At 40.1% G+C, this 288,358-nt stretch overlaps 11 protein-coding genes across 24 annotated transcripts in view; 4 read left to right on the top strand and 7 right to left on the bottom strand.

The window, feature by feature from the left end:
- phactr3a (phosphatase and actin regulator 3a) overlaps positions 1–4,047 on the bottom strand; it is a 34,528-nt gene extending 30,481 nt beyond the window's left edge. For both annotated transcript variants that reach the window (XM_026153803.2, XM_026153804.2), the window contains exon 1: positions 3,732–4,047. In XM_026153803.2, coding sequence (XP_026009588.1) covers positions 3,732–3,834 — 103 coding nt within the window. In that variant the 5' untranslated portion in view covers positions 3,835–4,047. The remainder of the gene's footprint in view (positions 1–3,731) is intronic.
- A 752-nt stretch (positions 4,048–4,799) lies between these two features.
- pigt (phosphatidylinositol glycan anchor biosynthesis, class T) lies at positions 4,800–17,232 on the top strand. The gene is made up of 11 exons (XM_026153802.2): positions 4,800–5,253; positions 5,757–5,934; positions 6,821–6,948; positions 9,368–9,468; positions 9,615–9,789; positions 9,887–9,984; positions 10,211–10,367; positions 10,567–10,767; positions 15,606–15,771; positions 15,902–15,985; positions 16,121–17,232. The coding sequence occupies exons 1-11, from the start codon at positions 4,860–4,862 to the stop codon at positions 16,368–16,370; spliced, it is 1,932 nt and encodes a 643-aa protein (XP_026009587.2). The 5' UTR covers positions 4,800–4,859; the 3' UTR covers positions 16,371–17,232.
- A 6,447-nt stretch (positions 17,233–23,679) lies between these two features.
- On the bottom strand, positions 23,680–53,428 carry LOC113013383 (uncharacterized). The gene is made up of 22 exons (XM_080295513.1): positions 53,272–53,428; positions 52,749–52,886; positions 51,901–52,032; positions 51,607–51,744; positions 50,769–50,900; positions 50,475–50,612; positions 49,469–49,600; positions 41,193–41,330; positions 40,363–40,494; positions 40,069–40,206; positions 39,733–39,870; positions 39,622–39,631; positions 29,236–29,519; positions 28,922–29,059; positions 28,591–28,704; positions 27,749–27,862; positions 27,435–27,572; positions 26,175–26,288; positions 25,861–25,998; positions 25,186–25,299; positions 23,939–24,076; positions 23,680–23,836 (listed from the first exon to the last, which is right to left on the bottom strand). Exons 1-22 carry the CDS (start codon positions 53,378–53,380, stop codon positions 23,814–23,816), a joined length of 2,790 nt encoding a protein of 929 aa, XP_080151639.1. The 5' UTR covers positions 53,381–53,428; the 3' UTR covers positions 23,680–23,813.
- A 5,932-nt stretch (positions 53,429–59,360) lies between these two features.
- Positions 59,361–63,261, bottom strand: wfdc2 (WAP four-disulfide core domain 2). The gene is made up of 5 exons (XM_026154242.2): positions 63,128–63,261; positions 62,649–62,786; positions 62,314–62,454; positions 61,678–61,818; positions 59,361–59,911 (listed from the first exon to the last, which is right to left on the bottom strand). The coding sequence occupies exons 1-5, from the start codon at positions 63,237–63,239 to the stop codon at positions 59,763–59,765; spliced, it is 681 nt and encodes a 226-aa protein (XP_026010027.2). The 5' UTR covers positions 63,240–63,261; the 3' UTR covers positions 59,361–59,762.
- A 4,872-nt stretch (positions 63,262–68,133) lies between these two features.
- ccdc30 (coiled-coil domain containing 30) lies at positions 68,134–83,046 on the top strand. 7 transcript variants are annotated; one of them, XM_026154238.2, is made up of 28 exons: positions 68,134–68,266; positions 68,987–69,186; positions 69,852–70,034; positions 70,224–70,344; positions 70,538–70,728; positions 70,951–71,031; positions 71,122–71,196; positions 71,805–71,961; positions 72,218–72,289; positions 73,343–73,458; positions 73,571–73,674; positions 73,766–73,958; positions 74,965–75,063; positions 75,268–75,396; positions 75,589–75,726; positions 76,703–76,881; positions 77,125–77,392; positions 77,498–77,602; positions 77,955–78,125; positions 78,592–78,801; positions 79,202–79,359; positions 79,468–79,633; positions 80,126–80,247; positions 80,353–80,494; positions 80,616–80,752; positions 81,064–81,181; positions 81,395–81,459; positions 81,555–83,046. In XM_026154238.2, the coding sequence occupies exons 2-28, from the start codon at positions 69,172–69,174 to the stop codon at positions 81,763–81,765; spliced, it is 3,726 nt and encodes a 1,241-aa protein (XP_026010023.1). In that variant the 5' UTR covers positions 68,134–68,266; positions 68,987–69,171; the 3' UTR covers positions 81,766–83,046. The 7 variants fall into 7 exon arrangements, with proteins under 7 accessions (XP_026010023.1, XP_026010025.1, XP_080150968.1 ...); XM_026154239.2 differs by lacking the exon at positions 68,134–68,266 and adding an exon at positions 68,323–68,441; XM_026154240.2 differs by lacking the exon at positions 71,122–71,196.
- Positions 83,047–115,492: 32,446 nt separating this feature from the next.
- LOC113012854 (TOX high mobility group box family member 2-like) lies at positions 115,493–197,783 on the top strand. Of its 6 annotated transcripts, none has more exons than XM_026153245.2 (9): positions 115,618–116,221; positions 145,061–145,153; positions 155,850–155,909; positions 173,575–173,838; positions 189,502–189,732; positions 191,989–192,069; positions 193,876–194,274; positions 194,966–195,105; positions 196,021–197,783. In XM_026153245.2, the coding sequence occupies exons 1-9, from the start codon at positions 116,117–116,119 to the stop codon at positions 196,061–196,063; spliced, it is 1,416 nt and encodes a 471-aa protein (XP_026009030.1). In that variant the 5' UTR covers positions 115,618–116,116; the 3' UTR covers positions 196,064–197,783. The 6 variants fall into 6 exon arrangements, with proteins under 6 accessions (XP_080150964.1, XP_026009031.1, XP_026009030.1 ...); XM_026153244.2 differs by having other exon boundaries at positions 196,018–196,649; XM_080294839.1 differs by having other exon boundaries at positions 115,681–115,792; positions 196,018–196,649.
- Positions 197,784–201,263: 3,480 nt separating this feature from the next.
- Positions 201,264–212,585, bottom strand: LOC113013429 (large neutral amino acids transporter small subunit 1-like). The gene is made up of 11 exons (XM_026154314.2): positions 212,229–212,585; positions 211,207–211,740; positions 210,960–211,085; positions 209,285–209,390; positions 209,154–209,198; positions 208,663–208,786; positions 208,446–208,549; positions 208,156–208,252; positions 203,939–204,088; positions 202,640–202,814; positions 201,264–202,416 (listed from the first exon to the last, which is right to left on the bottom strand). Exons 1-11 carry the CDS (start codon positions 212,290–212,292, stop codon positions 202,340–202,342), a joined length of 1,602 nt encoding a protein of 533 aa, XP_026010099.1. The 5' UTR covers positions 212,293–212,585; the 3' UTR covers positions 201,264–202,339.
- Positions 212,586–221,907: 9,322 nt separating this feature from the next.
- On the bottom strand, positions 221,908–244,545 carry LOC113013520 (N-terminal EF-hand calcium-binding protein 1-like). The gene is made up of 12 exons (XM_026154510.2): positions 242,894–244,545; positions 238,092–238,116; positions 232,415–232,523; positions 231,049–231,074; positions 230,672–230,769; positions 226,302–226,560; positions 226,106–226,185; positions 225,184–225,237; positions 224,972–225,084; positions 224,737–224,814; positions 224,495–224,586; positions 221,908–223,079 (listed from the first exon to the last, which is right to left on the bottom strand). Exons 1-12 carry the CDS (start codon positions 243,008–243,010, stop codon positions 223,051–223,053), a joined length of 1,080 nt encoding a protein of 359 aa, XP_026010295.2. The 5' UTR covers positions 243,011–244,545; the 3' UTR covers positions 221,908–223,050.
- Positions 244,546–245,060: 515 nt separating this feature from the next.
- Positions 245,061–252,377, top strand: LOC113013310 (5-aminolevulinate synthase, erythroid-specific, mitochondrial-like). Its single transcript, XM_026154119.2, has 10 exons — positions 245,061–245,525; positions 246,512–246,866; positions 247,004–247,096; positions 247,235–247,457; positions 248,168–248,352; positions 248,460–248,639; positions 249,497–249,661; positions 250,768–251,036; positions 251,522–251,684; positions 251,955–252,377. Exons 2-10 carry the CDS (start codon positions 246,533–246,535, stop codon positions 252,116–252,118), a joined length of 1,776 nt encoding a protein of 591 aa, XP_026009904.1. The 5' UTR covers positions 245,061–245,525; positions 246,512–246,532; the 3' UTR covers positions 252,119–252,377.
- On the bottom strand, positions 251,954–262,005 carry ttc34 (tetratricopeptide repeat domain 34). Its single transcript, XM_080295512.1, has 7 exons — positions 259,784–262,005; positions 259,395–259,617; positions 258,745–258,937; positions 256,904–257,070; positions 254,093–254,383; positions 253,721–254,005; positions 251,954–253,374 (listed from the first exon to the last, which is right to left on the bottom strand). The coding sequence occupies exons 1-7, from the start codon at positions 261,499–261,501 to the stop codon at positions 252,829–252,831; spliced, it is 3,423 nt and encodes a 1,140-aa protein (XP_080151638.1). The 5' UTR covers positions 261,502–262,005; the 3' UTR covers positions 251,954–252,828.
- A 2,698-nt stretch (positions 262,006–264,703) lies between these two features.
- Positions 264,704–277,423, bottom strand: LOC113013361 (tumor necrosis factor receptor superfamily member 1A). 2 transcript variants are annotated; one of them, XM_080294835.1, is made up of 11 exons: positions 277,166–277,423; positions 275,239–275,335; positions 275,007–275,132; positions 274,197–274,322; positions 274,038–274,077; positions 272,268–272,341; positions 271,658–271,783; positions 271,300–271,446; positions 270,605–270,642; positions 270,279–270,387; positions 264,704–266,453 (listed from the first exon to the last, which is right to left on the bottom strand). In XM_080294835.1, the coding sequence occupies exons 1-11, from the start codon at positions 277,178–277,180 to the stop codon at positions 266,113–266,115; spliced, it is 1,239 nt and encodes a 412-aa protein (XP_080150961.1). In that variant the 5' UTR covers positions 277,181–277,423; the 3' UTR covers positions 264,704–266,112. The 2 variants fall into 2 exon arrangements, with proteins under 2 accessions (XP_080150961.1, XP_080150962.1); XM_080294836.1 differs by lacking the exon at positions 271,658–271,783.
- Between the last annotated feature and the right edge of the window lie 10,935 nt (positions 277,424–288,358).

The raw sequence follows: 288,358 nt of genomic DNA, 5'->3' as shown, positions 1-288,358 counted from the left end.
GCAATTTCAAACAGTTTAATTTACAGTTAATTGCTCGGAATAGAAAATAATTATAAAACTGCCCCAGATACTGGTGGAGTTTTGCTCATCACAAAACCTGTCAACACGGGCAAGCCCAACAACTCGTCCCAACAACTTGATGAACTGCCAGTAGTTTGGATTGATAGCTAGATAGTTACTGTGTGCAGTGTAATTATCTGTTTAGAGCCAGCGCCAGTTGAAGGCCACACCAAATGCTGTGCCACATCCAGCGTTTCTTTATCTCCCTCTTCCACAGCATCAAGATACTTGACTGCCTCATTACAGTTGAACGAAAACCATTCTTCAAATGTGCCGCCTGCCAGCACCGGGTTGTCTCCTTTTAAGAGTGCCTTTTAAACTTCTAAGGAGTCCATGTTCTTGCATCTTTAACCCTCTCTTCACCTGAAAATGTCAAAGTTCCTTTTTTTAAATTGAAGCAGGGCTGTTTCTTAAGGTAGGGTCATATATATCTCTGTTTGTTACGTAATTACAGTTTCTTTATTCCGCCGCAACTCGCTGAAATCTGAAACTGGGTCTTAAACCATTGTTATGTAAGGAATTCCTGTGGCACAAATACCTTTTTGTTTACATTATTACTTTCAAACAATGTTGTGTTAATTGCGGGAACATTATATAAGACCTGCTGACTCATAATTTCCCATATTTGCTCACCAAGCCCTGAATATAAGAGGGATTATGTACGACACAGCGCTCGGGTTTGAGGTGAGTCATTGTCATGGCTAAATATCAGCTTCCGCAGGGTTTGACATATCTTCTTGTTCATTAGGCAGGTCCCCGCCTTTTACCTGAATTCTTCAGTTGTTCTTTTTTTTTGACAGATCTGAGAGGATTATTCTTGTACCAGTAAGACCAGGAGAGAATGATAAAACAAAACGAGAGAAAAAAAACACAGATCAGCAGGTACTTATTGGATAAGTCGTCATGTGAGCGGAGAACAGAAGTGGTCTTGAGCAATGTGGTCTATAGCTGCAGGTGGGGAGGGGTTGCAAGTGAAAGTGATTTCATCATGAATTATTACAGTCTTTTGCCAAAGGATGGTGTTTAGTGAAGGGGCAGTTGGCCATCTTTATAAAGTGTTGCAACTAATCAATGAAATGTCAAACAAACTGAGAAATTATTTAAAAGATTAAAAATATCTGAATATATTTTTTTATTTTTAGAATTTACTGTGGATATATGACGTGATTTCTTCATGAGGAGGATATTCTTCTTTTCTGTGTTTTGTAACTTTGTGAACTGAATTTAACAGTCTGAAGATAACTACTTTGGAAACTGTAATGTGCATTGTATTCTATGTAATAAAAAAGTAATAAAAAAGTGAAACTTAATCAATAATAGAAATAGTCTCTAACTGCAGATTTATGTGCACTATAAATCTGCTTGTGCTGATATTTGTGTGATTCAACTCATCTCCACTGTTTCTCCAGCTTTGCGTCTTTCTACAGGGGAAAAGAATTATTTTGAGGAACGAAGCCATAGGGATAACCCTGCTTGGACAAGCTCCCTGTCCGCAAAGCGTCAAGGTGTCCTCTCCACACCATTACCTTGGTCGACATTCTGCAATGACTAAGTGGAACTTTGAGCGAAAGTGACATTTTATTAGCAGGGGAATCTAAGGGCTCCTTGTCCAAATGAACTGATTAAACGTGTTTATACTGCTGCTCCTGTTCCTGGACTTATGTTCCTGTAACTCTGAATCATTCTTGTAAATCTGCTGTTCAAAGAGGTTGCCTTAATTTAGATAAACTCCCAACAGAGCAATGCAATGTCACTCTCTGCGCTTTATTAAAAGACAGTAGGATTTGCATTGTTGGACACTTGCAATGTGAACGATCGACTTGCCCTTCTCTGAGAGGGTGAGTCTGTATTGTAGTATTACTGCAGCCTCATTCAAAAGGAAACACTACTCTGATTTTCTGAGATGGTCAGCTGTAACTGTTGTCTCTATTGACTCTCCTCCCAGTATTGAGTAAGTGTATGAACACATTGTAAGCCTCTGCAGCTGCGAGATCTACTGTATTGGGAGGAGAAAAAAAAGGCAGTCTTTGCCAAAGGATTACTTTGGCAAAGACTAGTGCCCCAGACATTAGTGCAGTGGTGATCCACGCAGAGAAGGGGTGGGCGATGCTGTGTACTTTGGGCCACCAGACACCGATATTGTCTTTGCTGTTACAACTTTATTTACTCCGTCTTTCATGTAGCAAACTCGTGTCTGAAACTGTGATGCAGTTGTGCATACTCCAGGGATGTAGGCTGACGTTCAGCGTTCCCTGACAGCTTTAGCTCTCATCACTGGCCTGGCTGATCCGCCAAACTGCTGCGTTGTTTATTCAGGTGTGTCAAAGACCCAGTGTGACATCATCACATTCACCTACGTGTGAATTAAATCATCCCTGGGAGGGTTGAATTCAGCAAGGCTCCATTATAAACGTGCTATGGCCAGTTGATGAGTGCAGGCAGGTGTGATTTTGGAAATGTGAAAAAGCGAGTCTCGTTAGTGATAAGTTGAAAGGTGAACTACTCTGCTTTTTTTTCTGAATCATTCAGTCAAGCATTCATGTGCGTAAAACTCGCCATGTGTGGGTGTAAGCAATGACTCTTTCTAAACCCACACAGTATGACCATAAATAGTCTCACTTACGTAAAAAAAAGAAAATAAAATAAATCAGTGTATTTCAGGTGAATGCATAGGCTACTAGTTCTTCCAGCACAATAACAACCAAATTCACTTCCAGGAGCTCACCAGAGGAGAGCACGGCATGAGTGCTCCCTGGTGTTCTGTCATTAATGAAAGTTTAATTCATTATCCTCTTCCATAAAGCAGAAAGATGAGTAACATTAGATGACTAACCCACAGAGAAACAAACAAGGACACCATATTGGAAAGATCACCTGAAGGATCAATAACTGGCCAGTCCGATTGTACCAGTACAAGGCTGTGATGATAAGTTGGGTACATTTCCACCTATAGCCTATATCACGTGGATTGTCGGCTATTGATCGCAGCAGTGATCAGTTCGGTATGGGGTGGGGATTCAGTGCTGTCAATACAGGGACAGAGCTCTAGGCATAGGCCTACAATAAGAGAAGCATGTGCTTTTTTTTCTTTCTTTTTTAATGCAACACGTCAAAACATGAATCCCTCCATGGATCTCTCTTAATAACAACGCTATAGCAGTGGATCAGACAGGACAACACATTCGTTAAGCTTGGATCATGGACCACACATGCATGCAGATTTTGTGATGCTAAATAGCATGGGTTCACTATAAAGGGGCTGGGATAGCATGGAAGGGAATAGATAGGCAATAGAGTAAAAGTTGCACACGGTAATATCACATTAAACGGCCAACACGCGGATTCCCAAATACTACTTGCATCCATATCAGCCAAAAGGGCTACAGGCGTCTTTGTAAGGCGCAAATCTGGTGGGGAATGCAGCCATTCACAGACGCTGAGATGGCATTCGTCTTCAACATGCAGCTCCACGATTCAGCGTTACAGTCATATTCTACATCCAGTGTCGGGAGCATATGCGCTAATTGTGCCTTAGTGTTCTGACATCCCACTAAGCAAACAAGGAGGTCTGCAACGCCAAAGAAGCGGCAACCTTAGAAAAATAAAATAAAATAAAAATAAAAACTCGCATATGGAGCGGATGAATGTAGACAAAATAACGCCTATCTTACCTGTGCTGTGAGCCAACTCGATGCCCGGTTCGGTGAGTATGTTCGGGTCACTTTGAGATCTGCCTCGCTGCAGACAGCCGTCTAGTCCATCCGATGTAGCCATGGGGAGGCAGCGCAGGAATCCTAAATAAAATATTAAAAACCCAACCGGAGGCAGGCAAGGTCAGGAGGAAAGCAACGAGCGAGAGTAGATTTAATTCGCTCTGACAACAGCCGCTTTGAGTACCTAACAGGGAGCCATGGCTGAGCCGAAATTCCGTGTGTGTTTGTGTATGTGCGTGTATGTGCGTGTGTGTGTGTGCGTGTGAGTCTGGGCTGTGTGCGCGATGATGTGTGGATGAGGGAGGGGTGATTTGCCCCCGATGATGCCAACGGGTTGATGATGCCCATCCCTGTCCAGCAACGCGACCAAATATTCAACAGAGCACCATGCTTATTCGCACACCGATAACCTGAATTTATGGCCTTTATTAATTATTAATGTAGCTTTTTTATGAGTTTTGGCAACACACCAGTAGCACCATTTATTCAGGGTCTATAAGGTTTAATATATTTGCAAGCAGCATTGGTAATGCTGTAAAATGACAGATTAAGATGGGCAGACGTTTGATAGGCTAAATTAATTGAGAATTTTCAGGCCTGTAATTGTTTAATTGGTTACAATTCACAAATTGACATATGACACATTATGTGCATTTACTGTAGTTTACATTTATCTATGGATTCATTTATTGTCTTCACATGGATATAAATATAATTTATCTAATCTACATATAAATTATAATTTGATTTGCCATACCGCTTCCATACCGCCTTCACATGTAACTGATCGCTTTTAAAATGTATTTCTTTATTTTATTTTAGAATTTGCTTAAAATAAATCAGAAACATATTACATATTAGCATGTATTATATATATATATATATATATATATATATATATATATATATATATATATATATATATATATATAATTTATTTTTATGTTTTTATTTTTAAGAAAATATTTTGGCTTAAAACAAAGCAGCCTCGTGTCAGTGCCAAGAATGACTCCATATGGAAGCAGCTCATTGGCTGATTCTACTCATGACGCGTTAACGCGGAAGTCAACCACCGCCTCGAGAAAAATGGCTGCTCACAGGTGCAGCTGCTGGTCTTGGCTGCTTATTCTTTTTAGTTTGTCCGTGTTTGTTGTCGCAGACATTCATGAAACGACGCCAGTTAATGACCACCACGGTGGGGTTGACCATAATGCACAAACAGTGGAACAAACGGCTGACCAGCCCGCGGTGGAGGAGAGACGGTGGGAAGCAACCGAGGTTAAAGAAGCCGCTACGGTTGATGCTGCAGCCGACATTCAGGGCACTTCTGCACCTGAAACAGTGGTACCTTCGTCGGTACCACAGCCTAAAGACGACTTCCAAGAAGAGCTGGTCATCAGACCTCTGCACTCCGGAGATATTTATGCCAGCTTCCAGTTCCGCACCCTGTGGGACACAGACTTCATGAGAGAAAACAAAGGTAAGCTAACTGCTAGTAGGGAGGATAACACTCTGTTAGGCACGAATAAGAAAATACACACATGTAAATGTTTTATCTTCTTATAGAAGTAACTTTTGAATATACTTGAGTCTGTCGAATAGCTGACAGAAAAGCTGTAAATGTATAAAATGATAAGCATTTAAATGTTTCGGAATGAGGGTTCATTTTTTGCTTCTCGATGCTCCTATAATCTGTCAGATTGAAACATTAAAAATACCACGTGATAGGGCATCTGCATTTTCCGTCAGTTGACTTTCTTTTATAAATCACCATATTTTTGTTCATTTATTGATATCCCCTTCCTGTTAAAATCTGCGTCTGTTCCTGTTTAGTTGGTTTCAGGAGTATTTATGCATTATTGGAAATATTATACGAGTTTAATACACCCCACATTCATTCAATAAGATTTTCTTTCTCCTGTTCTCAAAATTACAACAATGTTTGGTCTTTCTAACTCTAAACCACGTTGTTGCATTTCTCAGTGTCCCACTACCGGCTTTTCCCCAAGTCTCTGGGCCAGGTCATCTCCAAGTTCTCAGTCAGAGAACTGCACATCTCTTTTACACAAGGTTACTGGAGGACCATGCAGTGGGGGCAACCCTTTATACCATCCCCACCTGGAGCTGAGCTCTGGGTCTGGTTCCAAGACTCAGTGACAGAGTGAGTACAACAGAGATGAAATGAATGTGTGGATTAATAAGGGGAGGGGAGACAGACCCGTACTTATATAGTGTTTTTGTACTCTGAGCATTTAAAGCCCCTTCTTACTATGAGCCTCATTCACTTATTCACAAACACATTCATTAACCTGCTTTCGTAAACATTTTTTCTATGCCTTAGCATTTTTAATCTACCATGCACACATGACACTCCAATGGTGGCATCAACGACAACTAGGAGTTCAGTATGTGGACCAAGGATACATTGACATGCAGACTAGACAAGTAGAGGATTGAACCACCAACCTACCAGTTTTGCTCATCCATAACCGTCCTTGCTGTTTTTTGCTTTTGTGTTTTTCCTTTAGTTCTTATAATGACAGTGATGTTTCTCAAGCATTTGCCGAACTAGCAGACAGTTCAGGTAGTTTTTTTGCTGCAGTAAAAAGTTATGCAGTAAAATAACTCTCAGTAAAAACTGGCCATAAACTTGTTGCATTAAGACGGAGATAATCTGTCATCAGTCTGCAATTGAATTACATGCAATCTGTTTCAGATGATACATCAATTAAATGTGAATTTCATTGAATTTAATGCAAGTTTGCTCAGCTAACATAATCTCAGGATGGTGGTGCATGTGATGAACCCTCTTGTTCGTTATATTCCCAGAGTATCAATATTTGGTGACCCTGTATCGATACAATATCACCATACAAAGTATCGTAATGGTTTGCTGTATTGATTTTTTTCCCCCCACCCATGTAAAACTGCCAGAAATTCTACTCCCACAACTTTTGACTACAGTTTGTTTTGATATAGTTGCTGCCTAACCTACCTTTGCTAAATCATGTTAACATTTCCACATGCCTTTTTTCTGCCTTTCCCAGTGTCGATGCTACATGGAAGGAGCTAACCAATGTTTTGTCAGGCATCTTCTGTGCATCACTGAACTTCATTGACTCCACCAACACTGTTCAGCCCAGTGCCTCCTTCAAACCCCTGGGACTAGGCAACGGTACAGTCAGTCTCCTTTTTGCATTTAGAGAAACATCTCTAGTAATGAACCTCTGCAAAAGCTAATTGTGTCATCAGCCACCATTGAACTGTCTAATATCACGTTATTATACAGAATTAGTGCTAGAGAAAATCCTCTTGCAGTAATCCTCTTCTCAACTTGTTCCATCACTGGTCAGTTATGATTCATACAACTTTAACAGCATCAGCTGCGATAAAGTGCTTCAGATTACTGGAGATCAGTCTGTCATTTTTACCTTGTGTCTGTCAGAGTCACAAACACTGTGGTAGCTTGAATATTTTGCTCAAAACTTTGTTAACCTCACTGATGACTGTTCAAAGTGCTCTTAGAGGAATTCTGAAAGGTTGGCAACCTCTAGGAAGATTCTCATTTGTTCCAAACGACCATGTGTAGCAAATTTCTTTCAATTTCAATTGAGTCTCAGAGATTTAGTGCAATAACCTTCTTCCTCATCTAACCTAGACATGTGCTCTGTTTTTAGTTTTGTTTTTTAAACTATTGTTTCTAGTAGAGCAGGGCGATATGGCCAAAAATATTAATCACGATATAGATTTGAAAATTTGCGATAACGATATAACTGACGATATAATTGATGCAAGACAAAATACAACTCCACAACTTTACTAGCGCAAAAAAACCCCCATCCATTTATTTTCACTTAAACAAGCAGCTGTTTTTTATGTGCATTAAAGCTGTATAAAAAATTTAACAGTGCAAATGCAAATTCCCTGTTGAAAGTTTAACCAAAAGGCATTTCCAGTAGAAATGGGCTGACATATCCTGAGCATAACCATGTATAATATCCACTGAAGTTAAAAAGAGATGCTTTGCAACATTAAACTGCAGTGTGCCAAATAAAAAAGTCAAATACGTATTTTTCGGACCATAAGGTGCACGGGATTATAAGACACATTAAGCGAAACAAAGCAGTCAGATAAATCAAACTTTATTCAACTCATCTTCTTCTTCCTCCACTTCTGTACCATTGATTCATTAATGCTGTATTCTATCACAGCTGCTCTATTCCCATGTTGTTGCAGTATGTTAACGACTAACCTTCTATTGTGGATGGATTATCTCAGTTGTTCTCCTGACTGAAGTTTGGTCCGTTTACAGCATCCTGCCATGCGATTGCATTTGTCTCTAACCATCAGGAACCTTCACGAGTGGAAAAGTGTTAGCGTTCATCCTCCAGCTTCACTGTTTATGTTATGCTAACATAGCTGTGTCGCTAGCGATCACCTAGCACATCATTAAATACCACCTAGCCCAACTTCAGTAACCTTACAAACCTCACTGCTGTGTAGCTTCCTGTCTTCATTTATGTTGGAAATGATAGCAGAGCTGTACGTTTGAATTTTTTCAGAAATCTCTCAGTCAGAACATGCTATATCATGCTTAGGTAACTAGCAAAACTAGCGAGCTAACTTCCGCTAACTTCCTGCTAACTTCTAACTCCGTTAAATGTAATAAATTCTGTTTTCATGGATGCCTGGATGTTAAACTTCATAGTTACACCTGGTAAAGCAGCAATTCTGATCGTTTTATTAAAGATGAAAGAATTTAGACAGTTTTTAACTCTTAGTGATGCTGCAGTGTTCGTTTGACTTTGGGACCTGAAGGGAGCGGAGTTTAGGACACAGATTACTCCCAGATTTACGAGCACCTTAGTCCGACAAATACGGCAAAAACGACGGCCCGCTTCCATGTTCTACAAAAAAAATGTGCTTTGGTGGGTATCTGATGGACAAACGCCAAACCAGTTCCACACCACTGAAGTTGCACCATTTTTTACAAACCAATTGTGGTTCATCCGTTTCACTCAACGATCCGCTTTCTCCCTTCTCATTCTCTGTTGCCGCCATGCTTTTTCTGCCATGTGCGAAAACAAAGGCACTGCGCATGCGCGTTTTACCCATATTCTATCGCGATATTTTATTTTCTTATCGTTGCCTATCATTGTACCGGTATTACTGTCAACGGTATAATATGGCCCAGCCCTAGTTTCTAGTGATTTTACACCTCATGTTACTGCAAATGGTCGACTTTACAGGTGATATGATTGTCAGGCTTGTCAGGTGTGCTGCACCCCGTTAGAAACTTGGTTTAGTTGTGTTTTTTTGTTGTTGTTGTTGTTGTTTGGGAATAAGTAAACAGATGAACACTTTTTACACAGGTCCTGTTTGCATTAAAGAAACCTTTTGCAATAAAATGAGTGCTTTACCTGTACTCAGGTGCCTCTTTTTTTAATATATATATATATTAGATTTTATTTGGGCATGTGATATTCTTATTCTGAGGTGCATGTTAGACAGTTGAATACCCATTACAGCACTGCAGATGCCCCAGGACTCACTGTACTGCATATGCAATATTTGTGTGTGTGTGTGTGTTAAAGTGACAGACCACAGCTTCCTTCGCTATGCCACCCTCCCACGAGAAATTGTTTGCACAGAGAATTTGACACCCTGGAAGAAACTCTTGCCATGTGGATCCAAGGTAAATGTCCCTCTCTCTCTCTCTCTCTCTCTCCCCTCTCCCCCCCCCCCCTTTTACATGTGCATTTTTCTTCCTAAAAAAAGCGTGGGACATCAATGCCATCTGTTAGCGTATTAAGTTTTCTCCTCACTATGTTTTCCGAACAGGCTGGTCTCGCTGTCCTTTTGAAGTCAGAGAAACTCTTCCACAGCAGTTTTCATTCCCAGGCAGTGCACATCAGGTCCGTGTGTCAGGACTGGCAGTGCAAAACCACATCCTGGGAGCTGAGACAGACGTTGAATTCAGTCTTTGACCTGCACAACTCTGGACAGACCAAACGAGGTGAGCGAAAGCACGTTTTTTTTTGTTCTCTGTCCCATATTTGGGTTTTGGTAACATTCCCCTGGCTTTTGTTAATTCAAGCTGTCTCTTCCCTCAGAGTGGTCTTTGTTCAAGATGTTCTCTCGGACCCTGACAGAAGCTTGTCCGTTGGCCTCCTCCAGTAAATTATATATCGACATCACAGACAACCCTCAGGTTAGCTTTTCCTTTAATATAAAATATGCAAATCTAAATCATTAGATAATTCAAACCTTAGAATACAAAACATCGAATTGTGACAGCTATATGAACATGGAGGTGTTGCTGATCTAGTGGATTATCTGTTGATAAACGGCACTACTTGTATGTATAGATAATGTCAAATTTATTATTGAAGCTCTGTAAGAGTTATGATTGGAACAAACCTGTTTTTATTTTGCAGGGGGAGCAGTTTGAGCTCAGCCCAGCCACTTCCCTGCTGAGCCAGGCAGTGGTGCTGGGAGACAGACGGACCTTCTCTGTGTACGATCTGACCCAAGAAACCACCTTTGGCACTGTGCGCTCCCTCAACCTGCTGATTCGATGGAAGTCCAATGAGGGTGAGCCAGAAGAGTAGAGACTGTATAATGTATAAAGCTGTGTATAATAGTCAGAATATTGTCTTGAAGAATGTATGATGAAACAAGAACAAGATAATAAAATGCACACACTTCACACAATTTTAAGGCATTTTTTTGATTGTCACATTTGTTTTACACCCAGTGAATTATTAAAATCAGTCTGACTTTCTGTCCTCAGGTGAAATGCTGCGTCCCTTGCTCCATGCTGAGCGTTATGTGGCTGGATACGGGCTGCAGACAGGAGAGATTCACACATTAATGTACAACAACCACCCATATAGGTCTTTCCCTGTACTGCTGCTGGACTCGGTACCTTGGTATCTTCGTCTCTACATCCACACGCTCAGTGTGACGAGCAAGGGAAAGGACAACAAGCCCAGTGAGTATTTTTAGAAAGCAGTAAAGGATGTGTGCACTGTTCATTTGCAATCAGAATAATAAATTTACATTGTCCCAAAAACAATTTTCCTTTGAAAGATGACCAATATCCTGTACAGTGAGTACACAGTGTAGTACAGGATATTGGTCCGGTACAATGTCCTTAACTTCACTTAAGGCCACTGTGGAAATAAGAATATCATGGAGCAGCTGACTTATGAATTATTAATTCAATCAAAAATGTATGTCTTATATGGCCTTCACATGTACAGTTTGGTCCACATATGAGCCTCATCCATCCATCCATCTTCATCCGCTTTATCCGGGGCCGAGTCGCGGGGGTAGGAGCCTAAGCAGAGAAGCCCAGACCTCCCTCTCCCCAGCCACCTCCTCCAGCTTATCCGGGGGAACACCAAGGCGTTACTAAGCCAGCCGAGAGATATAATCTCTCCAGCGTGTCCTGGGTCTGCCCCGGGGCCTCCTCCCGGTGGGACATGCCTGGAACACCAACCCCAGGAGGCACCCAGGAGGCATCCTTGTCAGATGCCCGAACCACCTCAGCTGGCTCCTTTCGATGTGGAGGAGCAGCAGCTCTACTCTGAGTCCCTCCTGGATGGCCGAACTTCTCACCCTATCTCTAAGGGAGAGGCCAGCCACCCTTCGGAGGAAGCTAATTTCCGCCGCTTGTATCCGTGATCTCGTTCTTTCGGTCACTACCCACAGCTCGTGGCCATAGGTGAGGGTAGGGACGAAGATTGACCGGTAAATTGAGAGCTTCGCTTTTACAATCAGCTCCCTCTTCACCACGACGGACCGGTGCAGCGTCCGCATCACTGCAGCCTCCGCACCAATCCGTCTGTCGATCTCCGGCTCCCTTCTCCCATCACTCGCGAACAAGACCCCGAGGTACTTGACCTCCTCCACTTGGGGCAGGAACTCATCCCCGAGTGGGCACTCCACCCTTTTCCGGCTGAGAACCATGGCCTCAGATTTGGAGGTGCTGATCCTCATTCCCGCTGCTTTACACTCGGCTGCGAACCGTTGCAGTGCGAGCTGGAGGCCTTCACCCGATGAAGCCAACAGAACCACATCATCCGCGAAAAGCAGAGATGAGATTCTGAGGCCACCGAAGTGAAAGCCCTCCGCCACTTGGCTGCGCCTAGAAATCCTGTCCATAAAAATTATGAACAGAATCGGTGACAAAGGGCAGTCCTGGCGGAGCCCATCACCCACCAGGTGCGAACCAAGCTCTTGCAACGGTTGTATAGGGATCGAATGGCCTGTAGCAATTGGCCAGACACCCCATACTCCCGCAGCACCTCCCATAGGACACCCCGAGGGACACGGTCAAATGCCTTCTCCAAGTCCACAAAACACATGTAGACTGGTTGGGCAAACTCCCATGCACCCTCAAGTATCCTTGAGGGGCTAAAGAGCTGGTCCAGTGTTCCGCGACCAGAACGAAAACCGCATTGTTCCTCCTGTATCCGAGGTTTGACTAGCAGACTAACTCTCCTTTCCAGCACCCTGGCATAGACTTTCCCAGGGAGGCTGAGGAGTGTGATCCCCCTGTAGTTGGAACACACCCTCCAGTCCCCCTTCTTAAAGATGGGGACCACCACCCCGGTCTGCCACTCCAGGGGTACTGCCCCTGATTTCCACGCAACATTGTAGAGGCGTGTCAACCAGGACAGCCCTAAAACGTCCAGAGCCTTCAGGACCTCTGGGCGGACCTCATCAATACCAGGGGCTCTGCCACCAAGGAGTTGTTTAACTGCCTCAGTGACCTCGCCTCCAGAAATTGGCGGGTCATTCCCCTCATCCCCAGACTTTGCTTCCTCCTCGGAAGACATGTCAGTGGGATTAAGGAGGTCCTCGAAGTATTCCTTCCACCGCCTGACAATTTTGTCAGTCGAAGTCATCAGCGCTCCGCCAGCACTATACACAGTGCAGGTAGAGCACCGCTTTCCCCTGCTGAGATGCCTGACAGTTTGCCAGAATCTCTTCAAGGCAGTCCGAAAGTCTTTTTCCATGGCCTCTACGAACTCCGTCCACACCTGAGTTTTTGCTTCAGCCACTGCCCGAGCCGCATTCCGCTTGGCCTGTCGATACCTGTCGGCTGCCTCCGGAGTCCCACAGACTCAATGTCCCCAGTCTCCCTCGGAATGCTGTTGAAGCTCTGCCGGAGGTGTGCGTTGAAGATCTCGCGGACTGGGGCCTCTGCTAGACGTTCCCAGCACACCCTCACTACGCGTTTAGGTGTACCAGGTCTGTCCAGCATCCTCCCCCACCACCTGATCCAACTCACCACCAGGTGGTGATCAGTTGACAGCTCAACCCCTCTCTTTACCCGAGTGTTCAGAACATATGGTCGCAAGTCTGGTGATACGATTACAAAATCAATCATCGACCTGCGGCCTAGAGCATCCTGGTGCCACGTGCACTTATGGGCACTCTTATGTTCGAACAAGGCGTTCATTATGGCCAAAGTGTGATTTGCACAGAAGTCCAATAACAAAACACCACTCGGGTTCAGATCAGAGAGGCCGTTCCTCCCAATCACGCCCCTCCAGGTCTCGCTGTCATTACCCACGTGAGCATTGAAGTTTCCCAGCAGGACAACAGAGTCTCCAGGTGGAGCACCTTCCAGCACCCCACCCAGGGACTCTAAGAAGGCAGGGTACTCTGAACTGCTGCTCGGCGCATAAGTGCAGATGACAGTCAGGACCCGTTACCCGACCCTAAGGTGCAGGGAACAAACCCTCTCATCCACCGGGGAAAACCCCAACGTACCGGCAGCAAGCCGAGGGGATATTAGAATACCCACCCCAGCCCGCCGCCTCTCACCAGGGGCAACTCCAGACTGAGAGTCCAGCCCCTCTCCAGGAGACTGGTTCCAGAGCCCAAGCCATGCGTAAAGGTGAGCCCGACTATATCTAGCCGGTACCTCTCAACCTCACGCGCTAACTCAGGCTCCTTCCCCACCAGAGAGGTGACATTCCATGTCCCAATTGCCAGTCTTGGCAGCCGGGGATCAGTCCGCCAGGGCCTCCGCTCCTGGCCGCTGCCCGGCACACAATGGACCCGACCCCTCCTGCGGGTGGTGGGCCTGCGGGAGGATGGGCCCATGTCCCCTTTTCGGGCTGTGCCCGGCTGGGCCCCATGGACTAAGGCCCGGCCACCAGACACTCGCCCGTCGGGCACCCTCCCCGGGCCTGGCTCCAGGGCGGGGCCCCGGTAACCCTATCCCGGGCAGGGTAAACTGTTCCCTCAATGTTTTCTTCATAAGGGTCTTCTGAATCGCTCTTTGTCTGGTCCCTCACCCAGGACCAATTTGCCACAGGAGACCCTACCAGGGGGCAAAAGCCCCCAGACAACATCGACCTTGGGATCCCTGGGACACACAAACCCCTCCACCACGATAAGGTCGCGATTCACGGAGAGGACCTCAACCAGTCTACAAAAAAATCTTATTAGCCTTTGCGCTGTTTAGCATTAGCATATCACAAATTCAACTAGAAGACTATCACTCAGCCACCTCCCCGCAACCTATTTAACAAGCCTGCTTTGGTAGAATAGATCTGATATAAAGGTAAAGCAATACATCTTTATTTTTTTGTTTCTATGTCTGCAAGTCTTACTGGGACTGTTTCATGGATCTGAATATGACCACTGGATCATTTCTTAGGAGGTTTAATTAAATAAAAGAAGAAAAGTAGATCTTACATCATGTTGTTTAGTTGATTCTTGCAGCTTTGTCTATTGCCATGAAACACCTGCACATAAAAATGAAAGTTGCACTTACAGCTCAAAGAAACAGTCCATGAGTGCATCTTTTCAGTTTAGTGGCTTTCTGAAGGTGCTGTCCCCTGCCTCTGACCCCCATACCTTGATTCAAACATCAACATGATGATGCTAATTATGTTCTTTAAAAGCACAAATTGCCAGTGGCAAATGAATACACAGCCTTCTCTTTACACTTTGTAGAGGTGCACGATAGTCAGACTCCCACTTGAGCTGAACTTGTGTGCCTTCAACTTGATTTCATTTTCATTTTTGTTGCCTTCTGTTAGTTAGCTTAAATGTCCTGTGGACATGTGAGCATCTTTGCAGGCTTTGATTTTTGATGTTGACTTCTTCAACGATGGATATTATTATTCAGTCTTTTACTTAACCCTGTAAAATCTGAACCATGAAATAATTGCCAGAAAAATCTAATTTTCTGGAGCTGGAGTTTTTATTGAACCTGTCATGAATTATGAGTTTTGACTTGTATGATTTTTGCTACACCAGCATTTCTGTGCAATTTATTGATGACTATTCATTTTCAGCAAAAATGTGTAAAGGGTTTAAGGTTAAAGAAATCACACTAATGATGTAAAGGTCTCAAAAACTCATGTTTCAAATATGATACATTTGACCTTACAGGGGTAAGTCGGTCATGCTGTTCACAGCCCACTGTAAGATACTTGACTTCCCACATTAACCCACAGGAATGGTTAGTAAAGGTTCATGCAGCTGCCTCTTTTTGCCACAAGATGGAGAACATGAGTCATGTTTTCTGTAAGAAACAGTTATCAAATACATATGTTGGTGTTCATTTCTAACTTGAATAACATGCTGTTATTGATTAAATATTGTCCCATTATGTAATTTATATAAACCAGTGATCTGTGTCTAAACTAGGGATTCACTGACTGTAAAAACTCTGGGTTGATAGCTGTTTAAAATACAATTTTCTTGACAGCAGATGCCAGAGCCTTTGTGTTTGTGCAGTTCTAGTTTGAACATTTAATCAGTGTATTATTGGTCACTTGTTTTTTTTTCTTCCTCTGCTAGGCTACATCCACTACGAGCCATCTAAGGACCGTGTGAAGCCCCACCTGCTGGAGATGCTGATCCAGCTTCCTCCAAACTCTGTGACTGAGGTTACAGTGCAGTTTGAGAGGGCTCTGCTCAAATGGACTGAATACCCACCCGATCCCAACCACGGTTTCTATGTCGGGTATGCACGTAGGATTGCATGTGTGACATGTGTTGCTTCTCAAATGATTTTTGCTTTTTATTTTTTAGGATTTTAAATTAATTTCAGACTTTTATTGTCTAAAGTCCTTGTCCTTGTCTTTAACATTTAGATCTTCAGTTATTAGTTCTCTTGTACCAAGCACTGTCGCCATGCATACAAACAGCACTCGGGAACGACCACTTTTCAGCAGCTTGTAAGTACACAGCCCCATCTCCCACCCACCTTGATGAAAATGACATTTATTGTGTTTTATTCACGGACTGTTTGAGTTTCTGCACAGACACGTTTATCTAGAAAATGGGATGATCAAATTTTCCTCTCTCACCAGTTTTCCCTGTAAAGAAGAGTCCAGCTACTTTGTCCGCATCTACACAGAGCCTCTGCTTGTCAATCTGCCCACTCCAGACTTCAGCATGCCTTACAATGTCATCTGCCTCACATGCACTGTAGTGGCTGTGGGCTACGGCTCTCTATACAACTTACTAACGCGGAGCTTCCAGATCGAAGAGCCCAACCCAGGACTGGCCAAGCGGATCGCTAACGTCATCCGAAGGATGAGGGGCGTCCCGCCACTCTGAGGCTTTGTGAGCATGCCAAGTGGCATCTTTTAGAAAGGAAGTTTTCCTTTTGTTGAACTACTGGAAAATATATAATATACAGGGAAGAACTGGGACAAATACTGCTATGAATGTTTTAAAACCTGTCAACTTGAGGATTTTGTTGTTGAATTGAATAAGATGGATACATTTGTGTTTTAAAGCAATTTCTTGCTGCCTAAGGACAAAAAAAGTAGACGGGAAGTTGAAGATTTGTTCTTGTTTGATAAATATGAGGAACCAAAGCTGAGCAATGGGCTGCAGTGTTTTAATACCCCTTCGTTTTGGGGGATTTGGGGTAGGGTTTTTTTTTTTTGTTTGTTTGTTTGTTTTCTGGATTTTTAAAACTATAACCCATTACAACATAATGCCACACTGTCATTAAGGCATACTGATACTTTGAGGAAACAGTGATTTCATATCTCACTGCACTCTGAAGCCTCTGGACTCAGAAATATAATCGCTTTTGGTCTCTAAGTGGTCTTAAGACTTATTTGGCATCTCCGCCACTATGAGATACACCAAGTCAAAGTCACTTCAGGATGTCCTAACGTTTTTCTTTTTAGGCTGCTTATCTTAATTGAAACTTCATTCATGACAGCTCATTAAAAACTCTAAAACTCATTCCAGTATGATGTCGTATATTGTGTGAAACGAATTCTAAAAAGTATAGACTTAAAAGTGATAAAATGAACTTTTTTCATGTTTCTACACAGGATATCAATCGTTGTCAAGTAAAACCGAGCTGCCCTTTACCAAATATTTATTTGGCACTGATTTTGGTTACAGTTTTGAATGTTGAATGCAATTGTCTGAGCATAATAAAAACCTTTTATTTGTTGAATTATTAAGTCATCAGACACTGTGCAAACGAGCTGGCCCCAGTGTTTTCTGGCATCTTCAACTCCTCACTGCAGGCATGTCATGTGCCTGCCTGCTTCAAGTCCTCCACCATAATCCCTGTCCCCAAGAAACCTAGGATCACTGGACTAAATGACTACAGACCCGTGGCTCTGACATCTGTGGTCATGAAGTCATTTGAGCGCCTAGTTCTCTCCCATCTCAAGACCCTCACGGCCCCCCTCCTGGACCCCCTGCAGTTTGCATATAGAGCCAACAGGTCTGTAGACGACGCCATCAACATGGCCCTACACTTCATCCTGCAGCATCTGGACTCCCCAGGAACCTACGCCAGGATCCTGTTTGTGGACTTCAGCTCTGCCTCCAACACCATCCTTCCAGACCATCTCCGAGGCAAGCTTTCCCAGATGAATGTGCCTGATCCCATCTGCCGGTGGATCACTGACTTCCTGACGGACAGGAAGCAGCACGTGAGGCTGGGGAAGAATGTCTCGGACTCCCGGACCATCAGCACCGGCTCCCCTCAGGGCTGTGTTCTTTCTCCTCTGCTCTTCTCCCTGCACACCAACTGCTGCACCTCCACCCACCAGTCTTTCAAGCTAATCAAGTTCGCAGATGACACCACCGTCATTGGGCTCATCTCTGACGGGGATGAGTCTGCCTACAGGAGGGAGGTTGAACGTCTGGTGTCCTGGTGCAGCCACAACAACCTGGTGCTGAATGCCCAGAAGACAGTGGAGATTATTGTGGACTTCAGGAAGCACACAGCCCCACTCCCCCCCATCATCCTGACTGACACCCCCATCACCTCTGTGGACTCATTCCGCTTCCTGGGTACCACCATCACCCAGGACCTGAAGTGGGAGCCCACCATCACCTCCGTCATCAAGAAAGCCCAGCAGAGGATGTACTTCCTGAGGCAGCTGAAGAAATTCAACCTGCCAACACGGACGATGATGCAATTCTACACTGCAATCATCGAGTCCATCCTCACCTCCTCCATCACCGTGTGGTACGCTGGAGCCACTATCAGGGACAAACAGAGACTGCAGCGTGTTGTGCGCTCTGCTGAGAAGGTGATTGGCTGCAGACTCCCATCTCTGCAGGACCTGTACACCTCCAGGACACTGCGGCGTGCAGCCCGGATCTCAGCTGACCCTTCTCACCCTGGACACAGTCTGTTTGACCTGCTCCCCTCAGGCAGGAGGCTCCGGTCCATTCGCACCAGAACCTCTCGCCACAAGAACAGTTTCTTCCCCTCTGCTGTTGGACACATGAACAATAACCACATGACTGTCCCCGCCACTAACACATGACCCTACGCTGTGTCACTGCATCATTTCATGTCTGGCACTGATCACCACCTGCACTCATGTATATATCTTTCTACGTAGCACTCATAATTCTTATTCTCATGTATATATCTCATGTATATCTCATGCACATATCTTTCTTTCTACATAGCACTTTAATTCTTATTGTTTGCACTGAAGCACCGCAGCAATTTCCTAATGTTGTAAACCTCAACATCTGGCAATAAACCCATTCTGATTCTGATTCTGATTAAGCACTTTCGTTGTCTTACAACAAATACACTATGGACAAAACTACAGAGCCACACTTCCTCTTCTCTAAATTCAGGTGCTTTCACTCCTGTTGCTGCAGGTAACAGCCAAGCAGTCTGCCTTTATTTGTTAAAGGTTGTTCTAAAGAGCTCACTAAATTTGAGTATGGTAGTGTAATAGGATGCCACCACCGCAACAAGTCAGTTCATGAAATTTTTTCCCTCTTAAGATATTTAATGATCAGGTGAAGTGGTGATATAGCAAAGTGGAGGCATCTAGGAGCCACAACAACTTGGCCACAAATTGTTGGACATGTAGATCTTCAGAGGGGTTTCACCAAGGGCTGAGGTGATACAGTCTAAAAGTCACCAAAACTGCTGACTCAACTGCAGAACTCCAAACACCGCTGGGATTAACATCAGCACTAAAACTGTGCCTGGAGCTTTGTGGTCCTGGGTTCTATGGCTGAGCAGCTCCTGTAGATGTTAAATACTAAATAAAATACTGCCATGCATTTACTTTTAAGCCTTTTACACACATTTTTGTTTGTTTTCCTTCCTAGAAAAATATTTCTGTAAAACAGTGAGCTCCATTTGAATATTTGACTATGTTCTGTATTGTTATTACTGTCACTGCCTTTTCAATAAACTGCCAAACATCATTTTTCAAATTACTAGACATGAAAGTTCCCAACTCTAAATTAAACAGGAGTTGGAACATTATTACTTCCCATTGAGTGCCCACATTTTTGTGTAAACATAGTTGGCCTCACTGATGACAGACTCTGAAGGAACAAACACAGAGGTCTCTCTGTATTTGCCAGGTCAGCAGTTCTTACCCCTGTGTGTTTGCCAACTGTGGAACAAAAACAAAGCGAAAAGCAGCTTTCCACATGTAGAATTTGATGTTCATATGTGATCTGCTACAAACTGCAAGTTTTCTCCTCGGACATGATATAGTAAAGGAACTTGTCACTGATTGTTGCAACTTTCTTTGGTCAAACTAGTAATTTATAAAAAAACAAACTAAAATGTTCTTTAAATAACAAACAGCAAAATACATTTTGAGACACAAGTGTGCAACAATGCTGAAAACTAAGAACGTTTTCATTGTCCATCTGAATCATTTTGTGTTCTGCCAGGAAACACTTTCCATTCTTGCTACATTTCATCATTTGTTTTTGCAGGGAAACGGACTCAAAAAACCCGACAGGCTTGTGAATTCCAGGATCTATTAAAAACACATTTATAGCAAGGTTATACAGGATTGGGCTATTTTTATTGGTCATACAAAAACAACAAAAACAATGCATCATACTCTAAGGCTTTAATTAGAAATGGAACAGATATACTGTTTTTCACACTGAAGTAAGAATACACGCGGTAAAAAAAAAGAGGACAAGGAATAAATGCAAACAGGCCACTTTTTCTTTGTGGGAAAAATGTGTCCGTTTAAAAAGGAGAGATGTTTAATGTAGATGATGGACTTCCTTAGCAGGGCTCACTGCATGCATGACCACAGGTAGTCCTGCAGCACTTTTGATCTCCTGGACACTGACCATCGTGATAGCAGTACTCAGCACACATGGGGGTGGTCTCAGGCAGGGGGCAGCCGCCAGGCTTCACTGATCACAGCGAAGTCAAAAAAATATGATTAGTTATAAAATACCTTTAAACACTTGGGATGTACATGGGGGTGTTTTCTACTTTGTTGATCTCTCACCTACGTACGGTGCCATGCACTCATGTCCACACCCGTTGGAGCAGCACTTCTCCTTGTCGGGGCAGTCACTGTCATTAGAGCAAAATTCAGCACACCGTCCGTAGCCCAGGCGCCTGCGAGGACACAGTCCTGGCTTTACTGAAAGAAAAGAGAAATCAGTATAGACAAAGAGATAGAACGGGAGAGTGTGGTACACGGGCCTTTTGACTGACTTTTAGACAGCTGAGACTTGAAAGAAAAGAGCAGAAAAGCATTACGGATCAGCCGTGCCAAAGGAGACATGAGTTATGATTTTGAGTGGTTACCAATTTGGTTGCTAAACAAACAATCACGCGCATTTCAAAAAGAATCCGTAAGCAGTCAGATAATGCGTTGAAGAAATTTGAGTCAAAAGAAACTTGCCTGTTATTTTGCAACAAGCGCTCGCTGAAAGAACAGTGTCAAAGTGCGCTAATGCGCAAAATGCTAAAACCAATGCGCAAATTGTCCACCAGTGTTTGTCCATGTTCACTTCTTGCTCAAAACATGTACTGCTGTGTGCAAAAAATACTGTACACTAGTCCATAGCCACATGCTGAGCAGGCCACTTAGAGGATGCTGGGTCCTTGTGCCTGTAGAGTTACAGATAAAATATGGCATGTACTGTGGTATGAATCTTCTAATGTTGTTTACATGTTAGTAATAAAACTAGACAGCTGAAAAATGTTATGATGAACAATAGTTTTTGTCATGTGACCTAATTTTACCTTCACTTTATTTTAGTGCTTCCAGCAAATGAATCAATTTCTCCTCCAACAGTATCTGACATGTGCGAAGCGGTTTATTTTCTTTTTAACCAGTGAACCAGCCCGCATTTCCATCTAGCATTATTAGACTCCATAGACAAAAAAACAAAAACAATATGCGGTTGGATTATTTACACACTTCAGAAACAAATTTGATACAATAGATCAGATGAGGAGTTTTAAAGTAATTTCAGAGTTGTTGTTTTTTAAAGAGACTGGCACCAGTTTGTGAAGTTAAATGAATTCTTGCTCATATATTAGAGAAGGAAGTTATGCTTCTGGTGTCCCCCAGGGGTCAGTGTTGGGCCCTAGATTGTTTAAATCACACATCAATTACATACATAAGGTGTCCACAATATTAATAATGATTCTGTTTAAGACTAATAATTTATGCTCTGGTGATGATTTACAGCATTTACTGGATGAGATGACTTTATGACTCTACAAAATAACTTGTTTAGCGTGTTAGCTTAAGGGTGATGTGGAGGATGGCCTCTCTGTTCAGTTTAGTTGGGTGTGTGCTTGGCGTGTACACCACTGTGCAGACCACACAGTCCATTGCAGAATATTTTACTTTCCACAGAAATTCTACAAGAAGTGTTGGTAAGTCTCAAGCAGCTACTTCTTCTTTTCTCCACAAGGTGGAGAACATGTCTTAGTCTTCCAATCTAACTTGTTTATTAGTTTTTGTTCCAACATTACATGCTGTCATTGACTGAATATTGTCACATAGTATCATATTTATGTAAATTAGTAGGCTGTGCTAAAACTAGGGATGCACTGATAAAATGAAATGATAAACAAAGTAAAGAATAAATAAATAAAGATTTGGCTTGATAAAAACAAATCATTACATTTGATTAAAACTGAAATATTTTTTATTTGGAAATAGGACTGAAAGATGTCAACGATTGATTTTAACTGGTTGTTTCAACAGAGCTTTCCAAATTCAGTGTGTGAAATTCTACATATGGCCACTCTGACAAACTCATTTTTCTGCAGTTTTTGTGTGCTCACAAACTGTGAAATGTTCATGCTATTTACTTCTGAGTTTCCGCTTTTAGCACTTAAATTCCTCCCCTGCACAGAATGGGGAACAATAATGGAAATAGCCGTGTGTTTTGCTTTAGCAGCAGGTATCATTTATACAAATCTATGACATTGTTAAACATCCTCAGCACAAAATTACCCTTAATAATGTTGGATGCTGTTAACTGCTGCCAATTACAGAAGAAAAAATGTTACATTTGCATTGAATGTGTTAATAATGTATTTTATCTGTGGTGTAAAGGTGCACCATAGTCAGTCTCCCACTTAAGCTTTCTTTCTTGTTGCCTCCTATTAATTAGCTTGTTAGCTTGAGGCTGCTGTGGAGGAGGGCGCACAGCTTGACGGGCCAAAATCCATATCACTCACAGCCTAATTTAAGATACTTTACTTCCCAGAGGAATCACACGAGAACGGTATAGTAAGGGTTGATGCCGCTGCTTCCTTTCACCACAAAGTGACGAACATGAGTCATGTTTTCTGTAAGAAAGGAGGTTGTCAGATACATATTTTCGTGTTCCTATCTTGACTTGTTTCTTAGCTTATGCTCAAACGTTATATGCGACTATAAATGGAATATCATCATATTATATCTGTTTATGTAAACCAATGGGCAGTGTCTAAACCAGGCATGCACTGACTATAAAAACTCGATAGCTGTGCTTAAAATACCATTTTTGTTGATAGCAGTGTTGGTGTTTTTATTTTATTTTTATTTTTGCAGCTCTAGTTTGAACATAGATTTGTTTTCTGGAAGTTTGAAACTGTAACTCCATTAAATCATAGTGCATGATGTTACTGTGAGGAAACTGTAATAAAATACAAATCAGGTTGTTCTGATTTGATATCTCACTGCCCTCTGAAGCCTCTGAGCTCACATGGAGAGATTATTGCTTCTTTTCAATCTCCCTACTAGGAACAATCAGATACAGAGATAAATTATGTCAGAGTGAATTCAACATGGTTTCTTTTTTGTTTTTAAATGCAAACTTTGTCCAAAACACGATACCCAAATACTCTCACAAACAAACAAATACAAAGAAAGATACCTAAAAGTAATGAATATTATCTTTAATGGGACAGGAAATCACTTGTTTTGAAGTAGATTTAAGTAAAAGCAGCAGGTCTGGAGCCACACTCCCTGTTCTCTGAATTGAGGTGTTTTTTTCAGTCCCGTTGTCACAGACGCATATAATCAAGTGCCTAGCCACGCAGTCTGCCTTTACAAAAACATTTGTCATCATCAGAAAAAGAAAGTCTTAATAATATTACAGAAAGAAAAAAAGTATTGCATTAAAGAGAAGGCCACAGTAAATTTGTAAAGATGTTTAATGTAGATTGACTTGGTACTTTCTAATCAGCGGGGCTCATTGCACGCATGACCGCAGGATGTCCTGCAGCACTTCTGCTCTCCTGGACACTGACCAGCACACATGGAGGTGGTTTCAGGCAGGGGGCAGCAGCCAGCCTTCACAGATACACCAAACCCAAAAATATGATTAGTTACAAAATACCGTTAACCACTTGGTGAATTATTTAAAGGGTCTTGGCTGCTTTGTGCATCTATTACCTTTGTAGGGAGCCATGCACTCATGTCCGCATCCATTGGAGCAACACTTCTCAAAAAAGGGACAATCTCTGTCATTAAAGCAAGATTCAAGGCAACGTCCGTGGCCCAAGTGTCTGTGAGGACACACTCCTGGCTTTACTGAAATGAAAGAGAAATGAGTATAGACCAAGAACTCCAGAGAGTGTGGTGGGTTGTCCCTCTGAAAGATATCCTTTGACCTTATTGAACCCTGAATTGCAGTAAATTAATAAAAATCTCTTCTAAGAGTTTCTGGAAATTGTGAAACATTTGATTGTGTTTTAGGCTGTGGCCACCCTGTTTCTCTGAAGGATGCTTACTGCACTTCCTTCTTCTCGACTAAGGTATGAGTCTCATGGAGATCCAGTTGATTAATCTCTCATTTCAAGTTAGATTCCACCCAACGTGTACACTCCAGTTCCCAAATATCAGGCAAAACTTATACAGTCTCACACAAAATGACAGCAGTAAGTCTCTGGTCTGCAGTACACAAAGAAACACATGGTCATAAAGAAGACTAACAAGCTTTTTTTTAAAGTTCTCACTCTTTCATGTTTCATACAATCTCAAGGAAATGTGTATGAAAGTAAACATTTTCTCTTTTTTGTGCACAATTGTTAGAGACAGCCTTTTCTGACTTCTACCTATTGTAGATGACATGATAACAGATAACCTGTAGATCAGCGGTCCCCAACCCCTGGGCCACAGACTGGTACAGGCCCGTGAGTCGTTTGGTTCCGGGCTGCGAGAGTTGAAGCTCGGTTGTGAAATTTATAGTTTTTTTAGGGTTTCGTTATTTTTTATCGTTTTTATCATTAAATCGGTTTCCCTGGCTCTTTTCCAGTGTGTTATGAATAAATTTTCTTTTTTGGGTACTGGTACTGGTTTTATTTTGTTGTATTTATCCGCAGCACCTTAAAGGCTGGTCCGTGAAAATACTGTCAGACATAAACCGGTCCGTGGGGCAAAAAAGGTTGGGGGCCGCTGCTTTAGATAACTGCCACTTTGTTCGTATCTCACCTATGTCTGGTACCATGCACTCATGTCCGCATCCATTGTAGCAACACTTCAGAATAAAGGGACAGTCTCTGTCATCAAAGCAAGATCTAGCACAATTTGTATGTGCAAACTTTATTTTTAAACTACTTGTCATTTTATTAACTGAGAAGATTTAACCAAATATTTAATCCACACCATTTTCAGAAGACATTAAACATAGTGACACGTACTGGGAGCAGGAGGGACGCAGACTTCTTCACCATCATAGACACAGCATATGTGGCCTCTAGGACAGTCCTCATACCCCTTACGTGACAGAGCAAGATTAAGATGGCGTGAACATTCTGGGGTTGAAAGAAGCAGAAAAGCAAAAAAGGACATGGATGAGCTGTGAGGAATAAGAGTTGTGATGCTTTGCAGTCGCCAAATTGGCTGTTTGACAAAATCAAACATGCACATTTCAGAAAGGATCCGTAAGCAGGCAGATTATAAATTGAGCACATCTGAGCCCCCCCCCCCAAAAAAAACCAAAACAAAAAACTTGCCTGTTAATTTGCAGTAAGTTCTAGCAGAACAAACAAAAAACTGACAAAGTCGATCAGTGTTTGTCCACGTTCATCTTTTGCTCAAAGGAATGTGCTCCTGTGCGGTTGGTTTTTGTTCTTCAGTACCCAACTTACCCCCAATCAAAAAAAAGGAGATTAACACAAGTTTTCACCTTCTCAAATTTCGTGCAGTCCCAAGTATACATATATTAAATTATTAATCTTAGTATATATATTTTCCTATATTTAATTATGTCTGCACAAATTAATGGTCAGTGACAGCCTCTTTGCAACTTGCAACATGATATGTGTTGCAGCAGTTGATATCCTGTGGATAACTGTCACTTTGTTCAATCTCACCTGACAATGGAGCCATGCACTCATGTCCACATCCGTTGGAGCAGCACTTCTCATTATTAGGACAGTCTCTGTCATTAGAGCAAATTTCAGCACAATGTCCAAAGTCTAAGCGCCGACGAGGACACACTCCTGGCTTTGCTGGAAGGAAAGAGAAATTAGTGCAGACAAAGAACTCTAATCAGAAAGTGCAGTAAATGTGGATTTTACTGGAATTTATTTAATTTTTAGACTCTCTCTCATTCTACTGACTGAGAAGACTCAATGAAAAATTTACCACACCCTCTTAAGAAGAAATTAAACATTGTGACACGTACTGGAAACAGGAGGGACACAGACTTCTTCACCATCATAGACACAGCATATGTGGTCTCTAGGACAGTCCTCATACCCCTTATGTGACAGAGCAAGATTAAGATGGCGTGAACATTCTGGGTTTGAAAGAAGCAGAAAAGCAAAAAAGGACATGGATGAGCTGTGAGGAATAAGAGTTGTGATGCTTTGCAGTCGCCAAATTGGCTGTTTGACAAAATCAAACATGCACATTTCAGAAAGGATCCGTAAGCAGGCAGATTATAAATTGAGCACATCTGAGCGCCCCCCCCCCCCCCCAAAAAAAAACAAAAAACTTGACTGTTAGTTTGCAGTAAGTTCTAGCAGAACAAACAAAAAACTGACAAAGTTGATCAGTGTTTGTCCACGTTCATCTTTTGCTCAAAGGAATGTGCTCCTGTGTGCAAAAATACTGTCTGTGTACTAGTGCACAACCACAGGCTGAGAAGGCCAGTTAGTGGATGCCAGGTCTTTGTGCTCACAGATTTGCAGTCTCTCTGATAACATGTCAATTAAGACACACTTTCATTTTCAACCATGCTCCAATAGTGGCGTGTATGGTACATAGCTTGTGTTTAATATTAGTAATGAAACCAGACAACTGAAAAATGTTATAATGAGCAGCAGTGTTTGTGTTTGATCTCACTTTCCTTTCACTTTACTTTAGTGCTGTGTTTCATTTTTGTGGTCAAAGATTGCATGCTGTTATATTGTCTGCATGCATTGACCCTGCCAGTCACTATCACAGTATTTTGTTGTGCAGCAGCTATTCCTGAAGTGCAGCAAATTCCTCTCTCCTCTTCCTCTTCTGTTTTTCTTGAATTCTGTTTCACGGAATGATGCTATTGGACCTCTTTCTTCCTGCTAAGGAATGAGTTTCCTGGAGAAGTCTAGTTTAAATTCATATTACCACCCCACATTTACACTCTAATTCCCATATATCAGACAAGACTTGTGCAGTCTGATACTGCATCATTACAAGAGTCTTAATGGTTTTTGTTGTTCAGTACCCAACTTACCCCCAAGCAAAAAAAGGAGATTAACACAAGTTTTCACCTTCTCAAATTTCGTGCAGTCCCAAGTATACATATATTAAATTATTAATCTTAGTATATATATTTTCCTATATTTAATTATGTCTGCACAAATTAATGGTCAGTGACAGCCTTTTTGCAACTTGCAACGTGATATGTGTTGCAGCAGTTGATATCCTGTGGATAACTGTCATGTTGTTTATATCTCACCTATGACAGGAGCCATGCACTCATGTCCACATCCGTTGGAGCAGCACTTCTCATTATTAGGACAGTCTCTGTCATTAGAGCAAATTTCAGCACAATGTCCAAAGTCTAAGCGCCGACGAGGACACACTCCTGGCTTTGCTGGAAGGAAAGAGAAATTAGTGCAGACAAAGAACTCTAATCAGAAAGTGCAGTAAATGTGGATTTTACTGGAATTTATTAAATTTTTAGACTCTCTCTCATTCTACTGACTGAGAAGACTCAATGAAAAATTTACCACACCCTATTAAGAAGAAATTAAACATTGTGACACGTACTGGAAACAGGAGGGACACAGACTTCTTCACCATCATAGACACAGCATATGTGGTCTCTAGGACAGTCCTCATACCCCTTACGTGACAGAGCAAGATTAAGATGGCGTGGACATTCTGGGTTTGAAAGAAGCAGAAAAGCAAAAAAGGACATGGATGAGCTGTGAGGAATAAGAGTTGTGATGCTTTGCAGTCGCCAAATTGGCTGTTTGACAAAATCAAACATGCACATTTCAGAAAGGATCCGTAAGCAGGCAGATTATAAATTGAGCACATCTGAGCCCCCCCCCCCCAAAAGAAAATTTGCCTGTTAATTTGCAGTAAGTTCTAGCAGAACAAACAAAAAACTGACAAAGTCGATCAGTGTTTGTCCACGTTCATCTTTTGCTCAAAGGAATGTGCTGCTGTGTGCAAAAATACTGTCTGTGTACTAGTGCACAACCACAGGCTGAGAAGGCCAGTTAGTGGATGCCGGGTCTTTGTGCTCACAGATTTGCAGTCTCTCTAATAACATGTCAATTAAGACACACTTTCATTTTCAACCATGCTCCAATAGTGGCGTGTATGGTACATAGCTTGTGTTTAATATTAGTAATGAAACCAGACAACTGAAAAATGTTATAATGAGCAGTCCATGTCCAAAGTCTAAGCGCCGGCGAGGACACACTCCTGGCTTTGCTGGAAGGAAAGAGAAATTAGTGCAGACAAAGAACTCTAACCAGAGAGGGTGGTAAATGTGGATTTAACTTGAAGAAATTTTATTATCTGTCATTTTATTAACTGAGAAGGTTTAACCAAAGATTTGCCACACACACCAAGAAGAAATTAAACATTGTGACACGTACTGGGAGCAGGAGGGACGCAGACTTCTTCACCATCACAGATACAGCATATGTGGCCTCTAGGACAGCCATTACACCCCTTACGTGACAGAGCAAGATTAAGATGGCTTGGGCATTCTGGTTTTGGAGGAAGCAGTAAAGTAGAAAAGGACATGGATGAGCTGTGGTAAATGAAGTCAGTCTTATAAAGCTGTCTGATTGCCAGTTTGGCTGTTTAACAAAACAAAACAAACATGCACATTTTAGAAAGAAACCGTGAGCAGTAGATTATAAGCTGAACAAATCTGAGTCAAAAGAAACTTGGTTGTTAAAATGTCACTTTGTTCAATCTCACCTGACAATGGAGCCATGCACTCATGTCCACATCCGTTTGAGCAGCACTTCTCATTATTGGGGCAGTCTCTGTCTTTAGAGCAAGATTTAGTACAACGCCTGTTGTGCAAGCGCCGGCGAGGACACACTCCTGGCTTTGCTGGAAGGAAAGAGAAATTAGTGCAGACAAAGAACTCTAATCAGAAAGTGCAGTAAATGTGGATTTTACTGGAATTTATTTGATTTTTAGACTCTCTCTCATTCTACTGACTGAGAAGACTCAATGAAAAATTTACCACACCCTCTTAAGAAGAAATTAAACATTGTGACACGTACTGGAAACAGGAGGGACGCAGACTTCTTCACCATCGTAGACACAGCATATGTGGTCTCTAGGACAGTCCTCATACCCCTTACGTGACAGAGCAAGATTAAGATGGCGTGGACATTCTGGGTTTGAAAGAAGCAGAAAAGCAAAAAAGGACATGGATGAGCTGTGAGGAATAAGAGTTGTGATGCTTTGCAGTCGCCAAATTGGCTGTTTGACAAAATCAAACATGCACATTTCAGAAAGGATCCGTAAGCAGGCAGTGTTTGTGTTTGATCTCACTTTCCTTTCACTTTACTTTAGTGCTGTGTTTCATTTTTGTGGTCAAAGATTGCATGCTGTTATATTGTCTGCATGCATTGACCCTGCCAGTCACTATCACAGTATTTTGTTGTGCAGCAGCTATTCCTGAAGTGCAGCAAATTCCTCTCTCCTCTTCCTCTTCTGTTTTTCTTGAATTCTGTTTCACGGAATGAGGGTGGTAAATGTGGATTTAACTTGAAGAAACTTTTTTATCTCTCATTTTATAAACTGAGAATGTTTGACCAAAAATTTACTCCACACCCTCTCTCAAGAAGTCTGTCTCTAGGACAGTGCTCACACCCCTTACATGACTGATCAAGCTTAAGATGGCGTGGGCATTCTGGTTTTAGAAGAAGCAGTGAAGCAGAAAAGGATATGAATGAGGTGTGGTAATTGGGCCAAAAGTTATGATGCTGTGTGGTCCCCAAACAGACCATATAAGTAACTAACAAACATGCACATTTCAGAAAGAATTGTTAAGAAGACAGTTATGAGCTGAACACATCTAAGTAAAAAAGAAAAACCCAAACTCACCTGTGAAAATGCCACCAGTTTTCACTGTGGAAAAAACAGTGCCAAAGTGCACCAATGCACAAAGTGCTACAATCAATACACAAACTGTAGAACAGCCTTTGTCCATGTTCACCTCTTGCTCAAAAGAATGTGCACAACCACTGACTGAGTGGCCAGTTGAATGATGCTGGATCGTTGTGCTTGTAGTCTTATATTCTCTCTGATAAGGTGTCATATCAGAAACATTTTGTTTTTTACGTTCCTTGTTGCTGAAATGATAATATGAATCTTGTGTTTGCATCTTAGTAAAACATCTACACAGTATTTAATATCTTCTTCATATAGCAAGACAACAACGACATGCTCATGAAGAACATTAAGAAGATTTTTCCCACAATTGACTTTCTTATATTGCTATATCTTGTTGGTACCTACGATTTATAAAAGTATCAAATGAATCACATATTTCTCCTTGTTCTCTCATATATAATTGTTACTATCTTGTTCAGTCCCCTGCTTCCTTGTGTACACTGTGTCCTTGTTTATTTTTTGATTGTTCCTGTTCTTCAGATGAAGCTATGAAGTTATCTAAATCACATTTAACAACGAGTATTTATTGTACGCATATCCATTATTTCTGATACCAGAATTTTGTTCAGTCTCACCTAATGTATATGACATTATTGTTTTGTAGGATAACAAATTAATATTTTGACTCTAAACAAATCCATATACCTGCATTTGAATTTTTTTTTTCATTTCTTGTCTGTTTAGCCTTTCTACCAAGTTCCAGACAGGCTTTTTGCAAATTTGTCACTTTTTTCTTCTTTTATCTGTTGTAGATGATACCAACGAAACATCACTATGTCATATCTGTGACAGTAGGAACAGTGAGAAATTCGTGAGATTGTCTGCACAATTACAATTTGTTTCTGCATGAGCTGACACACAGCTTAGTGTGTGTTAGATTTCAGATCTTCAGATAAGTCTCACTGAGCTCCTTCTGCCTGAGTATGAGATTGGGTCCCCTGACTCTGATAAAATGGTGCCAGCACACAAAATTTACTGCTGTCTCGTGATGTAACACCCAACATGTTTTTATTGCATTTGTAGATCAATTGTAAAAAGTATTCCAAACTAATTAGAAGTAAGGAAATAGCTCTAATGAAAAGCCATCATGAGACAAAATGAATACATTAAGTAAGTCAGTAAAATTGTATTTATATAGCACCTTTCAAGATAAATATCACAAATGATTCAGAAAAAATTTCGAAAACATAAAAACAAAAAGTAGTCTCTTTAAATTTTTGGCCTTGTATGCTGTGGCATCAGCAGGCCCTGAACACGTCCTGGATGGCCGGCCTCTGCCTCAGTTGGCTGTGGGCGTTCCGTCCAGGGCCTCCTTATTCCCTTTGCTGGGAAACCCAGCATTTCTCCAACTGCTCCATATGATAATTATGTGAATAACAAAATATTCACATAATTGGCGATCGTGGCTCAAAGAGTTGGCAGTTCGTCTTGTAACCGGAAGGTTGCTGGTTCGAGCCCCGGCTCAGGCAGTCTCGGTCGTTGTGTCCTTGGGCAAGACACTTCACCTGCCGCCTACTGGTGATGGCCAGAGGGGCTGATGGCACGATATGGCAGCCCCGCTTTTGTCAGCCTGCCCCAGGGCAGCTGTGGCTACAACTGTAGCTTGCCTTCACCAGTGTGTGAATGTGAGAGTGAATGAATAGTGGCATTGTAAAGCGCTTTGGGTGCCTTGAAAAGCGCTATATAAATCCAATCCATTATTATAGGTTGCTACGTGTTTCAAAATGGATCAGACCAAGTGGTATGGGCAACTCATGGCTGGGCCTAGAACCAGCTCAAAGCATCAAAGCTGCTTAAAAGCCATAAACACCTTTCTGACAACCATATGGGAATTTTTTTTAAAAAGTCTTCACTTATCCCATGTGAACTAACACCTGTTTGAAACAATCCAGATATTTGACAGGAAAAAAAACATACATAATTTTCAGTCATGGCACAAGAAAAAAATGATCTAGAGTGCATTCAGATCAGGGATCAGTTTGTCTCGTTTACAGTGGACAGGACCATTCATGTGGCTTTGCTTGCTGTGCTGTGTCCTGCTCTTTCTTTATTCTTTCCACATCTGCTCAGTTGTTCCTTCAGCCCCTTGGCTCTTCACTATTTTCCTGTGCTCCCTCTTTCTTTCTTTTTTAAGAAAATTAATCTGTAGTCCTTACCGTCTCATGACGAGAGTTGGCAAAAGTACAGACATCCTGTACTGAAGTAGAATTACAGATACTATTGTTAAAAAATACTCCAGTAAAAGTTGAAGTACTGATTCAGCTTCTTCACTCAAGTAAAAGTGTAAAAGTGAAAAAGTACCAGCTGTGAAATGCACTCAAAACAAGAAAGTAAAAGTAGCTCTTTGAAGAACCTTTCTACCACCCATTTTTATGGCATGCCAACAGAACCTTGCTCTACATTAATGTAATGATGAAATAATATTATTTTATGGGAATACAAACTTTATGTTAGTCTGTATTTTAATTCTAAAGAATGCACTCAGCTTGAATCAGTAAAGTAAGACATTAGCAAAGAAGAAAAAAATAGCTCTATTTTCTTTTGGCTACCACGTAGAGGGTGCCTTTACCTGTAAACAGGAAAATGAGTAGGGAAGAGGTTAAACTGGGATTCAGTAGGTGGAGGAATCAGTTGTAGTGGCTCAGTTCACAATAACTTCTATTGAGAGCTCCAGTTAATTTTCTTAGTGTACGGGCTATAATCAGCTGGCCTACTGAGGTTCACTCCTCTTTGTGGATTTACACACCTTAATTTAACAGATGTTTCATGAGTTGTCCTGGCTGATTTCAATCCTCTAGACTGCTGTCTTTATATTAGACACTATAAAGTTGGTATGAAGGTGCAATTTGGTGAATAAATCTCAGCATCATCAACTTAACTTCAGATTCACCTCTAGGCAAGGCAAGGCAAGGCAAGTTTATTTATATAGCACAATTCAACAACAAGGTAATTCAAAGTGCTTTACAGAGACATTAAAAAACAAAAACAACAAAAGCATGATTTAAAATTGATTAAAAAAAACAGTAGATAAAATCAGAACAATAGATAAAATCAGTAGTTAAAATATAAGTTTTGAAATTTAAGCTTAAAAGTGTGGATTTGGTGCTTTATTCAAACGCAGCTGAGAATAGGTGAGTCTTCAACCTGGATTTAAACAAAATGAGTGTTTCAGCTGATCTGAGGCTTTCTGGGAGTTTGTTCCAGATATAAGGAGCATAAAAGCTGAATGCAGCTTCTCCGTGTCTGGTTCTGACTCTGGGAACTGATAAAAAAACGGATCCAGATGACCTGAGGGATCTGGAAGGTTCATACTGGGTCAGGAGGTCACTGATGTATTTTGGTCCTAAACCATTCAGAGCTTTATAGACCAGCATCAGAACTTTAAAGTCTATCCTCTGACGGACAGGTAGGTCCTGTTGAGACATCAGATCTTTTATCCTTGAAATATTCTTGAAGGGGTAGTAAGCTGATTTTGTTATTGTCTTAATGTGTTTTTCTAAGTTTAGGTCTGCATCCATCACTACACCCAAATTTCTCGCCTGGTTTGTGGTTTTTAGGTGTATAGATTGAAGTTCTCTGGTGATCTGTAATCGTTTTTCTTTGGCACCAAAGACTATTACTTCAGTTCTGTTTTTGTTTAGCTGGAGAAAATTGTGGCACAACCAGTCATTAATTTCCTCAATGCATTTACCAAGAGCCTGTACAGGGCCTTGGTCTCCTGGTGACATTGTGATATATATTTTTGTGTCATCTGCATAGCTATGATAGTTTATTTTGTTGTTCTTTATAATCTGTGCCAGTGGGAGCATGTAAATGTTAAACAGAGGGGGTCCCAAGATGGAACCTTGGGGAACTCCACATGTGATGCTTGTCTGCTCAGATGTGAAGTTACCTATTGATACAAAGTATTTCCTGTTTTCTAAGTATGTTTTGAACCAGTTTAGTACAGTTCCTGAAAGACCTGCACAGTTCTCCAGTCGTTTGAGTAATATGTTGTGGTCAACTGTATCAAATGCTGCACTGAGATCCAGTAAAACTAAGACTGACATTTTTCCACTGTCTGTATTCAGACATATGTCATTAAACACTTTGGTCAGAGCGGTTTCAGTGCTGTGGTTCTGTCTAAAACCTGACTCGAAGGCATCATAGCAGTTATTCTGTTTTAAGAAGTAACTGAGCTGCTGAGAAACTGCTTTTTCAATGATCTTACTTAAAAACGGGAGATTTGAGATCGGCCTGTAGTTGTTCATTTGTGTCTTGTCAAGATTGTCCTTTTTCAGTATAGGTTTAATTACAGCAGTTTTTAGTGGTTCTGGAAACACACCTGATATTAAAGAAAAGTTGACGATCTGTAACAGGTCTGACTCCAAAGTCTTTGAGACCTTTTTGAAAAAACGTGTTGGCAGGACATCTAAACAGCAAGAGGAGTTCAGTTGACCTAAGATGTCCTCCAGGTCTTTGCTGTTAATAGGGTGAAACTGTTTCATGGTGTTTAAACAGTTTTTCGGTGGACACGGTACATATCCTGAATATGCTGTTGATGTACCAATTGCTTGTCTAATCTTTTGGATTTTGTCTGTGAAGAATTTGGCGAAGTCATTGCAGGCCATGTCAAATGAAGTTCAGCTGTCACTGACACAGGAGGGTTTGTTAGCCTGTCAACTGTAGAAAAAAAGACCCGAGCATTATGACTGTTTTTGGTGATGATGTCAGAGAAGTAGGACCTCCTTGCACTCCTCAGTTGTAAATTATAATTGCGAAGTTTCTCTTTATAGATTGACATCTATAAAGAGAAACTTCACAATTATAACTGGAATGAACCTGGAGGAGGATAAGCAGAAGCGAATGGATGGATGGATGAACCTGGAGGTTTGTTTTTCTCCATCTGTGCTCAGCTTTCCTACAATCTCTTTTTTCATTTTTCACCAGTGTGGAGTTTCTCCAGGGAGACTTTTTCCTTCCAGAGATAACCTTCACCTTAATGGGAGCAATAGTGTCCATTACATTTAACATTTTAGCATTGAAGCTATTGACGAGCTCATTGACTGAACCTCTGGACAGGCCAGGTGTTAAGGGGAAGACATGGTTAAATATCTCACTACTGTATTCAGTTATACACCGTTTTGTGATTACTGTTGTTGATATATTTGTGTGGGCTGAAATTTTACTTTCAAAGAAAACACAGTAATGATCAGACAGGCCCACATCAGACACAGTAACCTTCGAAATGCTCAGGCCCTTGGAGATCAGTAGGTCAAGAGTGTGTCCTCTATTATGTGTGGCCTCTGTTACATGCTGAGTCAGCCCAAAGTTGCCCAGAATGTTACTCAGGTCTTTAGTCCCTTTGTCCTGAGGGTTGTCCACATGGATGTTAAAATCCCCAACAATAATTACACAGTCAACACAGATCACAGACAGCAGTTCACTGAGATCATTAAAAAAGGCTGTGCCATATTTGCGAGGCTGGGCAATGTAACTTCGATTGCTCTGTTGAAGGCGGGGCTCGATGGCGAACCTTTGGTTGCTCTGGTGGGGGGTTCATGGGGGACAAAAAGGGATTGGGCTGGGGGGTAGATCTGAGCCCAGCATTGACCCGCTCCATCATCTCCTCAGTGAATTTCAGGTGTGGCGAGGAGGTCGAAAGGGAGCGGGAGGAGGCTGATGGCCTGTCAGGGGTTTGGGGGACTAGGGAAGGTCATGGTCCCTGGTCCTGGTTGTTGGTGTTGTTGAGAGAGTTGGAGGCAAATAGGGACCCCTCTGATGTCTCTCCTTTCTGAAGCTCATCCCAGGTGGGGGCAGATGAGGCTCCTCCTCAAGGTTTCTGCTGGGCTTTGTCTGTTCTTGGAGTACTGTTTGTTCCTCTTTATGAGATAACTCCTTGTTTATCTCAGCCTTGGCACCAAGCACAGATGGATGACGTATGGAATAAAACAAGTTGGAGGTGAACAGTTTCACCCCTGACTTGTTAAAATTAAATCCATTTGCTTTAAACAGATGCCTGCATTCCCAAAAAATATTAAAATTGTTGATAAAATGCACTGAGTGGTCAGTACATGCTGATATAAGCCATTTATTCAGTGCAAACAACCTGCCGAATCGCTCGTCTCCTCCTCTGACGAGCGGTACAGGTCTGATAGGTTTGTAGCTTAAACCTATTCGCTGGAACGTTCAAGACAATTTACTACACAGCAAAAGCAAGACACGAGTAGGCAAAGTTCTTTTGAATTAATTGATTATGATAAAGATATATTTTGTGGTAACTACCTCTGCCTGGCGTTCTTTTCATTTCAACCCGGATCCAACTGTTACTGTCCCCCACCCTCTTCGCCTGGCTTTCCTGTGGGGACGTAACAAAGCAGATATAACCTCTCTCCTGACCTTAAGTTGTGTTTGCATGCCAGAGTGATCTGGGAGGCACACAGAGTCTCCACAGACTACTAAGGATCAAACCTCTACCAACATGACATTGATTATAAAACTCTAAGCATAAATGACAATCAACAATATAAACCTGACAAGGTCCACTGATGAATACAGCTGCATTCAGAGAGTTTACTGTATTTAATAATCCAGTAAAGTCCGGTTTCAGAACCTCCGTCTGTTGTTTGGACACATCGTTTGACCCTGTATGCAGAACAATGTTTGTCACAGTTGGATATTCATCTGCAATTTGAAGAATTCTCTCCTTCAGGTTGTTGACCATATCCTTAGGAAAGCAGAGGACTTTAGTGTTCTTACCGCACATCCTTTGTACATCCTTTACGGCAGAGTCACCCACAATCAGAGTTTCAGGCCTAGCCTTTAGCTTTCCCTGTGGCCTTTTACTTTTCAACAGATTTTCAGACCTTACTTCGCTACTTTTAGATGGATGGTTGTCCGATATAGATCCAGGGTCCTTTGATAGTGGAGCAAATCTGTTCTGCAGTTTCACATTCAGTTGTTTTGGAGGTTTGTTGTTAACCTTCCTATTCACGGTTGTCCAGTCCTGTTTCCTCCCGTATACAGGGGTAGAAGAGCTTCTGTCTCGTAGGAAGTGAAGGCCAGTCGGTTTCAGAGATTTCAGCTCGCTGTGCCCTGCCTGTGATACGTCCTCCCCCTTCCAGGAGACGTGATTTATGTCTTGGTTTTGCACCAAGACAGTCCAAGGGGGGATTATTGCTTGAGGATTTTTTATAATGCACAGAGTCTACTTTCTTGGTCATGTTATCTGTGCTCCTTAGCTGTGTACTAGCTTGCTCATCGCCATTGTTTTGAATCAAAAGCAAGGTTGTTTCATCTCCACACAGTCCATTTACCTCCACGTTTACTTCTAAGCGATGAATTTTTGTCTCCAGTACTGCAATCTTCTGCAGGAGGCTGTGGTAGTCATCTGTGTAGAGGGAAGGCATCTTGTTGCTAGTTAGCCTAGCGGTTAGCACCTTTCCAGGCTATTGAGGCTGTTCGGTGACCAGACGCTGTAATCAGGCTTTAGCTGTGTGTAGGCCACAGACACACGGAGCGCTGAAGATACGGTAACTATAAAAATGTTGCTGTTTCTGTTAAGAACGCTTTAGTCCTAATGATCTATAAGTGTCCAGAAGCTATCGCAGGTAAGCTCATATGGAAAAAAGGGAAAAAATAAGCATAAAAATCGATAAAAAACAATAAAAGAAGCAAAGCATTTAAAGAGCAACGAGAGGAAACGTCCACACTCACAAAAGGGGGGTCACACATATCAACTATATCTAGTTGATATAACCGAACTATGGCTTTAAACCTGTGACATTACAGCAAACTAACTTGTTTATCTTGCGCTAAATAGCGGAATATCAGTCTTTAACTAATATACTTAGTCTACCTCAATTTGTTTTGCATTTTTCACAATATGGCTAAGGAGCTTGGAAAGAAAAGCGTCTGGACTTCTTTAAGTTGCTTGAAGATGTTACACCTCTCATCAGGTGAGTGGGTGTTAAGGCGTCTGGGAGGTGATCTTAAAACTGTATTGCGTCTGACAGTTGGTGTCGTAAACCACCGCCTCTGTTCAAAGATGGTCGCTCACAGTGGACATAAATGGCTTCTTTCACTCCTCTTTCAAACCATCTTTCTTCTCTGTCCCAAATGTGAACACTGGTGTCCTCGAAGGAGTGGCCTTTGTCCTTTAGATGTAGATGGACAGCTGAGTCTTGAGGTGGCTCTTCTATGTTGTGACATGCGTTTATGAAGTGGCTGTTTGGTCTCTCCAATGTAGAGGTCTAGGCATTTCTCACTACACTGTACAGCATATACTACATTGTTAAGATTGTGTTTAGGAGTTTTGTGTTTGGGATGAACCAGTTTTTGTCTGAGTGTGTTGCTGGGTCTGAAGTAAACTGTGATGTCGTGCTTGGAGAAGACTCTCCTGAGTTTTTCTGATAAAACGGTTACATAGGGGATGACAATGTTGTTGCGTTTGTCTTTCTTATCCTCCCTAGTTGGTCTCTGATCTTCTTTTCTGTGCATCTTTGCTTACTTGATGAAAGCCCAATTAGGATAATCACATGTTTTAAGAGCTTCCTTTACATGTGTGTATTTCTTCTTTTTCCCTTCAGGCTTAGAGGGAACTTTTTCTTACATTTCAAAGCAGGAAATCACTTGTTTTCCAAGCGATTCTAGTGATTGTAGATAAATGGGGAAGCCCTCTACCATTTTTTGCACTAATTTTAGTTACACTTTTTAAGGTAAATACAATTACTTGAGTGTCATAAAGTGTTGCATTTGATTTGTTGACTCATTACATTAGTGACGTGTCAAATTTAAGCACTTTCAAGCAGGTACACTATGTTGATGAAAGTATGGGGCCACACTTTCTTTCTGAATTCAGGGGTTTTCAGTCCAGTTATCGCAGGTGCATAAAATTAAGCACCTAGTCATGCAGTCTGCTTTTACAAAGATTTGTGAAAGAATGAATGCTTTTAAAATCCAGTTTGAGACACAAGTGAGAAACAGAATGTTTTGATAATCCATCTGGATAATTTTGTGCTCTGACAATAAGCACTTTCCATTCTTGCTACAGTTCAACAGGTGAGGGGCAATTTTTATTGGTATATATATAAAGAAGAAACACACGAGGCATCATGCTATAACTATGTAATTAGAAATGGAACAGATATACTATTCATAGTGAAACACAGTTTCTTCAATATTTTCACACTGAAGTAAGCTCACATGTTGTAAATAAGAGAACAAGAATAAAATGCCAACACACCGTTTTTTATTTGTAAGACAAATATGTCAGTTTGAAAAAAATCAGAGAGACATGATTATCATCAGAAACAGGAAGTGCTTATCGCACTTTGGATTCATTTGCAGAGATGGTCACAGTAAGTTTAATGATGTTTTTTTATAGATTGGCAGCAGAGCTCACTGCAGGTGTAATCACAGGTTGTCCTGCAGCACGTCTGATGTCCTGGACCCTGACCATCACGATAGTAGTACTCGGTACACACATGTGGAGGCCTCAGACAAGGTACAGATCCCAGTCTTTACAGACACACCAAAGTCAAGAATAGGCTTAGTTACACAATTCCTTAAACCACTTGAAAAGTGTTTAGGGAGTGTTTGGTACTTTGTTCATATCTCACCCGTGTAAGGCGCCATGCACTGATGACCACATCCACTGAAGCAGCACTTCTCATTATCGGGGCAGTCACTATCATTAGAGCAAAATTCGCCACACATTATGTTATCGAAGCGTCTGTGAGGACACACTCCTGGTTTCACTGAAAAGAATAAGAAAACATTAAAGAAAAACTCTCCCTCTAGATGTGATCTCATTAGATAACCCATGTGTGACATGAATGCATGGCACCATACATAGGTACCATGCATTCGTGAAATTTCGTGAAATGCATGGGTCCCTTTTTTCACGAGGGTCGCACATGGGTTAAGTGTGCAAGAATACTTTGCTCATCTCTCACCTATGTATGGTGCCATGCATTCATGTCCACATCTGGTAGAGCAGCACTTCTCATTACCGGGACAGTCATAGTCATTGGAGCAAAGTTCACCACACAGTCCAACAGTCAGGTGCGTGCGAGGACATTCTCCTGGCTTTGCTGATAGGAAAAATAAATTAGTACAAACAAAGAACTCCAACTAGAGAGTGCAGTAAATGTAGCCTAAATGTTATTTTTAAACTACTTCTTATATTTTAAAAAGATTTAATTAAATACACAGCCTCTTAAGAAGAAATCAAACATTGTGAGACGTACTGAGAACAGGAGGGACGCAGACTTCATCACCATTATAGACGCAGCATGTGTGGTCTCTAGGACAGTCATTACACCCCTTACGTGACAGAGCAAGATTAAGATGCGGTGGACATTCTGGTTTGGGAGGAGGCACTAAAGCAGAAAAGGACATAGATCAGCTGTGGTAAAGTGGTAAATGAGATAAGAGTTCTGATGCTGTGTGATTGCCAGTTTGGCTGTTTAATGAAACAAACCAAACATGCACATTTTAGTAATAAACAGTAAGCAGCAGATTATAAACTGAACATGTCTGAGGCAAAATAAACTTGCTTGTTAAAATATCTTCAAGTTAATTGCAAATATGTCTTTAAACGCTTAATTAGCTCCAGCCGTCTTTTCACTCATCCTCTTTCCCTGTCGTCTCAATGACATTTCTGTCTATTGACTCAAGATTTAATTTTCTTTTTCACCCTATCTGACTTCAAATTTGTGTCTTTCTGTTTTGCTCTGATTGTCACAGTGCTGGACCTCCATCTCATACTTTTTGTCCTATGTGCGTACACACACACACACACACACACACACACACACACACACACACACACACACACACACACACACACACGTATGTATATACAACGTACATATTTAAAACTGACCTCTTGACCTCTCAAGTTTCATGAAGTTGCAAGTAAATGTTTTTTTTATAGTTCAATTAAATAAGTCAGGTAGAGACATCCTTTGCAATCATTCTTTGTCTCTTCTTTCTATTGTAGATGATATAATAAACGAAATATCTTGCAGATAATTTTCACTTTGGAGTGATCTTTGCTACTTTGTTTATCTCTCACCTCCAACAGGAGCCATGCACTCATTTCCACATCCATTGGGGCAGCACTTCTCGTTATCGGGACAGTGACTGTCATTAGAGCAAGATTCAACACACAGTCCAACAGTCAGGTGCGTGCGAGGACATTCTCCTGGCTTTGCTGATAGGAAAAATAAATTAGTACAAACAAAGAACTCCAACTAGAGAGTGCAGTAAATGTAGCCTAAATATTATTTTTAAACTACTTCTTATATTTTAAAATTTTAAAAAGATTTAATTAAATACCCAGCCTCTTAAGAAGAAATCAAACATTGTGAGACGTACTGAGAACAGGAGGGACGCAGACTTCATCACCATTATAGACGCAGCATGTGTGGTCTCTAGGACAGTCATTACACCCCTTACGTGACAGAGCAAGATTAAGATGCGGTGGACATTCTGGTTTGGGAGGAGGCACTAAAGCAGAAAAGGACATAGATCAGCTGTGGTAAAGTGGTAAATGAGATAAGAGTTCTGATGCTGTGTGATTGCCAGTTTGGCTGTTTAATGAAACAAACCAAACATGCTCACCTCCGACAGGAGCCATGCACTCATTTCCACATCCATTGGGGCAGCACTTCTCGTTATTGGGACAGTCATAGTCATGAGAGCAAGATTCAATGAATTCTTCACAAAGTCCAAAGTTCCAGCGTTTGCGAGGACACACTCCTGGCTTTGCTGAAAGAAATGAGAAATCAAAAGTGACCAAGAACTCTAACCAGAGTGTGCGTTAGGTTGTCCCTCTGAAAAATCTTATTGAACCCTGCAGCAAATCAATCAAAATGTCTTGAGGTCGCCGGACACTGGTACCACGACCACCACCAGTAGGCAACAGGTGAAGTGTCTTGCCCAAGTACACAACGACCAAGACTGTCCGAGCTGGGGCTTGAACCGGCAACCATCAGATCACAGGACAAACTGCCAACTCTTGAGCCACAGTAGCCCGAGGCAGTGAGGCAAAAAAGGATATGGATCAGCTGTGGTAAATCAGGTGACAGCTGAGGTGACAAACATGCACATTTCAGAAAGAAACAATACTCAAAAGAAACTCACTTATTAAAACGTCAGGTTCAGGTTCCACCCTAGAAAAAGCCGTGCCAAAGTGCACCAATGCACAAAGTGCTGCAATCAATATACAAACTGTAGACGAGCTTTTGTCCATGTTCACCTCTTTTTTTTTTTAAAAAAAAGACTGTCCGCAACCACTGACTGAGCAGCCAGTTAAAGGATGATGGATCACTGTGCTTGTGGTCTTATATTCTGTCTGATAAGGTTTCATATCACACACATTTAGTTTTTTTATGTTCCTTGTTGCTCAAATGATGATACAAATTTTGTGTTTACATCTTAGTCAAACCACTAGGCAGTTTTCATTATCTTTATTATCCAGCATGACAACAACCACATAGTCATGGAGAAATTAACACCACTTTATCCCAATGTTAACTTTATTTTTATACTGTTGAACCTTGTTGGTAACCAAGATTTTTAAAAGTTCTTAGAAAGCGAACTGGACAACACAATCACAATATCTTTTGTTTCTTTATGTGCTTTGTATCCTTGTTTATTTTATTTTTATTTTTTCTGTTCCTGTGGTTCAGATAGGACCAGAATGTGCCTTTAGATAAGGAGGAGTCAACTCACTATGACATTCATATAACAAAATTATCCTTAGCTGTAAAGTGTTCTTTATCGTCTTTTTATTGTTGTTTTTTCTCCTTGTTCTTTCTCAGGGTTGTATAGATATCCCTTGTTTTTGTTCACCTCTTACTAGAATTCCATTCAGTCTCTAATAGTCTAAGTGATTTTGCTGTTTTTTTAGGATAACAAATTAATGCACTATATTTGATCACATTACCATCAATGCGTTTTAAGGTTTTTTTTTCTTTCATTTCTTGCACAAACTTTTCTTCTTCTATCTGTTGTTGATGATTCGTCTGTTTCTATGAGACATCAGAAACATCACTGCGTGAGGTCCATTCACCATGAGAGACGTGATAGGGACAACTTAGTGAGATAATATGAGTCTGCACAACTGTATTTTCCTTCTGCATGAGCATGAGGTGATACACAGTTTAGTCTGTATTAGATTTCAGATCACTCTGCTGGGAGACTGGACGGCCAGACTATCTGATTCGGTCCCCTGATTGTGATAAGGTGGTGCCAGCACACATAATCTACTGTACTCTGTCAGGATGTACAGTACCAGCCCAAAACACAATATGTTTGTACTACATGTAAGGTTTGAGTGTTTAAGCAGTTCTTTTATGGCATAAGAAATAGTCCAAAGTGATCAAAAGTGGGGAAACATTCCTAACAAAAACAAGTAAATGTACTTATGATGAGACAAATGAACACTTATAAATAATACTTTAAGTAATGTGGTGTTCACTAGTATAAAAGGCAGAGGTCAGGTCCATCGTCAGAAAAGCAGAACACTCTCTCATAACTTCACTGAGAAGAGCTGTTTCACTGAAATGAGCTCATTTTCACAAACGCTGTATTTGTGTAAAACAGCTGTACGCTGCACAGCTGTAACCTTTTCTAAACTCTTAAAAGTAAATGGTATTGTTTAAGGTTAGCTAAATGGTTTTTTGTTTGTTTGTTGTTTGTTTGTTTTTTGTTCTTTTTAAGTGAGTGGATATATAAGATTCTTAAAACAAGCAGATTCTAGTGGATCCTTGATTATATTGAGCACACAGAGTCAGATAGAGTGAAACACATTTTTGAGCAAAGGTGCAGGTCAAATTTTGTGAGAACAGAAGGATGCTTTCATCCAGTCAGCTAACACTGACAACTCAGGTAACCAAACAGGTAAAAAGCTGGAGTACAACAACGATAAACAAACAACAAGAAGGCTTTTACAGCCTAATTTGAAAGAATTGATACAGCTGGTTAAGAAGGAGTACATAATGTAAGGTTGCTGAATAAATACCTCAGGATTACCTCTGCTCTTTGAAGCCAGGTTTTAAAAAAAATAGGCGTCCCTCACATGTATTACTGAAATGTTGAAAAAAACTGTCATGGTTCTGGGTCAGTTCTGACCCAGCATTTTGAGTTCTCATGTTTTGGTTTGATTTTGTATTTTTGGTTATTGTCTTGATCTATTGTCAGGTGATGATGATGATGATATTTAGTATGTTCCAGCTTATTCTGGGTTAGGTTTAATTCTGCCCGTGTGAAGTCCATGTTTCTTAGTCTGCGTCTTTGTTTATTGGTTCCTGTTTTATTTTGAAAGATTATGTCTTATGTCAGTGTGTCCAGCTTCGCTCCCCCTGTCTCATTAGCCCTAACCTCTCCCAGCTGTGTCTCTCTCCTGTTTCCCATTCCCTGATTACTCCCCTGTGTATATTAGCCCTGTGTTTGCCTTTGCTCAGTGTCGTGTTGTACTCTCAGATTGTGCCTGTGTGTTTCTGTTCTCAGTATTCATTGTTCAGTTCGCGTTTTGTTTTCTGCCAGCAAGAAAGCTGAGGTTTTTGAGTTGTATTCAGCCTCCGAGTCCTGCATTTGGATCCTCACCTCCGCCTGCCCGCACACAGAGCCCTGACAAAAACAAAACAAAAGTTCCTTTAAAGGATGGAGATGGATGTGTAAACGAGTTGATCTCCACAAGAGATCAACTTTTCAAAGAACACTTTAAACAGCGAGTACTGGCATTTATCCAGGGATGAAAGTTTAAAAACGGGCGCAAACGTTGACTTAAAAGGAACGACTGATAACAAACTGTTATTAGTCAGGGAGGACAATACAACACAGCGCAGTAAAAAGGATCCTTAATCCTCACCTTAAAAAGCATAAGAAACTGTTACTAACAGTTCTCTTTACAATTTATTGCACTGTGTTTACATGTTGGATGATTTTGGCCAAAATGCATTAGAAATTGACGATATTTTTAAATTCTTAAGATCAAAGGACCAAGTAGCAAGATGTGTATATATATATATTTTTTTATCATTTATTAAAACTTATCTTCTTTAGCGATTGTACATTTTTTAACTAATGCTTTTGACAAAAATTAATGCTTTAAGCTGATAACCTGTATTTGAGAAAAGGAACAGTCTTCTGTGGTGAAACAATTTAAGACAGGTCTACCAAGCAATCGGTTTTGTTCACCTTAAACGATGAAAAAATCATTCAAGAATGCATTATGAGAGGTATTATATTAAGATGAGAAACAGAGTCAAATATTTACATCCAGTTTCAGTAAGGAGTTCTCATAAACATTACACACACAGGCAGTCCAGGAGAGCACAGGCTTGAGCCCTAATGAGCTTGTGTTCAGACATAGTGCACATGGACCCTTGGCTGCATTAAAGGATAATGGGGTTGATTCAGAACCACTTAAAACCTTGGCTGTCATTGTGAATGGATTTAGACGCCAATTGTTTGTAGTTGGTTTTATGGCAAAAGGCACAGACTGGAATGAAGAGTGTGAATGATTGTGGCACAAAACATCGTCAGTTTAATCCTGGGGATCAAGTTGTGGTGCCGTCTCCAATTGTGGGATCTCCACTTCAGGCCTGATATACAGACCTTCATATGGTCAGAGAAGCTTTCTGATCTGAACTATTTAGTTTCAACATCAAAATGGACAAAGTCAGTTCAGCTTTGTCTTATTAACAAACTCAAACTGTATCATATAAGTGACATCCACATCTGCTCAGTTGTTCCTTCAACCCCTGGCACTTCACTATTTTCCTGTGCTCCTTCTTTCTTTCTTTTTTTATTTTTAAATTCATCTGTAGTCCTTACCATCTCATGACCAGAGTTGGCAAAAGTACAGATATTCTGTACTTAAGTAGAATTACAGATGCTATTGTTAAAAAAAAACTACTAAAAAAAACTACTCTAGTAAAAGTTGAAGTACCGATTAAGCTTCTTCACTCAAGTAAAAGTGAAAAAAGTACCAGCTGTCAAATGGACATGCCACATCTCCTGGTGATTAATACATGAACAGAATTGCCTTTCATGCATTATTTTTCAGGCTCAAATTGGTTTGTTGTTTAAAGACAGGAAATGATAACTCCCGTCAAATGCATCAAACCAAAAGTAAAAAGCATGTTTTGAAAATGTAAGGAGAAAAGGCAAAAAATTGTCAGGAAAGAACTAAATTCAAATTCAAATTTCAAATTCAAATTTTATTTGTCATGTACACAGTCATACACAGTACGATATGCAGTGAAATGCTTAGACAACTGCTTGTGACCTAGAGAAAAAAAAAAGAAAAAGGAAAAGGCTATGAATAAGACAGGAAATAAATATGTAAAATTAAAAGGGGTAAATTTAACTAGGAAGGAATAAAATATAAAAAATTAAGGTTAAAAATGAAATAACTGTACAACACAAATTAGAATGAAGGGTAAATTTAACTGGGAAAGAATAAGATAAATATATAAATTAAAGTTGAAAATAAAATAACTGTACAACAAAATACACAATACACAGTATAGAACTATATAAGAATGTATGAAGAAATATAAATATGTATATATATATACACAACAACCAGCAGCTGTACAACTGGTAATGAAGAATATAGTGACCAGTGTTGTGCAATCCACATTATGTCTTGTGCAGTGCAAATGTGCTTAAAGTGATTTAAGTGATGAAGTGAAAACAATGTCCAGAAAGTCCAGTGTGTGTGTAAGAACTATATGTGTGGGTCAGTACTGTGTAGTGGTGTGATTGAGAGACCGTATCGCCTGCGGGAAGAAGCTCCTCCTCAGTCTCTCTGTGTTGGTCTTCAGGGAGCGGAATCGCTTTCCTGACCTCAACAGAGAGAACAGTCTGTTGTTGGGATGGCTGAGGTCCTTCACGATCTTCCTGGCCTTGGTCCAGCACCGCCTGCTGTAGATTGAGTGCAGGTCAGGGAGCTCGGAGCGGATGGTGCGCTCAGCTGACCGCACAACCCTCTGTAGAGCTCGTCTGTCCTGCATGGTGCTGTTCCCGAACCAGGTTAAGATGTTTCCCGTCAGGATGCTCTCTATGGTGCACGAGTAAAAGTTCTTGAGCACCTTGGAGGGCAGTTGGAAGTCTCTCAAGCGTCTGAGGTGGTAGAGACGCTGACGGGCCTTTTTCACCACGGTGTTGATGTGACAGGACCATGACAGGTCCTGCGTGATGTGAACTCCGAGGTATTTGAAGTTGTCCACTCTCTCCACTGGGCACTCGTTGATGACGGGGGTCTGGTAGTTCCTCTCCTGCTTAGTGCTGAAGTCCACTATCAGCTCCTTTGTTTTACTGACGTTTACTACTCGAATAAAGTACAGATACAGTCATGTCCTCATGTCAAATCTATAATCCAAGTTTTAACAGTGCTTTAGTTTTCACATAGTCAGGTTACACTTTCAAAAACCGTCCCTGGGTCGGGGGTTTAATGGTGATTCGTGGAGCAGGCTTGCTGTGTTCCAGTGGTTTGGAGAGGCATCTGGTCACCACCACTTCAAAGAACTTTTCTCTTTTTCTTACATTTCAAAGCAGGAAATCACTTGTTTTCCAAGTGATTCTAGTGATTGTAGATAAAAGGGGAAGCCCTTTACCATTTTTTGCACTAATTTTAGTTACACTTTTTAAGGTAAATACAATTACTTGAGTGTCATAAAGTGTTGCATTTGATTTGTTGACTCATTACATTAGTGACGTGTCAATTTTAAGCACTTTCAAGCAGGTACACTATGTTGATGAAAGTATGGGGCCACACTTTCTTTCTGAATTAAGGGGTTTTCAGTCCAGTTATTGCAGGTGCATAAAATTAAGCACCTAGTCATGCAGTCTGCTTTTACAAAGATTTGTGAAAGAATGAATGCTTTTAAAATCCAGTTTGAGACACAAGTGAGAAACAGAATGTTTTGATAATCCATCTGGATAATTTTGTGTTCTGACAATAAGCACTTTCCGTTCTTGCTACATTTCAACAGGTGAGGGGCAATTTTTATTGGTATATATTTAAAGAAGAAACACACGAGGCATCATGCTATAACTATGTAATTAGAAATGGAACAGATATACTATTCATAGTGAAACACTGTTTCTTCAATATTTTCACACTGAAGTAAGCTCGCATGTTGTAAATAAGAGAACAAGAATAAAATGCCAACACACCGTTTTTTATTTGTAAGACAAATATGTCAGTTTGAAAAAAATCAGAGAGACATGATTATCATCAGAAACAGGAAGTGCTTATCGCACTAAAGAAGAAAAAAGTGATTTGGATTCATTTGCAGAGATGGTCACAGTAAGTTTAATGATGTTTTTTTATAGATTGGCAGCAGAGCTCACTGCAGGTGATCACAGGTTGTCCTGCAGCACGTCTGATGTCCTGGACCCTGACCATCACGATAGTAGTACTCGGCACACATGTGGAGGCCTCAGACAAGGTACCAGTCTTTACAGACACACCAAAGTCAAGAATAGGCTTAGTTACACAATTCCTTAAACCACTTGAAAAGTGTTTAGGGAGTGTTTGGTACTTTGTTCATATCTCACCCGTGTAAGGTGCCATGCACTGATGACCACATCCACTGAAGCAGCACTTCTCATTATTGGGGCAGTCACTATCATTAGAGCAAAATTCGCCACACATTATGTTATCGAAGCGTCTGTGAGGACACACTCCTGGTTTCACTGAAAAGAATAAGAAAACATTAAAGAAAAACTCTCCCTCTAGATATGATCTCATTAGATTACTAAACCCTCAAATGAATTAATGACCATGAGGGTGTTTGCAGTACCGAAACAACCAGGTCATCATGAAGAAATGTAACACAACTTTCCTGGAAATAAACCACCTCTTGCCCTCTCAAGTTCCACGCAGTCCCAAGCAAATGTATATCAAATTATTTATTTTTTCAGTTTTTTTCTCAGTTTGATTCATTAACCCATGTGTGACCCTCGTAAAAAAAGGGACCCGTTTGGGTCTTAACCCACATGGGTTAAGTGTGCAAGATTACTTTGCTCATCTCTCACCTATGTATGGTGCCATGCATTTACGTCCACATCTGGTAGAGCAGCACTTCTGTTTACCGGGACAGTTGCTGTCATTGGAGCAAAATTCAACGCACAGTCCAACAGTCAGGTGCCTGCGAGGACACACTCCTGGCTTTGCTGATAGGAAAAATAAATTAGTACAAACAAAGAACTCCAACTAGAGAGTGCAGTAAATGTAGCCTAAATATTATTTTTAAAATACTTCTTATATTTTAAAAAGATTTAATTAAATACACAGCCTCTTAAGAAGAAATCAAACATTGTGAGACGTACTGAGAACAGGAGGGACGCAGACTTCATAACCATTATAGACGCAGCATGTGTGGTCTATAGGACAGTCATTACACCCCTTACGTGACAGAGCAAGATTAAGATGCGGTGGACATTCTGGTTTGGGAGGAGGCACTAAAGCAGAAAAGGACATAGATCAGCTGTGGTAAAGTGGTAAATGAGATAAGAGTTCTGATGCTGTGTGATTGCCAGTTTGGCTGTTTAATAAAACAAACCAAACATGCACATTTTAGTAATAAACAGTAAGCAGCAGATTATAAACTGAACATGTCTGAGGCAAAATAAACTTGCTTGTTAAAATATCTTCAAGTTAATTGCAAATATGTCTTTAAACGCTTAATTAGCTCCAGCCGTCTTTTCACTCATCCTCTTTCCCTGTCGTCTCAATGACATTTCTGTCTATTGACTCAAGATTTAATTTTCTTTTTCACCCTATCTGACTTCAAATTCGTGTCTTTCTGTTTTGCTCTGATTGTCACAGTGCTGGACCTCCATCTCATACTTTTTGTCCTATGTGCGTACACACACACACACACACACACACACACGCACACACACACACACACATATATGTATGTATATACAACGTACATATTTAAAACTGACCTCTTGACCTCTCAAGTTTCATGAAGTTGCAAGTAAATGTTTTTTTATAGTTCAATTAAATAAGTCAGGTAGAGACATCCTTTGCAATCACTCTTTTTCTCTTCTTTCTATTGTAGATGATATAATAAACGAAATATCTTGCAGATAATTTTCACTTTGGAGTGATCTTTGCTACTTTGTTCATCTCTCACCTCCAACAGGAGCCATGCACTCACGTCCACATCCATTGGGGCAGCACTTCTCGTTATCGGGACAGTCATAGTCATGAGAGCAAGATTCAACACACAGTCCAAAGTCCCAGCGTTTTTAAAAAAAACGGGTCCCTTTTTTCATGAGGTCACACATGGGTTAAGTGTGCAAGAATACTTTGCTCATCTCTCACCTATGTATGGTGCCATGCAATTACGTCCACATTTGGTAGAGCAGCACTTCTGTTTACCGGGACAGTCACTGTCATTGGAGCAAAGTTTACCACACAGTCCAACAGTCAGGTGCGTGCGAGGACATTCTCCTGGCTTTGCTGATAGGAAAAATAAATTAGTACAAACAAAGAACTCCAACTAGAGAGTGCAGTAAATGTAGCCTAAATGTTATTTTTAAACTACTTCTTATATTTTAAAAAGATTTAATTAAATACACAGCCTCTTAAGAAGAAATCAAACATTGTGAGACGTACTGAGAACAGGAGGGACGCAGACTTCATCACCATTATAGACGCAGCATGTGTGGTCTCTAGGACAGTCATTACACCCCTTACGTGACAGAGCAAGATTAAGATGCGGTGGACATTCTGGTTTGGGAGGAGGCACTAAAGCAGAAAAGGACATAGATCAGCTGTGGTAAAGTGGTAAATGAGATAAGAGTTCTGATGCTGTGTGATTGCCAGTTTGGCTGTTTAATAAAACAAACCAAACATGCACATTTTAGTAATAAACAGTAAGCAGCAGATTATAAACTGAACATGTCTGAGGCAAAATAAACTTGCTTGTAAAAATATCTTCAAGTTAATTGCAAATATGTCTTTAAACGCTTAATTAGCTCCAGCCGTCTTTTCACTCATCCTCTTTCCCTGTCGTCTCAATGACATTTCTGTCTATTGACTCAAGATTTAATTTTCTTTTTCACCCTATCTGACTTCAAATTTGTGTCTTTCTGTTTTGCTCTGATTGTCACAGTGCTGGACCTCCATCTCATACTTTTTGTCCTATGTGCGTACACACACACACACACACACACACACACACACACACACACACACACACACACACACACACACACACACACACACGTATGTATATACAACGTACATATTTAAAACTGACCTCTTGACCTCTCAAGTTTCATGAAGTTGCAAGTAAATGTTTTTTTTATAGTTCAATTAAATAAGTCAGGTAGAGACATCCTTTGCAATCACTCTTTTTCTCTTCTTTCTATTGTAGATGATATAATAAATGAAATATCTTGCAGATAATTTTCACTTTGGAGTGATCTTTGCTACTTTGTTCATCTCTCACCTCCGACAGGAGCCATGCACTCACGTCCACATCCTTTGGGGCAGCACTTCCCTTTACCGCGACAGTCATAGTCATTGGAGCAAAATTCAATGCACAGTCCAACAGTCAGGTGCGTGCGAGGACATTCTCCTGGCTTTGCTGATAGGAAAAATAAATTAGTACAAACAAAGAACTCCAACTAGAGAGTGCAGTAAATGTAGCCTAAATATTATTTTTAAAATACTTCTTATATTTTAAAAAGATTTAATTAAATACACAGCCTCTTAAGAAGAAATCAAACATTGTGAGACGTACTGAGAACAGGAGGGACGCAGACTTCATCACCATTATAGACGCAGCATGTGTGGTCTCTAGGACAGTCATTACACCCCTTACGTGACAGAGCAAGATTAAGATGCGGTGGACATTCTGGTTTGGGAGGAGGCACTAAAGCAGAAAAGGACATAGATCAGCTGTGGTAAAGTGGTAAATGAGATAAGAGTTCTGATGCTGTGTGATTGCCAGTTTGGCTGTTTAATGAAACAAACCAAACATGCACATTTTAGTAATAAACAGTAAGCAGCAGATTATAAACTGAACATGTCTGAGGCAAAATAAACTTGCTTGTTAAAATATCTTCAAGTTAATTGCAAATATGTCTTTAAACGCTTAATTAGCTCCAGCCGTCTTTTCACTCATCCTCTTTCCCTGTCGTCTCAATGACATTTCTGTCTATTGACTCAAGATTTAATTTTCTTTTTCACCCTATCTGACTTCAAATTTGTGTCTTTCTGTTTTGCTCTGATTGTCACAGTGCTGGACCTCCATCTCATACTTTTTGTCCTATGTGCGTACACACACACACACACACACACACACACACACACACACACACACACACACACACACACACACACACACACACACACACATATATGTATGTATATACAACGTACATATTTAAAACTGACCTCTTGACCTCTCAAGTTTCATGAAGTTGCAAGTAAATGTTTTTTTTATAGTTCAATTAAATAAGTCAGGTAGAGACATCCTTTGCAATCATTCTTTGTCTCTTCTTTCTATTGTAGAAGATATAATAAATGAAATATCTTGCAGATAATTTTCACTTTGGAGTGATCTTTGCTACTTTGTTCATCTCTCACCTCCGACAGGAGCCATGCACTCACGTCCACATCCTTTGGGGCAGCACTTCTCTTTACCGCGACAGTCATAGTCATTGGAGCAAAATTCAATGCACAGCCCAAAGTCCCAGCGTTTGCGAGGACACACTCCTGGCTTTGCTGAAAGAAATGAGAAATCAAAAGTGACCAAGAACTCTAACCAGAGTGTGCGTTAGGTTGTCCCTCTGAAAAATCTTATTGAACCCTGCAGCAAATGAATCAAAATGTCTTGAGGCCGCTGGACACTGGCACCACCGGGCACTCTGACCACCACCAGTAGGCAACAGGTGAAGTGTCTTGCCCAAGTACACAACGACCAAGACTGTCCGAGCTGGGGCTTGAACTGGCAACCATCAGATCACAGGACAAACTGCCAACTCTTGAGCCACAGTAGCCCGAGGCAGTGAGGCAAAAAAGGATATGGATCAGCTGTGGTAAATCAGGTGACAGCTGAGGTGACAAACATGCACATTTCAGAAAGAAACAATACTCAAAAGAAACTCACTTATTAAAACGTCAGGTTTAGGTTTCACCTTAGAAAAAGCCGTGCCAAAGTGCACCAATGCACAAAGTGCTACAATCAATATACAAACTGTAGACGAGCTTTTGTCCATGTTCACCTCTTTTTTTTTTAAAAAAAGACTGTCCGCAACCACTGACTGAGCAGCCAGTTAAAGGATGATGGATCACTGTGCTTGTGGTCTTATATTCTGTCTGATAAGGTTTCATATCACACACATTTAGTTTTTTTATGTTCCTTGTTGCTCAAATGATGATACAAATTTTGTGTTTACATCTTAGTCAAACCACTAGGCAGTTTTCATTATCTTTATTATCCAGCATGACAACAACCACATAGTCATGGAGAAATTAACACCACTTTATCCCAATGTTAACTTTATTTTTATACTGCTGAACCTTGTTGGTAACCAAGATTTTTAAAAGTTCTTAGAAAGCGAACTGGACAACACAATCACAATATCTTTTGTTTCTTTATGTGCTTTGTATCCTTGTTTATTTTATTTTTATTTTTTCTGTTCCTGTGGTTCAGATAGGACCAGAATGTGCCTTTAGATAAGGAGGAGTCAACTCACTATGACATTCATATAACAAAATTATCCTTAGCTGTAAAGTGTTCTTTATCGTCTTTTTATTGTTGTTTTTTCTCCTTGTTCTTCCTCAGGGTTGTATAGATATCCCTCGTTTTTGTTCACCTCTTACTAGAATTCCATTCAGTCTCTAATAGTCTAAGTGATTTTGCTGTTTTTTTAGGATAACAAATTAATGCACTATATTTGATCACATTACCATCAATGCGTTTTAAGGTTTTTTTTCTTTCATTTCTTGCACAAACTTTTCTTCTTCTATCTGTTGTTGATGATTCGTCTGTTTCTATGAGACATCAGAAACATCACTGCGTGAGGTCCATTCACCATGAGAGACGTGATAGGGACAACTTAGTGAGATAATATGAGTCTGCACAACTGTATTTTCCTTCTGCATGAGCATGAGGTGATACACAGTTTAGTCTGTATTAGATTTCAGATCACTCTGCTGGGAGACTGGACGGCCAGACTATCTGATTCGGTCCCCTGATTGTGATAAAGTGGTGCCAGCACACATAATCTACTGTACTCTGTCAGGATGTACAGTACCAGCCCAAAACACAATATGTTTGTACTACATGTAAGGTTTGAGTGTTTAAGCAGTTCTTTTATGGCATAAGAAATAGTCCAAAGTGATCAAAAGTGGGGAAACATTCCTAACAAAAACAAGTAAATGTACTTATGATGAGACAAATGAACACTTATAAATAATACTTTAAGTAATGTGGTGTTCACTAGTATAAAAGGCAGAGGTCAGGTCCATCGTCAGAAAAGCAGAACACTCTCTCATAACTTCACTGAGAAGAGCTGTTTCACTGAAATGAGCTCATTTTCACAAACGCTGTATTTGTGTAAAACAGCTGTACGCTGCACAGCTGTAACCTTTTCTAAACTCTTAAAAGTAAATGGTATTGTTTAAGGTTAGCTAAATGGTTTTTTGTTTGTTTGTTTGTTCTTTTTAAGTGGGTGGATATATAAGATTCTTAAAACAAGCAGATTCTAGTGGATCCTTGATTATATTGAGCACACAGAGTCAGATAGACTGAAACACATTTTTGAGCAAAGGTGCAGGTCAAATTTTGTGAGAACAGAAGGATGCTTTCATCCAGTCAGCTAACACTGAAAACTCAGGTAACCAAACAGGTAAAAAGCTGGAGTACAACAACGATAAACAAACAACAAGAAGGCTTTTACAGCCTAATTTGAAAGAACTGTTAAAGCTGGTTAAGAAGGAGTTCATAATCCAAGGTTGCTGAATAATACCTCAGGATTACCTCTGCTCTTTGAAGCCAGGTTTTAAAAAAAATAGGCGTCCCTCACATGTATTACTGAAATGTTGAAAAAAACTGTCATGGTTCTGGGTCAGTTCTGATCCAGCATTTTGAGTTCTCATGTTTTGGTTTGATTTTGTATTTTTGGTTATTGTCTTGATCTATTGTCAGGTGATGATGATGATGATATTTAGTATGTTCCAGCTTATTCTGGGTTAGGTTTAATTCTGCCCGTGTAAAGTCCATGTTTCTTAGTCTGCGTCTTTGTTTATTGGTTCCTGTTTTATTTTGAAAGATTATGTCTTATGTCAGTGTGTCCAGCTTCGCTCCCCTGTCTCATTAGCCCTAACCTCTCCCAGCTGTGTCTCTCTCCTGTTTCCCATTCCCTGATTACTCCCCTGTGTATATTAGCCCTGTGTTTGCCTTTGCTCAGTGTCGTGTTGTACTCTCAGATTGTGCCTGTGTGTTTCTGTTCTCAGTATTCATTGTTCAGTTTGCGTTTTGTTTTCTGCCAGCAAGAAAGCTGAGGTTTTTGAGTTGTATTCAGCCTCCGAGTCCTGCATTTGGATCCTCACCTCCGCCTGCCCGCACACAGAGCCCTGACAAAAACAAAACAAAAGTTCCTTTAAAGGATGGAGATGGATGTGTAAACGAGTTGATCTCCACAAGAGATCAACTTTTCAAAGAACACTTTAAACAGCGAGTACTGGCATTTATCCAGGGATGAAAGTTTAAAAACGGGCGCAAACGTTGACTTAAAAGGAACGACTGATAACAAACTGTTATTAGTCAGGGAGGACAATACAACACAGCGCAGTAAAAAGGATCCTTAATCCTCACCTTAAAAAGCATAAGAAACTGTTACTAACAGTTATCTTTACAATTTATTGCACTATGTGTTTACATGTTGGATGATTTTGGCCAAAATGCATTAGAAATTGACGATATTTTTAAATTCTTAAGATCAAAGGACCAAGTAGCAAGATGTGTATATATATATTTTTTTTTATCATTTATTAAAACTTATCTTCTTTAGCGATTGTACATTTTTTAACTAATGCTTTTGATAAAAATTAATGCTTTAAGCTGATAACCTGTATTTGAGAAAAGGAACAGTCTTCTGTGGTGAAACAATTTAAGACAGGTCTACCAAGCAATCGGTTTTGTTCACCTTAAACGATGAAAAAATCATTCAAGAATGCATTATGAGAGGTATTATATTAAGATGAGAAACAGAGTCAAATATTTACATCCAGTTTCAGTAAGGAGTTCTCATAAACATTACACACACAGGCAGTCCAGGAGAGCACAGGCTTGAGCCCTAATGAGCTTGTGTTCAGACATAGTGCGCATGGACCCTTGGCTGCATTAAAGGATAATGGGGTTGATTCAGAACCACTTAAAACCTTGGCTGTCATTGTGAATGGATTTAGACGCCAATTGTTTGTAGTTGGTTTTATGGCAAAAGGCACAGACTGGAATGAAGAGTGTGAATGATTGTGGCACACAACATCGTCAGTTTAATCCTGGGGATCAAGTTGTGGTGCCGTCTCCAATTGTGGGATCTCCACTTCAGGCCTGATATACAGACCTTCATATGGTCAGAAAAGCTTTCTGATCTGAACTATTTAGTTTCAACATCAAAATGGACAAAGTCAGTTCAGCTTTGTCTTATTAACAAACTCAAACTGTATCATATAAGTGACATCCACATCTGCTCAGTTGTTCCTTCAGCCCCTGGCACTTCACTAGTTTCCTGTGCTCCTTCCTTCTTTCTTTTTTTTATTTTTAAATTCATCTGTAGTCCTTACCATCTCATGACCAGAGTTGGCAAAAGTACAGATATTCTGTACTTAAGTAGAATTACAGATGCTATTGTTAAAAAAAAAAAACCTACTCCAGTAAAAGTTGAAGTACCGATTAAGCTTCTTTACTCAAGTAAAAGTGAGAAAGTACCAGCTGTCAAATGGACATGCCACATATCCTGGTGATTAATACATGAAGAGAATTGCCTTTCATGCATTATTGTTCAGGCTCAAATTGGTTTGTTGGACAAAGTCAGTTCAGCTTTGTCTTATAAACAAACTCAAACTGTATCATATAAGTGACCAAAATTCTAGTCAGAGTGTTAAGGACATTGTGCACCCTGTTTTGTCTGTTTCTTAGTGGTTAAAGTATACCTGTTTGTTTGGTGATGTACCATTTTGCACTGACTGGGTTGAACATGATATTGATGTTGGAGATGTACAGCCAGTTAAGAAGTGATTCTATCGCAGGTCACTGGAAAAGCTTAAACAAATGGGTGCTGAAGTTTCTTTTATGCTCTGAAATGACATTGCTTTTCCATCTATCCTGGTGCCAAAGCCAGATAAAACATTTTGTATAGATTTAAAAGTCAATTCTGTAACAAACTCTTTTCTGTTCCCACGAATGGATGACTGTATTGACCAGGTTGGATCGGCCACATTTTCAAGTAAATTTGATTTGCTTAAAGGTTATTGGCAGGTGCCATTGTAGGCACGGGAACAGGAAATATCACCTTTCACCACCCCTTTAGTTCCTTATTCTCATAAAGTCATACCATTTGGTTTAAGAAATGCTCTGGCAGCATTTCAGTGATTAATGAATGAATGAATGCTTTATTGGCCATATGCAGGTCTAAACAACAGTGTCTCAGTAACTTTCCCCTAGAAGATGGTCCCCTGTTATCTACTTTTTCCCAGGCAAGCGTAGGTGAGAGTCTACAGCATTCTACGCCCCAAGGACATGTAGTCTAATGCCTTTATTTCAGGGCCGTGTCCACTTAATACTACACTATATGGTTATATGGCATTTTAGTTCATATAAAGCATAGAATTAAGGCACTTGAAATAATTTCATCTCAACAATGTCAGCTAGCGTTTGACAATGTAAAGCCTTTGTTGTGCTTCCCTCCTGTTTTAGCAGCTCCATATTTTGATAGTGCATTTACAATCCTGGTGGATGCCAACCAAGTGAGCACGGGGGCAGTCTTGCTGCCGTTTGTGACAATGTGTCATCAATTTTCTAAATAAATAGCCCCCAAAAGTTGGTTTTATTCATCTAGACAGAATGAACAGTATCATTCTCAGTCGGAGAAATGTTACGTCATTCAACCAATTGACTTCTTGACTTCGAGTGACTGAAATGAGAAACTTTCAGTCACTATGTAAACATACTGTTTACAAGTAGATTTGCTTCTCCCACTGAAAACGTTACGTCCAGATGAATAAAATCAAATTTTGGGGATTTCTTTACCTGGATAATTGAGCATGTAACAAGGCTCATTTCTAAAGGTGTTATTGACATGAAATTCTCACCCGATGTCGTCAACAACCCATCCAATTCACACATGCAAAGACATCAACCCATATATGTCCATAAATTACATGTAATAATGAGAAATGACACAGGGGAGCATCCTTGCTGGAAATGTATTTAATACTTCATGCAAACGCCTTTCTTGGTGATGATAGCTTCAAGACGCCTCCTGTGTGGAGAAACTAGTCACATGCATTGCTCAGGTGGGATTTTAGGCAAATCGTCTACTGATAGATGACAGCAGATTTTCTTAAAATCAAGAATGTGTCATTACATTTTTCTATTCATCCTTCCTTTAGTTATAGGAAGCATGAAAAACAGCCCCACACTAGGATGTTCCCAACTCCAAACTGTTTGGGGTGAAATGCAGTGCTTTTTGAACTCCATGGTGTGTATTATGGTCTACAGAAATTTCTGTTTTGGGCTCATCTTACCACAGAATATTCTTCTTCCAATATTTCACAGGCTTGTCTAAAATGTTTTTCAGTAGACATTAAACATTCTTCAGCATGCTTGGCAGCAATGGAGTCTGGTGTGGCGAGTGTGCATACAGGGCATGGCCTGAATGCATGACCTATTGTCCTCACCACCAGGTGGAGAACATGTTTCAGTGTTTCTATCAGACTTTTATCTTATTTTTGGTTCTGTTTTTTTTGTATCTGTGTGTGTTTTTTAGCCCTTTACCAAAAATTTATTTTGCACTGATTTTAGTTACATTTTGAATGTTAAATACAAATATTTAAGCATCATAAACGTTTGCATTTGATCTGTTGAACCTCACAGACTTTTGAAATCAGAGGCCTATTACAAATGTGTAGCAAATCAACAGGTGAGGGGCAATTTATATTGTTTTACATAAAGAAACAACACACAATGCATCATTCTATAACTCTTTTATTAGAAGTGGAACAGATATACTACTCATTGTGAAACACTGTTTCTTGAATACAGTGTTTTTACACTAAGGTAAGATTGCATGATGTAAATAAGAAAACAAGAAAATAATGCAAACAGACCACTTTTTCTTTGTAAGAGACATGATTATCATCAGAAACAGAAAGTCTTAATAACGTTAACGAAAGAAAAAAGGGATTTCTAATCAGCAGAGCTCACCCTCACCCTGACCATCATGATAGTACTACTTGGCACACATGTGGAGGCCTCAAGTGACCACCGCTCGGGGGACTTTACAGATACACCAAAATAGAGAATATGATTTGCTACAAAATGCCTTTAACCACTTAAAAAGTGTTTAGGGAGTGTTAGCTACTTATCATTGTTCATATCTCACCCATGTAAGGCTCTATGCAATGACGACCACATTCACTGAAGCAGCACTTCTCATTATCGGGGCAGTCAATGTCATTAGAGCAAGATTCAGCACACCTTCTGTCATCCAACAGTCTGAGAGGACACACTCCCGGCTTCACTGAAAAAAATAAGAAAACATTAAAGACAAAGAACTTTAACCAGAGAGTGTTACACTTTCCCTCTGCAAAATATCCCATGAGGCTATTAAACCCCAGCAGTGATGGGAATAACAGCGTTACAAGTAACGGTGTTAGTAACGGCGTTACTTTTTTTAGTAACGAGTAATCTAACTAATTACTATTCCTATCGTTACAACGCCGTTACAGTTACTAACAAGAAAACGCGGTCCGTTACTATTTTTCAACAAGCAGACGGTTGAAGCTGTGTTCAGCTTACCGCATTTTATATCAATTGCACGGAAGTAGCTGACTACGTAAGTAATCTGGACGCTACAGCTTTAAGCAGCTGCGCGCGCTCCCGCGGACGGTAATCACAATCACTGTCTAGCACAACACCTGGAGCTAAGGGGGCAAAACAATTGCATGAGTGCTGCTGTTTGACTGAGGAAGAATAAAGTAGTCGTGGTGAGCCAATCACACGACCACTTAAAGACAAAGCAACAAGGTGATATATACCAGTTTTTAAATTGTGTCGATGGGCCACGTAAAACCAGAGTCATGATAAACAATATATACGCGGCGTTTTTTCCTCAATAGTTTCGTCACGTTTACTGTCTAAGGCACAGGTGTCGAACTCCAGGCCTCGGGGGCCGGTGTCCTGCAGGTTTTAGATGTGTCCTTGATCCAACACAGCTGATTTAAATGGCTAAATGACCTCCTCAACATGTCTTGCAGTTCTCCAGAGGCCTGGTAATGAACTCAGGTGTGATGACCCAGGGTGAGATCTAAAACCTGCAGGACACCGGCCCTCGAGGCCTGGAGTTCGACACCCCTGGTCTAAGGGCAGCGCTAGCAAGCACTCTCTGCTTATGAGCAAAAAAACAAACAAATTATTTTTTTGGAGTGGCACAAATAATTTGTGTGGCATCTTATTGAATGCAGAACAGCTGATTGTTCTGTAAATAGTTTGAAATGGTTATTTGAAAAATCAAGGTAAAAGGTAAATGGATGCAAATAACTTTGTTGTTTGCAAAACTTGTGCATAGGATTTTAAAACTGACAATTTATATTTGCATTTAAAGTTATGAGATATGATTCATGTTTGTGGTTGTTACAGTAAAAAATATAACTTTTCTACTCTGATTTTATGTTTTTGTCTGATTTTAGATCAGTTGTGTTAATACAGTATGTCAAAATAAAAACATAACTGTAAATTCAGACACGTGAGGTTGTGCTAAAAAGAATAATACCAAACAAGACAAAGTAAATAGTTTTTAAAGGTAAAATGTCGAGGTAAAATCAAAAGTAGTTAAAAATGGCCAATTATACCCTGGACCCCAGAGGGTTAAACGTTTTTTTAAAGTAACGCAATAGTTACTTTTCAAGTAATTAATTACTTTTAGAATATTGTAACTCAGTTACTAACTCAGTTACTTTTTTGAAGAAGTAACTAGTAACTATAATTAATTACTTTTTAAAGTAACTTGCCCAACATTGAACCCCAGTGACCACGTGGTTGTTTGCAGCATCCAAACAACCGCATGGTCATAAAGAAGAACTACTTTTCACAACATGATCCACAACTCATCATCTTTTATCTTCTCTTTTTTCTTAAAAATTTCTTAAAATAAAAATACTGTAACTAAGTTACTGCTGTAACTTTTGAATTTCCCCAGTGTGGGATTAAATAAAGTGTATGTCGAGCTGTTTTATATGATGTGATACAAAAGATATGCTGTAAACAGTCACTTTGTTCATTTCTCACCTATGTAAGGTGCCATGCATTCATGTCCACATCCATTGGAGCAGCACTTCTTTTTATCAGTGCAGTCGCTGTCTTTAGAGCAAGATTCTACACATGGTCCAAAGGTTGGGGGATGCCCGAGAGGACACACTCCTGGCTTCACTGAAAGGAAAACAAAGTCAGTATAAAGATATTTGGAAATATGGACTTGAAGCTGTAAAGCCAGAAAGAAGTGTGATCAGCTGTAGGAAATGAGGTATGAAGTCTGTGATTTGTGATTAAAAAATGAACCAAAATCTTATCTAAGAGTGTGTGACAAATATGAAACATTTTATTGTCTTTTTAAGATGATGTGTACTCAGCACTGTCGTCTGATTCAATAATCATTTCTACCCTGCGACTCATTATTTAACTTTTTTTTCACCCTAGTGATCTTTAGTTCAAGTTCTTAGCTCTCTGTTTTGCCCTGATTCTGTTTCCCAGTGGGAGGCTACTGTACCTCATACTGGTGATGAGGTACCATCATGATTAAACTGTAGTTTTAAGTCAAATTTACAATTTATTCTTCATATACATGATACAGATGATATAATAAACAGATATCCTGTAGGTCATTTTCACTTTGGGGTGGTCTTTGCTGCTTTGTTGTTTTTTCACCTATATCTGGGACCATGCACTCATGTCCACATCCGTTGGAGCAGCACTTCTCACTATCGTGGCAGTCACTGTCTGTCGAGCAAGACTCAACACATGGTCCAAGGGCTGCGGGAAGCCTGTGAGGACACAATCCTGGCTTCACTGAAAGGAAAACAAAGTCAGTCAGAAAATATGGACTTGACGCTGTAAAGTGAGAAAGAAGTGTGATCAGCTGTAGGAAATGAGGTGTGAAGTCTGTGATTTGTGGTTGCCAAATTGGTTGCTGAACAGAAAGCAAATGAGAAAAAAATCTACATATTTAGATATAATACAAAGCTACTTTGTTCATTTCTCACCTATGACTGGAGCCATGCACTCATGTCCACATCCGTTGGAGCAGCACTTCTCATTATCGTGGCAGTCACTGTCTTTAGAGCAAGATTTGGTACAATCTGCATGTATGTAGTACCTGACAGGACACACTCCTGGCTTTGCTATTTAAAAAAAAAACAAGAACATCCATTTAGACAAGGAGCTCTCGAAAATGCAAATGTGGCTTTTATTAGAAGAAACGTAATTTTTGTACTACTTCGAGTGCTTTTATTTAATGAGATTGTTCACACACACTCTTAAGAAGACATTAAACATTGTAACACGTGCTGAAAACAGGAGGGACACAGACTTTTCCACCATCATAGTTACAGCATATTTGGTCTCTACAATAGTTGTCATTCCCATACATTACAGAGCAAGATTAAGGTGCCATGGGCATTCTCCTGATTTTAGAAACAATCAATAAGTAGACAGATTGCAAACAAAGACAAAGGAAACTCACCTGTCGAAATGCCACCTCTTCTCAAAGCATGTGCGTGAAAAACAGTGCCAAAGTGCGGAAATGCACAAAGTGCTACAATCAACACATAAACTGTAGATGACAGTTTGTCCATGTTCACCTCTTGCTCCAAAGATTGTGCACAACCACTGACTGAACAGGCCAGTTAAAGGATGCCAGATCCTTGTGTGTTTAGAGTTTTATTCTCTCTAATAAGGTGTCATATCAGGCACATTTAAGGTTGATTTTTTTGTTCTTTTTGCTCACATGATGATATGAGTCTTGTGTTTACATATTAGTAATGCAACAAGACAGACTTCAGTATCTTCTTTATCCAGCATGACGACAACCACATGGTCATAAAGAAGATTAACACCGCTTCAATGTTAACTTTTTTTCATAGCAATAGACCTTGTTGGCACCCAAGGTTTATCGTTTCTTAGAAATAACATATTTTTGCTTGTACTCTGAAATCTAATTGTTAATCTCTTGTTCAGTACCATATGTCCTTGTTAATGTTTTTAAAATCATTTGTTTTTTGGGGGGGTTTTTTGTTTTGTTTTTTTGTTTGTTTTTTTGCCTGTCCCATTTGGTTCTTTAGTCATCAGAATTGTTGTCTGAAGACCAACAAGGATACCCAATGGATTTACTTTGCCAAACGGATCATCATGGCCTTGCCGTATTGGTCCATTTGATCGACCTTTGTTTTTATTATTTATTATATTTTATTTTCAGATGTTACAGACGGGACAGACATGAGTGAGGGATAGGAAAGGGAGAAAGAAGAGGAAGGAAAAGAAAAACAGAAGGGGAGAGGGACAGTGGGACAGTGGGACTACTTTTGCCTTCACCCTCCACATATTCTCAAGCCCTTTTTTTTAGCCCTTTGTACTTCTCAAGCTCATGTTCCTTCTTCCTCTGTTTCTCTGAATCACTACATCTATTACTACAGCCGACTTCCTCTGCTTGTCCACTTCTATTATCTTTGGTTGGTTAGCCATCACCAGTTTTTTTGTCTGTATCTGGAAGTCCCACAGGATCTTAGCTCGGTCATTCTCGCCCACCCTGTGGGGTTTGTCCTATTTTGACCTCGTCTTTACGCAGCCTGCATCTTGGGTCTTGCCTGGTGTGGTAGACCCCAGCCTCTACGGATCTTGTACTTAGAGCTTGTTACTGTGCCGCCATGGTCAGTTCCTCTGTGCTGTCTTTCAGTCCAGCTTTGTCCACCCACTGGTAGGATTTATGGATGTCAGCCACTTCTATCTACCGGTGGTACATACTGTGCAGGGGCCTTTCATTCCATGATGGTTCCTCCTCTTGGTCCTTTTCTTACTCTGCTTTCTGCTGCCTGAGGTATTCACTAAGCACGCAGTCGGTTGGGGCCATCGTCCTGATGCACTCATGGATGTTTGATATCTCATTCTGGACAGGTGTTCTGACACTCACCAGTCCTTTAACGCCTGACACAAGCTTCAGTGTGGTACTGAGGGAGATTACTGGCCGGTAGTTTGATGAGACCGGTCCTTTCTGGGGATACTTGGGGGGAATACTGGGGATCTGGCAGTTGGTTCATTTGTGCTGCCAGACGCTCATGGAGTGCAGTCAGCTTCTTCAGCCAGTAGGCATAAATCATGACCAGTTCTTTATAGTGGAGAACCTTTCTTGGATGTCTTGGATGTCTGGATCCTGGCTCAGGGGGTTGGGAAGCGTATCTGTAACCGGAAGGTCGCCAGTTCGATCCCTGGGCTCTCTGTCCTGGTCGTTGTGTCCTTTACCCTGCCTCCTACTGGTGTTGGCCAGAGGGGCTGATGGCGCGATATGGCAGCCTCGCTTCTGTCAGTCTTCCCCAAGGCAGCTGTGGCTACAACCGTAGCTTACCTTCACCAGTGTGTGAATGCGAGAGTGAATGAATAGTGGCATTGTAAAGCGCTTTGAGTGCCTTGAATAGTGCTATATAAATCCAATCCATTATTAATATTATTTCTGCAAGCACTCAACTTTTCAGCAAGAATACATTAAACAGCAAGTACTGGCAATTATCCAGGGAGAGGAGTTCAAAACAGCAGCTTACCTGGCTATAACAAGACACACTTTTTGTTAAAAAATATATTTTGTAAAACAAAAATACCCCATTTTGTTGAGACATCAACATTATCTTGAGGGAATAAAAATGCATTAAAAGTGTCAGAATATTTAACAGTAGTAGAAGAAGAGCGAACCATGTAGCAAACAGGAGACAGAGACACAACAAAGGACAAGTGAAAAAGAAAACTGATGATCAGAAATAAAAATGTCCTCAGAACAAATACAGTCACCAACACCTTTTTGTTATTGTAGTTCACATTTTAGGATGAATGAAAGAAATCCAGTCAATTTGTTGCCTTCTAGTGTTTATGGACTAATGAGAAACAAAGAAAACTATGACCTGAGAACAGTAAATAAAGCATGACACTGACAGGGTTTTTTATGTATTCATTCTTTCTGACTTGCCAGATTGTCAGGTACTAAATCAGTATCTTTGTGTTACAGGGTGGAAGTAGTTTTCATGTTTTTATACTGTGTGCTTTGTTGGTTTGGTTTTATAATATAGTTTTATGCATGTTTGTATATTTTTTGCATTTATTTTGAGGTTGTTACATGTACCTACCAGTGACTATTCAAAGAAATTATCCACACCTGCTCACTCTGCATAAAGATAAGAGGTGAGGACAGTCAAGGAGCTTGTACAGAAGGAGTGCAAGCCACAGCGGAGCATCAGCAGCAACAGGATGGATAGGTCAGAAGGATACTAAGAAGATGGGACTGGAATTGTCTGTGGAACCAGTGTTGGAACCCTGTAGAAGGCCTTTCCCAGTGAGACAGAACCAGTGAAAAGTGTGATTTCTGTGATGGTTGGTGCTAGAGCATCTGTTTCAAGACTGTTACACCTGTGCATATAATATATAAGTGGGGCTTCTTGTTTGTCTTTTATTGCTTTTTAAATTCCCTGGGCCTGTTTTATTGTAAATAAATTACTGCTGCTCATGTGTTTTGTACTCCTTGGCTACCTTTTATTTTAGCTCCTCTCCAGCAGATGGAAAAGGACCTCTCTCTTTCTTCTCCTTTTCCCTCTTCATTACATTTAGTCCACATCAGCATAGGTGAGCGCGAACAAGAAGAGTAGAGATTGTATTATACACTGAACAAAAATATAAACGCAACACTTTTGTTTTTGCTCCCATTCCCCATGGGATGGACGTAGAGACCTAAAATTCATTCCAGATACACAATATAACCATCCCTCCCAAACAGTGGTCACAAATCAGTCAAAATGTGTGGTAGTGGGCACATCTGCTATATTGAGATAATCCATCCCACCTCACAGGTGTGCCACATCAGGATGCTGATCTGACATCATGAGTAGTGCACAGGTGTACCTCAGACTGCCCACAACAAAAGGCCACCCTGGAATGTGCAGTTTTGTCTCACAGCAAAATGGTTTTTTTCTGATGCACAATGTTTTGGTGTATAGTCTGAATAACACATCTGCCTATCTGACAGCCAACCATGAGCACACATTTCTGTATTGGATCGAATTCACTAAAGGCCATTCTGGAAAATAAATAAATAAATAAATAAAATGAAGGGGTTGTCTTATATAGTTTAATTTCATCAAAAATATATGTCTCATGTAGCTTTTGCATGTACAGTGTGGCTCACACACAACCCTCAGCCAAACAGTCATCAAAAGAACTTCTTAGGCTTTATACCATTTAGTCAAGCAAAATTAGCATATCATATATTCAGCAAGAAGGCTATCATACAGCCACCTCACAGCAACCTGTTTTAACAAGCTTGATTTGGGAGCCACTGGTAGAATGAGATATTAAATATAACAAAACACGTCCTGATTTAAAGGTAAAGTAATAAATCTTTATTTTTTTTCTTCCTTGCATTACATATATTGACCTCCAAATGAATACACAGACCTTTCTTTGCAGTCTTTAAAGTTGCATGATAACAAGTCTCCCACTTCAGCTGAACTTGTCTGTGTTTAACTCTAAACCAAGGCACAATGTACATTTCAATTCCTTTAATTTTAAATATGTTTATATTGTCTATCCTGTAAAATAGTCAGATATCTATTCATATTAATGTACAGAATTCACCTGCTTGCTGCTACTACTGCACATTCACCCAGTGTGTATATATATATATATATATATATATATATATATATATATATATATATATATATATAATGTTCTTCCTCTACACCCCCCCCCCCCCCCCCCCCCCCCCAAAATTTTTGCACATGTCGAGGAGCGTGTCAGGCTACATTTCACTGTGTGTTATACTTGTATAACTATGCATGTGACAAATAAAGAACCTTGAACCTTGAACTTGAGCTTTCATTTTGTAGCCTTCTGTCAGTTATGCTTGTTAGCTTAAAGGTGCTGTGAAGGTGAGCTTCACAGCACCTTCACAGCACCACAGCTGCACCGGGTTCATGCAGCTGCTTCTTTTCACCAGCAGGTGGAGAACATGTTTCAGTGTTCCTATTTGACATGTTTCTTAGTTCTTTTGGATGATCTACTTGAACTACTGTATAAAGTTTATTAAGTAATCATGATATCAAGTCATATCATTTATAACACTGCAGAAAACTCTGAAATGTGCGTCAAAGAAAATGTGGATGGACATACTACTAGAGTAATTTTTGATGTGCAAATACTTTAACCCTAGTCTCAAGCAATGAAGTTGTTCGATAAGGAGTCTTCGAGTTGTCAAACATTTGTCGCCCTCTACAGTTTTCGAGTATGACCTGAGAAATGAGAAATCCTTAAAGACGCTATGAACTAATATAGCTGGAAAGAGTGGGATTCTTCTGTATTCATGGTTATTGACTTGCCAGATTGTCAAGTACAAAGTCAATCTGTACGGCCGTATAATGACGATAAACGTCATTCTCTTTTCATTCTAGATCAGCAAGATCCCTAATAGCTAATCTTCTAAAAGCCTAAGTGTTGTGTTGGTGGTGACGTTTCGTGATCGATTGTCCCCTCTGCATCCTTTTAATGGTACGGTCCGTTGCCTAGGTGCTGGTAGAAGCCAATTTACACTGCCAAGCCTGTCCACAGCCGTCCGTATTTACTCTAAAAGGTTCGTAGAACTTTAACTTTGCATTATGTGCTCAGCTTTACCGCCTCGGAGAAGTTAGGGTTAAGTAGGAGTCTTAAGATATCACAGAGTCTATCTTTTGCTGCCAAGCGGCCAGTGGTAAAAGCTATGGCTACCGTTAGCGAGCTAGCGTTAGCTCAATGTGAAGTATGCCTTGGTAAGTTTGGAAAGAACTTTGCTAACTAGCATCGTGGGAAGTCACATCTGTCTGTTTTCGTTGTGTAATATCTTACTAAAACAGCTTGTCTTGGTTAACACATCTGTGATTGTTACATATCTCTGACTGGAGATCTTGCCAAAAGAAATATAAAAATCCCCGTTTGCTCCTCGTCGTCAGACATTTTGGAAAGAAAGGTTAGCCGGGAAAAAAAGATGTTTTTTTTAACAAAATTAAATGATCCTTGTCTATTATTGAGAAGACACTTGCATTGTTTTTATTGCAGGGAATTTTCATAGATCTCCCTGCTCCATGAAATCTTCCTAAATGTTGGAGAGGAAGCTTAGGGCTAGATGTGTTATCCTTACCATTTAAGGAAACGGCAGATAAAATAGCTCACCAGTTTGGAGTTTTGCATAGCCTCGGGTGATGCAATGTGTGTCAGCTGTTAAAATGCATGTGCCTGTAGTAGGTAGATAATCTCTAAGCTTATGACTGCCTGTCCTACCTGGCAGCACTGTTCTAAAGAATCGCGTCTTTCACAGAGCGGACATGAGATACTGGATGGATTACTCCAGCAATGTGAGTGCTGAAGTTTGAGGATCTGCTGATCTCTGGCGCATCGTTGGAGCCTGAGTTAGCAGAAATGTTGTGTGGGATCAGTACTTCGACTGATGGAGATAAAATTCATCCCTTACAGACGCTGCTGTGCCAAACTTAATTTGTAACGATGGATAATAAAGAGGTAACACAGCATTGGCTACTTTTGAGATACACTAGACCTATCTGCTATGCTCCTATGTGCTGGCCAATGTAACTTTTCTTCAACTATGAAAACACTGTACCTAAACTGGTTTTGGTGGCGAATAAATCTTGCACGCACAATCACCAAATTTCTGATCTTTTAACCATTTAGTCCGCGATAGCATAGACCAGGTGGTGCAATGTTTGACTACAACAAGTACATGAGACCTGATACCCAACCTGTGACAATATGCAAGATGTTGTTGGAGCCGTGACAGCTCCCAGAGTAGTATGCAGTTTGCATGACCGCTGGCTCCAGTTACCAGCCCTACAACGTACAGTGTTGAATTCTGCAACATGTGTTCAATGTCACATCATTGAACCGTGTGCCACTGCAAAAAGATATACCATTGTTCATTATGCTTAGTCTTGTAGTTAGCTAGCAGGAAAACTGTATAGAAAAATACTCAAAATGTAAAACCTTTTCACTCTTACTTAAATAACACTGGAGTTGAATAAACATTAGCAAACAAAGAATTATAATACCCAAAGCTGCATATGCAACGGCAAGATGACTGGAAGGAGTGTACATGTATAAATTCTTAAAAGCTGCAGGTAAACATTGCATTAAAAAATATGATAACTGGACCTTCTCTGGACCTTCAGGTGTTGACGGAGCTGGACAAGATTTCTAGGCGGCTCCAGGAGGATGGCTTATCGCCAGGGGCCAGTGGAGAAGAGAAGCAGTGCCACCTTTGGCAGCAGCTTCTCAACAGTGAGGCGAAGCTTCATGCAGCTACCCAAGAGGTGCAGACCCTACGTGTGCAGCAAGCCAATGAGATGAAGGAGGTGAGACTCTCCTTTGTTGTTTTATTTGACCAACTTTCATCATAGAGTGAGCCAATGATGTGTAATGAAACGCCCAAAAAAACAGTCTAAAAAGAACGTGTCACTTTTCACATGAAGTACAATCATGAACATGTGCGGGACACATCAGTGTCACAGCTAAATTACACTGCAATTCTTTTTGTCTATCAGCTGGAGAGCTATGTTGCACATATTCGTGGGCTGTTAGAAGAGCGAGAGGGCCTGGCTGCAGAATATGAAAGACACAATGAACAGCTGCAGCATGAACTTCACCAGATTCAACACCAGCTGGGTGAATTTTTCACAACTGTAGTACAATGTGTTGGGCATTTTTTCCTTTGGGCTATACCCTAGCTTTGCTTACCAGTGGAAATGTACTTTGTAATTACTATGTTGCTGTAGAGCATCATTTGTTCGTATGTGGGGGTTTTTTATAATTGTACATGACAAACTGCTGACCAGAAGAAAACCCTCCTTTCTTCTAGAGAGTCAGAGCAAGGAGTTGGCAGAGATGCTGGCTCAGGAGGACCTGGTGGAGATGGGATTGACCAGCCCCAGTGAGATAGTGGCCTATTTACTGGTGGAGAGGGCCACACTGCTGGAAAGGTTGGAGGCTACTGAGAGGAGACTGGAAAGTCAGAGTCTCAGTGTTAACTTGAAGGAAGTTGACCACCAGGTAAAGAGCTGACCTACGTAAATCAAAGGCTTTATTTGGATGTCAGTTATCTCGTGGGACCAACGTAATTTTGAAATGTTTTGAGAGCTAATAGAGTAAAATAGTATGCCCAAAGGCTTCATGCTTGTAGTGAAAAGCAATGGTTAAAGCTAACACGTGCAAAGACTGTATGTGTATGTAAAATGCTAAGTAAGGCCTTGTCTCTTTGTGACATTTGGACAGGAGTTTATTTGCCATATGAGAGGGGATGACCTGAGACAGCAAAAGGAGGATCTCCAGAAGACCTTCAATAACGCAGTGAAGGTGAAGTGGCGTTCATTTTGCCCTGGCTGAGATCCATGTCCGAATAGTGTTTGTTGTGAGTGTGTATACAGTGGTTTTTCCTCTCAGCAGTGCTCATCCCAGAGTCCGTGGAAGAAGCTGTTTGGCCTTCGCAGGTCTGGTCAGAGCAAGCACAGTATTAACCCTGTAGGTCTCCACTTTATAGCTTATGCTAAGTAATTTAACAGTGGTATCATGATAAAGAGCCAAACTTCACCGGCTTGTTTCAGAGGGCCACTGCTTTTTGAAATGTTTTCCACATTAATAATATACCTTGTTATCTGCATGACTGCTGTGCTGCAGAGCATTTCACTAATACATCTATAAATGCATTTTTTAAGGGTGTCCCTGGTTCTTAATGGTTACAAAACATTTGACTGTCTGCGTGGACCTTTGCTGCATGTCATACCCTCCTCTCACCTCAACAATTTCCTGTCTACTGTGGCTGTCACAAAAAAAAACTGATTTAAAGAACATAATTTATCATAGGGCAGTGATGGCATAACACAGGTAACAGCATGTGCACTTTTGGTCTTCCTGGTCTCTCTGTGCAGGTGAATGCTGGGATATAAATATATACTTAATTTCCCCTGCTTTGTTCCAGGCCTGCAGAGATGATTACTCGCAGTCTGAAAATGCATGTCTCTAACAATTGCATGTTGGGTCCATGCATCTCCAGTCTACCATTCCTACCATTTTTCTTTCCTCCCCTTTCTCCTACTCCAGTTGTTAATCCCTTATTTCCTGTACATCAGGCCCACAGTGAGGAGATTTCCCAAGAGCGAAATGAGCGTCAGCGACTGGAACGGGACTTAGAAGAAGCATCCCGGAGGCTGGCGATGGCTCATCAGGATATCCGCAGACTCACTAATGAACTGGATGCTGCCAAAAACAACAACCCAGACCCAAGCGGTATGTTGCAGTTACAGTATGGTCCTAAATTTCTGCCCTGCACACACATCCTATTAACCTTTCCAGTGTTTAAAGTCAGCATAACAGTAGCTTTGATGTCTTCCCCTAATGAAATGTCAGTTACCTGTTATTTATACCCATAGATTTTGGTAACATACCTCATCTTTGACTTTACTGAATGTTAATATGAATAGACACAAATTGGCACCAAGCATATTTGTGGTCCACAGAATTAAAAATGTGCTTTTAATCTCAGGATCTGAGCTTCAGGGAACCGTCCAAGAAGTAGAGAACCTGAGGAAGGAAGTGGAAAATCTTAAACACTCTGGTGAGACAGATTGATGGAAACTTTTCAGATGTTTTTTTTTTTTTTTTTTAACTATTTTTAAATTTAGGTGGACAAAAAAATCACTATGTAGATATTTTGTATCTCAGTATAAACTGTGCTTGTTTAGTTTTGCTTGTATTTAATCTGTATTCATAGGAAAAATAAGGATAATGTAAAAACTTTACTCATCTAGTAAATTGTTTATTTTTTATTCTTTTAGATTTAATACATTTTAAGACTTTAGTCACTGTTAGAGAGAAGCTACTTGTAATTCTACAACACTGGAGTAAAAAAAAAAATCATTATATAAATGTTACAAATATTTCCCCTTTGCCTGATATTCAGTTCAGTGACTGCAACATAATTCGTACACCACTATGCTTGACAGTTGCTATGAGGTGTTTGTGCTGGTCTGCTGTGTTGCTTTTCACCAAACGGGGTGCCATGCATTATGGCCAGGCATCTTTACTTTAGTCTCATCTGGGCAGTTTTTTCAGAAGTTTTGCGCTGTTTGCAAACCTAAGCCGTGCCCTTTTCTTTTTTAGATAGAAGAGACTTTCTCTTGGCAGTCCTTCTAAATCACCATATCATGTTCAGCCATTTTTTTAACTGTGCTGTCATGAACTTTAACATTTAAAATGCTAAATGAGGCCTGTAGAGTCTGAGTTGTAGCTCTTGGGTTCTTTTGAATTTCTCAGAACATTGCATGGTCAGACCTCGGGGTGAATGACTGGCATTGTTTTAACACATACCTGCTCCAGAGCAGAAAAAACAGCTACTCTTGCTGCTTCCTTGTCTCAAGAGGTTTCCACAATCTGTGCCTCTGCATATTTGATTTGGCAGATTTTTATACCGCTCCTCATGCAACCCTCAGGGGATTTGTATCCTCTCCTTAGATCAAACTGGGCATCTATGACTTGTTAGACAAATATGTAAACCACTATTACTATGACTATACTGCAAACTGCCAAAACCTTCTGCTTTTATAGGGGTGATCACATTTGCTGATCACCGGCATTTTAATCTCACATTAATACATTTTTCACTCCACAGATGTGATGAAGTTGCAGCAGGCTAAAGAGCAAAATGACAAACTAGATGCTGAGAACAGAGCTCTGAGGGACAGAGTGCGTATTTTGGAGTCAGAGAAGAAAAATCTCCTTGACCAGGTTAGTATTTACAGAACATACCTATTAATTTATTATAACAAAATGAATAAAATAAGTTATGATAGAAGCTTGGCACTGACTGGTGTTGTATTTTTTTTTTCACTTGGCAAAGAATGATGCAGCCAAAGAAGATAGAAAAGATAAAAGTGTTTGCAGTGACCAACAAAACAATCTGTCTGCTTTATCAGCTCAAGAAAAAGACCACATTCACAAACGGTAAAAACTTGAATTCCTGGATAATTACATTATGATGGGTATTCACAATCTGCTCTCTCTGGCTGTTTAATTGTAATTTATTGACGGTTAGGTGTCAAGAGGCTGTGGAAGATGGGCTTGTGCAGGTGAAAGACCTGCAGCGACAACTGCAGAGGCTACGCAAGGAACATGAAGAGCTGGAGGAGAGGAACGAGGAGCTGGAGGCCTTGCTGGGGGAAGCCCAGAATGCTAGCAAAGAGGAGAGGCATCGACATGAGGGAGAACTCGAGGGCCTGCGAAGAAGGGTACTTATCAGAACTGGTTCAAATATCAAATATCAAACTCATTTTACATTGTGGGCCACAAACAGCCTGTAAAAACAAATGTGTAAAATTACAGAAAAAGTTCTGGTAGCCCATTGTCCAGACTGTCATGTAATTATAAAACACATTTTTTGTTAATTCACAGAATTTTTTTTAACCATGGACCTGTTGTAAAAAAACAAACAAACAAACCAACAAAAAAAAACATATGCTTCTATAATTGTGTGTGTGTGTGTGTGTGTGTGTGTGTGTGTGTGTGTGTGTGTGTGTGTGTGTGTGTGTGTGTGTGTGTGTGTGTGTGTGTGTGTGTTCCTGTCTAGCTGTCTTTGTGAGGACTGAAATCTGCATTCTACCGTACTTGTGAGAACCAACAGTCACTTGTGAGGACACACAACCCGGTCCTCACAAATTTGAAGGCATTTAAAGGCATTTTTGAGGCTCAAAATGTGGTTTTAGTGTCAGGGTTACAATTAGGTTATGGTTAGGTTTAGGGTAAGGGGCTAGGGCAGGGGTGGGCAATTCCAGGCCTCGAGGGCCGGTGTCCTGCAGGTTTTAGATCTCACCTTGGGTCAACACACCTGAATCACATGATTAGTTCATTACCAGGCCTCTGGAGAACTTCTGGACATGTTGAGGAGCTAATTTAGATCAGCTGTGTTGGTTCAAGGACACATCTAAAACCTGCAGGGACACCGGCCCTCGAGGCCTGAAGTTGCCCACCCCTGGGCTAGGGAAAGCATTATGTCAATGAAGGTCCTCACTAAGATAGCTGAAAGGGGTTGTGTGTGTGTGTGTGTGTGTGTGTGTGTGTGTCTATTTGTCTGTCTGTCTTTGCCACACCAGTTCTGGCTCCAGACCTTATGTTTGACACCCCTGCACCAGAAACTCTAAAGAAAGCTGTTTTCACAGTCATTAATTACTAATGGCAGTTTACTATAGTTTAGTTACAGATTTACCTAATGACTAATAGTCTTACATTTCTATGCAGATCACAAACCTGGAGGCAGAGATAAAGAAGCAGAAAACCCAAGAGAAAATGTTGCAGAATGGAGAAGAGGTCAAAACCACCGAATCCTACTTAAAGTTGGTAAGAAATGCCCTTTAATCATTACACAACAATGTGCGGTAAGAATGCAGTAGCCGTGGAGGTCACAAATTTAAATGAGTAACTAAGGTAAAGCTCACTACAAAGTACAAAGGGGGTGCGAGTTATGATGTGACATGAATAACTTTTTTGTTTGTTTTTATGCAGTATGTCTGTTTCTGTGTTCTTGTCCCACCATATATGAAGCACCTAAGGAACAGTGGTCAAGAGAGCCTGGCTATGCTTGAGGCTCGTCTGACTGAGGAGAAAGACTGGAGGAAACAGCTGGAGTTGGACCTCAGTGCTGCACAGGCTGCCCTGAAGAAAGAGAAAGAGGTAAAAACTAGACTTTCGCTTTGTGTGAAATACAGAACAGAAACGCCACACGTACACAGAAATTCAATTTAGGACTGATGCAAAGAGTTATGGTTGTATTTTCAGAATGTTTTTAACAATGTTACAAACTAAATGCCACACAGTTACCACGTGTATTCTTTGGGTGTTATTCTTTGGTTCTTTACACCAAAGGCTTTGCAGATAAGTGAGCGAGAGCGAAACAAACTGAGACTTGAGAACAACAGCCTTCATATAGAATGCCAACAGGGGAAAACACTCATCAAGAGTCTCACTCAAGTCAAGGTGGAAAAAACACTTCTGGAAGAAAAGGTTTGTTAATTTTTCATTTTAAACATAATGAAACGGTCACAGTCTTTCTTCAGAGGAAAATGGTTATAGACTAGAAACATTTTGGCAGAAATAGGCCTTTGGTGTAAATGGTTTAAAAAGTAAAAATACCTTGCACACAATACAGCTTTAGAGTATATGAAAACAGGTGTGTGTATAATACTAAAATATCTTGACTCCTAATTAATTAAATAAGTTTACCAATGAGTCTAATAAATCCCAGATAAAATCAAAAAGCTCAAGTGCAAGTGTGCTGTTAAGTTTGTAGGCGTCTTCACTGTGTTTAAGTGGTGAATGGACAGAAATTTTAAAAAGCACTACAGAGAGACTGGGGATTTCTTTATTTAATTATTCAAGTTTTATTTATGATTATGGATATATGGGACATTCATTGGGGGCAAGAAATGAAGGAGAAAATTTGGAAGCATAAACAGAGAAACTTGAAGCGGCTTTGGGATTTCTGAAAGACACCCTTCTCTTTCAAATCTGACTTTATGAACTAGCTCTTTACACCCTTGCAGGATGATAACCACTGTATATGCAGGCTATTATGCATATGATAAAATAACAAACTGATATTTGTGTTCTTTGTATTTACTCTATTAAAAAGAGAACATTTCTTGACTAGAATTCCACTGGTTATCATATGAAACAAAAGATTTTCCAGCTTCAAATTGACTGGTTCATGATTATTAGGTAATACAAAATTATAGCATATTAAACAAACTTCAGACTCTTAGCATTAACATAAGGTATTTCTGACACTGAAAATTAGAAGTACATTTATTAACTATTCTCCAAATAATGTACTTATTTTACAAGACTTTCGTGCAGGGCTGTACATTACGTGTCAGTATAAATATGTCAGTATGAATTTATAGCATGCATTAGTTTGACATTTACACCCCCCAACTTGAGTTTCTCATCACCTCACTGTCTTTAACTCTGTGGCTGTCAGGTCTCCCAGATGGAGCGTGCCTATAGCAGACTCCAGGGAGAGCTGCAGTGCTACAAAGACAGTAAGCAGACCCAAGAAGAGATGAAGGAAAACATGCTACACGTCAGCCAGCTGCAGGAACAAGCTGACCGGCTTACTGCTGAACTTAGCAGCCTCCAGACAGCACACAACAGCCTGAGGTTGTTTTTTAGTTCCAGTCCTACAATAAGATAAGATATTTTATTCATTGCATATTTGGGAAATTCAAATAATATATAGTACATGTATGGTATTTATGAGATGTGGATTGAAGTGGATCATTGTTGGATGAGAACTGATATCACTGCCTCAGTTGTTACTTGTACCTTTTTTCATAGTCAGTGATGAGATAAGACTGGAACATTGTAGCTTACTTACTTTGCATATATGTGAATATTTCCCAGAGATGAGATGGCTTCTGAGCGGATGCAGACTGCAGAGCTACAGGCCAGGCTAAGCTCTAGTGTTCAGGAGAAGCTAGCAGCAGAGGGCAAACAGGAGAGATTGGAGCTGGAGATCCAGCGCCTCGTTAAGCAGCTTCAGTGGCACCAAGACCAACTATCCACCACGAAGGAAGTGCTTGGCAGCAGCCAGAAGCCTGAACTGCACATAGCTCATTTTGAACCTAGAGTCAGTCCAGTGGAAAACCGCAGAGAAGAGTGCGTGGCTCAGGTAACTGGATTGATTTCTTTAGGTGGGTTAGGGTAAATGGGGTATTTCTTATGCCAGAACTATAGAAGATGGATATAAATGTTTTCACTGCCTTCTTTGGGGCAGGAGCTGAGTGATCTACAGAATAAGCTAGAGAAGGAGCGGCAGCAGGGTCTTGAGCACAAAATGGCCCTCGAGGCTCAGGTCAATGAAGCCCAGGCACATATTAAGGTACATATGTATTATGTAACTGGCTCTTTATTGCTATAATTGTCATACTGTAGCAGCTGCATTAGCCTTTATGCTTTAAGCAGCTGACATCTTAATATTCTTATTAATTAGCAACTTCAGCAATCTTACTGAAAGACAGAAAGCCGGAATTTTATGGCAGTCTACCTCTCTTTTGTATTGTAGTAATAATAATGATAAAAGTAATAATGTTGTAATTATTTTCATCATTAACACAGAAGCTTCAGATGGCCTTCTTTCACTAATGTTCCATTAAAATTACAGAAGTTGACTATCTCTGTTCATTTGCTAAATCAGCATAAACATGAACACTGACAACAGTGTCCATCTTTAGTCCCAAGATTCGGTGCTGAAGCAGAAGACAGAAGAAGCTAAACAAATGAAGCAAGACCTGCAGAGGGCCCAGAGCCTGTTTACCTCAGCGGAGAAAGAGTTACGCTATGAGAAAGAGAAGAACTTGGACCTGAAGAGACACAACACGCTGCTGGATCAGGAAAAACTCAAGGTGAGTATTCCCTGAAACCCTCGGTTTATCACTTAATTTACTTAGCACTTCCTCATCTTCATTCCACTGTTAAGAGATGTCTAAATAGGAAGCGATTCACAGCAACATGACGGCCAAAGACCGCTGGATGATTTTAAAGTGATGATGGGAAAAATAACCACAAATGAAGTGACTACTGTGTTAGCAAATAATACTGTATATTGACATATGAAACTGGTAACTACATAGGAGTGTTACTTGGGCGATCATAACCTGAAATCTTCGTTATCAACCAACCATCAGCAGCAAGGTGATGCGCGACATGCAGATCACTTTCTGTGTGGACAACCCTCACTTGAGCTACTAGATACTTATATTAACTTATGAACAAATGTGTAACTGCAATCAACATGTAAATGAACACTCAACATCTTTTTTTTGTTTGTTTGTTTTTTTACATCTGCTGTCCTCCCACATGTTTTCTCAGCTTAGTGCAGAAGTGAAGCAGGTCCAGACAAAGCTGGTACAGATGGAGCAGAAAGTCACTGGTCAGGCGGCCGAGTGTGAACATCAGCAGCAGAAAATCAGGCAATTGGAGCTGGAACTGGCTCGTAGCTCCGCAAACCGCAATGCCACTACTAGTCTGCAGGGGGACCTCCAGGCTGAGAGGGCACGACTCATCGCTGCTGACAAGAAGGTTAGCATAACTGTAAAGACTCTAGTCCGGTGTGAAATCTGGATCGCCTGGTTTGTCAGTGTGTCAACTGTTATTAAAGGCTCCAAGTGGTTTTATTCAACAGTTATGTTATTCTTGCTGTAGTTGTTCTTATCAGTGAAATAACCAGTGACACCATACTGAGCGCTTAATGGAATATCCAGTCTATGACATGTTTTGGTCCTAAGCAAATGAAGTTAATGCTTTTCTGAACATTGAGTAAGATGAAGAAGCGGTTGCAGTCAACATTATTTGCGAACATTGTGGAGTATTTTTTGTTTGTTTGACATCATAAGGAAATCCTGACATATTTTGTTGATGGGTGTAAAGTTAGGAGCTTGTGTTTTTGAGCAAAACCTGTGGTTCTGTTGTGGTTTGGAAGGTCCTGGAACTACAACAGCAGCTTAAGTCTGTCCAGCACCAGCTGCGTGTGGAGGAAGCTCGTGCAGGCGAGACCAACCGCTTGGAGAGGGAAAGCAGGGATCTATCTGACGCCTTGTTAGCTCTGAGAGCCCAGCAGCAGGAAGAGCACATCACCAGGTTCCACAAAGTGCAGCACAGCTGACACTGTCCTTTTTCTTCACCTGCTTTTTAAGAGCTTTGAATAGTCTTTTTTTTTTTCTTCTTCTTCTTCCGGTCTCCTCTCAGGAAGCTGTTAGAACAGCGCGAGGAGGAGCTGCAGCAACAGGTTCGCTCCTTGAGGCATAAGGAGGCCTCATTGACCAGGACAAATGCAGAGCTCAGCCACCGTGTCCAGCAGCTGGACACCCGTCTATCCGTCCTGGAGGCTGAGCTTAGCAATGCTAGAGAGGAGGTGAGGAATGGTGTACCGTGCTTCCTAAGATCTGCTGTGGCACTTGAGGTCTCATTGAACTGAAAGTTTTCCCTGAAAAGTGACAGTCAAAACATACACCCATTCCAAGTTTGCTACACGCCTTAAAAGGAGTGTGTTATTAAGTGTCTTGTTTGTTTGTTTTTTAAGGCGCCCTGCTGACAGCCCAAATCAAACATTGTTTGCGCAGTATGTATCTTCTGTCACTTCCTCTGTTTTCGAGCTAAGATTTCAATCCTTTGCTGCAAACCAGAAAGTTTTTCAGAGGAATGCGTACTCAGTTTTGACAGTAAGCTGCTATACAGGGCACATTTAACCTATTAAGTACATTATTTAAGATTGCTTAATTGCTGACAGATATACAAAAAAAATCTATCATATTGCAAGAAGTTTGCTGTCAGCGCTTCACTGTGTTTAACACGATTGTACATTTTATGCACTTGTAATATCTGTTGAAATGTATATGTTCTGTAGGGAAAGGACAGCCAGGCGTCACGTCAAAAGCTGCAGGAGGAGCTGTTGGCCAGTCAGCAGGATTGTAAAGGACTGCAGGATGAGCTGCAGCAGGTTCTCCTCCAACTCGACGTGCATGTCAGGTTAGATGCATCTAACAACCATAATATAAAATAAAGTAAATGGTAATTAGGTTACATTAACCTTTTGCCTTTCTTGCTCTCAATCGCCTCTGCTCCACCAACCAGAAAGTACAATGAAAAACAGAGTCAACACAAGACCAAACTGCGTCAGGCTAAGCTGGTGTTTCTAAAGTCAACCGAACAGAGAGACAGCACCATCCAGAAACTGGAGAATGATCTCGAGCTTGCTTCCATGCTTTCTCAGAAGGTCACACATGAAGCAGAATGCTGACTCCTAAATATTCCTGAAGAGATGTGAAGCACTGTAGAAAAGTGTTCTTCAAAATCTGTTTTCATTCATTTTTCTCTTGTCTTCTGAATTGTGATAGGACAAAGAGAGGATCCAGTTAGTGATGGAAGTCAATGAGAAGCTTTTGGAGGAGAAGAGAGAACTGGTGCAGAAGATAATTGAGGCCGAGGAGATGGGCAGCAAGGCCACGAAGACCGCCTCAACAGTCCAATATAGGTATCCTCAGTCACTGTTTACACATGTACATGATGCAGAACAGTATGAATATTACTCTTTTAATTATTTCAACCAGAAGTATAAAATACTATTTGTTAACTTCATTAGTTGCATAATGCAGTGCTAAGAAATCACATTTACTTGTACATATATTGAGATGGTTGGAAAGCTTTATATTTAGTATTTAACACAACAGAATCATGTTTTTTAGTTGTTAGCCTGAATGTTTTTGTAACTAAAGATGTGAAGAATATGTTGGAAAAATTATTGTGAAGTTGTGAGTGAATGCTGTGAACATTATTGTGTTCAAGGGTTAACCTCTTAGAAGTGGAAAACAAACAACTGCAGGACGAAACCTTGAAACTCTCCAATCAAGTCAGTTCTTTAGAGCGTGCTCTGAGGAATGTCCAGTCACTCTACAGCATGGAGGTAGCTCTTTATACATCTTTATGTTGTTGCAATATTTTTCTATACTCATATTAAAAATGACAGGATTGCCATTTCACTAAATGACTGGTGTTTTTTGTTTTTGTTTTTTTTTTAATAAAAGAAGAATAAAAAAACTGTAAAAATGTTTCTCATCTCACTGTATTAAAAAAAATATGTTGGCATGCTTGCTAATACATTTTAAATGATCAACAGAATGCCAGAAAAATGCTTCCCACTGATGCTCTCACTGACAGCATCCTACATACGTCTGCACTAAGGTAAGACAACTTTAAGAGAACAGCTTGCTGACCTAAAATATTGATTGATATTTGTAATTTGGGCAATTTTCATATCATCTGTGGTTTGTCATCAGTTTGACGTCAGGTTCTGGTAACAAACTGGGCGTCCTGGATGCAATCTGTCGGGTGAAGGTGGACGATGGTGTGCTGGCAGATGGCACCCGGACACCTTTCACCATACACCAACCTTCAGAGCAGGGATACCTGAATCTCACTTCCCCATTGATTCCTCTAGCCTCTGCCAAAGGGGCGGAGGAGAGCTCTAAAAGCAGTGACCCGGTATAAGAAATGGTACGATGTCTGTCTTCATCTACAGGGAAAAATCTGTGTAGAAGTAATGAATATATATTATATATAGAATCCAAATTATCCTTGTTAAAAGAGTAATAATGAAAGGGAGCTTCCACTACATTTCTGCTCAGGACGGTGTCTACGTTTGATGTGTTAGCCGGTTCTTCTTTGGCTGGGAGGTACATGTGTATATATCAAGTCAGATTTTGGACGAGGGAAAATTTGGGGGGTTTGTAAAAAAACAAAAAATGCCTGTGCTAGTGTCAATACGATATTTTTATTACATATTTTCAAGGGGCATTATCTAAAAGGAGATTTGACTTGGTAGCTGAAGAAGTGAATCGATTTTGTAAAAAAATCTTAAGCCGTCTAAATATTTAAAATCACATTAGTGCTTTTCATGCTAATGCAGTGAATGTCTCTTCATGAGGAATATTTGAATGGTACTAGTTTAAACTGAGCACTTTACAAGATGTTTAACTCGTGTTTACATTTGGGGAAAGTGTGGGATATTAAAGGTATGCATTTTCCCCAATTAAATTTAACCTTGGCAGTGTTCTGATGCCGGTGAGTGCGAGCGTGTGCTGGTGGATGGTGCCCGGACACTTTTCTCCACACACCAACCATCAGGGATACCCGAGTCTCTCTTCCACATTGATTCCTCTAGTCTCTACCAAAGGCACAGAGGTGATAGTAATGAATGTTTCAAAGACATTTTAAAAAGAATAAGCATTTTTACAAATGTAAAAAAATCGTACTCATTTCATATCAACCATAAAGACAGACTCAAGATCGACAAGGCGGACTCACTTTTTCGTTTAATAAGAGATTGCCATACACTGAAAGTAAATACTGGACTCTGTTCAGAGATGAGTACTTGCTACAATCAGTGCTTTATTTACTATTTATAGTTTTATTTTAGTCTGCAAAGTCACACAATTCCAGGCATTTTTTTCCTCTTTTTTTACACTTTTTTTCTGTTCTCCAAGGACCCGCTGTTTAAGGTATTTGTGCTTTAGTCACAAAGATGATCAGCAGTAAGACTTTAGCCATTTGCACATGGTATTAAATACAGGTTTTGTATCCACCGTTATACAGTGTCTTTGGTTTTGTCTTCAACGTGCCTGAAATGACGAAGTGTGAATACATCTGATAACAAAAACGACATGGGAACAATGAGATGTAGTCAATAAGAAACTTTCACTCCTGTTGTATTTGTACAAATGCATTTTTAAAAAAAGCTATTTTCATAAATAAAGACTGATAAATAAACAATGCTTTTTGTTTGTTTTTTTATTTCCCCTACATCTCAATGTGCACTGTTGTGACTTAGCGAAGGATGCAAAGCTGCTTTAATTTTACACTGATAACATTGAGTTTAACATCTCTGGAGTTGTTTTTTTGTATTTGTAATGAATGAAAATATATGAAATATTTTAGAATGAAATTACTGCTATTACCATCTGCTTTTTAATAAAGTTGCTCAGGAGAGTTTTCACTGTAATTGTTGCCTGACATGCATTAGCTTTAAATCCTCGTTGAGCAACAATATTATTATAACTGCATATTATGCATTTCACACTTCTCATCTGTGTGGGTATCAGTGTAAAAACCAAAAACAGGAAAAAAAACTCAAAAAGCATATCAATCATATTTGGATTTTTTATTGTGGTTTGCTTTATGTTTTTTTGCTGTAACTCGACAACAAGGCGAAGTATGGTATCAAATTGATACCATAGGTGTATCTACTAGAAAATCGTTGAATCTCAGTATCTTCCCCCTTAAAGGTCAGAGGTCAAGTGTTCTGAAAATCTTGTGATTGCAAAAACTTGAGAACAAGGCGATGTAGGATTTTGAAATATAATAGGTGTGTCTACTAGGAGGCTGAGGGGGTAGCACTGGCAGATGCCAGTATTTTTATAATTCATAAAGATATAGAAATAACTTTAAGAGGGTCTCTTGGAAATTTTCCATTCAAATCAATTTAAAGCTGTTTGTCGTTTTATCATTGGAGAAGAAATTCTGTCATAATCCTTAAATTATGATATGTTTTGAACTCAGTTTTGTAAATGAGAACAAAATAATAATTTTATATTTTTATTGTTTGGATGAAAGAGTTCTAAAGTTACTGTTTAGGGTGGGTGTGGTCCTTTTCAAAACTCTTTCCCTTAAAAAAATATATATATAAATAAAATGCACAGAATCCTATTTAGTATTATGCATGTGTGGAGGTTTTATGTTGACATGATAGTGAATAAACTGTATTGCAATACCTGTTTTAAGTTCTTAAATCTTTCCTCCAAATAGCACTAAACAGATACCGAAATGCATGTCACACAATAAAAATGAAACTGAAAAAAAGAAAAAGTAGTTGAAACTAAAATCAAATGAACAATCTGATCTAAATAAATGATCTAAAAAGTACAAATAAAAGGAGCATTAATGTTAAATAAAGTATTAACAAGCACAACCTAAATGATGTGAAATGCTTCCCAAAGTGTTTTAACTAAGTATTATATAGCGAGGCTCTTGCGGTGTCAGCAGCTCTGTCAGCGGTTTTAGTGACATTTCGGCCATCGCAGTAACAGGAAGAGGGCTGTAAACAGGAAGCCTTAGTAGCTGGTGAGCATCCTGCAGGCCACAGATGGGCTGTAATAACAGTTAAAGAAAGGATCTGTCATAACTGGTTTACTTAATAGGAAAAGAACCTCAGTGTTGATATGAAATATGCTGATAAAGGTTTTGACAAATGCTTTTAAAGTAATAGTGATTCCTTAAAGTGCATGGCAGTGCAGGCAGACATGCACAGGAATAGTTTGGTATTAGAGTAATAGACATGCATGAACTGTAGTACCTCTTTTATCCTCTGGGTGGCTATCTCCATTCGAGGATCTCAGCAAACGAAACCTTTTTTTTTAAAATCATCCTCCAGTCAAATAAGTTTATTAGAGAAACATAATTGCTGCTTAAGATGGATCACTTCCTAACAATAGCCAAGATTAAGTGTTTCATTAGATTGCTTTAATGTTTAGATCAAAATTAGGAAATCTGATAGTCTCATAAATCTTGTTCATAAAAATGGCATTATTCAGACAATATTTCTTGTCAGTGTCTCTGAGATGCTACACTGTGGTATAACTATGTAAATATATTCTGTGTTCCTTTGAGATGATTGACAGGCATCCCCTGAATCCTCAAACAAGGAGAGATATTATATATGGGTTATTATACGGGGTGCAGTGAGTAGAGAGGACTAATTTTACCCCCAGGAGTGGAAAGGCCGTGCAATTTACATGTCCAGCCGTCATGCCTATAGCAAGCTTAGTAGCCAGTGGGATTTCATCGGTGGGCTTTTCAAGATCTGACATTTGTTCTTACTGTCAGCTGGTTTCAAATGTTGTGTGGAATACTGGACAGTTTGAAAGGTTTGTATGCTGAATACTTTTGCACATGCATGTTTCAAACCCATAAACAAGATTAGAAATAAATATTTTCATAAATTGGTTTTATTAAAAGAAAATTGAGGTATGTTTCACTTTGCATTCTCAGCCATCCGAACCTTCTTTCATCTCCATTGCTTCCCCTTTTATTCCCTCTTCCTCTCGTCCTTGGGAATTCAATCATGGAATAGTGTTGCTGGAAACCTTTCCTCTATGTATTCATGTAACAAGGCTTGGCTGGTGGGTGTTATTGTATGTCCTTGAAATGATGTAGATGCTATCAGTTTCACTGCTGGCTGTGAATGTTGAACGTGTGAATGAGGTGGAAAAAAAGATGGTTCGGTGCGACTGTAATCGAGCAGGTGACGGTGGTGATGACTGGAGTTGTGAGAGCTTCAAATAAGGTCATCTGCCCACGTTTATGGCCGTATTATTCCTTTTCTACTGTCCTCAAACACAGGCTTATAGATGTGGCCATGTAGAACAACAGCAAATTGATATATGCACAACGTGGACAGGGGGGATTTTATTTTTTTATTTTTTTAAGGATGTCTAGCTTTCTGAAATTAAATATGGACCTGTTTCATGAACTATTAAAGAAAATGTTGATGTTGTAACAAAGATATAAAAAGCTTGTACAACCTAGGTTTCCTTTCTCCAGCATCATGACAAAATCAAATGACAAATGTGATAAATGGACATAATTCAACTCATCTTGTGCTCTTGTGCCCCAAAACAAGACTCGGAGCCACCTCTTGACCTCTAGGCCCCTCCCCTCTAAGATCTGCTACTGAATGATGTATTGCATTGTGCATTAACCTGCCATTGACCTCTCTATGCTAAACCCAATTGCCATATTATCTCCACTGTAATGTCCCACTCCCAGTGAATCAGATTTTGTCTCCCACTTTACCCCCGGGCTTAAAAAAAGAAGAAGAAGAAAAGTCTTGAATGAGCGAGAAGAATTGGGGGTTGTGGGGTGTGAGGGGTTGGACCCTGACTCACCAAAAAGTCAGGTAAAAGCACACACTGAAGAGCTCCAAATGAAAGGGGAAATTTCAGGTGAGCATGTAAAGCATCATTTTCTGATTAGAAACAGAATTTAGCTCTTTAGCGCTGGCCTCTCTGACGGACACCTGACACTAATGTCTCCAATTATTGCCAGCAGGCTTGACAAATAATTACTTTTCTTATTACGATCAATGTGTTTGACCCACGTGTCCGCTTGCTGTGCTAATACCAAGAATAATGATAATCCCTCAGATAGTGTTTTGAAGTCAAAATAATACTAATGCCTGTAATGATGAAGCATGCTCGCAAATCCCTTCCCGTCATCCCATTGTCTCCTGTGGTGAAGATGCTGGCCCCCACGGCCCCATGGGATATCTGTAATGTATTCAGCCAGGCCTTGGGAGTAAAATGAAAACAAATGTGGTGTAATAAAGGAGAGAAGATGAAGCGATTCTGTGATGATGCTCTCTACTAGCCTTATAAATCAAAATAAAAGTGGAGCAGGTCATATGTGCCCCTACCGTCAGTGGATACACCCACATCCCCCCATACACACACATATATATATATATTGCATGTGTATGTATATACATATATATGTGTGTGTGTGTATAGGCACACATGTGTACGAAAACCTGGGGTAAGAAGAGAAGAAATCAGAGGAAAAGTCTGTGGAACATTGTTTTATTCATTTTCATTCTATTAAATCAGAATACAAGGTTGTATTTATTCTCCACACAGAAAACGAAGCCGGGTTGTTCTTGGATTTTTCTCCTTTACACTTAATCACCAAAACAAGATCGTAGCTTCTTTTTTTTAAAACCTTTACAACAAAGTATTTGTGGCCCATTGTTTTGGTCGTACGTCATTCACGACCTACAAAGAGATTTTTTCTTTTCTATTTTTTATTTTAATGTGCAAGTTTATTTTCCTGCCCTGCCCATCTTATTTTTAGATGTCTAAAGAGGTAAAATTAGCCAGTAATTCACAAGCAAAGATTAATAGAAGCGCCCGGAATCATGAATTTAATTTTGCGCAGTATAAACGTTTTGTCTGCTTCCCTATCCCGTTAATCGTCTCGTGACCTTTTGAATTTATCTTGCAATCAACCTGCAGTTTGGAAACCTCTATTACTGTAATTAAACCTGACTGGAGCTGATGGCAGCGCCGCTGTGTACCTGTAGGGGCTGCTGTGGTGTTGGTGTACTGTATCAACTGGAAGGTTGATGATGGTTACAGTAGCAGCAGCAGCAGCACTCATTATACAGGAAATCCAGAAAATTAAAATGTGGGGGGAAGAAAAAAAAAAACAAACCTCACAAACAGCTGGCCCATATTTTAATCAGATGATTGAAGACTCAAAAATGTATTGAGAGGGCGAGTATGGTTGATTTTAAAATTGCCACCCTCACAAATCCGTGGCTTCGTTTGCCAAGTTTTACAGTCCTAAATAATATTATTTTATTCTTCTTTATATTGTTTATGCAACATTCGCAAATACAACGTCCCTTTCAAACCTAGAAACTCTGACAACACATTTGAGACTTCAGCTGACAAGGGGTGCTGCTTATTACATGGATAAAGAATAGTAAACAAAGGGTACGATAAATTATTGATGCCTAATAAGTTGAGGCGACTGCACTGAGGTTCCTTTTATTATTATTATTATTTTTCTTTATTTCTGGCCAAGAATAGAGAAAGCCTCCTGAGTTGTTTATTTCCTTCCTCCTTTTCTTTCTTTTCATGTCCTTCTCATTTTACGAGCCATGAGTCAACACAGCACACGTAAATGATATTTTGACACAGAGATCCATGAATAATGTATTTGAATTTACTTTTATGCCAGAGTTAGACCCCTCTAAGCACCCTTCTCCCCCTCCTCACCTTACCTTTTTCCCCCCAATATCGGTTCCCCTCTTTTCTCCTCCTTCCTCTCAATCCACCCCTTTCCTCTTTACCCCACCCTCTGCTTCCCCCCTTCTCTTCCTCTCTTTTCACTATTCCTCCTCGTCAGAGCCCAACCTCATTTCTCCTCTAGGGGCCCCTCCCTACTCTTCTCTCCTTCTGCATGTGGTTTGCTCTCCACCTATACCTCTGCCAGACAGCAGACAGGAAACAGTATGGTATCTTTTTAACACTCAAGATCACATCAGTGTTTCCTATCCGGGTCGTGCGCAGCTGGCTGCTCACTGATAACATTTTATAATCATGAGATCGGGAATTGGGACAGACACATGTGACTTCAGTAAGCTGGACAAAGGTAAATAAAGTCAAATGAAAAAGGAAGCATAGTTCATCTAGGAAATTAAAGGAAATTCCAAGATAATTTGCTAAAAAGCGAGGATGCTGGGAAGGGGGGAATTGGCTTTAGCATGTCGCCTCGCACTACATAATGAAGGTTTGTAAGGTCAGCAAGGCCTCCAATGAAGCCAACGGCAAGCATTGATTCAGTTTCTAAATTAATCATCCATAACTTGATCTGTTCCGATAAAGTCATCAGCAGCCTGCATACTGCATGATCAGCAGCAATCATTCTTCCCTGCCACGCTGCTGATATTTAGCCTAGGGCCCACAAACTGCCAGGCACGGCTGTGTTTTAAAAGTAAATTAAAAACATTTATTCTCATGCTAAGCTCGCTTGTAGTCATGGCGAACAGAGGAAGTAAGGAGGAAGGAAGTAATGGTGAAGTTCAGGATCCTCTGTCCGTCTGATTGTTCTCTCCATCGCCATCACTCCCAGGCTGTTTCAGTTCCTCCACCCACGCATCATTATTATCATCATCTTTAAGCAAAGCCGAGCATCCATGTAGCCTTCCCGTTTTTCTATAAACTGAACCGTCACTTTGATCAGAAGCCTGTCTTAAAAGAAAACCCCCCAAAATATATTCGGTCAAAGATCAAAAGTTACATAAATACATTTGAAATACACACACATTAGTGATTCAACAGTGACTAAAAGAAAGCCCTCAGGAGAAGTTTTTTCAGATTAAACAACTGAAGATTGAATCCACCATATATCGATAGTAGTCTTTGACATTATAAAAAAGTTTGGGGACCCCCTGATCCGCACCATAATCCAGATGGTGATACCAGTCGCTGTCTGCAGCCTGTAATCTACTTACTTTACACTACTGAGTAATACAGTCCTCATCCCTTTGGCGTGAAATCCCTCTGCTGAGAAGTGGCATCGAAGGAAGCAGGGATGAATAATCTGCATCATCCTCTTCGCCCACAGAGTGGTTCTTCATTCATAATTTACTGCCACCCCATTACATTTAATGAAAGCCACTGACCCGAAAACACAGAAGGAATGAGTTTCTACAACTATGGCATCGGGATTGTTTCCGTTACCTCGTAAACATCAGTGAGAGAATCCAGTGTCAACGCTGGGATCTGATGTCCTTTCTGCTCGTGCTCATGGGAATATGAGACTGACCAGAACTTCCAACTTCTGCTTCTGTGAAGAAGTGTAACATCATCTCAAATAGAATGAGCATTTATAGTTCCTTTTAAAAGAACAGAAGAAGTGTCATGTATTTGCGGCTGTCTGATATTCAGTTACCAAATCTGAATTGTTGCACACAGAGATGGCTTGTGAGTAATAAGCCATAGGGTGGCATAGGGTGTTTTTGACACCACAATGCAATGCTTTTACAGGGTATGCATGTGTCCATGAAAAATTATAAATTTACTGTATTAAATGCAGTTATACACGGCTCTTTTCTTCCCCCTGCTGTGACCCAGAAACTGCAGCGTTTGAAAAGTGCAAAGAAACACTAATGCATTCATTTCTTTTTAAATTGTGGCGTGTGCTCACATATTTGTGTGTGTGTTTAGCTGCAGCACACAATTAGGGTACCTTTTGTGCTGGCCGTACATTTTCCTGAGCTCAAGCCTGTTTTAGATGGCATCCCTTTGTTCTTCTGTATGATTGCATTGTGACAAACAATGGAAACAGCTTAGTCCACAATAACAAGTAAATAACAAGTTAGTGTATCGCCCTTTTCCTGTAACACCCTGCCCTGAAAACAAAAGTAAGAGTAAGTAGGAGCATTTTAAATGGTGTGAGCTATTTGATGAATTTTAAAGAGAATACATCAATTTTTTTTTTAAGTAGACCCAAAATAATAGTTATAAATATTAGTTATATAACTACCCTTTTCCCCCATGTTTTTCCTTTTATTTCTTGGAAAATGTGACCAGTTTTCACATTAAATATACAGTATAGCCTGTTTAATCACAGCTAAATGCATTAGTCACTGTGCTGGCCCCAGGCATTTGGGGTGCATTCACAGCGCATCATTTGCTGTGATATCTAAAGCTACAATATCCCTTTAAGCTAGTTTAACTGTCTGTATTTCTTGTTGCTGTTAAATGCATATTTAACAGACTTTCTAGTTTCTTCTGCACAGTTATTCATATCAAGCTTTTCCAGAGATAAGCGAGTCTTACACACACACACACACACACACACACACACACACACACACACACACACACACACACACACACACACACACACACACACACCACCCAACACAGCCATCCCCCAGACAAGAGTTAAAAAGTAGAACAAAAGGAAGAAGCTCCAATCTTGTCAAAACTATACCCATCCTGTATATTGCAAACCTTGGTGTGACTTCAGCTCACCACATGAGTCATCTGGGATTGTGAGTCATATTTTACCTGAGTACAAGAAGAGCCTTACCGCACTCCTACAGACAGGAAAACTTTTCACAGTAGTTACCACTGCAGCATGCCTGTGACTGTTGACGCACTAAAACTGGGGCAATAGCTTCTTTTTTTTAATGTGGTGCAGCCTAAAATTTCAACAGAAGTGATTAGATCCGGTTTAAACTGATGTTGGAAGGTAAACATCCCCTTCAGCTGTGAAAACAACCATGACTGACGTGTAGCAGTTGACCTTTCAAAATATATTTCAAAATTTTCATTCGTTTTTTTTTTTTAATCCCAGATGTGCAAAATCCCAAAAGTTGATAGGCTTTTTAGAGCGTTACAGGCATATATAGAAACAGCGTCAATGACCTAAATTAAATCATTGTTGCATACAAATTCATAAAACCAAAATAGTTGCATGTGAAATCTCAAACAGTCAAATGTAAACATGCAGGAACAAAAAGCCCTACACTCGCGCTTCATCAGCCAAACTTCATATGAAGTTGCAACCTCTCTTTGAAATGGATGCATCTGTGCCATTATATGGATATAATTGTGGCCACTTTCATCCTGAGCGCAATTAGTATCTCTTCTGTGAAGTTATCAGTCAGATAAAGCACAAGAGCAGACAGAACCTTTATCACTTTAATCATTCCTCTGTTTTTTCCCCCCATCGCTGGAGTGGACTGAGTTTCCTGCAGCTGAATGTCAACAACTCAAAATGTCCTTCAGTCCTATTTCACATCATTAGTGCTCTTCTTTCAGATGATGTTGTGACACCATCAACCTGTGCTGTATATTAGTGTATTTAGAAAGAGTGTGCACTGTATCTGTTGTATTTCCTGAAACAGCGGTCACGTTGTCTGATCACCATGAAAACACACAGTATATGAAGTAAACTAAGTTAATCTCAGCACAGTTACCAGAATCAGACTTAGTGATGCAGGGAAGATAGGATAATATACCACACTGTGCAAAAGTCTTGAGCAAAAGTCTTGCTAGGAAAACTGGAAATAGGTGCAGCATTTTTTTTTTTTGAAACATGTGCAAACATAAATGGAATTACATAAATAAATAAATAAATAAATACATGGAAACATTGTAAGAAGCTAAGAAGCTTAGAAGTCAGTATTTGGCATAACCACCTTCATTCTTCAACACAGCCTGAACTTTCTTAGGTAAACTTTCATGTAATTTCTTTAAGTAGTCTTCAGGAATAGTTCTTCGGGCTTCCTGAAAGACATTCAAAGCTCTTCTTTGGATATTTACTGCCTTTTGTTTTGTTCTCTGTCAAAATGACTTCTGTCATGAGTTCAATCTATGACTGATGGAGACAGTCTACCATTATGTTTGGTTTTTTTTTTTCAGTCCAGATATATGGTAGTTGTTTCGGGATTACTGACATGCTGAAAAATTAAGCCATTGTCAATCAGATGCTTTCCAGGTGGTACTGCATGGTGGATCGAAATCTAACTTTGCTGCATTCACAATCTCTTTATTTTTGACAAGATCCTCAACACCACTGGCTGAAATGCAACTACTAACCATGACAGAGCCTCCGCCGTGTTTTACAATGATGATGGTTGTAGACACACACTGTTGTACTTCTCTCCTGACCTCCTCCATATACATACTAATTTGGATTCATCACTCCATAAGACCTGTTGCTAATTTACCATCCAGTACCACAACTGTTTCTCATTGTTTCCTTCCTTAAGAATGGCTTCTTGACAGCCACCTTGAGATCATTTCTGATGAGGCTTCAGTGAACAGGAGATGGCCTGCAATGTGTTCTATTGTCTTCCAATTGTCCAGTTTCCTTGTATTTTTTAAGGATGCACTTGCTGAGATAGGCCAAGTTTTCATCTAAGAGCTCTTTGGGATTCAAAAATATTTCCAAAAATACTCGCTGATGCTTGTCAAACTGTGTAATCTTCGGCACTTTCTGTGGGGAACAAATAATGCATTTTACAAATGGTAGTAACAGCCTAAAAGTAGAATTTAGAGTTAATTTTATGCTAATTTATCTGTTATGTGTTGACACAATGCTGGTTTAACCCTTAAGCTAGGTGCCTTTTTTATACTTGAGTGATTCATTCAAAAAACATTCCCATTGAAATGGTCAAAAGAGTGAAAAAGCATTTCCAAAGGAAACCTGGAGAACTACAGCTCAAGAACACTTTAACTAATTCCAAGGAAGGCGTATTTATCTGTATTTATTGATTAATTAATAGAAAAACATCTGGACCTGATTAATGTTAAGGCATCAGTAACAATACAATAATAGAATGTAATATTCTAAAAGAGCATGCTTGGCATAAAAAAATACCTTTGTTTTTAAAAGATGTGCAGATAATACTGCCATGCTTAAGTAAAAGTCACAGATAATCGTATTCCTGCCTCTTAAGTATTCACTCTCTCATTTTGCAATCTTTGCCCTCCTACAATCACGCATAAAGAAACTTTTTGCTTATGCTGGAGCTACACTGAAGCTGAGTGAATTAAAGCTACAGTTTGACTCCCCACCCCCGTATACCTCCTAATAAAACTGATTTGCTTTGGCATGTATTGTTTTGAAAAATAAATCAGTCGACTCGTTCCACTTCATGCGCTCGTGACATCATTTGTTTCCCCTCTTAACTCAATTATTGTCACTTAGTTCATCTGTGGGCCAACAATGACCTGTAGCTACAGCATGCAAGGCCCTTCCCACTCTCTGCAGCACGACACAAACGAGTAGGTAACAGTTAATGCCTTGAGCCTGTAAGTTTGTCAGAGTTAAATGCAGCTGGGAGTATTACTCGCCTTATTTTTCTGTCACCCAATCCTCTTTTGCCCGCCTTGAAAATAAGCTTTAAGGTAATTGTGTCATTGTGTCATAAAGCACAGGAAAAATGGTAATCCATTAAATTGTATTCTGTGTTCTTTGCTCCTGTTGTAGTGCAGAGCGACACCAACGGATTTTGGAAAGGTGAATTATGAATAATTACCTTTGATCTGCAAAGCCTGACGAGTAATAACGTTTAATACTATAGCCGATCAATGAAACGAAGTCTTTGGCCTTTTCTTCTTTTTGTCGCAAAGATCAGTTTTGCAGAAGGTGCCAGCATGTTTATTATCACACTTACAAAGTGAAGTTGTATTTTACATCAGCTGTACTACCAGGGTCTTTACTTTGGTTTACTTCAGTTTAACCTTTTAACCTTTGCTGCCTGACACTCACATCAGTAGCTGAAATGTTGAGTTGTTACTAGTTTGGATGCCAAACACTGAATTCTATGGCTGGTAAATAATTTAGCCTTAAACATGAGAAGGACCAGATGTTACTGAACGCACACATTTGAAAAGGTCTTTGTTGTGTCAATTAGTTGATTAAGTATCATCTACTCCCCTGCAGTAGGGAAACTTGATCTGTTTTTAAACGGATTCATATTACAGGGGCAGTAGAGAGCAAGAGAACGGCAGCATTTTCAATTACATGTCACCTTATTTGACTGACGGTGAGCCACCATTTGATCAGGCTTTTACTTTAATTGCTTGCATTTCATTGAGCAGAAGCATTTATGGTAGAATTTAATCAGCAAGGATTCAGCTACATGCTCAGAAAAAAAGTAAAAATGGCACGCAGCTATGATCGGGCCCTTTTACCTTTTGTGCTAGGGTGCTACACAGCTAGTAGCAGGCAGGGTGGGTGGGGGGGGTCATGTAGATGTCTTCAGGCTTGGGCTTTTATCAATGTTACACAGAGGTGTAATATGTTTGCCTACTAAGTCAGATGATCGAATGAACAAATCAAGGCAATGTCCCTGCTCGGCCAAGATTCAATTGTGGCCGGGTCCTTTGAGGCATGTCATCCACAGTCAAATCAGATGACTTCCTGTTAACTGTAGGGGGGTACTGTGACAGTGACTGAGTATTGATGTGTGTAGGCTGAAATGATCACCAAGCACGGACAATGTGAATAATGTGCGCTGTATTGCAACCACAACTTTATGCTTAATGGTGCATGTTCCCAGTTTCAAGAGTATCTAGACCCTGACATAATTTTTCTGCTTCATGGTTAAAAATTCATAATTTGCTGTGCTATGTTTTACATGAATGCAATCAGCGGCTACAGCAAAGTTTAGAACTTTTGCCAGTAGGGTACACTATAATTTAAACTGAATATTAAAATTGAAAGTTAGTGTAAAAATAAAAATACCGTAACCCCGCTGCTAGGGGAAAAAAACACAAACTCTTTAGATTTGGATCATTTGAATCATCATCATCAAGTTTCTAAGGGCACACTGTACAACCATGTGCTTCCTGTTTAGTGGGTGGTTCCTCAGAGGAATTTTTTGTAGGTCAAGGTTACTTATGGTTACTGAATTTTGCTTCAGGGGCACCTTCAAGCTGGGGGCCAGGGGGGGCACTGACCCCCACCCAGGAAAAAATGCTGGAACCCAACAGTGGCCCACCCTGGCAAGACTGCCCCATGCTGGTAATAATTTTAACAAACATGACCAAAAGAGAAGACATCGTGCAATGAGTTCAGGCATTTACTTATTATTTATAAAAGATAATTATCAATTCAAAATGTTATTTGTTTTTCATATGTACCCATTTTCAGTGATGTCAGCTTTAAAAGCAGGAAATTAACTAGGCATACAATTCTTTTCTTTCACTCATTTTTGCCATATTTTTAAGTAACATATATTTGACAAAAGCATCATAAACATGGAAATTCTGTTTTCAGTGTGCCACCACAGTTATTTCAGGGTTGGTCCCCATATGGCCACCCCTGAGAAAAAATTCTGGAGGTGCGCCTGTTTTGCGCATGTAGCAGAAACATAGTGCAAGGAATCATTTTTTGAAATTAAAAGGAGAAGGTAAACAGTCATTTTGCCACACTTCTGTAAGAGACAGAAAACATGCAAAATGATGGATAATTACAAAATGTTTTGTTTTTTGAAACAACAGTAATCATACGATGGGGCCTGTAAAATTTTAGCTCTCCTCATTGTTAGTTTTTGGTTTATTTTGGCTCAAAACGCTTAATTTAACATACAAAAAAATCATTTTACATGCCAAAGACATCCATCAGTGATAAAGTGTGTGAAATCAATATTCTTCAGCACTAAAATATGGAATTACCTTTGTTAATATTATTTAATGACAACAAAATTTAACTGCTGGAAATTATCAACATGGTTCATACCAATCGCATCTAAAGCATTCAAAGAAAACTCAAAGTCCTCTCTGAGAACTGAAACCCTCTTTTTTTGTTTGTTTTTTAAATGTTTCTTCCCACACAAAATCTCTTGGATGCCGACAGTAGATGTGATCATATGCGGAACAGAAGACAACGCTGGTAGAGAACAAGGACACACGGGTGAGCTGTATGCAGAGTGTGACTGAGAAACAGCGATGGAAAAGAAAGCCTGATCCAAGCCTTATGATGACTGCTTCAGCCCAGCAGGAAGTCTTTATCCTCCTAAATATTTAGTAAGCACCTGATTCTCAGCTGATAGTCCAGACCTAGCCATATTAGGTCAGGGGCATCACAAGACTTGATCCTCCACCAGCTGCCAGAAGGACACACTTCAACAGCTCCTCTCTTTTTCTGTCAACTACTCAGGTACACCTGCAGGGAGGAGATTTTATTTTTTATTAAACTATTTTCTGTACAGAACCAGATTATCCCTGAAACTCATGGAAGATATGTCACCTGTAGATTTGCAAAAGAAAAAAAGGAAATCCTTGGTTTGCTGATCAAACAAATTTTAATCCAAAGCACTACAGATAATAACTCTGCCTAAGTTCTATCAGTAAAGCAGGAAAAAGACATTCCAGCATAACAGTGGACACACGGTGGTTAAAAAGGGACGCGTTATACCACAGATGTTAATTGGATTTTTAAAGGTCAGGTCTCCAAAGTTGCATTAAAAACACTTACTTCAAGTGGTAATCAGGTTTTGAGATTTATGACTGAGATTCAAGCAACATGTGGTGCAGTTTTGATCTGAGCCTCTTTCTTCCAAAGAAGTAGTCCCCGCTGAGAGCACTCAGTGAATTATTCAGCGTTGCTGGGACAGGTCCTTTACTGTTGAATTTTTACAATGCAGTGTTTTAAAGACACCAAAAACATCAACTCAATTAGTTCACCCCTACACTGGAAACTGGGACTCTTTCCTGAATGTAGCCGATCAGGCTGAGCAACTGCAGATGTGCGCTATGACAGAGCCGCGTCTCTTCCCAAGAGTGGGAAGTCAGAGGACCAAAAAACAACAGAGAGAGAGAGAGAGAAGTAAACTAATGGAAAACAAAAAGGTGACCATGCAAACATTGTTTAACGATGGTGTGAGCTAGGCAGTCAGCCAGAAGTTCTGCATGATAGCTAGATTCATTATATCTGGCAACACAGCAAAGCTTAACATCATGAAACACTCTGCCCTGAGTTTCAGAAACCAAGCCATCAAGAATGTTACCAAGCATGCAGTCAAAGTGAGCTCATGAAATGGCAACTAAAGGTTATTAACAAACTGCCTGAGGTGCCGCCAACCTTGTGGTAGAAACTATTCAGCTTTGGAGCACACTTCTCACTTTTTATCACTTTTACCAGCAGGGTAGCCAGTTTGGTATGAATTGATTGATTTTATTTGTGATATAATAAGGCACAACCACACATAACTTTCTACCATTTACCAGGGTTAGAGTCTTATGTCTGAAAATGTTATATTATATTACACTGTAATAAATCTGCTTAGGTTTAGGCAAAAATTATCTAAAGACAGGATCAGTTAAAATGAAGTCTTTTACAACATTAAATGCATGTGAAGAATATCTGTTTTCTAGGAGTGAAAATCAAATTTTGCTTACAGTCATTCACACAACCGCTATAGGCCATTTAATTTTGAAATATGTATCCTTTATTTGTCCAGGTAAAAAAAAGTCTGATTGATATTAAAACTCTCTTTTTCAAGAGAGATCAGGAAGGGGGAAAAAGGGCAGCAGAAATTATTAATACAACAATAGGTTTTAATAAGCTGCTTGGTCAAGCGACCTGTGGGATTTTTTTTCTACTTCTTTTGAGGACCTTCATTTTCAAAGGGCTCAAAGTAGGGCAGCTTCAAGAGCTGAGAAGGAGAGCAATTGTAACCCAATTAAAATGGAAAATTTTCATTTTTTTATATATAATATTTATTTTTAGTTGAAATATTTTTGAACTATTCAAACAGGAAAATTATATTTAAAGAAATAGGCTGTAAAAAACCATAGGGAAGTCTGGTAAAGTAATACTATAAGCAGTTCTCCAGTGCAGGTGTTACCAAACTAAGGGGGGACTTGTTTTTAACATTATTTTGTATCTAGGGAATAACAATTAGTCAAATAAAAATGTAAACTTTTTTTTGTCTTTTTGCCTTGAGCACAATGCTGCAAACCTCATTTAACCAGCGTGAAAGTTGGGGGTTAAAAAAATATCAGTATATTGTGTAGTGTAAGTATTGTAGGGTCTTGTAGGGCACTATTGTTGCTTGTGTTTGAAAGATTAGTTTTATATATTTACATATAAATCTGAATTAAACTGAGCTGAATTGACTTGGCTAAAGAAAATAATAATAATACACTCGCACTGACACCATAATGCAGTAAATGAATGCCTTTTTAGTTGTTTTTCTTCTTCACTCTCTCTCACATATTCCATGATGTAACTACATTTAAGTATTACAGAATAGCAGAATCACTATACAGTGATGCCATTGTTAAGGTGTCCTGTGTATAGTAAGAGTACTGTGTGATTCCCACCGCTACGAACAGAATCACACTATAATTGTAGACTACTGGTGAGACTGCACTGACATCACCGGGTGTTGTTGTTTATGTGGTGTGACCTTGATAAGCGCTACAGCTTTGCTCAGTTATTTTTAATATCACTTCAAAAATGCATGAGAGCTATTGATTATAATAGGAAGGGTGCCCACAGAGACTAGTTATAAATATGGCCCAGAATGTTGTGCTACACCCCTGCTCAGCCTCATTGATGCACTGTTTAGACCAGTGACAGCCCTCTCATTTATTAGGCACCTGTGTTCTCATGTTGTTGGGTTCCAACTTTACTAAAACATGCTAAGATCTTACCAGTGCGGTGTAATTCTATCAACCAGTCAAATACATGCAGGGCACAAAATTCTGGTAGATGACTTTTCAATTTCAAACCAATCTGTCTGCTGTGTTTTGCAGTCACTGTAACATGATACTTGCCAGTGGCAAATTTCAGGAGCTGTAAAATACCATCTACAAACCTTTGTCTTTAATATAGAAATGATTCAGTCCTCAGACTGGTGAACATATTAATGATATCTCTCAGCTGGCTTGGATTCATCAGCACAGAAATCTGCTGCAAATGGTTGATGTCAGGATCATGTTTTAAACTTATTACAGTTTATTCAGTTTTGGACACTACACCCTCAAATCTATCCAGTTATCTCCAAAAATGAACAGGAATTGATGGTAAAACTGCAGGAGACCAGTAAAGATAAACCCTTCCTTCTGCCTACTTTCACTCACGTTGTCTCTAAGGGAGAAACTGGGGGGGGAATGCATGGTTTCATTCATCCTATATGCATAATGCCTTGCGTGGGTGTTCACCTAACAGATGGACACCCTGATCTAAATTATAATCAGGTTATCCAGTGAGAAGATGAACTACTCATCACTGATGGACATGCAATTTGCATAAAAGTGCACACTACCTTAACCGCTTAAGCCCCAAGCCTAACTGATCTCCTGCCTTTTGCCCCCGTATCAGGGGTCGTTGGGGCTTAAGAGGTTAAACACCCCCATCGCCTTTGACATGCGCCTTTACCTCGTGTTTTTAGGAAAGCGTATCACCAAAATCACACAAGACAAGACAACAGGCAGGTGAAAAAGAGAGAGAGACAGAGAGGAAGAGAGAGAAAATAATTTACAAGTGTTGTAAGGAAGCAGTTCGTTTCTCTTGTGCCATTTGCTTTTTCATAAATACCACAGCTCTGAGTGCTGTTAATGCTTTGTGAATCACTTTGTTCTTGTTTGCCAGACAGTGTTCAGAAACAGCCTCTGGGGCTTGTCTACAGTCAAACAGGCTTTTCTTTCGCTTTCTCTGTTTTCTGTCATTTTTAAGTGATTGTAGACAAGGGTGAGGAATGTCAGCAACAAGCACCCGCACAGAAGTGTGTGTGTATGTGTCATGTGTTGATGCTGGTCTGTTCTGGCACATGTAAGAGCTGTCACTTTCCTTTTCAATCACAACATCTTAAAAGTTTCCAAACTTGCAGGAAGAGGTAAAAAAAAATCTCATCTCTGACCAGAGTATTCAGAAATCTTGACAAAATGTTACTTCAAAACTGAACAAAAAGAAATTACAAAGTTGATGCCGGAACCTGTTAATATTCATTAAAAACATGCATCACAAAATAAAAAATGACAAAGAAAAAAAATGCTTTTTTTGTTTTATTTTCTTAGTTTCCTGTGCTTGCTCTTTTGTATCATAATGGCTGCATTTTCACAATGTTCCCCACCATCTGTGGGAATGTGATACCTTTCTATAGCTGAGTGAAAGAAGGGTGGGGGGAGGAAGTGGTGTTCTCTAATCCCAGAATCCCTCACATCGAATCATGCAAATTTGGTGCACTTTGAAGCGAATCCAGCTCCTACCATATGCAGAGTGAAAACAACAATCTATTATGCATGCATTGCACCAAGCTTATGGTAATGTTATTTCACTGCTATTCCTATAAAGTCAAATTTGCAGATGCACCACATATCTAAAGTTTCTTTTAAAATAATATTTGTCTCATTGCGGTGTGTATTTGTGAATAACAAGTGTTCGGAGGTAGCTGCTGAGATCTGCTCGCGTCTTGCTATAGAAGTGATGCTTGGAAATTCGATGGGTGATATTTTCTTCTCCCAGTCTGTGTTTGAGAGGTTGTGTGTATGTGTGTGGGGTTTATTTTCCCCTCTGTTCACGCAGGAGTACATTCTGGATTCAAGTTATGCTCTTCAGATACAATAGCACAATTAAAAACTTCTTGCAATACAGTGCCATTTGTTTTTCAAGGTTGCTGTCTCTTCTGAGCTCCAATGAGCTTAGCATTCATTACCTCCTTGTCTTGTGATCATCAGACCAAGTTATCCAATCAGACCAAAAATGAAGCTAGAAATCTGCATCGACCACATATACAATTTTAATGACAAGGTATGTATTTAAGCTCCCAGGCTGCTCATCGCAACATGCTGCTTTCGGCAGTCTTACATTTTTATTCCGCAAGCCAAAAAACTGTCAGAGTGCTTTGTTGCTCTCTGTCTACGGTTGGATTGAGAACACAACATCAGTGATATTTCCATTTGTTCAATGGATAATTAGGGCCCACGACATGCCAAGAATCATTTTCCATCTTGGCTCATCCTAATTTGGGGGAGGAATCATGCAAAGTGTAATTGGCAAGACGAGATGTGACTGGTGTCTCCCATGCGGATCCATCCTTTGTTACAACATGCAGTTCCTAATGAAGAGACCAGCAACTTTCTTAATTATGTTGTGTTGAAGGAAATCATATGCATGAGCTTTCGTGTGGAACTAAAACTTGTGTTGTTACCTGGCAATCAATTTATTTATAATAGATAGATAGATAGATAGATAGATAGATAGATAGATAGATAGATAGATAGATAGATAGATAGATAGATAGATAGATAGATAGATAGATAGATAGATAGATAGATAGATAGATAGATAGATAGATAGATAGATAGATAGATAGGTCTACCTATCTATCTGGTTTTAGGTCACATTTCATCTTTTTTTCTCTCTTTCTCTGAGCTTATCTAACTTTACTAAAAGCAACATCAGCAGGTTTGAGACTGCCTGGGTCAGTGTGGGTGGTTGCTTAAGAAAGGATTGCATACCACTGAAAGGACACACACACACATATAGGCAGACAAGCACACTTTGCGGTGTACCTGTGGCAGTACTGTTATGAAAAATGACAGGGTGTCAAACAGTTTCTTGTTGATTATGAAACCTTTTCACAAACTGAAACAATGGCATCCTGCAGTTCTGCATGTGCCCAAACTTTGTACATACACAGTGAGTTCTGAATGTCAGTGAATGTCTCTACACAAGCACTGCATATTGATTTGGTTTGAAATGTTTTCATTTTTCTTCCAGTGTTGGGGTTACTTTAAAAAAACAAATCAGTTTCTCTGACTGAAAAATATCTTCATATTTCAAACTGTCTGACGGTTCTAGCGTGATTCAGCTCTTTATCCAAGTTTAGAATAAAAGATATTGTTAAACCACTAAATCTTAAAAGGTTTTTTTTTTATGTCTACATCATTTATGCAAATCAGCCCAACTTATTTGGCATGCTAATAAAAATTTGTTGGCATAAACAGTATCGTAATTTGCCATTACGGTACTTTTTTTTATCTTTATAAGTTTTGGGGGGGGGGGGGGGGGGGGTTAAGCTCTCTGGCTTTGAGCAAAGAATAGCTGCACAGCATTGGTTTGAAATGACTGGGCCACCAACGGATCAAAGTGATTTACATGTTATAGGTTACATAGAGCTCTGGTGTGTAGAAAGCATATAGGAAAACACTGGAAAACAACAGCCACACTCGCACATCCATTATGCACTCAAAGCCCTATGGCATAAGTGTACACCTTATAAATCCGCAGGATTTGGGGAATAAAATTGTTAACCTACTGTTGAGAGTGAGTGTAGCTCTGCAGGGGCAGCTGCATATCATGCAGGATGAGAGGAGGGACGTGGGGTGGCTTTATCACTCAAACTGGCCTCATGGAGCCCGGTACTCTCTGCCAGCCAGACTCCAAGTTATTCTATGCCAGTGGAGCATTGATTTTCCACACTGTTAGCTCACATTATTCCCCCTTTCCTCAGAGGAAAATTGCTGGGAAGAAAAAAAAGGACTCCCTGTGATCGATTGGTCCACTGCGCTACTGTATTCAGGTTACAAACTGAGGGAGATGACGGAGGGGGGAGAGCAGGGTGGAAGGGATGAACGGAGGATGAAGATGGTGTAAGGAGGGAGGTTTGCATATTAGTCTTACTGATGTAAATATGGGCTATAAAACTAGGACTGGGGAAGACTTGAAATACCTCAGTGTATAAGATTTATAAGAAGCCATTTATTATTTTGTATTTTTATAAATAACATTATATATTAATACTGAATAAAAATCATCAGTTCTGCACATTTGTATGTAAATAATGTATGTAATGTAATGCAATGTAATGCGCTATTAAGTCTTTTGCCAGAAACCTTACAATGGCAGTTTTAATACACACAGTCAGTTACAACCTTGGAGCCCCCTTTAACTGGTTCCTTTTAAATGGCCTTAAATTTAAAAAAAAAAAAAGTTTCAACTTAAATGTATCTAATAAATTGATGTAGCTCTTGATACTCAGAGATCTTAAAATATCTGTCGCTGTAATCTTCAATGAAAAGACTTCATTTTTGGCCACAGACATGTTACATGAATTATCCAAAAATACCAGATATCAAGCCGACAAATCCAACAAGCAACGGAACTGAAGAAAAACATGGCAACAAAGCCCATCGGCTATACAGGGATGGTATTAAAATAGCTCATGCCATCAACAGCCAGTCACTCAGCCATTTATTAATAATAAATAATGCTCTGTCTTCCACTTAGCCATTGCCTCCACTGGTTTTAAATGGTATACATTTTCATTAATGTCAGTGGGTTCTTCTTTATTGTGCCATCTTGCATGTTAGGTGAGCCATTCTCCCAGCCTTTTAAGAACATTATGTTAGCAGCAATGCACATGAACTCACTTTCTCATGATGGATGGGAAGGATGAGGAGAGGTACAATGGCCCATACAGCAGCTCAGGCTTGAGCGTCACAACAGGAGCTTCTTGTGGTTTTTAGCATTAAACATAGTGTTGTGTTTGACAGTTAGCCAAACACAACACTTTGGTTGAGACTGAATCTCAGTGAAAATTATTTAGTTATTTATTTATTGGACTGACGTGAGGGATGCAGTCTAATTTGCAGAGGTCTCAGCTTAAAAGTATCAAACTTTCCAAACAGTGCACTACACTGTGAGCAGATTAAAATATGCATATTAATCTATTAATAATTATTCCATGATGTTACCGCTGTGTTGGCAGGAGTCTCAGAGATAGATATCTCATAAACAAATTAAAACTAAATAAACGATTTTTATGTTTAGACAGCATTATAGGTAAATTAGAGAGCACGGAAAATGACTGTAAATGAATGTTATTGCAAAGATAGGCACAATGTCCACATGTGGTCTTGAGTAGGCTCGCCTTGCTACCACCAGGGAAACTATAAATGAAGTGTGCATTTTAATACTACAGAAAATGTATTTTATTTTATTTTTTAAAAATTAATTCTAGCTTTACTACAGTGTGTAGTTTTGACCAGATAAAAGGTCTTGCTTGGGTTACAACCATGCAAACTCAAGAACTGAATAACAAATCCAAAATGAAGTGCAAAAAAACTGCAGTTCCTTCAGTGGCCACTTGAGGCAAACAGACAGGCAGAAACGGACAGAAACAGGCAGACAGAATAAAAGATGGACTTCTGTGACGTCGCCCACTGGTTTCTGAAGTCCCGCTTGAAGCCTTTGGATGAGCATTTCCACTGTTGACGTCTTTGTTGCAAAAAACAGATTTGACGAGCAGTGCTGGGTTGAACACATTCCAAAGTATCTCATTACTGTAATCACATTACATTTTAACACACTAAACTAAATTCAGTAATAACATTCCAGTTACAATGTGTTACAAACATTCTTCAGTTGTTTGTATGCTAGGCACGCAGAAAAACAAAACATGTAAGTGTTTTTGAGTAACAACTGTAACAACTGATTAAAGCATCGTAAAAATCAACATTTACAAAATAGACTTAATTTACCAGTTAATAGGAATATAATATTTGAGCCCCAAGACTCAATACGAAAATGTTTGTAGTTTATAGTCTTCTGGGGAGCAAAAACCTTTGTGCAGCAAAAGCTATTGCCACGTGGTGGCCTTAAGAGACGATGCAGATTTTTAGGCACTTCGTCACTAGCCTAATTTTTCCAACTGCCTTGGAAAAGTAACTAATTACCCATTCTGAAATGCTCAGCTTTACTTTAAAGTATTTTAGTTTTATGTTACTTTAATCACTAAAGAGCAGGTATCTCTGTATGTGTGCAGTGCACCCATACATTCTATGTATTTTCTTGGGGCAGGGATAGCTCAGTAGGTAAAGTGGTCGCCCCATGATCGGAAGGTCGGCGGTTCGAATCCACTTAACGGCTACCCTGAGGTACCCCTGAGCAAGGTACCGTCCCTACACACTGCTCCCCGGGCGCCTGCTTAGTGGGCTGCCCACTGCTTCACTGAGTGAATGGGTCAAATGCAGAGAAAAACAAGTAATTTCCCCATGGGGATCAATAAAGTATCCATTATTATTATTATTAATCAACCTTAGCTAATACCTTAGTAGACCACACTCCAAATGTCCAAATGTGGTCACTCCTGCTGCCATTGACCATAAAGTTAAACTTAAAATCTCAAAAAGAGACTCAAACTAACAGGGAGGTCATTGTGTCTACAGCTATCTTTTACATTCAGCCTATGGTTAAGACTTACATAAACATTTGATGTTGTTTGATTGAGATTTCCTGTTGCAATGAATAAATCAAGTCACACATTTTCTGTCAGTGATGAGGTAGCACTTTAGTACTTGACTGAGCAGCATGTCATAAAGATTGCACTTTAAATCTTAAATATTGCTTGTATCAAGGCAGAAAGTACACATAGTTTTCTAAAAGCCAAGAGAATTAGTAAAATTGTGTCCAAGAGCATTGCTGAAGATTACCAGAAGATATCAATAGGTCTAAATGTTAAAGTCAATCGACGTGACAGGAGTAACACTAAAATATGTAATGTACCTTTAAGCTATAAGATACACACATAAAGTTAAATAAAACTTTATAGAAACATTTTTCTCATGAAAAGTTAATTTAAATAAGTTATCTTTAGGGTTCCTCGAAACATTGCCAGCTTTATCTCTGTAAGTAACCTTGTTAAGACCAAGATTGTCAGTGTATGCAAATAATTCATTAAAGTTCACACTGTTCCAGTTATTATCTCCAGACACAGCAAAAGCTAAATTTAATCTCAACTTGATCTAAAAGGCCAATAATCATTGTTTTCATATTTATCTAAATGGGATAGTCCCTTCTTTTGGGGACCAGGACGGGTGATAAGCATTGTCACTTTAATTACATCAAAGTAAATATTTCATATTGGCCAAATCAGATCTTGTGGCTGAAACATTCTTGTAAATGGAATTTTATCTGTAGCTCGGGACCATTAGTGGCACTGAGTTCTGAGGCAGCCTAGAGGATGGTAATTAAGTCCACTCAGCCGTGACTAAACATTTTTGACATTTTTCCTAGTCTGGAATGAACTGTCAGTGTGCAGAGAGAGTAACCATCTTGTCACTTTGTGTTTGTATAAGAATAGCAGAAAGCTGGGTGCTGCGCTGCGAGTCCAGAGTTTCATATCCGACATTTTTCATTATCTGAAAAAAAGAGGGAATGAAATGCAGAAAAAGGGAAAAAATTGCAGTGCCTTAAACATGGGTTTTTCTGTCTTTTCCCCTCTGTGTGTGCGTGTATGTGCACGTGTGCATGTCTGTATGCGAGCGTGCGTGTGTCTGTGTGCGAGACCGAGATAGAGTGAGAAGAAGAGACAGACTGTAACCCATTTCTAATTCTAACTTGCTTCATTTCAAAACAGTGCTGAGGGAGGAGCAGCCTAAAATACTGTATGTGTAAAAATTCTGAAAAATGTTTTGAGCTCAGTCAATGCAAAGAAAAGTAGGGCACATTTGACTTTGCTTTGCATCATGGTTTGCTGATGGATCAAAGCTGTCAGTATAGCCCAGTTTCTCATGGGTGCTTTTGTTAGATTTTCTCTGTATTCATTTGGACCTTCAAGGTGTAAGTTAGCCTGTGTACGTGTGTCCGTGTGTGTGTTTATGCGTGAGTACATTCATTAACTGAAACTAAGAAACTAAGGTCGATTTCAACAAAGTTACTGCATATTGTGGCACATTTTGCATCTCATTTCAGAAAGGTACCAGGGTGCTAATATGTTTCTCCTCTTGTGCTTGCAGATATAATGAGTTACAGTGGTATCGAAGACAAAATCCAGAGATAACAAGGTGACTTTGAACTTGCCTCTGAAGATATTCCACTGGCATCCTTAAGAAGAAGAAGAAAACAAGCAATGCCTTAATAGCCAATACAAGCATTCCATCAACTTTGGTATGCTTGAGTAAATTGAATACCCCTGCTTTGCCTTTTGTTCTAGAAAATGCATCAAATTGATTGAAAGAAGCAATTACGGTTCCAGGGAGCAGTATTGATTTTATGAAAGTGTGCAATTACTTTAATTGGAATAACCGTGTCTCGATTAGATGTTTGTAGTAGACTATGTTCAAAAAAAATGTCTGCATTGCATACAGTTGTTTTGATTTTGAGCAAATTCCATTTCCAGTGCAATCCAGCCTTTGTGCCTGATTAGCCTGGTTATTTTTACATATAAGCATTTTTCTTGGGATTCAAAAGACATTCAGTCAACACGAGTTCAATGGTAATGAAAGTCAGTGGGAACATAAGTGAAAATTCTTTTCATTGTCATATAAGTACAATACTGGATATGATTTTTTGCATCACAGCAGAAGCACACTGTGCTGTGAAAGTCCCGTATGAGCAAATGAGAGCTGTGTTTTATCCCTCGGTGTGTTGGTTGCCAGGTACGATAGCAATGCATCTTCTGTTCCAGCAATGCTAAGTTAGAAGCAGTAAAAAAGGGGGGAAATGAACAGTGAAGTCAAGCCTTAAATCTGGCTGCATACCATGTGACCTGACATGGAGCAACCAAATGAAAGAGAGAGACTGAGAGAAAGAGGGAAAAAAAGTGAAAGAGTGAGAGTGAGACAGAGAGAGAGAGAGAGAGAGAGAGAGAGAGGAGGGAGAGAGCAGAACCCCCATAAAACCATCACTGCTTTCAGTTCAAATAGGTCCTATCATCTCCATGACAACAGTCGTAATGGTAACATGGAAATATATTAATGTAAAACCATGGCAACGTTCTCCAATTGAATTAAGCAGCACCTGTGCACATTACAGAAGAAGATAAAAGACAAAAGGAGCCAGTTCCTGCTTGCCAAGCAGCTGTGGCTTTCAGACCTTAAAAACCCATCTACATTTCCTGAACACATTTGTTTTCCAATGTTTCTCTGCAGCAAATTACCGTAGCGTTGAGCAGTTTTTAAGGCTTTTCTGCCCTATTTGTGCAAACAGATGAGAAACTGGATAATTGTGTTTCTTTTTTTTTCTTTCTTTTTTTTTAAACCATAGAGTATAAGCCCAGCTCCTCTGCCAGAGTGCTGTAGCGGGATTAAGAGTATATGTTGTTTTGTTTTTTGTGGGAGGTTTTTCCACCATTAAATCACATAATGGTGGGGCAATCATTCGGATAGGTATAAGGGCACGGTGTTTGTGCACAAAGAGACATGTTAGACGCACAAACTCGGTACACTGTGCTCCCTTTCATTCAAAACACAGAGTGTGAGAGAGTGAAAGTGCTTGTGTTCTGCCATCTTTTCTGTGAGCTGAGCTAAAAAGAGAAAACATTATCTACATCACCATGCCATCAAATCTGATGGATTTTATCCCATCCCACCCCTCCACCCTACTCCCCCTCCCTCTTTCTTCTCCCTCCTCCTAGCCTCTCTGTTCACTGGTAATGGCAATGTAGCATTCTCTCACCCTTGAAAATATGAGTCTCTGTGTTTGTTTGTGTCTGCAAAAAAAGGAATAAAGAAGGGGTGAGGCTGGTGAGGATACACAGCCTAAGTGAAATTACTCTTAAAAGGATATTGTTGTTCCCTGAGTGTTGAACAGTGTGTTCAACAGCCATATTTTATTCATGCAAGCAGTCAAGTCCAACAGAGAGACCCATACAGTACACGTACTTTGACTCAACTCTGTCTGTCTTTGGAAGAAAATCTTCATCCTGTTGCGAGGTAGCGTCGATAAAACTCTAATCTACAATCTCTCAAGGGATCCACCGACAAACTATGTTCTCCATTCTGCTTTCCAGTGTGCAACAATGCCGCTCCTACCAGGCTGACAGAGCTCCATTCTGTCATTACTAAGTGTGTTTAGACATGATAAGGCACTCAGGCCTCCCTACAGGCACCTTCGCTACAATAGGTCAAAATTACATAACAGATTCTTTCAAATCACCCAGGTGTTTAATGCTGTCAAAAAGGTATGGCGGGGTTTAATAGCACATAAACACTGAGCAAGAATATAGTCCAGATTGGCTTGCTAGCCAACACAAAGCACACCATTGTGTGTCCACTGCAATAAAACCTTGGTTTGACTTAAAGCATTGTACAGTGACGCATAATTGCAATGAGGCATCAGAATGAGCAGTAACCTTTTCAGGAATTTAACCATTTTACCATTTTTTTCTGCATATTTTGTAATTACAGTCATTTCTCTCTACGTGAATCTTCTTGCAGAGTAGGAGTAAAATATTTTTGTCCCTTTAAAAAGGCTGACGCGAGAAGGCTTTGGGAACATAGCCTTGAACTGTGAGCTAAACTGACTAACTGTTTTGTGTGCTGGGTAGAATAATAATTTAAGCTTCTTTCATTCAAATTCCTGTCAAAATTTAGCTGTGGATTTAAAATGTTCCTTTGGACAAAATGTTTTGTCTATAAAAACAAACAAGGCCAATTTAGAGTAGTCAGTGTTTCATAGGGAAGAAATATGTTACCTACAAAATACAGGATTGCTATAAACTGCTATAGTACAAATAGCTTTGTAGTTAAATTTATGGACACTTGTATGATCGTTTTAATCACTAGGAACATTTTAACTCCTGCTAACAAAAACATATCCTGCTTGACGCTAAAGCAGTCCTCCCACTCTAGTGTTTTAAGTCTGCAAAGTTACAAAGACATACTGGGTGTACTAGTTTTTCCCAATTTAAAAGCTAAAACATAGAAGAAGAGCTTGTATAATGTAGGCTAAATAAGTGAAATACTTTCCAATTATCCAGTGAATAACAGGATCTCTTTTTGATTATTTGTAATATTTCCTGATCATCCAGTAAACAAACCAATATATTCTAATTGAAATTGTCACTTCTACCACTGTTTTTATTAAAAAGCGCTTTAGTTTGTAAAATGTTTTATACATAAAAAATAAATAAATAAATAAATACACGAAACAATATAAAAATCTGAAACTATTTCGACGTGTCCTTTAAATTTGTGATGTTTTTCTTATTTCAGAGCTTACAGGACCTGGATAAGGCCAGTGCAAGCATCATACTTCAACCCAGATAAAGATCAAGTATGCTTCATTTAATCAGTGGCTGGAACATGGAAACAAAAGAACTCCTTCACTACCGTGCATGATAGAGATTACCTAGAATCTGCATTAAAAATTTAGTTATTTATTGTTTTACTTACTTACTTACTTCTATAGAAATTTATGGTCGTTCCATATTATACATATACAGATCTAAATAAATTAGGGATACCAGTATCTGTTATATGAAATGAAATGATACAAATATAACATGTTAGCACACTCTGTGTAAATTAAAAAAAAATGCACTGACTGAAAAATAAAATGTGTTTATCAGTTATTATTTCTGCATGAAAAGATGCATGAATCCAAATTAGCCTATTTTTTTCTTTCTTTTTTTTTCTCCCACTTGATAAAAACATATGTAATTTGAGCACTCAAAAAGAGTCCTAATTGCTCATCTGAAAGGGACCATGATTGGATGCTTGAATTTCTTTATATAGAAATGACTCATAATATCTCCGCCTGAACGACAAACAATTTTCGATGTCAAATGATGCCGTGTGCCACGTTGATTAGGAGTAAGAATAGGTCCTGTTTCCCTGCGTGTGCACAAAACATGCACTCGCTCATATGTATCAGATAAGATATGTCCATAAAAATAAAAATCTTGATCGAATGTCGCCGACTTGCTGTGATCGCGCATACTAAACACAGGCAATCAAAATAACGCACTCTTTGTTTTTATTCAGACATTGTTGGCCCTTTTTAATGATGTGAAAGAACAGTGACGTAAGCTCCTGCAGACTTACAGTATGTTCTTACCCAGAATGAGAGCTGAAATGCTATAGGCAATTAAAAGACTCTTAAATTTCCTTGAAATTAAGTGCTAAATGAAACGTGGTCAGACTGACAAGTCTGCTCTCTTTCTCACTGAGCTTCTCTGTCTTCCTGCAGCCATTCATGCAGAGGGGGAAAAGGTATACATGTCTCTTTTACCAAATCAAGAGTCAATGCATGTAAGCCCTGTGGTGATTTTCCTTAATTATGCTTCAGGCTGATTTGCAAGGTGGATGACACAATGAGGACATGATGTCAGTCAAGTAATATCTCAGCATTTTCCTCGCTGCTAGTTCAGATTTACAGGCACTGTGTCTGTTATTGAGTGAGCATTTTCCTTGTATGAAGTAAGTCAGGAAAAACCACACATGGACTTAATCTTTTAGTGGTTCAGATTTTAAAGGCTTAAAGTCCAGCAACAGACTGTGGGAGCTGACCTCTGGGGAAACTAGGTCATGACCTCCTTGTCTGCAGAGCTGCACTGTGGACAATATACCACCACCTCTAATCTCTTCTGTTTCATAATGCATGGTTAAAGTTATATTCGCGACAGATGGAAAATTACCCATCATTCTTTTGTAAATGAATTATTAACATCTTACTTTATCTAATGTTTGTAAACTTAGATCAGGTTGTTGACACACTGCTGGTTCCCATGCCCTACTATAATAATCCAGGTTGGTGCAACCTGACAAAAGGGGTCAAAGGTCAGCACTCCTGGACAAACTGTTTCCCCTTAGGTTTTCCTCAGGTGACAGAGTTACAAATAATAGTTAAACTCACGGCACCAGGGAAAGTAATTGTTTATATTCCTACTCCTTTCTTTTAAAAGAAGAGTAATGACACGGGTCCATTAACAATTTATGAAATGATTCTCAGTAAACTAACAACCTTTTGAATGTATCCCTTAGCCCTGAGATGAATTTAACTGGACGTGCCCTGAAGGCATTCATGAATTTGCTGTTATTTATTATGGAGTGATGGCAAGGCAGGTATGGGAGTAGGTAATGTGTTCTTTGGAAGAAGCTGTATATACTGTAAGGTTTATTTAATGCTCATAAATGACAGAATAATCCTTCCTGGTTAATGTAGGGGAAGTTTTTTTTTAATATTGTTTGTGTCAATAACATGGATACATATCTTAACAAATCTACCATTAGGTACGTAGTTTTCATGAACAGAACTAACTAGTACAAGTAAAGCATGCACTACTCTGGGTTTGTCATATATACACAAGTTCATATGAAACCAAAACCAGAACAATCTTTCCTACACAAAATGGCATGTAGGTCATTCCTTGTTATTTCAGTTTCCTTATATCTAAATGATTTAAAAAAAAAAATCCAACAACCTCAAATTAACTTTTTTAAAAGAAAAAGAAAAAAAATAAGAAATTAGAAGTCATGCTCTCATGTGGTATAATTCATTCAGCTGCATGCAAATGAATGTTTATTTCTAATCTTATTACATAAAAGAATTATAATAATTTAAATTCCCCTGAAAAATACATGTAGTCACACGGGCAAAGTGCTAATGTGCTGCTTTATTTAAAATAAGGTGAGGGGCTACCTGCTAAGAAACGTGTGAGTTTATATCATGTAAATTTGTTTTAGATTCAATGCAAAATAATCACTGGAAAAAAATTTTTAAACACACTTCTTTTAGATCACCTACATTTACCCCCACACGGCTTTCTGTGTGACAAAAACATTGTGCAATTTCCTTCTTTTGTGTGTCGCTTTATGTAGCAGTTATAAGCAAGTCAATGTAAAAAATAAACTAATAAGGATAAAAAATGAGATAATTCAATAATACTAAAAAGCTGGTTAAGAATCAGAATGTAATAAGTAACAACAGATAGATTACTTGGTTTGCTAACACAATGAGGCTGAAGAGGTGAAAAAACACACACTGTATAACCATTACCATAACTTTTTGTGCCTTTTATTCCAGCTTTACCTCTGACTTACTACCTAACTACTATACTGCCTGCTCCTTTATATATTATTTTCTTGTTAGTGCATATCGCAACTATTGTCCTCTTTGCCACGTTTTGTTGCACTCTGCAGTGTGCTAAGAGTTTTGTAACTGAAATTCATCAGCAGCTGTGTATGCATGATTGTTGACAGAGAAGCTAGATTGCCAAATTCCAGATAAATTGCATATTGTTCGACTCTGTGACTTTGTTTATGAATTCTAGTTTTAATTAGTAGAGGCTATCACTGACACGTGTAGCTTCACTTTACTGTATGTTTTACACTAATTTTGAAACTCCTTTAACAATGCATGAACCCGCTTAGATGTTTAAAATGGATATGATACTTTCGAAACTGTGAAAAGTCTGATGCAGAAGGGGGGAGGGAGGGTATTCAGCAACTGCTCAAAGTGAGAACAAAGAGAACAATTTCAAATTTGAAGTTATCTTGTCCCAAGTTGAAATCTTGTCACAGTCTCCTTGAGAATAAACTGATATTGAGCATAGCTACATATTGAGTCCTAGCCACTATAAATATTACACAGGTTCACTTTCCCCTGCCCAAGCTGGGTCTGAACAGTTCTTTCAGTAAAGAAGTAGCTCAGAAAGGTGTAACACAGCTAAAGAGTGACTTTGCAAAGACACTGTTCTTTTTCATAACGGCAACTTTGTAAGTCATATTTTAATGACTTCAAGTGTTGGAGGCTTGCCTGAATATTTTCTACAGTAACTTGGAAACAGGTTTTCAGCATCCACATTTTTTGGCTATTTAGCTGTCCAAGGTCACTGAAATATCACACGCTGAATCTGTTTTGAGATGATTTTCAGTTTAAATTAGCACGGTCCTCAGCAGTTCTTTTGTTGTTCCACGCTTTACCCAAATCAGGCATCATTTCTGCAGAATGAACCGAAAGCCAAATTATCTTATCTACCTTTCATCTTCCAAATTTTTTCATCTGCATCACATTTTATTTGAGATTAAAGTAGGGCTGTGTCTTTGTGCAGCACTAATTGCCATAGAGCTTCGGTAATTAAAGGACAATAAAGCCTTAGTAGTAATTAGTTTCTCTTGTTTGGTTGCTAGCCCATCAATTGTGCTTCAATAATGCTGATCATTAGCATGCGCCTGGGCAGTGAGGGATGCTGGGAAAGGAGCCCTGCACACACAGTACTCCACATTCCATTCCCATGAAGCCATGGCACAGAGCCATGTGGTTAACCCTTTGTGTGCTGGGCCGTGGCAGGACGTGCCTACCAGTGTAGGGCCCTCACTGTTAAATAAAGAGGTTGCACTGCAGCATAATAGACCTGCTGGAATAATGACCGGCTTTTTGAATTTCAGAAGGTTGGGAACATAAGAACTGCAGCAGTGGGCAGATGCTGCTGTCACGGTTTGTGTGAAAACAATTACACCCTTCCTCTGTGTTACATGCGCCCTTATTCACATGCAGGTTCACCTAATGAAAGCCTGTCTGCAGCACTATAAAGACTGATAAAGAGTACAGATTATCACTGTTTTAATGCAGATGCATCCCAAAAAGGATCAAATTAGGTATCTTTAAAGTGAACAGCAAAACAAGAGGACTGAAGAACATTTCTGTGCAGGCACGGTGTATGGATTGTGCTGTAAACTGTGGCATAGTAATAACGCCAGGCAGCAGAAAATGTGCTCTGTTCTGTACTTTGCCTTGACATGATTGAAAGACAATGGTCCCATGGATAGGCCATTTCAACATCAAATGTGCATGCACATCACAGGGCAAGGGTGTGCTATCCATCACATTCAGTGAGCTGTCAGATACAGCTCTCACAAGCCTAGCTAGTCTCCATACACATTTGCAACTGTGTGGCAATACAAGATTAAACCTCCTTGTACTTATTCCACTCTCAGCACTCCATATCTTATACACCTACAAGGCAGCATCTTTGTATTGCATTGTTGTCTACTTTTTAATGTTTCTGGGTATATTTTTGCAAAACACTATATAGACCCTACATAGATAAACATTTTAATCCCTGTTTCAACACCGAAAACTGTATAAAACTTTAATAAAAAACGAATACAGTAAATCAGAAGATGGGCATACATGTACATTCGTACTGCTTTGGAGGGTGATGGGTCTTTATATAGGCTATAATGGAGGCTATAATGGAGTGATATATATATATATATATATATATATATATATATATATAAGTTGCTCAAGGAGCTTTACAATGTCTAAAGCAGATGAAAAATGAAAATACACAAAAAACATGATCGAACTACAGAAAGACTGTGCAATCTCCTCCCTTCCGCCTTGGCACAATAACCCAAATGGAAGCCTTTATGAAGCTCTGATGGAAGCAGAGTGCGCTTTATAATGCACGTTCGTGCACACTACTACATTTCCAGCTAATCAGAAGCGCGCAGTTGCAGAAAGGAGAGCGGTTGCCAAGGCAGCCACCAATCTCCCCTCCCCCTTCTCCCTCCGTTCCTCTTTCCCGTTTATTATCGGCAGAGGTCGCATGGCAGAGGGAAGTCCAACCACTTCTGTACTGGAACCAATGCAAGAATATGCACCTCCATAACAAAGCCTGTATGGAGTCCTGAGAGCGGCGGGACAGGACAGGCTGCAGGTTTGCGGGCTGCTGTTCAGCTTTTAGAAATACCCAGTAAGACAGGATCTAAGTTGGATGTTTGCATTGTTTTGCCAGCACGTGTGTTATCTGTGAATTTGTACTCTCGCTTTTGAGTGAGTGACTGACTGAGTGAGTGAGTGAGTGTTTCGCATCCCGGTGCGGGGCTCTGAGGAGGACTGCGCATCACTTAGAGTTGGTGCCGAAGTTCGGCCGCGAACGGATAGGAGGGAAGAGTGCGCCGAGTAAAACTCCCTCACTTCTTTTCGTCTCTCCCGCTTTGGCGCTGTGTTTGCCAGGACAATAGTACGTCAAAGACGCTGAAAGTGATTTCATGCCTTCAGTCTCGCACAGTCTGAGATGGACGTGAGATTTTATCCTGCGCCCCCGGCAAATGTGGGTTCATGCTCCCTACCGACTGATCCAAGTTGCCTGAGCTCGTTGGACTATTATCACACGAACAAGGTAAATAACTATTTGTGTAGTCTCGTGCACTGAAACGATGTCTCACCTGTCTGTCTGCACGTTCACGCAATAAAAATGCGTGTTTTGGAGGCGTTTTATACAGAGGCGCCCACTTGCTCCGAACGCACCTGGGTCAGGGTGCACTGGTTTTAATCTAGTGCGGAGCAAGACTGTCACAATTTATATTACTTACTTTAGAGTTAAACTTGTAATCTTTTCTGTTTTCGTGTTTTTTTTTAATGTGCGGCACAACTTTTCTTTTTTCTTTTGCAAGCATGTTTATTGTGTTGTTTTCTCGGTGAAACTGCAGTTGAATTTTGCGCAAAGCTAACATTAAGTGTCCCACCCGATGTGGAATACCAGGGACTGTATAGAATCCATACTGCCCCGCTCTGCTCTCTGAATCCAACATTATCTTCCCTCTCAATGATTTCTTATGGCTTACATGGTTTTTCCGCTGGGAGTTCAGCGATTAAATGGATCCGTGCCAGTAATGTACCGTTAATTACTTTGCAACGAGAAACCACAGTCTGGCTTGTACAAGTATCCCTCTTCTCTCCTTCAGTTTTGACACCCGCGCCTTTAGCCTTGTGAACTGCACTGACCCGAGTGAGGGAGCAGGTGGCATTTAAAACAACATTATGAATATTTTGCTGTTTGACATTTTCCAAAACTACGAAGCAGAGAAATAAATCAGCCCATGAAAGAAAGACTTAGCAGTGTAAAAACAACAACAAAAAAAGACTAAACAAAAAAACAAACAAATCCAGAAGCTGGAAAAACACTAGAACTCCAAATGTATTCAACTGAAAAGCTGCCATGAGAGATAAAAACACCACAAAGGAAGAAGAGATTACAGGTGACGTACTAATAAGTACCGCAAAGTGAACGTATGGCCCGTGGAAGTACTAGCAAAACAATTTTTAAACTGCCTAATTTACAGCTTCCGCTAGTGTTAACAGCATCTCAGCCATCTGCAATCACTGAATAAGAGTTTGTTGTTTTCACTCACCGTGCTTGGAATATTACAAATCACCAGGCTCAGGATGCTGACCTGCTGCTGTATACTTCTTATAAGGCAACGGTGCTTTGGAGCTCTTTGGCTTTCTCAAATAAAACACGGCTTTCAGGTATGACAATGAGGGAAATCATGCAAAAGACAGTTGGGGATGTTTTACTTTCACTGTGTGGGCAATGGAAAATCTTTGTAACTGACAGGGACATTCCAGTAATCAAGTGTAGATACATAGATACAAAAAATAAACAAAAAACAGCACAACAGTAATCTTTGTTAAGGTTTGATCACACAACGCCCAAGTGTCAAAGACAGATAAAGCGAACTGGACTTGGTTTTTATAAGCGCCTCCCATTTGATCACAAATAAGGTCCATATAAAGCTTTTATCGATACACCTGTGACACAAAAATGGGCCCATATAACTGTCTCCTCTGCACAGGCTATCTTTTTTTGTAGGTCAAATGAATTGAGATCATCCACCATGCGGATAATCCTAAGAATATGCTGATATCCAGGCACTGCATGAATCTCGGAAACAAAGCCAGTTGATATTAAACGATATAAAGAGCTTTCGCAGAGGAGAAACCAACTATTGTCACTTAGACATAAAGTGTGGTGGCCCTCGAAAATACAAGTGTTCATTTGAATTATTGAAATCCCCCTCACTGCCTTTACTTGGGTTTCTTTCCACCAGGGGAGGAATAATTTGTTATCATCACATGTGTAACACTAACTACCTTCACTAGCAATGCAAATGAGGCAGGCCCCAGCAGGGATCATTTGGTGTCCTGTTGACACAGTGCACAAGGTCAAGTTCCTTTCCTCAAGCACTTGTCAAAGCGACTGCGGCATAAAACAGACATCAGATTTGTTGTGTAGGTACTTTATCTACAGATCACATCGCCTGCTGCTAACCATCTCTGACAAAATTGGTTGGCCAGTTTCAAATCCCATCCCGTGTCTCTTTCTTAAGCTACGCACAGAGCCAAAAAAAAGGCTAATCATAGCATTGAGGTCAATTGTTTTGAAGGGCTTACTTTGCATATTCATGCGGGTATTTTGGTTTGTAGTTGAATTTGTTGGTGGATTTGTTGGCTTTCAGTTTAGCTCAAATATATTCAGTTGGGATTATTATTATTGGAAAAGATTCAAAATAATTTGAATAAAAAGAAACACCAGATGCGATTTAGCATTATTTTTCTATGGCTGCTTTTTTTCCCTTTTTTTTTTTTAAAGCAATTTACAGTCTGAGAAAACATTTCTCCTTTTATCGCTGTGAAATTAATGGTGTTAATCTGAGTCACGCACGAGTTTAATTGGATAAAATGAGCATGTGTTTGTATTTTAGCTGTTTATTTGCAAACCTCTTTTTTTGTGTGCTGCTGTTGCTGCTGACTCAATTTGGATACTGTGTGCGGACACGAGCTGAGTTTGAGTAATTAGCAACTTTCTGTGACTTCCAGGGCACACGTGCTCCTGTCATGCTTTCGACCTTTGTGATGTTGCTCATTTGGAGCCGTCGTTGGTTTCATTCATGTTTCAGTGCATGTTCTAGGTCAGGTGTTTCTTAGTCTTTCTGTAACATCTTCCAATATGACAGTGCATAAATCACTTCTGTTAAATTGGCAGTGTTGTCCGCATTTTGCAGGTAGGAAAAGTTTTCCAAGGTTTTGGAGCAGTTATCTTTAGTTATCCATTAAAAAACATGAATCATCTGCTAACCAAATCAGTTTGTGGTAAGGCTGTGTTTACTGATCCATTGTTCAGTGGAAAAAAACAGAGGGTATAAAAGCAAAAAAAAATGCACCGAGAAGGTACTTTAAGTGCAGATTGAGGTGATTCACAAAGGTCTATAAATAACCTTGAAGATATCTAGCTCAGTACTTTCAATACTCCCTTTATTTCACTGTGAGAGTCTGTGTTATTACTGGGGTGAACTCCCACAGCCAGGGAGAAATCACACAAAATAATACCATTACAAAAGCTTTGTGCTCTGATGGTGATATGAAACTGTACCGTGTTTTTAATGCTGTCAGCTTCCTGACAGACTGCAAGGCACAGACATTACTCATATATGCTGTGCACAAATTTGCAGTGTAGTAAGCACCGAAAGTAAACAGATACATCTTGTCGTATACAACATGTCCAACTGTAATTGTACTGCGGCTATTCGTTTGTCCAGCACTTTTGGTTTGCTCTGTGAAATGGGAACACAGTGTCTGCTCCTTTATTTGAATACCTTAATCAAACATTGCTGACTGCTGCTGCTTCTGCTGCCGCTGCTGCTGCTGTAGCTGGAGTGAGGTGCTGCCTACAATATAGCAATAGAGTGCAGAGATAGTAAGGCCTGTGTTTATACACTCAGGCCCCACCCAGCTCATATATCCTCCCAACAACTGATATCTGGTTAGATAGAGCAGAACTGAAGAGCAGGCTTTGTTAGTTGGTGGTCTCCCCTGCCTCAGATAAGCTGGGGAATGATGCGCTCCATTTGAATGCCTTATCTCAGTTTTATTTTTTATTATAGGACTACCTTGTCTGTGCTGTGCAAAGGTTTGATTACTTTGCATTAACATAGTCAGCGAGCTTCCATCAACTGATCATTCTCAACTGAAACAAGCTCTTGAATAAACACTGTTCATGAATTTACGGTTCATTTTGCCTCAATCTACTAGGGGCTATTTTTAATAACTTAAGTACTTAAAGATGGCTGACAAATTAGCCAGTGCCTGTAATGCTGGCTGTAGTGCCTGCTCATGTTGAGCAGTGTTTTCACTGTTGTAATAAACTCTGTGGTATGTGACAGAGAGGCAGAAAGGGAGAATCAAAGGATGAGCGTGAGTCAAATGGGTTGAAGTAATCAGTGGCCCAGTGTGGGGACACTGTGAGTGTGTGTGTGTGTGTGCCCGTGCATGCTAACTCGGGGCCATTCAAGCGTTTTGCTGACTACAGAATCACAATCACAATTGCTTTCATAGCCCTGTGCAGAGGAAGGCCATGCATACCACAGTAAGGGCCGGTGACACACAGCGAACAGGGGCAGAGCAAAAACAGCTACTAAATCATATTCTCCCTGCCCCGACACACAGAGGAGGTTTTAATAGGGATTCCAACCATCTGAAATCATTTCAATAAAACTGGAATTGGCTCTGACAGTGGCTGAGTCACAGGACCCAGAGTATGGCACAGATATTTCTTGCCATATGATCTTTTTGTTTCATAAGCGACTTTGCTGGACAAGTCTTCTTCCCAAATAAACGCAAGATGCCTGCATTGGTTGTTTTCTGCTTTTTTTGCCAGCTGTGTTTTGGATGGATTTTGACAGATTAAGGAAATGAGACACACGATGATACACGGCTTTAAAATGCCGCATGTTTCTTGGTTTGGCCCTTAAAATGTAGTCGTTGTGTTTGATCTAGGTTATGAGTGTCACAGTATGATTGTGTGAGTGGTGAGGGTGGGGGTGTGGGGGTTCCCTGTGCTAATTATTGGCAATGGCAGCACTAAGCTACTTTCTCGTTGGTGGGCACCAGTGCATCCCCCTCAGCGTCTGTTACAATAATTAAGACCAGCCGCCCCGCTGCAGTGTGCTTACATTTGTCTGCCCGGGCCTTCCCATGGGGCAATGCGATGGCATTCTTATTCTTATGGCAGAAGAAGGAGAAAGAAAAAGAAACAGAGCCAGCACCTGCTGCAGAGTAGGCCCCTGGGTGTTTAGTTAAATGTTGATTATGTTTGTTAATGGCTGAAAACACATTTAGAAGATGCGTAGGGTGGGGGAGTGCTCTATTTGTCTATCTGTATTGGTGACAGAGTTCATTGTGGGTTTATATTTAATAAACTTGCAGCTGTTTCAGCTGGAAAAGCTACACTGAAAAAAATGTAAAGGAGTGCAAAAATGTGCCTTGAAATGATTAAAGACTTACGTATTTAATCAGTTAAGTCATGCATCCAGAAAACAATCCCTCTGTTCTCTGGTTGTGTGAAAAAGGACTTGTCTTCCTTCTTTTACATCACTGTAAATGTGACGTTGTGTAAATGTTGCTTTTTGACTTTGGCTGACTGTGGCGTGGGTCTCTCACTAATCACAGGGTTGGCAGTTCAATTTCCCGCTCCTCCTGTCTTTATATCTTTGTGTTTTGGGGCAAGACAGTTAAATCTTTGTTGTTCCCCGTGTTCTCGCCAAGACGTAATTGGCTGAAATAATGAATTAATAGCTTGATTAACCACAATTTAAAGCGCGTGTGTATTTACTTAATCATTGCATGTAAGTGCATATGTAAATACTCTACATATTTACTGTGTGTATCTAATGTACAGATCTACAGTCTTGGATACATTTACTGTTAATATGTACGGTCATATAAACAAAATGTCCATTATGTGATTTATGTATGTACTGTGCTGTATGTGCTGCATGTATGTGCTCTGCCTATGTATGCATGGAGGAGGCTGAAAGCTGGACAAACACTCTCAGTTGTCTCAGCTTCCTGAGGTATGTCCTGTGCAAACACCATAGGCCATGATATAAGTGCCTTGCCAGGGGTTTAAGGCTCTTTCCCTCCCTTGTTTTGACTCAGTATTCTTTACAAATATTACCAGCCTGGCGTCAGTACCATGATCTTATTGTGGTCTGAAGGGAGAGTGTCCAAACTCAGATTACCTCAGATTATTGTACATGCAGACTGAAATGATCAGAAAGTCTCTAAAGTAAAGCTTGAATTTTGAGATATTTCGACCTCAATGCGGGGCTCATCTGCGTGGATTTATCTCACTCATGGGAGCAAAAATAATCTGTAAGAATGTTTGTTCTTCCAAGGTTGCCATTCACTAGCAGATCTTTGGCTTGCATAATTTGAGCGACTGTTGTCTTTCACGAATTCACTGGCATGCAGTCATTTGGACTGTTAAAGGTTTCCACTTGAGGAAGACCGGGTTGATACACCCATGTGATCATGTCTTTACTTTCTTTCCTCTTTTCCCCCGATTGTGACTACTTCTTCTTGTCCCTTGTCTGTCAGAAGCATGTGTTTATTATGTGTGACATATTTAGCAGGCAGATATAATTGCCTGTGCAAGGCTGTAATCGTCTGCGTCCAATTCAGTAAGCAGACCATAGAGCCACCGAGGTAATCAAACTGTGGCTCATTCTTCCTCTTCAAGAGCTAATGATGAGCTCCACGATCGTTTACAATGGACAGAAAACGAAGCACAACAGAAAGTACAGAGGTAATAGTTTTTTAGTGGCTTTTTTTTTCAGCGCTTTTCGTTTAGGTAATGGGATGGGATTTTCCTAAAATGGAGAAAAAGGGAAAAGTTTCTATAGAGTGATGGAAAAAGAAATGGCTAGAGATAGACGTTTAAGAAATAAGAGGGTAGGCAGATCAGAGGAAGCTTGTGGATTGTGAAAAGGGAGGGAAGGCTAAAGAAAGAGGCCCTGTCTTTGTGTTGTCGACCTATTTAGTCTCATGCTGGCCGTGAGCCATGCTGATGAGTGATGTCGCTAAGAAAAACAAACAGAGGATAGAAAAGTAGGATTTTGGAAATTATGACATATGGTCAGTGGTGTTGCTGCTATTGGGGACTGTCTGCATGTTCGCTAGGCTTCAGCAACCTCATAGCAGCTCAGCAAACTTGTTAACACACAGGAAAGGGAAACTTGAGCGGATCTTTTTATAGAATTGTTAATAACACAGTAGACAGTAGTGAAAAACCATAGCCTAAAGCAGCACTTACTGGCACAACCCACGTGAACCAAGCAAGAATATGTGTATGCATATGCCTGCATGCTTTTATGTACATTGCTGGTGGAACATGTAGTCAGGGTTTTTCACATGCAAGTAAAGAATTCAACATTTTGCCCAAAAGTAGCAGGGGTAGTGTACCTTGTACTTAAACTACATAAACTTAAGCTCATTTTGCACTGAATGCTAGCCAGTCAATGTTATCTTATCTTATTATCAGATCATTACTAGTGAAATACAAGCAGGGTCAGCACAGTGGTGCAGTGGTAAGCACTGTGGCCTCACAGCATGAAGGTGCTGGGTTTAAATACACTGTCCTGCTGTGGTCTTTCTGTTTCAAGTTTGCATATGCTCTCTGTATGTGCACGAGTTCTCTCCAGGTGTTTCGGCTTCCTCCCGCAGTCCAGAGACATGCATGCTGGTGTAAATGTGAGTGTGCTAGCCGTGTGATAGACTGGTGACCCATACAGGGTGAACCCCGCCTCTCCGTCTATGGCAGCTGGGAAAGGGATTTAAGTGTTGTTGGCTCAGAGGGTGTGCTAATTTTAACCACTTTATATATTCTTGGGTAGTTTGATGCCTAAGAGTATATAATTTTTTTTAACTCATAAAGCTACTTCCTTTAAAGTTAAAACGAAAAAGCCAGTTCACGTATTGAAAACCAAGTTTAAAGGCCTACAAGGGATGGTGTAATAGTTTTACACTAATGATGGGGAATTTGATGATTTAAATTGTGGGTCAACCTAAATGTTAATAAAAACCTCTTTGCCCTATGCTTTTCTTAATGAAATGCCTTTCCTCATTATTTTGTTTTGTAATTTTGTGAGTATTGTATTTTAGTGTCTTGCATCTAACACAATAAATAAGTGTTTTTCTTTGGGTCAAGGACCTTTTAGCTCTAATTGATTTCTTTTTTTAAACCCTGAGATATCACGTGCCTTGGTTGGGCTTTTGCACTTTAATATATTTGTTGCTGCACTTAAAAAGCAACAAGTGCAGTGTGGTTACGAACTTTGCAAAGCGAGTGTCACAACGAGAAACAAGTGTTTGTGGCAGCGGGGCAGGAAAAGCAAGTGAAACTGAGAGATGGTCATGTTTTATTAAGCCTGATAATGCAGCCTAATCTGTGGCTTGGGTTACACATTGCTTTGTGGGTAATTAGAGATCATGTCGTATGCCTGGCCTGCTGAATAATTGCACTCCGCCCTAATCCCCTCCTATCCGCCTTTCACCCGGCACCTCGCTGCTTCTCTCTCTTCATTCTCTCCCTCACGCTCCTAAAATCCTACATGCTTCCATAAGAGCTGCCGTCTTGTCAAGGAAATGCACAAATAAGCAAACATAGCAGCCATATTTCAGGTAGCTAGTCATCCGAAAGTTACCTTGCTGTAAGAGACTTGAAAATGTGCTTATGTGCTTAGAATTCAATAGGAGGAAGTCAACAGTAGAGCACTTTGTGGTTTGCTTTGTGGAACTTGTTAGATGAATGACTAATGCCTCCTGGCAAGTGCCCCAGGTTTACTATTACCAAAACAATGGCACTTGATACAGAGCACCGTAGCCCTGGTTTTCATGCAGACAGGAGCTGCTGTTTTCTTTTGAATCCTAAATGCAGAATGCTCATTCATGCAACATCCCTTGAACACAGAGACGCACACCAAGGAAATTCTCAACGGACACGGTGGCTTGTTGGAAAAAAATCCCACAAATTTCTTTTCACGTGTTGTCCCCAGTTTTCTCATTGTTAAAAACTTAGAAGTGTTTTCCCCCCACTATCTAGATCTATTGCCATTTGTAGAACTGAAACAGTGTTTTGATATGCGCACAGTTAAATAATTGCTGGTCTTACACAGAGCTTGACAGAGCCGTCATTAAACGCTGTACATATTTCAGGTAGAAAGTCGCGGATTCTGTTATTGGTATAGATCAAAAGCATCTACTGCCCCCACCGTACACTCAAGAAACCGTACAGGGGTAAAGACAGGAAGAACTGCAGCTTTAAACTATAAACTCTGAGATGAATTCATACAGTGTTTCCCCTGCAATTTTTTTTTTCACGCCTTGTGGTTTGAGCTCAAAATCCCCATTACATTTAAGAATACATGAAAGTAACAAAATAAAACCCACTGTATAGAAACTAAATGCATTTATCGCCTCTGTATCTCAGATACATCGCAAAACCTCATCCTACAGTATGCGCTCAATGAGTGACTAAAGAAAGTGTGCTAAAAACTCGTCAAATCTTTTCGCTGTGAGTAGAAATGACAGTATAATCACCCCCAAATAAGTCACAGTACTTTAGTAATGTGTGGTTACCCACATGTGTTGCACTCGAGTTATTAATATGCACAGCCACAATAGGAGGGCTCACTAATAATCATTTATCCAGGTCAGGCCAGTCCATTCACACACACACAGACGCTGGGGTGTCAAATACTGCTGTTTTGTCACAGCTTTCTGCATCTCACAGATATACACAAGGTGTTAGTGTTCTGATGCACCGGGTTACTTCCAGCTTTTCAGGACCCTTGGCATCACATTCAAGACACTGTTTAGGCTTAAGCTTAAATTTTCAAACACCAGGGTTAACGTTGCATATTTTAACTGAAACCACAGTCTCTTTGCAAAGCCCAAACAAGTACTTTTAATGCCTAAACCCTACCTGCGAGTGAAAGCAAAAGAAAAAAAAAATCTAGTGAAAACAAAGCGAAAGAACGCGTAAACGCAAATCGGAGAAACTGAGAAACCAACACTTTACAACAGGACTGCAATCTCCCTGCAGTCCAGTGTGTCAAGACACGTTAAAGGACACGTTATTCAATTCAATTTATATTGTGCCAAAGCACGATAAAACCGTACCAATTAGATGACCCCCTTTGAGCAAGCATTTGGTGACACTGGGAATGAAAACCTCCCTTTTAACAGGAAGAAACCTCCGGCATTCGAGGGGAAGGAGACGGGACAAAAGACAAAGTCTGGAAGAGAGAAAGAGATTTACGATAACTAATGATTAAATGCAAAGTGATTTATAAACACAAAGTGAGTGAAAAGAGGTGAATGAAGACGAAATGCTATTTAACTGTGAAATTAAGTAAACATGAGATACATTGAATCTAGACTTATGAAGCCAGGGGTCAAACCAAAGCACGTTTGTGTCTGAAAGAACTTTGACCTTGACTTTAGACTCAGTTACAAGATCATTTAGATATTCCCTGACTATACAAACATCCATTTTAAATCGTTGTAATTTTCTAACCTGTGCTATGGGCGAAGTTAGAGATTGTATTGGTTCTCAGTCTTGCTGGAGTTTTAACGTCAATATACCCCGTGCTAGTGATAATTCTTTAATATTTTTAGTATCCTCCCACGAGCCTCAAAGCATCAGATTATTCTTCTGTTTGTCAGTATTATTTATTTAAAGGCTAACATGGTGTTTGATGCCTAAAGTGTGGGATCGTGATGCCAGTCTCACAGAATCATTTGATACATTTTGGATGAAACTGTTCACAAAGACTGCCAATATGGGCAATGATTAGGAATGGATAAGTTCCAAAATTAAGACACGTAAGGCCAAGTTGATACCAGGACCACACGCAGATACATGCACGGGGTCAGATAGACTCGTACTTGCTCACTTTTTCTTCTGAAGCCCCACCATGTGCATGCTCGTGGACACACACACGCACGTTTCCCACATAGCTTCAAGGCATTTCATTTCCTCTCCTCCTGAGACAACATCACAATATAATGGGACATGGTGTCACATGACAAGAGCAAGTACATGTAGCGATCAAATCGCTCTTTCAGTCTCACTATAGCTTGAAGGGCAGAACGGTCAGTCGTTACATAAACTAGGGTTGGTTCAATTACAGAAAAATGTGCTTTGTGTCCTTGTCATAAGGAGAGTGATGAAGCACATAAAAAAAAATCCCAGTTTATTGTTGATGTTCCTTCATGGCTTTGGAAAAATTACCTCACTTTCTATATTCACATCCACAGAAACATACAGTATGGACACACACGTATTTAATTTAGGTTTGCCTGCACTACTGAAGTGTCTGCATGGAAACACACCTGCACTGCTACCTTAAAGAGTGACCAGCTGATATTCAGTGTATAAGGAATATGTGCACAAATGGTAATTCCCGTCAGTGAGTAAAGCTTTCCATCCAGAGGAAAGGACAAACTAATACTCAAGAGTGAAATACCAAATGTCCTATATAAGGAAATGAGTGCCTTGAGAAATATAAACTCACCGACATTTGACCTTTTCCCTCCCTTATGAGGCATCCCAAGAAATAATCAAAGACTATCGGGGTTGTGCATTTTCTATGTAGTTTGTAATTTTTCAGTGCTTAACTCACATCATGCTAAACTAAAGTAAGTCTCAAATTGTAGCAAAACAAAAAAGTGTCTTTATTCCGTTAAGCTCACAATCATCTCTTCTGTCTCTGGATGATTGTCCTTTCTTTTTTCTCTCAGGTGTATAGCAGAAGTTCATTCTTCACATATTCAACCTTGTTGTGGCTGACAGTTGCTCCAGGTATTCACTGTGTGTTGCCATCTCACAGTTTTCAGACACACCGGTAATTAAGTCATCTTGAAGCCTTGAGAGTGCGACTATGGCGTACTGAGCTGAGACCAATCTGCCACTAATTGTCCCGAGTTTTAATTTCTAATGGAATAAAGGCCAGAGGGAATGACGCTTAACGAGACGCAGTTAATGTGTGCGCGCGCGTGTGTGTGTGTGTGACTGTGCGCTCTGTTTACTGTAACTGCTATTGCTCTAGTAAATAGAGGAACAAGAGTGAGAAAAGCAAGATGTTTCCTTTTGATTTTGTTGTCTCATTTTGTTGTTTATTCTACATAGCCCTCAGGATATCACTGTCAGTTCTGTGCTTTTACGTTTGCATGTGAGGAATGCTAAATGTGACATTATTGAGTGTGCTTTCACAGCAGAGGCTAAGATAGCCGCACAAGTTGAGGAGCGCCCTTCTTAGTAGCTGTAACAGTGGAGACCCCTTTAAAAGTGAGAAATGCTTTCTTGCCTTGGCATTCAAGTTATTGCTCAGAAAGCATGGGTGTGCATTGGAACTGGAAAGGTTGTTTACATAGCCTTGGGAGTGTTTGTGTCATGATTTAGATTCCAGGCATTTCAACATCCAAATAAATCAGTTTAGCCTTCTGAGGACGAGTAAACCTCCAAAAGAAGAAATGGGCCAGCTGTGTTTAAAACCTGTTAGGTGGGTTTATCTCTAAAGCGATCTTCTTTTCAGTTACAGGTGGAGGAAGTACCAGAACACTTGGTGATAAAGATATTCTATCTTTTATTTACAACTTAAGATTGCATTTACCACAATTCTATGTTTGTTCTATTTTAAATATGTTTCATATGGACGTTTATCCATTATATCCATGATTCTGATGACAGAACATGCCTCCAAATACAAAAACAGCCGTCATGTCCTGTCAGATTTTACACAAGTGAAAAGTCTGTCACCAACAACATCCAGAAATATACATCAGATCTGGCCCGAGGATGCATGCCTACATGATTATTTCATTTTCAAACACTTTGGTGACTTCACAGTAATTTTTCTACCTTATCGCTTTTTAGTGGGGTTTGCTTTTGCAACTGACTCAAGGCCCTTCCTCTTATTGTTTCAATATGTCTGAGCATTGTTTGAATGAGGTCAAGCATTACCGATCTGGCCTGGGGCCAGCTTGACTTCAGCTGATTTAATTGAATCTACGACATGAGTCAAACTCAAACAAGCAGAGACTGCTTTGCCATGACAGCCTCATTACTCCACATTAAGAAGTCATTTCACAATGCATTGTGACTTTGGGCTTTGACAAATGGTGAAAAGGGATGAAATCAAATAAGTGAGTACATTTTGGAGGACTACTCTTGAAATGCTCTGGCTGGAAATACGCCAGTACTGTACATATATTAGGAGAGAGCGCCCCAAAAAAGAGTCTCTCTGCTGTTTTGTATAAGTTAATGTGAATGCCTTCTGGGTTAAAGTGTTCCCATGTTTGCCATCTGCAGTAATGGAATGACATTCAATGCCATTTTCCCTCTTAAATGGAATTTTTGTCAAAGCGTTATGAATTCAACCTGCCTTGTCACTCAAGCCGCAGACATTGCTGAGAGGGGAGAAAATATGCGAATGAAACCTTTCACTGCAGATTTTACTGTTAGCTGTGAGCAGACCAAATAATGACGCCTTTATCACGTCTACGGCACAACAAACAAAGAAAGCTTTCTTGTGACATACCAGAAGATATGATATCAGGCAGTATAATGACATACATTATGTATATAACGCATACACAACATTCATAGCATCTCTGCAGTGTACTACTTACATTTCTGCATTTCATCATCTCGAACCTCGACTAAATTTCTCAATTAAGCATGCATTCTTTGAGAGCAATTGGCAGCTTGGCTAAAGCTTGTAGGGGGGGGGGGAAAGAAAAAAAAGAAAAACATAGAGCAAGCTCAACATGCCAGGGCCTCCCTTCACAATAGGGAAGGAAATGTTGAGACTGCAAGGGCTGTGGAGTGGAGATATGGCAGTGTTTGCTTAGGGCTAGGTATCGGGCACAAAAACAAACATGGCTGCCCTTAATGAGTCTGTTTGCCTGCCAAAGGTAAAGACAGCTGTTGTCTCTTGCCACAATGGAACAGACCACAGTCCCACGGAGCACAGAGGAACACGCCGCGTCCCCATAGTAACACTCACCTTATGTTTACTCAAAAGTCAACTTATGAAGTCTTCTTTACAGATAAATAGTGAGTAAAATGTAAATGATGAGCCCATACGGCACTTTCATGAGGTCTGGCTGTGAAATGGAATGGTCTATTAAGTCATTAGGGCGGTAAAAGCGAATTTGCTTGTGGGAGTGTGAAACGGCTGTGCAGAGAGTTTAGGCTCGTTATAGCTCACAGTAGTAACGAGTGAGAGTTGGGAAAGTGTGACTTTCATTGTTTAATAAAGCAGAGCACATGTTATTGGACTGTTGAAAAGAGCCATGCTTTTTTAGTTTTTTTTGCATCTGTCTTTCAGGACTAGAGAAAATCTCTCAAAAATCTCTTCTGGTGTCAAGTGGCTTCTCAAAAAGACGCTAATGCAGGGATATAGGCAAAGTGGGGCATACTGAAACCTCAAAAAGCACTTTTCTCCCCTGTGAAAAAAATTAATACATTCTCGCTGTACCTGTCTAACTAAATCAGCACCGACAGCTTGCTGTACTCCAGGGCTAATTTTAGAATTAAGAACATGAGTGAGATGACTGCACAAGCATTTTGTTAAGAAAAGAGAAGCCACTGTGAACATTAAAGTTCCAACCGTCAATTGCATCACAGCTTCTGTTGAACCAAAGCCCTTCCAGCCCCCCACCACCACCACTTTCCTGGCATTGTTTGCTGTGAATGTTTTAGTCGCTGATTGGACGGCAGCTTTTTCCATTGTTACGCTGGCCCCCTGACAAAACCAATGACAATATCATAGATAAATAAAAGTGTTCAATACTATATGGGTAAGTATGATAAATTGACTTTTTTTTAAAGCTCAGCCAAGCTTGTTAGTCAACCTCAGGTACACATAACATTACAAGAACACAGGAAATAACTGAGAGGTAGCATACCTAAAAATAGTCATGCAAAAGGGTAATAACATAATAAAAAATAATTAGAAATTATGTTGTAGCATTAATATTTATGTCTGTATGTGTCAATATTACACCTGAGTTCTAAAATATGACAAATGCATATGTCTTTCCGAAATTTCAAGCTTTAAAAAAACATTATGAATAGACTTTCATCATTTAAGCAGGTTTAGATGAATTTCCATCTTAAGCAAGAGTTAACCTTGATGACTGGAAATCATATCCATGGTTTACATGTTCGCCATTTCCCAGAATGGTAGATTGCAGTTAATTACTCTACAATTATATTGTGGCCGCCAGATAACTGTCAATGACAGCTGAAAAGCACATTTCCTGTTTGACTGTTTCAAAGAAATGCAGCATAACTTAACCAAGGAAGTATTGTGACTAGGCTGAAAATGTACCTGACCACAAGTGGGTTGCTTCAAGTCCTGAGTAGTAACTATAAGTGACTGGCACTTTCTGCCCTACATATTTGCATGAATGCCCCACATTATTTGTGGCCTTTGGTGTTCTTTGCTCTGCAAGGCAATGCTATTGTATAGAACATGTAGTTTCAGGAGACCGTGGTGCTAGACATGTTATAGAACAGCTATAGTACCGTATCCGGCATTTGGTCATGAGGGCAAAATGAATTCACAGACAGTTGAGAAAATTTGAGAGCTTTTCTTCTACCAGCAACAAGTGCCAGAAATTACACTTAATTTTTATTTGGTTCTCCTTTCAAGGGGACTAAGGAAGCACTCAGAACTAAATGAATAATGAATGAAGTTCAAGAGTAAAAGAAATCCCACTGCTCTGCCTTACAGCTGCTATCAGTCTGTCTGCGGTGAATCGTTAAGACATATATTTTGCCGTTGCTTATTTTTCTGGAGCTCGTTTCAGGGTTTAGATCTGGGATATTTGGCGTTCTGGTTCTCTCCATGGCTAAAGTCTCCCCCTGTTTGTTTGCAGTGGTGTTGTTCAATTAAACTGCAGGTTTTTTTTAAGAGATTTGGTTTTCAAGTGACTCCCCAGAGAGACAGCAAAGGAAATGGCTGAACACATCAGACACATTCGTCTTCTCTGCTTAGTTACTTTCTAGGGGGAAGATGGTGATACCTATTTCCTCTGCCTAATGTGTTTGCTTTACACCATATGCCAAGTGTCAACATCCAGCTTCTTGACAGTCATTTTTCATTTACAGCAACTAGAAGGGTTGAATAACCTAAGGCATTGCACTGTTTTTGTGTTTCGCTTTTATCAGCCGCGTGTTTTTAAGGTAGCAAACTTCTAACATGGTTAAGGTTAAATGTGGTCTAGTCAGAGATTATTGCTTAATAGCCTTGGCTGGTTGTTGATTGAGAATAAAAAGCCAATTATCATAATAGGATATGGGACATAATGACAGAATTAAATGAGTGTGACAGACACACAATAGGCCTGCTCTGTCATCGCCTTAGCCCAGCACGCTTATTAGAATTAATCTGGCCTGATTAAAAATGCAAATGGCTCAAAGTCATTGATGGAGTTTACATGTTGTTTATAACATTTAAATGATTTAATTACATGGAAAATGAAATGGTGGGATGTGCGATTGATTTTTGTTCTTTCCTTTTTCTTTTTTTTTTGGTTGAATATTCTCTCATGCCAGGAAGAGAAGGTAGTGATATTAGTGCTCTCTGTTTCTCTGTTTCTGTCTCCATCTCTGCCTTTCAGAAACTGCTGGTTTGGTTCATCGAACCAAGAAAAGCTGCTTTATTGTTATCACCGAAAACATTTTATCTTTGTCTTAGAAGCACCTACTGTGTTGTGTGGGCAGAGACCTTCAAAAATTTAAAGTGTTTCCTCCTACAATGCATCATTTTAAAAGACCACTATATGATTTATAGCCAAGAAGTGACACGCATTCTTTTGTTTCCTGATGCTATTTTTTTTTAATAAACAGCAGTGTAGATTAGCCACCTGAGATCTTCAAAGACAGATTTTAATAGTCTAAAGGTGCAATGACATGCTGTACAGCCTGTGGCGACTTGTTAATGTACGTGGCATGCTTTGACATTTAAGTTTTGATTCCAGGAAGGTGTTTTCCCCCAAATAATTATTTGTAACATAACATGTAAAGACAGGAAACATACTAATTTATCCCAAAACCTTAGGATAAACACCTCTGTTTCTGTACAGTAATATGGTATGTGTTGATTGTGCAGTTATTCAAATTAATAGATTGTTTATCTCATGTACAATTTTGAGTGTGATAGAAAATTGAATGAACATGATCGGGCAATATTGAAAATTTGACAATAAAACACAAAGAAAAGGCAAATCGATGCCTGAGCATCATAACCTTTCCCTGCAAGTTTTCTTGACTAGTCTGGATGAGTAACACTAATTAAAAAAACTGATTTATACAGCAAAATCCAAACGTTAGGCACAGCAGAAGGTCAACAGCTTGTCCCTTGAAGTGAATCATCAGCTGCTGTTTGGAAATACTTTAGATTTGTTGCAAGTGATGTCAACCGAGAGCAAATGACATGCAGAGTCCATAGGTCTTTGTGTGAACTGCAAAGCAACACATCTAACTCATTCAGCTACCTGAAGTTACACCACAAACTGTATAATGAATGCGTGCAAGGCCAAGAAAAACAATGCGGTGGTTGCTAAGGTGAATCATCAAACGTGAGCTGAGATGTTCATAAAAGCCTGTACAGCACGTCAGGGTATCGATCCATTTCAGAAATACCAAATGACCACTAACCATTCGCATGTGGCCAGAAATAAATTCTCAGAGAGCAACAAAGGCTTTGAGAAAATGGTCAACTGAATGGATGAAAGATATGTTATCCACTCATGCAGTTATTTTCTTAAAGTGGCTTTAGGGATAGCTCAGTAGGTAAAGTGGTCTCCCCATGATCGGAAGGTCGGCGGTTCGAATTCACTTAACGGCTACCCTGAGGTACCCCTGAGCAAGGTACCGTCCCTACACACTGCTCCCCGGGCGCCTGCTTAGTGGGCTGCCCACTGCTTCACTGAGTGAATGGGTCAAATGCAGAGAAAAACAAGTAATTTCCCCATGGGGATCAATAAAGTATCCATTATTATTATTATTAGAAGTTTTGCTCACGTCCATCATGCAGGTACACATGAAGGTGAATAAACAGGTTAACTTAGGCCTGACTAACACCTTATTTGTCTTTAAAGATTTATTTCTTAATTTAGCACAAGTAAAGGTGAAGGCGGTTGCCTGTTGATTTCTTGTTACGTTTTGGTGCAATTTTTTTCTTCCAAGATGCATCGGATTTTGTTGCATAAGGATTTAAAAAGCAACGTAGTGTTTACATGACACAATAAAAACACTTTTGTCAGTAGAAATCAGTGAATAACAAATAACCGTGATCTCAATATTGATAAGCTTGCAGTCCGGCTGTCAGGGTGTACATGTTGGAGTGTAAGCAGCAAGCCTACCTTCTTGCCAGTAAAGGTTTCAGAAGACAGTATTTTCAGACTGTGTGCAGTTTGCACACTACCAGTACAGGTTAATAGTTTAGCTTACTTGAAATATGCTTGGTGTTTTTGCACCTTTCACTTGTGGTTAAAAAAACAACAGAAAAACCCTGCTAGCATGGGTTGGACGTCTTGTAGGGGAAGGAAATTGACTTTTTCTTTGCTGGTTTGGTTTTTGTTTTCTTTTTCAGACAGGTTACCTGAAACCAGGGTTTTTGTTGTTAATGTTGCATTTTTTGTGTGTTTAAAAAAAAAAATATATATATATATGCACTTGTCAGCCACAACATTAAAACCACCAACAGATGAAGTGAATACATTTTTTTTCTTGTGAAACACTGCGCCCTGGCATTCATGTGGATACTACTTTTGATCCGTACCACCCACCTAAAGTCAGGTTTTAACAGCACTGTTTAATCCTGACTTTAGACTTGGTTTAATCCCAGCCAAGGTGTCAGATCTCTCTTCCAATGGATCAAACCTCCACAGAATGCACCAGAAAAAAGAGTTGCATCCAACCTCCAACCACCATGCCCATATGGGTTAGAGTTGCTCTGTGAGGGGGGATCCTCTGAAAGCAACTTTTTTTTCTGTTTGGATGCAAATCACCTAAACCACTAAAAAGGCACATGGTTTTAACGTTGTGGCTGATTTGTGTACACGCCTTTACTGAGGGTTTTATTAGGGTATTTATAGTCATATCAATTCACAGCTGTTATGGAAAAGTTTTACTTGATTCAGTGTGTTTTTCTTCCAATAATAAAATTTCTGTGAGTGGGAAAGAAGGTTTTTTTTTTAAAATGTTATTCATATGAGGGGGCCACATGTTCAGTTTTGATGTTGATGGGTAGAGTTGTTTCCACAGCTCTGTTTCCCCACCGACCTTGCCAAATGTCATCAGCAATGCCGTTTTTGAATGCCTAATGTAGATGTCAACATTAAGCTGTAAGCAGATGTGAAGTTGTGAATTGTAGCTTCTTTTTTTTTCGTTTAAAGACTTTCCATAAGAAGACATACAGACCTAAAACTTCGTGTTGACAGAACAGGATCAATTCCAACTGTGTGTCCGAACATCAGCTCAGCGTGTTGAAATGGAAAGTATGCTATCGATCTGTGTGCATTAGAGCTCTACTGTAACACGAGCAGTGAGTGGCAGAACAAAAGAGGCACTGTGTGTGTCACACAAGAGGAGACGTGAAGTACAAAGAAGGCCGCTAACTTCAGGCTGTCTGTTGGCATTTCATTGTTTACCATCTTGAGTCTGACCGGTATATAACGTATATTTGTGTTTCGTGGAGGAAATTTAGTCGCTCACGTGCATCTGGATCTGATTTCGAATGGTTTGAACTTTAATTGCCTTGGAGAGAGAAAAGTTATTCAGGTGGGTGGTATCAAAATGCTTCAAAAAGTATGACATGATATGGGCTGACTTAAGAAAATACAGAAGAAAGCCAAAAAAAGACTGCTGTGATAAAGGTCAGGCAGCGCAGTTTACATCCTGAAAATCACATTAACAAACACCCCCTGCACGTTCACAGTTCGAAAAAGCTGCTCACCTAAATTCATTGCAACTTAAACGTTATTCACAGCATCAGTTATATTCTTTCGAAATGTTATCCCAAAGCGCATTTGTTGTTGGTGTCAAAGTCACCATTGCAGCCTGCTTGTCTAACAGCATACTGAAACCACGTGCCCATATGGATAAGAGCTACAGAAAACAGTCTCGCTGTAACTGATGCTCCTGTGATCTGAGCTGTCACAAAGTTTACGTTTGACTTTTTGGTGATCTCCTTTAACATAATGCAGACACAAAACAGCTTCATTCACCTGGTTTCAATTAGTTAAAAATCTACAGTATTTAAAAAACAAACACCCAGTTTCTCATAGTCACTTGCCTCCAAAAACAATGGATCAACCCTGAAAGGTTGTTGATGTAGCACTTTTCTCCTTGTGAGAGTAACACTGACCGTTGACCACTGCTTATTCGAATGAGACCATATCAACCAAATAACTGATGGGTCGACTCTTGAGACTGCAATTTCCAACAGTTTAGACACTTTGTACACTGTAAATGTCTACAAATCACTGGATATTGTGTATTTTGGGACATGGCTGTAATCTCCATGAGCTGGTCTCACTCATAACTGGATTGTCTCATAAGGCTGGGAGCCATACATCCTGTGTTGATATTTCTCCTCTTGCAACTCTCCTAGGACCAGAACACAATTATTCCTTTGTGCCACGCAGTACAGTATATCACATGCTGCACATTTCTGCTAGAGGAAACACAGTGTTGTGTTGTTGCATATGGCAATATGATAAATAGGCCCATGCTTTAGACTATGAGGATAGAAGGTCCTCATAGTCTGAGCACAAGTGATTGGATTATATTGTAAACAAAGTGGGCTATACATTGTGTGATATAAATATTTTAATCCTAATCCTGAGACCGAAGGATTTAGGTTCTCTAGTACTTCCACGTCTGAGATCACGATCTTTAGCTGGAAAAGGGGAGTGCTCAATCCGGGTCAGGGAGGGAGGAGTTGCTTCTGCAAGTGGGGGAGTTTAAGTGTCTTGAGTGAGAGGAGTGGACAAATGGATTGGTGGTCTGTTGTGGTAAATAGAGAGCTGAGTGTGAAGGCAAAGTTATTTATTTACTAGTCAATCTACAGGCGTAACTTACTGCATATGCATCTGGTACACTAGCTGCACAGGGGCTCAGAGGAAAGCACTCCAAGGGATCATTAACACCGCCCAAAAGATCACTGGCTGCCCTCTCCCCACACTGGAAGTTCTACACAACGCCCACTGTTTTAAAAAGGCCCAAAACATCATAAAAGACACCTCACATCCTGGCCACTCCCTGTTCGAACTGTTGCCCTCAGGCAGACGGTACAGGGCAATCAGAGCAAGGACTAATAGACTCAAACACAGCTGTTATCCAACTGCAATAACACATCTGAATACTACAAAAAAATGTCCATCACGCCACTCTTGTGTTAATCTATGCACGGTCTGAAGCATGTGTGTGGGAATGTATGTGAATGTTTTACTGTTATATCTTATTAGTATTTTAAGTATTCTATCTATTTTATTTATTGAATTTTATTGTTTTATTTATATTTTGATATTGCTAGGGATGATGCAATGATCGGGGACCATTCTTAATTTCGTTGTTCTCATGACAATGACAATAAAGTTTCTGATTCTGATTCTGATTCTGAACATCGCCTATGTCCACGAGCTCTGGGTACAGACTAAAAAATGAGATTTCGGATACAAGCGTTAAAAATGAGGTTCCTCCAAAGGATAGCTGGGCACTCCCTTAGAGGCATTCGGGTGGGTCTCAACGCAGAAACACTACACCTTCACACTAAAAGTAGCCAGCTGAGGTAGTTCATTTTTCTGGCTAGGGTGCCTGCTTGATGCCTCCTAGGTGAGGGGTTTTAAAGGCTTTCCTACTGGGAGTAGGCCTAGGGCAGACCCTGGACACACTGGAGAGATTATATCTCTCGGCTGATTTGGCCTCGGTGTCCCCACAGATGATGGAGGAGGACGAGGTAGGTCTGAACATCTTTGCCTAAACTGCTGCTTCCATGACCCAAACTCAGATAAACGATAGAAAAATGAATGTATGGCAAACAAATTGAGGATAAAGACCAATATTCCTGGTTTAACTGAACAGTCTAGCACAGCACAGAGGCGATTTTTCAAAATGAATAAACTATAGGGTGTGAAAGACAAAAAAGGCAGCAGTGCATTGGATGTGAAGACAAAGATCTGTGACCACATCTGAGAAGACAGAGAAACAGTCAGTGTCAGGGCCTTTGCAGTAACTGCACTGTTCAACTGTACCTACACACGATGACAGGAAACGTGGCGGTGACAAGGAAAACCCTGAGATGCCACATGGAGGGGTAAAAATAGGCCACTTGGCACGAGAGACGGTAAAAGAGGGGGAGGAGAAGAATCAGAAAGAGAGGAAAATTGGTGCACATTCTTCTTGTAGGGACTTTCTTCTGCAAGCCCGAGATAAGAAACTTAACTGTTGGCAAGTTGTTAGATCAATCTCATTTTTCGCTTGTTCCTTTTCAGAGAGAGAGAGGCAGAAAGAAAAAAAAGATTTTGTTTCCTCTAGTTAAACAACAAAGGAACATTGAGCAGTGCTCTGTTCTGACTTTACAGTCTACACCTCCTACACCTTCACTGTTCGAAAAGCTGCTCACTTAGACACATTACAGCCTCAAATATGTCATACATCTCACTTCTTAACAGTGTCAGTAATAGTCCTGCTAAATATTGACACAGGGAAAACCCACATTTCATGTTGGGTTCAACACTGCTTTTCACACTCAGGTCGATGACAGGGTTAGTCTGCAGTGATTCAATTGACAAAAACATAGTTGCACACTGTACAGAGGACACTGGAAGAAAATAGCGTTGCTTTGTGAATTTAAAGATCCTTTAAGGGTAAAGTGACTATAAAGTGTACGATTTTACAAGAGTTTTTAATAAGGTCACCCAACAGCCACTTTCATTGTCTTGAATCGGCCCATTCAGAACTCTGCTCTATTATACGGTGCCGGCGACTTACAGATACACACAAGGTTGTCCTTTGGCTTCGGAGCAACGAACTCCTCAGGTTATGCTGGTACTGAGATCAGGCCACGCTTGTAAACGAGCCCTTGGCATAACATTTACATAGTCACTTTCAATGCAGAGGGTTGAAATTGCACAAGGGGATAATTCAGCTAAAACCCTGTCCTCCTAAACCTAAACTGCCCAAACCTAGCTGAGTAGTTTTTAGTGTTTAGTTAGAAATAGATGCAAAGTGGGAAAATAAAGCAAATCACTGAGTAAAAATAAAGTGAGCCTTTTGGGTGACTCTAACATCCTAGTGCAGATTTTTATCACTCTTTAAAAGAGGACCCTTATCTCCCAGTGTCTAATATTTCCACTCCAAGGACACCTTGTGTTTATCTGTTCAGCATCTGACAGAGCAGCAGTATTTGACGGCATGGGATAAGAACCAATGATTTTATAAAATCAACTTAGCAAGCACAGCAGTCCTTTAAAATGTGTTACATTAAATAGTAGATTGGAGATGACATTTGCTTCAGATAAACAACAGCTAAACTACTCGTAGGGGTAAATTTCCATAGGTATACGGGCAGACTGAGGGACAGACACGAAAACTGGAAAAAATGTGTTCAAATTGAGTCATCTGCGCACAGTTCATCTGCAACCTTTGACCAGCAGACGTTGCCAAGTGCAGGTGTGTCTACATTTCTACGAGTGGTCGCAGTGTGTACATGTGTCAGCTGAGCCTGTTCTCACTAGGCCGCTGTCTCTGATCGAAGTCGTAGGACCCGGTCATTCAGAGTCCGCTCTTGGCCTAGAGGAATGAAAAAGGATATCTCCTCGTGGCTGCTCCTCCTCTGCATATCTGCTCATTCATCTGGACTGTTCATTAAAGGGTAATTACCTGTAATTAGTGAATTATGTCGCTTTAATGAAGATGTTGAAAGCTGCTGGTGCCAGAAGGGTTGGCCTTAATTCTGAGTGATGTTCAAGATTAGCAGCAGACAGGAATTCAATAGCAGCACAGAGATTAATGAAATGCTAGCATGTTCTTGCCTGTGCCATAGGTGGCTTGTATTATGTTTATATTTCACATTAATTTTCAATTCCAGTGGCATCCACACCTGGCTCTAGAGGGCAAGTACATGTTGCAGACTAATAGGAACAACGATGATGAAGCTGTGTATCTAAGTACGTCTGTGTGTGGTGTCTATGAGAGCAACTGTAATGCTTTGCTCTAATGTGTGCTGTGCTGAGTGTATGTGTGTGTCTGTGTGTGTGTGTGTGTGTGTGTATGTTCCCTGGCGGCGTGGTGAGTGTTTAATCTGGCCCGGTGGCGTGCCGTTGGCCCGGCTAATCACAGTGTGTCTGTAGGAGTGCGCTGAGCCAGGGGAGCACGCCGTCGCTAACAGCGCCTGACAGACTCATTAGAGAGACCTGGCACTGAGCTCGCAAGGCGCACGCACTCACACACACACACACACACACACATTGAAACACTTTGAAACACACACAGTGGGAAAGGCACTCAGGCTCAACTGCACACACATCAGGCTAAATTCACACACTTACACACTTCTTTTTCTTTCTTTCTTTTTTTTTGATGTTCTTACGCTCTCATTCATATAATTATCCATAGACAAGTGTGTGCTGTCTTTCTTTCACACACACACACACACACACACACACACACACACACACACGTTCTCAGTGCTCCACGTGTGAGACAAGGCAGGCAGTGACCCCTCGCAGTTGCAGCCCAAACACAAGCAAGAGCTGAGAGGGCATCTGGGAAAAGAGGAGGGAGGGGGAAATGGAGGGTGGGAAAAAAGCGAGAGGAGGCGGAGTAGCCGAGTGAAGAGCAGATAAGGGAAGGGTTGGATGCAGCAGCGTTTTCTGTCATTCATGAGGTTTAGAAAGGCAAGTAACATTTTCAGAGGCTAATTATCTGCAATCAGATTACGTGCATCAAGTGAAAAGAATTTAGCGCTGTGTGAATATAGGCCACATTTATAGCTACTGTAGATCTCAGAAGGGTTAGATGTCTCGCCTCTCTTCTCTTCAGAGTGGGAAAGTTAAAGTAAAAAACATTAATTTTAAGACAGTGGGCAGAATGACATTTGGGGAAGTTTGACAAACTGCTTTGAAAAAAAATTACTCAAGACTTCCTTCCCTTGCGCGCACAGCGAGGTTAATTGTAGCTCAGCTGCAGCAGAGCCAAGTGGAAACATTAGGTTGAATAACAGGTGAATGCAAAACAGGTCAATACGTGGTTGAGTGTGGGCCTGCCAGCTGTTCCCTCCCTCCGCTCTGCCACCGCACATAGCGACACACATGCATTAACATGTTCATGGTTTGCGCATAAGAAACGATAGGGAGAAAAGACAAAAATGTAAACAAGCAACAAAAAAAGTAATCGATGTTTCTGTATTTATCTTTCAAATGAAATCAAGTGAAGCAATTGGAGTAAAGTAAATAATACAAATGCAGAGTCGCTGCATTAAAAATAAAACTGGGATTTTTCTTATTAACAAATAACAAAAGCAGACTAAACCCAACATGAATTCATTCTTCCAAGTCTTTGCTCAAAGTCAAATACAACTACGTCATCTCTGAGACTTGAAGTCCAAGCTACTGTGCGTGTGTGCCGTCATTTTCCACTGGTGGACCATTAGATAAATGCCGCTTTATTCCAGTGTTCGCTCTCTTCCTCTCCACTAAGTTCAGAAACCAAAAGTTGCTCCACATCGAATAAAACCGCGCAGTACGACCCCGACTTCCCCTTCAGTAAAAACAGGGATATAAAGCATAATGTAAACACATTAATGAACTGTGAAAAATGTGCTTACATTTGGAGAAATGCTAAATCATACTTTTGACACCTGATAACTCTCTGAGAGGAATGTCCTTCACGAAAGCAGACCCTAGTGTGTAACAAAAAAACTCCTGCCTTCTGTCTCTCTCTCTCCTGCTTGTATGTGTCAGTTCCTCTCACTTTCTCAGTAGCTGTTATCCTTCACTTTCATACACTGACATCCTTGTCTGGATTTTTAATCTGGCCTAGTAACAGACACGAGTTTTGCTGACAGTCTTGTTTCACCTAAAAGCCAAATAAAACTGTCTTTAATTTTCTCTACCACTCTACCGTATAACAGAGCAAATCTTCTCTCCCTCTCTCTCTCTCTCACACACACACACACACACACACACACACACACACACACACACACACACACACACACAGAGTCTTCCTCAAGCACAAGGCTATGACATTGAGGGAATGTGATGTGATGTATTGTAGTGAATAATGTATTCTGCAAGGATTGTACAGAGCGCGTGGAGCAGATGGCAGCAGGTTGATCTCGATGTGTGTGTGAGTGTGTTTAATGATGGCAGCGTGTACATGTGTGATGTGTGTGTGTGTATGTGCGCACGTGTGTGTGTGTGCTCAAACAGAATGGGGGAGGAGGAAAAGGGCGGTAGGGAGGGAGAGTGGGGGTTGTTGCATATGTGTGTCTATGTGAGCCTCCTTTGTGAGATAAAACATGCAAATGGTGGATTATTTTAATGCAGTTTTTTTCTAGAGCCCTGAGCCTTAATCCCTAAAGCAGTTGAAATGAAAATTGTATATGTTTTCTTTCAAACTCTCTCGCTCCCTCCTTTTTTTTTGGTGGTTTTTTTTTTTCGTTTTTATACATTTTTTTAATTCCCTGATAGGAATTTACAACTACCAGCTGTCTAGGAACAGGATCCTTTGCGCATTAATTTCTCTGACGTAGTTACAGCCAGAGACTTACAGCTGGAGAGCATGGAATTGACTAAAGCTAGTCAGGCCTGACCTGATCTGTTATATAGTGGAAATAATGGGTGTGATTTTTCTCCGATCGTGCGGTGATAAAAATGTTGAATGCAATAATAGAGCATAACACGGTTTGTCACTCCACGTGAACAGATATAAAGCATGTGCTTTTATAAACACTTGCTAACACTTACATATACGTACGCCATTGCAACTGGTGTTTTAGATGGTGTCTGCTAGCCTGCTTTTCTGATATGTTGCTGCTAACAGCTAACATGCTTTTTTTTTAGCATCACCCACACCACAGATGCAAAAACAGAGAAAAAGCCACGAACCTGGTTGTTGCAATTTCTCTGAAAATGTTTTTATCAATTAATCATTGCTATCCGGGGGAAGAGTTTTGCTGAAATATCAAAGCTGAATCAGAGCATACGAGACAGCAAGCAGAAAAAAGCTTGACATTCTTGGCTCTTTAATTGCGGGGACAGTGAGCATAATTGAGTAAATGTATTTAAGTATTTGAGTGAGCTGATTCTGGCTCTCTGGGATGGTTGATATTGTACTTAGGAAGAATGTTGCCCAAGGCAATTCATTAGTGGTAAATAATTGAGAGGCTCGGATAGTGCTAAGGTGAAATGCCTGTTATTATTTCATGGAGTTTGTGTTCTTAGGGCTCTTCAGTTTAAGACTATTAAAAATGCACAAGCCTTCCCACAAATTACTCACTCGAAAGATTCACAATGGGTGCTAATGACTAACCATCCATCTTCCATTGTTTTCAAGCTCTGCGGAGCTGTGTCGCCGCATCATTATCAATTCTATTTCTGCTTTTGCTAAAGTTCTTTCATTTCTTAGACGCTGTTTTGTTACTCTTGTGCTTTTCACTCATTTAGTTTCAGGTAATTAAGGCACATCAACTGCAGCAGGATGCATGCAGAGACATTTTGTCTCTATCCCTAAATGGTAGCATCCTATAACCAATCAATAGATGGATGAAATTGAGCCATATGAACAGGCTATACACAGTTTAGGCAACTGCAGATTTGGAAAATAAACAAAATTGGCACAATTTCAGTGTTTCAGTGCATCTGCACCTATCTTTAGATGTGGTCGTGTGAATTTCACCTGTGCTCGTAGGAACTTGGTGTTCAGCTAAGTTTTTCTTTGCTGAAAGTTTTTCTGAAATGTTCCTTTGAAGCCGGCTGTTTTTTGGTTTGTTTGTTTTTTTTACCCCTCTGTGTTATTTGTGTCTGTGCATACTTGAGAACCCATGGACTCTTATCTGGTAAAAATTGTCACCTTTGCGTGTTGGTTTTCTGGTGATGCAACTTAAAGGCCACTGAGGTTTTATTTAACATATTATACACCCACACATCACCACGTGACAACCAAGAAATGGTTGAGAATCTGAAGGCCTAATCAGTTATTCACAGAAGTCTGAGCTCTTTGCAGTAAGAGAATGATATGTATAGCCTTTGGTTTGTGGTCTGGACACGAAATACAATTGTCCCTTAATAAATCGGCTGTTTTATCTATTTGTATTTTATAGTGTTTAGCAAGTTGGTAAAACCTGTGGTTGAATGTTTCTTTTAGCTATATGAGCAGCATAACTTTTTATGGGTTATGAATGAAGAAATAAATGCTCTTGACACGCTGGTAGATACGTTCACAGCCAGGCGAGGATGAATCCTCATAATACCAGATATATGTGAGTCCCAACGCTGCTAAATTTCTCCACTTTTTTTTTTAAATTTCACATTATTTTGCATGTCAAAGTGGACCTGTTGCTTCACTTGCTGCCTCCATTCTGCTGTTGGTGTCCCTTCACCTATAGTATAGTACAGTACAAGTATGATCAAATGTAGGAATTTTAACAGCGACTTTTTGCCATATATTTTTATGCCTCTGATTTCTGATGCATAACGAGTCTTGCATCTTCCCAGTTCTTGATTGCATTAGCTGAGGCCATATTTCTAATGTAAATTACATTAGCTCACGTTCACAGTTGTTCATAACCCAGTTACAGCTGTGAGCTGTGTGCACTGTATGTGAAGAGAGTGTAAACTGCGCTCTTGCCACATTCCTTTGGTGCACCAAAACTTGTCTCGCTGCCAGCTTTCACTCCTCACTGTCTTGCCGGGGTTTTTGTGTACATGCTTGTCAGCGTGTGAAAGAGAGCAGGGAGGTTGGCATGGGGAGGAGGCGTGTTCGAGGTGGAGGGTATGTCAGCTCATTAACCTCCATTCTTCCCGTAGCACAGCGCTGCATGTCACTGTGTAATTCTCATGTCGTTACTCCTCCCCCTCCACGCGTGCGCGGCGTACTAGAGGAAGAGCAGGGCAACCGGAGAAAGGGAGAAGGAGAGAAAGGTTCACGACAGAGGGCGGGAGGGCTTGACATGTTCCCTTTACAAATGCCCTGCTTGTACCTTGCAATCTAAAGCCCTGTCGTCTCCTTTCCTTCTCTGCTTTTGTCTTCTCTTTCTCTTCTCTTTTTTCCTGTTCGCTGTCTCTCTCTTTCTCTCGCTCTCTCTAACCACAGGCCCGGTACAGTGTGGGTGAGCGAGGGGTTAGGCTCCACACTGCCCCCTCTCCGGCCATCAATCCATCTAGGAAAAGACTACCCACTGCTGTGGTGAGATAGCCAAGCCCCCTTATTTTTTCCCTAGCCGGTTGATTTGGAAAAGTGTACCTCAAGGTTCTATCCTGGGCCCTGGTCAGTTCTGGAGGCTTTATGCTGAGATGAAATTGCTCTCCGTATTTATGTCGAGCTCCCTATGAGAACCTTCACATATATATTTTATACACAAATGTGTGAACACATATGTATCATTTATAGTGTCTCTATTCAAAGGCAACCATTTTACTGGAATCTATAAATCATGTCAGGAGTTTCTTAATTACGGTATGTGTGAAAACATGAAGAAGGTGCGAAATACGCCTCGGTAGTTGTTATGATCAAGTCACATGGTGATGTGTTATGTTATGATCAGGTCGCATCCAGAGAGACACATTAACTCTAAATAAAGTGCCTTTGACATGTTTAGAGTTTAACTTTACTTTTTATTTAAAGATCTCATGAGGCTCTTTATAACAAAAGCTGTCTTTTTGACAGAATATACCAAAGTTCTTTCTAACAGACCTTGTTTTTTTAATGCATAGCTTCATTTCATATGAAATGTTATCTGTTTACTTAACTCTGAGCTAATAAGTTGTTAGATATTGTTGCTGATAATCAATATTACTTCCCTATCTAGTCAAGTCAACGTGCTGTGTGTTAACCTGTCTATGTTGCGTTGCTTGTGCTATTCTAAAAGGTTGCTTGAAAGCGAACACAACACCACCTTATTGTCAGGTGTTCTCTTTGTTTATTTGTTTTTTGTGCTAAATGTTTAAATCTGTGGCAACCACCATGAAAATAGATTGGTGCCTTTCCTACGCTCGTAATGATTTATTTTAGTCACTGACTGAACAGTCAAACTTTAGACTTTTTTTTTCTCCCTTTGCTCTTTATACTTCATTCTGTGCAGAGGCAAGAGAACAGTAGATCGCAATGAGATAACCAATTATATGCTAGAGGAAACCAGACTTTTTTTTTTCCTGCAGCAGTTATCTGATGTTGTGGTGAGCAGAAGCAAAGGGCTGGGGTAATGTGACATTCACTCTGCCCTTTATCTTCTCTCATCACTGTTTACCCCAGTCAGTTAAAAGTGGCTTGTGCTCTGCATCCTCTCCTGCTGCCAGAGAAACCTCACTGACAAAGACTCACCTAGTGACATGCACATACTGTACGGACACGCATACTGTGCACACACATGCACAAACGTGCAAATACACATTCACACCACCACAGACAGCGAATGTCAGGTAGTCTGGTGGGATAACTACTTTCCTCTCGTTGTTAAGTATAGCAGTACAGTACTACAGCACCTGCTAGCTGCTAGTTGCATGTGATGCTGTTGTGCTTGATGCTAGGAAGGTGTTTCCCAGGACTGGTTAGCCGACAGGCCGTTGAAGGCTACCACAGTAAGCTGAGGGAGGCCGTGTGGGTGGCACCTTGGTCTGACATTTGAATTCTTCTGTTATACCTCTGCACATGCGCTTGCACGTGGCTCATTTCATGGCTGTGACCTCTTTTGCACTCTGATACATATACTGAACAGACAGACAGATACTAATCAAGGTTCATACAAGGGGTGGAAATCATTGAAAAGGATAAATGTTTAACGTATTGCTTTAAGGTTATTTTTCTCAAAACTTGTTGGAACTGCAGTTGAACTGCTTGCATAAGAAATCTATAAATACTAACCGCGTACTTTTCTAGATAGACAAATCATATAAATAACTTGTGAGAGCCTAAATAATTTTGTCTTTCAGCTAAAATGAAGACTGCTGGAGTTGGAACTGCCACTCCGAGTCTGAGCATGTTGTTACAGGTTGATCTGCCGGTCTTTTTCATGTTTACCCTCTGATGGAGCATTTAGTGGGACATGACAACGTGCTTGAAGTCGAAAAACAACTACTACACATCATGGTTGAAATAACGACCACATCTTTTAGTAGCTCCTGTAAAGTCTGCAAAAAAAAAATTCTTTTGTTTGTTTGTTTTTTTACAGGAGAGACCGCTAGCTTCTTCAGCAACTGAAAAGGATAGCAAGCATTAGTTAGCCAGGTAGTTGACTTGCTAACTGCTTGACTTGTTGTACACTCGTCGTCCCCCATAATACAGTTGTGGTTTACATACACTCATGATCAGGATGAACGTCCTGATAATTTTTGGCTTTTAATGAGTTCTTGATGATTTCTAACAGTTCCTTTGATTGTACAGTACAGAATAATTGTGGACAGTATACATCTTTATTGACTATAAATTAGATTTTTTTTCTCAACCACAGAGGGTTAATGTATACATATAGCCCCCATACTATACGGCTAATTTTCCCAAGGCCCCAACCTCAACCCTGTTGAAGATTTGTAGACTGGGTCTGTGACAGGAAACCAACTAATTTAAATGAACTCTGCCAAGAAGAGCGGTCAAATTTCCAGTCGGAATTATGACAGAAGCTTGTTGATGTATACCAAAAGCATACGGTCGAGGTACAACTTGCTAAGGGACATTTGACCAAATATTAGTAGGGGTGTATATATGTATGTGAGCCTGCATGTATACTTGTAGAATTAAGAGAAAATCTAAAATGAGTTTGAACTTGTGCATGTCATTAAAGATGTGTACTGTACAATAATACCATTCTAGAAAAAGAAGAGTTCAAAGACATCATTCAAAGCCCAAAATTGCCATGACACTCATGCTCACAATGAGTGTATGCAAACCACAACGGTGCACAAACAAACCATACGTTGACCATGACGTTGACACAGTACAAACATGCTTCCTCGAACAAGGTGGTCCTTTGAGCGAATGCTTGCGGGTTTGTTTATAAAGAAAATCAGTTGGCTTTTGAGCTACAAACTTGCACCAAAGGACATAGTAAACAATAATACTCATGTAGACTGGGAAGTGAATTGATGCTGAGTAAGTACTAAGACTCAGAAAGTGCCTGGACAGTTGATTAAAAGAAGGATGGATCCATGCTTTCATGATCACACCAAATTCTGTGCCAACCACCGCTGGAGGCAACAAACCAGGCAATATTTGTCTACTCTTCTATTGTCAAATGGTCCGTGCAAATTGTAGCTACAGTTTCCTATTCTTAGGTGACCGTGTGGTCTTCTGCTGCTGTAGGCCATCTGCTTCAAAGTTGAGTAGGTTTCTGAAATAATCAGACCATGTTCAAAGTCACTTAAATCACCTTTCATCCCAATTCTGATGCTCAGTTTGAACTTCAGCTGGTCATTTTGACCACATCTACATGTCTAAATGCTTTGAGTTGCTGCCGTGTGATCGGCTGATAGGATATTTGTGTTAATGAGCAGTTGAACAGATGTAGTGGGTGAGTGTATGTAGCAACATTATCTCTATTTTGTTCTTCCTTGACTCCTGGAGGAATGATTTTCTCTGAAAGAAAGCACCACAGATGAGAGGCGTGAGAGAGAATAAGCAAAAAACCAAAACAATAAGAAAAATGTTTTTCTGAGAACTGACGCATTCTCAGATAAGCGTGAACTAAAATGAGATTTTCCACTTAAAAGCAGTGACACACTCATGATGGATACCTTTTGGCCACGACGGATCATTGCATAGGTTTAAATCTCGCTAATTCTGTGACACAGAAACTCTGCGGCTGGTGCACAGAAAGAGAGAGACGCAGAGGCTGGGGTGTTAGCACGAACGTATGGTAACGTAGGATATACCGAAGAGAAAGCTGAATCATGGTTAACCTCATTTCCCATACAGTAAGAATGAGTTAGCCTTCTCTAACAGTAAGCATAAGCTGAATAGCTGAATGTACGTAACATTTACCTATTTCTTTTTCTAACCTTAAAAAAACTACTTTATAGTTTTGCTAACCCTACGAAACATTACAAAAAGCATTGGCAATGACCCTAATGAGGTAACCAGATAAATTAAGCTTCCTGTATGTATAAAATGAGCAAAACATCTTAAAAATAGGAAATTCCCCAGTGCTTATGCTTAGCTCATTATGAACTTTTTTAAGATACAACAGTGGAAATGCAAGCACGAGGTACTGTAAGCTTCTATTTGACACAGCACGGTTATCTTATGTTTGGTTTTGCCTTGTGTACCTGCATTTGGAACAAAAAAAAAAGATCTTATCTGACTTTTGAAAACAGAAAACAGGAAAAAAAAGAAGCAAAACATAAAATTTCATTATATTCTCAAAATCTGTCAACCTGATATTTCCATTAGAAGGTGTGAACTACATTATCATCGCCGTTGAGATTTTTATCGTGCCGTAAACTCACCAAGTCACAGTGAACCCAAGTTCAGGGTGGAAACAAAGCCTTATTTAGCATCAACCGACCTGTCTCCCCACCCACCTCCACCCCCACCCTACCCCACCCTCCCCACTCCCCCCACACCCCTTCCTCCCCGTGCAGTCTCAATCTCCCTTCCCACCTCTCACCACCTTTGCTGCTAACTGTTATTTCTGTTTTGTGGTTGCTCCAGTACAACTGCAGAGTAGATGAATGGGAGCTTTGTGTGTGTCTGTGTGTGCGTGTGTGTGTGTGTGTTTGTACGTGTGTGAGTGTTTAAGTTGCTTCTGGTGGGAAGGGTTCATTGTGTTTCACTAGCACGTGTTGTTTGACTAGTTATGAGTTGATGGATTGCTTAATCAGTAACAATAAAGCCAAATATTTCTTAAACGGCAGCCGTGGGAGAGGTAAGCAAACATGTCTTGTGATGCTTCTGAAACTCTCCTTTGAGGAATGCAACACTAGAACAATTCGTGCTCTCCAGTCCTGTAAACAAATACTATGTAAGATGGCACCAAGCCAGATATAACTCCCAAAAAAATTCCATCAAAATCAGCTGAGATATGCAAGAAGCTGCTCCGTGTGTTGTGTCAATATCTGACCATGCTCTGTGTGCTCCACTGACCAGAGCACAGTGTGTTCAGATAAACATAGCCTGAGCTTTGCATATGAAAATGAACCATGCAGGTGATAAAGGTGAGGGTACATAAGATGCGCGGCGTTGTGGATGTGACCCTAGTGGTGCTGCAGCTCACTCTGCACATGCACGTGTGGGTGTAGTGTGTTTAGTGTGTGTGTCTGTGTGCGCAGGATCAAACTCTCACACCCAGGAAGAGGCCCTGTTTCCCTTATCTAACGACAACAGAGCATGTGTCGCCATGGCCACAGGCTGTGCTTTTTATGGGCTTTGTGTGTCTTTGTGTGTATGTGTGTGTGTGTGTGCCATGTTCATTGTTTGCCTATGTTCATTGTTTGCTTGGGGCGTGGCGCAACACCAGAATTGTTACTATAGTGTCTTTTCTCTTCGCTGTTTCTCTCTCCTCCTCCTATGTAACTCTGAAAATCTACAGCACTTTCTTTCTTTCTTTCTTTCTTTCTTTCTTTCTTTCTGTCTTTCCTCTGCATCTGTTTCCCTCTACTTTTTTAGTCTTTCTGTCTGTCATCCTTTGTGGCTTTGAACCAGCACTGACAAGTCGGGCAACATCAAATCCAGAGCCACATTGTCTCAGGTTCAGGTTCCTACGGCTTAATTGAACAGAGGACTGGTGAGAGAGAGGGAGAGAGAGAGAGAGAGAGGAAGAGAGAGAGAGGGGGAGAGGGATGTAAAAAAGAAATAAAGAGAAGAGGGGGAAGATGAGGAAGAAGGGTGCTCAAACAGGCATACATATTGCATGAGCCCTCACCACCACCACCACCACACCCCTTTCTTCACAGAATAGCTGTGTACTGTTCTGGGCTTATTAATTCCACTCGGTGAGAGAATTATTTTTAGAGACTTGGTGTACTGGCAAAGGCTTTTAAAGTCACAAATATTACATATTCTGCTTATAGATTCTCTTATATTAACTGAAAAAGTAAAAAAAAAAAAGTTGTTTCGGGTTGTTCTTTAACATGATAATGTATGGGGGGGGGGGGGGGTTCTATACAGTTTTTCCTTTCTGAATGCTTTTACATACATTACAAAGGTCTGTAGGGTGTTGATTGCATAAACGTGCAAAGTTGCCGCCGATATCTGATTGTATCTGCGGCCACTGGCGTTGTGCTGTGATATTTAATAAGGTGGTAAACCCCAGTGGGCGTAATGTTCTATGATAATGCAGTTCTCCTGTCATAATGAAAGAAATAATAGGGAAATCTCTCATGTTTGTCTATACTGTATAATTGGTTTGTTGTTATCTATACATATTTTAACAACATTAAAACTTTACAGCTGACATAGATCGTTCTAATGTTGTAAATCTATAAGTTTATTAAGTTTTGAGCAGTTTATTCTGTACCCATGGTTAGTAATGTATAATTTGATATAATGCATTGCATATGGAAGCTTAGTATGTCAGCTGAATGAGACATTTTCCCTTTAAAGTGTAGCTGGAAAAAGAGACAAGTAGCATAAAATTCCTCAAACTAATCATATCCCAGTATTTATTTATTTATTTATATTCTTGTGACTGACCGGTGACACATGACCTATATATGTTGCTCATTTCTACTATGTGGGCTAAATGTTTAGTACTAAATAAAAGTTACATGCCATATGTGACGGGGGTTTCCTACTCTTTTTGACAAATGTACTGCCTCACACCATTTTCTGGAAGTGTCATTAACTTTCACTGGGAAGCCAGTTCAGATAATGCCATATGCTATTTAGCATATCCATGACATCACTGCACCGTATTTGCATTCTAGCTAGTTCAGCCAGCTGTTTGCGTCTCTCCTACTCTCTGTGCTGACATATACTGTATTTTCATACAGGCAAATTTCCAATAAAGCTCTTCTCATTTGCATATTTCTGCTTATGAGACAATGGAACAAGTGTGAAATAATGACAGGAAGGTGACCAATTAAGACTCCCTCGTTAACAGGCAGCCGATTCCAAGATGTACTTCTGCACTGCTGAAATCCTGAGTTTTATAACCTTGACATCCTCTGACAAAAATTACCATACACTTATGTAACAGATAATGCCAATTTGGATATATTTACATGCAAAGTGATCACTTGAAAGGAAGTAAAATGGCTCAGCTGCGGTGCGGACGGTTGAATGTGCTACTGCCACTCAGCGAGCGCAAAGAGTTGTGCCTGCGGCAGAAAAGCAAGAGCTCGTGCTCATGGGGCAGCCCTGCAGCCCAGTAGTAACATAAATGTACTTATGTACTTTTCACAATTCCTGCAGCCCATAGAGACAGGCTTGTAATAAAATGCTTAATGAACCGAACTTGAAATAAACGCAGCCGCTAATATTAGCAAGCATGTGATTGTGTATTTGACATAATTACGTCCAGTTGTGTAAATTCAGCCAAATTGTTGTGATGCTTTGTAGCTTTTGACATTTTTCATTACTACAAGGTGATTTGTCTCTCTAATCACTGAGCAGTTTGGGCGTTACACAGACACCCAGAGCAGTTGAACTCCACCCCACCCTCTTCACAAACAGATGTTTCCTAGAAGTCTCGTGTTGTCCGTCAATCAAACGCGATCCTCGGCGGACTCTGTAATTCTGCCTCCAATTCCGTCATCAGCTGTCTCAAAAATATAAGATAAAAGATCCCAGCATTGTATTGCCCCATTACCACTGTGTAAATATTACATGTTTTCCCTGGATATGCTAGTTAGCATTACTTCCACCTTGTGGCTTCATTATTTTTGAAACGCTCGATGATTGCACGGCATGACCTAGTTCTGGGACTCTGTCTCTCCGTCTCTCTCTGTCACTGTCTTTACTTTCTCACTTCTCTACCTAATTTACTCATTCTGTGTGTCTCCCTTTTTTTATGCCCTCTCTACAGCTCCACCTCATTTTCTTTTCACACTGAACCTGTCTACCTCCTTTTTTTTGTCATTTATTCATTGTCTTTCTCCATTTACTGCCTCAGCATTGCCTTCATCCTTTCAGGCTGCCTCTGTTCTGCCTCTGTGTTACTCATCCTCCTTCTCTCCCATGTATGCATTCTTTATTTCTCAATTTGTCTCTCTTCCACAGCCTATTATTATTTTTCTCTGTTCTCACCCCCTCTCCTTCCCCCCTCTCTCGCTCTCTCTACCCCTCCCTTCTTCTCCATGTTTTTATTCCTCTCTACCAGCACCACGTGTGCCACGGAGGGAAACATCGCGAGCAGTGGTCCCTGCTGAACAATTACCATGCAAAGCAATCCAAATAGAGATGTTTGCCGAAAACAACATGTGTGTAATTACTGCTTAATGAGGCCCTTGTCTCAGGCAGAATGCCCAATTAGACTGCCGATGAGAAAGTGATGCCAAGGCCCGGTGAAGAAAGAGAGAAAAGATGGGGCAAAGAGGAGTAGGCAGGGAGACAGAGAAGTGGAAGTAAGGAGGTTGCAACATGGAGAAAAGGGTGTCGAGGATGAGAAACACGGGGGGAAAATGGAGCAAGGGGAACATGAGAAACTGTGAAAAAAGGAAGGATGTGGAAAGAAAGATGGAGAGACTGAGGGGAAAGGGGAAAGATGAAGAGAAAGGGGAATGAGAGAATTTCTGCGGTGTATATGTGGAGTAATGGCAGAGTTGATAGCATTGAGCCGAGGATAAATTGGCATATTAAGTGGGAGAGTGAGGAACTGCTAAGGAGAGCTATCAAAAGGAGCAAGAGGAAAGAGCTTTACATTGCAGTCTGTGGGCAGCCATGTTGAAGCACAAAATGGTTGACCTTTCTGGGCAGTTTGAGCCTTTTTTTGGTGAATATTGCATTATAGATGTAATTGGTGGAAATAAACATTATCTCACTTCATTTGTTCCTTCAGAGCAGGGCAGAAACAAACGCCGTCGAGGATTCGCTCTCGAAGAATTCACGTGGCAGAGTTAGCTGTAATGAGAGCCGTGGCGGCGTTCGCGGGGTTGAAAATGCCATTGTTCGCAGTCGCTTTTTATCCGAGAGAATCTTATTCTGAAGAAGCTCTCGGAATGGCTTTATGTCACCAGTGATATCAAAGTGGATTTCAATGGAATGAAATTGCTCAGTTAGGCGATGACAAGAGGCTTTCATGTGCGGAGTGAAGAGTTTATTGCAGCTATGTCACCAAGGTCAACATTAGTTTGGCCCTCTCAGCGAGCGGCAGTCACTTCCCGCCGCAGTTCGGTCAGATGATAGACACCGGCATGCTTGATTAAGCAAATTAGCAGTTTTAGCATGTGGCATTGAACAATTATCAGTTTAATGTGAAGATGAGATGTCAGGGTTTTTATTTTCCAGCTGCTGGTGCAGTGATGTTGGATTAATCATGTCAGGTGTGAACGAGGCTTAAATGCACCTCTTGTGTCAGTTTCATGTTTTCGTATGAATTTAATCATTAGAATAACCAAGTGAATCCTCGCCTGGGTTTCCACAGTATGCATCGTTAGCCAAGCATTGCCCCGAGGCAGGAACTCATTCCCCCGTCCTTTCTCCTACAATAATGTACAGTAATTTCTCTTTCTCACCACTCACACGCTCATTTGCTTCGACTTTTTCCTGTCTACAAGCGCAGATATTAGATTTCCCCCTCAGGAATTCTGCCCATTTCCGTCCATTAGTCTACTTATTTGGTCACTGTTTTTGAGCAGGTATATGTTATGATCCATTTGCGTCCACTCATATCCAGTGCGTGTCTATTTTTCAAGGCTTTGGCCGCTTTCGTTGCCGACACAAAGCAGACCACCCGAAATGAAAAGGGCCTCCCATATCTTCACATCTGAGGAATTTGACATGGAGCGCTGTGTAGTTTGATCGTGTTTTTTCTCCTGTCTGTTCCCGAGTCAACTGCGCAGTCATATTGCAAAGAACGGCCTCCATCAACAAACAAAAAAAGGGAGCTTTATTTGGCACATTGAGTTTCTACGTGTACGTGTGTTCACGTGCAACACTACCCGCTCCAGTCAAGGTTTTTTCTATTTGCCGCAAGTGCGCGGTGACAAACCTTGATGCCTTTGGAAGCCAAGAGCATTTCACAACGATGCTCTCCTTAACGTGGTCACAGCTTTTCAGTCACCTTGGCAGCACACAGGTTCCGTTACCGAGCCGTTTGTGGCGGCTGAATCTTATTTCCGCTTGAGCTAAAAACAGAATCCGTCTGTGGTTTTTTTCTTTATTCGTAGCGCACTCATAGTTGATCTCGATGGGGAATTTAGCTCAGTAACATGCTAGACATGAAGGCTAGCATGTTGCATGAAACTCTGAAATGGTGACCCAGTGTTGCTTCCCAGCATCCCCGTGGGTCAAAAGTAATTTGTTGTTATGTGAGTCCTAACCCCATGACAAGCAATGTTTTGGCACCTGCAGCAAGCGATCCTTCATTGCCTGATTAGCTCAAATCTAAAGACGCAGCATGCCCTCATTGTGCTACACACACACACCAACACACATGTACAAGCCTCTAAGCCACGCACACTTTACTACAGTAAGCACTCACAGATTCACCCGCACTCATTCTCTTTCTCGCACACACACAGCACAGCCCAGAGGGAAAAGCCCATCTCTCATCACTTTGCTCATGTAGCCTAATTACCGGCCCGCTGACGAAACAGTAATTACCCATGCTGCCATGCCACCACGAGGTTTAACCAAAGTGACAAAGTCATTAGTCTCACACTTCAGGCCACCCATAAAGAGCTTTTCCTCTTTAGTACCTCTTTCACAGACCCACCACCCTTTTTAAAAAAAAAAAAAAAAACCTCTTCTTGCATACAATGTTTATTTCTTTTTTTCTTTTTTCTGTTCACAGTTTGATGGTGACAACATGTACATGAATGACAATAACCAAGAGTTTCGGTCACCAAACCAGGTAAGATCTCCCACGTCTTTTCCTGTAAGCCCTGCAGACTTAAATAAATAAATGTCTGAGTAAGCTGATGTCACCCTTTAACAAGAAGAGTTTATGGATTGTTATGTTTGGGTGTAGACTGGAAAATGTGAAATGTACACATTTCTCAGTGAAGAAAAGTGGAAAATGGACAAACAAACCATGTGGTTAGCATGAGAGGAAAACACAAGTCAAAAGTGATGTGTCGCCTTTTTACCGCCACTGTTGTGGGCACATTTCCAAGTTATGCTCTTGTCTCTGTGGAAATTCTGAACATTAATAAAAAATGACTATGTCCACCAGTTTCTTTCTCATAGGCCTGCATCAGAAATGTTTCCATCATTTGATGTGACAGTCAGTGTGTTTCACAAGGTTTCAGATCAGATTTAAATATTAAATATATGATTGGAAGGTTTGATTCTTAATAACTTAAAAGTTAAATTTTTTTATATCTATTTAACGTCTGATGGATTAATCCATAAGCCCTCACAGTTTTGGCAACATGTCAGCCCACTGAACCAGACAAAGCAGCAGTAATAGTTTACAATAACAAGCTAGTTGGATCTCTGGTCCCACTCTGGAGCATCATGGTCCCAGTCGCACATAGACTCAGTGAATAAGACAGGATCGGTGCTGAGTGCTCCCAGCTGGTAGATGGGAACACATGGCTGGACATATGGCAGAATTCAGAGCTCCAGGATTTGTTGATCCAGCAGCAAGGTCTTCATGTCCTGACAAAACACGATGAGGTGGAAGCTCCACATCAATTAGCGCTTTTCCAAATAAGTCAGGCCAAGGACAGCAGGATCCATACACACCTTCAATCACACACAGACATAGACACGCACACACTGTTTCATATAAACATACTCGTTTACTGTAAAAGGAAGTGACACGTTTTCTGACACAAAGTAATTCACAAGTTATAAGCTCACGTGCTTTCAGTCGTGTGAAAATCGTGCACTTTCTAATATGGGCAAAGCGCCGGTAACTGTGAAAGCACACTGAAATAATGCATTGCCCCCATAAGGATCAGCATAACCATCATGACTATTAAACCACTATCCCAAGATTAAGGGTCAGTTCACCCACTTTGCAAAACATATCTTTTTGCCTATTCCTTTATGATGCAGAGAGGCATTTTCCCGGATTTTTAAAAAGAGGAAGGCGCAATGAGGTCTAACAATTCGGACAGGATCCCACCACAATCTAGGTGCTGCTGGTAAAGATACACATGATACACTGATTGGCTTGCTTGAGGTGGAGGACTAGGTGCACAAAAGAGTCCACATGGGATAATAAAAGATGAGCAGTGAGATTTATAGTACACAGAGTGGAGACAGATTGATTTGAAGTAGACGGGCGAAAAGATGATTGGACTAGAGCAGTGATGTCAGCATTGAGTTTTACAACACGGGAAAGGGGAAGCGATGTGAAGAATAGACTAGCAGCCAAACACCTGGGAAATGGATAGATGTTCAAGATACATCTAAAACTTTTTCCTGGGTATTCCAGATAATCTAAGATTGATGCTTTAATCTGTTTTTCAAAGTTTGCTTTTACTTTTTTTTTAATCTTGTTTTGTAAAATGTGTAACTGACCCTTTAAAAGTTAATGTATTTATAACACCAACCCCTCCCAAAACATGCCTCTACTCTGACAGCCCTTTGAAGAAGTAAAGATCCGGCAAAATGCCCTCACTTTCTAAAAATGTGCTTAGTCTCACGATGTAACATTTAAATTGGGCCTTTTGATGAACAAGAACATATGTACGTGCTCTTAAACACACCCACATATATACCCATAAACCCGTACACACATGTTCTCATAAAAAACCCTCACACATGCATTCACACGCCATCATCCTATAGCCGTAAGATTGCCTTTCCTTTGATGTTGGGATTGAGTAACTATAGTGAGAGGTCGAGCAGGAGCTTTAGCAGCTTATTGTCTACTTACGGCGCACATCGGAGACCTCGACGTCCATCGTTGTTAGCTACATTTCCAAATCTGCCCTAATTATGTCACTTATATGCATTTGCTTGTGCTAATTGGGATAAATGTCCAGCTTTGTAGTTTCCCAGCTGCAGCGGTCATATGTCAATCACCAACACCCACTCCAGGTTTGCAGTGTTGTGTCAACAAATACCTTCTTAGTGGATAAGGCAATTTGGGCTTTTCAAAACATGTCAGTTGCAGCTCTGTCGGTGCTGTCAAATAGACTCTTACACACCAGTTCTGAATAGCACTCTGAACACAGAGTTCGCTGTTTGGTGCCTGATCCTTTAATAGAGAACATTAAACGTGAGATTTCAAAGAGGATGTGCACCTTTTGCTCAGGAGCTAATGGTTGCAAAGGGTTTTTAGCACATTTAATAAACTATATTATGCTAAAAAAAACCCAATAAAGGTGTGACCATTGTGTGAATTTTCTCTTTCCCTTGCACTCTCTCTTTTTTTTAAACAACCATCCACTACTATTTGCTGCTTTTGTCACCTAATAGATAATATCTTTAGGTCTTGGATTGATGATCAAGTAATACAAGCACAAAAAACATGATACATTGAGCTTTTTTGGGCTATTTTCTTACTAATAACAAAAATAATCATAAAAATGAACCCCTGCTGAGAACTACCTGACTGGCATTTTTCAATAGGGAAGTTTTCTTTAGTCTAACTACATAAAAGCTTCCCTTAACAATTTTGCGAGGGCTGTCCAAATCATTATATTTTAGCTGAGTTGTGTAGTATTTTATTCGTATACTGAGATTTCAGAAGAGGTTAACCCATGTATTTCTTCAAAGCCATAACATTCAGGGAATGTGTCTGCATTTTCTTTTTGCAAAATTCGTTCTGACCGCTCGCTGTGTATACAAGTCAATCATTTCCCAATTGACGCTTATGCATTAGCTGTGCGGCGGTTTGTTACATGTGGTTTTCTTTTGAAGTGAAATCAAGCAAATTAGAGGTTCAAGTATATATATGATAAATTTATATGATTTTCTGCGTCGGGTTGTAGCGGTGATTACTGTGTAATAAAGAAACCCAGATTAAATATATTCAGTATATTCGTAAACAATAATCACCAATCATAAGGAGTATATAACTTTTTAAAATGCTTTCCCTACTTTCTAAGATTAAACCAATCCCCAGCTGTGTGTGTAAAAAAAATATGGGCTTCCTGTTACTTCTTTTCTATTTATTCTGTGTGAATAGCACAGTAGAGACTGATATTCTTTGGTCTTGTCGACAATGCTCAGAAATACTCGACCCTCACAATTGGTAAAGCTTTTTGTGAAAGAAGCCCATAAGCTTTAATGCAGGTTTTAACACTGCAGTAAGATACCCAGCCAAGCCTTTACATGATGTGCGCCTGTGAAAAAGGTGCATGTAGCCAGAACAGAGACTCCTTTGTTTGCATGTCTGGGGTCTTCCACGGCGTACACACTGAGCCAGAAGATTGCATTACACATAACATCTCTGTGCTTTTTAAAAGTGAAAACCACAAATCAGAAACAGTTTTGATGGGGCAGCTCAATGTACACCTGGACACAGTCCACTCAAGCAAGATGTTTTCAAGGCTTTAAATACTGTATGGTCTCTGTACAAAATATGCATGCATACTGCACACATGGGCAGTTTGATGGAATTAATATTTTCCATGTGGTTTTTCCTGTTGCGATTTCAGCTTATAAGCAAAAGTGTGGGTGGGTTATTATGTTTACTGGCTTTGCTTGTATCTGCCCACACACACAAAGCTAAGTCGATAGTTTGTAGAAATAAAGATTATGAAATATCTCAATTATCCCAATTAACTAAAACATGTTTGTGTAAGCAATAAAGAGTTTTAAATCACTTTCCTGACTCCAGACCTCCAGCGTGCCATATGTCACATTTCTTCTTTTTTTTTCTTTCAGTTAAACACACGGACGTCTAGTGTGCGCTTATTGACTGCTAACTCCCCAGCTATAAAAACAATGAGCCAATCAGCCAATTTTCTGACTGGGGTAAAAAAAGTGAATATTGTTTACAGAAATTCCTAAATCAGCACTTTTTTTTTCCTTCCCAGAAATGTGAAAGTGTTGTTTTGAACAATAATTACTGCAACTTCTGTGTTAACTGAAAGTGACAAAAATATGACAATCTCTGCTGGAGGCAAAATAAACCCCAACTCAGAAAGAAAAACTGTTGAATTTCAGTCTTAATAATATAATGAAAATGGCAGCGTGCTAATATCAGCCTTGTATATGTAAAATAATGCTGGTTGCACTGTATATTTTTGAAGCACTGTAACAGCGGCATGGGAACGATCACAGCCAAACCAAAATGGCTTCCTTCACCCACGCCAACACAAATTCTAATTTTGTATAAAGAGAAGTGCTCGTGATTTGGATTCATATCAGCCCGATCAGTCTGCAGGATTTCACTGACTTTTACGTTCGTATATATTTCTCTAGATTTTTTGCACACCTCCCCTCGCCCTAAAGTGTAATAAGAGTCTGTGTGAAGAAGTCCATGTGTGTATATGTGCGTGCTGAGGATGAAGCCAAAAAACTGAAGATAGGAAGGAAAATTTATTTAGACAAATATTAGAGAAGGAAAAAATGAGCCAGTGGCATGGGGTCGAGGGGGCATACTTGTTGCATTGTATCCCATTGCAGAAGACAAAGCTTTGGGGCCACTAGTCCTTGGAGAAGCAGCAAGTTTCAGCCTGTTTATGCCATTGCATTTTTGGCTTCAAGGTGTCTCGCTGAGCTGCGCGTCTCTATTGATTTGGCTGACTTTAGGAGAACAGTGGCTGATGGTCGAGATCAGAATAGAAATCTAACTTGTTGGATGCAGACTTGATCTTTTTTCTCTTCATTCTTCTTTTTCAGGCTATAGTTCAGTCTGTTTATTTTTGTATATTTCTTAAGTCTGCCACTCCACCCAGCGCCTTTGTCCCGAAACTGTATTGCTTTCACACATGTGGATTTGACTAAGCTTCATATGCACAAACTAGTACGTCGGCAGTCGCTTTGGATGCACTTCAGTTCAGCTGAGTGAAAATTTGTTGGCTTTATGGTTTGGTCAATAAGGAATTTGTTAAAGAGTTATTATACATCGCATTTCAAACCACTTTTCTTTTGTATAGAAAATTTATTTTCCTTAAAAAATAAAAGTGCTTTGTCTACCTTAAAACTGAAGTTAAATGCTACATTTGTTTATTACTTGTAATGCAAAAGTCAATCAAATGAGTAAATTTACCTTAGCACAGAACGTAAGTTTAGTACATGAATAACTTTTTTTTTAAAGAAGAACCTTTTCACAGGACTCTATGCAATCCTATTGACGACTAAGTACACCCTTACTGCGTTCATCTAAAGTGAGAAGGTAAGTAGCAGCCAGATGTTGAAATCAACTGCACTTGATTAACTGATAATCAGCAAGCAATGCTGCAGTTATCATGTTAAACGCTAAAATTCAATACATTTGGAAAAAAACAGAACAAGTATGGCTTGTTTGGAAGGTTTGCCAGGAGAAAGTGTTTTGTCTGTAAAAAATGAAAAAGAAACCAACAGAAAAACATGACAGCATGGCTTAGATTTGCATCCGAACAAATTACGAGACTTATGGAACAACGCCCTTTTGGCAGAAGAGACCAAAGTGAAGGTGTTTGACCAGAGTTCACAGCTCCCCATTTGGCAAAAACCAAAGACACCATATTAGCACAAACACCTCACGCAAACTGTCAAGCATGGTGGTGGAGGGGTGATGATTTGGGCATGCTTTGCAGTCATTGGACTGGGGCATTTTACAATTAATGTGTTAACCGTGAATTGCTCTGTATACTAAATTATTCTCAAGTCAAATGTGAGGCCATCTGTCTGACAGCTGAGGCTTTGCTGAAACTGGGTCATGCAATAGGACAATGATAGCAAGCACAGCAGCAATTCTGCAACAGAATGACTGAATAGAGAGAGTTGTGCATCAACTAACACCTGTAAACCTCAATAAAAACTAGTGTAAAGAAGAGTGGGCCAAAATTCCTCCACAAAGGTGTGACTGTGATAAAGTCTTACAGAAAACAATTAGTTCAAGCTATTGCTGCTAAACGTGTTCCTACAACCCACTGAATTGTGGGGTGTACCTAGTTTTAAACAGGACTATTTATAGTCCTGTTTAAAACCTTCTCTTTCATATTAATGTATATGAGGTTTGGTGTCTGATATGTGGATTTTATTCTTGCAGATACATTTTAGCCTTACTCATAAAATGCACACTTGCACTTTTGCTGTATTGCCAGCAGCTACATTCACATCAGGATCAGTGCTGACCAATAAAAGAAGTATTTGAAGTACCGTAAAAGGACAGAGTGTGGGGAACGGTTAAAGTGGACATTTCTTCATTTTGATCAGGGAGAAGATGGAAATTCTCTGAGATAAATGTATAAAGGATGAATAGCAAAACCTCATCAAGTAGCAAAGGAAGGCTTTCTGAGTGAAATTAGTCCAAATGCATTGCTTGCTAGGAAGTATGCATATCGCTTCTCTGAGAGAGCTTAAAGGATTAACATTTTAGCAAATGTGCTCATTCACTTTCTTGGCTAGAGTCAGATGAGAAGATTGATACCGTTATAACTTCTGCTGAGTAAATGTGAAGCCAGACAGTAAGTCTAGCTTTTTCAAATGAAATCAAAAGCAGTCTGGCACATAACCCCCATAAACAACATTTTAAAAAAAATAACTTTAATTATCACGTTAAATAAATGAACTATATCTTAACAATTAGTTAATTGAGCTTTGAGTCTGAGGTGCTGCCAGGTTTTATTTCCAGTATTCTCCCAGATTAAAAAAATGGATAGCTCTCTTAAAAACATCTAACATGATGATATTTTGTCAATCAGTCAGTCGAGCTCCAGATGTTGTTTGCTCGGTATAGATCCAGCGCTCCCTCGCTCTATTTTCTCTACCTCTATATTTCTTTCTCTCTCTCTCTCCTTCTTTCTCTCTGAGTCAGAGATACCTCAGTACACCCTGGCACCGAACACCCAATGTGGGCGATGCTGATGTGAAAAGGCACCGTTACTTAATAGTGACTCACAGTGCACCATTATACCCCCACCACCATGACTGCAAACTCTTCTCACTTCGCAACGCTCTATCTCCCCACCAAGCTTCCCCTTATACTTCAGTCTTTCTATCGTCCATCCTTGCGTTCTTCCCCAGCAAGATGAAAAACAGGGGGACATTTGAGACAAAGGATGAAAAAATAAAAATTGAGGGTCTGAAAACGCCAACACGCATCTCACTTCTTCTTTAAAAGCTGCACAGAGCCGCTGGCAAGGTCGGCAGAACGAAGTAGAGATACATATTGCGCGGCGTGTATTTAAATTTCAAGAGAGCGTACAATTCAGGCGGAAAACAGCTATGAACCAGCGCTGAGGCGTCGATATCTGCAAACAATGCTGGAGAAACATCAGAGGAACATCCTCACAACATCCACACCCATGCTAGGAGGGATTGTAAGATACAGTTGGAACCAGGAATTGTTAGTTCTTTATGTAGGTCAGTACATGTCAGCCAATAAGTCCAATTACCATTGCTCTCTGAAATAGAATGGGCAGTGACCTCTACTCTGCTGTCATAGGACTGAAATGGATGGAAGGATGCCTCTGATATAAGTGATATATATTTTCATTCAGAATAATAATAAAAAAAGATAAACAGAGTCTAGAGTAGATGACAGGATGACAAATGGTTCGAGAAAAGGAGTCCAAAGTGATGTGAGAAAGTCAACATTTTCATTGTTGGAATATGAAGAGTTTAATCTATCATCTTTTGATATCGGAGGCTTTAAAGCACGTCTAAACGATCCACTGTCACACTCTTTTTAGTGTACTCCCTCAAATAGTACAGTACATACCCCGCAGAAAGGCAGCACTCCCCGAAAACAGCAACTTATCAGCAGCAAGAGTGCACTCAATGATTCATACACTCTTTTAAGAGAACTTGAAACCTTGGCTCTATTTTGGTCCCGGCCTCTCTCCTCCTCTCTCTCAGTATATGCAGCACAATGGAGCACAGGGATTTAGTGGGACTAAGTAGTTTGATATTTCTATTGGTTTTCTGCATGTATTTCCACTCTCTCTTCCCTTTTCTCCTAGTGATCTTTCTCATCATATGGAGACCAAGGTCATGGCTGATTGAAATATAATAGAAGTGTAGACATCTGGCCTAATACTGTGGGAAGTTAAATCTATTTTAATGGCCCCTGCCGCAGTGGATTCTCTCTGATGCACTCTTGCGCTTCACTGACAGTAAATCACAATGTTCTCTTATTGCCCTGACTGGAATGAGGGCATAGAGAAAGAACAATGAGGGATCCACATCATTTGTTTTCACCCCTCCCTTGCTTTTTCCTCTCCTCTGTGCTCCTCCTCTTCTCCCCTCTCCACTCCGTTTGCGACTCATAAAGCAAGGGGCTTAAAGAGAGTGACATCATGAAAATAAAAATAAAGGGGATTATGGGCAAGCTATTGTGCCATATGTGATTACTGGGGCTTCCATGTTCCCTAGGGGAAGATGAGTGACTACGAGACAACATATTTTATTTATTTATACAATTCGCTCTAATGAATAAGAATAGGAAATGTGGCTGAGCCCACTGTATTGTGCCCTTTGTCAGGAAAAAAAAATGAAGAAAAAGAACTGCAGCCCTGGTCCAAACATTAAAGAATTTTCTGCTTCTCTCTGTTGCAGTACAAAGATCACCCTTCATCTTTAACTGAGTTGTTTTTTCCCTTAAATCGAACTGACATAAATGTGCAGCGCATGGCCCTTTTTCACACCTTTTCAAAATACTTCCTTTGCGGCCGTGTTTTTAGAGTTCACGTACAATCTAGTACAGGTCCACCCACATCTGCAATGGAGAGTCAGGTCCTTTTTACCCACCTAAATGAGATCCATTTTGATGTGACATTTGAGAGAATTACCAGTGCATAGGGGAGCAGGGAGGAGGTTAGCTCACTCTTTAGCGATTGGTTGAAGCTTACCACAGCCCACCTGTCCTTTAGTGACGGACGCTACCTATGACCCTGAGCTACTATTGGATGCGGTGAAATAGCCCCCCACACACACACTTCACTTATCCCAGTTCTTTCTTTCTGTCAGTCAACCTGGTGGGTCTGCTATTCCATTCTCCTTCCATTGTACTTCGCTGTCTGCTTTTCTTGATACATCACCCAAATGGAGTTCCTTGGCGTTTAAAAGCCAGGTCAGATAGCCTCTGTAGACCCCGCAGACTGCCGCTGTAATGTTCACTTGTGTGGCACGCTTTAGCTCAAACACACATTGATGATGAGTTTGATTTCTGCCCTTTCTCAGTGCTGCAAGTTTCATCTTTGAAGGTGAATTTTAAAGATTTAGCATTGCCACCCGTCTATCTCGACCACACAGGGTGGACGTGAAAGCCGTTATATATGCATGGCCAGCTGTTGTTTGTCACCAAAACCGTGCTGCTCTGTCATTTTTAACAAAGAAGCATATGGCTGAATGACTTTCCATAGGACGCTTTATACTCATTCAAAGTTATCGAGTTTTGTAATGTATGTGTGTTCTGTTAAAAATAAAAATAAGGGAACACTTGCACAATTTTAACTTTTACTTTTGGTGTAATTTTGAATCCAAGTCTCAAAGTGTTGATGATTATGGTTTCCGTCGACCATTGTCAGTTAAGATCTTAAACTTGAGTATTTCATTCATCGAGTGTTTCCTTAATTGCAGTAAGTGGATAATATCAAAAGAAAGACAGCTAAAACGCTAATAGCAAAGTCCATCCAAGACAAGCCGCTCTTGGCTTTGGACAGTTCACCTCTCTTCAGCCATGACAGGCTCTCTGCGTACTGTGCAACATTTTCATTTTCCTGTATTTGATTAACATGTTATTGTTCCCGCAAGAGCCGTCTTCCACTAAACACCTACAAATGATTCCATCGCCGAGCTAATGACTTCATCTCCTCTTCTCAGCCATTTGGGTAAAGAAAACTTTAAGTTAAGCCAACTAACACATTTATGTTTAATGATAAGTTAATTACTGAAGATTGCTTGACAAACTGGAACGGTGTTTGGCTGCGGAATTTTTAACCTGCAAGTTTACACATAAAAGTGAAATTTTCAGTGTTGAGATTGCCATGTATACTGAGAGTTTAACAGCATCTGCTGTGTGCATAAACTGAGCAAACACAAGTTTAACAGGCTTTCAGGTAAAAACATTGCATAAGGCAGTGACTATTTTGCTGAAAAAAATAATTCATTACTGTTCTGCTAACTCTAAAGGGGGAAGCGCAATATCTTGAAACAATACAAGCAAGAATCAAATAAAATTTTAATACTTTGACCTTGAGAGCTGTTGAAGGGATCGATCTGTTTGATTATAGCTTTCCACTGAACCCCTAAGCACTGTTGTTTCAGTATAAAAACTACCATTAGCTAACTAAAAGAGAAGTTAGCCGAATTCAAAGCATGAGTAGACTCACAAAAAAACCCTTTAGATGTATTCCCTTTGTACTGGTCATCTCCATCAGAACTCCATAAAAATTTGAGTTGTGCAGCTTGCAACTATGGGAAGGTGTTGTTGTCTGTGACAACTTGCAGTTATAAAGCCTATCTCTGAAGATATTACATGCATGGTTTGTTGTCTTCGCAAGTAATGGTGCAGCTCCTGAGATGAGCTAATAGAGGGTATCAGCCGCACTTTAGATAGAAAAGATTCATCTTAACCTGACCATCATTCACGGATTAGAACCCGAGGTCCAAAATGCCGTAGAGCAGGTTACAAAGACAAGCCATTTTCATATATTCATTACCTCTCCAACTTCAAAAGTCTGCTCCTGATCTCAGTAAATGTAATAAAGCACATTGTTTTCTAACGCTGATATGTATGAATCTACCATAGCGGAATACTTCTTTAATATTTGCAACTGGCAACATTTTTTGTCCTATTAAAAATAGAAATGTTTAATATTATCTTGCATTAAATATTGAATTTAAGCAGCAAGTGTCCAGAAAAAGATAAGTAGAAGACAGATTTAATACTGGCATGCTAAACTGTATTGTTATGTTTAATTGGATCCCATATGTCTAAAGAAGAAAATGTGAGACTGAGGATGCTGTGCAAATTAATTACATTTTTTAAAAACTACATTACAACATTGTTGTAAATGCTGTGGATAAATGTTTAAGATCTGAACTCCTAATTACTTTGTTAATGTTACACTGGCAGCAATAATAAACAGTCTAACAGAATGTAGAGGACCATTCTGGTTCCTGAATTATTTTAGTAAGGGAAAAACACCCAGTTTTTTTCATAAATCACACCCTGTTTATGAGTGTGTGCTGGACGACTGCTGTATTCCTAGTGAGTTTCTGTGGGTGTACCCATAACCATAGCAAACCTTTTCGAAGTCAGACCATAAAACCTACCATCAGTTAGGCTCGATGGTCACTCCAAGTTTTTTGCATTTTGTATTCTGGATAAGTTTCCTCCCAGATGAATGTAGAGGCCAGATTTATAACTAGTCCGGTACCCCTTTACATCAACAGATAGGTTTAACCTCCAACATTAGCGGTCTGGTGGTTTGTGTGAACAGAGTGGCCACGGATAGAGTCAAATGGCTGGCTTGAATTATTGTTTCATTCTGCCTCTGTTCACTATATATATTATAAGAGTCTGGATCGACATGAATGGAAACTGCAACTCAACTGGTTGGAGAAGACATACAACCACAAGGCAGTAATTCTAGTTGTTTTCCAAAAAAAACAAGGAGTGGTTTAAGCATGATGATAGGTACTTAAGAGCCACAAGTCGCATCTGTGAACTTAGTTATAGAATGTGAAAAATAGGTGTTTTGATGTCAAGTCACAAGTGATGTACAAAAGAGATTTGGTACCATCATGTTTAACTCAAAGAATAAAGATAGATTAGAAAAGAACCAATAGAATCCAAAGTAATGTCCTTGTCTTCAAAAATGACGGATTTGCTGAAATTTCACCTCTACAGAGGAGGGTGAAGGTTAGAGAGAGAGAGATGGCTGAATCAACATTTGGTGTTTCTTTTTGACCTGTCTCTCTTTTATCCACTCCTCTCCTTGTCCTGAAAGACAGTATATTTATGAATTATTTATCCATGTTGGAAAATGTTAAACTTGTGATGTCCTTGTCCTGTGTCTTATCTCCAAGGGCATCATAAGAAGCTGTAAAGAAAAAATAAAACATTTAAAAAGCAATGGAAGGCACAGTCATAAAATAGCCTTGACAGAATTCAAATCTTGGTACAGGCGTACAGTATATATGACAACAGCAATGTTTCTTCTTACGAAGAAGAAATGTCCCAAATGCAAGATGTATTTTTCACTGTAAAATTGTACCAATCCTGAGTTGTTTAAATCCCCTAAATCTCTGATCACAGTTCTAGAGATCGTATAGTAGCAGTATTAACTATTCAGCATCATTTTGGCTATTCAGTATCAGTGTGGTGTCTGGCACATTACTCATCCTGATATGAACAATCATACAGTGAATTTCTTTCTAAAAGTTAATTAATTGGCGATAGTTTAACCTCTATGCCTCTTATGTACCTTTTGAGGGGGGTTGAGGATGACAGCTACTCATTAATACCAAACAAGCCTCAAATTCCATCCTTACATGAAGATTGAGACTTTAATGATACATTGGCAGGGCAGGACAATATCAACAGTAAGCGCGTTAATGACACTTTGTTTGGTTTTTGCACTTTTTGCATTAGAATGTAGCTACTGGTACTTACTTTGGTGTTCATCCACCCATTTTCTTCTGCTTACCCAGCTCAGGGTTGTAGGTGGGGCTGGTGCCAGTCTCAACTCTCATACACCCTGGACAGTCTGTCACAGGGTTTAGACACAAAGGTAGACGGCCATTAATACCCATATACAATTTAGAATCACTGATCAACCAAACCCATGTTTTTGGACTGTGCATGAAAACCACCTGGAGAGAATCCAAGCTTAGTGGAAACTTGCAAACTCCAAAGAGAAAGGCCTCCTGGATTTGAACCCAGGACTTTCTTTCTGTGAGACAACAACGGTAATGACCACAACACCATGCTGCTCTTTCTTAGATGTCACATCATGTCAGAACCTGTTCTCTGGTGACCTCTCCAGCCTTAGTTTTGTGCTTGGATGCTCAGACCATTACCACCATGCTGTATATGTAGCCATAAGTCACAACATTATTATCCTATACAGGGAGTGCAGAATTATTAGGCAAGTTGTATTTTTGAGGAATAATTTTATTATTGAACAACAACCATGTTCTCAATGAACCCAAAAAACTCATTAATATCAAAGCTGAATGTTTTTGGAAGTAGTTTTTAGTTTGTTTTTAGTTTTAGCTATTTTAGGGGGATATCTGTGTGTGCAGGTGACTATTACTGTGCATAATTATTAGGCAACTTAACAAAAAACAAATATATACCCATTTCAATTATTTATTTTTACCAGTGAAACCAATATAACATCTCCACATTCACAAATATACATTTCTGACATTCAAAAACAAAACAAAAACAAATCAGTGACCAATATAGCCACCTTTCTTTGCAAGGACACTCAAAAGCCTGCCATCCATGGATTCTGTCAGTGTTTTGATCTGTTCACCATCAACATTGCGTGCAGCAGCAACCACAGCCTCCCAGACACTGTTCAGAGAGGTGTACTGTTTTCCCTCCTTGTAAATTTCACATTTGATGATGGTTCTCAATGGGGTTCAGATCAGGTGAACAAGGTGGCCATGTCATTAGTTTTGTCTTCTTTTATACCCTTTCTTGCCAGCCACGCTGTGGAGTACTTGGACGCGTGTGATGGAGCATTGTTCTGCATGAAAATCATGTTTTTCTTGAAGGATGCAGACTTCTTCCTGTACCACTGCTTGAAGAAGGTGTCTTCCAGGAACTGGCAGTAGGACTGGGAGTTGAGCTTGACTCCATCCTCAACCCGAAAAGGCCCCACAAGCTCATCTTTGATGATACCAGCCCAAACCAGTACTCCACCTCCACCTTGCTGGCGTCTGAGTGGGACTGGAGCTCTCTGCCCTTTACCAATCCAGCCACGGGCCCATCCATCTGGCCCATCAAGACTCACTCTCATTTCATCAGTCCATAAAACCTTAGAAAAACCAGTCTTGAGATATTTCTTGGCCCAGTCTTGACGTTTCAGCTTGTGTGTCTTGTTCAGTGGTGGTCGTCTTTCAGCCTTTCTTACCTTACCATGTCTCTGAGTATTGCACACCTTGTGCTTTTGGGCACTCCAGTGATGTTGCAGCTCTGAAATATGGCCAAACTGGTGGCAAGTGGCATCTTGGCAGCTGCACGCTTGACTTTTCTCAGTTCATGGGCAGTTATTTTGCGCCTTGGTTTTTCCACACGCTTCTTGCGACCCTGTTGACTATTTTGAATGAAACGCTTGATTGTTCGATGATCACGCTTCAGAAGCTTTGCAATTTTGAGACTGCTGCATCCCTCTGCAAGATATCTCACTATTTTTGACTTTTCTGCGCCTGTCAAGTCCTTCTTTTGACCCATTTTGCCAAAGGAAAGGACGTTGCCTAATAATTATGCACACCTGATATAGGGTGTTGATGTCATTAGACCACACCCCTTCTCATTACAGAGATGCACATCACCTAATATGCTTAATTGGTAGTAGGCTTTCGAGCCTATACAGCTTGGAGTAAGACAACATACATGAAGAGGATGATGTGGACAAAATACTCATTTGCCTAATAATTCCGCACTCCCTGTATGGAGTACAAAATGGAGCCCAACTGATTTATTCGTGTGCTACTATTAGCTATTTTGCAGATTATTGTATTTTCAACAGCTGTTAAATTAAAAATTAAACATTATAATGAAGACACAGGAGAAACACCCTTCAACCATGTTATGGTTGGACAAACCATTGCATCTTGTTAAATGTAGAGGTACTCATATAGTGTCTTTCCACTGCAAGTGTCAGTGTTCCAGTCACATATTCATCCACACAGCACTTTTATCTGTGCCTAATATCTTTCTAACATTTTCACACACTCCGATGGATACATAAGGAGTAACTTGGGATTTGGTATCTTGCTCAAGGATACTTCGGCCTGCGAACCAGAGTTGAAGAATCGATCCACCAATCTTCCAACTTGTAGACTACTGTATATACAGCTGCCCCGAGTAGAGTTGACCAGAGCATAAACAAGTAAATAAATAACTATGCGTAATAAATATTAGGGAAATCTGTTTGTGTTTCGTGTATCAGAAAGAAAAAAATATCGGCTGATGTATCAGAATATCGACTTTTTAAATCACCAAATATCGGTATCAGTATTAAATATTCCATATGCATTAGGCTCTAGTGGAAGGTGCTAGAGTCATTTTATAAGTGGGGCTACACTGGCAGTCTGACCCTGGGAGTTGAATTCACACTGCTCAGCTTCATGAATGTTGAAAACCAAAAAACCAACGAGAACGCTCTCGGTCATGCCCTTGGCCTGATAGACCACCAAAGGGTTCGACTCTTCCACTAAAAACTGCTGTTTGATCTGTTGATGCAGTCCTGTTGTTCTCAAAGTTCTTCTTGAACGCTATATTTCAAAAGCCGAAAAAAGAAAAGTTTATGCTCCACACTCTCCAATTTTTAATTAATCAAGAACAATTTTTTTAAGAAAGATCCAAGAATTTCAGTGAAATAAAGGTTAGCACAATAACAGAAACAGCTGTGACTCAGTGGGGTCTCATGAATCGGGCTTGTTTGCACAAACCCTCACAACGTTGGGTCCTGAGCAGGCTGGATCAACACTTTGGGGATTGTTGTGCAGGGAGGGCTTTTACCCTGGGGTGCTGAGCTTAGGTGTGTTTTTTTTAATCGTCGAAGTGGGTGATAAATGTCACAGTAACATTGCCAAGACCCAAGGTTTCTTAGCAGAGCATTGCATTGAAACAAGACAGTCAGTGTCATTCACTTTACCTGTCTGCAGCTTTAATGCTGTCGCTGATCAGTGTGCAGTCAAGTCAGTTTTGTTTGTATTCTTAGTAAATTTAATCGGCAGCATTTGTCTGTTAAGCGTAATAAAAAATGACAACAATAATAAATGTTAGACAAGGAACAGACATTTGCACAACTTTTATCATGGGAAAAGAAATTGTCAGCGATAATATTTCTAAGCAAGCGCCAAACAATGCGAGCGAGTGTTGTGAGAAAGAGAAAATAGCACATCATCCCCTGATGGTAAACATACTCCCTTTTATTATTATTATTTTCTCCCTAATGATAGTTCACATTATGAGACTTTTATCCTATCTTCAAGCACCAGTTCTGCTAGTGGGGACATTGTAGCTGTTCCTCAACATTTCTTGCCATTTGTTTGCTAAAAGTATTTGTTTGCAAGATGAATTGCTGCACTGGCAGGCGAGATGACAGCCTACACGAAGATGATATTGAATTGATTTCTGAAATGTTGCAGAACGGACTAGTTGATGTGTACCACGAGACATGAATAATAAAAATTCTATTAAAAAGCTCTTGAATGGCTGACAGTGGAATATTATTTGTGATGATTAATTTTCTTCAGTCATTATAAAGGGGAGTTGGCATCAGATTGCCTCTGACAAAATTGCTTTTCACTCCCTGGTGAATACCCTCTGTATGCTTTTTGAGAGCACAAAACCATATTTCTCAGCGCAATATTATGTCAAGATAGGCCCTGGAAAAGACATTTCTCATGTATCACCTTATTAGTGCCGTAAAATCTGTGCTGTTTTAACTGCTGGGGTCATTTGGCATATTCTGCATACATTTCACAATGACTCTGAGGTTTGACTAGTCCAGTTTTTTCCTTCCATTTCTAAAAATATGATTGGCATTATAATTACAAGCTTATAAAATAGCCTCTAAGTGACTGTCTGTCAGTGGCGTTTTTCAACGTAATGAATTTGATTAACTGTATCTTAAAGGCGTGCAGGCTGACAGTTTGTTTCTTCAAAGCTGTCAGGATTTCTGAATTATTCTGTGCAACATCTGTTGTCTAACTCTAATTAATTTGCGGCGTACATTTGCGTTGAATGATTTCTTTAACTTTTGCAAGTGCGACAAAAATTTGCATTTCTAATTAATTTTATTTTCAGCAAAACACACTGAATCGACTGCCGCAGTTCAGCGGTGTCTGGAAGTGTCTGCACAAACAACACGGAAACAACAGAAATCAGCAGGTGCATTTAAAAGCTAATTATGAAGCTTTTTATTTACTCAGGAGCGTCTTTTGTTAGCTGTTTCCTTCCCCGGATGATTACTCAAGTTTGTTTTGCCATTCAAATGCTTTCTAATAGCACTGAAAGGGTTTTATTGATATTGTAACTAACTATGACACTGCTTTGACATGCAGGTACATAAGCGCTCCGGGGCGGAAGGATCGCCCATAGACAAGACCTGTCCTTGCATTTTTCTTTGTGTTTGTTGATAGACTGTGTGCTAGGGGGAAAAAAACGAAAGTCTTATTGCGACTTTGTTCCCAAAATAAGTAAACGAACCTGTCTTCCCCTTTCCTCTTCATGCTCTTCTAAAAAACAGATTGCTTTTCTTCTGCTTTTTCAGAGCTACTCCAGTCAGGGCAGAGGCGGCAGTGGTGGCGGAGGAGGAGGAGCTGGGGATGAGGACTACGAGATCCCCCCCATCACACCGCCGAACCACGCCGACCCTTCTTTGCTCCACCTCATGGAGCACGAGTCAGGTTACCCCTTTCACTCCCTGCCACACAATGGCTTGCTCAACACCTACTCCTACCCCGAGCTGCCCGCACTCATGATGTCCAACATGCTGGGTCAGGAAACTCACCTCCTGTCTGGGCCTATGCACTCGGTGAGTACTTTTTTTTTTTTGTCCACCTTTTTAGCTGTGGCACTTTCTGCTCATGCAAGTCAAGCGCTGTGCCAGGCTATTAGTCTTTGTGGTCAGAGGATTGGAAGGTATCCAGCAAGTCAGCATAGAGAGCATTTCGTCTGAAGGTTTTACATGTTCTAGTCCTTTTAAGATTTTATGTGCTGCATCGAACAATATAAACATATATAAACTGTAAGGCCACAAAATAACCAACTCTTCTGCATGCTGATCATGTTTTTTCGTAATGGGAAAGCATTCTTCTATTAGAGTCATAATTAACTTGGTTCGAGGCCAAGGAAGCAGCGCTGAAGTCTGAGCAAGGCCAAAGTCTAAGCATAAATACAGAGAGCTGCTGTTTCCTTAACACCGAGACCACTGCAGCAGAACTTCTTTAATATCTGCACAGCTGCGCAAGTCAAAGATTTCATTGCCTCGAAAATGAGCCAAGAAGGGATGGAGAAACTCATTGTGGCGCGTTTTCTTTCGTTACAATCAGCAAATCCAAAAAGGAGAGGGGTAAGGATGAGTGGGTGGGGGAGGAGGGAGGGGATCCCTTGTCAGCTACTTTTTTATTTCAAAAGGACGCCAAGGACCTCCATTCTTCCCCTCAGTTAAAGGGACTTTCTCCCGTGTTAAACATGCTTCAGACTGAACATGTAAACACCCCCGGCGAACACATTCAAATGCTTTAATCATAGGATCGAATCAAATGAATTATAGATGGCCCGCGTGGTGAATTATTCAGCGTTATATACTTTCATCTGACATAAATATTACTTTTTTTTTCTCCGTGGCCTCCGTCATGAATATTTATGCTTTAATGTGAGCATCCGTGGCATTTATCCCCCGTTAATCAGGTCTTATGTGATTTTCAGAATCAAACCGCATAAGATGCAGACTCTTATTTTTTTTCCGTGGGTGGTAGCTGAGGCCTCCATTAAAGCCAGTCTTCAGGATTAGGTCACAATCCACTGGCTACTTTGCTGAATGTGCTCGGGTGCAGGAGGACGATGCCGCTGGCTCGAACGTCTGTCTGCTTTTTAGCGCGAGTGAACGCTCGAAACAAAGTGTTGATTAAGCTTTTAACATGAGAGCGCATACCCTGCGTCAAATGCGTGTGCACGGCACGTTTAAAGTTTATGTTATGTCCGTGTATGTATGTTCAATAAAGCCTCCAACCCCCTTTTTTTGGTCGGCAACAATTTCGAAGCAAACAAAGAGGGAGTACCTGCCTCTTAAACAGCTTTTGTTTCACCTTTGCAATTATTTATTTTCAAATAGCCCTTCAGGGTAATGTTCCATTTTCTTATTTCACACCCCCTTTTCTCATAAATGAACCGTCATTGTAATAAATCACCGCACAAACAGAGACTTGCACACACTGTGAAAGGTCCAGAGATTTATGTAACACATTCATGTTTCCCACTTCCACATTTTAGTACTACTCTAGCAGAGGCTGGCTAATAATAGCTGCTATTAATATTTCTTGTTGCCTAGCAACCCCAGCAAGTAATAGCTTACTCTGGAAAAATAGATGACCGATAAGGAAGAAGGAGGAGGGGTGGTGGTGGTGGTGGTGGGGTTGGAATGGGAAGGGGGGGATTCAATTCATTTATTATCTCCTGGGACAAGAGGAGCTTATTTCTGAGGCTGAGGAATAGGAAAGTAGGCTGTATATGAGAAATATTTTAACGCAATTGGAGATGACGTTATTTTCATTTTGCTTCCATTAGGGATGTTTCATTTGATGTTTCCCCAGCAAAGTCAATTAACCTTAATTTCATACTGATAAAGGTATAATAAGGAAGATTGAATTTATGTCTGCTGCATGCTTAAAGAATAATAAGGGTGGATAGAAATAAGCTCTCAGTGTAACCAGGGGCAGCAATGAAGAGACAAGCCTTTACCTTTGTTGTATTGTATTGACAAAAACCTTACAATAAACTCACAAAATTGAAGGAGATAACTGGGAAAAACCAAAACGCTAATCATTCAACAGCCTTCTTTCACCACCGCCGCCGAAGCAAATAAAAAGTCGACAGCATTACCTTAAGGATACGCTTCTCTTCAGTAACAGCTATCCTTCACTGCACATTTAAAACCTCCTACAAGTACAAGCTCAGCTGGAGCAACAGATACGCTTCATCTCGAGGGATGTTGTTGCTGTTTTTTGTACAACATTTAGCCTAAGGCTAAAGCTCTGTAAACTTCTCGCTGCTTTGGGATTCGCTTTTTCAGCTCACATCGATCCTACAGCAAACAGAGTTAAATCATTACAGGATTGAGAGCAGTGGATTGACCATCACAGTGCTGCATGGGCACATACAGTAATTTTGCATCAGTTTGTCCTTGTAGCTGTAGTCTGTATTAATAATCTTGAGCTTTCTGACCGCGCGGAAGTCATTTCTCTTCAAAAGCCCTGTTTTTTTTTTTCTTCCTTTAGTCAGACAAATTTCTTTTTTCCATCTAATTGTGATTCCACAGGCAGCTGAACTATTACAGTAGCTGGTGAATCAACGAGATGCGCAGTGGATGTAGGGAACAAAAAAAAAAAAAATCTGTCAAATAGATGCATTGAATGTTTCAGATTCACTGATGTATGTTTTTGTTTTGTTTTGGGTTTTTTTCCATTTTTATTTTCATCTGTCAAATCCAGCACTTAGTTGAGATCCAGAAGTTGATCCTTTTTGCTGCGGTTGCGTGTTGTTCATCATAGCAGTTCTCAACTGCCAGTTTTGACCCATTTCTTAGACTTAAAATTACACCTTTTACAGGAACTCCAACAAGAAGCAGCATCAACACTGCTGTTATAAAAGACAGAGCTGTCTATCAGCGAAGCTCCTACATTCTCAAAACTCCTCCTCACACCGCTGACCTAGTCTGTCAGCTTCTCTGAACCGAGCCAAGTCTTGGATGACTGGATACTGTGAAATGTAACATGCTGTCGTGCGAATGCTCATTGCTGAGGGAGAATCCCTGTCTCATCCTCAGCTGCCAGCATTTCTGCCATCCCGGCACTTGGTGGAGAGGTGGCACCCAGGGGTCTCGTGTTCAACAAGCGCCCTGATCATTCAGGTCTGGCTGATGGCACAGTGGCGCAGGGGAGAAGGAGGGGCTGGGGAGGCGGGGGGGTTGCAGGCAAGGTCAGTCTCTTATAAAAAAATTAAAGCAAGAGGGACCCTCGCTGGGAGGCGGTAATGAGAGGTCGAGGAGGAGTTTGTACAGCGGCCCCAACGTGGAGCCTTGAGGGGGGGCCACTGTGTTTAAATATTCAAACAGAGCATGAGGCCCTGTCTCATTACTAGTGTAATGAGGCCAGTTACAGAGCAGGAAAACCCCTGCCACCAAAAAGAAGAAAAAAAAACACTGGCCAATTTCACAAGTTTCTTACACACATCCAGCCACATGACTCCAGCCAGGAATTGTGTAGAGCTTTGATAAATATGTGGTTCTAGTTTAATATCTCTGGCACAGCGATGTGTGACTAACAGGCCAGTTTTAACCCTCTGCTGACAGGTTGATGTTGATATCACGGACAAGTTGTCAGTCGGAGTTGTTTTGGTTGGTTGGTCGGTTCATTTTTGGTGGCTTGTGCATAGAAAACTACAGCAAGCTCAGCATTCACTTTCATATTTAGCCATCTTGATTGAACATGAGCATTAATTTTAAGATGCAGTGCATCCAATAAAAGGTCTTATTTTAGTGCAGTTAAAGGTGTCTTCACATCATAAGTAGATCGTGTTTGCACCCTGCTACTATTTGTGCAGCATGTGGGTGCTCGGTATATATGTGTGTGTTGACCATGTGCGTGTATATATAGATATATGTGCGTGTGTCTTTGTTTGCCTTTGTCTCCAGAAAAAGTAGAAGAGTAAGCTGCAAGGTTAGGTTGGCTTGGCTTAATTTGATTTTGTTTAATCTGGAGAAAGAAATTCACTTGCACCGCTTGGCATTTGCGACAAGGAACGGCTACGGAAAGGCCACAACTGTTTTAGGGCGGTGACATAAAAATCATATTGACAGCTGTGGTTATGGAGAGTGCATGGATGTAAGATGAAGCTATCGAGCTATCGAAGAGATCAAAGTGAGTTAAAATAAAGTGCACACGGTCATGTTTGAGATATTTAGGATATTCGGAGATGCTGAGTTTACAGAAAGTGTTCATAGTAGAATCTGTTTGTTGAGTACTTAGGGTGAAGTGCAAGGTGTCAGTCTTTCCTTTGTCCGCTATTTAAGTAGATTTATCTAAAATATTTTCTCAATATTTGGAGTTGGGTTTGACATGACATGCTCAGTGAAGCTGGATTTTTTTTCCTTTTAAATTGAAACAGCCATCTTTTTTCCATCGTAGGTTTTTTAAGACATATCTCATATGACCCGCTTGCTCTGCTGCCTTTCACTGGAATAGATATGACATCTTGGTGACGTTCCCAGATAAATCACTTTTGGAACAGTAGAAATATTTTCTGTTGCGGCTTTCTATTTCACAAAAAAAAAAAAAAAAAAATTGAGAGAGGAAAAAAGAAAGAAAAAAAGACAGATGCCCTTCAGTGCTACACTCCACAACAGGGGTGAACAATGTGTCTTGTAGCTGTCAAAAGAAATGACGGCAAGATAATTGGTGGGGCATTCCCGTTTCGTTTAAACCGAGACAAGTAGGCTTCAAAATAGAATCGGGCTTTTTAAAAAAGTAAAGCTTTGTTTTGCGCTGCTCATTATGCAGGGTTCAAAATGGAGTAATGAAGACGGGCATTAACGGATTGAGCTTTAAAAACAAATGCACATTCATTGGGGCTCATGAATATTCATGCCGCTAATTCAAATAACCTTAGGCAACTGTTACATCTAATGAATATTTAAAACAGCTTGGTCACAGAGATTTGAACACTGCATTATATCTGACTTTCTAGGATCATCGTGTACAAGAGTAAACAATTAGTAATGCCAAAAACAGATTCCAGCGGTGATGAAAATACGTCTGGGAAACAGTGTCCCGTGTTGTCACATTAGTTACAGGCCGTTGGCACTCCGAAGGCGAGCGCGATGCCATGCGACGGTGTGAAAAATTGTAAATAATCATAATAATTGGTGAAATGATTTGTTGATTAATCGGGGAGCCTAATCAACAAAATTATTAAGTGGAGCAATTTTGAAATCATAATCAGTTATCACGCAAAAATGCTGCAAATGTGAGATTGTGTTGATTTTCACCTGTTGTGCTTGGGAATCGAACAGGTTCAATGTATTATTCGGACACCGAACCAGTCATCAGATAAAAAAAGTGATATGTTTATTTAGATATGTATGATAAAGAGAGAAAAGTCTTTGTTTTGGGGGGTTTAATCATCATAAAACAAATTAAAATGATCATAAACCTTTCGAGCTCGCTCAGTCAGGAAGGTAGAGTTAGCAGAGCGCGGGGAAAAAAGCTGCACCTGGCACAGTGGGCCCTTGGGCGACACGAGGGTTGACTAAACATGTTTATGTTTACCGCCTGGCGCCCTTACATGTTACAAGGCAGAGAATCCCATGCTGGCCACTTAAAAGAGGGCCTTCCTATGAAGGGATCAGTGTGGTGACTCGTCCTCGCCACCACCGCGACGCTAATTAGGCCCACCGCAAAGCCAGCCTGTGGGGATAATGTCCCATTATTAGAGTCATTTGTTTCAATTAACCGCTCTGTGATTCTACAATAGCACTGCGCAGCCCAGCGCAAAGAAGCCATTACTCTCGCCCAGGGAACCAATGAGGTCTGGGACGAGAGTGTTTGTAAGAAGGTTACGGATACCTGCCGCTGCCAGCAGTCGTGCTGTCGTGCTCCGCATTTAGCCCAGTCTCTGATGAGTTGTTTGAGCCCTGGGAGAGTGGAAAAAACTCCTTATTCAAATCTTTTTCTAGAGCTTTTAAAGACTGTTTCTGACTATGCTGCTTCTGAAAACGTGTGATTTTTGCTTCTGTGCATTTGACTGAGAACTGATTGAAGATTTGTTGAAGGATTGTTGACTTAAGCATAAACCGCTGAAAACTATAGGCTGTTCACGTACCCCTTTACAAGCTGAGAGCTTTGTGGTTGACTGAATTACTATTCTGCTACTGTATACTTATGGTCTTTAAGTCATTTTTAGACTGCAATCAAGTTACTTTCAGAACACGAGGCTCTCTTTTTCTTTCCATTTCATGCATTACTCTTGTTAGTCTTGTTACTTTTGTAAATTCAAAGACTGCGTTCGTGCATTTTAATTCCACCAGTGGACAAAGAAGGCAGATTGCTTTGATAATTCCCGCTGCTTTAAATGGGAATTGTGAAATGACAATTAGTCTGGTGCCTTTGCGGCCAACAAAAAGCAAACCCTTGATAAAAGCTGTTTGTGCACTTGTATGGTGCCTGTTGTTGGTCACAGCTGGAGGCCACCACTTACAGGGTGCAAAGAGAGATTATGAGAGAGATTATGACTGTGATTTCTAGCTGGTGTAAGAGGCACAACTTTGAGAAAGTCTGTTTGTATAAATGGCTTTGATAACCATCCAAGTGATTCTTCAAGCAGCTAAACCAGGTGAATTATGTCTACAAGAATTAACTCATTCCTTGTAACATCACTCTTTTCTTGTCATTTGCATAAGATATTTTCTTTTAATCAGCCAGACGCTTTTCTGAAAAAAACACCTAGGTGTTTTCGTGCATTTAACAGCACAAGTACAAAGACACTTATCAACTCCAAATGCTTCAAAATGCAATGTTTTAGAGCACTTTTCGGTCCTTTCAGCTCTAGATAATGGAAACTTCGATTGATACCAAGAGGTTGCTGCCCTGTGATGCCTCTGTTGCCAGGCTCTCTCATTGGCTTTCTCCCCCCGCTGCGCAGATGTTTACAAAGAGACATCACCAGCTCACATTAAAGGGTTCAAGTTGTCCCCTCAGGCTGTTGCTATGGAAATAACCCTGCTACGGTCGCTCATTCATGTTTGATTAATTGTTTTTTTCCTTTCTGTGCTGTTGCCTCTACAAAGACCTCATCATGGGAACATATCATCTCGAAAACAAACAATAGGAAAAGATGAATATGTTCAAATCTGCTCTATTTGGACTTGCAGATGCACTCTCTTCCTGCTTTGACATTTTGTGGATGTGGTGATAAAAGTCGAGTAACTGCATTAGCATTGTATTAACACTGATAAAGCTCGCTTGTGAAGCCACGCAATCATACAGATATATTTTTTATTTCGTTCCCCAGACTTACCTGGACAGAAGATAAGCTTTTTTTTCTTTTGCCTTTTTCTCCTCTTAAATTGCACTGTGTAGCGCTGAGATACAGCAACCCACTGGGGCCAATTAGGATGCCAGCAGAGCCAGGAAGTGCATAGCAGATGCTTTTGCCACTATTTATTAAAATCCAATCTGCGGGGGCCCCTCCAACAGCTCGTTAAACTACCGTTAATCTAATTAGCTCTCACTTGCCACTGTTTTCACCACATTACCAAATACAAGGGCCTCGACTTTGCAATTTAGGCTGATTAAGTAGGTCCAGTGCTGTTAGGCAGAGCTTGTAGGGAGGAGCTTCTCAGAGCTGTCAGTCATTCTCCCGAGTCAGATAAATCATGCAGCTTAGTTCAGCAATGGCTTTGGATTTAAAGTATCAGCAATAGGAATGTTAGTTGAAATCAAATCCACATTGCAGCCCAAAACTGTAGAAATACTCCATCATAATGACCCTGTGTATTTGTAATGGCATGGTACCAAAACTGGATACAAATTCCATAATGGCTTCTTTATGTATATATAGATATATGTATATATCTATATATCAGGTCTATACGATTCTGCTAACATCCTTTCATGTCTCCTAGATCAAGATCACGAATGTGCACTTCCGGTTCATTATTGTTTAGGCCAGGCTGTATTTTTTATTTGATGAGTGCTGCTCTCTGGACGAGTGCCTGGTTCCACTCAGAGATCTTTGCAGCGGCTTTGACATGCAGTCCTGCTTATTGCTTACAGATGGGCAGTCTGACATAGAGCTGTAATTGCTTCCAGATGAGGAGGGCACTGCATATATTTTAAGACATATTTTAACCTATCAAGTCTTCATCCTGAGCTGGATGTGGGGAATACAGAGAAACCAAGCTAACATGGCGTTTGGTAGCGTAAGATAAGAGGAATTTGTGTTAACCTGTATCCAAAGTTGACTATGACATGTTGTGTATCATTCAACCTGTGTGGGGAAAAAAAAGTTTAACGATCATCTGGAATTTTGGATGCCAGTCCTGGTATTTACAGTCACTTTTAATTTAAAGAGGACTGACGCGTTCAGATGTGTTTACATTCTCATGTAGCCTGCCAGCATTTTCTGAGACAATGGGCCTGACTGCATCATGTGCAGGTGTACTTTCAAATGATAGCTGAAAATGATATCTAAATAATGACTAAGAGCATGTTATAAAATAAAAAAAAACAAAAAAACAGCAAAATTACAGAAACTTAACAAAGACTTGCTTATGTTTTACGTACATTTTACACAATTGCTGTTACAGATGTTTGGCACAATAGATTTTTGTACTTCTACAGCACCTATAAGAGCTCATTTTTGTCTTATTGCCCTGAGTTCCAGCTTGTGGTGAAAATTACAGGAAAAGAAATTATATATAGCATCTTGAAATCGCATTATTCTCACTGCTGGTGCTTTAACTGTGACTATTTATCTATTTATTAACCCAGAAAGGCTTAAGTGTCTGCAACCGCCACACTAAGCTGTGCAGCTCTTCACTGAGCTACTGTGAAGAGGTCCGCGTTTGTTTTGCTGAAAGATGTATTCCACTGTAGTGCAATCTAAATATATTATTGAATTTCCTTCATTGTTTATTAAATTTAAGGCTGTGGTTATTAACAGTGGATCCTACAAGCACTTGTGTGTAATAGTGGTCGGTCATGGTAATGAACTCAATGAGAATTATCTACACATTCTACTCCCATCAGGTCTGTGAATCATATTTCAGGTGTTTTCCAAAACAAACAATCAAAAAAAACAATAAACACACATTTCCTACACAAAACTAAAAGCCAGACATTCAAGGTTAGCCAATAAAGAGCCAGTTAGCAGTTGGTGAGGAGCCAAACTGAGAGGAAAACAAGGAAATGTTGGATTGAAATTCATCAGATGGACATTAGAGCAACACCAGTAATGAAAAATGTTGCTGTGCCACATTTCCTGTAAGTGTGAAAGAGGAAAGCGGTTTGCTTCAGACTCGCTGTGTTTACAGCTTGTGTCCGCTGCCCCCATGTGATCAAAAAAAAGAAAAAAAATAGTTAGTGCAGGTTGAAGAACGAACCGTTGGGTTTAATCTGCTATTACTCTGCAATCACCACTTTGAACAACAGTCACAGACAGTTTACGCAAATTGCATCTGCAATCGCTTCATCATTTGCTACTTCCCTGTGTATCAAAAACGCAGCAGTTGATTGTACAATGAAAAGTGAATTGGGGATTGCAGCCATTTATATGTCATCGTTCTGCATCATCACTGAGAAGTGTAGAGCGTAAGTGTTGGAGAACCTTTAAAATACGACAGAAAGTAGTGCGCGCATCAGGGATGTCGCATTTCTTTCCATTGTGGGAATTTGTGATGCAGATAGGTGAAGAAACAGTTTACGTTCAGATTTCCAGTAAATAGCCACATCCTCAGTTTTTCTTCATCCGGCACTTCTTGCCTCTTTCAAAGTGTACTTTATTCTGGAGATAACATTAAGGTGCTAATCTGTATCGGGAAAACAACGTTAGATGATTTGTTATTGAGACGTCGGCTTGTTAAATCTGCTTTTACAGTCCTCGGCCAAAGCTTATTTCACTACCGGCTTTCGATTGATGTTCTTAAACTGCAGATTTAAAAACCCTCTCATAGTCTGTTGCTCATTCTCCGGGCCACTGCACACTCACTGCAAAAAAAAGCATGTAAAAATAGGTTTTTATCTTCTTCTTCTTTGAGCTACTGTGTAGATCAAACTGTGTAACACACTCAAAACCAATAGCGTTTGTGTGTGTGTGTGTGTGCATCTATGAAACAAGGTGTGTAGATTTTGCAAGTGCATGGCATTCATTTTGATTTAGCGCTGTGCCCAGTATTTGCTTTTGTGTAACAGTCATCATTGTATCACCTTAGAGTAGTTCCTGTTTGTTTTTATGGCCTTTCAAAGCTGATACATTATGCAGCACTCTCCACTTTGCTGTTCACTGTATATGATAATGACTATGATAAGAAGACTATGATTGGAGAAAGACTTTTATACACTCTCATGCTATTATCGGATTTTATTGTCTAATTTTCATCTGTCTTAAGCTTTGTCAGTCACCGCGCGTGCACACAGTCCTCGTTGCGAGTCCTCTTCTTTCTATATCTTTCCACTCCTGTTTTCTTTAGATCGACTCTTCTTTTCTTTTGCATCTCACTTTCTTCACTATTCCCCAAATCCACCTCCACCCCTCTCTCTCTCTCTTTGCTGTTTTGATAGTGACGCAGTTACCAGGCTGTCAATTCTAATCTTGTCTTGCCAGTGCAGTGCTGTCCATTCAGAATCACAGCTACCCTCCTTTTCCTTATCTCTCTCTCTTCACCTACCACCCCTTCCATCTCTCTCTCTCTCTCTCTCTCTTTCCATCACTATCTCTCTCGCTCTCTCTCTCCATCACTATCTCTCTCGCTCTCAGACAACAGAAATGCTGATGGGATGAGCAAGCTAAGGCTGACTCTATAGTTCAATCTTTTCCTGGTAAACTAGAAAGCTGTGTTGGAAATAAATTTAGTCTCTGTTGCTGTGTACAGGACACGATGTTTTTTACCTAAGACATCCGCGTGCTGTTTCTGGTCGACCCCCTAATTGCAGTCTTTAAAAGCTTTTTTACCATCAGTGTATGTCTGCTCTGTGAATGTGCATTGTGTCCTCTTGCATGGAGAAAATTGGCAGGCAATTACTTAACTTTAAAAAAATGTTATTCAACGCACTCATCAGCCAATCTGTTAGGTACACCCTGCAGGTTGAACTTCCCTTTGCCTTCAGAGCTACTTTTATTCTTTATCCCAAGGGTGCTCTGTTGGATTGAAATCTGGTGACTGCGATGGCCTCTTGAGTGCAGTGAATTCACTGTCATGATCAACAAACCAGTTTTGTGACATTGTCCATTATCCTGCTGGAAGCAGCCATCAGAAGATGGGTACACTGTGGTCATAAAGGGAAGAACATAGTCAGCAACAATACTTGACAGTGACATTTAGGTGATGCTCAGCTGATATTAAGAGGCCCAGAGCATGCTGAGACAACCCTAACACCACCACCACCACCATACTGAACTGTTGATACAAGACAGAAATTAAGACTCGTCAGTGTCTTCCAGTCTTCTGCTGTCCAGGTTTGGTCTCGTCTGCTTCAAGATTCCATGCGTTGTGCTTTCAGAGATTCTGCATGCCTTGGTTGCGAAGAGTGCTTGTTTTGAATTATCAGCTTGAAGCAGTCTGGCCGTTCTCCTCCGACCTCTGACATCAACGAGGCATTTTCGCCCACCGGATATTTTTTTGGACTATTTACCGTAAACGTTAGAGATGGTTGTGTGGGAAAATCCCAGTAGATCAACAGTTTCTGAAATACTTAAATAAACCTGTCTGGTCTGGCCTGTCTGTAATGTGAATGCCGGATCTTATATGTAAATGCCAAAGACATCATGGTAAATTGTTACAGGTGGATTTGCTTTGGTACTTTTTTCCACAGTTTGTTATTTACACGTTTTACATTTTTATGTACAATTAGAAGATAAGCCAAAGGAGACCTCTGCACTGCTGCAGTGAATTTAACTGTTGTGGCTGCACTGAATCCATCCAGCACTGTAAATGTGAATACTTATTAAACAAGAAGGCCTGTGTTTAAACTAAAGTTACAGCTTCAGATTATGAGGGGCTGAGTTTTCCCTCTCATTTCCCTTTGTGTTTCAAAATGATAAAAGATAAAAATGATGGCTAAATAAATTGGCAAATAACATGGCATCATATGTTAAGCTAGCTTTAGCACAATAACAGTGATGCAAGACAAGAAATAAATATCAGTCACGTTAAAATCTGTCTGTTGAAAGCATATAATAAAAAGAGTTTCAAGTTTTGACATTTTGCATAGAGAGTCCATCTCGCAAGAGCACAAGATACCAGTCTTCTCAGTAGCAGTATCAGAAAATAGACCAGAATGCACTGGAGCCACGAGATGTTGCATTATGAATAAGGGATGTGACTGTCTCTTTTTCTCAACTGACAACAACAGCTGTCATAATCATTACTGTTCACTGCACCTGCACGAGAGAACCCGGCAAAATAAGCTTGATATTGTGTAGTTGGCTGTGTGGTGAGTAAGTGTTTATCCAGCGTCGATAGTTTGTAGGGCCAGAAAGAAAAAACTATAGTGATGAATATGGCTGCGATCACTTTTTCACTTTCTCATTTGAAAGATATTTCGTTTTACAGAAGACTGTGTCGGTTAATGAGACTGGTCTTCTTAAATATAAAGTCAAAGCTGTGGAGTTTTCTCTTAATAGGTGTTCAGGGCTCGAGTGTGAGGAAACCAGGCAGAGCACATTAAAACAAAAAGATTATTTAGCAGGCAAAATGACAGGCCAGTGGGCCTAGTTTAATATTCTAATACAAAGTGTTTCTCTGCGGTACTTTGTTAAGGAAGAAAAAAGATCCGATGTTAAATTGCCTTTTTTGCAGAGAAGTTTACATTAAGTTGTTTTTTTTAATACATATATATTTATATATAAAGGTAATCTCATAAATGAAGGAAACCACTTTCACAATTAGATTTAGATGAAACATGCTGAAGAAAGATGAGAACAAATTAATCATCTGAGGGGGTGATTTTTTTTTTCCTGCTTATTTTTCTGGGAGAAAATTATTAATACTGTGCAGAGTGAGCAGTTTTCACTTACTGTTGTCTCTTTAGAAGTATGTGAGCCATCTTTATTAATCTTTCAGAGTCACTGTCAGCTTTTTACTGTATATACTTGAGCTGAGAACATGAATCTCTGATTATAAGACGTGGAAATAAAGAAAGAAATGAAAGAATACGCCCTTTATTCTCCTGGTTGATTGCATTCTGCTGTGGGCTGTTGTGTGTCATCATTCTTTCCTCTGTATGAATACATGTGAATTTTCCTGGCGATTATTTAGCCTTCTTCTTCTTCTTTTTTATGTTTTGTCATTCCATTAGCTCTACCTTCAGTTTATTCTATTTTCACTTCAAAGGCTTGGGTGGAACAGATGTCGTTTCAAATGCCTGTCTTCTGCCTCATTGCCTAAAAGTGAGGGATGATTATTTTTTAATGAAACCGCACACACTCGCACGGGGGGAAAAAAAGAATATTACCTGTAAGCTGTGAAATAGACAAGCAATACTTTCACATCATCCTGAATGGGGAACATTCATTCATTTCACACCACAAAGGCCATTTTGAAGTTTTCCTTAGCTGCCAAATGTGCTTCTGGACCTTGAATTTTGATTAGTTAATTTCATGCTGTGTGGAATACAGTATGTTGTTTGGCAAATGCCTCGCTAAAAACAATGCACTTTTCAAAGGCAGTCGTTTCTTGTTTTCCAATCGACGGTGAAAGGGGAAAACACGGCCTTTGCTTAATCTAGTGATAAGTATGCACTGAATGGAAATGAACGTCTTTAAATGTCCTAAAGTTGCTGTTCGATACTCACGCGGGGACAAATCTTTTTTCACGGTTTGCACCCACACTGAGCTTTACCACTGAACCCCCTGGATGAGTGGATTATGAAAGCAAACATTCAAAGATGGTTAGAAGTTTTTTTTTAAAATGCAACATGATTAAACAGGAACTTGGCCTTGGAGATGATGCGCGTTTGCCAAAATAGAGAAGAATTCGCTGTCACTTCCCTCAGAGCTCTTAACAACGTTTGAGTAACTCGGCGTAACCCGACAACCGCAACGAGTGCACATCAGCATCTTTCATTTGACTTAATACCAATGTATATCATCATATATTCCGCATGTCATTATTTCTATGATATGGATGGAAATTAGATTGTTTTTTTTCTGCCTTTATAGCAACCAGGAAATCAGGTTAACTGATGTTTCACTGCTACTAATGGCAACATCAAGCCATCACTTTTTCTTCACCGTCTCTCTCTCCCTCTCTCTCCTGGCTCCCTCTCCCGTCTCCGTTCATCTCCGTAAAGAAGGCAATTTCCATATAGAATCACATCCAGCATCAGGTGACCTGGATTTGACTCCCAGTCAAAGCCCTGCATGGAAAATGAGAATGTATTCATGTGTATTGGATCAAGTACATCACACAGATGTGAACAGTTTTGCCTCCTGAAAATGTCGAGAGATTGCAGTGTATTATTGTTGACAAACTGGGTGTGTGGAAAATTCCCTCTCTGCTGGTTTCCTGAAAACATGCCATTATTTCTGGTACACTTGAAAGAAGCATTTTTTTAAAAAAGGAGGAAAAAAGGAAAATATAAAATATCTATTAATTCTGCAGCCATTAATTTAAGCAACTAGTGACATTTTGCAAACTTACTGGGAAATGTCCCTATAACCCAAACCTGCTTAAATTAAACTGGAACTGAGATTACTGTATTTATCACATAGCTGCATTTAAATCTAAAATCCTGAAGGCACCACAAACAAGGCAAGAGGTCAAGTTCAGTGAGTTTAGTGGAGGTGTAGATGTCTGCCTTCCTCCACCTGTCAGTCAAAGTGAACACACCCTGAACTTTACACCTTAACGTTCACAAGGTTGAGTGGAACTGTAAATCCTCCCACTCAGCTAAGTGGCTAATTAGCTATAGAGACCAAAACCATCTTTTTACAGCTGTTTACCCCTTAGAGGTAAAAAGCTGATGTGGTGTTGTCGTCACACTATTAGGTAGGCTGGCATCCGGGTTGCCAGACAGGCAAAAGGTTCGACTTAATAGTTCAAGAAGGAAGTCATGTGGGATTTTCACATTTATATCAGTAGGTATCACTGGCAGTATTTTATTTAAGCTAAAAAGTAAGTAACACAGGAATGTAACAGCTATTTTTTTTCACATATCCAATTTGGGGTCACTTCAGCTGTCATAGGGTGAAAAGCAGGGTACACCCTGAGCAAGTCACCAGTCTGTTGCAGGGTTAACACAAAGAGATGCTCATATTCACAGCTATGGCCAATCTAGAATTGTTCATTAGCCTAACCCATGCCTACCTGGAGAGAAGACATGCAACGCCCACACAGAAAGGCCCCAGCTGGTCGGTGGATCCAAATCCAGGACCATGCTGTGAGGCAACAGTGCTGCTAAGCACCTGACTGTGCTTCCCACAAGAATCTGTGTAGATCAGTTTGGACACTAAAAGTACCGCCGTTTTTGGCACGTTTTGGTTGCTACTGAAATTTAGTCCAACTTTCTCTAAAATTGTGCAAAATTGTATGTTTGTGCATAACCTACATATACTGTACATGATGCCCTGGAAAAACTAGAGTATCTTGTCCAACCAATGCATCGGGCACATAAAACTTCTTTCTGCGGTAGCTGATATTATGAAGTGATTTATGACGGTTTCCTTGTCTCTCTTTCTCCCCATCCATTTCTTCTGTCTTCAGATAAGCAGTGAGAAGCGACCCTCAGCAGAAATGATGAAGCCCAAACCCAAACCTCAAAAGAAGAAGAAGAAGAAGGACCCCAACGAGCCACAGAAACCCGTGTCTGCATATGCGCTCTTCTTCAGAGACACCCAAGCAGCCATCAAGGGCCAAAACCCAAATGCTACCTTCGGGGACGTGTCCAAGATCGTGGCCTCCATGTGGGACAGCCTAGGCGAAGAACAGAAGCAGGTAAAAACTATTTCGTGTAGGTGCAGAAGGTTTAAAACAACATGCTGTGCAAAAGTCTAGGCACCAAAATGAGCTTTCCAGATGGGAGCACGCACAGTGTGCAATGACGCAAACACGCGTACACATTTTGATTGCGGTCGCTCCAGTAGATGGCGCATGTGCTGCAGCAGAGGCAGGCAGCCTTTCGTTGGCATTATCTGCCGTGTAATTACCAGAACATTGCTGTGAGATACAGCTCACCTTAATGAGCTAGTTCTTCTCTTTCCAAAGATAATCCATCCGTTTATCCCCACTCCCCTGACTCTCATTAAAATGATTTTCTTTCTAAATTTAATTCTACCAAAGGGAAGGAAGCGGAGGGAGGGGGAGTGTTCTCTGCAACAACAGCCATAAAACAGTCTGAGACTAACAAAGTAGGACATTTTATAGGCAGGAAATGGTCAGTATGGGAAAAATATAAACATGCTTGGGGAGATTTAAAGAGTCTAGGACTGATAATGTTATGCAGGAGGTAAATACACACATACTCACGCGCTCGCGCACCTCTGCAAAAGCAAGCAATCACATGTGAATGTGATTACTATCAAAGCCATCTATCTTAGCAGTGTAGTGTCCATAGAAAGTGAAAACGGCTTTTCCAGAAATAAAACAGAAAAATTGAAACTCATCTTTGCCAAAAAAAAAACTCCCACAAAGCGCTAGGCCAAGGTAGTGTCCCATTTCCTCTGTCCCACCAGCCTCCACAATATGTATCTTCATTGGCCCTCTGACAAGCTGGAATGTGTGAAGTTCTCATTTCCACTCTCTTTATTTATATCTCTCGCCTTCTATTTTGATCCTGCCTAGAATACAGAATTAGTGAGCTCCCTCCACTATCGACTCATCCTTGGATTGAGCTGAAGGGCATCTTGGCTATCCAGGAGGAGCAATCTATTGTTTTTTTTTCTCTATTCGACATGATCTCTAGTTTCAGTTCAGCAGTAATAGGTGGGAAGTAATACTGATGACAGATATAGACGGCCATCACTTTATTTTTCGTGGGTTTTCACCTGCAAGAGAAATCGCAGTTGTTAGCTGTTAATTAAATCGTCTGTTTCATGGGATGAACAAAGTGTAATTTTAGGAAAGGATGTAAAAGAGTTCAGACAGGGCTCTGCAAAGCTCCTGTGTAGCTTCTAGACTAGCTTAGTGCTTTACCAGTGTACATCAATCACATAAAAAGATTTCAAGTTCCTGCATTGTGGCTTGTTTTCAGAAAACTTTTAGGATTATTAAAGTTTCAGGTCCTTTGCTGAATGAATAGACGTGTTTGTGCAAAACATTTAGAAAAGTATCATTTTGATATCAGTAAATGTGTTCATACCGGCTCCAGTACTGCAACAACAGTACAGTATATAAACACATTTTTTTCCTACTAAGAAGGATTTTTCTCTATCTTTTCTTTTTGTTTTGCATAATAGACATCATTTTGCCTCATTTTGCCTCATAGCCCTTATAGTTAATAGCACCATTTTCCATCATGGTGTTGCATCCTACACAGACACTCATCATTACATATATATATATATATATATATATATATATATATATATATATATATATATATATATATATATATATACACACCTATATATGCTGGCAGAAAATACCTGTATAACAGCACACACGCAGAGGTCCATGTGCGCTCACAAACTCACATTCTTCATGCAAACACACTTCAGTCTGTTGGAAAACACATGACATCAGAGGCTTGTACATCCCTCTGACAATATGAAAGGCAGTTTCAAACAAAACTCACATCGTAATGTGCCAAATGACAACAACCATTCTGGTTTATCACTAATGTACTGATAGTGTTATTGTGGAGCTAAAGGGACAGAGAGAGAGAAGTTCCAGTTCATTTCTCTAGGTGGATTGGAATGGAAATGATGTGTCGCTACAATAGAGAGAGACACATTGAGATGAGGGAGTATTAGTGCTGTGATGAGGAAATAGAGGTGTTCTGTACCATTGGCTCTGATGGAAAGGGAAACATTAAGCATCTTTTTATGTGTATGTGTGTGTATGTTTGTGTGTGCGTGCATGTTCATGTGCGCAGGATGTGTTTAAGAGAGTGTTAGAGTTTGCCTTTAAAAAAAAAGTCGTGTGTGTGTGTTTATTGACAGATGTGTGTGTCTGTGTGTGTCTGCACGTTTATGAGCGAGTCAAACTCTGCTCTCACCTGAAGCCTCTTGTTTTGATTTTATTTCTTCACAGGGGTACAAGAGGAAAACCGAGGCGGCTAAGAAAGAGTACCTGAAAGCCTTGGCCGCGTACCGAGCCAGTCTGGTTTCCAAGGTAACGCTTATGACACACAGGCCCTGGCTAAGACTGATGATGGATTGGATGTAAAATACTTGCTAATGGGCTGGGAGGACCTTCTTTCGCATGAGCTGGTGGTGGTGAAAAAGAGTGTGGTTGGGGGGGGGGGGGGGGGGCATGTGATGCTCAAAGTACAGGCCCTATTTGGAACAATACTTGATTTCCATAGGGTGCACAGTGGGGGTAGGGGTTTGTAGTTGGTATGGTGATATAGGGTGAAGGGTTGGGGGAGGGGTCGGCCAGTCAAAGCACACATCCATAATGGCCATAATGTGTATGCGGCTTAGAGAAGACAATATAATAACTCTCTTATGCGCTATGTGGGCTATCAGATACTCTGTACTGTATGTATCTTTGGAAATAAGCAATCATTAATTTACCTGTGTCCTGCATTAGTTCCTCCTCTCGTCATCTAGAGCTGGAAGCACATCCAAATCAGCAGAGGCATTTGTGGGCTTTGCTGCTATTCCCACCTCTGACACTTTCCCGCTAATTCAGATCTATGACATCCTTTTTGCCCCATGAATGATGCCGGTTTGTATAAACCAGCAACGCAGCACAGGGAATAACGAAAGGCAAGGAGGAGGGCTGCGAATTGCATTGTTTAGTGCCGTCTTGTATTAACAACACACAATGTAGTGTGGTGAAGATTCCTTTTGTCATTCCATTTGTTCTGCAGGCAAACAGTCTCATTTCTCTGCCTGGGGTCCTGCATATATGTATGTGTGTGTGTGCACGTGTGTGTGTGGGTGTGTGTGTCCCACTCCTTTTCCCATCTATCTGTCAAGGTGTGTATTGATCATTACCTCGGCCCCTTGCTCTATTCATACAAATGGGCTCCATTACCTTCTAATCAACACTGATGGCTGGAGATGAGCAATCTGACAGCTCATCACAGGAGCCTGGAGAGGGTGGGGTGAAGATAGAGGTGGGGTGTTTTACGGGTGTTGCTCCTGCTCAGTGTGGTACTGTCCAGCCTGGGAAAGGTCAAATTCAGAGGGGTTTTTTGGTGAAGTTTACGATTTTTTTGTTTTTAATCTGTACAATCTTTGCCCATCTGTCAGCTCCTCTACATGGGTGTAGAGGTGACAACTGTCGCATGCTTAAAAGAAAAATCCAGCAGGGGTTTATTCTCATATTTTGCGCATTATGAATATTGATATAGATTATATTTTATGCACAGCCTGGAGCCTCGTAGAGATTTAGTAAACAAATCCTCAGTCAATAAAGAAAGTAATTTGTGCAAGGGTGCAAGCTTTCCACAAATAATTCAGCAGTAAATGTAACGCTTTAGGAGATAGCCTGTTTAGGTTCTAATTAGATGAAAAAGCCTTTATTACATACCTACATGCTTAATAAGAAAGCTAGCTCAGCTTTGCATAAATACTAGATCAGGGGAAACAGCTGCATGGATCTGTTGATTTTTCTCATCGAAATTTTAGAAAGAAAGCAAAGAAGCAAAGATCTCAAACTATTGCTTTAAAAAATAATTCTCTGTAAGTCCAACAAAAATGTATGATGGAAAATAGCAGGATATCCCTGTGGCTGTGATAGGAAACAGATACGACCTGGTTTGCTTGCTGGCACTTTCCTGTAGCATAACAATGCGTGCAGTTTAAAAAAAATAAAACCTATTCAACAATACAGAGCATGACGGGGAAAAAAAGTTTCTCTTTAAAAGGAATGAGGGAGACGTGTTATTATCAGATGAATATTGGCTGATGAGTGCAGTGTCCTTAATGGGGCCTTTCTTGTCTTAATATGATGTATTTTCATCCACAGACATACAATGACCCTGAACCAAAAAGTGCCCAGCAGACCAGCCAGTCCTCCCACATGATGCCCCCCAAGCAGCCTCTGTACAGCGTGCCCCCTCAGCCCTCCTCACCGTACCTGGGCCCGCCGGGCTCCTTTCCCCTGTCAGACCTCCAGAGCTACGGCGGGCCACCCCGCCACACACTGGCGCAGACCCTCGGCCAGTCCCAGATGCTCCCACCCAGCATGAGTGCCTCTCCCCCAGCACCCTTCCAAATCAGCCCACCTCTGCATCCGCACGCTCAGCTCTCCCTGCATCAGAGCTCCCTGCTCAACCAGCCAATCCGAATGCAGCAGTCGCAACCAATCATCTCGCACCAAATGGGGCTCCAGGCACCTCTGCATTCCCCTCCTCTCAGCCAACAGGTTGGTCTAGCTGTTATTAAAATTCACTATGCATGCTTCTTCTACAGATGATCAACAACACACATGCTAGCAGACATCATGAGCTACTTTCAGCTTCTCGATTGTTGGGTCGCCACTCGAGTAGCTCTGCATGTTTCATTTGGCAGATATTTTCCACCAGATGCCCATTCCTTATATAACCCCAAAGGGATTTGTGTTTCCTCTAGACTCACTTCACATACAAATATACAAATATCATCACCTTTATTTACTTCCTAATTAGCTTCCATAGATATTCAGCGTCTAATGCTTCTTCCGTTGTGATTTAATATAAAATCAACAACAGTTATTCATCGGTTACTGCTGTTTTCTAAAGAGGAAAAACTTCCAGTAAAGCCTCGCTCTCTAATAAAGAGTTCTCAATTCCTCTTTTAACGCATAAAAGACCCATTTAGTCTCAATCAAACTGTTTTCTCTTTTCCCTCTGAGTCCATAATGTTTCCATTCCAGCAGCAGGGTGTCTTGCCAAACTAAGAAGGGTGATTTCGTCAATGCAATGGGGCCAAATGTGAATGCGTAACAACTCATATAGACCAGTGGCAACATTTAGCCTTATACAGTATCATGGCTCAGCAAACTCTGATGGCTGGCCATCATAAAGCTGAAGTCGTGTAACATCCTGTGCTCATCTCGCCTCTCCTGCTATCTGCAGGGTTTCTCCCATATTCAAGCTGATTACCAGAACAGTGTTGGGGGCTCACAGTCTCCCGGGGCCCCCAATCCAGTGCACGGCCAGAACCCCGACTGGGATAGCGAGTACTGCAACAGGGACTGCGGACCCAACCATTGCAGGTGAGCTCTTTGCACCGCTTACAATATTATGCTGTTAGTATATTAGTTCTTTCCTTACGGGAATTACAGAGTCAGACACACACACACACAAAAAGCTCTGTCCCTCTGTGAGTGCAATCCAAGACATTTGATTGTTGAGAATACTAAGCAGCTGTCTGACAGTTACTCATTTTCCAAATGAGTTACTCTAAACCACTTCACTTTCACACTCAGAGACTCAGACAGTATTAATCATAAACTGCAATTTCCCTGCTAAAGCAAAGCATCTCCTTGAAATTGAAATGAGTAATGCAGCAGTAGAACAATGCTATTACCAAGCTTGGAAAAAAGTGTGACATCCAATTAAGTTTCCCCGTGTTTCGCTCGGCACACGTTGCCTTATTGAATCAAGATATCCGAGCAGGCACGAGAAGAATGTTTTGTCTCACACCTGAAACGCTGCGTTGCTACTTTGAGAGGCAGCTGAGCTGGAAGTCGGCGTCTCCTGTATTTAGAGCTGATTCATCTGGATGTCAAACGGGATCACGCCTAGGTCAAATCATGTTTGACAGTCTTTGAAGTAATATTGGGTGTTTGCTTAAACCTTTACTCTCAGTGTCAAGTCATTGTAGTTTGTAGTTTTGGAGGGAGCTAAGTTGTCTCCAGTATGTCAGTAGAGATAACTGGAGAACAGACTTTGTGTTTGACATTTCAAGTAACAAGTGATCTTCAAATTTTGGCTTCACGCTTATTGATGTGCGCGCTTCATCGTCAGCTTTTATGTTTGTTCTGAAGCCGCTCTCTAATGCCAGTCCCGCCGTGACAAATGTTTAACAATCCTTCAGCATTTTCCCAGTGAAATATAGGATAACACCCCCGTATTCACACGTATATCCAGCCATACATTAACGCTGTTTTTCTTTCTTTCCTCAGCAGCAGCGGCATGGGAGCTCGAGACAAGCCTCTCTACCTCACTTGAAGTTGAAAGACCTCCAAATGTCAGACTCCAGGGAGCTTTCTAACATAACAACAACATCATCGATGTATCTGCTTCTACACCATTTTTTTTTCTCTTTCTCTCTCTCTCTCTTTTTTTTTCCTGATGGATTTCAAAAATCCCAAAGACTGCTACAGTAACTTCACCTATTTGCCAAGCACTTAGATCGGCCAGAAGCCCGAGGCACTTCTCTTGCTTTTTTTTTTCCTTATCAGTGAACTTTCCATTTTTTGAGGGGGCAGTGAGTTTTAAGCTCATGCCAACATACTGGAAATGAAGACCAAAAAAAAAAAAGAAAAGAAAAAGAAAGAAAAAAAACATCTTCTCATTTTGTCTAGATTTTTTTAAAAAAGATGATTCCACTCCTCTTTGCTCCATTACGCTGTTTGCCATGGACTGCCCTTGTTTTGGGGAGTTAAAATGCTCAAAGCATACTCCAAGTGTAGGGTCTTGGGTAGAAAAGCTAACGCAGGAAAATAGAATATAGTCACCCCATCGGGGTGGATGTTCTTCGGGACAGACTGAAACACCCGAAGTGAGTGAAAGCAAAGCGACATTTAAAATGAAGGTATAGTCACAAACGCATTTGTAAATCATCCTTGCCCTCAGTAGAGGACTTCATCCTTTCCTTTATTTATCACAGCGTGATTGTAAATATCACCAAAATGGATTCCTCTTATGTGTGTATTTAGCTGCAGTCCCTTGCCTTTTTCTTTTTTCTTTTTTTCCAATTGTTTTTTTTTCTGTGCAGGCGGATTCAGTGAGGGAATACACACACTAAAACTCGTGTTGAAACTGTGTTCACCAGTCTCAAATCTCTCCAAAATAAAGAGGGAAATGCAAAGACTGCAAAATGCTCAATTTCCTCCACAGCTGGCAGAGCTCCGGCAGAGAGTGTCGCACTCTCTTCACATGGCCTCAGGACGCTGCAGAACTGTAGAGGTCAAAGATTGAAACCTCTCCTTTTAGCTCCTCCTACTTACTAGGTCAGTAAAGACCACACCCTCCTCCCCTACACCTGTGACCCCGCCCAGCCACCCCTTAGTCCCAGCACCACTTGTACAGGTGAATAACAAAAAAACAAAAAAAAAGTTGCTAAATGTGAAATGTTACTAAAGGTTAAAAAAGAAAAAAAAACATAACAGTGGGTTTTAAAGTTTTTGACTAGTTTTATTAGGTGTTTTAGAATTGTGTTGAACTCATCTTTATCTTTTTTTTCTGTAAAGAAAAATAATTCTTTAAGATTTTCTTTTTTTTCACTGTAGCAGGATTTTGTTTCAGAGGATTGCTCGTCAGGACAGATATTTTAATTTTGTGTATAAACCTGCCAAACATACTTCTTTTAAAGTTTTAAAGCCAGTGATGAGAGAACCCATTATGTTTTTGTTAAATATCATATGGTCATTCTATTTAATTTGGTTGCAGGTTCCACATCTATTTATAAATGAAATGAAGTAAAATTTTGGCTTATTTTAATCAGGGTGCATTATTATTATTATCATTATTATTATTATTATTATTATTATTACTATTAATGATCAAACTACATGATTATTAGAATAATATTTTTTCAAAAACTGCTGTTGGTGCTAATGTACCAGCATTAGATTCTTTTTTCTTTTCTTTTTTGTGTCACAATTACTTCTTTTTGTTTTCTTTTGTCTGTAATAAAATGTTTAAAGTGAAAAACAAAACAAAAAAAGGTGTGCGTCTCTGCTTGTTTTTGACTGCATGGCTGTCATTAAGTCTTAACAGATTCATTAGTGTTTTTGATGAGCTCTGCCTGATCGCTACAGCAACCTGTAAACGCAACTTTGCATTCCCCCTGCATGTGTCTGGGGTTAATTAGGAGAATTACCTTTGATGTAGCAGGAGTTGATGTAGCTGCTGTCACATGGCTCATTAGGTGAAAAGTTAAGGCTTGATAGTGTAACTTCATTTAACGTGCTTTTAACCTTTTCGCTGTTTCTATTTTTTCTTCCCCACCCCATAAAATCCAGACTAGATCAATATAAAACACCAAGCAACATTTTTTTCCTGCCCCCTGGCCATGTTTTTTTTTGCTAAAAGGTGCCATGATGAAACTCAGAGTTGATGCAGCAGTACACGGCCTTTCAGAGAACTACCTGAGAAGAAGAAGAACAAAATCTGCCTTTTAGTTATGAATTTCACAGTTGGATTAAAGGTAAAATAGAAATGGAATCTATCAGCCTTTCGCATCAGCGCTTTCTCTACCCTTTCTACTCCCCCTCTCCCTCTCTCTTTTGCCCTCTTGCTCTCTCTTTCCATCGTGGTGATGGCGCAGTGCCCCCTAGAGCCGATTCACAAAACTATAACCTCCCAGTTTGTTAGTTCCCCTAAAGCGGGTGTCTATCAAAGCGCCCAGGGGCCAGAATGGGCCTGTCAGAGACTCCAATCTGATGCATTACACGGCTTTCGAAAATGTAAAGAACAAAAATATAAAAAATGTTTACAAGCTTATAGTTTCATAAGTTTTATGGCTTTTTCTACTGATAAAGCGCTCCCCCGTGACAAGTCAGAGTAAACAAGTAATAGATATACAATGAAATAACAGAGTGCCTGTTTTTTTTCGCCAGATGCTATAGAAATGTTTGGTTTTTACGGTAGGTTTACTGTCAAAAATCATGTTTAAAAAACGTCATTCTGTCAATTATTACAAATGTTCTGTTTTATAACTCTATGACAGTTTGTGCAATAAGCTAACAGAACATTTATTTCTTGCAGTTTAGGTCCAGAGCAACAGTTATTTCACATGCAGACAAACTGAGATGTACTGCTCAAACTGAGTTTCGTGTTCTTATATTAAAATGTCTCTGGGATTCAATGTGTAGTTAAGCTTCTTTACGCTAACAGCCAGGAGAGTTTCACTGGTCTGTCCCACTTATGATCAAAATGGGTTGTACCAAAATATAAAATGAGTTTGACATCCTTGCCCTAAACCCTCAAAATAGAAAGATACTTTAATTATAGTAAATCAGATTCCTAAAAGTGGGACGCTGATATGTTTTAACAGTGATAAAGGATATCAAAGGCTTCACTATCATTCCCTCTTCAGTTGTGCCCTTGAGCAACCCTCACCCATGGCTCATCTTCATCTGCAGCATGTTCGTCTTAGGAAAAATACTCTGCTAAAACACAGGTAAACTAGCATTTGTTAGACTAATTTAATAATTTGTGAACGGAAACGTAGAGATTAGTAATATTAATAATAAGGTTTGCACAGTTTCAAAGGCAGACGTTCTAAATTTAATATGTTTTGTTGTTTTATTGCGTGGGTGATTACCGTAGTTCGGCAGTTTCCTTTCAGTGATTCGCCATCATCTTTCTATTGATGGGCCTCTATCGCCACCTGCTGGTGAAATCTAGTATTTGCTACACAGCCCTAATGTTGATGCCAAAAGCAGATGAAAGTTTTTTTGTTTTTAGAAGCTGTAAAACGATGATCATATGTTATAACAAAAACATTTGCAATAGTCGGCTTTCTGTAGTCTAAACTAATTGTATAATATTATATACATTTTTTTTTTTTAAAACTGATTTTACCCACACTGTCTTCAAGATAAAGAATACACTAACACCTCGACTTCACCACATCTTCTGAAAATGCTTTGAACCCTTTCCCCACTTCCATCTTCACTTAATATATCAAAATACTCTGTATTTGTAGACGTGACTTGCGCATTCATCGGCTCCTTGCCTGTCCAATCCCCCATCACTAATATTGTGTCCAGCAGCTCTGATAAGAGCTCCATCAGCAGCCATCGGGCCGTCTCATTTCCTCTTCAGACGGATATGAAGTCCCCTGACAGCACAGCGGGTCGGCAGCGTCATTGTCTGAGAGCCAACAAACAAGACAGGACAAACAAGAAGCAATGTGCATGTGACACAGAGCACTACCAAACATTTGATGGCTGAGATGATAACGCTATTTTGAGAAACATCCTCATTTGGACGTTAGGATGTCAGGTTCAGAGAATCTTTGTTTTATCTGAAGCCGGTGCCTGAAGAGGGGCTTCGGCCGGCCTTTTGTCGACCAGCTGCTGCATTTCTACAGGAGAAAGCAATCAGATTTTAATCCTCTGACTCCTTTTGTTGGCCGTCTGCTTTACAAAAGCGCAAACAATCAAACTTTGAACAAAATAGTTTTATTTTTTTACACGTACAGTACCTACTATGGTCACTCACAGACAACAGTTACAATAGGTACTCTCGATTATAGAATCAAAAATATGAGCTTCCTTTATTCTCAATTACATTTGCGTTATTGATTTTCACATATAGTAATACTTTACACACACAAACGCACACACACACCGATGCAGCACGTTGTGCATAAAATAAAATATATCAGACCGCTTATCATCATAACTGGAATCAGTGTGTTTTTAGACACACGTGTGTGTTCAGGGCTTTAATTTAAGTAGATTCATTAAGTAAGGGGCGTGTCTTCGAGGACTGTGTTGTTCATTGGTGTGCTTTCAGAGAGCTCACCTTTAAAGATGATCACAGTGCCAACTTTGCAAGCATTTGCATTCAGCTATTCTCTTTTTAAATCTGTATGCAATCTGCATTAATAAAGAATCCGTATTAAATACTTTAAGTGGGAGAAATATTGTTGCATGCTAATTGCAAATGTACTTACATGTTTGTATTTAAACTTCACATTTCCATTAACTTATACAAATAAGATTAAAGAGGGTTCCTTTACAAAAAGAAAAAGAAGAGCTGTTTGTGTCTCACCACGGAAAGTCTGATGTTACCAGTGAGAATGTCAAAGGTCATTTTTCTCACAGACTTTCTTTTGTTCTTGTCTGAAAGCTTCTGCTGCATTAATGTTAAAGGAATAGCAACCAGTATGAATTAGTATGTTTTTTCAGACCTTTCCCTTCACTGGAAAGGGGCCTGTGAAACCTGGACTGCCAGCACAGTGAGTAGGCTGACAATACGTACATCTGTGGTAGATTTGTAAGGAGACTGTCTCTCCTTTGTGTGCAAAAGTAAGAAACCTTTTTCCCACTCCACATGATTCCAATCCCCCTTAACATTCCTCAGAAGCTCCTCCCTTCCCAAGCCTTCACTGGACCAGGAAATACGCTGGGAAAACCTCAAACCTCTCTCCAGGTACATTTCCTACAAAAATTACAAGCAAAGCCAGCATCTCTAAAGTTGCAACATTCATTTTGGTCATACAGTGACAAAAAGAAATAGAATATCAGCACTGGCACGGCTGGCACAGAAATCAAATACGTTCAGTACAAACACTAAGGCTAACTACGAACACTACTACGATATCTGAGCATATCTACGCTGTCTCACAACAATGGCGCACAAGCGGAGATGCTGGTATCGTTTTCATCGAGTATCATCACACGTGGCGCCGATGAGGTATCAGAATGAAATGATACAAGAAACAGACCTGATTCACAGTGCAGCTCAAGCAGACATCACAGACACTCTCATCTCCCTTTAGCTTGTGCTTTACGACAGCGCTACAAATTCATCTTACCAATAAATAAAAAACAATATCAAGTAAAATGTGAGAATGAATTACTATTTAACACAAACATTAGTACCATATGAGAAAATGAAGTAAGTGCTTTGTTAGACAACCTCTTCCTCTTCCAAATCTGACCTTAGTTATAAACTCTAAGTGACGTTATTATAGCAACTATAGCAAAATCCTTTATTTTAACACAATATAAACTATAAATATAAACCCTAAACTATAATATACTATGTCTAGTTTGGTTGTTAGTGGTATTAGACATATATTTTCCCGCCTAAGCTATTCATTTGTACACTTCAGGAGAAAAATATACCTGTATGTCACGGGCCACTGCAGCTCCTGATTGTGTACTTGCAGTACACAAGTAATTATATGCCTGCAGCAGTCATACACTTACAGATGGCTTTCCATTAGCTAACATGGAACATCAGAGCATGTTTGACCATTTAAGGAGATATGCTGAAATATTAAAATCAATTCATAATAAGGAGTGTAAAATGCCTGGTGGTCTTCTTTGCAGAAAAGTTGCAGTATTCATAAAATATTCATAAAACAAATCCTCCATTTGTCAGGCCACTCTTGCGAATATTGAATATGTTCACAGTTACCTGCCTGGTCAGATAAAGTTAAAACAAAAAAAGTCCAATCACATGTGGATGAATGTAAACATTACAGGAATGTCCAGACAAAAATATTGACCCAGTCTTTCATCTTGCTCGGTTTGTCCAGCATTATTCAGCCGCCCCATGTTGCTCCTTCTCTTCAGGAACAGACATGAAGATCTTCTGACAGAACATGGTGAAGATTTCTGAGGAGAAACAACTTGTCACGTTAGCCACGTCTGTTTTCTCTTTGCTAGGCTACTACAGGTCAAATATCGGTCTTTTGCCTGAGTCCTCCGGACCAACTATGTAAACAAAGGAAATGTACCGGTGCCCACAGCAGAACTTGAGCAGATAATCTCACAGGAATTTCACAACAAACCACCTTTGCCTCACTCTAAAAAAAACAAAAAAAAATCTCCAACTCACCCAGCATCTTCTTGACCACATGGGGTTTTTTCCACTTGTAGCCCAGTAGGTACGCTGGGACGCCTGTGAGAATAATGCCGCTGCCTAGCAGACACTCGAAGGGAGCTGCCCAAAAGGACACGACGATCATGAAGACGCAGCTCAACACAAAAGTAACGGGGATGAAGAGAGAAATCTGCAGAGAGAAAATACAAAATACATAACAGATGAAGATGTGTTTCGATTTACATTAGACGTGAGCAGATAAGATACAGTTTATAATTGTTGAGTGAAGATGTCTCACACACTGAAAAAGAAGAAAATATCATATTTGGACTTTGGAATAATGCAACTATAGCTAACGATTAGACTAATGTATAATGATTTTGATGACAATACTTCCCAAGTTCAGATTTTAGATCCTGTAACTTCTTCACTGATATCTGTTTTCTGCCACTTTGTTTCCATTAAACAACAAGAGGAGACAAATAATTACTAAAGTTTTTATATTAAGACATTTTCAGTACCGATTACTTTACAGATCAGACAATAATGCAAAAAAAAATCAATCAAATCAATACAAATTCAAACTATAAGACTGTGTATGCAAAGTTGAATGATGCCTGACTTCATCTAAAGATCTGATTTTGAAACAATGATATGTGCTATAGTTGATACTAAATACATTTGTACTCTTACTTAAGTATTTTTCTCATACTGGCTTACCCTTTTTCCTTAAGCGTCCCCAACAATTTGATCACAATGAAGAAATTATTATTGGCTAAACTGTTATGTTAAGAGCTCCATACTGTTATTGCATTCAGTTATCAGTTAAACTGCTTGAGCTGACGGTTTGTTTTTCTTTTTTCTGGGTTGAAACTGACATTTTTTATGAATGGTTTACATATAAATAGCTCTCTCTCTCTCTCTCTCTCTTTTAATATGTTTATAGATGATTTTATAAAATAACTGAGCTGAAAGCAGTGTGGGCCAAAGAGAAGATGAAAGACTGGTCAGCCAAGGTAATTTTCCCATGATGAAATAGAAACAAAGGATCATGTATTCCTCCAAATACCCCTCCCTCCTGTCTTGGAAAAACAGTATGTTTCCAGTTCCACCTAATAACAAGAGTAGCGATACAATGGTGCTTTCACTAAAAAAAAAAATAGCAGATGCTTTATGAAACTAGAAGACATGTTGATGTTTTGCCAGACAAGGAAGGTAGGGCTAGGGTCACCTTTCAGTGAGACTCATATCCATCAAAATGGATCTTCTCTGCAACAGGCACTGAGCAGCTACTTTAACCCCTAAGACGTTCACCTTAATGGGCCTTCTGAGGTCGGGTTTGGTAAAGCGCAGCCAGATCATGCCAGCGATGGCCATCCCAACACACATCCAGGTGAAGAAGCTGAAGAGATTGATGACAGAGAAGATGTCCTGGGAGATGGCATACATCATCGATAGGAAACACTAATACAATGAAAAAAGGAGTAAAGATTGCATTAGTTTGCTGGAAACATTAGATTATAGATAGTAGATGGATAATAGATTATAAACACACACAAGGCTTCTGAATCCTCCTTAGTGATTTTCTTGAATAGAGCAGTTATTTAAGGCAGGTAGGTGTCACAGTACTGGGTCTGTGACCCAGGGTTTTGTGTTTGTTGGTTAATTTTTATTCTTTGATTATTGTTATTCATTGTTTTGGTTCTCTTTATTGTGTTCTGCTTGTGTTATATTCTTAGGTCCTAGGATTTAGGTTTCTGTTACTTTGCCTTCCCCGTGTTCCTCGTCTAGTCACTCATCTCCATGTTCTTTCTGTCTCCTCAGTCAGTTATGTCTCTATGTTTCAGTGTCAAGCAATGTTCCCTCTAATTTTTCATGTGTCTGAGCGAACACACAAACTCCCTGAGCGGTCCCTTGGACCACTGTGAGCAACATTAGACGTGTGCACTGTGGTCACGCCAGCATCAAATCCATCCAAGTTACATGGTTTATTAAAATAATCAAATTACAGCATTTACATTTATGTTAGACTACTTTTAATTAACTGCTTTAGCCCACCTACAATGAAAATTTAAAAAAAATCTTGTGTAGTATGTTAACACTATTGGAAGTAAAAATAACTTGGACTCCAATTTTGAAAACACAACTTTCTATTTTTATTTTTTTTATTTTTTATTTTTTGTATTATGAGTATGAGTCTGTGGTCTGGGAGAGTCCTGTAACTCTCTGTCTGCAAAATACAGTATAGAATGATCAATGTTGGGCAATTAATTATATAGTTACTTCTTCAAAAAAGTAACTGAGTTATGCAAACGACAAAGTTTTTTGCAGATGCTTACCTAAAAATGCAGCCAAGGCGTTTTTTAAACAAACATCTCAAACTATTTACAGAACAATCAGCTGTTCTGCATCAAATTTGATGCCACACAAATTATTTGTGCCACTCCAAAAATAATTTCTGTCCACTATGAGATAAAGGAGAACAACAGCCTGATACCTGCAAGCCTGACAACTGGAGATGTATCACTGCTGTAACACCTGTAACATTCAGCAGTCACCTCATTGTTCTGACACACACAACAAAACTATTGACTACACTACACACTAACTACACAAGATTTGCGCTAAACGTCGCAAATCTCTCACATCTCAAAACACTCCTAAAACTACCCCCTTCCTAAACATCTGTTGCCATATCACTTGGTACATTTTTCGACCAATAGGAAAGGGTGGGGTTTTTTGGTTTCGGCTTTTCTCACAGGGAGAGTGCTTTCGAGCGTTTTCCTTATAAAACGCCGTTTTTACCGTTTCTTCGGGCAGTAAATATAAACAACGACAGTATTCAGGAAGAAAACCAAACATTGCATATTTTTATCATAACTCCGGTTTTACATGGCCGATCAACACAATTTAAAAACTGGTATAAGGTCCACAGTTTCCCGTTAATTGTTCCGTCTGTCCTGCTCACATCTCCAATGGTTGTACACGTTATTAACGTGGCTTCACTTCACATCAGCCACGCCGCTTTGCTAGCTAAAACACCGGTGTCGGCACATAAGAACGCTGTTAGCCTGTCAATGATGTTGATTAGCTGCGTATATACGAATGTGAATCGCATCATTGGCTGGACTATTGGATAAGGTGGCATCGTTCTAATCCCATACGGGAGCAGCCAGTCACTTACTGACTAACACTGCAAAACTGAATTGTTAAAGTTTTAATTTTAATTTCAATTCAGGTTAGTTTTTTTTGTGCGCAACGCATATTTTCTGTGCGCAGAGACCGTGCCAGCAGTGCGCACGCGCGCAGTTTATAGGGAACATTGGTGTCAAGTCTACATCTTTGTGAATGTCTCTGGTTTCCTGTTTTATTTTTATAGGTCTTATGTCCTGTGTTCAGTGTTTAAAGCTTTGCTTCCCCTTTATCTCGTCATGTTTGATTAGTCCCAGCTGTGCTCTCCATTCCCGTGTTACTCCGTAGCCCTGTGTTTTCCTTTGCCCTTTGTCGCAGCGTAGACCCTCACTGCTGTGTGTTTCTCTCATGGCTCTGTTTAGATCTCTAGTTCTCAGTTCCTGGTCTGTTTTCTTTTGGTCTAATTTAAGTTCCAGTTTCCCAGTGTTTTTCAGTTCTTAGTTCTCATGTTCAGGGTTTTGGTTTGTTTTTTGAAAGTTTATTTAATGGAGGTTTTTCCAATAATAAAGCTGCCATTTTCAGTTAACTTCCCATGGGTAGTCTAAGGAGCTTGGAAAGACAAGCGTCTGGACTTCTTTGAGTTTTCACACACTTTCACACCTTGGCTCATGTGATTAGGTAGAGGATCATCAGGGGGTCCTTTGTCCCCTCTTTGGGGGGAAACTCCCACTGGGTTTATATCTGGGACGCCCCACCATTGACCCTTAGAACTGAAGAAGCTTCTTGGATGAGAGGTGAAACGTCTTCAAGCAACTCAAAGAAGTCCAGACGCTTTTCTTTCCAAGCTCCTTAGACTACGATGATCTGGATGACTGAGAACCTTCACAGACATATTCCCATGGGTAGTTTGTGTGCTTTTTTGCTACTGTTCACCACCACAGCGAATTTTAAACCAAACAATCAACATGTGATTGATGCAGACCTTAATTTGAGAAGACTGCATTAACTCTTTAAGAACTGGAGCCATTTTTAGACATAGTTCCAATTTCAAAGGCTCAAAATGAACTGAACAAGTTAATATCACTTTTAATGTAAGGGTTGATTTTAGTCAGTGTGTTAGTCACCTGAAGTTTAGAACACGTGGACATCACCAGACGTTGTGCTTTCTCCACTGAGATTATCTACCAGTGCTTCATTGCTGCATTCAGGTTTTTATTTAATAATGAAAAAACACGCTTTGTTGGGTCGACATTAGGTGACTGACTTGGCCTTTGAAGTATATCCCGTTTCTTTGCCTTGAGAAACTCCTGACTTGGTTTTACAGTTTTTGGGTCATTATCCACTTGCACCATGAAGCGCTGTCTGATCAGTTTTGCAGCTTTGGCTGAATCTAAACAGAAAGTGTAGCCCTGGACACTTCACAATTCACCCTGCTGTTTCTATCAGCACTCACATCATTAATAAACACCAGTGACTTAGTTCTCCTAGCAGCAATACATGCCAATACCATAACAGTGCCTCCACCTCCATGTTTGACAGATGATGTGGTATTCTTCACATCATGAGCTGTTTCTCTTTTTCTCCATACTTTTCTCTTCCCTTCACTCTGGTAGAAGCTTATCTTGGTTTCATTTGCCCCCCCCCAAATTTTTTTCTCAGAACTGTGCAGTCTCTTTTAGATGTTTTCTGGTAATAATCTAATCTGACCTCCCTGTTCTTGAGTGTAACCAGTGGTTTGCTCCTTTCTCTAAACCCTCTGTATATACTTTCTTGAAGCCGTCTTGATTGTAGACCCTAACAATAATGCATCTACCTCTTTGAGACTATTCTTGACTTGGTCAGATGGTTTGAAGTTGTTTTGATATTTAAAATGACAATAAAGAGCTAAATAAGAGCTCGAAAATAAAAATGCACCACTTGGAATCAACCACAGATACTAGATCTGCTTAGTTTGTCATGAAGTAACATTCAAACTGCTTGTCAGCCAATTACTTTTGAGCCTCTGAAAATGAGGCACTGTGTATAAAAACTGTTGTAAAGTCCAATTCACTGAATCAAAGCTGCAAGTCTGCACTTCAATCACATCTTGACTGTCTGATTTAAAAGCTACTGTGGTGGTGCACAGAGGCAAGATCATAAAAAATGCACAAAAATCCAACAAATTATGGACTTAACTGTAACTCTTCACTGAAATAGTTTTCTCGAACAAAAATAACTCTACAAATGCTTCACAAATGTTTTGTATCATCAAAACAGATTTATATACACTTCCGTATAATACCTCAAAAATGGGGACACTTTTGAGGTTTTTAGCAATGATCATACATGATTTAACACACTAACCTAATCTTATTGGTAGCCAGCTGGTAAAATGTCACTGAAAGTATCAGGTTTCTTACTGTGAATATGAGGGATGGCACTGGTGTGAACAGGTCTGTGTGGACCAACCCCAGAGCAGCAGGGAGTTGACCCTCTCGAGCTCCAGCATAGAACAAACTAGAAGAGAAATTTCTTAAATCATTATTTATTCCAAAAATACGGAGACTTTAATTTCTTAAGCCCCATGCCCACCTGATCTCCTGCCTTTTGCCCCCCTATCAGGGTGCGTTGGGGCTTAAGAGGTTAAACTATTAATACTAAATGTATAAAATGCTGTCTTATGTTTCATTGTACACATGCAAACACACACCGCGCTGAAGTAAAGAGTGATCCATTGACTGCACCAAAGCAGGACAGTCCCACAAAGACAGGAATGAGCCAGGACATCACACCAAGATGGTACTCCCCAAAACTCTGCAGAACAGAAAGAAAAAGCAGATGAGGAGAATTTGTGACCACAAACAACCAATATGCATGTCCCAGTTGAGGATGAAACACATCATATTAAAGAAAAGCAGTACACTCACCACAGCAACAGCCTCTGACTCAATCATGACTTGAGGAGAGATGGTGGTGAAGTAGGCCAGGTTGGTTAGAACATATACCACCGTGACTATAGGCATGGATATGATGATGGACAGGGGCAAGTTCCTATGGGGTGAAAGGTCGAAGGTCATTTGAGGAAAAAAACAACAGCGTGTAACACTATGTTCTGGTAATATCAGACTGTGTTATGAGATGGGACTGAATTCATGCAGGGTATGCAGTGAGGAACACGACTGCATAATTTTACTGGATTTTATAAATCATTATTATCACATTTTTTTGTAAAATGTAATATTTTAGTTCATATTTAGTTCATAGTTCAGATTATGTCAGTATCGCTTGGATACTTTATCTCTGTGGACTGATGATAGACAAGCTCAGTCCTGGATGAGAGCAACCATGCTCTTGGCAGATATTTGCAAGACAGTCTGTGCCATCATCACCAAAACAACCGTCATTACATTTAAGTCACCTCTCTGGGTTGATCATCTCCTCCGTTACATAATTCAGGTAATTCCTGGGGGGGTGAATAGCAAAGAGGTCATAAATCTTTCAAGCAAAAACAAACAGAAGCTAAAAATAATTCAATTTTATGACCCTCACCAGCCTCCAAAAGCAAAGAGACCGCTGTACAGAGCCAGGACAATATTCCCAACTCCCAGTTTGCTCCCTTCAAACGCCTTTTCTGGGGTCAGATATGGCACATCACCTGGTCACATACAGAAAGAAGAAGAAAACATCTGAAAGGGAAGCAGTTCTCCCACTGCCAGGTGTAGCGCCTGGAGGAGTTATGTGCTTAGACATTGAATAGATTCTTTTTGTGCTGCCGACACATTTTGTCTCTTGTACCAGGCCGGCCTGTTGATGCCTGCCCTTTGACATGCTTGTCAATGTACCATGGTAATAACAGAAGCAAAACGCAATATTGTGTCAGGACAATTCACTATTTATGCACAATAAACAAAGGAGCATCTCCTCTGGGGTACAGAATCACGATCAGTTGACATTTAAATATGAGAAGAAAAATGTTCTCATAAGTAAACTTCAATTCATTTACACAATACACTGCAGTCAATGAATCCAATGTGTGTGTGTGTGTGTGTGTGTGTGTGTGTGTGTGTGTGTGTGTGTGTGTGTGTGTGTGGTGTGTGTGTGTGTGTGTGTGTGTGCGTGTGTGAGACAGAGAGAGAGAGCCTGGCATTTTGGTGTCTCTCTCCCTCTACCTGTCGCTTTCAGATGGTAATGACCCTCCTTATTATTTTCCAACTCTGTTCTCTTGCTGGTCTGCTGAAAAAGTGTGACAACAGCCGGCAAGCTTCACTGCCTAGTTTCCATGGTAACAGAGTATGGCGCACAAAGGTGGTAGGCGTGGCCTTGTGTAAGGAGGGGAGCAGCAGATGCAGCGTGGAGCAAGTGTGGCCACGCTGTCTTCCCGCGCTCTTGTATTGTGAATGGCACAGCTCGGACGGATTAACGTGCGTTGCTTTTACAGTCTTAGACGGCACACGTGAACCCACACGCTTAGGGCTATCATATAGAAAAATGTTACTACAATGCCAATATTTCAGGCAGTAAATTACTGTCTGTATAGTCACCTTATTTTCTGTACATTTTCATTTCATTGCAGTTTCATTTGCACGATCAAAATCATCCTGGCACGTTCTGATGCCCATGTTCATGTCTGCTCAGGCTCAATCACGTGGCTCTAGACAGACAAGCTCTGTGTTCCGACTCAGTAAGTGTGCTAACAAGCTGAAAGCAAAGCAGTCTGCTTCGTTAGGCTCATTAGCGCTCGTTAACAACTTGTTTACCATTGGAGATAAAAGAATTAAACCTCACATAGATGTCGTGTAAAGACGAGAATCATAATAATTGATGCTACTATATAGTTTGCAAAAAGCCACATAATGCAATGGCATTTACTTTACAGGCATGCTGTTAGTTCCATAATTACTCCAACTAAAATATTGAAAACAAAGGAGCTGTGTTTCCAACACAATGAAGGGAAGCTGCATGTTTACGAGCAGATCTGAAATGACAGGTTCAAAGTGAGGACACTTTTTGAGCATTTTTTACTGACTATTAAAGTAGGTTAAATATTGTTGAGGATTTAGATTTTATTACACTCACAAAACCTGTTTTTCCAGCTTTGACCTGAAGCTTATTTTACTTCTCTGTTAAAAATTAATAAGTCTTGTGATGAAGGCATAAGATTTGTTCTCAACAGCCTGCAGTCATGCAGCTGACTTGGTTTGTTCTGTGGTATTTTGCCACTCACCTGTGGAAATCTGAATGAAGCCAAAGAGGATGATGATGATCAAGGCTATCAATTTGGAAGCGGTGAACAAGTCCTGGACCTTGGTTGCTGCTTTCACACTGATACAGTTTACAAATGTCAGGGAGGCTACAAGCAGCGGGGAGACACAAAACACACTACAATCAAGAATCTGGTGAATGACCAGCTGCAATGAAGTGTCTAAAATGTGTATTTGACCTAAGAAAGCCCACCAACATCATGTACTCACTAAGACATAGGCAGGCAATGAGCTTGGCTGCGCTGTCGGGCACGACGCAGTTGGGGTAGAGAGGTTTCAGAAGGTAGGTCGCAAACACCAGTGACACCACATACTGCGACGACGGCCGGATGATGAGCATCTCCACCCACAGCTTCAGAAAGGCAGCCAGTTCGCCATATACCTCCAGGATGTAAGTGTAGTCTCCTCCTGACTTGACAATAGTTGTACCCAGCTCTGCGTAGCACAGAGCACCCATGGTGGATATCACTCCACAGGCGGACCAAACGATCAGAGAGAGCCCAGCAGAGCCGGTCTCTTTGACAACACCTGTGGGAGTGACGAAAATGCCCGAGCCGATGATGGTGCCGATGATCATTCCGACACCGTTGAAGAGGGTGATGCTGCGTTTGAGTTCAATCTTCTCCCCCTTGCCTGGCAGGCTGTTGGTGGAACCTGTGGCAGCAGGTGGAGAACCCACGGGGTCAGATGGAGATGCTGGCTGCTCCACAATGAGACCATCTTGCTCAGGCTCTGCTCCAGTCGCTGGTGGTGAGAGGACAGCAGAAGGGGAGACAGTCAAATTACAGAGTCTGGCTCATTTTCAGACAAATGAAAAGAATTTACAAGCTTTCTCGCTGAGTTGTTTTAGGCACTGGTTACTTTGAAAAACTATGATTAATAAAAACAAACAAACTCTTGTGTTACTAAAGGAAGAATTCATATAATTTTTTAAAAATAGATATTTTTGGAAATCAGCACCTATGAGATTTTCCTTGTGAACCTGCTGTCCTTATTGAACTCTTTCTATCCGTGTAAACACACACTGCATCTGATAGTTGTGTTTTCATACCCACGTTCCTAATATGTGCCATTTGTCCACACCTGTCACCTGCTACCATGAAAGCATCTCCTCAGCATCAACTCTACAATTCTACTCTTGCATCATCAATGTTGCATCAGAGCGCATGGTGGAATAATGCAGCGCTGCACCATGTGGCAGTTAGAGGTGCGTGAGCATGCACTGTACCTACCCCCCATCTTCTCCTTAGCGACGCTCTCTCGGCTGCCTCTCGATTTCAGCTCCGGCTCAGCCATCTTCCCTCTCAGTCTGAGACCCCTTGTCTTGTCTGCTTCCTCCTGCAGCCCTTTTTCTTCCTTTCTTTATGTCCTCTTCCTCTTTCTGTTGATTTACACTCTGTCGGTCTCTCTCTCCCGGACACACACACACACACGCGCGCGCGCGCGCGCAGGTCTCTCTACTTCCTGATTCGTCCTCTCTCACTCACATGTGCCCACACTGCTTCCGTCACTCAGACTACAATTCATCTGTGCCTGATCCTCTCTGTCTCTCTCGCTCCCTCTCTCCCTCCCATCCTATATCAAGCACACAGCAGGGAGGAGCTGAACCTTTGTGATGCTGCTGCTGCTGCTGCTGCTGCTGCGTGAGCCTACGCCCATTCCAGGGAATGATGGGATACCTAAGAGGGGGAAGTAGGTTGTGAGAAGGCACCATTTGGAAGGAATACCATGTGACGCTGTAATCTTTTTGTGTACTGCCTAATCCTGCAGTATACAGTATGCCTATGTGTGTCACTGGGTGCTTTCATGTCAGAGGCGATTAGAATAAATGCTGTAGAGCTGGTTTCCCTCCCTACTGGGGACCAAATGGAAAAAAACAAACTGTCTTTATTCTGCCTGAAAGGTGAGATCACAAAGAAAATGGAGATCCATTGGCCATTTTGAGTGCAGACAGTGTATAATAACAATGACGAAGCTCGTTTATGTTCCTGTATTCTTTTATGGGTTACAAGGTGTTTAAACTGGACCATACTCAACAAAAATTACAATATCATAATTACTCATCAGGAGTGACTTTTACAATCAATTGGGGAAAGGATTTGGCCTGAAGTTATTGGTGCTTGTAGGGTATGCATGTTTTATCAGAAAGAAGAAGAAATTGGGATTCTAAAGTACATGTAAATAAAATTTAAGTGCGATGATTTGCATAATATTTAAACTCCATATTTAATTGGGAAGGTGTTATTTTGAATCGTTATATCAAAAAATACGCTTATGTTCAAAGTCATTGTAAGGCATATTTAAAATAATGTTTGTTAACATAAAATTGCTTCTCGTGGGTGCATGTAGCGCTGCTAAGCATCTCCCTTGCAATCATTTTTTTGGCAATAATTCACAAAAAAGCTCTTTATAGTCAGTTATGGCCTAAATATTCACCTTTGGCTGCCATCCTTGTTTTGACCTTATGTGGAGTGGTTTCACTTAGACTCCATTCTTCTTCGCAACACTGCTCAAACTCCATCAGACTGAACAGAGATCTACTGTGAACAACACCTTTAATGTTCAGTGACAAGTTCTCCGGCCTGAGGTCTGGCCTCAGACAAACAGCTCTATGTTAGTTAAAAAAAAAAATATTCAGGGGGGCTGATGAGGAAAGTGTGAAAAATATTTTTTTGGGAAAATCACAAACTATCAAAAGAGGGAGCACCTGGCTGATATCAGCATCTGCACAGAAGTCTGCATCTGTGCTTGAATGGGAGCATTAGTTCACATTGCATGAGTAACGAACCAAATAACATATACAGATTTTAGGGCATCAGTGCCTTTTTCAGAGAAGGCCTTGCTTAATTCACCAGCATTTCTGCTTAAATATGGGAGTATTTCTCACAAGCTTTTCTTTTTCTAAAGTAGGTTGTAAATATCAAATCCTGCAACCTAAAGCCCCCCCAATACCTGTATGCAGAAAGTACCCCATACAATAAAACGTTTTACAACTATGTCTGATTATATGGAAATAAATCCGACTCTCAGATTGATTTGCCTAATATATGCCTGGATTTATTGTATGAGCCCTGTGCTCGGCGCTAATGAGTTGCATGTCCAATATTTCACCGCAAGGTGGAGCCCTAAACACAATTCAAAACCTGAGATATATTTTTCTTCTTTCTGAAGATGAACCTGGTCAAACTCACGGTGCTTAAACAGGATTTGTCTGTTTTTTAAAAGCTCAGGGAAACTTACTGAGGAACTTACAGGAACATCTTAACAATTTGTTTGATCAAATAAATAAATATGGCCAACACTACAAAATAAATAAATCAGAGAAATCCTTACACCCTAGACCTGGCATATTTGTTGTTAAAATAAATCACTTCAGACTGTTTTAATCTATAAAAACTATATTGTTTTATAAGCTTTTCTTATATTTTAAATGGTAGAAATGCTAAACAGGAGGGAATGTCTAAATGAACAGTAATTAGGAACCTTACCGTAAGGAAACTGCAGCCTTACCATTTTTCATTCATGTTTATAAGGACCTATTATTATATTGACTGCACCTGTTGCTCCAAACCGCAAAAGTACGTGAAGTAAAAGTGGGCCCATATATTCACAGACATGCTTGGACGAAGTGAACTATAAAAGAAGCATTCGGAGAATGAGCCCCGTTCTGTTAAGGCGTTACTAGCAGCTCTCTTGCATAACTATCAACGCTGACAAATTCGACCTGCGATCACCGAGCTCAGTTCAGCAGAACATCTCAGCTCACTAGTGGTGGAGCGCAGATCGATCCTGGTTTCCAGCCAGGGCACTTTCTGCCAGGTGTCCGGGGACTTTCCCCTGGGCGAAGAGAGGAGAAACCAGGTTCCCTGTATGTAGCCCAGAGTGCAAGCCTTCTGAATGCCCGGATGTCATCAGCAGGAAGCGGCGCATAAATAGAGGGGCAGGCGGCACATGTTCAACATCGCGGTGTCTCAAAAAATATGAACAGCTGTATCAGTGTTAACAACTATTTTACAAAATGAGAGTGAATATGTCTCAGCTGTTCTGTCCCAGAAAGAGCGTCTCCTCTTGTTTGTAAGGAGCTCAATTTGAACGGATCAAAGCCGCGGGGCATCATGGGAAATGTTAAAGGCGCAGTAATAGGTAAATATCAAGGGGCCAGAGGGGGTGTTTTTTTTTTACACTAGACGCTGTACCCACGTCTAGTGTATCACTTTTAAATAATTCAGTAAACGCAGTAATGTCCCCGGGGGGCTGGAGGGACACTAACATCCCTTTTAGCTTTTCAGAAAATGCCATTATAATTGCTGTAAATTATTCAAAACACCACATCTAAGACAATAAACTCCACACAAACGCCGTGTGTTACGCACACATGCATAAATTCAGAGCTGACTTAATTTACTAATTTGTATTATGATAATTTAAGAAGAAATAATTTGCATTTTTATCCCTTGTTATTTTTCCCGTTTTCAGTGGAATTATCATTTATATTAGCGCACTGACAGTGTCTTTATAAATAGCAGTACGTTGTTTATAAAGGTATTTTAATGAGGCCAGGTCTAATATCATTATGCTGTCTCTGAAGAAGCCATTTGATTCGTCTGCGGTGGTCTCTTTCCCAGCATGCCTTGTTTCCCAGCATGCCTCAGCACCATTTTTCCCATCGTTTCAATGGACAGGTCATTTCGGATGCAAAATTAGCGAATATAATTTATTCTTACAATAAAGCAACACTTTATGTCATACACGGCTTTTATTTCGGGAGGAGTCCTCGCACCGTAACAAAGGCTACCGTCAGATTCGTCCCTATATAAATAACATCCAGTGTTGCTTACGTCTTCCGGTGGGAGGAAGCTCATTGTAGAGGTCACGTGCAGAGTGCTCGTCACTCCTCCAGTTACCTCGGGGAAGGTCTGAGACAAGAGCCAATAGCTGCTCTTGCAGGGCATCACCTGATTCGGGTGAGCGAGTGAACAGAAATAGTGGTGCCGACGCGAGCACGTCTCACAGGAGAAGCCAGGTGGAGCAGTTTATCAGCTCCTCCGGTGGATGTGGTGCTCGCTGGCTTGGAATCACTCGCGGCTGGCGAATGAGTGCGATGTATGAGGTGGAGTACAGCTCCAGAACCCAATTCAGACTACTCTCCTTCCACCTTTTCTTCTCAACTCTTCTTTTATTCTGTTTCAAAGCTCTGAAACCCAGAGAGTAAGCATCCTGCGTGGCAAAAGCGTGTAAACGTGCTTTAAACTATTATCCAATCCAAAGTTAGGATCATTGCCCGCACGAAAACAGTATGAAGCACGTCATATGTTTATGGCTGATAGATTTGCATTTGGTGTAGCTGGTCCAATAAATCCATTTTAGCAACTTTATTATAATATTACATTTACAGTATTTTCCCACTAAAAATATAAAGAGGAAAACTTAAATGTAAATGCCTCAGCAATATATTAAAAAAGTAAAATTTCAAGTGACTTGTCAGTAACATTTATAAACACAGTGTGAACTTGTTTATCATTTTAGGAATTGTTGTGATATTTTGATACCATAGTAGCATTTACAGGATATTGTTTTATTGTGATATTATACAGAAAAGAGTTACTCAATAAGGCCCATCTACTAGTTGTTTTTCTCTTTCTCTGTGACCCAAGAATTAATGTGTAAGACTCACAGGCTGGTACCCCAAGGTCGAAAATACCACAGAGACGAGACCACTTCCTTACTCCCATCCTCCCTTTTTCTTTATCTCCTGGAAAAGGCTCGTTAAAGGCTAGGTGGTTTGTTTCAGAATTCACTAATGAAAGAACTCTGTATTTTATGTCTAGGAGTGTATTTTGCTGGGATGATCATAAATTGTAGCTGAACTGATAAACTACACAAGGGATACTTTGCTCAGAAGGCAGGAAGACGTTTCCTTATTTAGTCTGTACCGGTTTGAACTGGGAAAGCTGACACACGAACCTTTTTTCCTCTATATAAACTGCTGTGTATCAAATAAACCTTTGAGTCGATTTGGGAAGACAACCTGAAGCAGTCTGTGTTTCCTTGTTCTCCCAAGCTGCTCCCGACGTCGTAACTAACCCAGCTGAATGGCATACCTGAGTGTTACTTTAAATAATTAGGAATCTTAGAAGGAAAGGACAGAACTCTGCTTATCGCTCACGCCACGGAGGAAACCCGGGACGGCAATTTCCTTCAGGAATATCCAGTGGATACAAACTAAACCGTTTGAGCAATATTAATTGCTTGTGTTCCCGCTGTTGTAAGAACATCAGAAGGTCTTAAGGGGCCAAACAGCTGTGAAAAATAATCATTATAATTCTTCCTTACTCTACAGTTCAGCCTAGTAGGTAATGCTTCATTAAGGCATTTAAAAACACACAGGCTGGAAGAAAATATCACGCCTTATCTATAGCATGACTAACAATTCCATTAAAATCTCCTGGATTTATCTAAGACAAGTGATGTAATGTTACAAGCAGTGAATATTATCATTACCATATTACAGTAGACTGGAGTCCTGTCCATTGTGTACTCGCTTTTCCTGCTATCATAGGCTACAGTCCCCAAAACACTGATAGAGGAAGTGATTATTTTAAGAAAACGGTGGCGAATGAGCCTAAAGAGTGTCTTTTAACTTAACAGGATGTAGAAAAAAAAAACATCATTCACAGAGCAAGAACATTTTGACTGTATGTGAAGAAGTCTGCAGAGCAGGACTTTGTTGGGGGCTGGTCTAGAAAGCTGCGTCTTAATTTGAAAGCTGTATTTCAGAGTTGCATTGATGCAACTGCATGCATGCAGCTGCATCAATATTTTCCCCAAAATCTTGCAGATCATTAAGTTGTTTGTTGGGAAATTTGTGTTGTTTTTTTCCTTGGAGCTCTCTCGTTGATGCCATTTTTGTCCAGTCTTTTTCTTATTGTTGAATTATGAACTCTGATCTTAACTGAAGCGAGGCCCGCAGTTCTTCCATTGTTCTGGGTTCTTTTGTGGGCTCCTGGATGAGTTGTTGACACGCTCTTGGAGTCATTTTGGTAGGACGGTCACTCCGGGGAAGGGTCACCATTGTTCCAAGTTTCCTCCATTTGTTGATAACGGCTCTCGCTGTGGTTCACTGGAGTCCCAAAGCCTTTAAAATGGCTTTGTAACCTTTTCCAGACCGGCAGATCCATGGCTTTGTTTCTTATCTGTTTTTCAGTTTCATGAGCTCATTTCTCAGACATGTTGGTGTCTAGGGGATTTCTTGTTTGACCAGGTCACTCAGCTTGCCCCCCCCCCCCCCCCCCCCCCCACAAAAAAAAAAAAAAAAAATCCCAGTTAATTCATGATATAACAAGATTTTACTTTTTCACACAGGCAGGCAGGTTTGGATAGCTTTCAACCCTTAATGAATGAAATCCTCATTTAGAAACTGCATAATGTATTTACCTGGGTTATCTTTCTCTAATATAAAATTAATTTTGATGAAGCATGTAAGTGTGACAAATATGCAAAAATCGAAGGAAACTCATCTCTTTTTTTAATCAGTGTAATATCCTCCTGTCTCTCTTACAGTTTGCTTTGTGTGATGGCCTACGAATCTGAGTCTATCATTTCTTTTTTATGTTGTTTTCCATGTTTTTCTTGGATTGCTTTCATTTATTTTTGTCTTTGCTATTTTTACAGCCCTTCATTGTTACTTTGATGCTTCCGGCTTTCTTCTCACTTACAGCTATCTCCTATGTGTAATCTTATTTCACAGGGTGCTTCACTCTGGTCTGAATTATGCTTTTTTTAATCATTACATCTTTTTTCTCTCGCGTGCTCTCTTGTGCATTTTCCTCTACGTATCCTTTTGTTGTCCTCCAAGCATCCTGCCTACACTCCATCCTACACGTCCTATACTGCAGATACCTCTTTTTATTGTTGCTACTATATAAATTAGGAGAAGCATTAATAGCTTCATGGTGAATGCACTTTTAAATGACCCAAAGTGAAGCAGAACATCAGAACAATTGGGTCTTAAAAAAATTGCCCCAAAGTTAAAAACAAACTCACATGCAGTACAATGTAGATGTATGAATCTACATTATGTATGTTGCATTTAGAGCACAGTTGTTATTTTTGGCATTTCTGTACGGACCTCATTCAAAACAGGAAAAAGACAGCACCGTAAAATAGAGATGTCCACAAACATTTGGATATTTCCTCTATCTCATAATGTTTCATTCGAAAAGTTTCATGTCCTGTTTCTTTACTCATTTATTTTCCTCCTGTCTTCATCACTAATTTTTTCCCATATTTTATGGTGCAAATTAAACATCCCTCTAACACTTCAGAGCACAACCACCTCCAGCTGCCATCACCCGCTGGCTTTCCTCTCTGTTTCACATTTTTCTTCATGATGCTTTTCATGAGCCCTCCTCCACCAAAAGCTCTCACATTTCCCTCCGATAACCCCGCTCAGCCTCTGGAAGATAATGATGTTCCAAATTGGATTTACTTTGCCGCCCCCTTTCTTCTTCTCTTCAGTGCTGTACTGTGTTTTTACCATTTTTTCTCCTAGTTTTTCATATAATATGTCTGTGAGCGAGTGGGCTTTTCACTGCGGTGCTCTGGGCTCTCGCTTCCTCTTGAACTGCTCCATTACTGTGAGGGTGCTCTTGTATATTTTGTCTAGGCAAACTGTCCAGCTTGTGACTCAGTATATAATTAACACACTGTGATGCTGCCTCTATTTCCACCCCAAAAAATACAATCACAAATATCTGAAGGTCATTTTTCAGTGATGTGAAGCTTTGTTAGACAGATGTAATTATATGCTTCCAGGATTGTCTCCACTGGCATCTCTGTGGTTGCAAAGCCCTTTAGCAACCCAATATACACACTCCGCTGCTCGCAGGGAAGATTAATGATTATGATGTATAAAATGAAATAGCTCTGACTTAAACCTAATCACGTTGTGTTTTGCAGCTCCACAGCACTGAAAAGAGAAAAAAAAATCCAAAAAGCTACATGGCTTTTGTGTTTATGAGCCACTATCCTCCTCCGTCTTTGTTTGTGTCATCTGCTTCTAATGTAAATGTGTGACCAATGAAAGTAGGCAGTAGAGCCCATCTGATAAGACAGATCAAACGCCTTCTAATTCCAGAAATATATCATCTGCCCTGGGCTGTCAGTAATCCCTCCTTGATCAGCCGTCACTAAGCAGGCCTGGAAACAGCAACATGATATGTAACTGTATCCATTTCTGTATTCTCTCCTTCCTTCTGTTATGCTACAGCTTAGCAGATGTCTGCCCACTGGTCTGTGAGCATATGCGTGTCGAATATGAAGGACTCAGAGATCAGGGTTTCTACTTGACTTTGCTTTCTTTCAGCCTCAACGCTTCTTGACAGTTGACCCTGATTTTCCTCTGCCAGTCTGTCCCAGTCTCTTCACGTACTCCGCCTTGTCCCTTCTCGTCATGTCTCCTTAGCCTGTTTATCCTTCTTCATCTGGTGCTCAACAGTTTTCCCCACTAATTTTTTAATGATATGCATGCACAGACACTTGCAAATAAGCTCCTAATTGATCAAATGACTGTGTAGTGACACTCGGGCACATTAGCGTCATAGACGGTCTGCTAATGGTTGCCAAACATCACAAACAGAATTCATTTACAGGCAATTAATGCACTTACCTAATTTTGCGTCTGCAGTACTGTCTAATAGATATTTGTTATCTTTTGCACAATTCACACATGGAAATTTTTAAAAGACCATTAATGTGCTTTATATAGGTTTCTGTGGAGACTGAAATCCATGCTGCCTGAGTTTATGTCTGAATTCATGCCTTACAGACACAGTGGAACATATATATAGGCCACATAGCTGGTGGTTGTTCTGTCCCTTGCATCTTGCAGAAGTCCTGCAGTCACCGGGGAGAAAAATAGCAGCAGGGAAGGACTGTGGCGTGAGCTCTGAAGTGAAAGAACGATTTCTTTCCAGCTGTAAAGGACCTCCTGCCGTCACCGTCTTCCTTTCCTATAGTTTAAATCAAAAAAGGAACCTTTGCTTTTTCTCAGGAAGCAGACATTGGGTTTCATCCCATCCACCAGCAGGGCATAAGATTTATATTTTATTATAATCATGTGAGAAACTCAGACTTAATGTACAAAGTACTTCATTTCTTACAAATGATCTGACTAATGCTATAATGAGAGACAACGTGCTACAATGAACCTTCTCAAAGCCAACCTGTGGATAATAAGTGTAATGCAGTAAAACAGTGTCAGCTCTCAAAGGAAATCCTCCAGTGTGAGGTTTATTGTACATATCTTAAGCTTAATGATGATTAGCTCTCGAACACAAAGTGCAAAAGAATCCACAACTTAAAAAGCTTATTTGCTGTACGAGTCCAATGCGACCTGCTACGCGCTCTGACGAATGAAAATAGACGGTGAATGCGAGCTATTAGCTGCTTGGTGCAAAGTTGGGGCTTAAACTTCCCAGGTTCTTTCAGGTTGTGCGCCGGGGGAGGGATTTTAAAGAGTAAGAATGAGCTAATTGCCCCAGTTTCAGTGTGAGGTGGGCTTGAAATTGCTCCGCTGCTTTGTAGACGTTTCTCAAAGGTTCTAGCTGCTGATATGACAAGCTTACATTTAAAAGATATTTCAGTCTGTCAGTCTTACTCAGGCGGGGAGAATGTAAATAATTTCCTCTTTTTTCCTGTTTCTTTGATGGCTTTCTCATATGAATTCTAATGAAATGTAATGCTGAAAGTCTTTTTTTTTCCATTTTAAGAGCAAAGAAGAAGCTTTTATTTGCTTCTTAGGCTGTATAACACAATGGAAGGACACCTTGAGATAAAAATATATAGTGCTCGATACATGGAGTGTGCAATAACAAGCATATTGACCCTTAAGAAATGACGCCTCTCTCCATGTCAGCAACATGTCAAACTTTAATTCATGCCGAAAACAAACATAGCATCCACATAACTGTACAATCTACACAAAGGAAATGAGAAACACTTTAAATGAAAGATCCAGCACATTCGTTCCTCACATTATCAAAATGTAACGTACCGAATGTCTGAATATACATTTACCAGTGATTTACAACAACTACCTACAACCTACAGCTTTCAATAATTACTGTACACGGATCAATACACAGAACAGATCCTGCCTAATTTCTGTACTCAAAATATAAACTTATATTTGTTTGTACTGTACCATTAAACTCTTCAGATTACATACTGCAAATGTAAAATAATGGCTTTTGTTTTATATCTAGAGTACTGCTCCTCGGTGCAGCTCGACGCCTGTTATTTCTATATTTTCAATAAACAATCTACTATAAGTATCAGTTCTTCACAATAAGGTCCATTTTTTTCTAAAGTGCAGGAGTGACACAGATGATCAGATTTCTAGATGCAGACTGTGACTGATAATTAACTATTTAATGGCTTGTCTACACCATAAGCAAAATGAGCGCTTGGTAGCAAAAGCTTTGAGGGAGACAGCAAAGCACGATACCAGAGAGAGAGAACAAAAGGGGAGGTTAACCCTACCACGATGTCTGTTTTCATCTGTACTGAGGGACAGGTGTTGAGCATTGATGGGTAGGATCAGTTATTGGTCATTGTTGACAATTATAGCTACTCTAATATGAAGCTTTGAGTGGAAAAAAAGAAAACTAGCACTGAGAAATAAGACATCATGCAAATATATTCTTTTTTCTCTTTTTTTAAATATTTGTTAGTCTATTAAATCAGCAGCAGGAAATGTGCCCGCACTTTGAAATGACCATCAGCACAGATCCTGATCACACAATAAAACGTTGCATCGCCTCAGTTCTTTCTCCCCAAGGTTTAGGTTTGTTTCACTGTGGACTGATTTAACTGACCTGCCGTCTTTTTTGTTAGAACCTTGCAGCATAGCTTCGCTGAAACAATCCTGGTCATGCCATTAGGAAAAAGTTAATATCAAATAACGAACAAAAAGAAGAAGAAGAAGAAGACGCGATTGTACAATCGCCTTGTTCTCCTGCTTTCAGGGTGTATGTTAACAGCAGCTCCGCTCCATCAGTTGTTGTTCATAATCCACCAAGAGGCTGTCAAATGAAGCAATAATTAGACGTCAGTGTTTTATGGCCTCTGCACGAGCTAAACGCATAAGCGATGGCAACAGAAAGAGAAGCTTACAATTCATGATCTAATATGGCATGGGGTAATTTACATATTAAAGCACCAATGATTGGTTTTATTGCCATCGGAGGGCAGCAGAAACAAGCTGCAAACACAATAACAACGTGGCCAACTTGTTAACGAATAATTGGCTGCCAGCACATGCAGAGTAATAATTTGTAGTCCTGTTTCAGTTCGGTTAAGGGTAGCATTGACTCTGTTTTCACCTCTGTTAAACCTGTGCAGGATACAGACAGTGATTATGTGAGATTTCTTTTAAGGAAAACATGGATAAATAAAATAGGAACTACAATGTTGGATGGTGATCATTATCAGACTTCTTTCAAATACTTCAATACTTAATGAGATACATTGTTGACAAATATTATTACACATGAATTACCTTAACTCTACAATTTCCTACAAAAAGAAGAATTAAGCTGATGGACAGAAAGCCTGCATTAACTATGTGGACCTAAATATCAATATTTTTACATAAGTCAGTGCTTATTTTTTAGATTTAAAATTTAACTAAGAATAATTGACGATTAAGAATAATTATCAATTGCTAAGCTTAATTGGTTCATGAATCAGTTCTTAAAATGATTCATTAATGGCTCAGTCACACTAGAGAAAAACCTGAGGTTTCCCAGTGATTGCACTTCATTTTTTTCATATTTAGAAACTGATTGCAAATACTTGCAGTGGACCGTAGACTGCAGGGTGACAGGGTGACAGCATCAGGTCACCTTGAGGGAGGCCGTCTGTCTCCAAACAACTGCTGCCCAACTTGGACTGACTGCAATCACTCTCAGACAGATTGGCAACGGCTTGCAAATAATTGCTGTCTAGATTTCCAACAAGCTTCCATCAGTCTGAGTCAGTCTGCACCAATAAAAACAACTCATCTTCAACATGCATCTTTGCAATAGGGGACTTGTAGTAGTAGTTAATGTTAATTTCTCTTTAATGTGACATCTGGTTGTGTAGATAGCGACAGACTGAAACAGAACTGCCAATTTATCACAGTTAATCGCTGTATTATCACAAATTGCATGCAACTGTCAAGTCGTTCCCATTCAATTGCAAATTTAATTGCAGACTGACTCTACCTCATTGCTTTTTTTTCCCCACTATCTTGACACAACAAAGTTGCTTTGAAGACAGCAGTTGAGCTAGTCCCTGTCTATAAAGCGACGAAAATCACAAGTTGATTGCAGATGGTTGCAGTAATTTTTAATTCCTCTAATGTGACTGCGCCATAAATAATTTGTGATTTCTGTTTATTAAATGAGCAGCTTTCAATGAGCTGCAATAATCAATTTGTTGTTTTGTTGTGTACCTGGGAGAAGCATGGTTGAGACCATTTCTGGCTCTTCCAGCGAGTCAATAACGCAGCCCTGGAAGGTCTTACTGATGGACGACTGCAGGTAGCTGACAGGAAGAAGGGATGAAAAGGATGAGACTGCCAATTTGCACCCAACAAGGCAGGAACACTTTAAAGTGAGTTTGTGAGCAGCTCAGTGTGCTGATCGAATTTCACTTGAGCACTGAAATTCGCAAAAGACATCCTCGAGTTCCTACCTCATCCAGGAGAGACGGTCTTGCCAAAATTCATACATGATGAAGCATGATCTGTCTGGCAAGTTCTGGACTGACACGCTAGAAATGAAAGGAGACAGAGTGAGAGAGAGAGAGAGAGAAAAGAGGGCAGTGGGGTTATCCCATGTCTGGGAAAATTGAAGCAATTTAAAGCAGCTGCATCAAATCACAGAGAGATCCTGAGGCAAACGGCACAGAGGCAGATAAAAGGACATACTGCAGGTTGTTTGGCTGGATGGTAGTGGCATCTGTGTAGATTTTGAGAGCTTGCTGAAACTGCTCCACGTCTCTCTCCTTCACAGACATTTGTCTCTGGACCAGAAGTATGTTCTAGCGGAAATATTAAAGTGGCATCAGTGTTTTACATGCATATACATATAGTATCTATGTGTATATAGTAAATCTGTATTTGGCACACACTAGACTCACTGATTTATATGTCCCTGCCAATGTGTCTTCTTTGAGAGGTTCAAGATGTGGACTCTGAAAATGGGGTCATAAATATTTCAGTCAGCCACGAGCAGAACGAGAACCAGCAGCAGAAATGGCTCAGCCTCCAGTTACAGCCTGTCACAAACCATTGGCTTCCACAAGGAAGAGATCACCATGTTCATATTAACCCTCCTCCAGCCCTCACTTGTACTAAATTCTTGTCTGCAAACCCAAGATAAGAAAATGAACATGTTAACAGGCTATTTTAACATCCCCGAAGCACTGACATCTGTCCTACCTATATTATCACATGACAATTTAAATTCTAAATGAACTCTCACACCTCCAATCAAAATAATGGCTTCCTATTGCAAACTATAAGTAATTCCAAACCTTTGTACTTAAGCACCATTGGCTGTGAATTTAATCAGTGTTCTCCCTGATTGGAGCCCAACACAGTATATATGTATTCTCAGGCTGATGTATTATGCATGCTTTCCATTGTGGGTGCAGAGTCGCTCGGGTCTGCGCTTTCTACAAACTGACTCCTCTGTCAACAAGTATCTTATGCTTCAAGCAAAATTCTTGATTTGCAAACACACAGTAGGCCTTGAATGGTGTGCTCAACATTTCTATATGTAACAGCTAAGCCTGTGGTGAACTTTGATCCTCCCAAAAGCAGACAAAGCCTTAATGCATCTTACACTCTCTCTACCCAGCTTAGCTTCATACAGTTTATTGTTCTCTTAGGTTCAAAGCAAACCGATAAATCAAGATTTAGTGGAACATTTTATTTGCTTTCCCTCTGAGTTGATTCTGCTGTCAAAAATAAAATGCTAAAAATACACCCATGACACAAGACATCAAGCACATCTTTTGAAAAATGGAAGAAAGTGACAAAAACTTCCTTTACACAAACCTCACACTCCATCTTGTCTATGAGCTGCTCCAGCTGGTTGATCTGGGAGCCCCAGTGGTTGTCTGGCTCCACACTGACCCCTGATACCAGAAACATAACTTCAGCCCAGCCCACGGAGATGATTCAATCTTAATTTTTTAATCAAACTTTATGAGAATGACCTCACGCATCCTATTCCCATTTCCCTGAAAAGTACCTGTGGTGAGCATGCCAGAGTAAGGGTCTGTTGGGGAGAGACACATGTTCTTCTGGATGCGTCGACCAGGCCTTTTGGCCATCCTCTGGATGGGCAGGTCAGCGGGCTTCTTCACTATCCTCCGTCCTGTGCAGCCCTGGTCGTGAACAGCCTCCATAGCACAATCCAGCGATGACTGAAGGGACTGCAGCTGGGTGGTGGTTTCCCTCAGCAGGAAGCGTGTCACAAACTGACCCAACACTGACGAGCCCTGATACTCCTTCAAATACAAACGAAGAAAAGGAATCAGCTGTGATAGAAGTATCATTTGTGAAACAACTGTTACCGTAGTCCAACAATTTTTTATTTGGTCTGCTCCACTGTTGTAATAGCTGGTTCAGCCAATTCAGTTTTTATCTGAACTGGTAAGCATTGAAAATTGCTTCTTTAACTATAGAATGCAATTTCTAGAGAAACAGCACTGAGCCTGTTTTTCTGCAGGGCGTGGTTTGTGGCTTGCTGCTAAAAAAGTTAGAGGTACACAGTTTGGCCAGAAAAGCTGAAGGGAGAAAGCATCTCAAAAATTGTCCGGCAATTTTATTAGGCCACAGCGCTACCTAATAAAGTGGCCACACATGCACTTAGTAAAAGTGGCAGCAGTGAATGTAAGAAAATAGGCCATAGGTGTACCTAATAAAGTCAGAAGAGGTGTACTTAATAATGTGGCAAAAGGGGTACCCTATAAAGTGGCTGGCCATAATTATCAGGTTAGGCTGTAACCTAATAAAAATAGGTTGCCGGGTAAACTATTCGTCTGAGAAAGACTTGAGTCTGTGCTTGAAAAGACATGAAATATTTCTAACCATCACAGAGAGACATGATATTCAAAGTCTTATCCAATCACAGTGAGAGACGAGATTTACATTAGCCTGTCAAACGATAATAGACCAACGAAGCAACTCATCAAGTGTCCCTGCAGTGAGTAACCATGGCGATGGCATGAGTCTGAGTAACCAGAGGAATCTGCGTTAATCTGTGCCGAGTTTCACGCAGCACTACTCGATCAATTAGTCCACTCTAACTCTCTCAGTCAGTGGCTCCAAATTTTAGTAGTTACACATTCGCTGAACAAGCAAAAGCTCCCCAGTTTGCAAACCCCTAAAAGATTTGTGTCAGGAAGTGTATCCAGTGTAGAAATCTGCAAATATATGGAGCTACACGCTGTAACGATCGCTTGTGAAAAAGAAGCAGCCAAAAGCAGCGTTTGGGGATTTTTTTTGCAACTATGTTTTTAAATGATTAATAAGCTCTCACCCACCACTGAGCCAGTTTAGTGTGAGAGCTGTGTTTCTATGACAAACCAGATCCGTGCTGAGTAATATGAAAACATCATTTAGCCAACAACAACATATAGTGGGATGTGTTGCTTTGCAGCTATCTCACCAATAATGTAGCCTGGGGCTGATTTTCAGACATCTCTCTGAGCACTGTGAGCTTCAGGGCAGTGTCTGCTGCATTTTAGAAATCTATAAATCTTTTCAAGCTCACTTTTTGAACACAATGACCCTCAACACACTGACCATCGCACTGTGCCATTTCCAAATTGAGTTCAGGAGAAGTGACAGCGAGACGTGATAAATGTTGGCCAGTCTTGTTCAAATCCGTGTTTCTGTACGCGTGATTTATCGGCAGAAGACGAGCTGTGCTGCACAAGTAACCTCTGTCTTTTTTTCTGTTTTTTCTTTTTGATGAGCAGACAGATGAGCTGCAACGCCAGAGTGGATGTGTTCTTTTCACCTCAGGAGATGGTAAAAATGATAAAAATAGCTATACAATTAGTAATATGTTTGGTGTAGCAATTTATTAAGTAACCCTCGTTGTAGGGAGGGCTGAAAAACGCCTCACCTTTTCAGGGAAAAGAAAGCTTTTTGACCAACTTGAAATATGAAAAATGCATGAGCTATAAGCACGTGTGATGCAGAGAAGAGAGATGAAAAGCCAGAAAGCAAGGCTGTGCTGAAGATGAGAGATGTAGAGAGAGAGAAAGCCGAATATCCTCCCGAGTGAATAATAAACCTGGACACTGAAAGAGGAAGAGCAAAAGAAAGAAATGCAGTCATGTGGTTGTGGTGCATTTGCGCGACGTCACGTCAGTTGGACAGCTGCGGGGTTTGTCAGCCTTAGTTACTGTCATCTACACTCCACTACTGCCCAAGCACAGTCATCAGTCACTGCAGAAGCTCCAGTGAAAATAACCTCCTGTAACCGCAGAAAGCAGCCTCATTATAAGTCTGAGTCCACATCCATTTATACTCCACCTGATTCTCATCGTTTGCCAAATACAAAATAAATATTCACCAGTCGGCTTAACAGAAAGGGCTACTCGAGATCAGTACAGACTGAGCTAAGCTATCGATTAAGTCTTAGTGGAAGTTCTCTGATGCTGTTCTCCAGTGTGCCCGCCTAACACAACAGGATTACAGCCCTACTTGTCAGGGCAGGACAATTAAATCCCCACTACATCTCTTGCAATATTAAGCGTGCTGTTCTGCTCGAGCAGGTCTCAAAATAAGATTTTATAACGCTCTAATTAGCATGTTTCACAGTCCAAGGCTACTGTTTCTGTGAGATACTGTTTCTCTTTATCTGAAGGCAACATTCTACTTTGGGGTAGAAGGATGTGAATGAGCCAATATAATGCCGTACTGGTTGCTAGATATGAAATAATGGTGTTCAAAACAAAAACAATGAAGAAATAATGTGCATTTTAATGCTGCAGCTCACTGATGTGTTTGTAAAAAACCTAGACAGGTGGATGAACACACAGCAAGCATTATAATTCATATTTAACTGTTTCACAGTATCTTTGCCTGTGTGCTCTGTTAATTAGTTAGTTTACAACTCATTGCAGTTTTCATAATTAAATTGATTATTTTAGCCATTTTAAAACTGTCATTTTAAGCCATCTGAGCCAATCATGTGTCAAGGATGTTGTTTTTTATTTAAACTTACTGCCCTTCAATTTGTAAAATCCAGGTCACAGTAGCATATGTGATTTGGCTCTGCCATTTCTTTCTTTGCCTCCTCCATATGTGTCTTCTCCGCCTCCAGTATTTCTGCACTTGCTTCAGCATCTTTTCCTGACATTCATTATCTTGATGGTCCATCATATTCTCATTGCAGATCTTTCCTTCCATTCCTCACTTGTTGATTTTCCTATTTCAGATTTTGATTTTGTCGATTCATTTTTTTTTTAGACTGTCTCCTTCCACCTTCTTCTTTGTTATTTATTTAGGCTGTATTTAGTCTTAGCTTCATTCTTCTGCACCACATTTTCTCTCTCTGCTATCTCTTTTCAGAGGTTCTCCTCCTGAGAGCTGCATTTTGCCATCAAAGCCTTTCAGTGAGCCTGGCAGAGAGACGCTCCTTCTCATGCACCAGTTCCTGTATTTTACCGTCCCTATGCCTGAGCTGGTCCTTCACTTCCTTTACCTCCTGCTGGTATTTGCTTGATAGATTTTCTCTGTGTGCCTCCAGCTGTCTGCACAAATAAGTGCACACATTAATATTCCCATCAGCCTCAGCTTTACTTTCTGTTTTATACTAGTTAGACATTTCAGCCATAGTAATATATGTACGGCACCGGCCACTTTATTAGATACGCCGTTCAACTGTTCATTATTGCAAATATTTAACCAGACAATCACATGCATGCAACTCGCTGCATTTAGGCATGCATTCTGATGCAAAGCGAGCATCAAAATGGAGAAAAAGGCGAGTAAAGTGACTTTGATTATAGCATAATTATTGGTGCCAGACAGGCTATTTCAGAAACAGCTGATTTACCTGAGAGCTTGACAGTCACCAGCTCTCAACCCAACAGAGCACCTTTGTGATGTGTTGTAACAGGAAACAAGTATCATGGATTCAGTTCTTTACATCATTAATATTTATATATTCATCTGTGTGGCCATCTTTAATAAGTCCACCAACTCTAATTTGACCATCTGCAAATGAGGTCAAAATGTTGAGGTTGCATGAAAACTGCTTTACTCCCACCTTGCTGGTTAGTTACCCAGGTGATTTACAACAGCAACAGCTGCCATGTTTATCAAGCCTTGTAAGAGAAAGCATCTTTTAAAGGTCTTTGAGCTCATGTTTGAAAATGTACTGCCAGAGTCACTCACGATGGGAAATATTCACTGCAACAGCACACTGATCGCAAAGACTGTGGCAGCGTTTTAAACTGACAGCTGAGACAGTAACAGGAAAGTTTTAACACATCAAAGGATCGAGGATGCTTATGGATTACTGGAAAGATATTGTGCTGTTTATATGTCTTGGCATGCAAAAATCCACACAGCACAGGGGTGAAAGGAACCATAACCAACCTCTTTAGTTTTATCCATGGCCTTCAGAATGGCCACATTCAGCTTTTCCAGAGCAGACAGGACGTTGACGTATTCTCCCAGGTGTGGAGTGAAGTACTCTGGAATGGGAGAAGACCTGTTACTTATTATCATCTGGTTCGTGTTGGACTAGCACAACACAAGTAGTGCTTTTCACAAGAGGATCAGTATCTGGCAACAAATCAGTCAGCAACACTGATGCACACACATCTTTGAGTTATTGTCACTATCAGACCAACATCAACAGCTAAAAGCATCAAAACTTCCCCTGTTCATGATACACACAGTTAAAGTGATCTAATGCACCACATGAATTTTAAAGTAAAGTCGGTAAAATAAAATAAATAAAAGATAGTTACCGGAGAGTTTGTCTATGTCCAGGTTGCTGTGAGGGAGTCACAAAGAGACAAAAGAACCATGTTAATGAAACTTTTCTATCACGCTAAGGCCTCAACTCTTCCTGTCAAAGACCACAAAGACTCTTTTTTAATGGAGTTTGCATGTTTTTCCCATTCGCCTGAGTTCACTCCAGGTACTCTGACTTCTTCCTACATTGTAAAGTATGGTAGGAGCTGATGTTAATTCAAATAGTAGTTGGTCTCATCGTGTGCAAGTCCTTTGATGCGCTGGCATCTTATACATTCTATACATGGAGTTAGCCACCTCTTGCCCAATGCCGGGTGGAGCAGGGATACAACCTCCAAAACTCTAGCTGGATAAGCAGTTACGAGGCTTGGCCTATACTGCAAAGGGGATGATCCCCACTGACTGACTTAAGGTAACTATCTTGTTTCTGTTGTTTCTTCTACTGAGACAGACACATACTCTACAGGAAGCTTTTTGAAGGACCAACTGTTTTTGTTGAATGGTTCTGGTTACCATCTTGGTGAGCAGTTGGAGCTTTGGCACAGGGTGTAAACATGGTGACACTTCACTTAAGATGCTTAGTTTAAAAGCCCTCGGTGTGTGACTCTTACAGTTTGCGCAAAATCACTTTTCCTCTTAGTCATCTCTTAACCACAGACACGATAAACATACCTGTAGATTCTGACAATCTAAGATAATTAATACTGAACAAAAATAGATTAACTGCCCACTGTTAGTAAATGTTATAAAAACACCAGGAATAAAGCAAAATACTCCTCATATTTATATATAGCTGTCCATAGATTCGTAACTATGCTGAAAACAGAAAAAGCTGTTATCTCCTTCAGTCACCTTTCATGGATGGTTATCTGATTGTGTAACCTTATAAAACATTTTGTTTTGTTATAATTTGTTATAAATTTGATAATTTAGCGTTTCATTGCGATGCTGTGCAACCCTCTTGCTAACAGTATAGCAATGAAGTTGAGTAGCATAGATTAAACCACCTGAAATGTCTTCACTGTGACTGGTTGGCATATAAGTGATGCCAACAGCACAGAGCTTCCATCACTATTGTTCTCTCAGACACAAAAAAAAGGTTTCTTGGGTGTTTTTATACCAACAGGCATTTTACAGGTGAATGTTTATATATCTTACAGACATATCTTTGCTAATGAGCTAATCAAGCAGGCTGCTGCAAGCCCTCTGGCTTTCACACAAGAATTAAGGCTTTATGAAATATTAGCATCATATTATTTGAAGTGCAGTATTGACATTTCACTGCCAGACAGCAGGAAAGCAGGAGGGGCTACAGATGGCAGCAGAATTGGAGGACATCCAAAAGGAAGATCAGCTTACTCTGTCTGCTGCCTGTCGATGGAGTAATACAGCTCCTGCATCTGCTCATCAGTGAGGATGCCATCGGTGAAATATGACTGGAACTCCTCCAAGTTCAGCTTCCCATCATCTGAAAGGAGAGATGCTTGTGAAAGTTACACCTAGCTGAAGCCTCAGTGTTTCAGCATCTGAATGAAGAGTTTGCCCATAATCGAGTGTAAAGGAACAAAGACACTTTGTCTCTGTGATGCAAACACATTACTGATGAACTCAGAGGTGTTACTGCAAAAAAAATACTTCTGATGAACCGCCCTAGTCCTAAATTCTGTCTTGGTTTACAGTAATGTAACCCTAAAAAGATGGTAAAACTTCCCCTCAACCATTGTTACAATAAATCATCATTCTTTTAATACTGATAAGAGCTGGATTTCCAACTCTCCAGAGTAATAATGATCTAACTGAGCACCAGATTTTCTGTTCAAAAGTTGACTATTAACACCGTCTGATTTCTTCACTGAAACGAGAGAAGAAAATTGGCAAGCCAATGTACCCGCTGTTTCAATTTCTGCAACAGTTCATTTCCATCACTCCAGTTTCTGGACAATCATCACATGAGCACAGTTTGTAACCAGTCTGATACCAACATGTTCAGCATCTGATGCCTTGTGCCGCACAGCTTGCAGGGTCCAGACCTAACCAGTAACAAGAGGTAAACGCAAAGCTCACAAACACGCCACCACCAACGTCTTTCTGTAGGCGCTGAAACCTTCAGAGACCCACATGCCAGCCCTCGCTCACAGCCCTGAGCCAGAAGTAAATCATGTCATATTTTGACTTCGCATCAGCTCGCGCTGTGGATAATTCTGGACACGATTCACTTGCGGGAAAGTCCTCCCAGCAAAATGTATCATCACTGAACATTTGTTGCAGTGTGGCTGTGGAGAAAGAATCGCAGTGAATTTCTCAAACTTTCCCTGTTTAAAAAAAAAAAATCTCCACAAGATGTGGGAGTAAACACAATCTGTTGCACCTCTGACTCACTCTCCAGCCTTCTCCATCGGAGTTGCTTTGGGTTTGAGATTCACACCACATTAAGGCGGCCGAGTGCAGTGCAGCTCAGATGGCGCATTATGCAAGTGCAGCTTTAAAGATCAAAGTGGCAGTGGTATAACGGCTGATCTCCTGGCTATCCGCAGTGTTTATCTAGCAAACTAATAGAGTATATTCATGTACTTCATCTACAGGACTCCTGACCTGCCCTCAGTTTCACTATTTAATGGGCAAAAATGAGATCTAAAGATACTAAGTAATTATAACTGATAGCTCTTTTAGTTGTCCCCCCAAAAAGGATAATAATCAAAGGAAAGGATGGGAGAAAGTACTGGATTGGTGCATCTGGAATAATATTAGTTGATCATATCAGTGACACCTTCAGGTGTTTGATAATTTAAAAAACGACTACAAAATAGACTTTATAATTACAGATATTCTAAATGTACATGCATGTATTTCTCAAACTATAAACACATGCTGTAAATTCAACATAAAAACATAGCAGGCTATGACAGCAGTCTGCATATTTTCCTCCATAACACCCAGGAGCGTGCACAAAATGCACAGCGGTGCATAGCACTAATGCACAACACAAACGTCTTTCTCTGAGGCTGCACACTATGAGAGCGGCCAAATTTCCTCTCAAGAGAATACTGTGAGTTATTTTATTATGAAGCTCGTGCAACACTTTTTCACACCGTTTAGGGTGGATCTATCTCATCATGAACGTGACTTTGTTGTAATGTGTCTTCATTCCACTGTTAGTTAAAGCTGGCTAATGTCACCTCTCAGACAGAGATTTTATTAAAAACTATTCCTGTTTTGCGTCAGTTTATTCCAGTTTATTTCGACAAACTAATGTCAATAAACACCTCCACAGGGAAATTTAAAGAGCTACTAAGACAGTTGCAAAATCTCATGACAGAAGCAAAGCAGCTCGCTGGCTTTAATTGTCTCACTTCACACTGACTAAAACTGCAGCTCTAACTGCAACCTAAACGACACGATCGCCCCCGTACTGAAGAGCATTTCTTTCCAGGAACACTTCCCTTGAGGAAATCCTGAACCTAAAAGGGCTAAGACTGCAGCACTGCTAAAAATTCATAAAGCCCATCGGTGCGATTCAGTTGAAAAGCAGAGGTGAGAACAGGCCGCAGATAAAAACATCCTGTATGTGTTGCCTCAAAGAGCAAGTGTATGAAATCGATTACCAATCAGCAGAGGAGCGGAAAAATGAATGCGCAGCAATATTTCCCAAAGTTCATTTCCAACCATGAATGCCAAACAATGCCAACAACAGCGGGTTTATGATATCTTTAGACTATGAATTATTGGTCATTTATTACTAAATAGACTAACTGATGGTTAATTGCAGACCTACTAGTTTATTGAATTTGTTGATAGTGATTTTTGACCACATTTGCATCTCACAAACTGAACAAGATGACAAAGGTGATGTAGCGATACAGCGAGCGCGGCATCACTTTTGCACATCCCTGCAATTCTGCTGCTGTTTGCACCTGTCTCTCTGCTCCAGCACCAAATGCCTTAACAATTAGACAACTGCAAAAGATCATGTATGTGCAGCCAAAAACTTACAAAACACCCTCAGATATCAGCCTTTTTCATATTTTTTTTAATCTACTAAATGCATTTGAAACTTGGTTTTGAAATACAAAAAGAACAAATCAACAACAAAAGGAAAAATGAATGAAAAGAAGCGTAGAGAAAAATCTCTGGGTCGAGAATACACCTCATCATATAGAGCACATCTCCATGAGTTGATTTGTTTTTTCATCTCCAGACCTAATTGCTGATTTGTGCTTTTCATGGCTGTTATTGTTTTTTTCCTGGTGATAAAAGTGAATCTCAGCAAAGTGAATCTCAGCAAACAGCCTGTAGATTAAAAGCATTTAGCATCTACTTCATATTTGTGCAGTTGCATTTTTGGTCTATTAAAAATGTAATTCCTGATTACAATAGCAAAGAGGAGTGTAGTGGGCTGGCAGACAGCCCTCATTAAAATCCACAGTACAAGAAGTATATCATGGCAGCCTACTCAGCACTGATTGGAAGGCGGCACTTTCCTCTTCAGTGCACAGCTCAGTGAGTTTGAGGAAATAAGAGCCAAGCAGAGTTTAGCTGCAAAATGAAGATAACGAACACAAGAATGCTGCAAAGTTTTCGTTCTTTCTACAAAGAGTGTGAGCGCCGGGGCGTGTCAGGCTGAAAACACAAACCACGAGGAGCAGACCTGAACCGTCACAAAATGCTGTCACAGCACTGTACATTTTTATGCTCATTAACATCATTTTCTGAAGAAAAAAAAGGCAGAATTTTTGTAGTTGCACTAGCACACTGAATTTTAATTCATATATTTAAGTGCAGACATTCAGCTTTAATTCAAGGTGTTTAACGGGGTTTTGCATTTACTTTTAAGAATTGCAGTTATTTTTATTCACAGTCCCCTATTTTTGGAGGGTCTAAACTAATTGAACATGCTAATTTTGAATTTAAGGGCTGATTTTATAACTAGAATGAAAAAGCCTCGCAGAGAATGACTGCCTGACTGCCATCACATACCATGGACATCATCAAATGCTGTGTTTCTTCCCTTGACATACTCTGCTAGGTCTTTACTGCAGCAGCCTGTAGTTGCTGCTTGTGTTTGGGTCTCTCTGTATTCATTTTGTATTTGATAACTGACCTGAACTGACTCTGCCTTTGAAGTATATCCCATTTCTTTTTCTTGAGAAACTCTTGGGTTGCTTTTGCAGTATGCTTTTGGGTTGTTATCCTTTTGGACTGTGAAGAGCTGAATGATCAGTTTTACAACATTTGAATGAATGAATCTGAGGAGAGTATAGCCCTGTACACTTCACAGTTCATCCTGCTACTTCTATCAGCAGCTACATCGTCACTTAACGCCAGTGATCCACTGGCAGTCATTCACACCACACCATAACATTGCCTACACCGTATTTGACAGATGGTGTGGTATGCTTCATGAGCTCTTTCTTTATCATTCTGGTACGAGTTAACCTTGGTTTCTTCTGTCTAAAGATTTTTTTTCCAGAACTGTGCAGGCTTTTCTAGAAGTTTAAGTCTAAGTTCTTGACGTAGATGTTTTTTGTTTTTTGGGGGGCAACCAACCAACAGGGGGTAAAGTTGTTTTTAGTATCCAAGGAAATAATTCTGTCATCATGCACTTTACTTGTCTTCTGTGGTCTTTCAGTCTGAACTGGTCAGTTAATTGGTTCCTTGAATAAATTTACCAGATTACAGATTTGGCCGCTTCTAAAATTTTTACCTAATAGGGTTGTATTGGGGGGGGGGGGGGGGGGGGGGGGGAGTTAGTTACAGTGAAAAGACACTTACGACATTATGTCATGAAACTCCTCCATGAGCCTCTGGACATGGGGGATTGTGCATTAAATTGGCTGCAGTTCCCAAATAATTGATGCATATTTCTTGTTCAACCCCTTGAATAGAAGCTTAAAGTCTGCACTTCACATATTGAATATTTTATTTGTAATTCACTCTGGTAGTGAACAGAAGAACTACAAAAATTAGGTCTCTGTCCAACAAATTATGCACCTTACTGTACACTCCCACCTTTGCTGCCTTCCAGCTGCTATGCTCTTCACTTATTATCACCTAACACTCAGCCTCAAAGAAGAAAAATCCACCCGCCCTTTATTTCTATTTTCATAACAGACCCAAAGAAAAAAATTCATCTTTTATGTGCCAATTTATAATTCACAAACTGAAGGGCTGTTTTCACATCTCAGTATCTTCACACGAGCTGTGGGGCACCCCGGAAAACCTCTGCTCATGGCGGCACGTTGCATCATTAATCCTGCTCTTACGCAACACGTTCAACGTCCTCCAGAGGGAAGCGATCAGAGTCCGTAGATACTCTACACGCATTAATAACTCAACACTTTTGCATTTTACATTCCATTAAATGAAGATGCAGCGCATGAATACAAAATTGAGAACAGAAACATTTCCCTGTTTGTCAGCTGTGTTTTTCAAGCAACACTAAATTCTCTGCGTTCTCCTAGGAGACATTGATGTAGCAAATTCCCTTTGAAGTAAAGAGGTGAAACTGCATCGCTTTAATCAAGCGAAACAGGGACACGTTTACGAAGAGAAAACATTGAATTTACATTTATTGCAATTCTCAGGTGAGTTTGCACCACTCGAAGTTAAAATGTGTTTTCTACAAAGGAGAGCAGAACCAGCCAAGGCAACAGTTTTTCTATAGTTAGATCATTTGCATATGCATTACCTCACAATATGTGTTATTTATATCCATGACTATCACTGAGATGAGCAGTGGTGCTGGCAATGCACTGATATGAACAATGCCTTTAGGGGGAACTGTAGGAGTTCATCCTGTCAAATCCAATCCCATCACAAAACCAAAAAATAAATAAAAATGCAGCTGGACCTGACCCCAGTTATTCAAATCCTCTGCATCTCACAAGGATGGCGATACAATTAAATGATTAAATGGAAGAATAAGTTCCACCAAGGCCACTGTCTGAACGAAGCCACCAAAGCTACATCCTTCAACAAAATTTTAATTGAGTTTTAATTAACCGTTCAATCCAATTAGATTTGCATTTTGCTTACTCACCGTTTTTGTCTGCACGGCGTAAAATCTGCAAGAAAAGAGAAAAGTTGTGTTTAGGCGTTAAGGTCCGCAAGCACAATATTTTAACACGGGCAATTGAGATGTGTAGCACTAGGCTGACATTAACCGACACAAGGATTTTTGTATTTTGAAGCCATCCAGTGAGAAGTTAAAGATGTATGAGGCAATTTATTTGTGTGAGATGAAACTTAGCCCATTCTTCTCTTTCTGTATGAGCAGCAAAATGTTTAAGGGGAGATGTAATTTCCTCATTTCAATAACAAAAGAGACACGAAATATCTCAGGAAATGCAATACTGACATTTGTGTGGCGCCCAGAGGAGTTTCAGAGTGAAACCTTTCATGCTTTTTTTCCTCCGCAGGGGCTGTCATGCTTACAGTTTTGTGAAAAGACTGCAGAAGCAACACTCCTTTATAGTCACTATTTATACCATGAATAGTAATCCTTCTTATCTAAAGCCTTATCATCAATAACACCAAATCTTTTTTTGCTAATCAGTTACCGTGTGTGGATCAATAGAGTCCAGTGTCTGACGGATTAACCGCGTCATTACACTGGAGTGGTGAAGCTGCATCCAGCTGTCACTTTTCAAGCACATCGGAGTGTGAAGGCTTCAATACACTCTGCTGACATCGAGCATTTAAACAGAATCCCTCCTCCATTGAAGACACACTGTACTGTGCAAAAGTCCCAAGCGTCACTTCTTTTTTTTTAGCATTGAAATATGTGCAACCACACATGGAAATACAACATACAAGGAAAACACAGAAATCATACCAAATCAATATTTGGTATGACCACCATTAATAATAATCAATATACCCTAAACTCTCTTAGACAAGCTTTCTCGTAGCCTTCAGGAATAGATCTCCAGGCTTTGAAAGAGCTGTTTTTAAAATTCAGTCACAGAGCAGATAATCAGTCAGCAGGCAATCTTTGGTACATCCCCGAAAAAGGTCTAGGGGGTGAGGAGAGGTAACGTAAAAGTGGAAAGAGGTCAGTTTGAAACGTTTTACTGCTGAGAGGTTAACAGAGGGAAGCATCAAGCATACAGTACTTAGCTTCAGGGAGACCCAAGGCCAACACAACAAACAAAACAGCTCTAACTTAAAGCGAAACTTAGCCAAACAAAAAGACTACACTTCAACTTCCTATCACCCAAGGAAAAACAGGGGGAAAGGGTGGATATTAAAAAAATGGCAGCTCTCCCCTATAAGCTTCCTCCAGGCACTGTAGCAGAAGGTAAACAAAGGTCAAACCAGCTGCAGTTTACAATCGACATCAAGCTAGCCAGCCAGAGTCCTAAGTGTTTCTAACAATCAACAGTTTCAACTGTATGACCATGAAGGGTTTGGACATGGTGTGTGCTGGATAGTTTACGGCAATATCTTGCATTTATTTTGAATCAGACTTAAAATCATGTTTATGTGTGATAAGAGATTTCTGAATTTGAGCAAAAGCAGGCTGTAGATTTGCAATGGCCAGATCATGAGAGGATCCAGCTACATAATAAATTATGTCATCTATATAAAATTGCATAAAATTTTATAAAATATTGTATAAAATTCTGTCTCCCTATGCTCTCTCCTTTTCTCCTCACCCCAATCGGGTATGGCAGCTACTCCCTGAGCATGCTTGTACCAGAGGTTTCTTCCTGCTAAAAGGGAGTTTTTCCTTCCCACTGTCACCAAACGCTTGCTTGTATGGGGGAAGTGTGGTTGTTGGGGTTTCTTTCTAATATTCTAGGATCTTGACCTTACAATATATGGTGTCTTGAGGGCACTGTTGTTGTGAATGGCTGCAATATAAACAGAGAACTGGACTGAATTGAGTTTTCTGAAGTGGCAGAAACAATATTGTTTTTGCAGCTCTGAATATTTAGTGGAGGATATATAGACTCAGAGATGCTTTTTCTTTGTTACACAAAAAAAGTCCAGTAGAACTGTAGGGGTGATAAAAAAGCCTTGCAAATATCTGACTTCCTAGTTATGTGCCGATTTTCAAAACAAGAAGGGACGGAGGCAGACGTTTTAAAGGCTTTCCAGAGATATTTGTGTAAAAATAAATCAGATTTGGCTTTTCTAATGAGTCTAATACAATACATGTATACTTTGTACTAAAAATGTTGCCAATCAGATTGATGGTTTTTGCCAACTTCCAGACTGCATCTGAAGCATTTTCTTTAGATCAAAACTAAAGAAAATGGAACAAAATGCTTATAGATGGAATTAAAAATATGTCCTATGCTAAGCTGTCTGTTATGTGTAGACACAGGACTGGTTCATGCCTTGAGCAGGGTGCCTTTTATATGCTTAAATGAGTCACAGGTCAGTGCTGGGTGACTTAAAAAACAAACAAACTAAATTCCTCTGAAAAATTATGGGTACAAGGACTGGACTGAAAAACCAGGAGAAATTTTGCTCAACATCACGTTTAAAAAGTTACAAGAAGGTCTGGCTCATTGGCAGGAAAATATTTAAAAATGAGGGGTGTCTCAAGACTTTTGCACAGCATGTACACAACAAAAACTGTACTCACAATTCAATCCAGTGACCACATAAGGGCAATGCTTGAACCCGACTACAAATCATGTATTTGCATTTATTATTGTTGAGTGTAATACCAACAAAATCATGTTGTTACATTGTGTTTTCATCAATAGGTACATCAAAACATTAATGTAACAGGGACAAAGCATAATACAGACCTGATGTTCACTAATGATGACATGTCATTAGCTGACTGGCTAAAGGGTTACTTGTGATAAAGCTAAGATGGCATAAGGACTTGAATACAGGTCTGATGAAGTACAAGAGCTAAGATTTACTGCCCTTCTGTGGGAGGCTGGTGGAGTCGATGGTGGTGTTGTTATCCCACAGAGCCAATGAAGACATTCTAAAAGTAGCAGCATGGATGCTACTCAGTTAAAAAAAAATCAGTCACTGCGGTAAGCTGGTAAGTCACAGTGAGTCCTTAATAAACTACAGAGAGCTACATCTTCTTATCTCTATGCCATCCATTACACGGATGGCACTGAAAATAATTATTACCGGTATATCAAAAAGACTAAAAAAGAGAAAACTTGGGAATGTGAAAGATTGAAGTCTGAGTCTGTTAAACCGAGTCCTTCAGTGTATCTAATTAAATAGACAAATGGTAAAAAACACAAAAAGCTCCCTGAAGCCAAACGGAGCTGTGAAGTGACTGTGCAGAAAATGAAAAGCATATTAAAAGTAACATATTACGCTAATTTCTGATATTTTCTTTTAGCCATGCATTATTAAACCTTCAAAATAATCCGTATTTCTCTTATAGTGGATCTTGATTCTGCACCTCATGACCTCATGATTCAAATGTTTGTCCATGTTAATTATGAACATACATGCCTGGAGTAGTAATCAAGTATATTAACATGGCAGAAAATAAGAAAAAGCTTACAGGATCTCTTACTACAGATGTAAGTGTGTGTAACAGCATTAATTATTTGTGTGGAAGACAGTAAATAAAAATAGGGGACTCACTGCAGGTTAATGACATGCTATTTGGAGCAGGGATGTATAGAGATCATGACAGTAAACAGAGAAAAGATGCTTTAAAATGAGATCCAACTCTTATTTCCTACAACTAGAATACATGTCATTCATAAGCCTCAACATTAGCAATGCCCACCACTTGGCTGCCACCTGGAAACACATCTGGGCACTGATTTGAGCAGTTATTTTAATGCTTAGTCTCAATGAAGTGTAATTTCAAGTGAGCCAAATCTAATCACTAATACTTTTGTTGATGCAAGTTAACACAGGTGTGTGTTAATGCAGGCTTTAACCGCCTTTTCCCCACTGAAAGCTTTACTTCTGCCACTGTCTTAGATTTTCATTTCAGAATTGCTGAGTCCCGTCTCTGTTATTATCTCTCATACTGGGTTCATTAAAGAAAACGCCTACTTGGAGGTAACGCAGTGCTGGCTCGAGAGAATGGCCGCTAACTGCGTTTAAACCAATTGTGCACTCGCTGCAGTCTGATTTCCCCGTTGCTGGCCAATGATCTGCCTTGAGGAAAGTGAATTTAATTTGCAGCCTGCTGTCAGAAAGTCTAACACTGGGAAATTATGCTGCTAATTCGCTGTCTTCTTATTTGTGGCTAACTACGGAGTCATTGTGGCACAAAACACAAAGCATTTCTTTGAGCAGCTTAGTTGGGGCACATTTATGTAGTAGGATATTGTAATTTCCAGAGTTAAGAATTAAAAATGTAGGATCTTTTTACTTGTGAAAGGCATTTTTATTATTATTTTCAGAGTGAGGGGAAAATCATATCATGCAGTAATAACATATTTGATCTAGTGCATGACCCTTAATATTTTGTTAGAAATTTGAAATAAAAAGGCTGCACTGCATTTCTTAGCAGGTAAAAGGTCAGTCCCATCAAAGAAAATATGTCAGATTGCTTCGTCCGGGATATCTGTGTTTTGTAATTGATGCAATGATGTGCATGCATTCACCTTTCTTACATAATAGTGCTGCTGCCAAACTCACACGTGAATAGTAGACTGGCATTAACTCAGTATGAACCAAAGAGAAGAATGAAGAACAGTGGATTACTCATCCTGCGCTTTTGTTAAACGACCCCCAGAAGGTGGACACGAGCAGAACACGTTCAAATGCAATCACACACAAGACTACTGAGAAAAATACGTTTTAAAAAAGATGTATTATTAAGAAATGACATATGTGTTTCTTTTAAAAAAAAAATCTTCCAAATATAAAAACACACTATGTACTTACATCCTGAAATAATGAGATCCCTTGATTGTGCTTGTGGTCAAGCTCCTGCCGCTTTCTCAAGTGTTCGTGCTTGGCAGACTGAAGACACATGGTGATGAGCTCTGTGCAGGCCAGCATCTTGCTGCTTCTCTTCAAAATTTGATGCTTTTTCGTCTTCTTCTTGTTGATGTCTTATGGAGAGGTTGCCCTTGCCAGGGAGGATGATGATGCTGGTCCTGTGATCCAGTCAGGGATGAGCTAAACCCTGCCTGCTGCCCTCTGCCTGCAGCCCGCCGCCTGCGCGTCTACGGCAGCAGAAAAACTCCGCCTCTACACGACCCCGAAGCAGCGATTCATAAAAGTCCGAGGAATGCATCATCTCCACCTGCTGGTGAGAGTGCACAGACGCTGTCACGTGATCGGGTAATTATAGGCTGGCTGAAGGAGGATAAAGAGAGAGAGAAAAAAAAAAAGGAGCTCCTGATATATTGATTTATTACTCGCACTGTGATCAGTGATGCGTTTAAGAGAAGTGAAGAAGAGAGTCCAGGCAGGGTGGAGAGTACTGTCGTGGTAGAGGTGGGGTATCTGTGACAGACGGATGGCAGCAAGAGCTTTTCACTCTTGCTGAGACCTGCTAGATGTGTGGTTTGGTGGAGACGGTGGCTCTAAAAAAAAAAGACAGAACGCAGAGGTGGAGGCGGCAGTCAATGTTTCCATTGGGGGTGACCGGGATGGAGAGGATGGTAAATGGTAAATGGCCTGTATTTATATAGCGCTTTACTAGTCCCTAAGGACCCCAAAGCGCTTTACATATCCAGTCATCCACCCATTCACGCACACATTCACACACTGGTGATGGCAAGCTACATTATAGCCACAGCCACCCTGGGGCGCACTGACAGAGGCGAGGCTGCCGGACACTGGCGCCACCGGGCCCTCTGACCACCACCAGTAGGCAACGGGTGAGGTTTCTTGCCCAAGGACACAACGACCGAGACTGTCCAAGCCGGGGCTCGAACCGGCAACCTTCCGATTTCAAGGCGAACTCCCAACTCTTGAGCCACGAGATGAGTAAGATGGGACAGCTCAGGTTGAGCGGTTTGGAGAGAAAGTTCGAGAGGCAAGGTTGAGATGGTTGGGACCATCTTAACTAAAACTAAACTTAAAACTAAATCTGAAAAACAGTTAGTTAACTAAAAAATTGGAAAACAAAAACTAACTAAACTCACATGAAATTACAGAGGAAATCTGCTTAGTTAGTAATTGTTAGTTTGGTTTAAACATTTTTTCTAATGACAACTTGCCTGATGAGGCATTGATGGAGGTGTTTACTGAGACTTTGGATATCTACAAGAAGCTGTCAGCAGTTAATGGACTCTATATTGTTGTTTATTATGAAATATTCTCTATGTGGTTCTTAGTTTGTTTAGTCTTTACTTTTTCATCTTATATTTCCTTATTATTTTGAACCTTTGTTTCTTAGTTGAATTTGCTGTTAGTATGAGAGCTTATTAGTTCCTTTCATCACTTTGTCCCCATTTCAGGTTTATTACCGTCTGTGTTTACAGTCTGTCTACAGAGTCTCCATTTGGGTCATCTCATTCAACAGTTTACGACTATAATCAGTATGAATTGAATGCTCCAATTATGTTTTTAAATAAACCTTTTAAGTGGCAGTGCAGTGCCGTTGTAAAGTAAGAAATGCCACAATTATTTGTGCTGTTTATGCTCTAGGTAGCCCTTAACACACTTTTAATGCAATCAGCCAAAATTATAATATTTCCAAAGCCTTAAATACACCAAAACCTTTCCTATAGCCAAACCATTGTTTTTATTTGTGTTCTGTAAAGTCTCTTTATAGTCACAATGGAGATAATAACACTAGCGCCCAGAGTATAAACACCCCAAAATACAAGTATTTAAAGGAAAATGCAATACATTTGCAAGTAGAGCAAATAATTTGTGAACATTTATTTTCTCTAACCTTCATCTGTTCTGTACTGTGCTCTACTGTATAAACTGTTTCTGTGTGAGTACATTAAAGTATCACAGAGACAGCTTTTGCTATGTTTTTTTAAAAAAAAACCTATAAAACTGTATGTGTTATGAACATTCATAAAGAAACGTTAATCATACAATGTCCTCATTTCTCTGTTAAAGTAAAACACAAAGAGCCAAAATAACCTGATAGTGTGGTTTATTATAGGAGATGGCATTGCTTTCTATATTGGTAGAAAATTGCAGTGTGACTTGAACATGACATCATGTCATCTGATAATTTAGGCTCATCATCTGCGGCATCTTCGTGCACTCTTTGTTGTGGTGTAATAGATCTCATATTCACAAGCTGTGGAACATGAAGATATTGAGATTGTTACCACAAACTTGTTCTCACCATTATTTTAAGTAGCAGCGCGTGCCACAACACAGCGTGTGCCGATAGGAACCCTATCAGTGTCTTTGCACCTCCCACAAACACAAACAACACCCTTTTGTGGCCCCCCCAAAGCTGAGATCCGCAGACACCTCTGATGGGTGGGAACTGAGCTGATTGCATAATGCGCCTCAACATCTGACCAGTAACTGTTGACACTTACTGACCCTCTGCCTATTTGCTGTTTGGAAGTTCGTCCTCAGTGCAGGTCAACAGGTGAGTTTTCTTCATTATTAACCCTGCTCTGATCAATTATAGTCATTGTTTTTATTTTATTTTTGTTGTAATTGTATATGCTTGATTTAAATATTCTTAACTGAGATAAAAACATCTGGTGTGGATACTCCATCATTAATTAATAAATGAGGATGTATTCATTTTTTGTTGGTTAGCTGCCTTCTTCTTCTTGTTGCTTTGTGCGTCAGTATTTAAATGTATTTAAAGTAATTAACCAAACAATCATAAGGTGAAAAAATAATTTGACCTACTTTTGTGGTTTAAATGGAAGTAGCAGTTAAAGATAACATCAGACTTCAAGAGAAAACCCAGACTTCACAACAACTGCTTCCCACACTATTTCTGCTGACTACAAAAATAATGTGGGAAATCATAGAACCTGTTCCTGTAGCCAACTAAACTACACATACAGGTGCTCACCAGCAAATTACAATATACATCAGTACATTTGTGTGGTAGAGTGTGCTTTAGTGAGTATTTTTCCTGAGTCTGAAAAACTTTTCGGACTCAGGAAATAATGGCCATTAACCAAAAAGAAACGTCTGTTTTATCGGATTATTTGAAAGCTTCCATGGTAATCAGACTCAGCTGATGATGCAAGTAAGTAGCTCTTACGTGCCTGCAGAGTTAAGATAAGCGGCTGCTCCATGCCGCACCCAGGAGGAGGCACCTACTGCTTTCTAAGCTGAGCCATTACCAGTCAAGTTGCCATTACCAGTTAACATCATTTTGCATTTTTGCATTTTTTGCATTTTTGCATGTTAAGCTAAGGCATGAGCTTTAGATCATTTGTGAAGGGAGTTAGGGAATTACCATATAGTGTATTTGACTAAAACAGGCTATTTTTACCTAAAGTAATTAAATAAATAAATCTGGGTTGTATCACAGAGACTCTATGCTATGTAATTTCTAATCTTCACCCACGTAAGGCAAAATCTTCTGTCCCATCTTCTGTCTTAACCCAGAGTAAGAACAGCTTCAGTATCATGGCTGCCTTCCTCCATCACTGCCCCTTCCTCAAGTTGGCTCCAAAGCCGGCTTTAAGGAGAACCGGAGCCGCCTTGCTGTCTCTTGCGAATCACTGCCCCCTCATCGCTCGTCAGATCACCGTGAGCGGCCCGGGCTCTCTGGAAGCCAAGCTGAACGTCTCGGCCCCCAAACCCCAGGATCAACAGCTTCCCACAGCTGAACAAAGGAGGCTCTTTGCTCAAACTGCTACTCAGGTGGCTGTGTCCGTATCAAAGGGATGCCCTTTTGTCAGCTCCCAGATTGGAATGGTCCGAGCCAGCCCTGAAGTACAGGAGGATGTTCAAGAAAGTGGTAGGAATTAAGTACCTGCAGCGATGCTATCATCAGAGTAGCAGAATTTGAGCTTTAATAGAAGAAAATCTGACGAATTACAAAAATAGGGGACAAAATATTTATAAATTTGACACAATCACACTCCTCTCTGACAGGTTTGATGGCTTCTCTGAAAGGTGTAAAGGATTCTGCGTGCCCAACTTCAGCTCAACCCAACAGTGTTACCCACCTCCTCAAAGACAACATGGGTATGTTATACAAATAAAAGGGCTTTACCCCTCCAGGCATTTCATTGTAATATTCTGTGGTAAATATTCAGCAATAAAAAGCTGTCTATTGGATGCTGTAGAGTAACTGAAGCCCAGTCAAAACTATTCTTTCCACAGCTGGCCCCAGCTATGACTATGATCAGTTCTTCATGGAGAAGATTGCTGTGAAAAAGAAGGACCACACATACAGAGTCTTCAAGACAGTGAACAGGAGTGCTGAGGTCTTCCCGTTTGCTGAGGATTACTCCATTTCTGGGCGGGAAGGCTCCCAGGTGTCCGTCTGGTGCAGCAATGACTATCTAGGAATGAGTCGGCACCCACGGGTCTTCAGCGCCATCAGGTAACAGGACCCAGCAAATATCATATTACTTTTCAGCGGCTCAAAATTTTAATCTATGCACTACTTGGTTTTGGACCACATATTTGCAGATACTGTTTGGATTTGAGTAATTAATTATCCTTATGGCGATACAAAGCTGTAGACTGGCTTGGGTAATCTTATGTTTAAATTGCATCATTCTTGCAAGAAGTGAAACCAAATAAACTCAAAGGACTCGAGAATTTGACGGAAAAACATAAGCATACTGGGCACAGTGTAGAAGATATGCGATTCACTTCAGTTTAATGCAGTTTTATTTATCTATTTTAAGGTATGGTTATAGAGAGAAAACCCCAACAATCAGAAGGCTCCCTTTGAGCAAGCATTTGGCAACAGTGGGAAAGAAAAACTCCATTTTAACAGGAAGAAACTGCCAGCAGAATCAGACTCCGAGATTTCCATTTGCAATGACTGGTAAATGGTGAGGGGCAGAAGACCGGCTGTAGAAGAGAGACAGAGATTAATAATAACTAAAGACTGAATGCAAAGTGGTGTGTAAACACACAGAGAGTGTGATCCACCCCGGACTATAAACTTTATCAAAAAGGAACATTTCAACCCTACTCTTAAAAACAGAGAGTGTGTCTGTCTCGCAAGTCGAAACAGGGAGCTGGTTTCATTGTTTTGTATCTGGGCTTGATGTTGTACCTTTTTGTTGTGGATGTCCACAGAGATGCTCTGGACAAGCATGGTGCAGGAGCTGGTGGGACGAGGAACATTTCAGGCACCAGCAACTTCCATGTGTCTCTGGAGAAGGAGCTTGCCGAGCTACACCAGAAAGATGCAGCGTTGGTCTTCTCCTCCTGCTTTGTGGCAAATGACTCCACCCTCTTCACTCTGGCTAAGATGCTGCCAGGTAAATAATTACCTCAACATTAAAATCAATGTTAACTATTTATTAGTTATTTAGCAGTTAGCAGTTGTTTTTTATTTGTTTAATGATCTATTCACTGTTTTGTACAGGGTGCGAGATCTACTCCGATGCTGGGAACCACGCATCCATGATTCAGGGCATCAGGAACAGCGGAGCCAAGCGTTTCATCTTCCGCCACAATGACAGTCGACACCTGGAGGAACTGCTCCAACGCTCAGACCCTACGACACCAAAAATAGTGGCGTTTGAGACTGTGCACTCAATGGACGGTGAGAACCACGAAGTCAAACGTTTGAAAAAGCACTTTTGGAAACAAGACTCTTATTTTTCCATTATCTCTTTCTCTCAAGCTGCTTCAGGGGGTCATCAGCTGGAATTATAATACCTTGAAGGAGTTCCCTTCTAAGCAGATGTTGGATGCACCTCCTTTAAAAAGTTCAACAATTATCACCAGTATAAGTTTAAAATGATATTTGATAAAGAGTATTGTATTGTTCTCAGCTCAGTTTTTTCAGCATATTACACCAGTGACAGCTCCATAAAGCACGAGCTGATCATACTTTTAAAAGCAAAAACTGATATTAATCATGTTTTTTAAATTCTTTTATGTGTTCTTTTATGATTTAAATATTTGTTTCCAAAATCTGTGAGAATAACTCACCACATACTTCTTAATCACACATTTTGGATGCGGTGGTTGACAAATTAAAGGAAAAACACCCATCCTTTGACCCTCTACAGTTGAGGGATCCGGTGTCTCTTTTTCGTAAAGTTGCTGTGAGTGATTAATTAGTCTTTGCTTAAACATTTTTCTCCAAAAGGGAGTGACCTCTTTATCAATGAAAACTCCCCCATCTACAGTGCACTAGTCACTGAATGGTTTTATGACTCTGAAGATTACATACTGGTAAGTCATAAACCATGGCCTTGAGATTCACCAGTTTTCAATCAAATTTAGCATCATTTGGGCTGACATGTTCTCCACCTCCATCATGAAAACACCAGATCAAGGATCAGCTATTGGAAAAGTTGTGCTTTTTCCTTCAGTATGTCACCTGTTTTAGATCTTAAATACTTGCTACTCTTATACCCTGTTGTTCACCTAAACACCGTTCTAATTTTTCAGGTGCCATATGTCCTCTGGAAGAGCTGTGCGATGTAGCCCATCGTTACGGAGCGCTGACATTTGTTGATGAGGTTCATGCCGTGGGCCTGTACGGAGCCCACGGAGCTGGAGTGGGCGAGAGAGACAACATTATGCACAAGATTGACATTGTTTCTGGAACCTTAGGTGAGTTATCCACTTCTCTCACACCAGCAGTTTTGTCCTTTCATCTTGAGCATAAGCTCAGGGGCGATCGTGGCTCAAGAGTTGGGTGTTCGTCTTGTAATCGGGAGGTTGCCGGTTCGAGCCCCAGCTCAGACAGTCTCGGTCGTTGTGTCCTTGGGCAAGACACTTCACCTACTGCCTACTGGTGGTGGCCAGAGGGGCTGATGGTGCGATATGGCAGCCTCGCCTCTGTCAGTCTGCCCCAGGGCAGCTGTGGCTACAACTGTAGCTTTCATTCACCAGTGTGTGAATGAATAGTGGTATTGTAAAGTGCTTTGAGGGGTCCCGAAAAGCACTATATAAATGCAATCCATTATTATTATTATTAAGCGGGACAAGGTAAACAGCTTCAAACTCTCACAGGCTCTGCTACTGGCCCAACTCCCATTTACAGCCTCTGCTGCAGTAACTGTCACTGTCGCATTGCCAACAAAGGAGCAATAACTTTTAACAGGCATGATACTGCGCCCCTGTTGGTTCAATAAGGTCAGGAGAGAAGTGAGCTCTCATCACAGGAAGCAGAGGTTTTATCAGCTGAGCGTCAGTTCTACTCCCTCTCTGGCTGTTCTGATAAAACTGTCCACAGGCAGACTGCGTGGTGTGAAACTTGATGCAAGGCTTTTGGTAGAAATCCTTGTGAATTAATCCTGGATTACAACATCAGACTTTTTCAAAGTCTGGTTACAACAGTTCACATGACAGTAAATGAAAAAAATAATGATGAAACTTAACTAAGAAACTGATACAAATTGACTTGGGAGTGTTTTAGCTGGTGTGTTAGAAATATTAAAATTCATTTGATTCAGACTTAATACATTTTGTGTAAATTTTTTATGCATTCTGCTTTTTTCAATGTTTATATATTGATGTCACAATAATCATATTTTTACAATAAAAATGTAAATAACTTAAAAAAAATTTACACCTGTGAAATGTATTAATGTAGAAATAATAAAGTTATACAAAATGGCAATGTAAGAAAAAAAAAAGTATGTCATTTTTATTTACACTTAATAAATGCTCTCCCCACCACTTTACATAGAATCTGTCATTTGTTACTATTTCAGGTAAAGCCTTTGGCTGTGTGGGAGGCTACATCGCCAGCAGCGCTGCCCTGGTGGACACAGTGCGCTCCTACGCAGCCGGCTTCATCTTCACAACGGCCCTTCCCCCGATGGTCCTGGCCGGAGCGCTGGAGTCTGTGCGGGTCTTGAAGAGTGAAGAGGGGCAGGCGCTCCGCAGAGCCCACCAGAGGAATGTCAAACACATGAGGCAGCTGCTCATGGATAAAGGCCTACCGGTGGTCAACTGCCCCAGCCACATCATCCCCATTCGGGTAAAAAGATTTAGCACAGCTAAATGGACACTGGATTACAGCCACCGCTATTTCAGTATCACTTGTTAGTTAAACCTGATTTTCCTTATTATATATATTATAATACTTATTCATTTTATAAACCTAGAAAGTACAACGTAGGTCAGATGAAGTCGGGAGGGTAACACAGACTTAGTTATAGTCTTTAATCGTGATTAAATTGCACAAATAAGTAAACAATTAAGTAAACTGAGTTTTAAAATTGTATAATAGGCTTGAACAACTGCATACCAGTTTATTTAATTAGTTTAGAATTTTTTATTATTTTTAACAGATTGAAATTTTGAGTAGAACTAACCAATTAAGCAGCCCATAATTATTCCAGAGATCTAATCTAGACTCTACAGGCTGAGTAAAACGATTCATCCATGTATGCACTACCTAACTGTGCAGAATAAAAGTTTCTCCTAAATGACACGTGCCATCTTTTATGATTTATTTTCCAGGTGGGCAACGCTGAGCTGAACACCAAGGTGTGTGACATCCTTCTGGAGAGGCACAACATCTACGTACAGGCCATCAACTACCCCACAGTGCCTCGTGGTGAGGAGCTGCTGAGACTGGCTCCATCTCCTCATCACAACCCCAAAATGATGGAGTACTTTGTGGGTGAGTGTGAGGCCACTTGCTGTAATTAGGTCAGAGGTGTTCTGCTAAATATCTGGCAAAATATGGGGATAATGGTCAGTGCAAATGTTTTCCCACAAGACATTGTGGCTCTCTTGACATTGACCTGCTCCCCTAAATGACCGTGCTCTATGGGGAGCTTAAAAAATGGCACGTGCTAGAATAATCAGACCAGAACTTTTAAACATTTTAAAAGAAAATAAATATCAACATTTAACTGTTTATTCTTACAAACACTTTTATCATTCACAGGGAAACTGGTGGATGTTTGGCAGGAAGCAGGTCTTCTGCTCAATGGCCCGGCGACCGCTTCCTGCACCTTCTGTGACCGCCCACTGCACTTTGACCTCATGAGTGAGTGGGAGAAGTCCTACTTTGGCAATATGGAACCACAATACATTACTGTGTATGCATAATACCACAGTGAATGTTTCATCTCAGCTACATGAGCAGTATATGCATAAATCTAATGCTATATACATCATACAATGCAAAAAGTCGTAGTAGAGGCACAGTGAAAACTACTTGTGTTTTGACATTATGTTTAATTATTCTCCAATGGCAGCAGTGTGAACTAAATTTCAGTATTTATAATCACATGTACTTCTGAGTGCTAAATTGTGTTTGCCACCATGGATATGATTAAAGATTTGTCTTCATTTGAAAAGCATAAAACCTGCACACTTGGCACTTTCTTATATCACTCATCTAGGTGTGACAGCATTGAACGCTGAATGATTTTGCTTATACATTATGATAGCATAGTTATTGTTTTTTGTGATTATCATATTAATTACATTGCTAATGTTTTATGTCATAAGTGTTTGTGGTGTTAAATATTAATTCACTTACTCCTCTAATAAAAAATATATTTGCTTTGATGTAATCGTAAAGACACTGATGTTAATCCTGTAAGTTTAAACTGAACTTTGAGGGAATAATATGAACAGTAGCAATGGGTGCTCTGGAAGCACCAAACATCCCATGAAATTTAGGAAGCTGAGCATAACAAAATGATTGGGATTAGGTTTTTCTTTTCTTTGTTTCTAATTTTGAGGTAGGACATTGACCTGATTGGAGCTTTTGCGGCTCCACTGGAGATTCTGTGTCCAGTTCACAGTCAACACTAGTTCACGTTGCAAGGATTGGCCACTTCTCGTTTGACTTTTGCCCTCAGTCTGCGGAGCTCTGTGTTCTCACTGTCCAAAAGGAGGCCACATTCAATCAAGGTCCAAGCCTTACTGAGATGTTGCTCCCCATAATGCTGCAGCGCCCCCCGCAGGAAGCACTCAGCCAGAGGCAGTTTTCCTAGCCCAGCCTCCACACACTTGATGGCCTGTTCTCTGTTGAGCTCCAGGGCCCGGATGAAGTCCTCCAGAGCTGGCCCTTCTTTGGAGCAGAGCACCAGGCTGCGACCTCGCAAGCACAAATCCTCCACCCGGACTTGAGGGTGGTCTGAACAGCTGTAGTCAGGTCCATCGTGTTTCTGTATAACTCTGTCCAGATCAGATATAGCCCGCTCATGTAAGCCCAGCTGTGCCAGGCACACAGCCCGCTGGTGAAGATACTCCATTCTCTGACTGCCCCCTGATTGTACTGCCACAGTCAGGAGGGTGAGCGCCTGCTTCCACTGACCACATGATGACACACTGTTGGCCTCCTGAGCTGCTTCCTGTCCCAGTGTACATGTAGTTTAGAGTAGATATGTATCAGATTCACATTATTGACTTTGCCATCTAATTTAGGCATCTAAGATAGTCATTGTGAGATGGTGGACCCGCCACATGTTTGTACTGTATTTTACCATAAATGAAAATACATACATAGAATATATACATACAACTATAACACCCATTGGTTCAATAGAGAGAAATGACATGGGGTTTTTGTAATATCATGGAAATATCCTGACATAAACATTTTTTTTTTTGATGAAAAATAACGCTGACAAAGCCAGAACAAACAACTTTGGCAGATCTGCTCATCTGGTACTAAATCTGGGTTTCCTGTACACTTACCTGTGCCATGCATTTCCGCTGATTAAATGGGATGAGAGCCAGCAAGAAGTCAAAATAGGATGAATCCTTCTCAGCCAGTTTGCTGAGCCTGCGAGCTGCGCTGCAGTACTTCTTCTGCCAGGCATCCACCACACCCACCCGAGCCTGGGCCACTGCATCTCTTGGCTCCTGGCCAAATATCTGGCACAGATGCACGCCTGCTGATTTGACCTCACCTGGAGCAGGTGGACCATAACAGAAGTATGGATTACTGAGAACAGGGGATGACAGGTGCAATAGTGCTTTTTGTCAAATTGGAAACGTCACACAGCCTAAGCCATAAGCTGCTAGGCAGATGATTTCCAATCCTAGCAAGGATCCGGCTCAGAAAATTTCCCCCACAATCTCACCTTTTGCCAAAAGGATGTCCACATAGAGCAGATGCCATCTGGGGTTTCTACAGTCAGCCCTCATCAAAGCTCCACCAATTATGAAAGCCTCTCTAAGCTGCTCTTCATGGCAGGGAACACCATGAGTGGCCACAATATCTGACAGATTGGTACGACAGAACTGATGCAGCCAATCACAGACCAGCTTCTGTGCCCTGTCCTTGAGTGAAAGAATGTCTTTGGTCACTATGTCAGCATTTATCTGAAGTGCTGCCAGGATATCATGAGTACATTCCTAGAGGGAGAACAGAGTTCAAATGTTATACTTTATTTCAACATGCAGTCCAACATGCATATCATACTTTTCATAATTTTTCTAGACCATGTTAATAAGTGTTAGCATAAGACTGGTATATTTATAAAGATCACAATTCTGTGGCACCCCTTTTTCAAACAGATTTCCCCAGAAAGCCACAAGGTGTCGCTTTATGTTTAGGGGAAAACTCAAATTAGGTTAAAGGCTCAATGATACGAAGAGAGAAAGTAGCCTTGGAAACCTTGGCATTAATTTTTATTCTTAATTCAACATTAGGGTCCCTGTGGGGCATTTCACCGAAAGTGATTTTATTATTACAATATTATAAAACTGAAGCAATTTCTCTAAACACAGACTGATAAATTAACACTTTAATATCAAGGAGGCAAGGTGTAAGAGTAATATGATATACGCTCTCCAGGCTACACCAAAAGGGCTTTAAACTAGCTACCACTGTTACATTTAGTCAGGTCCTGGGTTCATTTTCTGCAATTACTGAAAATAAATACTGAAAATGTCTTTTAAGAGACATTTCTCAGGTCCACCAGAAGAAAAAAACATATGTGGTGAGGCTTTATCCCATTATATAATTGTACAGGGAGTGCAGAATTATTACGCAAATGAGTATTTTGTCCACATCATCCTCTTCATGCATGTTGTCTTACTCCAAGCTGTATAGGCTCGAAAGCCTACTACCAATTAAGCATATTAGGTGATGTGCATCTCTGTAATGAGAAGGGGTGTGGTCTAATGACATCAACACCCTATATCAGGTGTGCATAATTATTAGGCAACGTCCTTTCCTTTGGCAAAATGGGTCAAAAGAAGGACTTGACAGGCTCAGAAAAGTCAAAAATACTGAGATATCTTGCAGAGGGATGCAGCAGTCTCAAAATTGCAAAGCTTCTGAAGCGTGATCATCGAAATGTCTGTGAAGGTTCTCAGTCATCCAGGTCATCGTAGTCAAAGGAGCTTGCAAAGAAAAGCGTCTGGACTTCATCATCGAACATTCAAGCGTTTCATTCAAAATAGTCAACAGGGTCGCAAGAAGCGTGTGGAAAAACCAAGGCGCAAAATAACTGCCCATGAACTGAGAAAAGTCAAGCGTGCAGCTGCCAAGATGCCACTTGCCACCAGTTTGGCCATATTTCAGAGCTGCAACATCACTGGAGTGCCCAAAAGCACAAGGTGTGCAATACTCAGAGACATGGCCAAGGTAAGAAAGGCTGAAAGACGACCACCACTGAACAAGACACACAAGCTGAAACGTCAAGACTGGGCCAAGAAATATCTCAAGACTGGTTTTTCTAAGGTTTTATGGACTGATGAAATGAGAGTGAGTCTTGATGGGCCAGATGGATGGGCCCGTGGCTGGATTGGTAAAGGGCAGAGAGCTCCAGTCCAACTCAGACGCCAGCAAGGTGGAGGTGGAGTACTGGTTTGGGCTGGTATCATCAAAGATGAGCTTGTGGGGCCCTTTCGGGTTGAGGATGGAGTCAAGCTCAACTCCCAGTCCTACTGCCAGTTTCTGGAAGACACCTTCTTCAAGCAGTGGTACAGGAAGAAGTCTGCATCCTTCAAGAAAAACATGATTTTCATGCAGGACAATGCTCCATCACACGCGTCCAAGTACTCCACAGCGTGGCTGGCAAGAAAGGGTATAAAAGAAGAAAAACTAATGACATGGCCACCTTGTTCACCTGATCTGAACCCCATTGAGAACCTGTGGTCCATCATCAAATGTGAGATTTACAAGGAGGGAAAACAGTACACCTCTCTGAACAGTGTCTGGGAGGCTGTGGTTGCTGCTGCACGCAATGTTGATGGTGAACAGATCAAAACACTGACAGAATCCATGGATGGCAGGCTTTTGAGTGTCCTTGCAAAGAAAGGTGGCTATATTGGTCGCTGATTTGTTTTTGTTTTGTTTTTGAATGTCAGAAATGTATATTTGTGAATGTGGAGATGTTATATTGGTTTCACTGGTAAAAATAAATAATTGAAATGGGTATATATTTGTTTTTTGTTAAGTTGCCTAATAATTATGCACAGTAATAGTCACCTGCACACACAGATATCCCCCTAAAATAGCTAAAACTAAAAACAAACTAAAAACTACTTCCAAAAACATTCAGCTTTGATATTAATGAGTTTTTTGGGTTCATTGAGAACATGGTTGTTGTTCAATAATAACATTATTCCTCAAAAATACAACTTGCCTAATAATTCTGCACTCCCTGTATGTTTTAAAGCTATGATTGTTGCTTAAATTATTCGAATGCTTAAATTCCTGTTATCAGGAAAGCCCAGAGGAGAACATTTTATTTAATAATTGTACAATAATTTAGTTTGACTTAATAGTAAGGAATCTCAGGTTGTTTTACGCTACAGCTGTTTCACAAGCAACATATCACTCAAGCACTTAGCTGTAACCACCTGAACAAAAAGGGCAATAGTATCGAGTTTCAATGATAGATAAGACTAGAGGAAAAAAAAAACCTTTTGTTGATTCAGCATGAGATATGTGAAACCTCTTCCACAGAGGGCATGCACGTGTTTCGGATGCTCCTTCAGAATGGCACTGAAGTCAAATATGGCTGTTTTTCGCTGACCCAGCAAAGCGTAGCACCTCGCTCTTTCTAGTAGTGATTCAGCTGCCTCGCCACCTGAGAAAAACAATGAATTGACTGTTTTTATATGTATGTGTAATCTCATTTTAGTGTCAGTTTCAATATTTGTGTAAAATAAATCATAGATTCAAATACACACAGTAGAAGTTGGTTTCAGGTCTTATGTTTAACCACAAAAGATGTGTGGTTAAATAATGCATGGCTAATCTACCTACGGATGAGGACATAATGCTCAGTTCATTCATTTCTCCCAATGATATTTAAAATTTCAGTTAAAATTATTTCTATTTGGACACAATAACAGAATTATTTCAGAAAGAAACAAGAATTACCACAGTCAATATAATTAGCCCCCTTAAAAACTCAAAGCCCAAACCACTGATGTGATATAATGTAGTTTAACATTGTAATGCTCAAGGCTTGTAAAAATGGCAAACAGTATAAAAACTTCAGCAAGGCTTTGAGCTGTCACTTGAAAAACCATCATGCCAAAAACACAAAAATCAGTTTAGCTTGAGAAAAAAAAATCTTGATGTGCATAAAGCAGGAGATGGAGTGGACTGGAGTGATAAGCATCATTAAGAAATTCTAAGAGAGCCACACAATACAGAACAAGCCTGGTAGAGGTAGGAAGCAAACGATTTCAATGACTCTGGAAAAAAAAACTACTGAGAGAGATATGTAAAGACACTTGTGAATGACTTAGCCAAGTTGGGAAATGTAGTCTCAAAAAAGACAGTCACTGCAGCCCTGCACAGGAATAGACTGCAAGAAAAAAACTCCACCACTGCACAAGAGACACTTTCAAATAAGACTGTAATATACTAAAGACACCCTGCAGAAAGAATATGCTGCCTGTAAACTAGAGCTCTTTGGCCAAAGAGACGCTGCTGTATAACCCAACGAACACTGTACCCAGAGAAAAACACAGCGGTGGGAGTAATATGCTGTGGGGATGCTTCAGTGCGGCTTGAAATAGGAATCTCGTCACAGTGGAAGGAATCACAAACTAAGATGGATTTGTGAAGATTTTAAAAGAACACCTCAACCAATCAGCAGCAAAACTGGGTCTGGGTCATCACTTTGTCTGACATGATAACGACCCAAAATATATGGGACTCCAGGTGAAGAACTAATTCCAGGAGACCAAAGTGAATGTTATTGACTGGCTTGTAAAAAGCCCTGATTTCAGACTTGTTGAAAACTATAATAAACGACTACACACTACACAAAAATGATGCCCAACTAACTGTTAGCATCATGGAGGCTAATAATTTGACTCTGGCAGTTATTGTGAATAATTTCGTTTCTATGTCCAAAGTAAAAGACATCGCAAAAGTTCATCGTAATTTTTTTTTCTCCCATGTCCCTTGCGGGGCTCCGTAAAAATCAACTAATCATCCAAAATAAAAATAGGATGTTTGGAAAAGCTGTGTCAAAAAGTTGTCTCTCTGTTTACCGGCATCTGGAAATACTTTTTAAAAAATGAAATTTTCATTGTGGGCGTAATTATTCTATCCTCATCTGTAATTTGTGTTATGTTCTGCAAGACATTTTAAAGTGAAATCTAAAAAAAAGCTTGGGTTTTGTGCTGAATTCCACAAATCATTACTCCAGTCTGCATGCAACAACCAACAAGGTTAATACTATCAATAGTTAGCAACAGATCAGTACCAAATATCAACAACTCATCAAACAGATTCTATTCACCAGAGGCCATAATTGCAATGGAGAGATATGCCACAGCCTCTCTGACAGCGCATTCCTCGCTTGCTCGGTCCAAAATGCGTTTTGCAGCTGAGTGGGAGTGTCCCTGCAGCAGTGCTCTGTCTTTCTGTTGTGCCACTGCCAACAGGGGGCGCAAGCAGCTGGTATCACCACACAAGATGAGCTTTTTCAGCAGCTACAGGAAAAAATTGACAGACATGAAGAGTAAATCAGGACTATTCGGTGGTTAAAATCATTGTTAACATTTTTTTTAAACTCAAAGCTACACTTTTCAAAACAAAACTGTAGCTACCGCACACTGAAATCAGACATTTGGATGCTTATCAGGTAATTTTAGAAGTGAATTGATCGCTGAAGATTTTTTCACATTTGAGCCCTCATAGCTCCTTATATCATGAATGTAATTACTTTGAAGGTGCATCCAGAAATTATTCAAAGGAAACTAGTTAAATAAACAAAGGTGTTTCCCCAAAACTACTAATAATGAACTACACTCTGCTTTCACTCAGCTTCCTGCTTTATTTATATATGTTTTACAAAATAAGCAAGTGTGAAATTAGGTTTCCTAAACAGGAAACAAAAAATCCTGAATCCATTTAAACATGAAAAATTGGTACCTCAAACTTATATACCTGATTGGTGTCATAAAGAAAGCCTCTGTGCAGCTGCAGCAAAGCAAGGCGAGCCAAGATAGGTGCCCGAGGATTGGTGGGCCCGATGGACAGCAGCAATCGGTAAGCCTCCTCCACCCGACCAAGCTGGTACAAGGCATCTGCTGCCAAGATCTGAGGCCCATCGGCACTGGGCTGGAGCTCCATCAGCAACAGAGCAAGGGAATGGACACCAGCAGGAGTCCTAACGTACAAAGCAGAAAAAAAACACAACGGGACAACAATCACACTGAGAAAACACACAACAAAGACCATACCATGCAATAAAGTAGACTTTTCCTGCTGTGACATGCCAAAATATTTTCTCTGAGAAAGCATTGCTCAGTAAACCATATCTAAAACAAACATACCTTGATCTGTGGTTGTCCCTCTTTGATAGGGTCTGCATATGTTCCTCCTTTTGGTGCTGTTGGGAGTCTTCACCAGAACTGGACTTGGGTTTGTGATCTCTAGACCCTTCAAGCATGAATCGTCCCTGCTCCAGCAGAACAGTAAACAGCAGCCCACGGTAGTTCCAGGGTACCAAGCAGCGCACAGCAAATGCTGTTTCCTGAGCATGCAGCCTGCTGGCTGTCACATAGTCTAAAGCAGTCAGGTAGTTTAAGCCACCCATCATTCGCAGGAGGCCCCTGCCACAAAGTGCTCGCACACAGCTGGATGGGTGGGGGGCATTGTGTTCAATCACAGCCTGAAAGTCTTCTAATGCACCCTTCTGGTCATCAGAGAGCAATCGTGCATATCCGCGAAGGACGTGGACCGTGCTTTGATAGCTCTGCTGACCTTGTGCGGCAGCTAGCTGGCTGCAGATAGAGAGGGCCTCTTTGTGCTCTCCTCTGAGGAGAAGACAATCAGCCAGTCGGACCCGCAACTCTCTGTCTCCCCCACCAGGTTCTAAATGGCACAGGGTCCGTAACTGAGTGATAACAGGGTCCAGAAGTTCAACTCCTTCAGTAGATCGCAGATCTGCCCGGACAAGGACCTGATCTCTGTAATCAGACAGGCCTCTCTCCGCCTGCTGACGGAGATGGTTGCAAGCTGCCACCCCAGTTCCCTGATCTTTGAACAGCTTTTGGAAGTAAATTCGGGCAGTGGCTGGGTGAGTCTCAAATGCTTTCCCCAAATCTGAGCACTCCTCTGCAATCTTTCCACCTGCTGAAAAGCAAGCAGCTGCTCGGCTTGTCAAGAGTCTGGCTGTCCTCTCAGGAGTTTCTTGGAGCAATTTTTCTATAGTACTCTCTGGTATTTTCTGGCCATGAGCATACTGCAAGAGGGAAGAGTATGCCTCTGCACTGTCCATAAACCTGCCCATCAAAAACAAATATGCTGCATTGAGTTCCTGTACTTCTTTGTTACTAGGTGAAATAGACAGCAAAAACTCAATAACAGTAGCAGAAGTTTCTTCTTCAAGCTTGTCATTGTCCTTTGTTCCCACTCTCCACTTGCTGTCAACTACCAGAGTGGGATGTATGAGCATGATTTGTTCTGCAAAGGCCTTCACTATTTTGGGTAAGTATCCCGCTTGTCTGCTCTTCACCAGTGTGACAGTTTCAGACTTGCTATTCCGGTAAGCTTTGAGGTAAATCTTTAGTCCCTTTAACCTGTGAGATTCTGATAACAAGCAGGCGAGGGCTCGAGTTATCTCTAACAAAACATGAGTTGAACCCTCTGGAGGAAGGTTCCGCTTCCCTTCAAGCATAGCAGTGCAACGAGCAAGAATCTCCTCACAGGCATGCGTGTCACTCTGAAGAAGAGACTCCATTTTGTAAATGGTGGCTAACAGATTGTTGGGACTGAGTGTGGAGAGGAAAACAGCAGCAAGACCTTTATTAAGACCCTCTGCAGGCTGATTCTTCACATGACTGTCAAGCCAGCCCTCTAGAGTAGCGATCACCAAATCCAGACCGGACTTATCCAGTTTTCTCATGTGGGACACCGCAGAGGTGGCGTGAGTCCTGAAGGCAGACATGTACAAGGAGGTGGCTCTCTCCAGCTCACCGCTCCGAAGGAACTTGTCTCCTTCCTTACATATCTCTGAAATATTGACTCCAGGTCGAACCAAAGCAGTCATGATTGCTCAAATGGCGGGATTGTTCATGGCTGTTGAAAGCAATTACAACATTGTAGTCTAATGGTTAACGGAGGAAATGAGGATAAAATATATCTGTCACATGTTGAAATGTAAAAAAAGAAAAAGAAGAAGAAGTAATAAAAACAAGCATAAACAAGCACTTTTACTCTTCAACATAGAGTTCATAATTCCATCAATTTTGACAAGATCCCCAACACCATTATTTGAAATACAGCACCAAACCACGACAGAGCCTCCATCATGCTTTACAGAATGCTGTAGAGACTCATTGTTGTACTCTCTAGACCTCTTCTGCACATACTGACAAAGATTTGAACCAAAAGATTTGAAATTTGGATTGATCTTCTGATCTTCAGTCCAGTTCTTGTGTAATTTGCAATATCTCAGCCTTTTCTCCTAGTTTCCCTCGACAGCCTCCCATACACAAAAGCCATTTCTGATCAAGCTTTGATGAATAATATCATATGAACTGAAAAGCCAGATCCATCTCTCAGTTCCTGTGACAAATCTATGGTGGATTCCCCCCCCCCCTGTTTCTTAATTCTTATCTTCTTTCTTAAGATACTGTTCATCTCCTGTAATTCTTTTTAGACCTGCCACTTCTTCTTTTCTCCTACTACTAGTGCGGACTCCTGAGTTTTTTATTCAGGATATTTCACATAAGTACAGATTATTCAGGATTTTAGGTAAGATATTGTTATACTGAGTTATACTGATTACTCAGTATGGAACATTTATCAACTAATAGATCTTTGAGAATCACAATTGTTGGTGCAAAAATACAATTGTTTTATTTTTGGTATTTTTAAAAATATATTTAACTAAAGAAAAACACATTATGTTTTATGACAGGCTGCTAGTAAAAAAAAAAGATAAAATTGCTAATTTTTCTGTTATGTGTACACACAACACTAGTTCAACTCTTGGGTTAGAAGACTTTTTATGCTTTTTATTGCATTGTTAAGTTGTTCAAAATAACCGAAAAAAATTTTTATTTATCTGAAAATTATCAGGTACAAAAACTGGAGTGAAAAGGTGTGAAAAAGTAGCCAACATCCAAAAAGAAAAAAACTTTGAAAGACCTTCAGAAAGCCTGGAGAACTATTCCTCAGTAACACTGTAAAAATGAAAAATGAAAAAAAAAAGTCTTGTATGAAGGTAAGTATGTTGCTTAAATTTGTTACTTGGATGCCAAATTTAAAGACATAAGGAGTGGCTTGAAACTTTTGCACTGTGTTTTCTATTATTTATAACTATGTATTTGTATTGTTCTGACTTGATATTAGTTTGGTGAAATTTTACGCACACACAAAATAAGATTACCATTGACAAAAGAAGAAAGACTTTATCTACTGCAAAGGGAACTGGTAAAATAAAATCGACTTGACTGGATTTGTACCAGTGGCTTTTATTGAGCCATTGTTAACCTACCTGTTACTGCGGCTTTTTTGACAACAACAGTATACTGAATCCCTCAAGACTTAAAAATGTCTTTAAAATTCTATTTCACGGGTAGCGTCAACTTATTGTCTTGAATTAGACGTCCCGACAAAAGAAAACTGTCCTCCATGTTTGTAATTCAATAGCTATCCAGGTCAACGCTCACAAAACAGAAGCTGCAGCGGAATTTTTTCAAGTGTGTAACAGGTGGCACTGAGACAGCATAATATATATTTATATAATAATAATAAGAAACCACACATACACAAACCACAAAAACCTTTTTGTCTCGACAAACTCCTCCAGGCTGTGTCGCGTCTCTTCTCAGGACGGGACGGTTTACGTCGCCAGCTGTTGTTTTTGAGAATCCGGGTCCGGTTGCCAATAGAAACCATTAACCCTCGTGCTTACTTGAAAACCACAGAAAACGTAGGAAGCCTGCAGCTTCCTTATTGGCGACACTGCGTAAAATTGTTGATAAAAATCTCCTGCTCCTTCACGCTAACTCGGCGTTAGCGCTTAAAGATATGCTGCTGGGAGCACGAAAAACGGTGCGAAAGGGGGGAAATATGTCATTTGGAAATACCTCCAAAGAGCCGTTCATTTTCCCACAGACATTTTAAGAGATTAAAAAAAAAAATGCTAAATCCGTCTTTAGTTAGCCTGTGCTGTAGCTGGTGCTCCCGGTGGTTAACTGTCTTTATTCGGTTCATTTATAGCACACAAAATGATTAAAAGAAAAGAAGAAATGACAAATCGAAAAGGTGTAGGTTGAAGCTACAGCGTATATAACACCTACCCATGATATAAAAGAAAAAGATCAAGACATAAGGAAAATTAAATTAACTTCATCTTTAACCTCTTATTAAAAAAAAAAAATTAAAGCCACCCCATGCCAAAAAGTGATTTTCTGTGTTTATATTGATAAATATAAACTGATAAAAAGGCAGTAGTCAAGAGGATTTACAAAGCCTTTATATATACATAAACTAAAGAAATGACCTGTTTTGCAAAGATCTTTATGACTGCTTTATTGTGCCTACTCTGTGTTCAACATTATCATCTGTCCAAAGTTTTTTTTGGACACTTAAAATATCTGCTGTGTTCAACTTCTTGCGGTTTCTACTGCCCACTTGGCCAAGTGTGATGTGAAAATCACATTTCTACCTTCAATAAATCTTTTCACCTGGTTAAATAAGTACAAAACCTTTACCTTGTAAAAGAAGTGTTTCTTACTCTGCATAGCTTGTTATATGACGTGATATCATTTGTGAGATATAGGTGACAGTAAAGGCCAACAAGTCATTTAGAGCAGTTTCAGTTCTGGTAATCTTTCATTTATTTATTTATTTATTTATTGAGAAATACTGGAAATCCCTTTTTTGGCAGGTGACACTGGTGTGGTTAAAAACATGGCAAACACATGGTGATGTGCAGCCTGACAGCATATCTACATGACAGCAGAAGAATAATGCTATAAATTTTGAAGCTGCATGTAAACACATAAAGTGAATGTGGTCCTGTAAGGGATCTGTTATTTTTCCATCCAGTAACTATGAACAATATAAGGCAGCTGTTCTTTGTGCTTTTAGCCCAAATTTGCAATTCATGGGTGTAATCCAACTCAAGAATAAAAGCTCTTCAAGTACTGTGCTCCTATTTTCTTTGTAGGTGGGGTGTGTGTGCGCTTACAAATGCACACCAGCTGCTGCGGTTCAAACATACAGTCCATACTCCCACCTTGTGGCCAAACATTTTATTCATGACATATACATATACAGGTGACATTTTGATTTGGGGTTTTACAGTAGCACGTTTTCATAACAGTGTACCACTAAAGACCACAATGAGATGAAAAACATTAAGATTTTCACTTTCAGTTTATTCTGCACCACACAAATATTCATACAAATGGATCATAAATAAAAAAAACAATTATACTTTAACCTGTAAAACATATACAAATATTTATATCTCAGGGAAAGTGGCCTACATTCCCATTAAAACTTTCTTAAATAAACATCTTAAATGGGAAAATCCAAGACCTTTACTGTCAATGAAGTATAATGACACACACACATAGACACACAAAAAAACCTCTCAAAGTGAGATACCCAAACACCACAAGTGAGAACCATCCGTTCAAATGGAATATGTGTGGTGAGGAAAAACCCAGCATGCTGAACACTGACACCATTTAGTTGCAGGAAACTGAAAAACTGACGTCCTTTGGGGATTTCAGTTTTCTTCCTTTGCGAGAGTGCACAATAACAATCAGTGGCTGAGTTGTTATACCAAACGAGGGAGACGTCTGCAAGCTGTGCTGCACAAACATCCCAGATGTGCACGGAGTGATCACGCACACGCACAGTTTAAAGATTCAGACTGAAAAAGTCTGTCCTTTGACAAGTCAAAAGGGGAAAAAACAGAGAAATCTCAAGCACAGACTTGTGGAGGTAAAACAATCACGTACACTACACTAAGGAAGTGCAACTTCCTTGCTTACCCTTTAAGCACAAACACCTCCCAATTATACATGTACATTGCAGTACTGCTGTAAAAACCGCAGCCTCCATTGCTGGCATTTAAGAGGCACCACACAAAAAACTGGAGGTTACATTGTTCTAAACAACTTTTGGCAGCAGCCATTAGTTAAGGGAAGGGGACTTCCCTCAGTATTTTTTTATTTATTTACTGTCTCCACCTACTGTAGGCTACAAGAATATTACGAGTGTGTTAAGAGGTGTTATGTGGTTCCTAAAAATGCTAATGATGCTCTTGAGGAAGTAACCTGATGTTCGAAACTGCATTTTGCACTGCTACGAATCCATTATTTCATGTGTTTACATTCAACATTTTAGGTTTCTGTCTTAACATGAAATAAGGGTCCACTTTTTTACATTCCAGTTTATCAGATGTTTTTATTTGGCTTTAATCTACGTCTGCATTACTCAGTACGGGATATTTACGACATTGTTCCAGGTTTCTAGGGTTGTACTATATGGCTACAGATCGTAATGTCCTTTCCAGCGAGTGTCTAATCTTTCACACCAGCGTCCATGGCTGAATAATTTATGTTTCCAGTCATGTTATAGATAGCATTACACTTGTGCCGCCAGGTACAGCCTCAGTTGTCCCACACTGCTCCATTCAAATGGCTGTGAGTGCCTGTCTCTGGTCAGGCGTCCACTGCAGCTGTTCCAGGCTTTCCTGGAGCATCTGTGCACAGCCGGATAATTCCATGTAGTGTAAGGCTGAGAAAATATCACTGAGTTTGGAGGAAGAGTGCTGGCTCCACAGCCTCAGCATCTGGTACTGCTTCTCCATGGAGCCGAGACTGAAACCAGTCTCCATCTCGACTCGTGCCATCTGCTGGTCAGTCACCTTAAGCAGACGCAAGAACTCCTTCCACCTATGCAAGGGCACCTCCTTGATGATCGCGTAGAGGACGATGGCCGGCCAGCGATCTGCGTGGTCATTTCGTCTGGCAACTGGAAGGAGAGAATAATTAACAGTCAGAGGACACAGGGCACTGAGCTGCTTGTTTTGCGTTAGTCTGAGGTTAAAATAATCTGTATTTATGTGAAATAGAGCATTTGCGCAGCAGTTCACCTCCTGTCTCAAACAAGTCAATTTTGCTGCTTCTAAGAGCTTCCTGTTTGTGACCACCCTGTTAGGATATCTGTGAGTCACTGTCGTCATCCATTTCCACGATTAGAGAAACTAATGTGAAATGATAAGCAGTGATAACAGCAAGTATTTTTTAATGTTTTTTTCCCCTTACACTGGACTCACTGGCAAAAACTTTGGTCATGTTTAAGATCAGCATTGTTACAGTGTGCCGTACTGTGCAAATGTCTTGAGCCATCCATCATGGCTCAATATTTTGCAAAGAAAATAGCAAAGAGGTGCAAATATCCACAGAAATGCATTAAATAAGAGCAAAACAGAGTTAATTTGTTCTAATGAGCTTGAAAGTCAAGATTTTGTGTGACCACCTATATTATCTAACACAGCCTGAACTCTCTTAGGTATGCTTTACTGCACTTTCCTTAACTAGTCTTTGGGAATAGTTCCCCAGGCTTCTTGGAGCACATTCAAAGCTTTTCATTGGCTGCTTTTCATTCCGTTCTCTGTCACTGCTTCAATAACTTTGATGTTCAGGCTCTAGGAAAGCCGATCCATGACCGATAGCCTTCTACTACGTGTTTTTCTATCCAGTATGCCTTTATTGCACTAACAGCGTGTTAAGCTGCGTGGACAACAACTGAAAAAAAAACAATTTTTTTGCTACGTTTTTTTTTTGTCTCTAATGTGTTAACACAACACTGATTCATTCCTTGAGTGAGGTGTCTTTTTTATGCTTGAGTTAGTCATAGGTCAGTGTGAAGTGGCAAAATAAACGAACCAAAAAAAATCGTCGGAAAATGATCAGAGTGAGAATGAGTGAAAAAGCAGCCAATGGCCAAAGACAGAACTTTGAAAGACCTTCAGAAAGCCTGAAGAACTACTGGTCAAGACTGCTTTAAAAGTCTGGCTCCTTGGAAGCAAGTATATAAAGAAATTAGGCATAATTCAAGACTTTAACTGATGATTTGCATATACTGACTCTAATAGAAAGCTTTTTTTAATGATTCAGTGTACACCTTGTAACAGTCACAATTGTGTGGTGTCTCTTTAAGACAATTTAAGTTAATGTTTAGTGATGTCACAAGTATGCGTCACTGCTCTCTGTAGAGTGTGGGAGAAACGTGCTTGCGCATGGATGTGGACTGACATGGACCTCATATATTTACCTTCCTAATTCAAAGTAATGTCACAGGTTGTAGGAACACTGTGTTTCATGTATGACAAGGCAGCAGCTGTTCAACCTTGTAAGGTAGGTGATGTGTGTGTCAATTAAAGGACACCACTGTGGAATTCCCAGTACCAGTGTGGTTGTGAGTTTTTGACTATCCTGAGTGTTTTCTGCCGCCTCCTCTCAACCACTGAATACAACCCACGTTATAACCTCCAACCAGCATTATGGTATATTCTGAAAAACTAATTAATTAATAAAGTAATTACTAATTAAGTAATTCAGAAGATATACAGAGAAATTTGACCACATTATATCAGCACTGGTCTGCTAAGTGGAAAAGCTTTCTCACTTTGTAATAACAGGACAACAACAGTCAAGAGACGTAATGATACAGAATACACAACGCAAATAAAAGTCCCATCTCAAGCTTATGAAGAGGAGAACAGAGCATAATCCTCACCCCAGTTCAAACAGCACAAAACTAAAAACAGGTTTTGATCTTAGCCGTGAATGCCAACAACAACATGACCTCACTAATAACTGCAGTTGTATTTAAAGCACACCTACAGGCTTGAAAGGCTTACATTGAATATCAGGAGTTTACCATATGACACAGTTAACAGGCACATGTGTTCACTATCTGACTTGCCATTTGACTTAATGTCACATTGCTGACTGATGCGAACGAGTAAGAACGCTGTATTTCCTAGTTTCCACCTCCACAGATGTGGTTCTGATAAACACTATGGTGAACAAGAAGAGATGAAAAAGTAAAAACAACAGCACTTATAGATAGTATACCGCGCTTCTATCAGATGGAAGAAACTGCAACAGCAACATTTTTTAATTTTACTAATATAATTCAATTAAACAATTTAGCAGTAGCAAAATAGCGCTTCCTTTTAACAACACAAGCAGACAAGCAGGTATTTGAAGGGGTAGCTATTCTCCTTAACGCTTTAGAAATATTGCTCGTTTAATGTTGATGTTGATATTTTTAGTTTTTTAAAGTGTATGTCTTTTTCATTCATTGTAAAACAACTGAGAAATTTCCCCTGGTTTTATTCATCATACACTATAATCGTGGTATCATTATGTTTTGAAGGTAATCTGCTTGGATCACACTTTATCTGAAAGCATTTGTTAAATTGTGAAACAATGAAATTGAAAAAAAAAAGTATGCCAAATGCCACTTTTTCTGGCTATGACCTACTGTCTACCACCTATTTAGGTGCGTCATAAAAACATGTGTCACTGATCATAAATGCTAATAACTTTACTGGAAAACTCAATGCTGAACACTTCCTCTTCTACAACTTTTCTCGCAGTTTTCACATCACTTATCTCAAACATTTACAGCCAAGCCCATCACACCCTCCAGCATTCAATACCTAAGTCTCACTTCGGATGAAGTCCACAGTCATTTAAATGAGGGGAGAAAGTTGAAGCGCTACGAACAATAGGTTTCACCTCCTCTCTAAATTAACACATTTCTTAAGTAATTCAGTGCAGCAGCATGCACCATCTCTACTGCTCACCACAGAAATAAAAAAAATCACACTGTGGTGTAGAAGCAAATTCTTAAGCAACTACATTATTTACCCAGCTTGTGCTGATTGGCCTGTTTTAAACTCCTAAGTGACCAAAAGATAACTCAGCCTTATAGTGTGTACTGTATAGAACTCATTTTGACTTGTCCTGAAGGACGTGATGCAATGACCCTAATCTTCTATCCTTCTATCTAAATCTATATCAATATCTCTCTCTATATATATATATATCTATATGTATATAGGGAAAGAGAGAGATGTTTTTTTCCTGCCTACTTAAAGGATATAATATATACAGAAATGTATAAATGTTGAAAGTTGTTTATCCTTTTATGAGTCATATTGTCTCTGAAAATATGGCAAAAGCTTCCTTTGCACTTCATGTGTAAAAATATCTATAACACCACTGAGTTTCATTTGGTATGTGGTGTTCTTCTTAGCTGATAATCCCATGATTCTAGTAACAAAACTAGTATTTTCTGGGATCGTAGTAGTAGAAGTAGTAGCAGAAGAAATTATTTCCTGCTAAAATGTTGCAGATAAAGTCACATTTATCAGTTTTATATTGCCAGTTATGTCTTAAACCATAAATGGTTACATTTACCCTAAAGTGCAATACAATGGAAGCCTGTGCTGAAGGGCAGAGAAGGATTTCGTCTGTGAATATTTAATACCAAATGACAGAAAAAGAAATGCAGACTGTTTGATTGTTGGCTGTTCTCGAATTTGAGGTTTTTTATCCTTCTTCACTGAACTCCTATTAAAAGTAAGGAATATTTTAATCACTCCTTACATTGGGAATGAGGAAATGACTTTTGAGACTAAAATAAACTTTTCCGAGAATTCTGCAGGGGGTGTTTTTGTTTTGTTTTTTTAATTAGAAATCATCAACACATAATTAACAAAGTCCAGTATTTTGCATGTCGTGCATGTTAGCAAGAGATCAAATACTCAGATAGTCTTACCTATCTGGCCATTGACTGGCACGAGAGTGTTGATGTGGGTTGGATGTTCTGACATGGCTGGACTCTGATTGAGAGTCAACATGGGAGTTTCCTCAGAGAATGTAAGCGTCTTGAAAGAACAAACAAGACAGCATGAGTACAAACTTTGAAGTGCATGACAGGGATGACCAAAACTTTCTGCCTTTCTTGTGTGCTAATTATAAGCTAATGAGCTAATTATCTTGATGAACTATGTACAAGAAATTCTCACTGTGCACCTACAGTAAGTGTTCCTGCCTAGATTGCTATCTTTAAAGAAAACGAAGTGCATGAAACTGAGCACAAACCAGTGTGGTCGGGTTACTGCCTTGATGACTGGGTTGTTCTGTTAAAAAGGAAAGGAGATATTATCATTGAGTTTCCTGTCTGTTAGTCAAGACATGTTCAGTCACTAAGGCACATTTTTAAAACAGAACAAAATATGGATATTCTTCTATTTAATGCACAACTGGACAGTACATTTCACATTGTGAGGAGTAACATGAGAAAATTTGTCCTTGGTTGCGATGTGTCATAGTATCTTAACTTCCCAGAGGTCAAGTAATGTAAAGTGTAGTACTTTACATATTAGTACTTTACATGTAGTACTTTACATAACTTTGATATTAGCCATATGAAAACTACATGAATGTCCCCAGTCAATATCTACCGAACCGCTAAGTGCCTGTACTGTTTACTCTGTGTACTGTATATTAATGCTCAGTGGTAGTTGTAGAAATACTCTGATGAATAAAAGTGATTGTTCAATTCAAAGCACTTGAAAAATAGTAAAACCCTGCACTGAACAAAATACAATTAGGCAATAGAAAAAAAGGACTGACAAAAGTAACAAAAGTAACATTTAACCTTAAGGGTCAAATTTGTGCCATTACGTTTTAAAGAAGATAAAGTTACACAAATCTCATATGAAATGCAAACACTTCAAATGTGTACTTAAATACAACGCACAGGTACTTTGTTGGATTTATTTACTGCAGATTACCGTTCTTGGAGACTTCAGCCTCTTTCCTCCTCCTCCAGCAAAAACTGTCTTTGTGTTTGAATATCTTCATGGTGCAGATCAGCAGGAACCATGAGAGCAACACAAAGCTAATCACGAGAATCGCAAGAAAAATTCCTGCATTCCCCGCTGTGGACACAAAGACACACTCCACATCAATAAGTTCTGACGTAAGCATATTATGTCTTTATCCTCCATGTAAATTGGATAACAATCAGAGGCTGCTAAACCTGATAAAATGTCCTTAGCAAGTGTGATACGTTATAAAACTAAACTACAAAACCAAGGGCAGTAAGTTAATGTATCAAATGTGTTGTCAAAATATAAAATGAGCACTAACGGTTACGTGGAATTTCTGTTATATAAGGATCTGATGGATTCGTGAAAGCCTTGGATGTTGAAACAAGAGCTTTGTTTGGAAAGGGAGTTGAAGTTGAGGCTGGTGTAACAGTTGTAGACATCAATCCTGTCGTACGATTAAAAAAAAGAAGCAAGTTTGGAATTACTTCTCAACATTAGTGGGTTATATAATGTGATGTAATCTTCTGGTATACATGGATAGACAATACAATGCGTTTGCATTAACATACTTTAAGAAAAATAAAATTTTAAACTTTATTATTTATTATTCTTGGTGCTGGTGCATTTAGTAATCTGGCTCCGAGAGCCTCAGTTGTGTTTTTTAAGTAGTTGCAGATCAAATCTGAAGTACGGTCAGGAGGAATTTTTTCCATTCTTCTAAATAGAGCTGCTTTAGCTCAGCAATATTTTTGGGGATGTGTGGATCAAAAAGCTTGAAAAGCAAACCCACAGTATCACATCTTGTTTTCAAATCTCCTTTTCCTAAAGATCTACTTGAATGCTTAGGGCTCATTGTTTTTGCTGGCTCTCCTAACCTTCAGAAGAAGTCAGTCAGACAAAATGACATACATAATTAAAGATTCACTTACTTTTGTTTGCCACTGTGGTTGGAGACACAACTGGAGTTGTAGATGGATTTGTCGAAGCTGCAGTATTCGTTGGCCTATAACATAAAAAAACAGTATAGAAATCAACTGACAACACATATTTATCCTGACATTAAAAGCTAATGAAGCACCAACACAGGCAGTTATTTCTCCTGTCGTGTGTAAAAATGCATTCCAACATTAATCTGAGGTCCAGATTCAGACTGCATAATTCAAATGAATATATCTGCAAAAGTCAGTCTGTTAGTTTAAGTTCTCCTCTGTGTGCTTGCTTGCAGTGACTTATAGAGAGACTAAAAAAAACTAATCAAAGATTTTTCCATTGAAGGTTGACGTTTTCTAGCAGCATTGGAAAAACATTCAAACATTTTGCAACTAGGATGATCAGACCCCAGTTTGAGGAAAGCAATAATTTTTGTGTGTGACTCCGTGGGGACATGTTAGCAATGTTTTGAGGTAGTCAGAAATTTTCATTACCAATAACAGGTTACCAGATTTTAGTTTATTATGTAGAGGCCAAATTAATGACATTTAAAAGTAACTTTTCCAACGTTTACAAGTAAATGTAAGAATAAAGGGAAGACGAAGCTATGTTCTTATCATGTACTCCTTATATGATCCCATATTTCTCTTTATGTTATTTGTTCTGTCTGTTTGCATTTCAGTAGTAGGGATGAACGTTGATTTTTGAGTGGTTTTTTTTAGCTGACAATTCTATCATTGTCAGCTAATTGTCACTTCATGCTATATTTTTCCTAGTACGAACCTGAAGCATAATTATATCCAAAGAGGCAAAAACGCAAAGTGAAATAAACTTCCCTTTATTTTCTTTGTGGTTGTTTCAGTCTTTTCCACTAAAAGTCAGATGCCTTGTGACTTTTTGGTGGTGTCTTTCCCTGATGGGAGTAGCATTAGAAATTGAAAAATATTAAAAAGCCTTTCCTCTGTTTTTCACACAAGCTTAGTGAAAGCCAGACTTTTGCAAATCCTTTGCACTTGCACTTTCACTCAGTGCAAATGCAAATCCTGCAGAGTCAATCAATATGTGGGACATCGGGGACAAAGGACGGTCCCACATAATAAGAGACATCTTGTGACTCAATTTGTATCCTTAAAAAAGACATTATGGTACAGTGATCAGAAGAAATGGTTATAGAAATGTAAAGGTGGATGTCCAGGGGATCTGTCTATTCTTTAATACAAATGTGTAAAACTGGAAAACAGTGCTTGAAAAGCAACTCTAACCTGCCTATTATCAGGACTTTTGTCATCTGCAGGCATGTTATTTAGCACAGGTAGTCAAGGCCTCAGTCAAACCACAGGAAATATGGGAGGGGGAGAGAAATTTGTAACCATGTTTCCTCCATTCTAACAAAAAGACAACACGTCCCCTGCTGAAATCAGGCCATGTTTAACTCAACCACAAACATATTGTAGATCACATTTTAGTTAGCACTGACAAATAGTTGCCATTTATCTAGAGTAAGTTAGTGGCCCTCTAAACGTCACCAGAAGTTGATACACATTAAATGAACAAACATCACTGAACAAACACTGCAATTTTGGTGCATACCTGTAGACTGTATTCACATACAATACAGCGTAAGCTATCACCACAGTAAGTATATGTATTTTATATCATTGGCGCTTTCATTTGCAGTTCTGTGTTCTTGTCAGTCTGTCGCGAACAAAATTTAAGCACACTGTCTATGTTTTTTTGTTTATTTTCTGTTACATTGTAAAGTCTTCTACCTCCGGGGGTGTGGGCACTTCGTGTAGTAGTCAGCATTCCCTGAAAGGAACATAAGAGTAACTGTGAATGTAGGAATTTAAAGTGAGATTGTTATTATATTAGAAAATGGCTGCAGTGAATATCAGTCTAATGCTTTAAAATCCTTTGAGGTTACTTACGTGGGCAGTGCGGGCAGGAACATATTGAACATTGCCGTGGATAAGATCCTGAATTGTAGTATCCCTCCATGCAGCCACACACTGTGCTCCTGTTAAAGGTGCAGGGCTCTATTACCACCTCATCATCTGGGGGAAAAGCAAAATACAGTGTTTCCATCTCAGTCCAAATAACTGAAAAACGCAGTCCTGATAAGGCCATGGGACCACATGTTGTTTTCTACTGTCACATTCTTTTCATCAATTAGCACATGAAATGATTTTTCCAAGTTCTGCTTCAATATTTTATGTGAAACTCAGTTGAAATGTAAACAGAAGGAATCAATATGTTAACGGCACGCTCAAACTGGTACGCACACAAATTCACGTGTTGTTGTTACAGTGCAAGTCTCCATGTAAAGTGAATACTCAAACTGGCACTGATGTTATTAGTGACATACAGTTACTATTATATTAGGATTTCCCACACTAAATATTTATTTCATTCCACTGCATCAAACTGGTTTAACAGAAATATTAGATCATTATAATTTGCTCATCATTAAAAGAGATCTTACATGCAGCGAAGAATAGCATTGTCTTTTATATGACCAAATAAACAGAAAACACCAGTCTACTGTTTTATTTTAGTCCACGTTTCTCTCTGTGGTTTTCCAGTGAAGGTGCCATCTTCACATGTTTTATATATTGAAATAACCAGAAAATATCCATCTGCTTTATTCTAGTCTAATTTGTACTTGAACGCTCCTTAAACTTTATCACACAAGCTGACAGTATGTGTAGCAGCAAACTGAAAATGAGCAGGATACTTACGATTACATGAGTCACACCTACGACATTTCTCTACGAAGTTTTCTACCTCCGTGAATGTGCCATGCTCACATTTCTTGCATTTGTACTTTTTAACTTGATCATCACAATCACCAACTTTATGATATCCTGGGGAAGACAGAGAGAAAGAGAAAGGTAACGAGTTAATGTGATATTTCCACAATGACTTCACGAAGGACAATAATTGTCAATAATAATCCTATGTATATCTTACCAGCTGGGCATAAATTGTAGCACGAATCATTAGTTTGTTCGATCCCCTCAGTTTGACTCTGTCCACAGGAAGTCAGTGCAAGCATCAGTGGGAAGACCTGAAACAAAAAAAATGAGGTCTGAAGATCTGAGGTGTTAAATGAGGGTTAAGGTGCTTGTGTGTGAGCAGGATTGACAGAAAGAGTAAAAATAATTGACTCTCATCAAGTCACTGGAGAGGAAAAACTTTTTAATTTGCATATATCATCAAAGAGGAACATGTTCATTGAAAATGTAAATGTTCCACTGCCATTAAAGGTTCAACACATTTTCTGAACTCTAGCATGCACATCGTGCAGCAGACAGTTGTTGTTCTACCAAAGCAGAATGACAGAAAAAAATATGCCAAGCAGATCAGTGGAGACTTGGTCCATTTTGAAGACAGAACGGAAAACATGTCAGAGTATTTGGACCATCCTCCACCCAGAGCCAATGAACTAAGACTCTTCTTGACCATCAGAGTTCTCACATACATGACGCATATTGCAAACCTCAGTCCAAAAACATCCTCATTTTCAAAACTTCCCCAATACATACTGATGAGATATGAACCTGATTGATTAATAACACTACTGTTAAATGTATAAGTAATGTTCGCACACGTCTGCAGTAGGTGAATATCCAAGCAGCTGTAGCTGTACTGCATGTTAAAATCTCTCTCTCTCTCTCTCTCTCTCTCTCTCTCTCTCTCTCTATATATATATATATATATATATATATATATATATATATATATATATATATATATATATATATATATACACACACACCACTGAGTGAAAAAAAATATTCTCTCTACAAACGTCCGACACAAAGGTCAAATATTTCTGACTCGTAGGTGAGTGAGAAAAGTTCAGAAGAGGAAATCATCATATAAATAATATAATACAACCCTGCCCCACAGATTTGGCCCCACAGAAAAGAGATAAGTTGGAAAACTGTTGAGCGATAGGAAATGACAGGTCAGGGAGCCCAGTGCTACCAGCTTACCGGACTATTCTTCCAGTTTTACACACTGTGGGCTTCTTCATCTTCCTTTTCCTAAACCCCAAAACACTTATATTTATGGATGCTGGCTGCCCAATGATAACACATAAAACAAAGGGAATCCTTCTGCTAACTTTTCCCCTACATCTGTGATTATTTAGATCCCTGAAATATAGCTTGCAGTATTGTTAAAAGTTCTTCATCTGTGACTCTCCTCTCATTGTTGTGAGTTATTGTCTATTTTCAATTGAGTGATTTCAGTCTCTCAAAGGTAAACCTTAAGAAACCTATTGGCCGTTGTCTTTACATTTATTATTTATTTATTTATTTATTTATTATGACAAGAACCTTGCGATCTTTAAGGTGGGTAAATGTGAATAATGCAAAAAGAGAAAGTAAATAATCATTAGATACAGCTCATGTAAAAGTATCAAGTTATTAAACGTCACGGTCTCACTGCACCCAGAGCTGCAAGACCACAAAAGATAATCCCAGTAATCTACAGAACGTCTTCCCTTCATTCATCCACATACAACTACATGTCACTACAGCCTTAACGATTTTGCAGCAACTAACGTACACACGCTACATATGGAGCTCTTATTGCAAACAATAAAAACAGAAGCCACAACAGTGAGGATGTACACTAGCTGTAGTCATGGCAGCAATGAGATTTACGGCCACTCAAGAATATACGCAGGAAAATATTACAAATAATCATAAATATTTGTCTTGCAGTCATTAAGACATAACGTTTGCTTCCTCTAATCCAAACATAATCTTTTCTGATAGTTCCCATCACAATGAATAATGAAAATCCACTCAGAGGAAACTGCATTAAAGCACCCTTGAAATTAAACACGCAGATGATCCAGATCAAACCTATGAACAGAATTACTTACCAAGACAAAGTTCATTTTGGGAGAGCAGGCAGTGTGGAAGTTAAACAACCAACTTATGCTGAAATTCACTCATTTGAAAGCAAAACAATGTCGTTTTCAGCAGCAGGACGAGGCACTCTGACTGAGCTGAGGTGTAGATTTCCTTTAAAGCTGACTCAAATTAACGGTTTTAGGAAGGCTTTGTTTGTGCGAGTGTGTGTGTGTGAGAGTGTGTTTGTGGGTCAGGGCTTTCAGTTCTTTGGAGTGTTCAGAGAAGTGTTGCGAGAAACAGGAAACAAAGTCAGATGTAACCACCCACCCCTTACAGACACACGCATACGCACATAGTGACAGTGTAATTCCACTGAATCTCAGTGATAATGATGTGGTTCAGACAAAAGCCCTGGTGACATACATGGGGATATTTCACAAGCTGGACAGTGTGGTTAGATCTGATGGTGGTGCGGAGTGGGGCATGTAAGAGGAGGTGTTGTACACCGTGAAGGTGTTGGCCATGTTACCGGCTCTAAAGCAACCTACTTTTCATTCAAACTTCAAAAGAAGAGAGAAAAAAGAAGGATGGTACCACAATGAGAATCAAACAAATGTGGTTAACTCAGTTGTTTATCATATCAGAGGAGAGAATATTGACTCTTCCTCTTTTAATCCGACATATAAATCTACACCAGTCACATTTTATTGGTTCACAAATTCTGTTCAGCGTGTGTTTTGACAATTTAACTGAACGCCACACTTATGTAAAGGACTGAAAAAATACACCAAAAAAGAAGTATACAGGTTTAAAAATAGAATTTATAATCCAAAGGAATACATTGTTCATATGGCATGGAGTGCTGACTAAGACTTCAGTGTAAATCAAAAAACACAGCCAAGCCTTTTTCAAGTTTGAGAAAGAGCAATGCAATATGCAATAAATAAAATAATGCTTTCCAAAATAAATCCAGGAACTATCAGTGCATCAGGCATTTGGCTTCCTGCTGTAGACACAAAGACACACTGATGTAAGGATGCTACATTCAAAAAGGGGGAAATTTGAGACTTACAAAAATATCCAAAAACATCCATCTCTTTTATAATGTGTCAATACATTTGATCTAATGAGTCATAAAGCGCTGAGGTGGGAGTTAAAAAAGACTACATGAGCAGTAATAACGTCCAGTGGTTTTTAACTCACTAATAGTCATACGAAACTCGATTAATCTGAAGATCTGAAGCATTCATCAAAGCTTTTGATGTTGAAGCTGGAGCTACAGTTGGAGCATCCATCCACCTATCCATGTACTGCACAAACCCACAGGTACATGGATAGACGGATGGATGCCTAGGTGTTGTCAACCTAGTCGAGAGACTTGTTGGACCAGTAACAGAAAGAGAAAGCCAGCAAACATTGTGTAATAATGCGATCTGACTACATTATACTCTTTTCTGTATTTATTGAACACACTGATTTATCATTCAAGATGCTGGTTGATAATATTCTTTGCCAGCAGGACATTTTAATCATTTCCAGGTCAGATCTGCACTCTGAATTTGGATCCTTCTTTCATGAAGATCGGCTTTAGCTCAGCAACAATCTTGGGATGTGTGGTGCTAAAAGGCTCTTAAAGTTAATCCTCAGCATCACAATGTTTTTTAAGTATCCTTCATTGTACAATTTATATTTGAATGATTAAGATCCATTTTCTTTCATCTTACCTGCTTTCTACCAAATGTCAGAAATCCCACTTAGACACTCTCCAAGTTCTCCCCAGTGATGGCAGCAACAAGTACTGTTAATGTCTGAATAACATATTCACTATAGAGAAGAACAATGCAATGGGTTGTTTTTTTTTTTTGTTAATCCATAAAATAAATGATGTTTTGTAATTGTAACTTAGATAAAGATTTGGCCATGCTTTAAGAGAAACTGTACAGCTGTGGATAGATATGTAAATGATGCGTTAGCACATTTCCTCCTGAATTCTGGTTCAATCTGGTTCAATCTGATATGCTGTCCTATAAATAAGGAAAGAGACTGGTATTGTCAACACAGGAAGCTGATGGCATATCTCAAAAGGTGTTAAGAGATAGCAAAGCCCTGATATGAAGACTCGAATGGTTACTGCTCCTAGAATGGAGCGTCCTCCGAGATGCAGAGGAAGCAGAAGATCCGGGGAGCCTGTTTACTCTTTAAGAACAATGTGTGAAACTAGCATTTCGCATGCGCTTTGTGAGTTAGCCAGGTAACCCATAACCTTCGTATTATTAGACACATTTGGCACTGCTCATCACCACGGTTAATCATGCCCACAGTCAAACCACAGGAGCAGTGAGTGCACAAGAGATGTGCATGGAGGTTAAATTTGCAAACGTGTTTCCTCCATTTTGACTAAAAAGCCTAAAGAAAACATGAAATGCTCGACTCAACCACAAATATATTTAGATCAGAATTTAAAAGCAATTAAAAGTGTTTTTCTAGTTCATGCAAACCCTTTGAAGTCATAAAACTTTGCCTGTACCGTCTTCTACCTTTGGCATTGCTGGCAATTCTTTCTTTAGTGAGCATTCTCTGAAAGGAAAATGAAGGTGGCTGAATTCATATACAGTGGGGCAAAAAAGTATTTAGTCAGCCACCGATTGTGCAAGTTCCCCCACCTAAAATGATGACAGAGGTCAGTAATTTGCACCAGAGGTACACTTCAACTGTGAGAGACAGAATGTGAAAAAAAAAAATCCATGAATCCACATGGTAGGATTTGTAAAGAATTTATTCTTAATCAGGGTGGAAAATAAGTATTTGGTCAATAACAAAAATACAACTCAATACTTTGTAACATAACCTTTGTTGGCAATAACAGAGGTCAAACGTTTACTATAGGTCTTTACCAGGTTTGCACACACAGTAGCTGGTATTTTGGCCCATTCCTCCATGCAGATCTTCTCGAGAGCAGTGATGTTTTGGGGCTGTCGCCGAGCAACACGGACTTTCAACTCCCGCCACAGATTTTCTATGGGGTTGAGGTTTGGAGACTGGCTAGGCCACTCCAGGACTTTCAAATGCTTCTTACGAAGCCACTCCTTTGTTGCCCGGGCGGTGTGTTTTGGATCATTGTCATGTTGGAAGACCCAGCCTCGTTTATTCTTCAGAGTTCTCACTGATGGAAGGAGGTTTTGGCTCAAAATCTCACGATACATGGCCCCATTCATTCTGTCCTTAACACGGATCAGTCGTCCTGTCCCCTTGGCAGAAAAACAGCCCCATAGCATGATGTTTCCACCCCCATGCTTCACAGTAGGTATGGTGTTCTTGGGATGCAACTCAGTATTCTTCTTCCTCCAAACACGACGAGTTGAGTTTATACCAAAAAGTTCTACTTTGGTTTCATCTGACCACATGACATTCTCCCAATCCTCTGCTGTATCATTCATGTGCTCTCTGGCAAACTTCAGACGGGCCTGGACATGCGCTGGCTTCAGCAGCGGAACACGTCTGGCACTGCGGGATTTGATTCCCTGCCGTTGTAGTGTGTTACTGATGGTGACCTTTGTTACTTTGGTCCCAGCTCTCTGCAGGTCATTCACCAGGTCCCCCCGTGTGGTTCTGGGATCTTTGCTCACCGTTCTCATGATCATTTTGACCCCACGGGATGAGATCTTGCGTGGAGCCCCAGATCGAGGGAGATTATCAGTGGTCTTGTATGTCTTCCGTTTTCTGATGATTGCTCCCACAGTTGATTTTTTCACACTAAGCTGCTTGCCTATTGTAGATTCACTCTTCCCAGTCTGGTGCAGGTCTACAATACTTTTCCTGGTGTCCTTCGAAAGCTCTTTGGTCTTGGCCATGGCGGAGTTTGGAGTCTGACTGTTTGAGGCTGTGGACAGGTGTCTTTTATACAGATGATGAGTTCAAACAGGTGCCATTCATACAGGTAACGAGTGGGGGACAGAAAAGCTTCTTACAGAAGATGTTACAGGTCTGTGAGAGCCAGAGATTTTCCTTGTTTGAGGTGACCAAATACTTATTTTCCACCCTAATTTACGAATAAATTCTTTACAAATCCTACCATGTGAATTCATGGATTTTTTTTTCACATTCTGTCTCTCACAGTTGAAGTGTACCTCTGGTGCAAATTACTGACCTCTGTCATCATTTTAAGTGGGGGAACTTGCACAATCGGTGGCTGACTAAATACTTTTTTGCCCCACTTTAATCATTTATTTATTTATTTATTTTAAGTGACAGAGTTACTGCATTATGTAAGCCAGCATATGAACATTAGTTCATTGGACATTTTGGGTATTTTCTAAATGATATAATTACACCGCAAAGTCTCTAGCCCAATACTCTGCCTGTTCATAATGAAACACAAGTCTGACAAGATTTCCCAGACTCAACAGATTTCATTCAAGAGTTCTGACTTCAAAAAACGGTTGAATGAGATCACCAAAATATCATTGTGAAAGGTTGCAGGAACAAAAGAGCATATTATACTATGTGTGTAGTCAGATTTAACTCCAGATCCTCTTACATTTTCTCACACTACCACATGCGTCTATTCACTGGAAGCAGGATACTTACAAACACATGACTCACACTTTACATTTCCCCGTAGGGTTTTTCATTTCCATGTAGGTGCCATCTTTTGCCCCATCTTTTGAATCTGTACGTTTCAATTGGCTCGTCACAGGTACCATCTTTATGACAACCTGGGACAGAGAGAGAGAAAAGAGGAAAGTTAGTGTTTTACTTCAGGTGTGCACAATTTGTAATGTGAACCATTAGTTTGTTCTGTCCTCTCAGTCCATAAACAAATGCCTGCAAATACAGAGCAAACTGAGCAGGCACTGTTAATAAAAGTGGGGCAAAATTCTCCCATAATACTGACAAAGGTTTATTTTGTGTTTTTATGACTGTAGAGTCCTGTGAAAATTCTTTCAAATGACTGTAGAAATTGTTGTTTTTAGAGCAGTGAGACTATGACAGAGGATCCCAATAATTAAAAAGCCTTCTTTGCCTCAGTTACCTCCATGTGTCTGCTGTCACCTTTAAACACTGCAGCCTTAACATTTACCTGCCAAATGCAGTTACATAGGAGGCTTCATATTAACACTAAAAATGAAGAAGATAACAGTGTGGATGTACACTAGCTGTTGTAATAACAGCAATACGATTTACAGTTACTCAAGAACAGACAAAATAAAAATACTACACTTAATAAACAGAAGACTTTCTTAGTCCAAATAACTGGAATACACAGCTCTGACAAGGCCACAGGACTACATGTTGTTTTCTCAGTCAGTGTCTTTTCATTAGTTTTAGTTTTAGTGGCAAAAAAGGTCATTTCTAAATGCTGTGCCAATATTCATGTGGTCAAGAGTCTCAGTTAGCATCCTCTCAAAATGATACTCTTCGGATTATTTGTAAGATACAATATTAAGGCCGTCATAATATACTCATCATGAAAAGAGATCATTTTGGTCAAATTTAAATTTGATCCCCCTTCAGCTTTATCACACATACTGACAGCACACATCACAGTTAATGGAAGATGAGTAGGATCCTTACACTCACAGACGCTACACCTGAGATATTTCTCTCTGTGCTTTTCCTATGAAGATATTTTATATATTGAAATAACCAGAAAATACCTGTCTGTCATATTTCAGTCCAATTTAACTTGAAAACACCTTAAACTTTATCACACAAGCTGACAGTATGTGTAGCAGCAAACTGAAAATGAGCAGGATACTTACAACTATGAGTCACACCTACGACATTTCTCTATGATGTTTTCTACCTATGTGAATGTGCCATGCTCACATTTCTTGCATTTTTACTTTTTAACTTGATCATCACAATCACCAACGTTATGATATCCTGAGAAAGACAGAGAGAAGGAGAAAGGTAACGAGTTAATGTGATATTTCCACAATAACTTCACGAAGGCCAATTATTGGCAATAATGTTCCTCATTATATCTTACCAGCTGGGCACAAATTGTAACATGAACCATCAGTTTGTTCGATCCTCTCAGTGTGAAATCCACAGGAAATCAGTGCAAGTATCAGTGGGAACATTTGGTCACAAAAGCTGAAACAAAAAGACAGAAAGAGTAATAATGATTGACTCTTGCCAAGAAACTGGAGAGGAAAAACTTGTTTTTTAATTTCAATAACTTTTTAGGGAGACTGAAAATATGGGAAACATATTCTATAAAATTCTAGACTTTCCACTGACAATCAAAGTTTAACATATCTTCTGAACTTTAGCAATAACGTCCAAGAAACATACAACACAGGGAGTTTTTAGGACATCCTGATAATAATGAATGACAGTAGTCCAGCCTAGAAGTAATAGATGCACGAACCAGTTTTTCAGCATCACTCTGAGTTTCTAATTTCAAAAATATTACACAAGTGGAAAAAAGCAGTCCTACACATGTGCTTATTATGCACACTGAAGCACATACAAACATTACTCTAATATCTGTACACTTTCACAGTAGGTGAATATCTGGTAGCTGTGCTGTGAGGCCTCAAGAGATTAAGAAAGCTAAAATCTATGCAAATACATACCAGGGAACACAAACCCTTGTCTAAAGTAAAACAATGCTATTCTCTCTACAGAAGTCCATCACAAAGGTCAAATATTTTCAGACACAGGTGAGAGAGAAGAATTCAGGAGAGGAAAACTGATCATACAAACAATATAGATTTTTTTTAAAAACCCTTGTGATATGGGCTGCACTGTTGAGTGATAGGAGATGACAGGTCTGAGAGCCCAGTGATACCAGCTTACTGGAATATTCTTCCAGTTTTACTTTTCTTCATCCTCCTCTTCCTAAACCTGAACACTTATATTTATGGATGTTGGCTGCCCAATAATAACATATAAAACACAGGTAATCCTTCTGCTAACTTTTTACATTAGATACAGATTATTTACGTCTCTGAAATATGACTTGCAGTTGTACTGTTAGAGGTTCTTCCTGCATTACTATCTTCTAATTATTGTGACAGATTATTGTATATTTTCAGCACAAACGCACCAGGTAAAATCTAAAATTTGAAATAAGCAAACAAAAGATGAATCAATGAATCAAAACTCTGGCACAACGGTAAACTTAACACAAAGGAAAACGAGACAAAGACTGAACATCAAGGAACATATTATTAGAGAAAGAATAAACTGGAACTCGTGTAATAACTACAAACAGACACTGAAATGCAAAAGGTGACAAACCAAGAAAACCTGTGAACAGAAACATGGCAAAACCAAATAGCAAACATCAATTAGAAATGAAACTCATAGCTCCAAAAACACTACATGAACTAAAACTCAAGCAAAAAGTATTTAACAATAAACACAACCTAAAGGTCTGCTAGGTCCAGGACCAATGACAAAAATATGCAGTTACACTTGGAGCTTCAATAACAACACTAAAAATGGAAACCTAAACAGTGAAGATGAACTAGCTGTAGGACTGACAGCAATGTGATTTACAGTCACTCAAACTCTCAAATTTAACAATTAGTCACAATTAACAGATAAATACAACAAGTTATCTTGCAGTCATAAAGACATAATGTTTGTATCCGCTTATTCAATCACAATCCTTTCCAATAGTTCCCATAACAATTAATAATTCAAAAACATTCAAATGAAAACTGCATTTAGAAAAACACTGTTTTTCTCAATCCAGCTCAAACCTATAAAAAAAAGTATTACTTACCAGGGCAAGATTCATCTTTGGGGTTTTAAGTTTGAGGAAGACTCTGATTGTGTGAATGTGTGATCGTGATTGGGGGTACGGGGTTTCAGTTCCTTGGGGTGTCTTCAAAGAAGTGTCAATAAAAGCAGGAAATAAGGTCAGATCATGTGACAACCCACCAGGAACAGTGGTGGAGTTAGGTAAGCAGTTAGATCTGTGGTGGGGTAGTGTTGGGGACTGTTGAGTATAAGAGGGCTGCTACACTGTGAACATGTTACCTATCTTATTGGCTTTAAAACAACCTCTTTCTCATTAACCTCTTTTTATTATAGAAATCTATTACATTTACTATATTGACTCTTCCTTTTTTATTCCAACATAAAAGTCTACTTTGCTGTTAGCATTCGTCTGCTGCAGTAAACCTCAACTATAATCCAAAAAGTGCTTCACTGTTCATTCAAACACAAGAACATATGTGGGTATAGTTGTCATTTAGTTCCTAATTTTATTTTATTTTTTAAATGCAATCACTTTCAGGTAACTTAACACTCTCTCCAATCAACTTTTCATTGTTCCAAAAATCTGTTTATAACCTCTTTGACAGTTTAACCGAGCACCACACTTTTGTCAAGAGGTGTGAAGTTACACCTTCAAGAGGCATATATTCAGAATTTATATTTAGAATACGAATAAATATAGTTTTTAAATGACATGAGGTGCTAGCAAGATGTCCAGTACTAATAAAAAGATGGTACACATCTTCAAGAAGACATGGTTTTCTTTATTTTCTGCTAAATCAGGTTGAAAAGCAACGTTTTTTTAAGCAATTTGAGCCCTAACATAATGCTAGGGCGGTAATATGGACCTATACAAGGCTGCGTCCTACAACGTGCGCAGCGCGGTCCGAAAGGCAAAGCGGAGCTACGGGGAAAAACTAGAGTCACAGCTACGACAGTGCGACTCTAGGAGCCTGTGGAAAGGACTGCGGACTATAACGGACTATAAACGACCAGCTTCTTCAATGATGAATGCAGATGCTTCACTGGCTGATGAGCTGAACACGTTTTATGCTCGCTTCGACGCCGCAGCAATTAAAACAACAAACGGCTGCGCGCGCTCGGAGTGCACTAGTGAAGAAAATGCATTCGTCATCACAGAGCATGCCGTGAGGAACACCTTCAGGAGGGTGAACACCAGGAAGGCAGCAGGACCAGATGCAATCCCTGGCCGGGTCCTTAGAGCCTGCGCTGATCAACTAGCACCAGTGTTCACAGAGATCTTCAACCTCTCCCTGGCCCAAGCTGTGGTTCCCACGTGCTTCAAACAGTCCATTATTGTCCCTGTTCCAAAGAAACAACAGCCTGCTTGCCACAATGACTACCGTCCAGTAGCACTGACTTCAATTGTGATGAAGTGTTTTGAAAGACTGATGAGAGATCACATCACTTCTTCACTTCCTCCCACCATCGACTCACTTCAGTTTGCTTACCGGACTAATCGTTCCACAGACGATGCCATATCTCACCTGCTCCACACATCCCTGAGTCACCTGGACACTGGCAGAGGGAATTATGTTAGGATGCTGTTCGTGGACTACAGTTCAGCATTCAACACAATAATTCCCTCTAAGCTTTTCACCAAGTTGACGGATCTAGGACTCAGCTCATCACTGTGTCAGTGGATCCTCAACTTCCTCACAGACAGACCCCAATCAGTGAGGGTGGGGAAACAAGTCTCCCCCACCATCTCACTCAGCACTGGAGTGCCTCAGGGCTGTGTTTTAAGCCCCCTGCTGTACTCACTGTACACTTATGACTGTGTAGCCACATCCGACACCACCTCCATTGTCAAGTTTGCTGACGACACTGCTATTGTGGGCCTGATCTCCGACAACATCGTGACGGCCTACCTGGAGGAGATTAGGAACCTGGAGACCTGGTGCCAGGAGAATAACCTCCTCCTAAACATCAGCAAGACTAAGGAGCTGATCGTGGACTTCACTACAAAGCAGGCGAGGAATTACAAACCCCTCATCATCAGTGGCACGCCAGTGGAGAGAGTGGACAGTTTCCGATACCTGGGTGTCCACATCACTCAGGACCTGTCATGGTCCTGTCACATCAACACCCTGGTTAAGAAAGCCCGTCAGCGTCTCTTCTTCCTCAGAAGACTTAGAGACTTCCATCTGCCACTGAAGGTGCTCAAGAACTTCTACTCCTGCACCATCGAGAGCGTCCTGACGGCAAACGTCTGCACCTGGTTTGGGAACAGCACCAAGCAGGACAGACGAGATCTGCAAAGGGTGGTGCGCTCGGCAGAACGCATCATTCAATCAGAGCTCCCTGTCCTGCTGTCTATCTACACCAAGCGGTGCAAGTCCAAAGCTAGGAAGATTATGATGGACCTCTCCCATCCCAACAATGGACTCTTCTCACTGTTGAGGTCTGGGAAGCGCTTCCGCTCCCTTAAGGCCAAAACAGAGAGAATGAGGAGGAGCTTCTTCCCCCAGGCTATTCGGGGCCTGAACCAGGTGTAGGACTGGACTCTCCCAAACACGTCACTACAAGACTGGACTCTCACACACGTCACCACACGCACCACCACACATTTCCTATAATCCTATAATTCCTATAATTTATAATCCTTATCTTTATAATCTCTCCTGCTGTTTGCACATTCTTTACTGTAAATTCCTAAGTTAATTTGTAAATTTTTGTAGTAAACTGTAAATTATAAATATTGTAAAACTTTTCTTCTGTCATTTAATGGTCGGGCATTGTACAGCTACAAGCATTTCACCCCCATGTCATACTGTGTATGGTTGTGTGTGTGTGACAAATAAAATTTGAATTTGAATTTGAATTTGCTTAGTCATTTCAATGTTTCTGACTACATTTCTGTGTAAATTACACAATACAGCATAACCTCTTTTTTCAAGGCCAGTTGTGTTGCAGTTTGAGAAAGAACAACATATCAGGCACAGAAATAAAATATGACTTTTCAACATAAAAGCAGAAGCCATAATTACACCAGTCACCAAAACATGTGCAAGAAAAGGCATTTGGCTCCCTGCTGTAGACACAAAGACACTCTGACATTACTATATTAATTAGTTAGTAAAGCAACCTTAACCTGCCTGTTATGAGTACTTCTGGTATCTATCAACGTGTTATTCACCACAGGTACTTACATCCTCAGTCTAACCACAGGAAGAGTGAGTGCACAAGAGATACAAGACATATGTGGGGAAATGATGTTAAATTTGCAAACGTGTTTCCTTCATTCTAGCAAAAAGCCAACATGTCCATTGCTGAAATCAGGGCATGCTCAACTCAACCACAAACATATTTTAGATCAAAATTTAAAAGCAGTTAATAGTCAAACAGTGTTTTTGTAGTCAGTGCAAATGTTTCGCTCACCAAAGATATTACCTGTAAAGTCATAAAACACACAAAAAACGTATAGTCACACTTGATAGACAGCAATAACAAATCGATCCAAT

Source organism: Astatotilapia calliptera, chromosome 20 (genome assembly GCF_964374335.1).
Source record: "Astatotilapia calliptera chromosome 20, fAstCal68.1, whole genome shotgun sequence".
NCBI lineage: Eukaryota > Metazoa > Chordata > Actinopteri > Cichliformes > Cichlidae > Astatotilapia > Astatotilapia calliptera.
This window is presented reverse-complemented; position numbering and strand designations above follow the sequence as displayed.

Bases quoted from the DNA above. Each gene is read 5' to 3' on its own strand.
- pigt (XM_026153802.2), top strand. From the start codon at position 4,860: ATGGCTGCTCACAGGTGCAGCTGCTGGTCTTGGCTGCTTATTCTTTTT. The intron at 5,935-6,820 runs GTGAGTACAACA...TGCCTTTCCCAG, and splicing joins TTCCAAGACTCAGTGACAGA to TGTCGATGCTACATGGAAGG. The intron at 10,768-15,605 runs GTGAGTATTTTT...TTCCTCTGCTAG, and splicing joins GGGAAAGGACAACAAGCCCA to GCTACATCCACTACGAGCCA.
- LOC113013383 (XM_080295513.1), bottom strand. From the start codon at position 53,380: ATGGACAAAAGCTCGTCTACAGTTTGTATATTGATTGTAGCACTTTGT. The intron at 52,033-52,748 runs GTGAGAGATGAA...TTTCTGCTTTAG, and splicing joins GTGCATGGCTCCTGTCGGAG to TGCCTCCTCCCAAACCAGAA. The intron at 51,745-51,900 runs GTACGTCTCACA...TTTTCCTATCAG, and splicing joins CTGCGTCCCTCCTGTTCTCA to CAAAGCCAGGAGAATGTCCT.
- wfdc2 (XM_026154242.2), bottom strand. From the start codon at position 63,239: ATGGACAAACTGTCATCTACAGTTTATGTGTTGATTGTAGCACTTTGT. The intron at 61,819-62,313 runs GTGAAAAAACAA...TTTTCCTTTCAG, and splicing joins GTGCATGGTCCCAGATATAG to TGAAGCCAGGAGTGTGTCCT. The intron at 59,912-61,677 runs GTGAGAAATGAA...TATTTTTTTCAG, and splicing joins ATGCATGGCACCTTACATAG to TGAAGCCGGGAGTGTGTCCT.
- ccdc30 (XM_026154238.2), top strand. The intron at 71,032-71,121 runs GTGAAGTGGCGT...TCCTCTCAGCAG, and splicing joins CCTTCAATAACGCAGTGAAG to TGCTCATCCCAGAGTCCGTG. The intron at 72,290-73,342 runs GTGAGACAGATT...TTCACTCCACAG, and splicing joins GGAAAATCTTAAACACTCTG to ATGTGATGAAGTTGCAGCAG.
- LOC113012854 (XM_026153244.2), top strand. From the start codon at position 116,117: ATGGACGTGAGATTTTATCCTGCGCCCCCGGCAAATGTGGGTTCATGC. The intron at 189,733-191,988 runs GTAAAAACTATT...ATTTCTTCACAG, and splicing joins TAGGCGAAGAACAGAAGCAG to GGGTACAAGAGGAAAACCGA. The intron at 195,106-196,017 runs GTGAGCTCTTTG...TTCTTTCCTCAG, and splicing joins TGCGGACCCAACCATTGCAG to CAGCAGCGGCATGGGAGCTC.
- LOC113013429 (XM_026154314.2), bottom strand. From the start codon at position 212,292: ATGGCTGAGCCGGAGCTGAAATCGAGAGGCAGCCGAGAGAGCGTCGCT. The intron at 208,253-208,445 runs GTGTGTGTTTGC...TTTCTCTTCTAG, and splicing joins TCACTCTTTACTTCAGCGCG to TTTGTTCTATGCTGGAGCTC. The intron at 202,815-203,938 runs GTGAACGTCTTA...TTCTCTCTGCAG, and splicing joins ACCTCAGAAGGCCCATTAAG to ATTTCTCTCTTCATCCCCGT.
- LOC113013520 (XM_026154510.2), bottom strand. From the start codon at position 243,010: ATGCTGGCCTGCACAGAGCTCATCACCATGTGTCTTCAGTCTGCCAAG. The intron at 230,770-231,048 runs GTAACTATCTTT...CTCCCATTCCAG, and splicing joins GGACATAGACAAACTCTCCG to AGTACTTCACTCCACACCTG. The intron at 224,815-224,971 runs GTATGTCCTTTT...TTTCATTTCTAG, and splicing joins ATCCAGCCAAACAACCTGCA to CGTGTCAGTCCAGAACTTGC.
- LOC113013310 (XM_026154119.2), top strand. From the start codon at position 246,533: ATGGCTGCCTTCCTCCATCACTGCCCCTTCCTCAAGTTGGCTCCAAAG. The intron at 246,867-247,003 runs GTAGGAATTAAG...CCTCTCTGACAG, and splicing joins GGAGGATGTTCAAGAAAGTG to GTTTGATGGCTTCTCTGAAA. The intron at 249,662-250,767 runs GTGAGTTATCCA...TTACTATTTCAG, and splicing joins CATTGTTTCTGGAACCTTAG to GTAAAGCCTTTGGCTGTGTG.
- ttc34 (XM_080295512.1), bottom strand. From the start codon at position 261,501: ATGACTGCTTTGGTTCGACCTGGAGTCAATATTTCAGAGATATGTAAG. The intron at 254,384-256,903 runs GTTTTTTTTTTC...TTCTCCCTCTAG, and splicing joins TCATGCTGAATCAACAAAAG to GAATGTACTCATGATATCCT. The intron at 253,375-253,720 runs GTAAGTGTACAG...ACACTGGGACAG, and splicing joins AGCGGAAATGCATGGCACAG to GAAGCAGCTCAGGAGGCCAA.
- LOC113013361 (XM_080294835.1), bottom strand. The intron at 271,784-272,267 runs GTAAGTGAATCT...ATCGTACGACAG, and splicing joins AACCACAGTGGCAAACAAAA to GATTGATGTCTACAACTGTT. The intron at 271,447-271,657 runs GTTAGTGCTCAT...TTGTGTCCACAG, and splicing joins AACAGAAATTCCACGTAACC to CGGGGAATGCAGGAATTTTT.